This window comes from Hibiscus syriacus, unplaced genomic scaffold (genome assembly GCF_006381635.1).
Source record: "Hibiscus syriacus cultivar Baekdansim isolate YM2019G1 unplaced genomic scaffold, ASM638163v2 tig00110462_pilon, whole genome shotgun sequence".
Lineage (NCBI taxonomy): Eukaryota > Viridiplantae > Streptophyta > Magnoliopsida > Malvales > Malvaceae > Hibiscus > Hibiscus syriacus.
The window spans coordinates 794,755-1,075,769 of record NW_024062747.1 but is presented as its reverse complement, the minus strand read 5'-3'; the positions used below and the strand labels follow the sequence as shown (position 1 = coordinate 1,075,769).

The 281,015-nt window shown below is 35.0% G+C and overlaps 16 protein-coding genes, 2 long non-coding RNA genes, 1 other non-coding gene and 18 pseudogenes across 22 annotated transcripts; 16 read left to right on the top strand and 21 right to left on the bottom strand.

Moving 5' to 3' along the window:
- Positions 1 to 16,400: 16,400 nt before the first annotated feature.
- TRNAE-CUC lies at positions 16,401 to 16,473 on the bottom strand. The gene has a single exon. It is a non-coding gene; the product is annotated as a tRNA-Glu (tRNA).
- Positions 16,474 to 17,161: 688 nt separating this feature from the next.
- LOC120126962 lies at positions 17,162 to 19,184 on the top strand (annotated as a pseudogene).
- A 1,122-nt stretch (positions 19,185 to 20,306) lies between these two features.
- LOC120127022 lies at positions 20,307 to 27,138 on the top strand (annotated as a pseudogene).
- A 1,163-nt stretch (positions 27,139 to 28,301) lies between these two features.
- On the bottom strand, positions 28,302 to 29,294 carry LOC120127020 (annotated as a pseudogene).
- A 2,670-nt stretch (positions 29,295 to 31,964) lies between these two features.
- LOC120127021 lies at positions 31,965 to 37,506 on the top strand (annotated as a pseudogene).
- Positions 37,507 to 49,602: 12,096 nt separating this feature from the next.
- On the top strand, positions 49,603 to 53,613 carry LOC120126974 (NAC domain-containing protein 37-like). The gene is made up of 4 exons (XM_039144997.1): positions 49,603 to 49,710; positions 50,874 to 51,054; positions 51,259 to 51,533; positions 53,006 to 53,613. Exons 2-4 carry the CDS (start codon positions 50,895 to 50,897, stop codon positions 53,597 to 53,599), a joined length of 1,029 nt encoding a protein of 342 aa, XP_039000928.1. The 5' UTR covers positions 49,603 to 49,710; positions 50,874 to 50,894; the 3' UTR covers positions 53,600 to 53,613.
- A 2,086-nt stretch (positions 53,614 to 55,699) lies between these two features.
- On the bottom strand, positions 55,700 to 56,394 carry LOC120126811 (annotated as a pseudogene).
- Positions 56,395 to 56,668: 274 nt separating this feature from the next.
- On the bottom strand, positions 56,669 to 58,005 carry LOC120126915 (60S ribosomal protein L8-3-like). Its single transcript, XM_039144954.1, has 2 exons — positions 57,494 to 58,005; positions 56,669 to 57,164 (listed from the first exon to the last, which is right to left on the bottom strand). The coding sequence occupies exons 1-2, from the start codon at positions 57,931 to 57,933 to the stop codon at positions 56,822 to 56,824; spliced, it is 783 nt and encodes a 260-aa protein (XP_039000885.1). The 5' UTR covers positions 57,934 to 58,005; the 3' UTR covers positions 56,669 to 56,821.
- Positions 57,996 to 63,037, top strand: LOC120126810 (annotated as a pseudogene).
- Positions 63,038 to 66,000: 2,963 nt separating this feature from the next.
- On the bottom strand, positions 66,001 to 67,264 carry LOC120126914. The gene is made up of 3 exons (XM_039144953.1): positions 67,245 to 67,264; positions 67,124 to 67,210; positions 66,001 to 67,008 (listed from the first exon to the last, which is right to left on the bottom strand). The coding sequence occupies exons 2-3, from the start codon at positions 67,203 to 67,205 to the stop codon at positions 66,200 to 66,202; spliced, it is 891 nt and encodes a 296-aa protein (XP_039000884.1). The 5' UTR covers positions 67,206 to 67,210; positions 67,245 to 67,264; the 3' UTR covers positions 66,001 to 66,199.
- A 15,499-nt stretch (positions 67,265 to 82,763) lies between these two features.
- LOC120127019 (snakin-2-like) lies at positions 82,764 to 83,598 on the bottom strand. 2 transcript variants are annotated; one of them, XM_039145031.1, is made up of 3 exons: positions 83,298 to 83,598; positions 83,169 to 83,220; positions 82,764 to 83,087 (listed from the first exon to the last, which is right to left on the bottom strand). In XM_039145031.1, the coding sequence occupies exons 1-3, from the start codon at positions 83,379 to 83,381 to the stop codon at positions 82,906 to 82,908; spliced, it is 318 nt and encodes a 105-aa protein (XP_039000962.1). In that variant the 5' UTR covers positions 83,382 to 83,598; the 3' UTR covers positions 82,764 to 82,905. The 2 variants fall into 2 exon arrangements, with proteins under 2 accessions (XP_039000962.1, XP_039000961.1); XM_039145030.1 differs by having other exon boundaries at positions 83,169 to 83,228; positions 83,306 to 83,594.
- A 3,056-nt stretch (positions 83,599 to 86,654) lies between these two features.
- On the top strand, positions 86,655 to 102,798 carry LOC120127017 (naringenin,2-oxoglutarate 3-dioxygenase-like). 2 transcript variants are annotated; one of them, XM_039145028.1, is made up of 4 exons: positions 86,655 to 87,124; positions 87,202 to 87,630; positions 87,704 to 88,038; positions 102,783 to 102,798. In XM_039145028.1, the coding sequence occupies exons 1-3, from the start codon at positions 86,765 to 86,767 to the stop codon at positions 88,013 to 88,015; spliced, it is 1,101 nt and encodes a 366-aa protein (XP_039000959.1). In that variant the 5' UTR covers positions 86,655 to 86,764; the 3' UTR covers positions 88,016 to 88,038; positions 102,783 to 102,798. The 2 variants fall into 2 exon arrangements, with proteins under 2 accessions (XP_039000959.1, XP_039000958.1); XM_039145027.1 differs by lacking the exon at positions 102,783 to 102,798 and having other exon boundaries at positions 87,704 to 88,135.
- Positions 93,303 to 95,399, top strand: LOC120127016. Its single transcript, XM_039145026.1, has one exon. It carries the CDS (start codon positions 93,316 to 93,318, stop codon positions 95,260 to 95,262), a length of 1,947 nt encoding a protein of 648 aa, XP_039000957.1. The 5' UTR covers positions 93,303 to 93,315; the 3' UTR covers positions 95,263 to 95,399.
- LOC120126809 lies at positions 101,543 to 103,895 on the top strand (annotated as a pseudogene).
- A 954-nt stretch (positions 103,896 to 104,849) lies between these two features.
- On the top strand, positions 104,850 to 105,803 carry LOC120127018 (cold shock domain-containing protein 3-like). Its single transcript, XM_039145029.1, has one exon. The coding sequence runs from the start codon at positions 104,914 to 104,916 to the stop codon at positions 105,643 to 105,645; it is 732 nt and encodes a 243-aa protein (XP_039000960.1). The 5' UTR covers positions 104,850 to 104,913; the 3' UTR covers positions 105,646 to 105,803.
- Positions 105,804 to 108,996: 3,193 nt separating this feature from the next.
- LOC120126922 lies at positions 108,997 to 110,365 on the top strand (annotated as a pseudogene).
- A 4,405-nt stretch (positions 110,366 to 114,770) lies between these two features.
- Positions 114,771 to 117,305, top strand: LOC120127183 (3-dehydroquinate synthase, chloroplastic-like). The gene is made up of 8 exons (XM_039145168.1): positions 114,771 to 115,099; positions 115,183 to 115,333; positions 115,447 to 115,614; positions 115,703 to 115,929; positions 116,243 to 116,366; positions 116,767 to 116,829; positions 116,906 to 117,049; positions 117,136 to 117,305. Exons 1-8 carry the CDS (start codon positions 114,771 to 114,773, stop codon positions 117,265 to 117,267), a joined length of 1,338 nt encoding a protein of 445 aa, XP_039001099.1. The 3' UTR covers positions 117,268 to 117,305.
- A 2,270-nt stretch (positions 117,306 to 119,575) lies between these two features.
- Positions 119,576 to 121,376, bottom strand: LOC120126780 (NEP1-interacting protein 1-like). Its single transcript, XM_039144875.1, has 5 exons — positions 121,116 to 121,376; positions 120,556 to 120,734; positions 120,130 to 120,213; positions 119,886 to 120,053; positions 119,576 to 119,810 (listed from the first exon to the last, which is right to left on the bottom strand). Exons 1-5 carry the CDS (start codon positions 121,267 to 121,269, stop codon positions 119,688 to 119,690), a joined length of 708 nt encoding a protein of 235 aa, XP_039000806.1. The 5' UTR covers positions 121,270 to 121,376; the 3' UTR covers positions 119,576 to 119,687.
- A 16,948-nt stretch (positions 121,377 to 138,324) lies between these two features.
- Positions 138,325 to 144,243, top strand: LOC120127011 (annotated as a pseudogene).
- Positions 144,244 to 147,139: 2,896 nt separating this feature from the next.
- Positions 147,140 to 150,055, top strand: LOC120127013 (annotated as a pseudogene).
- A 2,360-nt stretch (positions 150,056 to 152,415) lies between these two features.
- Positions 152,416 to 153,861, bottom strand: LOC120127012 (annotated as a pseudogene).
- Positions 153,862 to 156,113: 2,252 nt separating this feature from the next.
- LOC120126807 lies at positions 156,114 to 160,164 on the bottom strand (annotated as a pseudogene).
- A 22-nt stretch (positions 160,165 to 160,186) lies between these two features.
- LOC120127014 lies at positions 160,187 to 160,606 on the bottom strand. The gene is made up of 3 exons (XR_005516501.1): positions 160,533 to 160,606; positions 160,322 to 160,412; positions 160,187 to 160,220 (listed from the first exon to the last, which is right to left on the bottom strand). It is a non-coding gene; the product is annotated as an uncharacterized LOC120127014 (long non-coding RNA).
- Positions 160,607 to 162,948: 2,342 nt separating this feature from the next.
- LOC120126919 lies at positions 162,949 to 164,438 on the bottom strand (annotated as a pseudogene).
- Positions 164,439 to 166,684: 2,246 nt separating this feature from the next.
- Positions 166,685 to 170,736, bottom strand: LOC120126805 (annotated as a pseudogene).
- Positions 170,737 to 170,758: 22 nt separating this feature from the next.
- Positions 170,759 to 171,178, bottom strand: LOC120127010. Its single transcript, XR_005516500.1, has 3 exons — positions 171,105 to 171,178; positions 170,894 to 170,984; positions 170,759 to 170,792 (listed from the first exon to the last, which is right to left on the bottom strand). It is a non-coding gene; the product is annotated as an uncharacterized LOC120127010 (long non-coding RNA).
- A 1,448-nt stretch (positions 171,179 to 172,626) lies between these two features.
- On the top strand, positions 172,627 to 175,211 carry LOC120127009 (catalase isozyme 2-like). The gene is given in 9 exon segments (XM_039145025.1): positions 172,627 to 172,732; positions 172,801 to 172,897; positions 173,067 to 173,344; positions 173,697 to 174,135; positions 174,138 to 174,472; positions 174,596 to 174,685; positions 174,778 to 174,845; positions 174,945 to 175,038; positions 175,136 to 175,211. Coding segments are annotated over 9 exon segments (1,476 nt in total). The 5' UTR covers positions 172,627 to 172,717; the 3' UTR covers positions 175,196 to 175,211.
- A 286-nt stretch (positions 175,212 to 175,497) lies between these two features.
- LOC120126804 (rab escort protein 1-like) lies at positions 175,498 to 178,213 on the bottom strand. The gene is made up of 8 exons (XM_039144890.1): positions 178,185 to 178,213; positions 178,004 to 178,103; positions 177,376 to 177,414; positions 177,017 to 177,263; positions 176,866 to 176,941; positions 176,280 to 176,502; positions 176,002 to 176,082; positions 175,498 to 175,835 (listed from the first exon to the last, which is right to left on the bottom strand). The coding sequence occupies exons 1-8, from the start codon at positions 178,211 to 178,213 to the stop codon at positions 175,737 to 175,739; spliced, it is 894 nt and encodes a 297-aa protein (XP_039000821.1). The 3' UTR covers positions 175,498 to 175,736.
- Positions 178,214 to 184,161: 5,948 nt separating this feature from the next.
- On the top strand, positions 184,162 to 186,392 carry LOC120126909 (transcription factor bHLH110-like). The gene is made up of 7 exons (XM_039144950.1): positions 184,162 to 184,329; positions 184,531 to 185,140; positions 185,378 to 185,497; positions 185,591 to 185,662; positions 185,783 to 185,848; positions 185,932 to 185,991; positions 186,136 to 186,392. The coding sequence occupies exons 1-7, from the start codon at positions 184,202 to 184,204 to the stop codon at positions 186,268 to 186,270; spliced, it is 1,191 nt and encodes a 396-aa protein (XP_039000881.1). The 5' UTR covers positions 184,162 to 184,201; the 3' UTR covers positions 186,271 to 186,392.
- Positions 186,393 to 186,913: 521 nt separating this feature from the next.
- Positions 186,914 to 189,282, bottom strand: LOC120126803 (annotated as a pseudogene).
- Positions 189,283 to 190,319: 1,037 nt separating this feature from the next.
- Positions 190,320 to 191,474, bottom strand: LOC120126802 (annotated as a pseudogene).
- Positions 191,475 to 213,093: 21,619 nt separating this feature from the next.
- LOC120126931 lies at positions 213,094 to 224,303 on the top strand (annotated as a pseudogene).
- A 153-nt stretch (positions 224,304 to 224,456) lies between these two features.
- LOC120126883 lies at positions 224,457 to 233,199 on the bottom strand. Its single transcript, XM_039144935.1, has 3 exons — positions 232,333 to 233,199; positions 227,751 to 227,762; positions 224,457 to 224,467 (listed from the first exon to the last, which is right to left on the bottom strand). The coding sequence occupies exons 1-2, from the start codon at positions 233,043 to 233,045 to the stop codon at positions 227,756 to 227,758; spliced, it is 720 nt and encodes a 239-aa protein (XP_039000866.1). The 5' UTR covers positions 233,046 to 233,199; the 3' UTR covers positions 224,457 to 224,467; positions 227,751 to 227,755.
- Positions 233,200 to 239,754: 6,555 nt separating this feature from the next.
- On the bottom strand, positions 239,755 to 243,370 carry LOC120127136. Of its 2 annotated transcripts, none has more exons than XM_039145127.1 (5): positions 243,281 to 243,370; positions 243,018 to 243,091; positions 241,309 to 242,087; positions 240,467 to 240,913; positions 239,755 to 240,282 (listed from the first exon to the last, which is right to left on the bottom strand). In XM_039145127.1, the coding sequence occupies exons 3-5, from the start codon at positions 242,081 to 242,083 to the stop codon at positions 240,101 to 240,103; spliced, it is 1,404 nt and encodes a 467-aa protein (XP_039001058.1). In that variant the 5' UTR covers positions 242,084 to 242,087; positions 243,018 to 243,091; positions 243,281 to 243,370; the 3' UTR covers positions 239,755 to 240,100. The 2 variants fall into 2 exon arrangements, with proteins under 2 accessions (XP_039001058.1, XP_039001059.1); XM_039145128.1 differs by having other exon boundaries at positions 240,467 to 240,895; positions 243,281 to 243,366.
- Positions 243,371 to 249,898: 6,528 nt separating this feature from the next.
- Positions 249,899 to 250,400, bottom strand: LOC120126898. The gene has a single exon (XM_039144941.1). It carries the CDS (start codon positions 250,314 to 250,316, stop codon positions 249,912 to 249,914), a length of 405 nt encoding a protein of 134 aa, XP_039000872.1. The 5' UTR covers positions 250,317 to 250,400; the 3' UTR covers positions 249,899 to 249,911.
- Positions 250,401 to 253,226: 2,826 nt separating this feature from the next.
- Positions 253,227 to 259,104, bottom strand: LOC120127008 (auxilin-like protein 1). Its single transcript, XM_039145024.1, has 8 exons — positions 258,541 to 259,104; positions 254,605 to 257,941; positions 254,452 to 254,527; positions 254,248 to 254,318; positions 254,097 to 254,162; positions 253,921 to 254,010; positions 253,489 to 253,665; positions 253,227 to 253,377 (listed from the first exon to the last, which is right to left on the bottom strand). The coding sequence occupies exons 1-8, from the start codon at positions 258,984 to 258,986 to the stop codon at positions 253,342 to 253,344; spliced, it is 4,299 nt and encodes a 1,432-aa protein (XP_039000955.1). The 5' UTR covers positions 258,987 to 259,104; the 3' UTR covers positions 253,227 to 253,341.
- A 4,715-nt stretch (positions 259,105 to 263,819) lies between these two features.
- On the bottom strand, positions 263,820 to 266,800 carry LOC120126801 (annotated as a pseudogene).
- Positions 266,801 to 281,015: the final 14,215 nt, after the last annotated feature.

Below are 281,015 nucleotides of genomic sequence, written 5' to 3'. Positions count from 1 at the left end.
ATTCCGATGACCGGTGATAATTATATCATCGACGTAAACCAAAACATACATAAAACAACCACTATCACACTTAATGAACAGAGAAGCATCCGCCTGAGTTCCTTTGAACCCAACCTTCAGCAAGAACACTCGCAACTTGGAATACGAATTCTGAGGAGCTTGCTTAAGCCCGTACAAGACTTTCTCTAACTTACACACGAGCTTGGTCCCACCCAAAGACTGTTGTTCAAAACCCGGCGGTTGCACCATGAAGATCTCCTCTTGTAAATCACCGTTGAGGAAGGCGTTATTCACATCCACCTGGCGTAGACGCCAACCATTGTTCACAGCAAGCGAGAGAACAACATTGATCGTGGAAGTCTTGACCACAGGGCTGAACGTGTGAAGGAAATCTTGCATTGGTACTTGAGAATAGCCTTTTGCCACGAGACGGGCCTTGTACCTGTTTATCAAGCCATTTGCATTGCGCCTCACCTTAAAGAGCCATTTACACCCGATAGCCTTGCGCCCCTCATGCAAAGAGACGACCTTCCAAGTATGATTCTGAAGCAACGCCTCATACTCGGTACGAACAACAGCACACCACTCAGGCACCAACATTGTCTGATAAACAGTGGTCGGAACAGAACCTTCCACATTGTCAAGCGAGTGAGCAAGGAAAACAACGTCTGGCCTCACCACCCACCTGTGCTGTCGTAGTAACAGGAGCCAAAACAACGTCTGGAATCACCTCAACAACAGCAAGCGATGGCTCCGTAACACCCCCCAGTCGAGCCTTCACCACGTGGAGACCCCAGAGGCCCAACATCACCGCCTGAGTAACGTAAACCTTCTTTCTGATGAATATCCTACATGGGAACAGGAACAGAAAAAGAGTTACCAAATAACCGTTCAGCACCAGGAACAACATAAAGGGAAGGACCAACAGATGAAGCAGCTCCCGAACTGCCAGAAACAGTATCGCCCAGTTCATCTGTAAAAGGGAAAACAACTTCATTAAAAACAACATGGCGAGATACGTACACCCTACCACCTGGTCCTAGACAAACATATCCACGTCGCTGCACTTCATAACCCAGAAACGAGCATGGCGCCGACCTAAAATTCATTTTATGAGATTGATAATCCTGAAGACATGGAAAACATTGGCACCCAAACACCCGAAGATGGTCATACGTCGGCTTCTTACCAAACAAGCTTTCAAACAGAGTGTCACCATTCAGCACCCGAGTTGGCATTCAATTGTTCAAATGAACAGCAATGACAACCGCGTGTGTCAAGTACATGCATCGACAAAGGAAACATAAGACCTGAAACCATTGGAAACTATACTCGATAGACCCCACAGATAAGTAAAAATCAAAAGAAAAGGCGTGGCATACACAGTTTGAGAACTATCAAATGGAAGCTTATGGCCCTTCCCAAGCTGACAAGCAACACAAACATCTTTATTGAATTTTTTCGACAAGTCAACAATACATTCACGACCCTCTTTAACCAAAGCATCAAGTGCAGGGTGGCCTAACCTCCTATGCCACGTTTCATACAGCAAACAAGAAGCACTAGAAACATGAGATTAAAATATTACAACCAAATTTTATGAATTTCTAAACTAGCAATAACTACTATATTTTTTGTATGTTATAATATGCGTGCAATAATAACTACTATGTTTGCAAATTAACAAAACCAGGCAAAGAACACAAGAAACAGAAGAGGACTTCAAAGCAGCTACTAGAATCATCATTGGACTAATCTTTTATTTCTTTCCAAAATCATAAACAGAGAACAACTTAGTATGATTGTTGTTTTTTTCTTTCTTTCTTTTGTTTCTGCACAATAAGCATTGTTTCATATTCAAAATTTCAGGCGGCGATTTTTCCTCTTTCCCAAAGCGACTTATTACAGCATGAAAAGGAGCCTAAACATGTTAACAAAGTCTGTAGAAATCTTAAGGTGCCAAGAGAAACAACTCAGCTCAAAGCCTCAAAGGGATTCAATTAATACAAAACACACTGATACATATATACACGTACTAAAGCCAGTAATTAACATGTCAAAGCTCGGATGAAAATTATTACCTCCGTCGTTCTCTCTATACTTTTCACAAGCTGTTTGCTTGATGATTTTAATACAAATTGTCTAAACTATTTATGTAATTTATAAGTATGAATGGTACATGAGACATCCATCCTTTGCAGTCTAGTTGGTTAGGATACTCGGCTGTCACCCGAGAGACCTGGGTTCTCAAGTCCAGCGGAGTAAGGTATACTTTTCGTCTTGTTGATCATCATTTGAGAGCTGTTGGGCTTGCATTTTAGTTTAGAGAAAATAACCTCAGTGACCAAAAATCCCATATAATATACGATTTTAACCAACTTTTTTCGGATTTGCCAAAATGACCAACAAAATCGCAATACGATCGCTAATTCGTAACGCCATCTCCATTATCGCAAATTCGCGTTGCATTTTCGCGTTGCGATAGTTGAAAATCGCGTTGCGATGGTCTACAGTGTCGTTGCGATTTTCCCAATTCGCAATGCGAATAAGTAAATCGCAACGCGAATTGGGAAAATCTCAATGCGATACTGACTATCGCAATGCGATACTTACTATCGCAATGCGATAATACAAAATCGCAACGAGATACTGACTTTCGCAACGCGATTCTGACTTTCGCAACGCGATAATACATAATCGCAATGCGATTTTCAAAGCGCCATTAGTATCCTGGCCAAGTATTTTATTTTTAAATTCCAAACACGAATATTAATATATTGGAACACTGAACCATCCACAGTATATCCCGTAATCGTAACTCATAACCTAAAACCTAAAATCACAACTCAGTCCCATCTCCATATCTCACTCTCTCACCCATCTCCGACGAAATCCGTCCCCATCTCCGGCGAAATCCGTCTATCTCCATCTCTCAGAGCTACCCTCACAATCAGAAATAGAAAATCAACCAAATCAACCAATGAGGGTTAGTTTTTTTAATTATTTTCTTTTTGAAATTTTTGCATTATTATTAGGTTTTTCATATTGAAATTGATGATAAGTTTATTGGTAATTTCAATAATAGATTAACCATTTCACTTAGATTGCTTATTAAATCAACCGAGAATCGCAACGCGAAATGCAAATCGCAACGCGATTTTAGTTTCGCGTTGCGATTCTCTCGTTGCGATAGTCAAATTTGCGTTGCGATAGTCATTTTCGTGTTGCGATTTTCATTTTCAGAAACTATTCTTCTTCTGCAAATTGAAACTTGAATGAATTGCATTACTTCAACCAAAAAACAAAGACAAATACGAAATTCACAGTGTTGCAAATTTAAGTTTGAAGAATAAACTACTACTCTTTATGTTTATTATTATTTTTGGTATATCTTCACAGTGTAGTTTTTGGTATATCTAACTTAGTATGTTTATTGTTTTTGTAGAACTTTTATTCGGCTCAATTGACCTTAAGAAATAAAGTCAGCCTGGCCAAAACAATTGCGTCGAAGCTTTCACATGCACAAAGAAAAATGTTTGAGGATACATGCTTCGGGCCATGGCTGAAAGTACAACATCCCGGTGGAGATGCGATGTTGACACACCTGTTTCTTCAAACCATGACTAACGATCTACCAGAGACTATACAACGTCGTGATGAAGAGATATGGTTTGATTTTCCACCGGCGTATACGTGTTTTAGGCGGGAGGAGTTTTGCTTAATCACCGGTCTACGCTTCGGACACGATGATGTAGGTCGGTACACTAGACACATTACCCGCCCATCATGGCTATCCCGGGTTTTTCTTGAGCTGGAGAGGCCGAATCTACACGTAGAAGACCTGACAAGATTGTTGAATAAGAAAGATGGTTTTACTCGGATGGATGACGTCGACGTTGTCCGAGTATGCCTTCTAATTCTTTTGCATGCCGACTTTTTAGGCAGAGAGGCCAGACAACCTATTCGAAATGATCTAATCAAATTGGTAGAAGACCTAAATGCGTGGAACCTGTTTCCGTGGGGCTCGTATTTATGGAAAGCTACATGGAATAAGTTATCGTCTGCCTTGAATGATCGAAAAAGTTTGCATGGCGATGGTTCCAAATACACTTTGACAGGCTTTATTTGGGCCTTTAAGGTAAGAATTTTTATATAATGTTTCCAAAATTATAAGTAATTATTTAACAATTACTAATGTTTGTTATTATATTGTTTGTAGATTTGGATATTTGAGGCCTTTCCCGCCATGAAGACATATGCAATAAAAACTTCAAATGATATTCCCAGGGCTATTTCCTGGAAGAGGAAACGGACCTTGTAATGGGAAGATTTACTACGGTATACGACAATAAATAATGTAAGTTAACATAAATACTACCATATGTTTATAAACAAGTTATTACTAGTACACGTTTAACTTTGTTTGAGCTTTTATATTGTTAGGAGGCCAACACTCCTCTACAGAGGCTGACACCCACGGAAGCTGAGCTTGCCACTGATTGGTGGCAAGCTAGTAAGTGTTTTTTTGATGGAACGGTTGATGAGCAGCCTCCACTTCGGGAGCCATCACCTCGCCCAGAGCTATCACCTCACCCAGAGCCATCATCTGATCGACTCGACTATACACCTCCACAACGACAACCATCACCTATTATGTCACATCATCAAGCCTCTTCTCCACCATCACCGCAAGATAGGCGACCGACAAAGATGCCACGACATTTATCTCCCTGTTCTCCACCTCCACCTCAACGGGATGAGTTAAGGGAGTTACGTGATGAGGTCAATGCCTTGCGTGAGGAGGTCGGTACTTTACGCAAAGATGATGGTGCATGGCGTGTTGAGGTGTCTACATTACGCGGTGAGGTAGCCGCTCTACGTGAGATGGTAGCATCATTGCAGAATGAGGTTCATACTCTACGCAATGAGGTAAGTTTAAGATTTTTCATACTCGTAATTCATTCGGTTGCTGCCAATACTGCTAAACTATTTTTGTTAGAATTTGTTTTTGGTTTTGTTTTTGTCTTTTGCTTGAAGTAATGCAATCCATTCAAGTTTCAATTTCCAGAAGAAGAATAGTTTACTTTCGCAACATGAAAATGACTATCGCAATGCGGAAATGGCTATCGCAATGCGAAATGAAAATCGCAACGACAAAATCGCAATGCAAAATGAAAGTCGCAATGCGATTTGTGTTTCGCATTGCGATTTGTCGTTGCAATTTCATTTCGCATTGCGATTTTGTCGTTGCGATTTTCATTTCGCATTGCTATTTTGTCGTTGCGATTTGCATTTCGCATTGTGATAGCCATTTCCGCGTTGCGATAGTCATTTTTGCGTTGTGATTTTAAGTTTCGTGTTGCGAAAGTAAACTATTCTTCTTCTGGAATGTTTATATATGTTGTCCTTTTAAATGTTTATATAAGTGCTTTCTTCTGGAATGTTATCTGAGCATTTTGTGAACTATGATAGAATAATGACTTGGGTGAATACAATGCTAGTTTGAAACATATTTGTCTTTGTTTAATATCATGTCTGTTTATTTACTGATTTATGTATTAATTTTTTTTAGCGGCCCGATAAGGTGGATGCTTTACGTCGGGTTTTCCTTGCACGACGGAGTTCACGCATCAGACGGCGTGGATGTGCTATTACGTCTCCGTTCACCCCAATGGTGCAAAGTCTCCGCAAGAAGAAGCCCGACTCACCTGTCATCCCTCAAGAGTCCCCTCCAATCGTTCAAGAGGCCCCTATCCTCCCTCAAGAGTCCCCCCCACCATTCAAGAGGCCACTGTCATCGTTGAAGAGGTCCCTCCCACCATTCTAGAGCCCGATTCACATGGGGTAATATATCGAAGTATTGAGAAACCCCCACCGGTTCCGGACATGATGGATGAGAGTTGGCTCTCGTATGAGTTACCGGCTAGTACCCTTCCGGTATCTGAAGTGGAGAGGAGACAACTACCGGAAACAATTGTGGATAATACCCTTTGGGCTAAGACCACAGTTGATTTTTATCTACATGAGCGGAGCCAAGGGTGTTACACTGACATAAGCAAACTCAACGATGAAATGTTTTTGTTGCTTGATCGGTCTTGGTGGGGTGTGCTATTAGGGGTTGAAGACAGTGGCTATTTCGATGGGGAGGTAAGTCTTATATTTGACTTATATATGATTTTGATTAATTTTTTAAAAAATTAATGTAATTCACTAATATATGTCTTTTTTTGTAAAACAACATATCGATGCGTGGGTGTCACGTCATCTAATAATAAGGAAGCTTAGGAAAAATAAAAAGAATTCGCGATATACAATAATGCCAGCGACTTTTCACGCAGTTCACTTGAAGAATCAACGAGATGAATCATTTTCGTTGGGCAACGGACAAGCTAAACTTTATCCTGCATGGTGGGAGGTCGATAAGGTTAGTGTTTATTTTTAAAATTTTTTAAAGGTGTTCATAAATAAGTGCGCAAATAAATGAATTATTACTTATGATTGCAGGTGTTTATCCCTGTTTTGGAATGTCGTCATTGGCTTCTCGTCCAACTTCAGCTCCCATCCCTGAAGATAATAGTATATGACAGCATGATAAATTACATATCACTGTCTGATTTGAGAGATATTATCAAGGGATGGAGCTCTCATTTGGCTAAATTCTTGGATGGGATTAATTATTGGACTCATTCTGGACACAAGAAGCCAAAGAAGTTTAATGTCACAGTTGTCAGAGACGAGACCGTGCCACAACAATCTCCGGGAGGCAGAGGGGATTGTGGTCCTCTCGTATGCATGTGCTTGGCGCGTTTGACGACGGGAAGCACAAAGTTTCTACCTCCCACCGATAGAGATAGAGCTGCAGTAGGCTTGTGGTTTCGACATTATATGGCTAGAGCGATATATTCTAGACGCTGCCTACCTGCATCCGCGTTATGAAAGTATCCATTGTTAATTGGTAAGTCAAATGCAAGTTTTGTTAACATATATACTCCTTTTGGTTTGAAAATGTTTGGTTAAGTACCTATAATTCAATAATTTGCTGTTTATAGGTTTTAGATGTGTAGGAAGTCTTGTTTGAGCAAATGTTTGGTTTTTGCAGGTTAATCCTTAAGTGAGCTGCGTGAAATGGATGTACGGGTGCAAAAGTTGATTCATTGATTCAATAATTGATGAGGAAATAAGCATTATTATTATTTTTTGATTGTTTAATTGATTTGTAAAAAATGATTTGTAAATGTTGATTTGTTTAATTGATGTGTACATAATTCTTATTTGTGCTTGTTTAATTGATTGAAATGTAATAGTTGATTTGTTGATTTTCAATCTGCATTATGTTGAAGGCAAAACAGACTATCGCAACACAAAACTGACTATCGCAATGAGAAAATCGCAATGCGAAATGAAAATCGCAACGAGAAAATCGCAATGCGATTTTCATTTCGCATTGCGATTTTCTAGTTGCGATAGCCATTTTCGCGTTGCGATTTTTCATTTCGAATTGCGATAGCCATTTTCGCGTTGCGATTTCCATTTTCGCGTTGCGATTTCCCCGTTGCGATAGTCAAATGAATGTCTAATAAGTGATAACAACTGAACAGATCATAGCAATGTTCAAACTCAAGTTACTAATACATGCCTAACTGAAAATGTTAAAAGTGCACACATAAAATACACATAATACAACGTTTGCATTTAAAAATCACCTAAGTTAACAGTCCCAAAAGGTGAAGCCGGTTGTGATTGGGATTTTGAAGATGATTGCGATTTTCAGAATCTCGTTGCGAAAGTCAGAATCTCGTTGCAATTTTGTATTATCTCGTTACGATAGTCAGTATCGCATTGCGATTTTCCAAATTCGCATTGCGATTTACTTATTCGCATTGCGAATTAGAAAAATCGCAACGCGATACTTACTTTCGTAACGAGATAATACAGAATCACAATGCGATTTTCAAAGTTCGCAATAGGTTTTAGTTTCGCAACACAAATTTTTTGTGTATATATCTACGCAGAAGCAACAACTCATAACCTAAATCCCTAAATCGTAACTCATTCCATCTCCATCTATCACTCTCTCCGGCGACATCCGTTCCTATATCCGTTCCTACATCATTCCCCATCCGGCAACAAGTCTTAGTTTCGCAGCTCGTTTGTTTAGTAAATTAATTTACAACCATGAAATCATCTAATGTTGATCATGTTTGGATAGATTTGTGTTTTGGAGGGTCATGGGAGAATGTTCATGGTGTTTTACAATATATGCCTTTAACCATGAATCTTCAACTAAAACTGTCATTAAAAAAGTTAACTTATGAAACTCTAATGTTACGTGTTTCAAAGAAATTGAATTTAGAGCCCCTAAGTGGATTTAGGCTATCTTATCAGAGGAATGGTAAAGTTTATTTGTTAACCGACAATGAAGATGTTGAACGATTCATTGCTTACATTAGTGTTTCAAGTGATGATGTTACATTGTATGTTGTTGAACCTAGAAGTAGTATTGTTGGGTCAGTAGCGGGTAGTAGTCAACTAAGTTTTTCTCAAAACCCACAACCTTTCTCTAATCCAAATCCCAATCAACTTTCAGCACCAAATTCCGGTTTTCGTATTGACCAATTAGACGATGATGAGCCAACAGAAAAAATTGTGAGTACTAGTCAGTATTCGAAATTTGATCTTGGTCAATACCCGGACTTTGATATTGGTCAATACTCGGATTTTGATGATGTTTCAGAAGAAGAAATAGACCCTGCGTGTAATGATTTTGATATTGGTCAATACCCGAATTTTGATGATGAAACAACCGTTGCCGAGGAAGATGTTGTTGATGATAATGAGGAGGAAGTGGAGGCTGTGAATGAACATGTTGAACATCCATTATGTAATTCATATAATCCTGAAGAAGAAAAAGAAGAAGAAAAAGTCCCCGAAGAAAAGAAAATTCCACGGGAGTATAACTGGAATATGCCAGAATTACTTCAGATACCGGAAGAAGAGTTGGTAAAGAAAGCAGTTGATTGTTACACAAAAGTTATTCGTATCAAGAAAGATGATTGTTTTGATACAAAGGAAGACTTGAAGATAGCTTTGTATACAAAATGTGTGGAAGATGGCTATCAACTAAAAGTTAACAAATCAAGCAAAGATCGTTTCGAAACAAGGTGTATGATTGACAAAAACTGTACGTGGCGTATGATTACAAAGAGGATAAAAGATTGCGAAATGTTTCAAGTTAGGACTTTTATTGATAAACATACAAGTTCAAGAACCCAAGTTTTTCCTCACCATAGACAGGCAAACAAAAAGGTGTTGGGTGGTTTTCTGGTTGAGTTAATGTTTTTAAATGATAGGGTATATCGGGGACATGAAATTATGACTGACATGAATGCTCGGTTCAAGATTAGTATATCATATTCTCAAGCTTGGAGAGCCAAATGTTATGCCTTGGAATTGTTGAGGGGGTCGCCAGAAGCATCGTTTGCCCAACTGCCGGCTTATTGTCACAATTTAAAGCTGAAAAATCCTGGGTCGGTAACTCATATCAAAATAGATAGAGATGGACGCTTTGAGTTGCTGTTTATCGCCATTGGTGATGCGGTTAGTAAATCAATATAATTCTGTTGACTCATTTCTGTTAGTTACATGCATTTCACATTTAAATGATTATATTTCTTGTGTCTATTATTTTGTAGATTCATTCGTTTATTACTTGCATGCGCCCAGTTATTATAGTTGACGGAGCACATTTGAAAGGTCGATACCTTAGAGTAAACTTATTAGCAGTAGCCATGGATGCTAACAATGGGATATTGCCAATAGCTTACGGGGTTGGCAAATCTGAAACCTCTGATTAATGGACATGGTTTATGGGGCATCTTAGGGATTGCATAGGTCCTATTAGCAATCTGACAATCATATCCGATAGGGCAAACTCAATTGACAACGCTGTTAGAAGGTGTTTCCCAGATGCTTTTCATGGACTTTGTGGTGTTCATTTGTATAGAAATCTAAAATCAAGGTCTGCTGGTATAAAAAAGCACAAATGGACATACTGGAAGGCTGTAAAAGCTTATCGGGAAGTGGATTTCAATAAGCATATAAATTGTTTAAGACGTGTTTTGCCTCAGTGTGCTCAAACACTAGAAGATGTCGGGTTTGAAAGATGGTCAAGAGTACATCAACTTGGAGCAAGATATGGTTTCATGACGTCTAATAGTGCAGAATCAATCAACGCTCTAGGTCGTCATTCCCGGAAATTACCCATTACTATGTTAATGGAGTTTTTTCGAGCCTCTATTCAACAGTGGTACTACAAGAAAAGAAACCATGCAGGTATTATTTCTTTGAATTCGTAACTTATCATATATTTTACTAAGTATTATTTATTTAAATTTACAGGAACATTGGAACATCGTGTTACACCATGGACTGAAAAAAAGATAACGAAACGTGTTGTGAAGTCAACGTCATGGAGAGTTGAACCATGTTCAAACACTTTGTTTGAAGTACTGGATAATAACTTAAATGGGTTTGTCGATCTAAATGCAAGGACGTGTAGTTGTATGAAATGGCAAACATCTGGTTATCCGTGTGGCCATGTTATAAAAGTTGCTCTTCATCTAAACCAAGATGATTCAAGCACATACGCTATGGATTACTACACTACAGAAGTATATCGACAGACTTATGCCGAGATTGTCTACCCTATTCCACATCCTTCTGAGTGGGACATACTAGATGACTTACAAACAGTTTTGCCACCAGCCATGGACAGAAGGCTACCTGGCCGACCAAAAAGTCACGATCGTATACCGTCTAAGGGTGAAGAGAAGAAGAGATCGACATGTAGTCGGTGCAAGGAAAGTGGTCATACAAGGTTGACATGTGGATCACCAGTGCCATCACAATCATCTTTTCCTCTACCAAAATATGGATCATCATCAAAATCCAAAGCTCATATGGTGTCAAGAAAAAGGCAATCAAAATCGCAATCATCTTTAAAATCCCAATCACAACTGGCTTCACCTTTTGGGACTGTTAACTTAGGTGATTTTTAAATGCAAACGTTGTATTATGTAGATTTTATGTGTGAACTTTTAACATTTTCAGTTAGGCATGTATTAGTAACTTGAGTTTGAAAATTGCTATGATCTGTTCAGTTGTTATCACTTAATAGGCAATCATCTTAATGTCTATCGCAACGCGGAAATTACTATCGCAATGCGAAATGAAAATCGCAACGAGAGAATCGCAATGCGAAATGAAAATCGCAACGCGAATTTCGCAATGCGAAATGAAAATCGCAACGAGGGAATCGCAATGCGAAATGAAAATCGCAACACGAATTTAATTTCGCGTTGCGATTCTCTCGTTGCGATTTTCATTTCGCGTTGCGATTCTCTCGTTGCGATTTTCATTTCGCATTGCGATAGTACTTTTTGCCTTCAACATAATGCAGATTGAAATCAACCATTACATTTCAATCAATTAAACAAGCACAAATAAGAATTATGTTAACATCAATTAAACAAATCAACTTTTACAAATCAATTAAACAATAAAAAAATAAGCAATAATTCTTAGAGAAAATAACACTTCTACTATTGAATCAACTTTTGCAGCCATACATCATTTTCACGCAGCTCACTTCTGAGATTAACCTGCATAAACCAAACATTTGCTCAAACAACACTTTCTACACATCTAAAACCTACAAACAGCAAATTATTGAATTCTAGGTACTTAACCAAACATTTTCAAACCACAAGCCTATAAACATACCAATTGTTTATGGACATTTTTATAAGGCGGATGCAGGTAGGCAGCATCTCGTATATATCGATCTAGCCATATAATGTCGAAACCACAAGCCTACTGCAACTCTATCTATATCGGTGGGAGGTAGATACTTTATACTTCCTGTGATCAAACGGTCCAACGCCAAGCATACGAGAGGACCACAATCCCCTCTGAGTCCTTTCGTTTGTTGTGGTGCGGTCTCGTCTCTGCTAACTGTAATATTAAGCTTCTTTGGCTTCTTGTTTCCAGAACGAGTCCAATAATTTATCGCATCCAAGAATTTAGCCAAATAAGAGCTCCATCCCTTAATAATATCTCTTAAATCAGCCAATGATATGTAATTTATCATGCTGTCATATACTATTGCCTTAAGGGATGGGATCTGAAGCTCGACGAGAAGCCAATGGTTACGTTCCAAAACATGGATAAACACCTGCAATCATAAGTAATAATTCATTCATTTGCGCACTTATTTATGAATACCTTTAAACTCAATCTAAAATAAACACTAACCTTATCGACCTCCCACCATGCAGGATAAAGTTTAGCTTGTCCATTGCCCAACGCAAATGATTCATCTCGTTGATTCTTCAAGTGAACGGCGTTAAAAGATGTCGGCATAATTGTATATCGTGTATTTCTTTTATTTTCCTTAAGTTTCCTAATTATTAGAAGACGTGACACCCACGCATCGATATGCTGTTTTACAAAAAAAAGACATATATTAGTAACTTACATAAATTTTAAAAAAAAAAATCAAATTAAAATATAAGAAAAATATAAGACTTACCCCTCCATCGAAATAGCCATTGTCTTCGACCCCTAATAATACGCCCCACCAAGACCGATCAAGCAACAAATAGATATCATCGTTGAGCTTGCATATGTCAGTGAAACACCCCTGGCTTCGCTCATGTAGATAAAAATCAACTGCGGTCTTAGCCCAAAGGGTGTTATCCAGAATTGTGTCCGATAGTTGTTTCCTCTCCACTTCAGATACCGGTATGGTACTGGCCGGTAACTCATATGAGAGCCAACTTGAATCCATCATGTCCGGCACGTCAGAGGGTTTCTCAAGAATCCTACATATGACGCCATGTGAATCGGGCTCTTGAATGGTGGGAGGGACCTCTTCAACGATGACAGTGGCCTCTTGAACGGTGGGAGGGGACTCTCGAGGAATGATAGGGGCCTCTTCAACGATAGGAGTGGACTCTTGAGGGATGACAGACGAGTCGGGCTTCTTCTTGCGGTGTCTTCGCACTATTGGGGTATATGAAGACTTAATAGCACGTGCACGCCGTCTGATGCGTGAACTCTGTCGTGCAAGAAAAACCCGACGTAAATCATCCACCTTATCGGTCCGCTAAATAATTAAATACAAATATCAGTAAATAAACAGAAATGATATTTAAACAGTGAAAACAAAGACAAATATATTTCAAACTTTCAACCAAAAGACAAAACAAAGACAAATACTAACTTCACAGTGTTAAAGAATACACAGTTTAGCAGAATTGGCAGCAACCGAATAAATTTACTTTAACCAAAAGACAAAACAAAAAGACAAATACTAACTTCACAGTGTTAATAAACAGTTTAGCAGTATTGGCAGCAACCGAATAAATTTACTAAGCAATCTAAGTGAAATGGTTAATTTAAGTGAAATTACGAGTAAATTTATCATCAAGTTAAATATGGAAAATCTTAAACTTACCTCGTTGTGTAGAGTATGAACCTCATTCTGCAACGATACTACCATCTCACGTAGAGCGGCAACCTCACCACGTAAAGTAGACACCTCCACACGCCATGCACCATTGTTATCGCGTAGAGTACCGATCTCCTCACACAAGGCATTGACCTCATCACGTAACTCCCTTGACTCATCCCGTGGAGGTGGAGAATAGGGAGATAGAAGTCGTGGCATCTTTGTCGGTCGCCTATCATGAGGTGATGGTGGAGAAGAGGCTCGATGATGTGACGGGATAGGTGATGGCTCTCGTTGTAGAGGTGTATAGTCGGGTCGATCAGGTGATGGCTCTGGGTGATGTTATGGCTCTCGAAGTGGAGGAAGTGGAGGCTGCTCATCATTCGTGCCATCAAGAAAATGCTGACTAGCTTGCCACCAATCAGTGGCAAGCTCAGCCTCCGTGGGTGTCAGTCTCATTAATGGAATGTTGGCCTCCTAAAAATATAAAAACTCAAACAAAGTTAAACGTCTACTATTAATAACTTGTTTATATATGATAGTATTTGTGTTAACTTACATTATTTATTGTCGCATATGATATTAAGTCTTCCCAATCCAACAGACATTTCCTCTTCTAGGAAATAGCCCTGGGAATATCATTTGAAGTTTTTATTGCATATGTCTTCATGGCGGGAAAGGCCTCAAATATCCAAATCTACAAACAATATAATAACAAACATTAATAATTGTTAAATAATTAATTATAATTTTGAAAACATTATATAAAAATTCTTACCTTAAAGGCCCAAACAAAGCATGACAAAGTGTATTTCGACCCATTGCCCCGCAAACTTTTGCGGTCATCAAAGGCAGACGACAACTTAGTCCAGGTAGCTTTCCATATATACGAACCCCACGGAAACAGATTCCATGCATTTAGGTCCTCTACCAATAATATTAGCTCCTGAGGAATAGGTTGTCTGGCCTCTCTGCCTAAAAATCCGGCATACAAAAGTAGTAGAAGGCATACTCGGACAACATCGACGTCATTCATCCGAGTAAAATCATCTTTCTTATTAAACAATTTCTTCATGTCGTCGACGTGTAAGTTCGGCTTCTCTATTGACTCATCAGGAAAAACCCTGGATAACCATGATGGGCGGGTGATATGACGAGTGTACCGGCCTACATCATCGTGTCCGAATCGTAGACCAGTGATTAAGCAGAACTCCTTCCGCCCAAAACAAGTATACGCCGGTGGAAAATGAAATCATATCTCTTCCTCACCACGTTGTATACTGTCGGGTAGATCGCTAGTCATGGTCTGAAGCCACAAATGGGTCAAATTAGCATCTCCACCCGGATGCTGTACTCTCAGCCATGGCCCGAAGCAGGTTTCCTCAAACAATTTTCTTTGTGCAGGTGAAAGCTTCGAAGCAATTGTAGTGGCTAGGCTAACTTTATTCCTTAATGTCAATGAAGCCGAAAAAAATTTCTACAAAAACAATAAACATACCAAGTTAGATATACCAAAAACTACACTGTCAAGATATACCAAAAACAATAAACATAAATAGTAGTTTATTCTTGAAACTAAAATTTGCAACACTGTTTTGTCTTTTGGTTGAAATGAAAATCGCAACGAGATAATGAGAATCGCAACGCGAAAATGACTATCGCAACGAGAGAATCGCAACGCGAAATGACTATCGCAACGAGAGAATTGCAACGCAAAATGAAAATCGCAACGCGAAATGAAAATCACAATGCGATTTTGGTTTCGCGTTGTGATTTTTATTTTGCGTTGCGATTCTCTCGTTGCGATAGTTATTTCCGCGTTGCGATTTTCATTCTCGAAACTATTCTTCTTCTGCATTACTTCAACCAAAAGACAAATACTAACTTCACAGGCTAAACAGTTTAGCAGTATTGGCAGCAATCGAATGAATTTAATAAGAAATCTAAGTGAAATAGTTAATCTATTATTGAAATTACCAGTAAACTTATCATCAATCTCAATATGAAAAACCTAAAATAATACAAAAATTTCAAAATAAAAATAAAACAAAACTAACCCTCGGAGGTTGATTTTCCATTTCTGAATGATTGTGAGGGATTTTTGACTGTGAATGGTTGTGAGGGATTTCGCCGGCGATGGGGACGGAAATCTTCGGAGATGGGGACGGATTTCGCCGTAGAGAGTGAGAGATGGAGATGGGACTGAGTGTTGTGATTTTAGGTTTGAGGTTATGAGTTGCGATTACTGTGGACGGTTCAGTTTCCGATTTATTAAGAAAAAATTCGTGTTTGGAATTTGAAAAAAAATACGCGTTAATACGAATGGCGCTATGTAAATCGCATTGCGATAGTAAGATTCGCATTGCGATAGTCAGTATCGCATTGCGATTTTTCAAATTCGCATTGCGATTTACTTATTCGCATTGCGAATTGGGAAAATCGCAACGCGAAATTGGAAAATCGCATTGCGATAGTCATAATCGCGTTGCGAATCTGGAAACTGATTTGCGATAATGGAGATCGCGTTGCGAATTAGCGATCGCATTGCGATTTTGTTGGTCATTTTGGCAAATCCGAAAAAAGTTGGTTAAAATCGTATATTATATGAGATTTTTGGTTACTGAGGTTATTTTCTCTTTAGTTTATATCAAGTTTTGCTATTTCAGGAGTGTTTGATTTTCATGTCTGCTGCATCTTTCTTCTATATTGCTGTCTTCTTTGTGCTACAGAGTCTAGTTTTTGAGCTGAAATATTGACGAATTCATCTGCTTTCCAATGACCTCTACACAAACACAGTAGCAAAGTAGAAACCTTGGCATCTTCTTATGTGGCAAAATGAAAAGTAAAACTCATTGTGCCATATTTTAACAAACAAAAAAGGAGGAAAAAATTCCGTTGCCGGGACTTGAACCCGGGTCTCTCGGGTGAGAGCCGAGTATCCTAACCAACTAGACTACAACGGATTCATAGCAAAATGTCTATTTAATATTATAAATTTAAATGCTGTTTACATTTTTTCGGCGGCCAAAAGCAGGGTTTAGAATGTTTCCCCATGCTTCTTACACTTCCCTTTGCTTCCCTATCCATTGCAACACATCCTAGCTCGACCCACCTTTGTATTTTCAGTCTTCTAGAGAAAGGTTTGTCTTCTCTCACCAGTATCTTTCAATAAGCATTCTGAATGCACACTGGTTAACACTGCATAACTGGGAACCGTCTCTTTAATTGTTCTTTCATTTTATTCGGCCTTGAAGTTCTCAATTTATGTCGAAAAAGATAATTGCTTTCTAGCTGCTTTTCATTGATGAAGATAAAGTTGCAGACTTTTCTGCTATTTTAGCTGAATTATTGTTGACTTCATAATGGGTGTCTTTCCGATTGGCGTTTCGATTGTATATTCTTAACGCTTTTCGAGCTACTCTATGGATTGTGTTATAAGAAAAGGAAACAAAATGTTCTATTGAGACGTTTTCAAGGAGGATAAATGAATTCATTCGTATATTTTTTTTTGAAGATGAATTGATTCATATTATTCAATGTAACGCGGTATACTGTTTGCTTTACAGTGGAAATACAATAGGCAATGTTAACTTTTGTTTGATTCTTTATTCAATTCAAGTTTTAATCTAATATAACTCATTGAGATTTTATTATGGGGAACATCCAATAGAGGTATTAAAAAATGAGCCTCTCCGGACTATTCCCTCCCTCAAGATGTTGCCTTCGGCTACATGACTGCAATCAAGGGCTGGTATGCAGGCAAGTTTCGGCTATTCCAAATGCTGGCAAACCAAAGGAGTTATTGGACAATCTTCGTCTTGAAAGGTAGAGCACCAGTAACAGGAACTAGTACACAAAACTCTGAGTTTGGTTTGGTTATATGGTGTTGTGGTCTTTTTCTTATTACGATGCAGAAGTAGTTGGACAGTTTCTATCAGAAGGTGGAAGACACAGAAAACTCATTGGATCAAATGTGCAAGGGATGCTTCCTATGGTGATGTGGCTGGTGAATCAGGTGGTAATATTCATTACAAGGACTGTGGATTTTTTTATTTATTAATTATTATTATTATTATTTTGGGGGGGGGTGTGGATGGGGAGAATCATTGTTTTGATTAGCTTTGAATATGCACACATGCTATTTTGAGTATTTTTCGTGGGAAATATAAGCAATTAGAAAAACCTTCTGACCTTACTGATTTCTGCCTTGAAGAGATGTTGCACATGGTGTAAAGTTTAAACTAATAACTGTGTGTTGCATTGATGTTCAATTAGTTGTTTCTTTGGATTGATTATTGAAGGCAAATGGTCTTAGTAAGCATATATCCTTTAATTAGTTACCGATATCTGATTTGGATCCAAGATTGATAATTTCTTTGTAATTTTGAAATACTATAAGCTTAGCTTTTATTCATTGAGCATGGAGCTAGTTTAAAACTGATGTTGTTGGTTTCTTAATGAGCTTGGATGCATCTTTTATGTGCATTTACCAGGAGCCTATAAATTGCAGTTTACTTACGGAGGATTGTTTCACTGAATTGTGCTTTTCTACTAGTTTATTGTCGCCAACCCCATTTTATTAAACTTTCTTATGTGCTGTTAAGAAGCATTTACCTTGTTGAATTTATTCACCAACTGCCTTTGCAGGATCATCTATTTTTCCTAGAATTAATGTCAGTGACCCATACAAACGGCTAGGAATAAGCAAGGAATGCAGAAGTTCTATGAAAGGAGGAATCCAAAAATTGACATCAAGAAAAAGGTCAGGGAAGTCAAACAATCCAGGGTTGTACAGGCTGTGACAAGCAGATTCCGAACTCCAGCCACTAAGTTCATTGTAAAAACATCCTTAGCATTTTTAGTGCTTGGAGTTCTCACTGTTCTCTTCCCCACCGAAGAAGGCCCAACTCTGCAAGTAGCTTTATCACTGATAGCTACCTTCTACTTCATACATTATCGGTTAAAGAGCAAAATACGAGCTCTACTTTATGGGTATGTGATGACATTTTTGATGTTAACTTAAAATGTGATATGGTATCCTTGATATCTCTTTCTAAGGCATTTTCTTTAGATTTCATTTTAGTCTTCTGTATAATCCTATTCTTTAATTGGCCGTTTGTCAAGAAGATGAATGCCTCTAACCAGATTTGTCCACCTATGATGAATAATTTGCAACATACATCATTCTATGTCTGATGTTATCCTTCTTCTGAACGTGTTCCTTGATTCGAACTACATTAAAAGGCTTTAGTAATCCATTTGTTTCTGCACTGCAGGGCTGGAGCTTTTATATTCTCCTGGTTGGTGGGAACCTTCTTGATGGTATCTGTAATTCCACCTATTCCTATTCTTAAGGGCCCGAGGAGTTTTGAAGTGCTGACGTCACTGATAACCTATGTGCTTCTCTGGGTTTCGTCCACATATCTTAAGTAGTTCTAAAGCACTACCTTTCTTATTTATAGACTCCCAATTTTGAAGTAGTTGATAGTCAATGATTTTCTTGGTAATAGCTCATTGATCATGTTATATTAGCTTATAAGAGCTATGCCATATTACTTTGGGCATTGATGCTAGTTGTGCTTAACATATCGCCCAAAAGCACAGTTTGGAAGAAACAGATTTGTGGATAATTTTTTTTAGTCTGGTAAAAGATGTTGAACCAGTTCAAAGTGAAGATAGGTTGTTGATTTATCGTATTCCCCGTCTTGTAAGATTCTAAATCGTCACGGAATCGTTCTCTATCTCTTCTATTTTAAAATGCTCAAAGAATTTGTTTGTGGGTTGAATCACCCGAGCTCTAAGATGCCCCATAGATTGAGTGGCTGATAACAGCCTTGTGTTTGCTCTTCAGTGTTTTTATGTTTTTTAGTTGCAGGGTGTCGGTATCTGTTCCACAATGATTCCTATATGTCCTTTGAAGGAGATTTTCTCTTCTCCATAATCAATGGTGTCTGCTTATTTGGTTATTTAGTTGCATTTTCCATTGGCATTGAGTTGCTGGATCTTTCGACTATGGGGCCATTGATGTCACGGGAGAATTGCTTGGTCATAAGCTCACTTCTGCAACTTGAGGTGACCAATGAGGCTAACATTGATTCTCTTACGTCCTCTCCTCTCGTTCCTTTCAATTGCTAGAGAACTGTCCTTGTTAGAAAAAATTTTGCACCATGACTTATGGCTGCAGAATTTGTGGCCACTGGACAATGCCTTCAGTTAACTTCAGGACACCTCTTGCTTCGAAATACAATTCATATTTTTGTTGCATACAGAATACGAACTTGAAGCAAAGTGACATTACTTTATTCAGTCATTTATTTACATTCATCTTCACGTCCCAAGCGACTCTTAAAACTTGATTTCTTATTGGAAAAGATACTGAATGCATCAAACTGGTTTTGAGCAGGAAGTTAATTTATTGGTTCAATCGAAGAAAATATAAATATTCTTAACATTCATTTTGGTGTCTGCATCTTGCCTTTCGGGTGATTTTAAAGCCAAAAAAAATAATCAAACAGCTCCAGAAACACCAGGGTTTTAGCAATGCTTCCATTTACTTAATTCTGGTTTTACAAATTTAAGAAAATTCAACCTTTAGTTTCAAGACAAGATTTCCACAAGACATGTACTTAAAATCCCCCACCTCATATCAGCCACACCTCTCCCATACCAAGTTGCCAAGTAAGCACCCCTCGTGTCAATTGATGATTGGCCTACGTATTACAGCCTCAAACAAGATATCTACCAGGAACTATAATTTAGAGATCTGGAGCCTAAACATTGTGCCAAAAAAGCTTGAATTGAGAGATAAGAGAGCATTGAAAATACAAAGAATGGCCTCTGCATCTCTCCTCAAGACTTCACCTGTTGTAGACAAGTCTGAGTGGGTTAAGGGTCAGACCCTTCCCCAACCTTCAGCTTCGTTTGTTCGGTACCACCCCGTTGCTCCCTCTGGATTAACTGTGCGTTCTAGTTCATATGCCGATGAGCTTGTCAAGAATGCAGTAAGTTATATAATTCTTATCTCTTCCACAACATGCTTAAACTATATGCTAACACATGGAATTTTAAGTACAAGAAATGAGAATTTGCTGAAAGAAACGATGATTTTGCTGATTGTTGGCTGTTTGTAGAAATCTATTGCCTCTCCAGTGTTAGGAAAATAAACCGAGTACAAGTAATTTCCCTATAACCAGATTAGTGAGAATGCGAAATAAAAGCGGAAAAATAATACCCGAAAATTGATAACGGAGTTCAGCCAATTGTGCTTACGTCTCCGGGCTGCTGCAGATCTTTTACTAAGAGAGAAAATTTACAGGTGTTTACAAAACACTCACTACTCACAAGAAAGCTCTCTAGTATAGGAAGAAAGAAATGTTTTGGGATGATTTTGAAGCTAAATGGGTAAGGGTATTTATAGTAGAAACTTAGGGACTAATCTTTGAAAATACCCTAAAGTGCAATGACTAAAGTGAATTTACCCATTCCTATTTTCAACAAACATCTACCAAAATTTTACCAAACTTTGAAAAACATTTTTCAAAGAAACATTTACCAAACTTTGAAAAAACATTTTCCAAAGTTGGTTGCCAAACTTTGAAACTTTTAACAATCTCCCACTTGAAGACTGATTTTAATATGTCTTCACACCTCGATCAATGCAGCAGCATGTCTGGTCTTGTTATTCTAGCATGCCAACTGAAGCTGAACACAACTTCAGTTTGTCCGTAGTCACCGTCTTTGTCAACATGTCTGCCGGATTTTGAGCTCCACTAATCTTTTCAAGTTTCAAAATCCCATCTTCCAGAAGAGACCGGATAAAATGATATCTCAATTGTATGTGCTTTGTCCTGGAATGAAAAGACGGATTCTTTGCTAGATGGATAGCACTTTGACTGTCGCAATACAAGATATTGTTTTCTTGTTTCTTGCCTAACTCTTCCAAGAAACTTTGGAGCCAAACCATCTCCTTGCTGGCTTCCGTAACAGCGACATATTCTGCTTCAGTTGTGGAGAGAGCAACTATCTTCTGTAGTTGAGAAACCCAACTCACTGCAGTTCCTCCTAGAGTATAGACATACCCTGTAGTGCTCCTTCTGATGTCGACATTTCCGGCTAAGTCAGCATCTACATAGCCTGTCAGTATCATATCTCCACCTTTGAAACAAAGTGCTTTGTTTGTGGTACCCCGAAGATATCTGAGGATCCATTTGACTGCTTCCCAGTGTACCTTGCCCGGATTATTCATGTACCTGCTAACAGCTCCCACTGCATGAGCAATATCTGGTCTGGTACAAACCATGGCATACATCAGACTTCCAATTGCTGAGGCATACGGCACCTTCACCATGTGTGCACGTTCTTCCTCCGTCTTTGGTGATTGGTCTTTGGAGAGTCTGAAATGAACACCTAAAGGTGTACTTACTGGTTTAGCATCTTGCATGTTGAACCTGGAGAGTACTTTGTTGATGTACTCAGCCTGTGATAACATCAAAGTCCCCGACTTTGTGTCTCTCTTGATCCTCATCCCAAGAATCTGCTTTGCAGCGCCCAGATCCTTCATAGCAAACTGCTTCGACAATTTTTGCTTCAAGTGTATAATCTCTTGCATGTCTGAGCCTGCAACGAGCATGTCATCAACGTATAATAATAAAATAATGAAGCTGTTGTCGAACCTCTTGATGTAGCAACAATGATCTGCTTGGCATCTGATAAAACCACTGCTACTCATGAAGCTATCGAACTTCTTGTACCACTGTCTAGGAGCTTGTTTTAAACCATACAAGCTCTTCTTCAACCTGCATACCAGGTTTTTCTTGTCTGCCTCTATGAAGCCTTCTGGCTGCCTCATATAGATTTCTTCCTCCAAATCACCATGAAGGAAAGCTGTCTTTACATCTAACTGCTCAAGATGTAAATTCTCTGCAGCTACAATTTTCAACACCAGTCTGATTGTAGACAATTTTACGACTGGAGAGAAAATTTCATTGTAGTCAATACCTTCTTTTTGCTGAAAGCCTTTGACAACCAATCTTGCTTTGTAGCGTTTGCTCCCATCGTGCTCTTCTTTGATCCTGTAAATCCACTTGTTGTGGAGCGCTTTCTTGCCTGGTGGTAATTCAGCTAATTCTCATGTCTGATTTGACATAAGCGAGTCCATCTCATCTTTCATGGAAGACTCCCACTTGACTGAATCCTCCACTTGCATTGCTTCATCATAGCACTCTGGTTCACCATTGTCAGTCAGCAACAAGTAGTGTAAAGAAGGAGAATACCGTTGGGTTGGTTTAGGAATTCTGGATGAGCGTCTCAGTTCTGGTGTGCCTGGTTCTTCTTGAACTGCTTCAGGATTGATCTGAACATCATTTCCAGAAATCTCCTCGAACTCAGCAAATTCCTTTGTTTCAGCTTCGGTATTACTTGATTCTGCGGTTGATCTATCTTTGTACATCACATTTTCATTGAAAATGACGTCTCTGCTTCTGATGATCTTCCGATTTTCATAGTCCCAAAACCGGTAACCGAACTCATCACCGCCATAACCAACAAAGGCACATTTGTTGGACTTAGCATCAAGCTTACTTCTTTCAACAGAGTCTATGTGTACATAAGAAATACAACCAAACACTCTTAAGTGTGAAAGGTTTATTTCTTTCTTGCTCCAAACTTCCTCTGGTATTCTGCCATCCAAAGGAACTGAGGGCCCACGGTTGATCAAGTAAGCTGCAGTGTTGATTGCTTCAGCCCATAGAAATTTGGGCAAGCCGGCATGTATCCTCATACTTCTGGCACGTTCATTCAGAGTTCTGTTCATGCGCTCTGCTACACCATTATGTTGCGGTGTCTTGGGAACTGTTGTCTCCATCTTGATCCCATTGTTTGCGCAGAAATCTCTGAATCTACTGTCTCTGTACTCTCCTCCATTGTCAGACCTCAACCGCTTGACTTTCAAACCAGTCTCATTTTCCACCATGGCCTTCCATTTTCTGAAGATATCGAAGACTTCTGATTTCTTCTTCAGAAAATAAACCCACACCTTCCTTGTTGAATCATCGATGAAGGTGACATAATATAGTGAGCCTGCAAGAGATGGAACTGGGGATGGTCCCCATACATCAGTATGAACCAATTCTAACCTTTCTGCCTTGGGTGTCTTGCCAATCTTTGCAAAACTGACTTTCTTTTGTTTGCCAAAGATGCAATCCTCGCATAGTCCGACATCTACATTTTTAGATCCGACAGCTTCCCTTTTGACAAAAGTGTCTTCATCCCTTTCTCGCTCATATGGCCAAGCCTTTGGTGCCATAGGTTTGATTTTCCATCAGCATCTGCTACTGCAATGATATTCTCTAAATTTGAGGTTACATAGAGAGTACCCGTCTTCTTACCACGAGCAATGACGAGTGCTCCTTTGGTAATCTTCCATTCACAGCCTGAAAAGGTTGTGCTATATCCTTCTCCATCAAGCTGTCCAACAGAAATCAGATTTCTTTTGAGGCCAGGAATATGTCTCACTCCTGTCAGCTTCCAGGTGGTCTGGTTTGGCAACTTTAGTCGGATGTCTCCTTTTCCGACGATCTTTAAGGTTTCATCATCAGCAAGATGAACCTTCCCAAAATCACCACTGACATAGTTCTCCATGATTTCTCGACATGGGGTGGAGTGGAAAGATGCCCCTGAATCCAAGATCCATGATTCAATCGGACTGTTGACGCTTAAAATCATGGCATCACCTGTCTCCTCCGTCATGTTGGCAGATTCCTGTGCGCCGGTATTTTTCTTCGGTGCTCGGCAATCTCTTTTGAAGTGACCCTTTTTGCCGCAATTATAACAGGTAAAATCTTTATTTCCTGTTCTTGATTTGCCCCTTCTAGATTTTGATCTGCCACGATTTGAATTTCTTTCTGAAGTTCTCCCTCTAGACTCCGTGTGTAAGGCTGAGGAGGTTGATGCTTCACCCGATTCTCTTCGTCGAATTTCTTCACTCAATACCAGATCTCGAACATCGTCGAATTTTAATTTGCTGTTTCCCGACGAACTGCTGACTGCTGTAACAGTAGCATTCCAACTGTCTGGTAGAGATGATAAGAGAATTAAAGCTCGAACTTCATCATCGAACTCAATTTCCACTGAACTCAACTGGGTTGTGATTGTGTTGAGTTCATTTAGGTGTTGTGCCACCGATGCCCCTTCCGCCATCCGCAAATTGAATAATCGCCTCATCAAATGAACTTTGTTTGAGGCCGATGGCTTCTCGTACATACTGGAGAGAGCCGCCATAAGACCCGCCGTGGTCTTTTCCTTTGCTATGTTAAAAGCAACATTGCGGGATAACGTCAGTCGGATAACTCCGAGGGCTTGTCTGTCGAGAAGAGCCCAATCTTCATCCTTCATGCCCTCTGGTTGCTTTCCTGAGAGAGGTTGATATAGATTTTTCTGGTACAAAAAATCTTCAATCTGCATCTTCCAAAAGCCAAAGTCCGCACCATCGAACTTTTCAATTTTCACCTTCCCTTCGTCTGCAGCCATCGCTCCCACTCGAATCTGGCTTCGTTTGGATCGTTTCTGACAATTCTTGCGAATCACCGTGTATTAGAACACCACCGTCGACAAACTCGTATCGCCGACCGAATTTCACTATTCATGAAAATCACTATTCACGTGAATAGTAATGAATAGTAACCTCGCAGAAAATTTGACAAAATTCACAACCAAAAGCTCTGATTACCAGTTGTTAGGAAAAATAAACCGAGTACAAGTAATTTCCCTATAACCAGATTAGTGAGAATGCGAAATAAAAGCGGAAAAATAATACCCGAAAATTGATAACGGAGTTCAGCCAATTGTGCTTACGTCTCCGGGCTGCTGCAGATCTTTTACTAAGAGAGAAAATTTACAGGTGTTTACAAAACACTCACTACTCACAAGAAAGCTCTCTAGTATAGGAAGAAAGAAATGTTTTGGGATGATTTTGAAGCTAAATGGGTAAGGGTATTTATAGTAGAAACTTAGGGACTAATCTTTGAAAATACCCTAAAGTGCAATGACTAAAGTGAATTTACCCATTCCTATTTTCAACAAACATCTACCAAAATTTTACCAAACTTTGAAAAACATTTTTCAAAGAAACATTTACCAAACTTTGAAAAAACATTTTCCAAAGTTGGTTGCCAAACTTTGAAACTTTTAACATCCAGGCCGTGGAATTTTGGCCATGGATGAGTCGAACGCTACCTGCGGGAAACGTTTGGCCTCTATCGGGCTAGAGAACACGGAGGCTAACCGCCAAGCCTATAGGACGTTTCTTGTTTCAGCTCCTGGCCTTGGACAGTACATTTCAGGAGCCATCCTCTTTGAGGAAACCCTCTACCAAACCACGATCGATGGAAAGAATATGGTTGATGTTCTTGTCGAACAGAACAGTCCCCGGTATCAAGGTTGACAAGGTAAGTCTCTTGCCCCATTTGTGGAGGAACATCTCTTCTCTGTTGTTTGATTCTAAGTTATATGAAGTATCTGTTACTAAGCTCTTGATAATATGAATACTGCAGGGTCTTGTTCCACTGGCTGGCTCAAAACACGAGTCATGGTGCCAAGGTCTTGACGGCCTCGCCCCACGCTCGGCTGCATACTACCAACAAGGAGCTCGTTTTGCAAAATGGTAAGATTTTATCCTTTTGGCCTTTCCTTCGAATACTTGTCAGTTTTCCATTAGCATTTCCCTTGTGTTATCCATACAACCAAGTTATATAAGGATTATGTACATGCATTATTCATTCGTTCTGTTTTTATAGGCGTACCGTGGTAAGCATTCCCAATGGACCATCTGAACTTGCCGTTAAGGAAGCAGCATAGGGTCTTGCTCGCTATGCCGCCATCTCTCAGGTAAAATGAACCGAGTTTTATCACCAGTCTCAACTACAACTTCTTTGGCATTAGGTAATCTTTTTGGATGTTTGGTCATGCAGGACAATGGATTGGTTCCAATCGTTGAGCCAGAGATCTTGCTTGATGGTGAACACGGAATCGACAGGACCTTCGAAGTAGCCAAAAAGGTATGGGCTGAGGTTTTCTTCTACCTTGCCCAGAACAATGTGATGTTTGAAGGTATCCTCCTCAAGCCAAGCATGGTCACTCCTGGTGCGGAGTGCAAGGACAAGGCTACTCCTCAACAAGTTGCTGATTACACAGTCAGCCTCCTCCGCCAAAGAATCCCTCCGGCTGTTCCCGGAATCATGGTAATTGCCTACAAAAGCAAGTTTTTAAAATGACTACAAGAAACTTAGCTGCTAATGGTTAATTGGTTGCCTTTTTTTTTGCCAGTTTTTGTCTGTTGGGCAGTCTGAGGTTGAGGCCACCTTTAACTTGAATGCAATGAACCAAGCTCCAAACCCATGGCACGTGTCATTCTCATCCCTTCAAAATACTTGCCTGAAGACTTGGTCAACTAGGAAAGTACACAGGCGAGGGGGAGTCGGAGGAAGCCAAGCAAGGACTGTTTGTCAAGGGCTATGTCTATTAGCTTGATTGTATCTTTCAACAGCTTTATAAATTTCCATGCACTGAAAATTTAATTGAAAGAGCAGACTGCTGATCTTTCTATCGTTATAAAATCTTTCGTTTCCCCCTTATTTTCCCTCCCAATAATTATGCTAAAGCATTACTAAAACCAATCTGGGCCACTATGATCTTGCATGTGGAATACTAATCTTACCGCGAAATATGACCACAAAACAAAAACAAAATTTACTAAAGAATGACAGGTTACAGATCAATTCTTTGCAGTGGATTACATTCTTCTGTTTCTAGTATGAGCTATGAAATCTTTCTGAAAACTATACTAAGCAACTATTCTAGTTCATGGAGAATGAAAGAGATGATAAGTTGACCAGCTTGCAAAGAGGGACCAGGGCTGCTTATCATCATCACTACCGAATAGACTTGACGGATCGATTTTGCAAGCTTAAGAGAACAGTTTGATGTATAGACAGTATTGTTTCTATTCCTGAACATACTTGTGTAATGTAATGCACATACATGTGAGAGAATTGCATCAAATGCAGAACATGGAGTTTAAATCTCACTATGAAATTCAGAAATGTATCATTCCAAAATGTAATTTCTCATTTCAACTTGAAAGTAATGCAAATGTTTGTTGACAATAAAACCGACAGAACTTACAGCAACTGAACTAGCACTTTTGGAGAATTTCCAGAAAAAAAAATCTCTTACAGTCTTTGTTAATCAATCCAATTACTCTTTAAGGTACAAATTAGCGGTGACTGCTTTCTCTATTAAATTCTATCATTCTCTGTTTGATCTCATGAAATTTATAAATCAACACAATACCCTTTTTATCACTTTTCCATTTCTATCATCTCAGACTGATATACAATTGTGGACTTGCCAAATCCATGAACAGTTCAAAGTAAGGGTTCAGTTTTCCACTACAATTAATAACAATGCAAAGGAAGTTTATAAAATCAATAGATTTAACAGTTGCTAGCTGGGGATTTTTATGGTACAGGAGAAAGCGCATAAAATATTTCAATTTTGAAGAGGAAAGGAGGGGCATAACGATCAAGCAACTATGTCAAAATCCTGCCTCCTACACAGAAGAACAACAGACCACAAAAATCCCACATGAGGGGTCCATTTAACAGCTAAAAATACTTATAGTTACATGAAAACTAGAATCAATTGAAGAAAGATTGTGAGAAGAATTAGAAAGACAAAAGAGCCAGGCCAAGGCACCTTATTTCCATTTCTTTCATCCTTTTGATAGCCATTTTTTTTCAATTTAATACAACCAAGAGCCTCATTTAGGCTGATAAGGTAAAGATATATTACACAGGGATTACAAACACTCAATCCCCGCAAACTTATTAACTACTATAAGCAATACACAATTTGTTCATAAAAAAATAAGACAGCAGACCATTGTAAGACCTGTGAAAACAATTGCAGCATATAATGGCAGAAAAAAGAAAGTGAAAGTTGTTCACAATTTTCTTTTCTGTGGTGCTATTTCAAAATGAAATGTTCAGCATTTCCATGCTCAATCTCTCCATCATCGCATTTTCCATGAATCCACATTTAGGCGGCGGTGCAGACTTGATGAAACTGCTTAGCCTTGGTTTGAATGAGCATGAAGAAAGAGGAATGATCGGAATGTTCTCGCAGTTGCAGAGCTCAACCATGTAACCATCTGGATCGTGAAAGAACACCTGTTCAACCTTGTTCCCTTCGTCTTCGACCAAGGCTGTGACGTACTTCATTCCCATGTCTTCCAGCCTCCTTAAGACAAGGCCGACATCTGTACACTGCCATCATCACAAACCGAAATCCTGTTAATGCGCCTGCAGATACAGGCCTAGTTTCTGAAAGACTCAACTTGAATTCATACACTATATACCTGGAAGGATATGTGATTATCCTTTGGATTAATAGGCAGCGGCTCAACGATGGTGTCGAAATCATCGATAGATGGATTCTCAATTAAGTGCATCCCAATGCCATAGTTATACAACCTGCATATGATCCCACACATCAGTGATTTAGTTTCCTGTTGGATTTATTGAAGAATGGGTGGAGCAGTTAGCTTACCAAGCTCCATTGAACTTGAAAGAAGAAGGGCGTTTGATGGGAACAAATCCCAAAACTTCTTCATAGAACTGCATGGAATCCCAAACCGATCGACACAACAACGAGCATGATTCAATGATAGAAGTGGCAATACGCCCTCAAAGTTGTTTACTTCCACATTGTCCATGTTCTCGCTCTTACAATTTGCTTCTTCTTCTTCTTCCTTTCTCTACTATCTCAGTTTGCATGATGACTAGGTTACTGCATTGTGCTCCTTTTATAGAATAAAACATCCCATTTTTCTAAATTCAAGTTCATGTAATTATGAGGAACTTTCCTGGCAAATTCTCTTACTGCTTTAGAACGCGGTTCTTTGTACTGATCATTCATCTGCAGGAAATCAAGTTGCAATGATAAAACAAAGCTGTCTGGTTTAGCTTGTTGCCTAAGCTGTCTGGTTTAGCTTGTTGCCTAAGCTCAATGTTGAAGAAACTGATAAGATCAATGGCGATTCTATTCTATTATGATTCAATTGCTCCCAGAAATGATGATTTTGAAGGCTACAACAAAACAAACATCAAGGAGCAGACTTTCAAGGATTGCTAAAGACAGGAAGTGGAAACTAGAAAGTTCCAAAAAGCTGAGAAATTTCTTTGCTGTTTCCCGTTTAACACTTGAAAGATCCTTCAATGAATAAGAATTCATAGGCCTAATCTTGAGAAATTTCTTTGCTGATTCGACCACTTCAAATCTAAACCAATTTGATTTAGATGTAACAATTCGAATCAATCAACCGGCCTCAATCGTAATAGGGAGTGTTGTTTTTCTTAAAGTCCCTCTTCGAATAGCTGTATCTACGGGGTGTAATTTTATCGTTAATTAACTAAGATAATTATGAAGATATATTGTCTTCAAAACAATTTGAACTAATTTTTAACGCTCAATTTGATATTATTAAAATAAATAATGATGTGACTTTTTAATTATTATTTAGTTACACAAATTAATATATGACAATCCAATTAATTATGTTTAACAATAATAAATTTATAGTGACATTATAAAAGTAGAGAATAATTTGGAGAAACGTCATTTATTTATTGGTTTGATTAAAATGTCCAAACACATCAAACCGTCTGTCATAGTTTTCAGGGCTACCTGTTCCACTAATTGCACGTTACTTAGCTTCATTCTTTGCTTTATTTTATGCATACATTCTTTACTAAATATTCATGTACCAAATTCACATCACCATAATAATCCTAGGCGTTATTTTAAGTTTTACTTCATTATATCCAAAACCCTAAATATCTACATTCATGGATAATGACTGTTGTGTAAGAGTTCATGCACCACAAATTGAAATGCCCTGCAAATTCGGGCGTCACTGCCATTTGCCACCCTACTGTTTTCTCCACTGTCTTGTAATCAAACACGGGTGGGTTGGAATGGACGACATTAACTCGTTCGAAAGCAAAACAAAACAAAACGGATTGCCATGTACCAATCTTTGTAGCCAAATGAACCCCACTCGATTGAGTAGCTCCACATCTTCCATTTAACACGGTGTTGTTGCTTTTATGTTTCACTTGTGCACTGTTTTCTCTTCAATGCATACAACTGACGAGAAGCTAAAAAGCAAAACAAAACACAGCTGAAAACAAGACCAAAAACAATGGATTGCATCCAGGAAACCGGGGCATATGCATTGCTATCCAATTCAAATAATATAGAGCTTGAATAAATTACACAAGAGCTACATAATAGACCAGAGGGTGGCATCTCTCTTGCTTCTTGTTATTGTGAAAACTCTGACTGTGACGACTTATGGATACTCAGAAAGAATTTCAGATTATATTAAAAAGAACTGAATCGATTTGTAACAAAATTTAACGAATCGAATTGGATTTTGATACTTATAGAACATATTGACATTGATGTTTGAAACTGTGTTGATGGATTTGCATTTCAAGGAATATATGATGGCAATATGAAAAGAAAACATAATTTTTTATACCTAATTCAATAATATTGAAACCATGTGCACGAAAAGCAAGCATATGCATGGGCTTCCATTCATCTTTAAAGGACTGGAATATGTTAAACAATGGCTTTTCTCGTCACATGGGGATGGGGCGATGTTGCAATTATTAATCTTTGGGGGGGGGGGTTGGTCAGAAGGGTCCCCATGCTTTCTGTCTTTAGCAGCTTTTGTTATGGCCTCTGTGTTTTTGCATGAGAGAAAATCCCAATAATAATTAGGGTAAACTATCTATTTGGTATCCTACTTTTCTATTTTTGTTTTAACCATTAAATTATTTTTAAAAAATCATATTTAACATTATATATTTTTATTTTGTCAATGATTAAATTTAATAATAGGGTACTAAAATAGTCAAATTTAATAACAGGGTATCAGAATAGTCAAATTTTGCTTTATCCTTTGCATTTTAACTGCCATGCATGATCATTTTTTATGGGAAGTGTTAAATATAGAAAGAAGGTAATGCTAAATTAGAACCTATGAAACATGATCATTCAAAGATTGTAGTACCCACCCAAAGATGGAAATCTAGTTCAGATTCACTCTTTTTCTTTTTTTGGGGGGAAAAACTAATTTTATCTGGAACACTTGAGCAATAATTTAATGCAAGGGCTAACAAGGCTTGGTTGCTAATCAAATTTGGTACAGCTTTAACTGTAATCTAATCAACATCTGTTATCAAAAAAGCTTTGCTCATTGTTTTAAAAGGTTCATTATATTTTCACTTTAATGGCAGCTTCCAAATCAACAAACAATCAAACAAGGAAGTAGGCACCATAAGTCCATAACCACATCAATATCCCACTTAGCTTCGTTGCATTAAAAGATCTCAACTTCCCACTCCAGAGAGTTAAAGATCACAGATTTTCTTTTCTGTTTCCTTCAATGTGCTTCATTTTCTTTATATAAAAAATCTTTTACTTGCATGCAAATGCACTCTGGTAGGAGTTCAAGTTTGAGGTTTAAAAGTTGAAGAGTTTGAAGTTTGAGGTAAATTTGGCTACTAAATAGAGTTGAAATTTGTTGCTTCAATTCAATTTTGTTTACTAGTGCTCTGCATTTGGAATTTGGGTTTTAATTCTTATTGGATTATTTGTTTTCTCTCAGATTTAAATTTAGTAAAATCAGAACAACAAAGTTGATATTTGCAGATGTTCCGAATCCAAATCTGGGGAAAACATCAAAACATTCCTTGAAGAATGCCCTTCAATCCCAAGGTAAAAGCTTCTTATTTCTCAAACTATCTTTATTATTATTTCATTTTTTTTATTATTCCAAAAAGATTCTGTTTTTAAATAGTGTGAGAAAGTGACTTTGACAGTCTGTAAATGGAGACCATCTTAGAACAGTCCAAAACCTTGAATTAATTAAAATTCACATTAATAGCCTCACACCGTATGCTTGTTGACGTAAAGAATTATTGTAGCCGGTGAAAAAGGATACGATTTTTGTTTCCTTTGGCCATGTGAATACAGATTCCAGATAAAGACATGGGGCGGTTTTGTTTCTGGGTTGAGACAATTTACTGAAGAAAATATTGGGTGGATTTAGCACAAACCATGATTAGTTTGTTGATTGCAGGAAATGATTGCAACTTCCTAAAAGTTCGGTGGTCCTTATGCCAATAGAAGCTTCGTTGTCAAACCATTTGAATGGAGAAGAATAAGTGGTAGGGGAGCTGAGATAGAGAAGCATTTGTTGATATTTTATGGTATTGTTTCTAGCAATTTGCTTTTGGAGAAGGAAGCTCAGAGTTGGGGATGGACGGGGAGCCAGAAAGCTGTGAGGAGAGGATTTTCGTTTTGGTTCGTTTGCGCCCTCTCAATGGGATGGAAATCGCTCAGCACGATGTATCGGACCGGGAATGCATCAATGATAACACTATCATATACCGGAACAGCCTTTCGGTTTCCGAGAGATCCATGTACCCAACTGCCTATACATTTGTAAGAGTTCAGATTTTGGCTTATGTATAAATGGTGGCTGTCCTCACTCAGTCTCTCCTCACCTTTGGAAAAGTTATGTTGTGGAAATGTCTCTAATTTCTGGAAATAGCTCATGAGTTTGCCTGCATTAGATGCAGAAAGACTTCATTTTCTTCTGAATCTCCGTCCATAGTCGTATTTATAATTCCTTTACCATATACAATTTGTCACTAACCAGTCTACTGTGATGATTTCATCGATACTTTTCGGACTATATTTCTTAATCTCAGGCATAGAATGTTGCTTGCCTAAGGTGAATTGGGAGTTTGTCATTACCTAGGCCTTGATTCTTGTTAGTAAAATTTATTGACATTTTATCATGTATGAAGTTGACATCGGTGGTTTCTCATTGATCTGTCATTCTTTCCGATTCGCAGGTGTGCTGCTGATCTCAGACAGTTTTCAGCTCTGATTGCCCAAACCAGCAAGTGTATGAAGCAGGAGCAAAGGAAGTTGCTCTTTCAGTTGTTAGTGGTATAAACTGAGTCATCACCTCTATAAGGCTCTTTTTGTACTCCCCTTAACTTCTCCTTTTGCAATTCTTAATATAAAACTATTTTTCAGCAAGTGATTTTGCTTACGGACAAACAAGCAGCGGGAAGACGTATATGATGACCGGAATCACCGAATATGCCATGACAGATGTATATGACTACATACAAAGAGTATTGCAGATACAACATTTTTTTCCGCTCACTTGTGCTTATACTACTCAATTGTATTCCTCTCTTTGGCTAAAACCATACTGTACTTTTCTGTAGCACAAAGAAAGAGAGTTTATCCTCAAGTTCTCGGCTCTGGAGATATACAATGAATCTGTCAGAGACCTCCTTAGTGCAGACAGCACACCCCTTAGGCTTCTTGATGATCCGGAAGTGAGTTACAATGTCACATCGTTTTTTTTTATTACGAGAACTAGTTATTTTTACGGACTATCACACTAAAGAATAGCTGATTTGATAGAGAGGGACGGTTGTTGAGAAACTTACAGAAGAAACACTGCAGAACTGGAATCTTTTTAAAGAGCTTATATCTGTTTGTGAAAGTAACAAAATGCCTCAACAAGTCTCCCTTTAATTCGCTCATGACCGTGTATTTAAGCATTTCTTGATGCATATTGGCAGCTCAAAGACATATAGGAGAGACTTCTCTGAATGAGACAAGCTCTAGATCCTATCAAATATTGAGAGTGGTATTTGCATGGAAAAAACTTTAAGATTGTTCACTCGAAGATGATATTATATTCTATTTTACTGATTGATTTTTTTTTGTATTCTTGTGGCTGTCACTCATCAGACGATAGAAAGTTGTGCACAAGAGTTTTTAGGCAATGGCAAATCAAATACCCTTGCAGACACTGTGGTACAAAACAATATGTACTTTTGAGTCAAAGATTTGATTGGACAACAGATATTGGAAAAGAAACTGGTGTTTACATTCTTTTCATTGTCTAGAATTTTGTTGATCTTGCAGGGAGTGAGCGTGCATCTCAAACATTATCAGCTGGTGCAAGGTTGAAAGAAGGTTGCCATATAAATCGCAGTTTATTAACACTCGGAACTGTTATCCGTAATCTGAGGTTAGCTTTTTCTTAGAATCTTGTTCTAATGTTTGTAGCACTTTGAGAATCCTTTTCCTTTTGACAAATGAAAATCTCTTTTATGGAAAACCAGTAAATTTCATTGCTTTCATGTCCTTTAAGTATTGTGCCAAATAGCATCTAGTACCATAGAACTTACAAAAATAATTATCATGAACTTTCTCTGCTTTTTCCCTTGGCATGCATGTGCCTGTTGTTGATGAATCCAGATTCTGATTCACCTTTCCTTGGTGTTACCATCCGCAATGCTTATAGTATGTAGTGAACCTCAAGCATAAACAAGTAGTTATTACCGTATCATCTTATAAATATATAATTGGCTGCAGCAAGGAAAGAAATGGGCACATTCCTTTCAGAGATTCAAAGCTGACCCGTATACTCCAGTCTTCCCTAGGAGGTAATGCTAGAACTGCTGTCATTTGTACGCTGAGTCTGGCACGAACTCATGTTGAACAATCGAGAAACACCCTCTTTTTTGCAAGTTGTGCTAAAGAAGTGACTACCAATGCACAAGTCAATGTGGTTGTGTCTGATAAAGCCTTGGTGAAGCAATTGCAAAGAGAATTGGCTAGACTAGAGAACGAGCTGAGGAATGCACGACCCACATCTGTTTCCTCTGATTCTGCTGCATTGCTGAGACAGAAAGACCAAAAGATCCAAAAGGTTCAATTCGCGTTGCACCTCTCACTCTTGCATCACTCATTGAATAATTTAGCTAAAATGTTGTCAAGTTGTTTGCTAAACCCATGAATAATTCACTTTTCCTACATGGTTCATGCAGCTAAAGGAGGAGGTAAACACACTGGTACGGCAAAGAGAACTTGTTAAGTCTGAGGTTGAGGTACTGCTACAAACGGCTAAGGATGAAAGTCCCGGAGATGAAAAAGCAGTGAAAATATGGGTATGTATAAATAATTAAATCATTTGATGCCTCTTTTAAGTTCAATTCACCATCCACAGTTTAACTTACATCTCTCCTTCACCAGGCAATTCCAGATCCTCAGTACCCCAAACTGCGAGTGCAAAATTCATGGGACTTTGGACATTCAAGCATTGTTACACCTGTTATGGATGTCGGTATAGGTCCTTCACTCCTTCGGATAGACAAAGCTGCAGTTCTGAAGAGAGCTTCCTCCAGCTTCCTGACTTCAAACTTAATATACCACATCCCAGTTCCTCCCAGCAGCTGTCACCTAAAATTCCTAATTTCAATGGATGAAATCTGCGCCCGGACAAGAATGGTGAACTTGTTGATGAAAATTCAGTGGCACCCTGCAAAGAAGTTCGTTGCATTAACTCGGGAAGGTCGAGTATGAATAGATATTCAGACTCAAATGTGTCGGAATCTAACCCAAAGAAGTACCAGAATTATAATATGTCATCTCCAAGAGAAAGAACAGATATTTCAGGATTGCTGGATATTGGCAATGAAGATAGATCGAAGCGAGATTCCGTGTCACTCCACTTGAAAAACAGTAGCAACCATCCAGATATTGCTTTCCCATCCCCTGAAAAACCATATTTATGGCAGCTAAAAGAAGAAATATATAGCCGTAGAAGCTTGAAATTAACTAGGAGTATAAGTTGTAAAGTGAGTAAGATGACCGGTTTGACCTCAAAATGGATATAAAGGCAAGAAAAAGATGAGAGCACACCTCCCATGGGGAATGAGAATGATTTCCCTGGAAGACCAGATAGTTTCCGGAAAAACTTTCTACATTGAAGTATGATCTTCCAAACGAGGGGTTGTCTAGAACTGGATCTCAAAGTTCTTCAACTACTGCTACTGAGTATGAGCTGAACGCCATGATAGAGAAAAATGAATCTCAAAGTTATTTGATGAGTGCTCCTGGCATCGAGCATATGCATCCGGATGTCCCTACTCCAGAGGAACAGAATAATACAGCCTTCTCTACTTCAATGGGAGGAGCAGAAGAAATGTCTACGAAGCAACTTGCCGATCATGCGGTGAGTGTTTCACGTCTTTTGTTAATTACACGATCGAAACAGGAGATCCATGCTGAATATGCCATTGTTTATATGCTTTAGAATTGCCTTCTAAATATTATATTGTACATGCATTACAGGTCCAGGTCACAGAGCCCATTGTACATGGAAAGGATGTTAAAGATGTTGGCTTGGACCCGATACCAGATAATTATGGAAGCCATTCAGCATGGCCTTCGGAATTTAAGAGGCTTCAAAGAGAGATCATCGAGCTCTGGGATGCTTGCAATGTGTCATTGGTCCAGAAAATATATATACATGAAGGTGGAACATAGGAGGCTGTCATTTCTTAGGAGTGTATCGTCCCATGATAATAAAATGGTGGAAAATGGACAAGTTCTTAACCCCTCTTCAAGGTATATATGATTTATTCTCATTAGCTTTTGTAACACTGGTGATGAATACCCTTTTTGATCGAGCACAACTTAATTATCTCTACGAATATGTTGTTAACAACGCAACGGCTCTAGGTCGTGAAAGGCATATGTTGAGTCGGCAGATGCGCAAGAGACTCCTCATTCAGGAAAGAGAGAATCTCTTCCTTAAATGGGGCATCGGGTTGAACACGAAACACAGGAGGTTGCAGTTGGCTTACTGCTTGTGGACTAACTGTAAAGACATGGATCACATTGCCGAGAGTGCTGCGGTTGTCGCAAAGCTGGTTGGCTTAGTAGACCCGGAGAAGACTTTTAAGGAAATGTTTGGACTCAACTTTATATCAGGACAACAACCAAACAAGAGAACCTGCATTGTATTGTCTTTCTTATAGGTGTTTTGGTTATCCCCACTGATTTGTTTCACACTTATGTATATATATATATATATAAATCATCTCAAATTTGCTCAAGGTTTTATCAGAGATTATGCCCCCCCTCCCCAACAGAGAGAGAGATCACCATAAGAACTCAACACTCTGTTATCTTCATGGCGTATGTCACTTTGCCACCTTTCATATGGCAAAATCGAACAGTTTTTAAACATTAACAAAAGCTTCTGGCAAAAATGCTTGAATAATGTGATGAAAAAAATTATTCATATAAAATGTATCAGAAATTATTTTTTGAATTAAAATATTTATTACAGTATTAGGTGGATTTCGTCTGAACTTAACGGCGACCTTTTAAGATCTTGTGAACTGCAGGATTGTAAATAAAAAACTCTATGATCGTCTAATGGATGCACTCATTTGTGAATTGGAGCATGATTCAGTAATTCACTATTGAATTTTTTAATAACTGGAAAATGGATAGAATTCTAACACTGGGTAAAAGGTGTCGATAGTCGATACCACTTAATCACAAAGGCAATAGGATTATCTGTACAATCCTTTCTCATTCAGAATTATTATAAACTTAGAATTAATGTTTTATAGCAAACTTCTTGCGAAACAAATTAATAAAAATGAATATTCGATGTATTGATAATATATAATTTTATATACATTATCAGTGAACAAAATCATAATACATCATCGACAATGAATTTAAATAATTTTAATTTTAAAATTTTGTAATAATATATTATCTTGATTTCGTAAAATTAAACCAATGGAAGAAAAAGAAAACTATACTCTGGTCAATATCACCCAGATTATAAGGTGAAACAATTCTCTAAAAATCATTTGATTTTATTTTCTTTAATCGAGTATTCTCCGCAATAAATTAAGAAAGATGTATGGATCATCCGACGTATGTTGAATGGTGGACTTTGCACCGAAGGTGCAATGCACCAAATGAATTAAAAATGGGCACCGAAAAGTAGTTGTTTTTAGTTGAATTTGGACAATGGTAAAATCATAATTTAATCATTGTATTTTAGGATATTTACAAGATTAGTCCTTAAGCTTCAACTATAAATATCCTAACCCATTTGGTTTCAAAATCATCCCAAATCATTCTAGCTTTCTCCCAATACTAGAGAATTTAGAGAGTTTCTTGAGAGTTATTTTCTCTTTTTTTTTCAAGAGAGATTTGTCATTGTTTTCTCCTTGGTAGATAGAGAGAAGTTGTAATTCCTATTTTCTCATAGTGAAATTCTTCTACCGTTGCCTGTGGTTTTTACCCTATATTATTTAGGGATTTTCCACGTAAATTTTGTGTCTTCTTTATCTTTATTTTTATTTTCTCAAATTATCAATTGCGATTTTGCTCTATTCGATAGCCGTATTCCGCAACAATTGGCATCAGAGCCAGATTAGAGTGTGTAATATCTACTTATTGCCTTTGTGGTTGCCATCAAAAGATGGATCCTCCAACATAAGAAAGTAAGAAGTTATTACCCATTCTTTGAAGGTTCCAGAGAACTATTCACGATAATGAAATAGTGGGAGTTATCCGTAAAAGAAGCTATGACAACGAAATTTGATATTAAAAAATTCAATGAGAGAAATTTCTCATTGTGGAAATTGAAGATGAAGGCCATCTTGAGGAAAGACGGTTGTCTAGCAGCTATCAGTGAAAGACCGATAGATTTCACAGATGACAACAAATGGATCGAAATGGATGGGAATGCTATGGCAAACTTTCATCTAGCATTAGCAGATGAAATATTGTCAAGCATCGAGGAGAAGAAGACAACTAAGGAGATATGTGATCATCTCACCAAATTGTACGATGCGACATCGTTGCACAATAAAATTTTCCTTAAGAGGAAATTGTACACTCTCCGGATGCCAGAATCTACTTTAGTGACGGAGCACTTAAACACGCTTAACACTTTATTTTCTCAGCTTACATCCTTAAGATGTACAATAGGAGAACAAGAACGTACTGAACTTCTACTTCAAAGTCTACCTGATTCGTATGATCAAATCATCATCAACTTAACAAACAATAATGTCACCAGACTAGTCTTCGATGACGTTGCAGCTACTGTTCTACAAGAAGAAAATTGGCGCAAGAACAAGGAAGACAGACAAGTAAATCTGCAGTAACCATAAGCATTAACAACGATGAGAGGGAGATCAACGGAACGTGGCCAAAGCAGCAGTCACAAACATGGTAGATCAAAGTTGAGAAGCAAGAAGAATTTAAAGTGCTACAACTGTGGAAAGAAGGGTCACTTGAAGAAGGATTGTTGCAGTCTAAATAAAAACTCCAATCCACAAGGCAATACTGCAAACACTTCAGATGATGGAGATGTTCTATGTTGTGAAGCGTCAACCACTGTGGAAGGCAGAAAAAGATTTATAGATATATGGCTCATTGATTCGGGAGCAACATATCACTAGACCTCAAGAAGAGAATGGTTCCATCATTATGAACCTGTCTCAGGAGGATCTGTGTATAGTTGCAATGATCATGCCTTAAAGATCGTTGGCGTGGGAACCATCAAATTAAAGATGTATGATGGAACAATTAAAGTTGTTCGAGATGTGCGGCACGTGAAAGGCATGAGGAAAAATTTATTATCCTACAGATTGTTGGATAATAATGCAAGCAAGATTGAAACACGAAAATGAATCATGAATGTGTTCCGTGGAGCGCTTGTGGTGATGAAAGGCGAAAAAATTACAGCAAACTTGTACATGCTGAAGGGAGAGACTTTGCTAGAAATAGAAGCCTCTGTTGCCTCATGTAGTTCAGATTCTGCAATGCTATAGCATCATAAACTTGGACATATGTCAGAACAAGTAATGAAAGTCCTTGTGGAGCAAAAGCTACTTCCAGGCTTACCAAATGTATCACTTACTTTGTGTGAGCATTGCATAACAAGTAAGCAGCACCAGTTGAAATTCAACACGTCAAATTCTAGAGGTAAGAGTGTTCTAGAATCGGTTCATTCTGACGTATGACAAGCACAAGTTACATCCCTAGGCGGAGCAAAATACTTTGTCTCATTTATTGATTACTCTAGGAGATGTTGGGTGTACCCTATTAAGAGAAAGTCATATGTGTTTTCAACTTTCAAAAACTTCAAAGCGCGGGTAGAACTTGATTTTGGAAATAAGATCAAGTGTTTCAAAACAGATAATGGAGGAGAATACACAAGTGAAGAATTTGATGACTTTTGCAGTGCATGAAATAAGGCATCAAAAGACAGTTCACTGTGGTGAACACTCCTCAACAAAATGGAGTGTAAGAGCGGATGAACAGAACCTTGTTAGAAAGAACAAGAGCAATGTTGAGAGATGTAGGCCTAGAAAAATCATTTTGAGTAGAAACAGTCAATACCGCTTGTTATCTGCGATAGAGCTGAAGACACCAATGGAGATGTGGACTGGTAAACCAACTGATTATTCAAACCTCCATGTATTTTGAAGTATTGTATACGTGATGTACAACTCCCAAGAAATTTCAAAGTTGGATCCAAAATCTAGGAAATGCAAATTATTGGGGTATGTTGATGGTGTAAAGGGGTATCGCTTGTGGGATCCCACTGCCTGCAAAGTGATTATTAACAGGGATGTTATCTTTGTAGAATATAAACTACAAAGAAAAGAAGACGATGATAGCGCTGAAAAGTCAGATACTACACAGATACATGTAGAAAATGAGGTTGAACAAGGAGATTCTTCTGAAGCAGAACCAGCACATGATGAACAAGAACCAGAGAGTTCTGAAGCTCCAACAGCTCGTCAATCAGATCGTGTGAGAAGACGTCCCAATTGGCACTCAGATTATGTTATAGAAGGAAATATTGCATATTGCCTTTTAACAGAGGACGTTGAGCCATCAACATACCAGGAGGTAATAAACAACTCAGATGCTTCACTATGGATGATGGCGATGCAAGAAGAAATTGAAGCCCTTCATAAAAATAATACATGGGACCTTGTTCCACTACCACAAGGAAGGAAGCCAATCGGTAACAAATGGGTCTTCAAAATCAAGCGAAATGGTAATGATCAAGTGGAGAGGTATCGTGCAAGATTGGTGGTCAAAGGATATACACAAAAAGAATGTATTGATATGGTTCGACTAACAACAGTTCGAGTAGTTTTGGTAATGTGTGCTACATTGAACTTACATCTAGAGCAGTTAGATGTTAAAACAACTTTTCTTCATGGAAATCTTGAAGAAGAGATTTACATGCTCCAGCCTGAAGGTTTTGTAGAAGACGAAAAGAAGAACTTGGTTTGCAGGTTGAACAAATCTCTGTACGGTCTAAAGCAGGCGCCGATGTGTTGGTATAAGAGATTTGATTCCTTCATTATGTTTCTTGGATACAACGGACTTAATGCAGACCCTTGTACTATTTCAATAGGCTTGGTGATAACGATTTTGTTTTATTGCTGTTGTATGTGGATGACATATTGGTTGTAGGACCCAACAAAGATCATATTGAAGAATTGAAGGCACAACTAGCTAGGGAATTTGAAATGAAGGACTTGGGATCAACAAACAAAATTCTAGGGATACAAATTCACCGAGATAGAAGTAATAGGAAGATTTGGCTTTCACAAAAGAATTACTTGAAGAAGATCTTGTCACGATTCAACATGCAAGATTGTAAGCCAATTTTTACCCCTATTCATATTAACTTTAAATTATCATCCAGTATGAGTCATAGCAGTGAAGAAGAGAGGATGGAGATGTCTCGAGTACCGTATGCATCAACAGTGGGAAGTTTAATGTTCGCTATGATATGCACAAGACCAGACACTGCACAAGCAGTGGGAGTGGTTAGTCGGTACATGGCGAATCCAGGAAAAGAGCATTAAAATACAGTAAAGAGGATCCTGAGATACATCAAAGGGACCTCAAATGCTACATTATGTTATAGAGGATTAAACTTACTAATCAATGGGTATGTAGATTCTGACTATGCAGGAGATTTGGATAAAAGCAAATCTACTACAAGATATGTGTTCAAAGTTGCTGGTGGAGCTGTAAGCTGGGTTTCAAAATTGCAATCAGTTGTGGCTACACCCACAACAAAGGCAGAATATGTAGTAACTACACAAGCCAGTAAAGAAGCAATATGGTTGAAGATGCTATTGGAGAAGCTTGGGCACAATCAAGAGTATGTCTATCTGTTTTGTGATAGTCAAAGCGCTTTGCATCTAGAAAGGAATCCAACATTTCATTCAAGGACAAAGCACATACAAAGTACCATTTCATTCATGAAAAGGTAGAAGAAGAGACGACAGATATGCAGAAAATCCATACCAAAGACAACATAGAGATTTCATGATGAAGGCGATCAACGCTGATAAATTTACTTGGTGTTGATCCTCTTGTGGCCTGTTAGAGACGTAAGCAACATGAAGGTACAAGGTAGAAAGAATGGTGTGAAGATATGATTGTTCCAATCAAATCATCTTCAAGTGGGAGATTGTTGAATGGTGGACTTTGCACCGAAAGTGCAATGCACCAAATGAATTAAAAATGGGACACCAAAAAGTAGTAGTTTTTTAGTTGAATTTGGACAATGGTAAAATCATAATTTAGTCATTGTACTTTAAGGTATTTACAAGATTAGTCCTTAAGCTTTAACTATAAATACCCTAACCCATTTAGCTTCAAAACCATCTCAAATCATTCTAGTTTTCTCCCAATACTAGAGAATTTAGAAAGTTTATTGAGAGTTGTTTTCTCCTTTTTATCAAGAGATAATTGTCATTGTTTTCTCCTTGGTAGATAGAGAGAAGTTGTAATTCTTGTTTTCTCATAGTGAAATTCTTCTACCGTTGCCCGTGGTTTTTACCCTATATTATTTAGGGGTTTTTCACGTAAATTTTGTATCTTCTTTATCTTTATTTTCTCAAATTATCAGTTATGATTTTGCTCTATCCTATGGCCGTATTCCGCAACAACGTCTTAATGAATACGTCTGGAAGATTTGACATCTACCCAATCTTATTGCTTGACTTTGGGCGTGGAAATGATGATGATGTTGATGAAATTTGGAAAGTTGAAGAGGACAAACACAAACTTAATGCGAGAAGACATTGTATATTTCAGACATCTTCTATAAGATGTCAAATAATTCGACGACTTCCGATGACATTGTAACATTCACCTTATTTAAAAAAATAATTTTTCCAACCCTTATATTAATTTTTTTCTCACTACATTATGCCAAAACATTTTGCCCAATACTTAGTCTCTACGAACTTGAAATTTTATTAGATAGTCAGAGTCAAACGTGCACGAATTAATGCAAAACATCTAGTGCATGTGTGATGAAGTTTAGGGCAAAAATGAAGTATTTTTTTACATGATTCTATCAACTTTCATCATTATATATTCAGTAAATCTTGTTGATCACAAAAACAAAGCAAAAAAAAAAAGTTATGGACTTTGAACTCTCAGGTTCATCGATCGTACTCATAGAGCAAATTGTTAATAATGAAGTTGTCCCGGGGATGATTAAACTCAACTTACTTTGAGCCAGAATGCAACTCGTTTTCGAGCACAATCCATGGAGGAGCCACACGTTCAGTCGGAGGGGAAATCATGTATTTTCCCAAAGAATTGCATCAATGGTTAAATAATTATGGCTAATGAGTAATGTTGACAAACCATCCGAGTTTAATCATTTTATTATTGCTATCCACAAGCTTTTTGTGATGAATCCATTTTTGCTATATATTGCCTATTTACATGTGCTTTTAATTTCAATTTGGGATTGAAATTCCTTTTGTCACATCATAACTGTGTTTTGTTATTTGATCTCTAAGGATTCAATTGCAAAACGATTGATTATCAATGCTTGGTGGACTCAGCTCGTACATTCAAATAAAGCAATGATAAAACTTCTTTAATAAAACGTTGCAAGTTACCCTTTCACTTGTGCCGACAGTTCTCCAAAAATGGCTGAAATTTGGGGGTGTTATCACGCTTGCTAAAATGGAATAAAGAAACATAGATGATAATTTGATTTGAATTTGATGATTTTTGAATTGGTTCGATCTAATATGGTAATTTAAAAAAATCGAGATCGGGTCTGATTTTTGTAAAGGATGAATTTTTGTAAAAAAATCTAATAAGGATGATTTTTGAATTGGTTTGAATTGGTTCAGTTAATAGTAAATACATAAATATATATATATATATATATATATATATATATATTTAGATATGATTTTTATAATATTCATATCTCAATATTTTATTTTCAATTAGGTCTCTATTTTACCAAAAACATATTTTTCATATATATATATTTGTATCGAGTTAGATACGAATTTTTATCTTAAAATTTGAGTTAAATTTCGGGCCGAATATAGTTATCCTAAACTCAAATAAGTTCGAGTTCAAGTGTAAATATTATATTAGATCAAATTTACCAAAAATTCTACTAAACTATTTACCATTCCTATACATAGGTTAAGGCTATAAGAATTGGAATTTTTTATTTTTTATTTTTTACAAAAGATAGTATGCAATCAAAGGCCAAATATGTAGTAAAATGAGGAACCAAGAATAAAGAAAGAGATGCAACAAGTGGTCAATTCATACGCGTTGCAATCGATGTGTATTGGACCCCCTATACTTCACCCCAGAAGGAGTGGCCAAATCGCATTGTAAAACCACACCATCTTCTTCCCGACCCCATCATTCCATCTATTTTGTTCCCCAAATGTTAGACTTCTACTTGTTTTGGGAAGTGTGCCCGTTTGTAAAGGGTTGCAGGCCACTGACTAATGAACATCTCACAAATAACAAAAGCTTCAACATCTGCCTCTCAAACCCTAAATGAATATATAAACTTCAACACCACCACCAATCCAGATCTTTCACTATGAGTAGTTCCTTCTCACAATGATTCTAACATCAGAAACCCTGGTTATATTTGGGTAAAATCATTTCCATAATCAATCATAATCATATATTATATATATTAATATTAGTTACGACCCACCTACACAATTTTATGTGTTTTTTAATATTTGAATAAATAAACAAATGGATACTGAGATTAAATATTTTAAAATGAAAACAATTCATTTATTTTTTTCTATAAAAAAAATACTAATGTCCTATTGTTAATCTCGGTTATTTGTTTTCACTCCTCTCTAACTATTCTAAAAAATATAAAAAACTTAAATATTTTACACTATATCAAATAGATCATATTTCTCTCTATATAAATATATATGAAAGAGGTGGAAAGCAATCATGGTGGACGCCTCTTGAAATAAAAGCTTGAGTTTCACACCTTAGAATAAAGAGGGGAAAAAAGGGAGAGCATTGAGTTATATACGAGTGTAGTTAGGTTAAAACCATTGATTCTTTCTTTTCTTTTCCTTTTTAATTTTGATGAAAAGGGATTTAGAATTTACTGAATATTAGTTGGGTTAATAAATTATTATTAAAATAGTTTAACAAATTTGAGCATGCTTAAACGTGTTTTTGGCAGTTTGGAGCAACAAATAATAAACAAAAGCTTGGATTGAGAGAGACAAAAATGAAAGGGAGAGAGAGAGAGAGAGAGAGATAGAGAGAGGAATTTGGAGAGTGGTCGATTTCCAAAAGGGATTTAAGATCCTAAAAGGATCTTCGTTTGCAGGTTACGCTAACTCTTATAACTACAATTATTTTATTATTACAAACTGCTAATTATTACATTAGATATATAAGTGCAGCATGTTTGATTTCGGATTACTCATGAATCATTATGTAAAGTTTAACCAAATGTTATAGGCATAGTCAACCTAACAACTCAAATTAGTCTCTATTCTTCTTGCATATATCTCCCCGGCCTGTGTAGATTATAATGCCATTAAGTTGGATCATTTTGGTTTTCCATGTCTTAAACTTCTACTACTTAGCTTGGGACCGTAACTCCTTTTCGTGACAACAACAAAGTATCGATAATTAAACAGGACCGCTAGATTGACCATTCTGGTGGCATGTCTAGCCTGTTGCATTCCTGATTGCTGTTGTTGCTTCATTGTTTTAGTTAGGGCTGGACTGACGCCCTAAAAATTTTAAAGATATTTTAGATATTTTTATTATACTTTTTATTAAAAAATTATTTTTGTCATTTGAAATTTTATATGTTTGTTTCTAACATAAAATATTGCATCTGGCCATAATTTTAATATTAAAGTTTTGAACTAAGTTATAAATATAAATTATGTACGGAAAAAATATAAAATATTGCATCTGGCCGTAATTTTATTATTAAAGTTTTAGTTTTAGTTTTGGACTAAGTTATAAATATAAATTATGTACGGAAAAGAACTAAAGTTCAAACATTTAATGATGAATTATTATCTATTTATTTATACAATTATCTAATTCTAACATTTTTGTTAAAATTTATTAGGTTTAATAAATATATTTATTTTTTCGGATACCAAGGGATATCTTATTACCGGTATAAGGGATGGAACAAGGTAAGTAGAAGTTGTCCTCCACCATCACTTCACAATTTATACACTAACACTCTACTTCAAGTCTTCACCATTCATCTTGTTATATTACGAGTATAAAATATTAAAAATTGTTATTATCTTTTTGAATTAAAAAATATATTATTATATCCCGTGATAGATTGATCTTATGTTTAACTATAGGAATATGATGGCTTTTCTAATCTAAAATTTGATTTTTTTTTTATTAATTGTCTATTTTATTAGTTATATCTACTTTAAAATTTTATTTGTGACTACTTATTTTATGTTGTTAATATATATTTGCATACTCTTAAAAATATTTTTGAATTCATTACTAATCATATTAATTATTTATATATTTGTATACACTATGCCATATTAATTATTTATAATAAATAAATTAAAAACTCATCAAACTATCCGAGTTTTATTCTCTAATTACTAATTTCTTTATAATTAATTGTCACAACAATGGCGGAAGGTAGAAGAGATTAGTGGGGCCATGTCCCCTCAAAAATATTAAAAAAATAATATACATATAGGGTAAACTATAAGTTTAGTACCTAAATTATTACTTTGTTTCATTTTGGTACTGAAGCTTTATTTTTTTTCAAAACCATACTTAAACTAACCGTTAGATATAATTTTGACAAAAATTTTATGTACCAAAACAGAACAAAAATAATAGTTTAGCTATTAAATATATTGTTTACCCTATATATTTATACACATATATATTAAATTATTAAGTTTGACCTCCTACAAAATTGTGTATAATAAGTTATTAAATCTGGTTGCCCAGAAAACGTATATACAACTTTGGAATTTGAAAATCACTTAAATATCATTTATTGAAAAAGTTTAACATTTATTTTTTTATTTTTTTATTTTTAAATAAATGAAAATTCATTTTTCTTTTTCATTTTTTATTTCAAGATATATTTTTAAAAATTTTTTTGTTTAGTTGTTCATCTTCTTTTAACTGTTTATTTTCTTTGAATTGAAAACTTCAATCAATTTATCAAATATTTAACTTTTAATTTCATTTTAGTTGAATTGAATTTTTTAAAATTATTTTTAATTTATATTTATGATTTTATTTTAAATATCTATGTTTATTACGTGTATTCGTAAATTTTCAGTTCTAAAAACAAAATTTTAGATAACATTATTATCAATACATTTTATTTCTTTGAATTTTTATATAAACAAATAAATTTAAATATTTATTAAAAAAATATTAGTATGATATTTTGATATATAATTTACACTAAAAAATGTTAAAATATTTTAATTAATATATAAAAATTAAATAGTCCCCTCATAAAATATTGCTGATTCCCGCAACTGTGTGTGAAACCAATTTGATACGGAGGATGACAATGTTTAATTTGTAATTTTGATTATTTTACACGAGAATAATAAGCTGAAACTGAAATCAGAAGTGGAAGTGAGGGTCCTTCAGTAATTGAGTTTTGTCTTTCTCTTTGTTTATCTTCTACGTAAAGAACATTGTCAATCAACCAAACCCTATCCGCCACGTGGATTCCAATATTCTCCTCAATCAACTTTTGTTTTTTTTTTCATATCATGTTTTATTCCTTCTCCATAATACATGTCGAGAAATCATTTGAAGGCCGTAATCCAAATATGAAATGACAGTATCATCCCTAGAAGAAGTTCACAATTTTATCTCTTGTCTCCGTCTTTGAATTTGAAATTCGAAAGGGGCTTTTTTTGGCAAAATGGAAGAAAGCAAGAGGGCGTGAGAGCCGACAACGGCGGATGGAAAGAATGACAGCGTGGACGGTCCTTTGGCGGCAACACGTGGCCGGTGTTGTCGTGGTGTATGCCAACGTGGCATATGTGTCAAAAGAGTTTAAAAACGGAAAAAGAAAGGACAAATTACAGCAATTATCACGAGAATATTACGACACGTTAAAGTTAGAGAACTTTATAACAAAAACATATATATTCTAATGCTAACTTAATCATAGGGATTAGTCACGTCAAAATGAGTTCAAGGTTTTATTTATATATTATTTTCGTTTATAATTTATAAAATCTATTAATTAAGAAAGCCTTAAAATATTATATACTTCGTTTGTCTCATAATTTGTGTCACATATATATCTGATAAAAAGAAATGATAAAATTAACCCTAAAAAGTTATTAATAAATTTGTTTTGATAGTTGTAAAAGAGTGAGACATATAAGAGTAAAAAAAGAAAATATAAGTGTTGTTGTTTATTTATTTTTCTAATAGAAAATTTTGAATGAAACAATTTTAAAAATCAAAATGAACACATTTAGTAGAACAAAGATAATTATATTTTCTTTCAAATTTGTGTATATCACATGAAATTCATGTAATGTTTGTATTTATATAATTTTTTCTTTTATTTATTTTTAAATGAAAAAATAATTAGCATTTTTTAAAAAGAAAGGGAAATAGTAATTTGTGTAGGAAGATAAGCAAAGACAATGGTACTTGGGGACAGCCATCAACCATGCGCAATCGAGCGGTCCTCCCTCCCAACCCCCTCCCCCTTTTATATTCTCTTGTATCTCTCTCTTTCTCATTTGTCTCTCCCTCCTCACATCTTCTTCTTCTTCTTCCTTTGTCGTCTTCATTTTCTTCATTCCAATTTCTAAAAAACGAATAATTTAGCTACACAAGAATAGTTAATCCAGGTATGCTTTTTGAATTTTCATGGAAAATCAACTTTCAGTTTCAGCATTCTCGTTTATTCTTACCTCTAATGTTCTAGCACTGTTGAGTGTCGACTCCGTCACCTTCTTGCATAAGTTTTACACCGGGTGCTTGTGTTTTTCATATTTTTCTCTTTATTGGGTCAAAGAAGCTACCCAACTTACTGCATACCTAGAAGACGGTAACTTATTTTTTTGTCATTTGCAAAACCTAACCCAGGGTTCGAAATATGAATCTTCGCCTCTGCAAGTATAAGCCTTACCGCAATCTGAATAAGTTTAGGTCATGTTCTTGTTTGATTATGAGTCTAGGGGTGAGAAATTCTATGGAAATTCTCGACAAACAGACAGTTGACAGAGTAGTCCATTTTCGTTTGCAATGAGACAAAGACTCTGCAAGTGCTTCCAATTCAAAACTGTTTTTTTTTTCTTCTCTGTATAGATCCGATCAAACGAAACTTTTTTCTTGTTTGTTTGTTTTTCAAATAACGCGTGCTTAATTGTTATAGCTACGTCATCCACCTTTTTCTTTTGCCCAATCTTCAATTCACTATACTATATGATTATAAAATATTATCATTAAATATTAAATTTATATAAAATTATACACAAACCCTTTTAGTAAAACTTTATTTCATGATTCTTACATGCTAGAACACATTTTTCTTTAATAATTTTTTTTTTACTAATTGTTAATAATTTAGTAATGGAAACCCCGTTCTAGAAGCTATCATTTCCACCATTCACCCAACACTAGACAACATCATTCCCCCAAACCTCTACCTGTCCGTTTTAGATCTATCTTACAGCACGAATCGAGAGAAAAAGGAATATGTTACAAGTTCTCTCTTGGTTTTTATCAAAGACAAGGTCAAATGATTTGGTCTTTTCCTTTTTCACCTCTTACAAATTTTTTAAAACATTAATGTTTTATAAATAAGAACCATGGCGGGTGATATTTGCTCACTACGGAATAAGCTAGCTTCCATAATTATGATAACCCTAGTTACCTTTCTAATGGGAGAGTTCAGCATTTTTTTCAACCTTTCTTTTTCCCTTTTAACATTTTACCTTTAGTTTTCTTTCTTCTCTAAGGTTATTTATATATATTGGTTATGCTTTAGAGATGATGGAAGTTATAAAAGAGTGGTGAATTTGACGCAGTTATGATGGAGTCAAGTTCTGTCCCACCAGGATTCCGGTTCCACCCCACCGACGAGGAGCTTGTTGGCTATTATCTGAGGAAGAAGGTCGCTTCACAAAAGATCGATCTCAATGTTATCGGAGATATTGATCTCTACAGGATCGAACCCTGGGATCTTCAAGGTTCTTTTCCTTATTCTTTTGATCAGATTTTTAAGATCGATCCTTAGCTAGGGTTTGTTGTTTAAGTTTTAACCCAAGACATGGATGCATCATGTTAACTCTAAACTATATATATATATATATGTATGTATGTATGTATGTATGTATATATGTATGTATATATATATGTATGCGTGTGATGTGAATATTGGTGATGATGAGCAGATAGATGCCGGATCGGATACGAAGAGCAAAAGGAGTGGTATTTCTTCAGCCACAAGGATAAGAAGTATCCGACGGGGACGAGGACTAACCGTGCAACCATTGTGGGTTTTTGGAAAGCGACGGGGCGGGACAAGGCGGTGTACGATAATAAATCGAAGCTCATCGGCATGAGGAAGACACTCGTTTTCTATAAAGGAAGAGCTCCGAATGGGCAGAAAAGTGACTGGATCATGCATGAATACAGGCTTGAAACCGACGACAATGGATTTCCTCAGGCAAGTACATTTATAATTATATAGTATTTAATTTACTTTTTTAACTCTTTAACTATCAGTTTATAACTTTCTATGTCGTCTCTCTCTTTGTCAACACAAGTTATTTAATTAAAGTGAAAAAGGTATTATTATTAGTCGTCCAACATTCTGAGTAGTTTTGAACAGGCTCTTTCTTGACCTAATATTTCAAACTTTCTTTTTCGAAGAAAGGGTTAGGCTTCCATTTCTATACATAAGGCCATGAAAAAAACAACGTAATCGACTAGGAAACCAAACCTTTTTATATATAAGAGAAAGGGTGGGGGTTGTTCAAGATCCAACCCCAGGACCAATGCGATTACTATGTCTAGTACAGTACTACTATAGATTTTGTCCATTGAAATTGAACTTTTAGTAAAGATTTTAATAGATGGTTGATCTAATTATGATTTTATTGCTTATGATATCTTAAATTTGGAATATAATTTCGTAATTTAATTTGATAGTTTGGTATTTTTATTTTTATGATATTAATTTATTTTATTGATGATATTATTAATTATTGCACTTAAAAAATAATATATTTTTAGATGATTTTTAACATTCGACATACATAAACTTATAATTGATCGAATGTAGTTGACTAAATTTTCACATAATCTTATGCGGCTGAATAACCGTAAAAAAATCATATTATTAATATATAGAGTAAATGGTTAAAAGCTATCGAATCACAACTCTCTTCTTCTTTAAATTGTAGGTTCAATAACCAATAGGAGTAAAATTTTCCCACTCCTTCTCCTCGGTAGGAATTGTTTAAAATAATAATAATAATAATAATAATAATAATAATAATAATAATAATACCCGATGTGTTATTAATTTAGAACTACTAATAATATTTTTAAAGTAAATGATAAATTACGTCGTAGTAAAATAAAAATATTAAATCTCAAATTTCAGTATTATAGAGAGACTAAAACTATAATCCCATATAACTAATGTTGAATATGCTGCACTATATAGAATTTAAACGATGAAAGGGATCATTTTTTTTTTGCTATCCATAGAAAAAACTTTTTTTAATTAATCATTGATATTTTATTTATAGATCAATTACTCTATATTTAATTTTATAGAGATTCATTATAGGAACTCTTTCAATTCAGTTTATTTTGTTCACAAATTTTAGAGTTTAAACCTCTAATATTACTTAAAAAATCTAATAAATCATCCTACTATACCACCTACTAGTTGTTGATTAAAAAGATCATTTCTACTAATATGTAAACATAAGTGTATAGGAAAAAGATTTCGACAAAAAGAATAATCGAAAAGGGCATCAGTATAATTTTTATAGTAAAAACTAGGGTAAATTATATCAATATCAACCTTCATGTTCTTCTATCTTATATGTTATATAATTTATATTGGAGATTTGTGATTATATTAATCTCTTGTATTAACAAATAACAATAACTTAAGTTTTGCAGGAGGAAGGATGGGTGGTTTGCCGTGCTTTTAAGAAAAAAACCACCGGCAGTCAAGCCAAGAGCATAGGCGGTGGGTGGGAGTCGAGCTACTTCTATGATGAACCAGGTGGTCTCAGCTCGGTGGTTGATCCCATGGAATACATGTCCAGGAAATCCCAGAGTTTTTTACCTTTGTGTAAGCAAGAGATGAGGGAGGCTGATAATTTGAACGACTTTGTTTACTCTGATCAGTTTATAGAGCTTCCTCAGCTAGAGAGCCCATTAATGAATAAGCCAAGCTCGATATCTCTCGTATCAGAGAATAATAATATTAACTACGAAGACGAAGATCAGAAAAGAATGTTCAACAACTCCAAGAAAGTGACTGATTGGAGAGCCCTTGATAAGTTTGTTGCTTCACAACTGAGTCATGAAGATAGATATAATAATCAACAAGAAGGAGCCTCGGTCTCAAGCTTTGATGCCAATAATTGTAGTAACTTAGACATGGCGTCGCTGTTGTTACATAGTAGTCGAGAAGAAGGGAACACGTTGAGGGAGCTATTGAATTCAAGTTCAGATTGTGATATCGGAATATGCATATTTGATAAATGAAAGGAGACGATGAAGAGAGCATATCGCTTAAGTATTAATTATAAATATTTTATCCATAATGAGACTTATTTTTGTGAAAAAACAAAATATATATATGGTTGTGAAATGAGTGATGAAATTCTCTCTAAAGTAGCTAAAATCAGCAGTTGGGAAATAAAAATCCAGTATTTCCCCCCCCCCTCATCTTTAACTTGATTTTCTCGGAAACTAAACATAATATAAGACCAATGGCAATGGAATGATGGAATCTCCATTAAACAAAATACCCAAAATCCAAAAACTAAGAAAATCTCGGTGTAGGGTTAGTGGGGCCATGGTTTGTCTAGCATGCGCTGGGCAACGTGGCTCCTGCTGGGGCATGCCTCAGAAGTTGTCTTTATGGGTATATGTTTCACTTTGACCATATGCAGCTCATGGCTTAATTATAATTAATAGATAATTAATTAACTTTTGGGTATAATTAGCAATCAATGTAACGGTTGACCAAAAACAGAGCACCCTTTTGTTTTTTTGGAGAACAATGATGCTTAATCATAGCATACAGATAAAGCAAAACCAGACAACTTTTTTCATGCAAAAGATAAGGTAGAAACACACCTTGATGAGGAGAATAAACGCATTTTGAGATTGAGCACTAAACAATCACAAACTTTGAAATGTCATACTGAAAAAGCTTTTCTTTTTCCGATTGAAATGACACAACAGCTTCTCGTCAATGATGTATGGGTTGATAATATAGGCATGGCCTATGTGATGATCTTCACACATTCTTCGGAGTTGAAACTATGGTGATCTCATTGACTTTTTATCATGTGAAAACTCAGAAATACGGGTTCATCCCTTAGCTGCTCCTTCAAATCCTTATCAATCCACTCTGTTTACTCGCAATGTTTCCATGCAAAGAATCATACCAAGTTTTAGTAAGATAGTTTATGTATCCCATTTTAAATTTAAATAAGTTTATATATATATAATTGTTTGAAGTTAAATCTATTTAATGAAAATAATATTTTCTTTATCACGTACAAACAAAGTGGTTACTTTAAGTTTGGATGAATATGTATTTTAACATTTTAACTTGTTTTTGCAAACTACAAATTTAATAGTTATTTTTTATTCTAATTTGGTTTTAATATTTAACTATTTTTTATTTTTGTTTAATTAGATACTTAAATTTTGTTTTTAAGTTTAAGTTGGTTCTTAAACTTTACTTCATAATTTAAAATTGGTTCAAATAAATCATTTACTATAAGTAATATTTTAAAATAAAAAATAAAATCTAGATAGCAATCTAAACAGACAAGTCAAGTTTAGGTACTTATTTTGACAAAATAAATACCTTAAATCTAAGAAAGCCTCAAACTCAAAAAATTGTAGATTTTTTTTATTGGCGTGCGTTTTAAATAGGTTTTGAAAGACAAAATAAGTACCTTAAATCTAAGAAAGCCTCAAACTCAAAAAATTATAGATTTTTTTATTGACGTACGTTTTAAATAGGTTTTGAAAGGTAGCGATTTTCGAATGCGCAACTAAAAATAGGTAAAAACTCTTACTTTGATGAAGAAGATGATGAGGTGGAATCAAAACTTATTTTTGGTTTTCACTTCAGCACACATTGGTACTATGGCATTACTAAATTATCATATCATTCGATTGTTAATATATTAATGGTCTAGTGTTATAATTGAAGTTGAAACCAAAGTACAATACTATAATTAAAACATTCTAATATTTAATAATAAAATTGATACAAACTTTAAAGTTTAATGTACTTGGTGTAGTTTACCACTTTACCCTAACTTCTATAGGTATAACGAGAGCCAAAGCTAGTTTAAATTCCATTCAACTGGCATGTAAATTTTCTCAACTTTGCATGCATTAAAGGATTTTTTTTATTCACTGGTCTGTTTGTGTGCTTGCTATCTGTTGAGCAAGAGAATATGAACAAAACGATGTGCACGGAATAAATATTGATCAATAAGTTATGCACCTATAAAATAGTGTAGTTGCCGTTCATGTGGATTAGGTCTCTAGATTTATAGGAAATACCCTTTCATACACTTTCTCCCTCTTAGACAACTCAATATCTTCACCAATTGCTCAAGAACCCAACTCTGTTTTTCCACCTAATAACCTCTCTTGATTTACCTCAATCCTTAAATACCATTTATGAATCACCACATGGTCTGTCCAGTTCAACCCCACATACCTAAACACCACTTCTAAAAACTCTTCCAGCAACATCCACATAGCTTCCACGTAAGCTCCATCAAAACCCCAATCCCTCGAAACTTGCAGATTCCCCAAAAAACAAGTTACTTTGTAGTTTGTAACTAACTCTTGATCCTGCAATGGCCCGAGTAATATTCCGGGTCACGAACTTGTCCCATCTCTTCGGTGAATCGTGATTAAACAGAATACCATTACAAGCGAAATACCCATATTCCTCCCTATAATTGACAGTGTACCAATGCGCAGCGCATTTGGAAGCAGCGTATGGAGATCCGGGGTGAAACAAAGAACATTCAGATTGTAGCAGAGTAGATCCGAACATTTCCGAAGAACAGGCTTGGTAATACTTGTATCAATAACAAACAAAGGTAGCATTTACAACGTGTGTCGGCAATATGGGATCAAACAGCTCCCGTAGCCACCAAGACACCGGCGCAATCAAGGATTTCGAAAGAGAGCTACATGGTATTGGTCAGCTAAACTGTTAAACTCATCAGGCCGGTTCAGATTGTATCGATCCAACAACAAAGCAAGGAAGCAAAAATGATGTCAGCGTAATGCATGTTCTAGTTAATATGTAAAACTAACTTCAAGTTAGCAAGATCAGAATCCAAAAAGTCTATAACAAAGTGGAAAAGAAGCCCCCAGAACATTAACCACAATCTAATCCTTTCCCTTGTTGAACCACGAAAACGGGCATTTACTTCAGGATAAGATACCAATAACAAGTCAATTTCTTACTCCAACCAAAACGGAAAGTAACCACCATGCCTTAGCCTATAATACCGTGGGAAAGTAATAAAGGAGAGCAGAACAAGGATACATCAAACACTTGAGTAAAAATCCCAATTGAGAACATATTCATCCCAAAAGAACAACTCCAAACAATACTTCTGAAAATGCAAACAAAATTTTCCAGCATAAATGTGCTTAATACACTTGAATACAATAAGAGCCGAAAATACTAAAACACAAGAAATGTCACAAGGCTTAAGCCTTATCGGCCTTGGCAGCAGTAGCAGCTGCTTGTCCTCTGAGCCTACCAGTCCTCCTAGCAGCAATAAGACCAACCTTCTGTCCGGGAGGAGCATCACGCCTAACGGTACTAGCATGGCCAATGTGTTGATGGTTACCACCTCCATGGGGATGCTCGACTGGGTTCATAGCCACACCACGCACCTTAGGCCAGCAGTTCCTCTTAACTCTATACTTATGGTAAGCATTACCAGCTTTAAGAAGAGGTTTCTCGGTCCTACCACCACCTGCAACCTGGCCAATCATGGCTCGACAACCACTTGGAACAATCTTCTTGGCACCTGATGGGAGCTTGATCCTGTAAAGATTATACCCCAAAATGTCATTAAGGTAACAAGTAATTACTCTGAACTTTTCACCAAAACCAATCACCATCCACTTTCTTCCAAGGATTAAACAAAAGCTATCAGGGGAACACGCGTGCATATTAAGGATATTGAAATCAGAATCCTTGTGCTTAAGAAATGCCTTATAGTTAAACAATTGTATCAAATGGATAGCAAACCTAGCAAAATACATGCAGTATCAAGCAAAATCAATAAATTATCAATGATGTATTCAAATAACAACCACACATAGACAAATCCAGATCGAAATTCAAATCAAAACCGAGAAAGAACAACAGACCTGGTGGTATCGTTGTCAGGATTGTGGCTAATAACAATAGCATAATCACCAGAAGCCCTAGCGAAAACCCCACGATCACCGACATGATGCTCGACGTTGCAAACGACAGCTCCTTCAGGGACAGATCTAAGGGGCAACACATTTCCGACAACAAGAGTAGCCTTCTTACCACAGTACAAAAACTGTCCGGTGTACATCCCCTCGGCGGCAACGAATAGTTCCTTCTGCTTCTTGTAACGGAAGGGATGACGGAAGACGACGCGAGCCAAGGGAGCGCCACGGCCCGGGTCGTGGATGACTTCGGTTACGACACCTTTGAGGTAGCCGTTCCGTTCACCGAAGTCAAGGCTACGGAAACGGGCGGGACCCTTGCGGTGGTGGGTGTGGGCCTTGAAAACGGAACCCGGACCCTTACGTTGAGCTCGGATGACACGACCCATTTTGGTGGGAGTGTACTGTGTGGCGGCGGTGAGAGTGGAGACCTCTCTCTTGGGGGCGAACGATGGGGTATAATAGAGAAAATGGGGTTAGGGTTTCCGGTCGAATAAATATGGTGATTACTTAGAGTAGTTTTGGGGTTGATGGTCTAATTATGGTTTTACTCCTCTTATTATACTAAAAACATAAAATGAATTCCTTTATTAATTTGATTCCTCTATTGTATAAGTAGGTTCAAATTAACAATAACGTTCATTTATTATATTAATAATATATATTTTTATTAATTAAATATTGTTACTTAAATTACTGTGTGACCCTGATTATGATTAAATATTATTAAAAATGATTTACAAATTAGTAACAATAAATACAATTATTATAATAAACTAGAACAAAATAATTAAAATGTTACTTTTAAAATACTAAAAGGACTAAAACTAAAATTAGACCTATATATAAAATATGTTTTTGGGCCAATTAGGGGCATTTTTTATGAAAATAATACTTATTTAATAATTAGTTACGAGAATAATATTTAAAAAATACTTTAAAATAAAATTTGTTTTAATCATATTGGATAAATATTTATTTAGATGAAACTACCTTAATAAAGATGTTCTTAGTTGAGAGTGTCTTCACCTTAACAAATGAGATAGAAGACGTTAATTGAAAGTTTTTCCTCATAAAATTTTCTTCAAAATTAGAAACGAATTATTTAAGGTTTGAAAATAGTTATAACCGAAATTTTATATACAAATATTATAAACGTAAATGAATTAAATTAAAATAAAACTCTCAAACATACATTAAAAAATAAATTTAAAATTATCAAAACTCAAATAGTTTTGGTCCTTCTAATAAAAAATAATTTAATTTAACTTGGACCAATACCTTGGTGAGTGTGTGGGGTGAATCGGGTCATGACATAATCCATACCGATCGGAGTTAGAGGCAGGAATCTGAAAATAAAAGAAAATATTTATGAACCATTTCTTTTTGTGGATTCATAATTTAAACCAACTTTATAATAATTCACATCCCACACACCCACATGTTCTATCTATATCTAGATAAATAATTTACTAAGCTGTTTTGCGAAAGCCATAACTAATCAGGATAGAACGAAGAGGGTAGTTGAGACTAGTTGTTCTTTAAAAAATTTAAATTAATATATATTTTCAATTGATAACTTTTTTCGTCATTTAAAATTTTATAAGCTTATTTCCTTTTAAAATTTTAAAAGTTCATCCATAACATAAGATAATGCGTCTGTCCCGGAGATAATGAACAACAAAGACCAACAATATTCCAAACCAAAAAGAAAAACATTTTACCTAAACCAAACCTCAATCTTGAAAACAGCCTGTTCACTGGTAGTGTTAGGGTTTCACTCAAAACAAATGGTGGTCCAAACCCTAATTTCATCACATTTGGGGTCACACTAAGGTTGTGTTTGTTTTTGAAGAGGTAAATTATCTGTAGTCTGCGGATCACATCTGCAGCAGAAGAGATGGACCAAAAGTGTGCAGTCTGCAAGAAGAAGACTGTTTGTTTTTTAACGTCTACAGACTGCTAAAATAAACTGAAATATAAAATAAACTGATTTTTTAAACTTAAAAGAGTTTTACAATACTGAAATTTAAATAATTTTAGTTTTATAATACTGAAATTTAAATAATCCATACAACTACAATAATAAATTTTTTAAAATAAATCAATTCATATTTTTAAAATAAATCAATCTATATTTTAAAATAAATCAATCCATATTTTAAAATAAATCAATCCATATTTTAAAATAATTTTTTCTATATTTTAAAATAAATCAATCCATATTTTAAAATAAATCAATACATATTTTAAAATAAATTTTTCCATATTTTAAAATAAATCAATCCATATTTTAAAATAAATCAATCCATATTTTAAAATAAAATTTTCCATATTTTAAAATAAATCAATCCATATTTTAAAATAAATCAATCTATATTTTAAAATAAATCAATCTATATTTTAAAATAAATTTTAAAATAGATTTTAATGATTTTAATTTTCCCGCAGACCTTTGAAGACATAAAACTATGTCTGCACCAAGAAGAGCTCGCACAGAAGTTTAAAGAGCTTCTGCCTTCTAAAATCAAACGATATGCAAAGCCCAATGTCCACGCGGCGCAGACATAAGAGCTTTGTAGACCTTACACAGTAAAAACAAATACCACCTAAGATCCTATAATTATAAGTATATTTAGACAGTCTGTTATCAAACTTCAGTGTCAATCATCCATTCTAAGTAAGTTTTGTTGAAGCTCTAAATGCATTTACGCCCAACTTCCGTTATTAAAGCAAGATTGTGGGTGGCTAGGGTTTGCCTTAGACTATGCTCATTGGCAGAGGGATTGATGAGAGAATAAAACAGATAGAGAAAGGTGAGATGTTGTGATGTTATGTTTAGAGATATGGGAGAAGAAAATAACAGCACAAGCGATGATTACCCGTAATAAAAAGCACATGGTACCATAGCCGGCAGCAACACTTAGTCCACACTTGGAATGCAGCCTCATCAGCTAGGGGTTCTGATCCTCTGGATAAAGAGAAAATAAAAAAAATCTTAGAAAAAAATAGTTTTTTGTTCAACTAGATAAGCTAAAAGAAACAATATACCAACAAGTAATTCAGAGATGTCTCCAAAGTAACAAGAAGGTGATTAAAGGATGATCATCTTTCTCTGCAATCTTGAGACTGAACAGAGAAAATGAGGCTGAAATATTAGCTAAATATAAAGATTACTATTCATTGATTTATCTTCCAAACGATAGGACTATATATGTTAGAAGCAAGGATGGTGTGTTTTTAAAAGATAAAAATCATGAAAATCAGTATGTCTGGTCTCAAATTATGTAATGTCATGTGTAATAAGTCCAACAATCTTTTGTATTAAACATTCCAAATGGAATTTATGATTTCCTTAGGGTTTACTACTTTTTATATACTAACCATTCCTCATGTGAGTTTCATATTATAAATTATTAGACATAAGAATACATAGAACCTTTGCTATTTTCCCCAATGCCCCGAAATCACAAGAACTCGTTATTTTCATTAATTCCCCACGGCTAAATTATTTTGCATTTCTCTCAATTTCATGTGAATATTCTAATGTCACACACACATATGCATTTATTTCATGGACCACAAGCTTTGGAAAATTAATAGAGCAGAAACAGGGAAATAAGAACTGGTAGTTTTGTTTTAAAAATGGTGATTTCTGACGGACAAAGCTACAGCTAATTATTTACATATCATATGATAAATTCAATTTAAAAGAACTGAACTTTGCTAGACCTAGGTATTTCCTGTGTTCCACTTAAAATCATATTTCATATAGCAGAAACTGAGCATACCAGCAGCTGGTTGACAGGGTAATCAATGCATAGACAAAAATGCTAGAAAGAAAAGCATTGTAATATGTACCTTTGTAATCTGGTTTCTGTGACTCTTAAAATATTACGACCATTTCATTCTTTCTTTCTTTCGTTTCCCATATCTGATCAAAAAGGCTCTGGTTAATTATGATAATATATATACCTCGTCATGCCTTTTCATCCAAGTAATTTCCACTGATATCCGCCCTTTCTATGCCCTCTTTTGTCCCTTCCCTTTTTATGAAAATTTTTCTGTCAATTTCAGTCTTCTATGATATCCTCTCTTCAGCCCTCCCTGTGCATGCCTCTCCTTTTTATATCTCCTCCATTTCATGCAGTTTTCACTTAATTAATTAAAACTTCTCTGATTCTCTCTCTCTCTTTACAATCTTTCTTTGCTTCTCTTTGTTTTCTTTTCCACCAAGGAACCCCATCAACAACAGCAGCAGCACAACCAACAAGCTCCAAATGATCAAGATAGTAGTGGCGGTGGCAGTGGGAAAGGGAGCTTTCTATGCAGGCAAAGCAGTACACGGTGGAGTCCCACCACTGACCAGATTAGAATAATGAAGGACCTTTACTGCAACAATGGAGTTAGGTTCCCGAGTGGTGATCAGATTCAGAGGATCTCTGCTAGGCTTCGACAGCACGGTAAAATCGAAGGCAATAATGTCTTTTATTGGTTTTAGAACCACAAGGCTCGTGAGAGGCAGAAGGCAAGGTTCTCCACTTCCACAACTCATCATCATGTCCCCATGCAAAGACCTACCAGTATCAATAACAAGTTCCCCACCAAAATAACTCCTGGTTCTTCCCTCTTTTCTCTTTCCTCTTTCCAACATAGACAGGGAATTAGATTTATTATTATTATTACTTGTGTTGCGTTTGCAGGTTATTCTCCTTCACCTCCTTCCTCAACTGGTGTGTTTACTGTTGGGTAAATAGGGAACTATGGGTATGGGTCAATGACCATGGAAAAGAGTTTTAGGGTAACTACTGTTAAAATAGTACATTCTAGTCATAGTTGGAAGTACTGTTAAAATAGTAAGAAATTTAACTAACTCAACATGTTTCTACATGCTAATGTTCATCCCATGATCCCTTGAAACATCTATAAAAGGAAACAACCCTTTTGTTTCCCTTCTTGTAAAAAGGCCAAACAGATTGGAGGTTGTTCTTCAAGCCAAAACGAATTCCCCATTTTAACCCCCCCCCCCCCAATAATTCACCAGGAGAGGATCCTATATATATAGCATATAGAAATTTCTACTTTTTTTTTAATCTCATCTATTTATGCCCAGGATTGCTCAATATCAGCATACGGTAGCAGTACAGAAAGTGCAAGCGAATCCCTGAGCCACAACTTCGGATGGGTGGGGATGGATTCTTCGAGCAGAAAAGATTAATCCATGGGATACACGAAGAGGGACAAGAGGATGAAGATTGTTATTATAATTTTGAAGAAGAAGAAGAAGCTGATACAGGTCCACAAATGGAAACCCTCCCTCTCTTCCCCACGCACGGAGAGGACATCAATGACTTTTGCAGCAACATGAAACCCGAGCCAGACAGTCGCTACTCGGGGTGGTACTACAGGTCCGAAGATGGCTACACCGGCGCCCGTGCTTCACTTGAGCTCAACCTCAACTCGCATACTGTCAGATCACAGGATTCCATCTAATGAAATATATTATGATGTCTAGTACTGTCTTCCAAATTTGCTACTAATTAACTAATTATGCCTTTAATACAGTGCAACCATCGGTTTCTACATATCATGTGCTGCTTTTTTTTTTGTCTTTTAGCCAAGAATACTCCTTGATAATGATAACATATAAAGAAGGTTTATGAATATGATGCTTGGTTGAGGAGAGTTCTACGCAAATGGGAAAGAGATGGTTTTCTGTCACCTTTACTGAATGACAGATTGACAGTATTAATAATCTAGCCATTTTCAAGCATAAGTTACTGGCAGCAGGACTGAATATGGTTTGAACAATCAATTCCAAAATTTACAAAGAAAAAAAGGCAAAAAGAATTTGAATATCTCTTCTCCCAGGGGGATTGAATAGCCAGTGAGCAAGTGGTTTTCAGTTTTCATGACCACTGGTTATTTAGGTGGGAGTTGGGGGTGACAGTGATGAGTTATATATGGAGTTCTGTTCTTTTTTGTTTAAGGAAAAAGATTTGTCGACGGCAAAAAAACAAAATCAAAGGACAAAGATACGGAGGCAAAGACATGCGGGGAAGGAAAGGGCATCATCAGAAGATGATGAAATGTGAGAATAACTTGGGGATACATGTACCGATGTACGGCCGCTATGATAAAAAGGTTCTTATACCTGGTTTAGTCCTATTATCCCACATAAAAAACGCAGCTAATTTCATCCTCCACCTTCATGCCACAACAGCCAATTTCTCATTCATCACCGCCTATAACTCTGCATGTAAGGATGTAAATAAATTGGGCTTGGTTAAATATGATTATATTTGTTTATTTATTTATTTTTGAAGGTGTATATGTTCATTTATTTATCTTCGTGTGTTTATGTGTTCAAAAAAATGGTTAAATTATGTCATTAATCATTAAACTCTTTAGTTTTCACAGATTGAACTCCAAAATTTACATTATATTCAATTTAGTACATGTAGTTGATAAATGAGCTTTCAAACGAGTTCGTTCGTAAAAGTAAATGACCCAAATAGGCAAATGCATCTATGTTTGTATTTGTTTGATTATTTTCTTACTCGTTTATTTAGTTTAATAAATAAACAATAAACTAACGTTATACGAACGATTCATGAATAATTCATCGAACACAATATTTATTTGAGAAAATAACCTCAGTGACCAAAAATGCCTTATAATATACGATTTTAACCAACTTTTTTTGGATTTGCCAAAATGACCAACTAAATCGCAATGCGATCGATAATTCGCAACGCGATCTCCGGTATCGCAAATCAGTTTCCAGATTCGCGTTGCGATTTATTCCAAATTCGTTGCGATAGTCCAAAATCGCAACGACCGGTGGTATTGCATTTGTTTATTAAGAATTTTCTCTAAAAAAATAGTATTCGCGCGGACGTGTCGAAGACACGTATTACCACGACCACGACCACGATATTATTTTTGAATGTTTTGCTTAAAATTGCAATAATCGCGATTGATTGTAGATTGACTTTTAATTATGACATATGACAAATCTAAAAAAAATTGGTTAAAATCGTATATTATAAGACATTTTTGATCAGTGAGGTTATTTTCTCTATTTATTTATACCCTAGCAGCATGGCAGCAGCAAGTGATTTTGATGATAGAGAGTCCGAACGTGGTGATGCAGTCCATAGGTATTCAACTTCTCAAATACGTAAATCACCTTACTGTTTCATCCCCCGATATCATAATTGCAAAAAAGGGTCCCTATCATCAATATGTATGGTTTTCCTTCATTTGGGTTTGACATATTTTCAGAGTTTATGGGGAGTGATGGAATCCAATGCGTTTGGAGTTAAAAGAGTGGGGACTGAAATGGGGAAACTAGAAACAATGGCTTCTGGACCTGGTTCATAGATATATGGAGATTTAGTTGTGGATCCAACAAGATCTTCAAAAGCATTTTGAGTCCACAACTACGTTATGTCCCATTACCAGTAAAGCTGAGTCACGAGTTGCATCATTATTTCTTTCTTTCTTCTTCTTCTTCTTTTCATCACTTTCAGATATCATTTCGGGTACGATCTTCTCTCCTCTAATTTTCTCTAAAGGGTTCTTTTTCCAAATGTGATGGAACATACGATTTTTTAATATAATAATAAGATAAATATGAGAAAAGGAAAATAAATAATAGACCCAGCCACCAACATAAGACATAGGAGCCCTTTTAATAAAGGTTATGTGATTCTACTAACAATTATTTGATTTAGTGACTAAGATATTATATCTTTAAGTAAGGTTAAAATTTTAATTTTGTTTTGTAAATATAATAATTTGAACTAAAAAATAGCATCTCAAATAAAAATTTATAATATTGAATTGATTGATTAATAAATTGAATATAAAATTCAAATATGAATAGAATTAAAATAGATTTTTATGATTATTTTGATCATTAATCGGTATTATTTTAAGTTTAGTATTTGAATTAATAATATTATTTTTTAAAAAAAAAGTGGATTTATATGCTACTGTGTAAAATATCCAAAAATTATTTGAATCTAAATCTATAAAAATCCATTAAAATTAAGGTGAAAGTCAAATATGGTAAGATATCCTAACCCTTTATTATTTCTATTTATATCCATACATGAACATATCTCTTTGTTGGGTGGAAGAAGATGTTCAAAAATATGTCAAGTTTTTGTTAGTTCAAATATTAATTAAATAAGATTTTTGTTCTTCTAATTTTAAAATTTAAATACTTAATAAATTTTTATCTCTCATAATTTATAAATCCTTGTTTCTTCCTGTATTTGATCCGACTCCATCTTTGCATTCATAATATTCATCGGAGTCCGATTAATAATATGGCTGGACGGGAAATGTAGAATTCAGGCGTCGTTTTCATATTTATGTGTGTCGTTTTCTATACTTTCTAATGTAGCAGAATAATAAGTGGTCCATGAAAGAAGAAGAAAATGAGGTAAAAGTAAAGGATAAGATGATGAATCTTTATTACTGAATCACACATGAATAATATGCACTGTTTTTGTAAATGGAGTTGATGTGCAATCTTTCTTTCATGGTATTTTTTTCGAAAAAGAAGCTGTAAAATGACGAAAGTAAACTCAGAGGTAGGTGTCAAGAAAACAACCGATCTATATCCACCAAAACCCAGAAAACTTAATCATCTTCTTCCTCTATATGAAAGCGCAGGTGTTTCCCTTTCGGCGTTGGCAATCCCTTCAACCGCATTGCATCACCTTCTTCCCTTTCCATCTCATCATCGCTGTTGTATACGAATCTTGTGTGCTTCCCTCTAAACATCTCTTCCATTCTTATTTTGCCTAAACTTTCACAAAGCTCGTCTATGTCTCCTCCATCATAATCGACGCCCACTTCTTCTTCTTCAAAGTAGTCATCAACTTCATCTTCATCATCGATGCTGCCATTATTATCAGTTGATGCCTTCTCCTTGCATGCACTACTTTTTCCTTGATCCTCAGAATAGGATTCTGATGAATCCTCAGAAAAATCAAGCAGCAAAGACCTAGTTATCACACTTTTCTGTGATTCGAGACTCGCTTCCTGTAATTTCTCCATTGTTCTCCATTGTTCTTCAACTACAGGAAGAGCTATCACTATTGAACCCAACCCATCCTCACAAAGATTTGAGAGCTGTGGTGTATTTGCAGGAGTAGGAGCCAAAATCCTCATTGGGGAATTCACACATCCAGCTTCTTCTTCTACTTTTTGCAAGAGAGTCTTGACTTGACATCTTAACAAAGCTTCGCCTGAACCAGGAGTCATCATCATGCTCTTGGCTCTACTACCCCGCTGCTTTCCTACAGCAGACGACGGCGTTTCCATTGCAAGCCCAACTATTGGCGAATCGTTCGTTATATCGATAAGAGCAGCCCTTTCGTTTTGCTGTTTCCCATTTGTTGTTTTTGTTTTCGACACAGTCTTGTCAGATTCTTCCTTGTTTCCTTCTACAAAACCAAACATCAAGAAACAAGGATTAGTAAAAGAACAACCGAACAAAACCCATATTATAAAATCTTAGATTTCTTTAATGAAAAAGAAGAAGAATGAAAATCAACTCACTGGAAAAAGTGATATTGCTGTTGTTCAAAGAAGCCAAAGTCTGGGACCTAGAAACTCGTCTGGTAGATGAAGGGGTCTCCATTGAAAATAACCGGAAAAAAGAAGAACCAGGTTGCCGGAAAGTCGAGTCTTTTTCGTTTTGAAAGCTTCAAAAGAAAAGATGGAATGTTTGTAAAGGGGAAAGAGGGAAAGCGATATATATGGAGATATGATTACACGGAGTTTAACTTTAAACGGTAATATATAAGAAATTCGACCGTTAGAGGCGAGCGCTGGCTGGGCGGCACATCTTTTTGCGAAAGGGGAAGGAAAGAAAGTAGCCGTTGGAAGGTTTCTTTATTTGAATAGAACTTGCATTGCATACGGTCCCGAGTTTTGTACGGTTGGTTCAATTATTTGATTAATGACATGGATTGGATAACTGGTTGCACCATTTGTCTTCTTTGGAAATTGGGCCTATGTTTAACTTTCAGGACGAATTAATTATTTTAATTTTTTTTGATGATATGTTGCATAATAATTATTAATTAAAGTATAATAAATAAATAAAAGTAAATAAAATATAAATTATATTTTTAAACATATTTTAATATAACTTTATAATAACATTTATCTTATTTTAATTTTATATAAATTTATATACATTTTACATATAATATTATTTCGATATCAAAATCAAATAGTATGATATAAAATTCTAGATTACGAGGATCAAGAAAAAATATAGCCAAAATTATGAAATGTATATATATATTTTTGTTACAAATAAAACTACTAAGAAATCAGTGGGTTATGCCAGTGTCCAGATACACTTTATATGTAACATCTTCAATACCGGATTAGTGACTAAATTGTAAAATTTTAGAATTTGGGGATAAAAGTAGAATAGTTGAATAGTTCAATGATTTATGTGGTAATATTTCTGGAAAGTTGTTAGTAATTATTAAATGAAGTAAAGGGTAAAATGGTCATTTGATAAGGAAGATTTTTATTTTTCCTTATAAGATAAGGAAACCACGTGGGAAGAGGGAAAAATGTTCCAGAGTTCTCTTCTCTTCTCTTATTCCTTCTTTATACGTGAAGGCTTAAACCAAAGGTGAGTCTTCTATTTAGATAATTTCTGGTTAAATTTAAGGTTTGTTTATGATCATTAGATGATAATTAAGCTTAAAGAAAACTTAAATCATCTTAAAAGCAAATGATGGTGGAGTTAGGAGAGATTAAAGATTCAGAGTTTTCAAATGAAATCTTAAAATAGAGTTCATTACTCAAATTGGAAGATAAATTTGACTTGTCATCAACTTAATTAAGAGATATGAAGTGATAGAATTGAATTAAGAACATATTGAAAAATTGGTATGATTATTGATTTCCATAAGGAGAAATGAATTTTGAGATTTAAAGGGTGATAAAGGAGTAGAAATGAGTTTAAGTATGTATATGAGAGTTAAGAATATGGTAGAGGATGTAATATGAAGTGTTTAAGTAGAATTAGAGTGATTTTCAGGCTTAAAAATGAATTCTGGGCTATGTGCATCGATGCACATTCAATGTGTACCGATGCATCAAGGGTAAATTTCCAGAAATTGTTCAGTGTGTATCGATGCACAGGAAGTGTATCGATGTACAGGAAGTGCATCGATGCACCCATTAAAAATGGAAACATCGAATGAAATTAGTGCATCGATGCATAAGGAGTGCATCGATGCACCCCCTTAAAATAAAAACATCGAAGGTGATTTGTGTATCGATGCATGGGTAGTGTATCGATGCACATGTTAAAGAATGCATCGATGCACTGTAGAATGCATCAATGCACTTCAAGGGGAAATTGAAATAGACATTTCTTTTGGTTTAAGAAATGATAGATTAGAGTATATCAATGAGACACTGATATGTATCAATGTATAATTATGTAGATATCAAACACGAACAAGTCCCGGAACGATTATCAAGTTATGATTCGATCGAAAGAAAGGAAATCGTAAAAGCGGTATTGACTAGTGAGGCCAGGTGAGTGCACATTATTTTATATATTATGTTTAATGGGAAATAAGACTTGTGACAAGTCTATTTTCTATAGTATTGTGCATGAGGTATGAATATGAATATGTGTTTGTTATGAGTGTCTGAGTTATATGTTATGGTATGTGTTGACATGTTATTGCGTATGTATTTCATGGTTGATGTGAATATATGCTATGTTATGATGATATAAACTATATGATATGATAAGAAATTATATGAATATAAAAGAGAAGTTATGTGATAAGATCTTTGAGATATATAGAAATGGAATATAAGACTACGCGAATACATAATATGGGATAAATTAGTTAATAATATGGGAATATGGTAAAAAGCGAGTTTAGAAGAAATGATATGAATGAAGTAATCAAATGTAAAGGTTATATAAACAATAAGAAGGTGAGTTGGGCAAGTAAATAGTGGTATGAACATTTATGTGAAATAATAAAATAGAATTATATCATTGAATGAGAATTGAAACAAGATAGATAATATTGACCTATATGATGATATGAGAATAGTAGATCAAATAGGAGACTTGAACATAAGTGATAATAGGAACATATAAGATGAGCTAGATGGGAAAGATACATATGCTTAAATAAAATTATGATATATGGGTTGTATGATAGAAATCTACGGAGTCATATTAGAAAGTTATAGGTACTATACGAATTGAATTAGGTAAATAGATTAGATTAATATATAAATGAAATAATAGAAGGGATATATGTTTATGAGTATGACAGAGGTGATATGATCTAGGTGAATATCATAGAATAAGGTATAAACTATATGATATGATATAAGTTATTTTATACATATATGATATAAGCTATTAATCAGGACATATGAGATTATGAGAATGAGAATATAAATGATGTGAATACGAGTATAGGAAAGATGATATATATAGGAAGATGAATTATATGAATACACATTTAGATGATGAAATGATGTATTATATGAAATGTGAATATATATATATATATATATATATATGATAAGACATAAAAATAAGATATAAGCGATGTGATAAGAAATGTGAAATAGTATGAAAAGTGGATATGAGCTACGTGATATGTGAAAGTGATCTACCTGTTTATACGTATATATGATTCAACTTATGTGACATAATCTACGTGCTATGTGAAAGTGAACTACGTGTTTATGTGAAAATGTGAAATGACATAAATGATGATGCCCATGTTATGTGTCATGAGAGCTAGGGTATAGTTGGCATGCCAAGAGTCGAGGGTCTACGTGGTCCTTCGGGACATATATGTATTCTTTGGAACATGTGTGAGGTCTTTTGAGACACATACCTGATCCTTGGCATATGTATATGAGTCTTAAGGAATTTTCTACGTGGTCCTTAGGGACAACCTTATATGGAACTTCGGTGCATTTCTACGCGACACTACGGTGCAATTCTACGTGGCTCTTTGGTGCATTTATACGAGCTGTGGTGACAGCATTAATGCACAACCTCTATAGACTCACATATCTATAGTTCTCATATTTATACATGGGCTAATAAAGAAATAACAACAAATACATTACATGTGACTTGTATGCTTTTGTGCTATGAATGGTATTATATGATTTATATGATGACATGTGGATTGTATGATTAAATGAGTCAAATGTTGGTTAAAATGCTAGGTATAAGAGGATATGTATTAATTGATATAAACGATAATAATATTGATAATGAAGTAAGGCTAATGATGGAAATGACGAGTGATGAGTATATGTGTGTGTATATGTTCTTATGTGTAATGATATATATATTGCATATGTGTTATAGGGATTTGTTACATGAATAAGGGTATGAGTGATAGTAGTAATTGTTCATGCATGATTACAAGCTATAGTTTATATTTTATGTTTATTTGCCTCACTAAGTCATAGACTTAGCGTGTGATTGTTTCACACGTAGGTTAAAGAAGTGAGAAGAGAAGTAAAGAAGAGCAAGACATGTCAGCATCTCCCTTACAAAAATTTCAGATCAAAAAATAGATAATTTAAATGTGTTTGGTTAATTTGAATATAATTGGCATGTACTAATTGATTGAGTTGAATATGCTCTGATCGATTTTGATTATTTTGGTCAATTTATGTAAATAACCCGCTTTTATTCTAATGAAAGTTTTAAATTTTCTTTGAATTTTGTCAATAGTCAAAGTTTGAAAAGTCAATGTGACACCTCATACTCGTATTCGGGTAGTGATGCAGGGGGATCCGAGACAGATGCTGCTGAGCTGTCAGATTGCACCTTGATGGCGCTGAGATACCATGAGTTGGCAGATCAGAGCAAAGGCGAGAATTGATTGTGATATGTTCCTCATTGAGGCCGTTTTGAGTGTGTTTCAGTCTTTTGGCCATAACTTTGGCTACGGGTGTCAGAATCGCGCATAAGACCCCAATCCGGAAAGCTCTTTTCGACCTCAAATTCTGCCGTTTTCCCCTCCAAATCATTAGATTTAGATATTTACTATTTATGGTAATATTTTGATTGTCAATTAGGAAGTCATTTTAAATCCGATTTCGGCCGGATTTTTTGCAGATTGCTTATTTTATTTTGAATTTCAATTTAGAGTGATTTTCGGGATTTTGCTATTTTTGGTAAAATTTCGATAAACAATATTTTTGGCTATAACAGTCCGGTTTGTGGACTGATTTTGGATGATTTTGATTTGATAATATTTTATTAAACCCTAGAGACTTTTTTTCTTTGGTTTTTGGGCGAATTTTCTCTTGTGAATCATTTGTTGGAACTAGCCTGCAGAATAATCGTTATTCTGTCTGGTGTCTGGTCGGGTACGGGTTGGGGGTGTTACATTATCCCTCATGAGCAAGGTTTGTATCTCGCTTGGAGGCTGCTGAAAACACAAGAGACCAGGAGGGCATTCCTTCCAATCTTGGCTAAAGAATCAGCAAACTCATTTTCTTCTTGTTTTATATAGATGATTTTGATGCACCACATCTGCTCAAGCAGATTGCGGATTCGCCGTGTTATAGTATCGTCATTAGGTTGTCCAGGTAAGTTTAATCTCCTCAACCCTTCACTATTATCAAGTTCTACGATAATCCATCTGAGACCATGGCTCCACACGACATTCAAACCATCAAGCACCGCCCACAATTTAGCCTGAAAAACGGGACAATGATCGACTTTACGACAGTAACCAGCAACCCAGCTTCAATTGCTATAGCGTAAAATGCCCCCACTAACAGCTTCTATTGTTGCATGATTAATCGAACCATCAACGTTCAGCTTTGTAAAAATATCCTTTGGTGCTTGCCATCTTTGCCTCAGGGATTGATAGCGGCTTAGACAAGTTCCACCATTTTTACCATGTTTAATTGATTTGGCAAACCCAGAATGATTTAATCATATCAAGAGATGACCAAATTTGCCCTTGAAAAACAAAATTGTTCCTCTGCTTCCAGAATCTGCACATGAGAATACCAAACAAATAGTGCCTGTAAATGTCAGCATGGTCCCATCATGTATTAAAAAAAAGGTTAGTCTTGAGCCAATCAAAAAGAGTAGAAGAAAAGAAACTTCCCTTGGCATGGTTTGAGATTAGTTGCTCCCAAACGAAACGCGCCATTTAACAGCCTCGGATTATATGCAGAATTGTTTCCTCTCCATTGCAGTAGACTGTGCAAGAAGAATTTGTGATCAATCCTCTCCACGCTCTTTCCGAATTGGTCATGACTCGCTGGTGGATGATTAACCAAATAAAATGTTTAACACGTTGAGGGCCATCATAATTCGAAGCCACGTTCTAACTCTTGTTTTGAGTATTTCATTTATCCTGCTGCAAACAAATATAGGTTGATTTAACAGTATTTTACCAATTTGTTCCCAACCTAAAATAGATATATCATCGCTTAAATTGTCCCGAGGGGGAGTAGTAGCGATGACCCATTGGTAGGTATATTCGTTATGAGAATTCCGAAGAAGCTGAATATTCCACTGCTCTTCATTCGTGGCATAGTCACGGACCATGGAAAAGGGATTGCTTGCTTGTGGCTGACTAGTTCCTGCCATTATCAGGTCACGTCCAGGAATCCGAGCATTTTTCTAGAACAGTATGCTTCTACCGTTACCTATGGACCAATAGATATTATCATAAATAAAATTCTACACATGAGATAACGATTTCCATATAAATGAGCCATTTTTTGTTACATTATGAGGTGGAATACTTACCTGAAATCTATACTTAGACCGAATAACCTTAACCTATAAATTGTCAGGACGCGTAATGAGGTTGTATCCCAATTTGACCAGAAATGCTTCATTTTGATGACGGAGTGAGCGAATGCCAAGACCACCATGAGCTAAGGGCTGACAACAATTCTTCCAACTAACAAAGGCAAGTTTAGGGGTGTTATTAGAACCACCCCAAATAAAACGGTGAGAGATACTTTCAATCTCGTCGCAAACACCTTTAAGGATGGTCATCGTCTACATGAAATAGTTTAGAATAGCTAGGAGAGTAGCTTTGGCTAAAGTGACACGTCCTGCCATTGAGAGCTTAGTTGCCACCCAACTATTTAGCTTACTGCGAACTTTGTCAATGATAAATTGAAAGGTACATTTGGTGACCCTATTATGAAAAAGGGGCATACCCAAGTACTTCTAGAGATCATTAGATTGTTGGAACACCAACCTGTTGCAAATACTATCTACCAAATTATCATTCATGTTAGTAGGGAAAAACAATCTGGTTTTGTTGGAGTTCACCTTATGACCAGAGAATCTACTAAACTGGTCAAGGATAGCTCCTAAAAGATTAGTCTGGCTTCCCGACGCTTTGCATAAGAGGATAAGGTCATCAGTAAAAAATAAGTGTAATAGCCGAGGTCATTCACAAGAAAGAACCATCGGTTCCCATAAATCAAAATCCATGGCATACTGAATATTGTGGGCTAAACGCTCTATGCAGAGGACAAATAGATAAAGTGAAAGAAGGCATCCTTGTCTAATACCTCGGGAAGGTTTAAACTCCTCAGTGAGAGAACCGTTCCAGAGTACCTGGGTGGTTGCAGAAGAGACTGCATCCATAATAATCTTGTGAATATTATCGGGATACCCCATATCCTTAAAAATATCGGACAGAAAATCCCATTTAACCCGATCATAGGCATTTTCTAAATCAACTTTGACAACCATCCAATAAGTCCTCCCTTTCTTACTTTTTCATTGAGTGAACAATCTCCTAAGCCATGATAATATTGTCTATGATATTTCTACCTGCTATGAAGCTAGCTTGATTAGGAGCGATAATCTTTGGGAAAATAAGCTTGAACCTATTAACGATAATTTTCATCACTAGCTTATAAATGACCGAAAACAGACTGATTGGACGAAATTCTGTAAAAGTTTCAGGTTTGTCCACTTTGGAAAGAATGACCAAAAGAGTCTTATTGAGAACAGGTTCGATGGAATTGCCTTCAAAAATACCTTTGACCCATGAACAAACAAAAGAACCAACAGTTTGCCATTGACTTTGAAAGAAAAGGGAAGGCAGGCCATCCTTACCGAGGGACTTTAGAGAATGTATCTCAAACATAGCTTTCTTGACCTCCTCCTCCTCAGAAACAGTCCCATTTAGCATATTGAAGTCCACTTGAGAGATGCGGAGGGAAACTCCTCTAATGGGAAAAGTGTTTGAACTGCTATTATCATCCAGTATAAGGATGTAAAAAAAGTAGTGGCTTCCTAGCGGAGAGTAGCCTCATCATAACACCACTCGCTACTATTCAGCTTCAAAGCTTATATCCGATTAGTTTTACAACAACTAATCACCCGACTATGGAAAAACTTTGTGTTGAGCTCACCTTCTAAAAGACAATTGGTTCGCACCTTATGTCCGAGGTTCTAACAGAGCAATCATATGCGGCTTGTGCTCTATCGTGTACTCCTTAAAAATCTTCGGAAATCTAGTTCCACCACAACCCTGATAATTCCATGTTAATAATTTAAAATCCATAACAAATAAAAGAGAAAACAAACCTCTACTGGTATGTACTAGTAGTATCTATAACAATTGGGTCATTTTTCTTGGCTTGGAACATAAGATTGCCCTCGACACTTTGAATAACCATCTGCATGGCATCTTGTATAGGCGGTCTTGTGGCACCACTCGATTTAATCTTCACACCTTTATTTCGAATAACATTAGGTGTTGCACGTCCTTTAGAAGCTATAGTTTTGCGAGAGGATGAAGGGGCATTATTGTTGTTAGAGCCATTACCACCACCATGGTTCTCCTAGTTAATAGTAACCACCAAATAATTTGTAGAGTCCATGGATGAATTCACAAGTTGACCATGAACGTCTAAGATGTTCTTGAAAATGGGGTTATTACTAGATAAGAAATTGAAACCATTTACCTCGACCACCTCATCGTTTCGAATAAACACTGCTTGAATGGCTTCGTATGGAGTACGTGGGCTCTCATCTTGCATGGGAAGCATCACGTGTGTGTGGCTGCTTGGAGATACTCCTTTCTCAGTAGTTAAATGTGAGTTAGTCCCACTGGGGTCCACCCCATAGGCTGGAATTTTTGTCGTGGTCCCTACATTGTCTTGGATTCTTACCTGTGAATGAGACTTTCGACCATTATTGCATGCAGAAGAGTTACCAAGAATAGAGGTGACATGTTTACCTTTTTCCTTGGATTGTGTTAATAAAACGATATTATGAGTAATATAATCAAGTTTAGAAATATCCTGATTATTCTCTTATGATAGCGCTTCTTCCCGTTTTTGTTTGGTGTTTCAATTAAGATCCCATATCTCGATCCTGTTTCCTTAGATTCCTTAGTTAATTATGGGTTTTTAGCTTTTTCCAATTGATTTCTCCGTCGGCGCTTCTCGACAATCATCCAAGGACCATACTGTTCGTCGCCCAGCGAAATGTTAACGGTCTGAGCGGCTGTGTCAGTCTGGTTTATGTCAATAGCCGTCTGGTTGTTGCGAGCGCTATCAGGGACGCTAAAAGTATTCAAACCTGAATTACCCTCCTCTTGTTGCTTAGAAACATGGGGATAACCGTCCTTAATGTGTCCAAACTGTTGCGGAAGACGGCTATCGAATAAAGCAAATTCACAACTGATAATTTGATAAAATAAAAATGAAGATAAAAGAGATAAAATTTAAGTAGAAAACCCCTAAATAATATAGGGTAAAAACCACGGGCAACGGTAGAAGAATTTCACTATGAGAAAATATGAATTACAACTTCTCTCAATCTACCAAGGAGAAAACAATGATAATTCTCTCTTGATAAAGAGGAGAAAACAACTCTAAAGAAACTCTCTAAATTCTCTCTAGTATTGGAAGAAAACTAGAATGTTTTGGGATGGTTTTGAAGCTAAATGAGCTAGGGTATTTATAGTAGAAGCTTTAAGGACTAATCTTAAAAATATCCTAAATTACAATGATTAAATGTGAGATTTTGCCATGTCACTTTTCAACCATTATTAGTGCTAACTATGAACCATTATTGTTGCCAATTTACAATGCATTATGAACCATTATTATGCATTATACAACTATTATTAGTTGTATGACAACTAATAATTTTGCATGACAACTAATAATCTCTCACTTGAAGATTTAATTAGAATAATCATATCTTCACATTATTCTTTCTACCTTGTACCTTCATGTTGATTACGTTTCTGATAGGCCACAAGAGGATCGACACCAGGTAAATTTATCAGCGTTGATCGCCTTCGTAATGAAATCTGTTATTTTGTCTTTGGTATGGATCTTCTGCATATCTATCGTCCCTTGTTCCACCTTTTCACGAATGAAATGGTATTGAACTCGTATGTGTTTTGTCCTTAAATGAAATGTTAGATTCCTTGATAGATGCAAGACGCTTTGACTGTCACAAAACAGAGACACATACTCTTGATTGTGCCCAAGCTCCTCCAATAGCATCTTCAACCAAATTGTTTCTTTACTGGCTTCTGTAGCTGCTACATATTCTGCTTCTGTTGTGGATGTAGCCACAACTGACTGCAATTTTGAAACCCATCTTACAGCTCCACCAGCAACTTTAAACACATATCATGTAGTAGATTTACTTTTATCCAAATCCCTTGCATAGTCAGAATCAACATACCCATTGGTAAGTAAATTTGATCCTCCGTAACATAATGCAACATTTGAGGTCCCTTTGATGTATCTCATGATTCTCTTTACTGTATTCCAATGCTCTTTGCATGGATTCGCCATGTACCGACTAATCACTCCCACTGCTTGTGCAATGTCTGGTCTTGTGCATATCATAGCGAACATTAAACTTTCCACTGTCGATGCATACGGTACTCGAGACATCTCCATCCTCTCTTCTTCACTACTAGGACTCATACTGGAGGATAATTTGAAGTTAAAAGGAAGAGGGGTAGAAATTGGATTACAATCTTGCATGCTGAATCGTGACAAGATCTTCTTTAAGTAATTCTTTTGTGAAAGCCAAATCTTCCTATTACTTCTGTCTCGGTGAATTTGCATCCCTAGAATCTTGTTTACTGATCCCAAGTCCTTCATTTCAAATTCCCTAGCCAGTTGTGCCTTCAATTCTTTAATATGATCTTTGTTGGGTCCTGCAACCAACATGTCATCCACATACAACAGTAATATAACAAAATCGTTATCACCAGACCTCTTGAAATAAGCACAAGGGTCTGCATTAAGTCTGTTGTATCCAAGGCACATAATGAAGGAATCAAATCTCTTATACCAACACCTCGGCGCCTGCTTTAGACCGTACAGAGATTTGTTCAACCTACAAACCAAGTTCTTCTTTTCTTTTTCTTCAAAACCTTCAAGCTGGAACATGTAAATCTCTTCTTCAAGATTTCCATGAAGAAAAGCTGTTTTAAGATCTAGCTGCTCTAGATGTAAGTTCAATGTAGCACACATTGTCAAAACTACTCGAACTGTTGTTAGTCGAACCACAGGAGAAAATATTTCATTGAAATCAATATCTTCTTTTTGAGCATATCCTTTGACCACCAGTCTTGCACGATACCTCTTAACTTGATCATCACTATTTCGCTTGATTTTGAAGATCCATTTGTTACCAATTGGCTTCCTTCCTTGTGGTAGTGGCACAAGGTCCCATGTAATATTTTTATAAAGTGTTTCAATTTCTTCTTGCATCGCCATCATCCACAGTGAAGCATCTGAGTTGTTTATTGCCTCCTGGTATGTTGATGGTTCACCGTCCTCTGTTAAAAGACAGTATGCAATATTACCTTCTATAACATAATCTGAGTGTCAATTGGGACGTCTTCTCACATGATCTGATTGACGAGTTGTTGGAGCTTCAGAACTCTCTGGTTCTTGTTCATCATGTGCTGGTTCTGCTTCAGAAGAATCTCCTTGTTCAACCTCCTTTTCCATATGTATCTGTGTAGTCTCTGACTTTTCAGTGTTATCATCGTCTTCTTTTGTTTGTAGCTTATCTTCTACAAAGATAACATCCCTGCTAATGATCACTTTGCGGGCAGTGGGATCCCACAAGCGATACCCCTTTACTCCATTAGCATACCCCAAGAATTTGCATTTCCTGGATTTTGGATCTAACTTTGAAATTTCTTGGGCGTTGTACATCATGTACACAATACTTCCAAATACATGGAGGTTTGAATAATCAGCTGGTTTACCAGTCCACATCTCCATTGGTGTCTTCAGCTCTATTACAGTTGATGGAGCTCGATTCACCAAATAACAGGCAGTATTGACTGCTTCTGCCCAGAATGATTTTTCTAGGTCTGCATCCCTCAACATTGCTCTTGTTCTTTCTAACAAGATTATGTTCATCCGCTCTGCCACTCCATTTTGTTGAGGAGTGTTTGCCATTGTGAACTGTCTTTTGATGCATTCTTTCCTGCAAAAGTCATCAAATTCTTTACTTGTGTATTCTCCTCCATTATCTGTTATGAAACACTTGATCTTATTTCCAGAATCAAGTTCCACCCGCGCTTTGAAGTTTTTGAAAGTGGAAAACACATCTGACTTCTTCTTAATAGGGTACACCCAACATCTCCTGGAGTAGTCATCAATAAATGAGACAAAGTATTTTACTCCGCCTAGGGATGTAACTGGTGCTTGCCATACATCAGAGTGAACCAAGTCTAGAACACTTTTGGCTCTAGAATTTGACGTGTTGAATTTCAACTGATGCTACTTACTTGTTATGCAATGCTCACACAAAGGAAGTGATACATTTTTTAAACATGGAAGTAGTTTTTTCTCCACAAGGACTTTCATTCCTTGTTCTGACATGTGTCCAAGTTTCTGATGCCATAGCATTTCAGAATCTGAACTACATGAGGCAACAGAGGCTTCTGCTTCTAGCAAAGTTTCTCCCTTCAGCATATACAAGTTTGCAGCTATCTTTTCTCCTTTCAGCACCACAAGCGCTCCACGGAACACCTTCATGATTCATTTCCTTGTTTCAATCTTACTTGCATTATTATCCAACAATCCGTAGGATAATAAATTTTTCTTCAGGCCTTTCACGTGTCGTACACTCAAACAACTTTAATTGTTCCATCATACATCTTCAATTTGATGGTTCTCACTCCAATGATCTCTAATACATGATCATTGCAACTATACACAGATCCTCCTGAGATAGGTTCATAATGATGGAACCATTCTTTTCTTGAGGTCATGTGATATGTTGCTCCCGAATTAATGAGTCATATGTTTGCATATCTCTTTCTACCTTCTATGGTGGTTGACGCTTCACTGCATAGAGCATCTCCATCATCTGAAGTGTTTGCAGTATTGCCTTGTGGATTGGAGTTTTTATTTAGACTCCAACAATCCTTCTTCAAGTGACCCTTCTTTCCACAGTTGTAGCACTTTAAATTCTTCTTGCTTCTCGACTTCGATCTACCATGTTTGTAACTGCTGCTTTGGCCACGTTCTGTTGATCTCCCTCTCATCGTTGTCAACGCTTTTGCTTGTTGCAGATTTACTTGTATGTCTTCCTTGTTCTTGCGTCGATTTTCTTCTTGTAGAACAGCAGCTGCAACGTTATCGAAGACTAGAGTGGTGACATTACTGTTTGTCAAGTTGATGATGAATTGATCATACGAATCCGGTAGACTTTGAAGTAGAAGTTCGGCGTTCTTATTATACTATTTTACAACTTAAGGATGTAAGATAAGAAAATAAAGTGTTCAGTGTGTTTAAGTGCTCTGTCACTGAAGTAGATTCTGACATCCGGAGAGTGTACAATTTCCTCTTAAGGAAAATTTTATTGTGCAACGATGTGGCCTCGTACAATTTGGTGAGATGATCACATATCTCCTTAGCTGTCTTCTTCTCCTCGATGCTTGACAATACTTCATCTGCTAATGCTAGATGAAAGTTTGCCATAGCATTCCCGTCAATTTCGATCCATTTGTTGTCGTCTGTGAAATCTACCGGCCTTTCACTGATAGCTGTTATACAACCGTCTTTCCTCAGGATGGTCTTCATCTTCAATTTCCACAATGAGAAATTTCTCCCATTAAATTTTTCAATATCAAATTTCGTTGTCATAGCTTCTATTACGGATAGCTCCCACTATTTCACTATCGTGAATAGTTCTCTGGAACCTTCAAAGAATGGGTAATATATTCTTATTTTCTTATGTTGGAAGATCCACCTTTTGGTGGCAACCAAAAAGACAATAAGCAGATATTATACACTCAAATCTGGCTCGGATATCAATTGTTGCGGAAGACGGCTATCGAATAAAGCAAAATCACAACTGATAATTTGAGAAAATAAAAATGAAGATAAAAAAGACACAAAATTTACGTGGAAAACCCCTAAATAATATAGGGTAAAAACCACGAGCAACGGTAGAAGAATTTCACTATGAGAAAATAGGAATTACAACTTCTCTCAATATACCAATGAGAAAACAATGATAATTCTCTCTTGATAAAAAGGAGAAAAAACTCTCAAGAAACTCTCTAAATTCTCTCTAGTATTGGAAGAAAGCTAGAATGCTTTGGGATGGTTTTGAAGCTAAATGAGCTATGGTATTTATAGTCGAAGCTTTAAGGACTAATCTTGAAAATACCCTAAATTACAATGACTAAATGTGAGATTTTGCCATGTCACTTTTCAACCATTATTAGTGCCAACTATGAACCATTATTGTTGCCAACTTACAATGCATTATGAACCATTATTATGCGTTATACAACTATTATTAGTTGTATGACAACTAATAATTTTGCATGACAACTAATACAAACCTGCCACAAGAAAAGCATACCAACGGAAGATTTTCGTATTCGACTACTTGAATCTTATTCCCGACAACGACCAGAGACATGAGAGGTTTCTTAAGGTCGACGTAGACTGTTATTCTGGAAAACCTCATTTTGTTGCTAGTTGCACTATGAAAATCAAGCTTGGCTACCTTACCAACTAAATTCCCAATTTCGTACAAAATTTTCCTCTTATACATATATTCTGGTAATCCTGGAAAACGAATCCAAACAATCATGTTTGTACGATATTGTTGTGAAGTTCGGAAGTCCATCGTCCATGGTTGAACTGTTAAATATTGGCCATAGATAATCCACGGCCCCTCGGCAAGAACTTTCTCATAATCCTCATCATTTTGGAATCGAGCCAAGAAATAGCCATTCTCCAAATCCATCAAAGTGAAGGGCCGAGATGGTTTCCAGATGGCGTATGTTTTATTAGCAAGAGCGTGCACACCTGTATTACGGCCAAGAAGCTTGAGCACCACCGTTCTCGCTGTTTGATTCCATAAGTTTATAAGCATGATCTGAGAATTGAATCGAAGGCATGCCAAATTGGGTAACCATAATGAAATCTTCATCCGAGATGTCGATATCATCTTCCTCTGTGTTATGATTTGCAGTTTGAATGGACGCCTTTCCTCCTTTCCCTGCTGGGGCCGAAGCATAAGACTGTTGCGGTTCCACTGGCATCTCTCCAACGACATCTACTAGCATTACTTTAGTCGTTTCTACTTCCAACGCTGGATTCACTCCTTGATCCGGCTCAAGATCCTTGAATCTCACCTTCTTTGTATTGTCAGAATTAGGCGGGGGCCGCCGAGAGGCTATCGGAGAGTCAGTACCATCGAGAGAATAAATTTTAGTATTACACTTCCGAGCCCATATAATTTCAAGTCCACGGTTCGAAATGTACATTTTGTTAGCCACATTTTTCTTACAACGATATATTGATAATTTAATTAGATATGTTATGTAACACAAATATCTTTAAAATAAAAAAAAATATATTAGAAATATATATAAGCATGTTATTTACTTTTTCAAAAAATATATAAAAGAATAAACCTTCTACCATTTATTTTTAAAATGGTTGGTGAATCACTTACTATGATAGTGTGATATAAGTGAAAGTTCCAAGATGATAATCCTTTTTCATACTTTCTTTTCATTTTTCCTCCCCACTTCAATCTAAACATAGGGTATTAAGCAAATTTAGAAATAAACTTCTAAAAAAATAGTTTATTCATAATTAGATCAGATTATCACAGATAAAAACAACTATTTCGGGGAAAAAAGAAATAATAACAACAACAACATCAACAAATAAATAATTAAAGTCCCACATAAAAAACGATAGAAAGATTTATTTTTCCTCGTTGACCTGATCAAATTTTGCATAGTAACATGAAACTTGTCCAACAACTCCAACATACATCAAGGACACTTGCGAATATTGTTGTGTGTTTTTAAGTTGGCATAGCAAGGGCAGGCTTCATGGTTGCCGGCGGTCCCCGGCGGAACACACTTGCACCGAGCACAGCAACTCCCACACGACCTTTTGCACAGATTTGGCCTCTTCGACAGTCTGCATCTTCCTTCACATGCCACTCCACAATCTGAATAAAACAACACCAGCAAATTATAATGCCAATTCAATCAAGTTCCATTCAGTAAACTTTATTTTATGGTATATTTACCGATTGGTTGTGCCAGTGGTGACGGCGTTGGAGCTCCATCAAAGCTCATCATCTGCACACACACAACATAACAAATCATACATACATAGATACATACATATATATAGCTAGCTAACTCTAAAAGTTTACCAGTTGTTCAGCTTGAGTGAAATGGAGCAGCAAAAGAGAGAAAAGAACCAGTGAAGCAGCTGCCATGTTTCTGGAAAGGGCCATTTGATCCGACTAAGATTTGCAAAGAGAGACTAAGATCGGTATGCAGTGAGCTATGGATCTACTTTGAGAAGAAAAAGATATATTTATATACCGGAGAAAAGGAACATCTTATCTGCAACTTGCATTAAGAAAATCTTAGAAGAAAAAAATCCCATGTGAAGTGCCAATTTGGAAGCTTTGGGGGATGTCTCGGGTCTTATACGTTATGGAGATCCATAGTCAATTATTAATGTCATTAATTTGTCTAGTTTTTCAACGGAAGCAGAGACTGGAATCAGTTCCCTATTTATTTTAACATAATATCTGAGTTACAGCTCAATTGTGATACCAGCCAGCTGGGTTTTGATCAGTGAATAGTTGGCAGTGTTGTTTCGTATGCTCTTTCTCTATGTACCAGTGTTGATCCAAATTACGAAATAAATTATTTACATTCATTTGTTTTTTATAATTAAGTTTATTTTCTTAACAACATCATGATTTCAACTCTAAATATTTTTTAAAATTTTAATATTTCTTGCTATTAGATCAAATAGTAATTGATATTTTATAATTATTAGTAATAAAAACTAGAGTAAACTACCTATATAGTCACTAAACTATAGGGATGTGGAATTAATAAGGACCAAATAAAGTAATTATATAAATTTATTTAATTGTCACAATATCAATTCTATTAAAAAAATTAGTGGTTAATGTGTTTTGATTGGAATTGTTTAAATAGTTTAGTGATATAATTGACAATTTTTTTAGTTCAATGATTAAGCTAACTTATGTTAATTTTTATTTTTATTAGAATTTTTTTTTAAATAATTTGAGGTGATTATAAAATAATATTTTTTTCATAATTTTTTTTATAGTCATTAATAAAGTACACATACCGAGCAAATGTAAATGTTCGAATTCATAATCTCTAAGGATAACAAAGCTCTTTTTTACCATTAAAATCGCTCACTGAAATATTATTAGAACATACTTATTTATTACCTAGACTCCATCAAATTATACATCCTAAGGAATAAACTAAATCACGAAGCTAAAATTTTTAAAAAATAATATATATATATTTATATTTATCAAAATCTACATAAAATAAATTATTCACACGAAAATTATATAATATTATAGTTAAAATTGAAATATCAAAACAAAATTATAGAATTTATGGAACAAATTGAATTTATGAAACTGAAAATTAAAAATAACTAAAACATACACCAAAACAATGGCTATCTTAAATAAATAGTTTGGAGTGCCTAATTTTTTCTTATAAAAAAAGTAGTCTTATTTGTTTTTTTTTCACAAAAATCAGGGATTCAATAAAAACTTGTAACATTTTAGAGTTTAATTAAAATTTTCAGAAAAAATTAAGAACTTTAATGAGAATTTTCATTAATTTGGGGGCTAACTAAAAATATTCAAAAATTGAACCAAACTAAATGCCATGGACAGTGATTTTATCATGAAAACCGACGCATGATGCTTTTCCATAATTGAAATTAAACATTAAGACAACAAGAGCATGACGGAAGTCAATTTCAGCAAACTTTAGTTTTTTTTTTTGCAATAATCAATTTTAAATTTTATTTATTTATTTATTTATTGAATAATTACTACATATAAGAGAGAGCAGAGAGGAAGGAAAATTTTACTCCTAATAAACAATGAACCTATAACCTAAAAAAAAGGTGTCAAACTTAGAACTTTTAACCCCTCCTCCACTAGATTATTAACAATTTTAAATTTTATTTAAATGTTAAATATAATAATTTGTTTATATAAATTTTGATTCATTTAATTAATACATTACTATGAAAAAGGTTGTTAGGCACATATATTAATGTATGTTAGGTGAAGTCATATGAGATGGCGGAGTCTTGTAACATTACCAATCTAAGTATCTAACCCTTCTTTAATACTTAATTCCTTATAATTGAAATATAATAAATAAAATAAAATAATTCTTATATCTATAAGAATTTGAACCAGGATCAGAGGTTTAATATTTAAAATTATTAAAATAAATATTTTTATTTATATAGATTTAAATTTGAGTCAACTTATCGCAGTTGGAAAACCTTAGTTTCAACTTTTTAAAAACAAATGGGGATAAGATTGCAACCAATTTTTTTTATCGTTTTAAAATTCTTAAGGGTTTTTTTTTTCCATTTTCACTCACAAAAACATATTTTTAAAATTTTAATTTATATGTTAATTGTGGCCGATTCATTTACCATTATTAATTAGATCGACATGGACATGGTTGTTAAACATGAAAAAAAAAGTTTAGAGGCAAACAAAGGAAAGAGAAAAAAGATAAAAATAAATAAAATAGAAGAAATTGTCGAAGATATCTAAGTTGTCAACCATCACAATTAACTAGAAGTGTTACTAAAATTGTTGTGTCAAAAGTTTGAGAAAATACCAACAATCAGTTAGTTTAAAAGAATGAAATATTAGATTTCTTAAGTAAGATTAAGAGTTTAAACTCTGATGTTTGCCCATGGAGCAAAATAGGTTGGGAAAGTCGTTATTGTCCCTGCAGTATTCGATCTTGATTAGTCGATCAATAGATCGGATACTAGTGATTAATTAAAAAAAGTTTGAGAAAATAAAAAAAATAAAAGTATATAATATTTATAATTTGAACTATTCAATCCTAATCCAGATATCAAGTGGGATATCTAAAATTAGTTGAATCAAATATAATTTAAACAAATATTCCTAAATAACTTCAACCTAAAAAGATAAGATTTAAATATTTAAACAATCAAAACCTATTAATAGACTAAATTGCACTAATTTTTCCCTTTGTAATATTTGGGGAATTGTATAACCAATCACTAGTTTTTTTGTATCTTGTTTATTTTGTTCATTCTGCTAATTGGTTTTTTTGTTGTAGTATAACTTTATTATTTTGGGTAATAAAATTCTGGTTTATCCAAAAAAAAAAACAATAGTTAAAATACAAAATATCTAAAAAATAAGAATAAAAATAGCTTATATAAAACCAAATTTACTGACTATCGTATAGTTCAAGGTTAGATATGTTGGAAATTGGAATTAAAACTATACTGTTATGGAAACTACTTGATTAAATCCTCCAATTATAGATGCGAGAAGTACAAAAGGTAGAAAGTCTGGTAGCTGACCGTGCGGTCACCCACGAGCCACGAGCTAAGAGTGGTAGTTAGAGCTGCCCCGACGGGCAGCCACACCTTCCGGTGCTATTTTTTCACCTTCCCGAGCCCTTCTTCCGTATCTATATAAACCCTCGCTTCTCTTTCTTATACGTATTCGACGGTTCTCAACTAAACATAAAAGCACTCTTTTAACGCACACACTTTTTTAAGCAAGTGATACGTTTGGTTACTCATCAAACATTAATGGCTCCTTCCACCCTCACGGCTCTTGTGGAAGAGAAAACCTTACAGGCAAGCTTCGTTCGCGATGAAGATGAGCGTCCCAAAGTGGCTTACAACCAATTCAGCGACGAAATCCCCGTGATCTCTCTCGCCGGCATCGATGATGTCGATGGCAAGAGGGCTGAGATATGCAAGAAAATCGTCGAGGCTTGTGAGGATTGGGGTGTCTTCCAGGTTGTCGGTCATGGTGTCGATGCTAAACTCATCTCCGACATGACCCGTCTTGCTAAAGAGTTCTTCGCTTTGCCTGCTGAAGACAAGCTTCGGTTCGATATGTCTGGTGGCAAGAAAGGTGGTTTCATCGTCTCCAGCCACCTTCAGGTAAATTTCCCTTCTTTATTTCCCCTGTTTTGATGAACCGATTGTGTAAAGTGTAAACGATTGATGTTTGTTTGCAGGGAGAAGTAGTACAAGATTGGCGGGAGATTGTGACGTACTTTTCATATCCATTGAAGAACAGAGACTATACACGGTGGCCTGATAAGCCTGACGGTTGGATTGAAGTGACAAAGGAGTACAGCGAGAAGCTGATGGGGTTAGCGTGCAAGCTTCTCGAGGTGTTATCGGAGGCCATGGGTTTAGAGAAGGAGGCTCTGACCAAGGCGTGTGTGGACATGGATCAGAAAGTGGTGGTTAATTTCTACCCTAAATGTCCGCAACCAGACCTCACTCTCGGACTCAAGCGCCACACCGATCCGGGGACGATCACTCTGTTGCTTCAGGATCAAGTCGGAGGGCTTCAGGCCACCAGGGACAATGGCAAGACTTGGATCACCGTTCAACCTGTTGAAGGTGCCTTTGTGGTCAACCTCGGAGATCACGGCCATGTAAGTTATGGTTTATGGTTTTATCGAAGCCATTTGAAAAAAAAATGACTGGATTTTGATTTATGTCGATCAGTATCTGAGCAATGGGAGATTCAAAAACGCTGACCACCAAGCAGTGGTGAACTCAAACTGCAGCAGATTGTCAATAGCCACATTCCAAAACCCAGCACCCGATGCAACGGTGTACCCACTGAAGATTAGAGAGGGAGAGAAACCAATCCTTGAAGAGCCCATCACCTTTGCAGAGATGTACAGGAGGAAGATGAGCATGGATCTCGAGGTTGCCAGGCTGAAGAAGCTAGCCAAGGAGAAACAACAATTGCAGGAGATGGAGCTGGAGAAATCCAAGCTCGAAGCCAAGCCCCTCGAGCAAATCCTTGCATAATCTTTGTTGTTTGTGTTACCACTGTCGCTTGTGCTCGGTGCAATTCTATTGCTTTAATATGTGGTTTCTTGTGGTGGTGTTCGTTGAATACTTTTTTATTATTTTCCGTCATGTTTTCCACATTTGGTGCTTGCTTCAGATTGAAGAAGATGATTATGGGATCATTTTAATTGGTACAGAATGTCTAAATAATCATGATGATTTTTTATGGTAAACTACATTATATACTACTAAAATTTAGATATTGTATCATTTATACTATTAAACTTTTAATTTTATCAATTATAGCAGTGACCTTTAATTTTCTTTTCAATTATATTATTAGACCATTAAATCACTAACAACCAAATCAAAATGACGTAGTTTTTGTATCCATATTTACTCTAAAAGTATGCATATTATTTTGACAGTAAACTATGTCTAACGATTGTCCTAAAAAAGTATACATACCTATATTGTATGTATCAACATTATTAATTTTGAAACATAAATTGCATAGTTTTTGTATCTATACTTACTCTAAATGTGTGAATATTGTTTCGACAGTGAACTATATCCAACGATTGTCCTAAAAAAGTATCCATACCTATATTGTATGTATCGACACCTATACTTTCAATCTTTTTTTTATGTTAACCGGTTTAGTTAACATTAAAATAAAATAGGTGTTACATATTATATTAAACTAACTACCGGTTTGTTTAAAGATATAATATTAAAGTAAACGGTAAAATATTTAAAACTTAATTGGTTAAAACAATATAGGCACTACCTATTACGTTAAACTACTTACCGGTTTGTTTAAAGATATAATATTAATGTAAACGGTAAAATATTTACAACTTAACCGGTTAAATTAAAATATGTGTTATTTATTGCGTTAAACTACCTACCGGTTTGTTTAAATGTATAATATTAATGTAAACAATAAACTATTTACAACTTAACTGGTTAAAATAAAATAAGTCTTACCTATTACGTTAAACTACTTACCAGCTTGTTTAAAGGTATAATATTAATTTACAACTTGATTGGTTAAAATAAAATAGGTGCTACCTATTTTATTAAACTACCTATCGGTTTGTTTAAAAGTTAATAATAATGTAAACAATAAAATAAAATAGCCGTTACATATTACGTTAAATTACCTACCGTTTTTTTAAAGGTATAATATTATTGTAAACGGTAAAATATTTACAACTTAACTAGTTAAAATAAAATAGGTGCTACCCATTACGTTAAACTAGCTATCGATTTGTTTTAAAGATTAATAATAATGTAAACAGTAAAATAAAATATGTGTTACCTATTACGTTAAACTAGCTACCGGTTTGTTTAAAAGATTAATAATAATGTAAACGATAAAATAAAATAGGTGCTACATATTACGTTAAACTAACTATCAATTTGTTAAAAGCTATAATAATAATGTAAATGGTAAAATATTTACAACTTAACCGTTTGAAATATTTTTTAAAATTCAAAAGTATTGATACTTGTAGGTTGATGTAGGGGTGGAGTTCATCAATTTTTTCAAAAATATCGATAAATCATATATCAATTATCAATATTTTAACATTCATAAACTTTTCAAATGCTAAAATTTCGATAACAGTCATCAAAAATCGAAAATTCTAAATTATTGATATCGGGTATTAATAATTTCCCTAAATTCGTATCGATACATATTCACGAAGTATATAATAATTTTCATACATCTACACTAAGTATCGATATTTTTACAAAAATATTTTAATGGAATTTTGTAAATAAGTAACTTTTGATCTTAATATTTCAATTTTTTTCAAATTAACAATTTTCTAAAATGATAAAATATCGAACATCATAGATAATATCGATATTTGCTCAAGTATCGACCATCAGATCATAGTAGTGTCGATATTTATTTTAAAAAGAATTTTCATCCAAAGATACGTAATATATTAAATCGCTACCAATTTCATTAAACACAACTTTAATATTCCAGATCGTAACATACTTCTTTATTTACAATAATATTATTGGGCGCAACTTAATATGTTACTATTTATTTATAACAAAATAAGTAATTAACATATTTTGTTGTCATGAGATTTCGAAGGCTCTATCAACTTAAATTTTGATAACATTTTAGGAGATACCTAATATGTTAATAATATTAATAACAAAATAAATAATTAACATATTTTGTTATCGTCGGATTTTTAATGCCCCATAAGCTTAAATTTTTGTAATATTTTAGGCGCTACCTAATATATTGATAATATTAATAACAAATTAAGTAATTAGCTTCTTTTGTTATCGTCGGATTTCTAAAGATTCATCAGCTTTAAATAGGTGTAACCTATTACGTTAAATAGGTACTACCTAAATTACTAAAATCAATATTTTTTGACCTATTAACATTTTCAGTTTTTATCATTATTATTATCAACACAAATAATATTTTCGATAACATTTTTAACTAATTATCTATTTAATCAGTCACGTTATTTTTTAATCATATTTTAACACACTAGAACCTCCCGTGCTGTCTGGCCATGAAAATCTCCACAGTTAACTTCAACACTTTAAACTTTAAAGGACACACACGCCTTTACCTTTTTTGTTTCCTTGTGTGTAAATGTTTGATTTTATCTTTCCAGTTTATTTAATTTTTAAATTCTAATTAAATTAATAAAATTATAGTTCGATCAAATTGTATATGTTTATTTAAGTTTTTATTTAAATATAATTGTTTATAATATTAATTTATTAATTAATTCTGGTTTAAACGTCTCCTTAATTATATATATATATATTCACTTATGTATAAGATTTATAATGTTATTTATTAAATAATTTTTTTATAATATTAAATAACATATTATTTTCATGTTATTTTTAGAAAGAAGAGATTATAAAAATATAGTACCGAGAGGGATATAAAGAAATTAAAAAATGGATGAGAAGAAAGAATCCGTAAAGAATTACAATAAAATAACTAAATTAAATAAAATATAAAATTGATAGACTAAATTAAAAACTAAAGAATTTTTTTATTAAAAAAGAGAATTTAAGTTAAACATATTTAACTAAAATTAAAGAAAGATGACATAACTTTAATATATAATTATTTTGAAGTTTTAAAATTTGAATTTGGAATCCGAATTATTAATTTTATGTTAAACAGTTCTAATACATTAAAATAATAAAAAAATCAGAATCGGACACTTTCGCATGCTACCACTTGGAGGAACCATCCTTCATCGTTTATATTCGTAACTGATGAGAACATTGCTTTTTGTGGGATCTCCCACACATAAGTCAAGAATGAATTCAACTCTCAAATATAAGTAGCTAATAAATGAAAATATTTTTATAGAAAAAGAAAACAATAATCATCCAATGCACTCTACAGTATTGTTGGAGGTAGAAGTTGTTTCGTAACAATGGCATAAGTTTGAGCAATTAAAAGACTTACACTAAATATTCTCAAAGTTTGAAAGATTAGTTGGGTTTTTGTACAAAAGGGAAATCAATATCTCATAAAGATTAGGAGAAATTTCTCATCTGTTCATCACAAGTACAAGAAACTTCCAAAAGTTTAGTTATATAGTAATTTGATTTGGTGAAACAAACCTGACCCAACCAACATTCTTTTCTTTGAGATATTTTCTCAAATGTGACATGTAAAGATACTGATGCAATTATTTATGAATTTTTAACAAAGAAAATGATATTAAAATTAATTCATAAGAGGTTTGAAGAGAGCAAAACTTTCGAGATAATGTTTTGAAAGAAATTAATTCACGAGCACTCCCAAGATTAATTGCTTAAATAGGGTGAAATCCACAGTGTTGGCCGTAGGTCGCCATGCACTCCGAGCGACCTACCCTTGCACAAACAGAGAGAATGAACGTGTTGCATAACACATGCACGTCCCAACACATAGGTCGTCATGCCCTCCGGGCGACCTTGTAGGTCGCCATGCACTCCGGGCGACCTACCCTCGCTCGGCTTCCCTCGGATTCCCTCGCATAGCTCGCTCGGTTACCCTCGGATGCCCTCGCATAGCTCGTTCGGATGGCCTCGGTCGGATGGCCTCGGATGCTCTCGGATGGCCTCGGATGCTCTCGAATGGCCTCGGTCGGATGGTCTCGGATGCCCAGCGTGTTGGGACGTGCAAGGCACATGCAATCTCTTGTAGCTCGCCGGGAAGACATGGCGACCTAGTAGGTCGCCCGGAAGGCATGGCGACCTACGGCCAACACTGTAGATTTCACCTTATTTAAGCAATTAATCTTGAGAGTGCTTTATCTCGTGAATTAATTTTTTTCAGAACATTATCTGTAAAGTTTTGCATGGAGCTTGAATTAATTTACCTTATTTTTTGCACTGTCATGTTTGTGCTGCTGAGTCAGAGTGGCCCCAATCCAATTTCCAAGTTGTATCATCATGTGAGCCACATCTTCCTACCTCTTTGGGGTTGGTTACTATTGCGTGTCGCCTCCATGTCTCCATGGCCATTGGCTACTAAAAGCAACTACTTTTATATGTATTGATGATGAAATTTAAACCCTAAATAAATAAAGGGTAAGCTATTACTTTATTATTTTTTAAAATTATATAATGTGTTTATTTTAAATTTTAATTTGATATCACGTTGTTAAATATTTAATGATGATGTTAATATATCATCATAAGATAATATCACGTTATTATTGAAAAAATTTAAAATATTTCTATATCAACAGTTTTAAAAAAAATCAATAATGAATACTAAATTAAAACTCAAATTAAATATTTAAATATAATTTATAAAAAAATTTGGGTATCAAAACGAAACAAAAATAATAATTTAAGAATTAAAAATTTAGTTTATCCATATATAAATGACAACAACATTTCTCAATTGATTCCTACAATTCAACCCTCTCTCGTCTCCTTCAATTAAGAAAAAAAAATATTTTTTTCCAAAACGAAATTACAACAGCTGCAGAAACAAACCATCGTGAAAGCCATCACTACATAAACAAATGCTATATAAACAAGAAGATGAAAACGCGTTGGACCTTGTAAATCTAGTCTGCCATGAACGGCGATTGACCCTTTACAGCCGAAAGGCCAAAATCCCCACAGCAATTAACTCCGCTAATTTTGCTTTCCATTTAGTCGCTCGTCAAGCTTTTTGCTATAAGATTCGGAAGGCCAAAAACCCATTAAACATCAACCCTTTTCTCTTCGAGCTGGTTTATTTATTCATTGACCCCATACATATGGGAAAAAAGGGACAGCCATATTTTGGCTTTGTTGTTGTGATGGCGGATATGGTGAAGCAAATATTGGCAAGGCCAATTCAGTTAGCAGACCAAGTAGCGAAAGCGGCGGATGAGGCAAGTTCGTTCAAGCAGGAGTGTTTGGAGCTTAAGTCGAAGACAGAGAAACTTGCTGGCTTGTTTCGACAAGCGGCGCGTGCGAGTTCCGACCTTTACGAACGCCCTACGCGCCACATACTCGATGATACCGAACAGGTCCTTGATAAAGCTCTATCTTTGGTCTTCAAATGCCGCGCCAACGGCTTCATGAAGCGCGTGTTCACAATCATCCCTGCTGCCGCGTTCCGTAAAATGTATTCTCAGCTCGAGAATTCAATCGGAGATGTTTCCTGGCTTCTCCGTGTTTCGGCCTCCGTCGACGATCGCGACGATGAGTACTTAGGACTTCCTCCGATCGCTGCGAACGAGCCGATTTTATGCTTAATTTGGGAACAAATTGCGATTCTTTACACCGGTTCACTTGACGACCGGTCTGTCGCGGCTGCTTCGCTTGTTTCGCTAGCCAGAGACAATGACCGGTATGGCAAACTGATTATCGAAGAAGGAGGCGTTGGACCGTTATTGAAATTAGTCAAAGAAGGGAAAATGGAAGGTCAAGAAAACGCCGCTAGAGCAATTGGCCTTCTGGGTCGGGACCCGGAATGCGTGGAGCACTTGATCCACGCTGGTGTTTGCACAGTGTTTGCGAAAATCCTCAAAGAAGGTCCGATGAAAGTTCAGGCCTTGACGGCCTGGGCGGTGTCGGAGCTGGCTGCTAATTACCCAAAATGTCAAGACTTGTTCGTTCAACATAACATAATCCGGTTACTCGTCAGTCATTTGGCGTTTGAAACCATTCAAGAACACAGCAAATACGCAGTTGCTAGTAACATGGCGACGTCGATCCACGCGGTGATTATGGCGAGCAGTAATAATTCGAACACGAATAATGTGAAGAATGTTGTCAATGACGATCACCGGAATCTGATTCCGCATCCAATGGGGAAGCAAATGCCAAATCAGATGCATAATGTGGTTGCCAATACCATGACAATGAACGGAGTGGTGCAAGCACCACGGAAGCCGGGTAATAATCATGTTAGGAGTAACAGTCAGGGCAATGCCAAGCAATTTCATCAAGTTTATCATCAACAACAACAGCAGCAGAATGGTTCAATGTCCGGGGCGAATATGAAGGGAAGGGAAGCAGAAGATATTGCTACCAAGGCTTGTATGAAGGCAATGGCAGCTAGAGCTATATGGCATCTAGCCAAGGGGAATTCGATTATCTGTCTGAGTATCACCGAGTCTAGAGCACTGCTATGTTTTGCTGTCTTATTAGAAAAAGGAACCAAACAAGTACGGTTTAATTCGGCTATGGCGTTGATGGAGATTACAGCTGTGGCAGAACAGGATACTGATTTGAGAAGGTCTGCGTTTAAGCCGAACTCTCATGCTTGTAAGCTCGTTGTGGATCAGCTGTTCAAGATAATCGAGAAGGCCGATTCAGAATTGTTGATTCCTTGTATCAAGGCCATTGGTAATCTGGCGAGGACGTTTCGAGCAACAGAAACGAGGATGATTTCCCCATTGGTTAAACTTCTCGACGAAAGGGAAGCCGAAATTTCCATTGAGGCTGCCATTGCTCTAACCAAATTCGCTTGCACCAATAACTACCTACACCTTGATCACTCCAAGTCGATCATTAGTGCAGGAGGTGCAAATCGTTTGATTCAACTAGTGTATTTCGGGGAACAAATTGTTCAGCACTCAGCATTAGTTCTTCTATGCTACATTGCCCTCCACGTACCAGATAGCGAAGAACTTGCCGAAGCTGAAGTGTTCACGGTGCTGGAATGGGCATCCAAGCAATCCAACATGACCCAGGACGAAACAGTGGGCAGAATTCTACCAGAAGCCAAAAGTAGATTGGAGCTGTATCAGTCTTGAGATTCAAGGGGCTTTCATTGATTCGATCGCTTTTCCCTTCATTTTCTTTCGGGTTCATCATTCTAATGCGGTGTACATACAGTTAGCAGTCTTCTTCCACGGTGGATCATAGTTGCATTGCATGGCTTCTATAAGTTGAAGTTGACCTGGAATTTTTGAAGTGGTTTCTAACCACATAAAAGAATGATTCAGCCTCATGAACGAGGGGGTTGGTCCCTTTCAAACTACTTGCTCTAACTTTTATTTGGTTATGCCATCAGATTCCAGCAGCAAACTAGAAACGGCCTGCCTAGGTTCTCACCTACAAGGAATGAGTCTGGTTCCGCCATGCATTTTCTAACCTCCACTGCACATCTGACTACATTTATATCTCTTGCAGCAAGTGGTTTATGAACAAATAAAAGTTGGTAAAATATGTGCTCACGTCCTTTTCTTCCCCCCCCCCCCCTTCTCTCTCCCTATTTCTACTGTATTATTCAAAATGCTTTCCTCACTCAAATTCCTGCCAATTTATTGGACAACCATTTATCTTTTCATCCTTTGGTTAAACCTAAGGAAAATGGAAGGAAAAAGTAGGTCTAATTTTATCAACACTCCTTGTTTTATGCTTATGTTGTGGATTTAGACAATGCATTATAATTTAGTAAATTTTAGTCCCTTGTTCTTTTCTAAATTCGAAATTCTATCATGAATCAGAGTGTACAGAGACAATAGAACTAAATTACATAGACTAAAAGTTATTAAATTGGAGAATATAAATTGAGTCTACACCATAGGCCTAATGGATGAACTACTAGCTGAATTTCACTTAGTAGTTTCAATAGTTACTATTTGGACCGGGACCTATATTTCAAAATTATATAGACTAAATAAGATCAAAGTATAATATAGGAACTACATTCAAAACCCACGCCTAATAGTATAGAAACTAATAGTAAAATTTCCCGAGAAAAATGAAAAAAATCTCAGTGATATTCTGAAAACCTGCGCATAATAGTATAGGTCAAATTTGCTCATTTTCAAAAACGAATTAACAACTTCAAGGGAAGAATTGTGAATATACATGTCAAACCCACTTATAAGAAAGACGGTGTTGTTCTCCTAAGTTTTGGATTCAAATAACAATGTTTGTTGGGTGTATATATGTTATCACAAACTAAAAAGGATTTTAAACAAATATTACCTTATAATCTCTCTCGAAGATTATTTAAAAAATATATCAAAATACTTATCTCGTACAGACTGAGATGGTTGGGTACTGAAAGCAAAATTCAACTTCTAAATTGGAATGAAAAATGTGTCCACGGATTGCTTGGGTGTACAAAAATAAATTAACCCAAAGTCATCTTTGGACCCTGTTTCATCTTCTATTTCATATTGTATTTTTTATTTTACAAATTTAATCTCTATTTAAACTGTTAACGGATAGTCGAAAATGTGAGTATTTCATAGAAAGAAATGTGTGTACATATAGATGGTGTGTGAGAGTTGTGCATTTGCACATAGACTTATCCTAGTAGAGGCATCAAATCTCCTCCACCCAATTCAACATCCAAACTCAAACGAACAGAGAAAATGTGATGAATTGAGATAATTTAGGGAATTAGAGAAGAAGAAAGCTTAGAGAAAAGAGTAGAATAGAGATACAGAAATATGATTTCATTCAAAATATGCTTGATTGTTCTTTACACAGTACTTCGTTTTATTTGTTTACAAGGTACCAACAAATCTAATTAAATGCCAGTTGTAGATTCTTGAATAACCGTTTTGTTATTTCCTCAGATATTGGGCCACCAACTGGGTTGACTGCTTGCTCGTGGACTCAGCTCTCCTAATGGGTAATTCGCTCCTCGTGCTCCTCACGTTATCATTAATCAGGTAACTCATCCCCAATTCACTATCAATCCCTAACCCTTGATTTCCATTTCCCCTAATTTCCTCTTCGTGTCCTTCGCTTCTTCTCTATTTTCTACCGATCGTGACAATACCCACCGCTGGAGACGATCCTTGTCCCCAAGGATCAAAGCCTGGAAACTAGCCTCGAAGGACAGTATAATCCTCCCAAGTATCATGTATTTCGTCAAGGTTTGTCCATCGCATCAACAACTGAGTAACAGGTCTGTTTTGGCAATTAATGATTCGCCATCTCAAAATTTTATATGGTTCTATTCGAAACTGATCGTCTGTATCCATGGTAGGAAGATCCGTAGAGGAAACGACAGAGTCTCCAATATGTTTCTTCAGAAGACTTACATGAAAGACATGATGCAACCTCGATGTCTCAGGTAAGCTCAATCGATAGGCAACTTCCCCGACTCTCACTGTAATCTTATATAGCCCATAGAATTTCACTGCTAATTTTAAATTCTTTCGCAGGGCTAGTGTCGTCTGGCGATAAGGTTGCAGCTTCAGGCAAACAGAATCCCCAACTTCAAAAACTCCTTCGAATATGTGCTTGTCTGCTTTTTGTGATAATGCTAAAAAAATGGTTGTATTTGGTAAATTTATCAACTACTACCAGAATGCAATTCTTTCGCAAGGATTTAGGTAAAACTTCTATAAAATCCATAGTGATTACCTCCCAAGCCTGCTGAGGAATAGGTAATGGCTGTAAAAGTCCTGGTTTAGGAACATGCTCTACTTTAGTCTGTTGACATACAGAACAAGACCTGATATAAGTTGCCACCATAGATTTCAACTTGGGCCAGTAGAAATAAGCTCTAATCCTCTGATAAGTAGCCTGAATTCCTGAATGACCCCCATGAGGTGAATCATGTAGGGTTTGAAGAATCTGTAATCTTAGAGTTCTAACAACCCCAATATATACTCTATCCTTAAATCTAAAGATACCTCTAGAGTATTTCCATCTAGAATCTGCATTATAATTGATAATTAATACAAAAATCCATTCAGTAGCTACTGAATCTTCCTTATAGCTTTCCTCAATCTGCTGAACCCAACTAGGAACAATCAAGGTAGTACCCATTGCAAAACAGTGAGCTTGATCTTCCCAATGTCTAGAGAGTGCATCAGCTACTATGTTGGACTTACATTTTCTATATTGAATAGTATAATCCAAGCCCAATAATTTAGTTAACCCCCTCTTTTGAATGGAAGTGGTTAACTTCTGCTCCAACAGATATTTGAGAGGTTCATGATCTATTTTAATTATAAAAGGAGTGATCTCTAGATAATGCTTCCATTTAGAGACTGCTAGTAGAATAGCCAATTACTCTCTTTTATATATGGAGAGGTCATCATGTCTAGGGCTAAGAGCCTTACTAAAGTAGGCAATAGGTCTGCCATCCTGAGTTAAAATTGCCCCAATGCCTTCTGAACTGGCATCTGTTTCCAAATAGAACTACTTACCAAAATCTGGTAAAACTAGGACTGGAGCAACACACATGGCTTGCTTCAAGTCTTCAAAAGCATGTAAAGCTTCACTGCTCTATTTAAAATTATCCTTCTTAAGCATTTGTGTCAAGGATTTATTGATTGTTCCATAATCCCTTATAAATCGTCTGTAATATCCTGTTAATCCCAAAAATCCACGCAAAGACTTTAAAGATTTAGGAATAGGCCAATTCCTCATAGCCTCCACCTTTGTAGGATCAGTTGAAACTCCAGCAGCTGATATAATATGACCCAAATACTCTACCTGAGTCTGTCCAAAGAAACATTTGGACATCTTGGCAAATAACTGGTTAGTTTGTAATATCTCCAAAACCAATTCTAAATGAGTAATATGATCCTTCATAGAGGTGTTGTAGACTAGGATATCATCAAAAAATACCAAGACAAATTTTCTAAGAAATGAACTAAACAAGTCATTCATTAGAGCTTGAAATGTAGCAGGAGCATTAGTAAGCCCAAAAGGCATTACCTTGAATTCATAATGACCCTGATGAGTTCTGAAAGCTGTCTTGTAAATATCCTCAGCCTTAATTCTGATTTGCCAATAACCAGACCTGAGGTCAATCTTTGAAAAGTAAACTGCTCTATGTAATTCATCTAAGAGGTCCTCCACAATAGGAATATGAAACTTGTCCTTCACAATCATACTATTTAGCTTTCTGTAATCAACACAGAATCTCCAAGTCCCATCCTTCTTCTTTATAAGAAAACAATGAGAAGCAAAAGGACTTTTGCTAGGTTGAATAATAGAAGAGGATAGCATGATAGCTATCTGTTTTTCCACTTCCTCTTTCTAATTATGTGGAAATCTATAAGGTCTTAAATTTATAGGAACAAACTCAGGTTTTAGAGGAATTGCATGATCATGATTCCTTGTAGGTGGTAGACTGGTAGGTTCAGCAAAAATAGACTGATATTTGTATAAGAGATGTTGTAGAGCTGCAGGAACAGTCTTTGAATTCTCATACATAGATAACAATACCATATGGCCCAAAATAGCAGAATCAGAGGCTGTCATTTTTAACAGGGTAGCCCCTAAAATTTATTGCAAAATATTTTAGGGTTGCTGGCCATGTATAATAATGTTTTCATCTTGATGGACAAAACTGAGAGTCAATTTATTGAAGTCCATCAAAATTGGACTGAATAACTTCATCCAATCAACCCCTAACACCATATCACTGCCACCCAATTTTAGGAGTCTAAAGTCATGAACAAAATAATGTCATTGCATTTGTCATTCAACCTTATTACACCTAGTTGAACTATAAAGTTGATGTCCATTAGCCACTGTAATAACCAAAGGATATGGTGTATTTACTAGAATACCAGCATCAGCCCACTGAGGTGTTAGGAAACTGTGGGTACTACCACTGTCAATCAAAATATTCAAGGGTCTCCCTTGAATAGTGCCCTGAATCCTTAATGTATTATGGACAATACACCCAGTGATAGCATTCATTGATATTTCTAGGCTCTCCCCCCCCTGTAGATTATGTTGTTCCATATCAGTAGGTAAAATTTCTAGAGGTATAACAATGTCATCCTCAATCATCATATTCAACTGTTTAACCTTACACTAATGGCCTGGACTAAATTTTTCACCACACTTAAAGCATAAATTATTCTGTCTTCTGTAGTCTATCAGGTTCTATTTTTGTGGAGTATTGGTTGCATTCTTCTGTGGTAATGTCAGCTGGTTAGGCTTAGAACCAGATAGAGGGTTTGAATAAACTGGGGTTTTAACGAAAAGTCTGAATCTCTTCCTCTCAAATTCCACAGACAGCTCATGTAATTTAGCTTGCTTACTTGTCTCAGATAGTATTTTAGGGTCTAGAGCTTTAACTCTATATTTAATATCATCCTTTAATCCACTAATGAACAAAGAGACAAAAAATTCCTCACCTAAAGGAGGATTCTGTAAAAGCATGTGAGGCTGTAGTTCTTCAAATCTGTCTTGATACTCCTCTACAGACCCTTTCTGGACTAGTTTTGTAAATTCCTCCACTATATCAACAAAGGCTTTATCACAAAACCTATGACATAAATCTTCCTCAAACTCATGCCAGGCCACATTATATTTTTGCTTAATATAACCATCAAACCAAATCTTTGTTTTACCTGTTAAGTACATTGTAGCTACTTCCACTCTTTGCTCATCAGCAATACTACATAATGAAAAATATTTTAACCATTTCTGTAGCCAACCTCTTTTATCTTCATTTCTGTAGCTCAATTTTGGGTCTATGCAGCTTAATCCCTGACATATTAGAAGATCCCCAGTACCTCTTTTATCTACTTATAAAGCCATCAACTGAGTTCTAGCAGCACTGTTCTCCCCCATTTGGTTATCATTTTTTAAGCTAGCTAGATGAACAGACAAAACGTTTGGTTTAGACTTAAGAATACCATGTTCATCCGGTTTATAAGTAAACTGAATCTTATCATTGATTATTGTCACCTTAACAGGTTGTTTATTACTCATATTAGATGAATTAGGGGTCTTTACCTGATCCTCAAACTGATTTTGGTCCTCTTTCCTACCAGTCAAAATCTTCAAGATTTCCTCAACATATCTATGATTCGTAGCCATCCTAGACTCCAATGCAGAAATCATGTTGTCTTGAGTCTTCTACCATTTAGGAGGATTAGACTCATCTTGTCTTTGTTTCACCAATGCTGTCAATTCTCCATCTGTTTCTGCAACCCAACTAAGTCTTCTGTCATGTTCTGATTTTTCTTGGGTATGCCACCAACTTGCCAGAAACTGAGGCTCTCTGATACCAATTTGTGATGAATTGAGATAGTTTAGGGAATTAGAGAAGAAGAAAGCGTAGAGAAAAGAGTAGAATAAAGATACAGAAATATGATTTCATTCAAAATATTCTTGATTGTTCTTTACACAGTACTTCGTTTTATTTGTTTACAAGGTACCAACAAATCTAACTAAATGCCAGCTGTAGATTCTTGAATAATTGTTTTGTTATTTCCTCAGATATTGGGCCACCAACTGGGCTGACTGCTTGCTCGTGGACTCAGCTCTCCTGCTGGGTAATTCACTCCTTGTGCTCCTCACATGATCATTAATCAGGTAACTCATCCCCAATTCACTATCAATCACTAACCCTTGATTTCTATTTCCCTCAATTTCCTCTTCGTTTCCTTCGCTTATTCTCTCTTCTCTCCCAATCGTGACAGAAAAATACAAACCATATCTTTTTAGATTCTCTCATCTCATCCCATTACTTCTTCACCAACAACTACCTATCAAATAATATTTCCTCCTCTCTTTCTTCATCCTCACTAGCCATAGCTGCTGTAATTACTGTAGTATTCTTTCCTTCTACCAGTCTCACCTCTCTTACCACTCGAACTTCTATCATTTCACCCGAAAGAATCACATTCAAAAAGGTAACAACTTCTCTTGTTTGTACTAGTTAAAACATCACACATACGGTTAGTGAACTGTTTCTCTTTATAAGTTTCGTTTTACTACAGATATGTGTCGAGTGGAGGGAGATTGGTTTCGGTTCGAGCGCAGGTTACAACTGAAGCTCCTGCAAAAGTTGAGAAGAAATCCAAGAAGGATGATGAAGGTATTATGGTTAACAAGTTCAAGCCAAGAGAGCCTTACATTGGCATATGCCTTTTAAACACTAAGATCACCGATGATGATGCTCCTGGAGTGACTTGGCATATGGTCTTCAACACTGAGGCTATGCCAAAATGAAATCCTTGAACATATTTGCATGTATGTCTATGTGAAATAAAGAAGAGAAAACAATGGATGATTCAGTGGAAATTATATACAAAAGCATCAAACTCATTTGCCTAATTTCATGTTCAAGTTTTCGTCTTAGCTGACTGGCTGGTTGGATTGGATCAGGAGAGCTTCCTTACAGAGAAGTGCAATCTATTGGGGTCATTTCGGATGGCGTTGACAAGAATGGGAAACCTCACACGCTGAGATTATACTCTATTGCAAGCAGTACAATTGGTGATTTTGGGGACTCTAAAACTGTGAGTTCAGATCTTAATTCTCTTTTCAGATTAAGATGCAACTCTTGTGATAGATATCTATATATACATGTTAGAATGCAACTCTTCTGTTTTTTTTTCATTTTCTTATTAGTTTTTTGTTTTTTGTATGATCTCATTGTATTATTGCAGGTATCCCTATGTGTGAAACGTCTGGTATACACCAACGAACAAGCAGAACTTGTTAAAGGAGTCTGCTCAAATTTCTTGTGTAAGAATGCATCATTCTTTATGTTTCATCATAATGTTCACTTGTTGAAGGTTTCGTAGTTGATTTATTGTACTGATGGCTAAATGCTTTAATATTAATCTTCAGGTGACTTGAAACCTAGGGCAGATGTTAAAATCACTCATTCATTCATTGCAGAATGTATATTCCATTATATTGATTAGCTGTTACTCCAAAACAACATTTTCACACTCAATTACTTCATTGCAGCTTGCTACTGGAACATGAATTGCTCTATTCCGATCGTTTTTTGTGGAAAATGTTCTTTGAAAAGCATGAAGACTACAAGGTAAAAAACAAGAGAATCATTACCAGCGGCATGAACGCATCAATATGTTTATTATACTAATGAGCGAGTTAAAAAACATGTAGTTCAACGGTTTGGTATGCTCTTCCTTGGAGTTCCTACAAGTAGCTCATTGTTGTACAAGGAGGTAAGCATTCAAAGCTAGAAAATGAAATCCATGGACTTATATGATTCTCTAAATGAAATGTCCAAATGTTATGTGACAGGAATTTGAGAAAATGAAGGAAAAGAATCCAGACAACTTCAGGCTGGACTTTGTTGTGAGCAGAGAACAAACTAATGATAAAGGAGAAAAGATGTACATTCAGACCCGAATGGCTGAATATGCAAAAGAGTTGTGGGAATTACTCAAGAAAGACAACATCTTTGTTTACATGTGTGGGTTGAAAGGCATGGAGAAGGGAATTGATGACATAATGGTCTCACTTGCTGCAACAGATGGTAAAAGAACTCTAAACCCTGAATCCTTAACCCGTATTATTTTATCATATCACTAGCCAATCAATCTCCATGGATTATATGTATATACACACCCTTCTAATCTAATGTTGTATTATTTCAAGTATTGATTGGACCCAATATAAAAAGGGGTTGAAGAAATCTGAGCAATGGAATGTTGAAGTCTACTAACTGTGGATTACGTGTACAAATCAACCCCTCAATTCTTCATTTTTTTTTAGCAGCCATGTCCCATTATGTAGATAGGGAGTGCATTCTTTTATTTGAGGTCATATTAATGAAATAAATGGTATTTTATAGCCAAATCTTATCATCGTGGAGTAGTAAATGAGACTTACAATTTCCCTTGCTTATTTGTATGAGCATGTGTTTTACATGTGTCCAATGCTTGATTGGGTTTGAGGGCATCACCTACAAATTTTACAGGAAATGCATGTTTTTTCTAACAACTTATATCTGATTGATTGGACGATTAATTTGGGTTGAATATTATAAAGGTAAATTATGATCATTTTAATCCAGTTAATTCCATTTATGTTAATGTTTGAATCATGTATAAAGAATTAATATCTCAAAATAATTTAAGAATTAAATCTATTGAATAAACTAAAAACAGGATCGAAATAATCGAATGTGTAAGTAATAAAGATAAAATATATAATTATATTAATATTTTTAACTACCACGTCAGTTTTTCCGTAAGATGTTAACTACAAATGATTTAATTGAAATTGTTTTAACAGGTTTCGAGTTCGAGTCCTTGTATATGCAGGAAATCTCTGTTGAGAGTTCACCCACCACAACCAGGTGTGTGATCCAAATCGATCTGGATTAGTCAATGCGAAGCCTTGAGAACCAAGAGGGCAACAAAAAAAACATACTTAAGAAATATCTCTTACCAAAAGGAATCTGTAAGGACTGATATGAGAATCGAGTATAGTTTAGAGGTCATTTTTCTAATAAAGCCAAAATAGAAATATTTATGCAAAAACAACATAGAATTCCTAACCTAACCAGTTGAGGAATAAAATGACGGTGCTGCCCCCAACAATTAGGGTAGCCTTTGGCCCTAACCTTCTTTTACTCGAATCCCATAATTTCCCCTTATAAATTCTCCTTTTGTTGGTTCACTATTTCAAAAACCCTAAAACAAACATATCAAAAGTCTTCCTTTTTATTATCCCAAATCTCTCGACCAGCGTCGATGGCTGAGCAACAGCAAGACCAACAGCAATCAAGATCCGCCGGCAAGGTTCTCTGGTTCGATGACCAGAAAGGCTTCGGCTTTATCCATCCTGACGATGGCGGCGAAGATCTCTTCGTCCATCAATCTTCCATCAAATCCGACGGATATCGTAGCCTCGCCGAGGGTGAATCTGTTGAGTTCACAGTTTCCCAAGGCAACGGTGGGAAAACTCAGGCTGTTGATGTCACCGCGGTCGGTGGTTCTCAATTCAGTAAGAAGGACCGTCGCGGCGGCGGTTGGAGGAACGATAGGAGGAACGGCAGCGGTGGGTGTTATAAATGTGGGGATACGAATCATCTCGCCAGGGATTGCAATAACAACGCAACCTCTTATGACAATAACGATAATTACGATAACGCTGGGTACGGCAGTGGCGACGGGGGCTCTTGTTATAATTGTGGTGAGGCGGGGCATTTTGCGAGAGATTGTAGGAGGAATGCTGGCGGATCTGCCGGTGGTGGGCCTAGAAAGTGCTACAACTGTGGGAAATTTGGGCACTTTGCCAGAGACTGCAATAGGAACAGCGGTGGCGGTGGCGGTGGCAGAGGCTGCTTTAACTGTGGAGGGTTTGGGCATATGGCTAGGGATTGCAACAATAACAACAACAATAACAAAGGAACAGAATGCTTTAAATGCGGAGAGACGGGGCATTTTGCAAGGGAGTGCCCAAACTTGAAGGCTTCAGCTTGAACTTTAATGTCCGGGAAGAAAGAGTAATAGTAAATATTTCTCTTTTTCTATGATTTGGGGGTTCTATGGTTCTTAGAGGTTATACATAAGGATGTTTTGAATTATCCATCTCTTTTGTTTTTTTACTTTTATTGGGGGGGATTTCCAATTTTGATACACATTTGGGATGGTTTGGATTAAAATTTAGAATTTGGTTGTTGTTCTGGTTATTTTGGAATATTATCAGTGACTTCGGGTTATTTCTCGATTCATTATTATCTATTTTCTAGTCTGAATTATAGTTTCTATTTTGTTATGGCCTTAATGGGTTTTTCTATCAAATATCTTCTTCTGCTGCATTGATCCTATACGTTTTGAAGGAAGTTATTGTCTAAATCTTATTGTATTCTATGATCCTCTTGATGAAATGGATTCTAGCTTCTTCTTTTTTGGTTCAGTCATGGTGTTTATGCCATGTCCCATGCTTTATAGATGCTTGTCTTGTTGTATAGCGTTCTAGTTATTAGATATCTGCTTCCAAATTGAAAGTGATATTGATTCTACTTTCTTAGCTAGGGTGTATGTGCAGAGTTGTTATATAGGTGTTCTTATGTCCAGCTGAAGCTTTGTTGTCTGGGTATTGATTGTCATTAGGCTTTTGATGTTCTGTGAGGGAGGAAAAAGTGATAAAGATGGTTGATCTTACCTGTGTTGAGTGAATGGTCATTGATATTACATATAGCACAAGGCAATTGGAGATTGTTCAAGTAGGAATATTGTTTTTGAAAATGACTTGGACAACTGTGATGTATTCTTTAATAAGTTTCCAAAGCCCATACCTATTAGCATCATATATCAGCTAGCTAGAGGTATAAGGGGGGACGTATTGGGGCAAGATTTGGGCTGATATAAGCGTCATCCACTTTCTAACTCGGATTTATATGATGAACTTAAAATCACAATAGTCAATGATTCTGAGATATTTTGTCAATCCAAATTTAAAATAATTTAGAAAATATCCAAACAAATTAATTGAAAAGAAAAGAGTGAAAGCATGAAAGAATTTGTTATTTAATCATTTGACATGTAGCGGAGAGTATCACGTCTTCCATGGGTAATATTGGAAGGACCAGTGGCGAACAGTGCGCATCGGCATCACCGATGATTCGTTTTCATGGGGCTGAGAAGTGGAATACATCACACAGCGCATCCTCATCGCCCTTTCTTTCTTACTTTCCGACCAATATAATCTAAACAAATCTGTCCAGCCTCAAAATGTGCTAACTTCACATCGGGCTTTCGGACAAAACCTAAACGACTCACAAGCGTGGACCGTCCATACAGTAGCTTAGTTGTCCTACAATTATTGTTATATAATTGTGATTCTTTCAATTATCGAAATCCATCTTAATGCTTTATAATCATAATGATAAACAAAAAAAAATCATTTTCAATCCGATGTTCGGCCCTGAATGCTCGGCCCGTCGCATTCTCAAGGTTGAATAGGGTGAGAGGAGAAAAGGGACTGAACATTGAAAGTCGAGCAACCTTGTATATTTGGTAACAATCTCATAAGTTTTTTTTCATCTTATATTAATTAATATGCAAGTATATATTATTATTATAATAAATAATAATTCAGTACAAGATACAATTGTTAGAATAGAATAGATATTATGTCTATTTCTCCATATGATTTATTACATTAGAAAACATAAGCAACTTAGCAAAAATGAATGATGAGATTAATAAGCTTAGATTAATTCCACTAAGATTAGGTGCTTAAATTTGATTGCTTGGTCGGTTAATTTTGTTAGTGAAAGACAATGATTATAGGAAAAAAACTAATGTCTTTCTCAAGTTTTTAACATCAAAAGTTTTGCCCTTAGTGGGCATACCACTTGGATACACTTTACAACAACATGAGTTGATAACAATTTGGAGGCTGTTAAATCACAATGTTTAAATTCTTCGAAATTATCAATAATATAAGCATGAACCAAGTGATTTTAGTGGTTAAGAGGTTTGTTGTCATTCTTTGATGACTAAGGTTTGAGCATCACATATGCCAATGAATTATTGTTATACCACGTTTTAGGATACAATAGAATTTTAGGTATTTGTGCTCTTTATTATTTATATGTTTGTAGGGAGTTATTGTTTCACTCATATGCGGAGATAGAAAAAATCGAATCATATTAAATCTTGTCTATGATATAATTTATTCGGTATTAATATCTCTATCCATTATTTTTTTTACTTATAAATTTTAAAACATATTTATCCTACAATTCAACAAGTTCATTTGCTCAAAGAATAACAACACTCGAACAAAACTACTCGATTGATCATGCATAGAACTTGAGCCCTTTGAGGCTGTTGTGCTCTTTTCTTCTTTTTCTTCTTCCTTTAGAATTGCAATCTTGCTTCTGTGTTGAGATAAAATACATAAACAACGAAAATAAAGAAAAGAAGGGCGAAAAGGGTGTTTCGAGACATCCACGATGCACCCACAATTCGAACAACTCTTTATGATAACGAGTTTGAATCTAAATGTTGTGAATAAAATAAATCGTATTAGTAGAGTTGTTCTCATAATAAATCCATGTAATAACAGGTTTTAATTAATTGACCAATAGATTGAATATCGATAATTTTTAAAAAAAAATCTTATATGAAAGGATGATTAGTCACTTGAAGAGATTAAAACAAAAGCTACCCCTCTGTAAAAGTTAGACATCGCTGTGTTAAAATGGAACGAGAAACGAACTTTGGATAGAAGTTGCTGCAACAAATCTAAAACATTCATGTGGTTAAAAGCCGACGAGCTAGCAAAAATCTTGGGACAGTTGCTGGTGGGTATTGCCGGTCAGAGATTTGTCCATGTCGAATTGTTGGACTCTGACAACGCAAAGTATTAACCAACTTTTCTTTTCTTAATGTCTCCGTTGCATGTATGACATTTGTGAGACGAGCACAATTCTTGGATTTGCACTGTAAAAATCTAATGAAGAAGAGAAATTCCTTTAGAAAACTGAATTTAATACTTTAGTTTCTAATTGAGCATCACATCTCCCTTCCAAAAATGGAAGTTTTAATTAACAAATCCATTGATCATTTTCTAAATATATTCCAAGAAGAATAGTAAGGTTTGCCTGCACAAAAGCAAAAGGTAGTATTTTGTTTTTCTAAAAATTTATTATTAACTTTATGAAAAACTTTTGTATTAACGACTGGAATTATGCTCTCATCAACATTTTTTTTTATTTTTAAAAGAAAAGCAAACGAATGACAATGAGGTGGTTATTTGGCAGTGTCTATTGGCTGTTCGGATTGTTTATGCAATGGTGCTTGACTATAAGTAGGATGAAGTGCAGATAATTAGATTCCCCCACCGCCACTCAACTCAGCCTTTGCATCGACTGTTTTGTTCCCATAAAGAGGAAAATGAGTGAAAGCTCAAGCATATAAACATGGAGCTCTATTGGTGGTAGTCTCAAGCATCTTAATTCTTCTTCTTCTTCAAATTGAAACAATCATTCAGCAATAAAAGCAGAGAATATATTACCCCATGGCTCTGTTCTCCGGTCATCTCCATTCTTTTATCAGCTTCTTAAGCTTCATTCTCGTTGTGTTTCTTCAAGGTAATGGGAATTATGCTTTTTTAAAAATGGGGCTGGTTCACATTTTTGTAATTTTCTTTTTTTGTAAGTAAACTAATATGATCCTCTGTTTTTCCCCCTGCAGGAGTTACAGCTGCAACCTTCACATTCATCAACAAATGCGATTACACAGTATGACCTGGAATTCTAGCTAATCCTGGAAGTTCAAAGCTTGAACGTACAGGTTTTGAACTCACAAAAGTCAGCTCTCGTTCTTTCCAGCCTCCTACTGGGTGGGCAGGTCGGTTCTGGGGTAGAACAGGCTGCAATTTCGATGACTCCGGCCGCGGTTCATACGCTACGGGTGACTGCGGCTCCGGTGAAACTGAATGAAACGGAGCTGGAGCCATCCCGCCGGCCACCTTAGCCGAGTTCACGCTCGGTTCGGGATCACAAGACTTCTACGACGTGAGTCTTGTTGATGGTTACAATTTACCTATGATTGTGGAAGGAAATGGAGAGTCGGGAGAGTGTGCCACCACCGGTTGCATGACGGATTTGAACAAAAAGTGCCCCTCCGAACTGCAAATCGAAGGCAGAGGCGCCTGTAAGAGCGCCTGAGATGCGTTGGGGAACCCGGAGTACTGTTGTAGCGGAGCCTACAATAGTCCGGCCGCATGTAAGCCGTCCATGTACTCCCAAGTGTTCAAGTCAGCTTGCCCCAAATCCTATAGCTATGCTTTTGATGATGCCACTAGCACTTTCAATAGCACCGGAGCTGATTATACCATCACTTTCTGCCCCAATGTTCCGAGGTAAATTTCCATAATTACTTCATTAAATTCACTGTGCGTATGAATTTGTTACTTGAATAACTGTCTGCATATTGAATATGTCATTAATCTTTTATGCAGTTTGAAATCTTCAGAGGATCCTGCTACTGCAAAGGCAACAGGGTCGGATCCGGTTCAGGCGACTCGAGCGGAGTCCGACCATTTTCGCTTATCCGAATTGGTTTCGCCGTCACTATTTTTCTTGTCCTCTAGTCTTTAATTTCCATATTGAAGTTCAACAACAGCAACAAAGGAAAAGTAGGACAAAATCCAGATTGTATCAGTTTAGTTAGGTCATGCATATCTTAATATTATAATACACATATTCATATGCAAATCATTTTATCTTGGAGACTTTAAACTTTCAATCTCAGATATTATGGTTCACAGCTCGTAAACCAAAGTGAAAGATTCCAAGAAACTTCAGAAGGAAATCTTAAACTTCCTTGCAGCTGGGCAGAATAATCAATTGTCCTGAGATTTTAGTAAAGGAAAAGAGAAAGAGGAGATATTTTGTATGGAATTAAAGATATTTGTTGGTGATATAAGATTCCACTTCTATTGAAATTCTTAATCAATCATAACGATGTTGAATGAATTCCCTCTGCTTTTGGCAAATTTCTATTCGTAGCATCTTCAAAGTCTAGAATTAAGCTTACTTCATTAGTTTTTTAATAAGAAAAAAAAATCCTCAAATAGTTTCAACCATGGTATTTTACAGGTATAATACCATTTTTAATTTTTTTATATAAATATTACTGAAAAAATTATTTAATAAAATAACACACTTTTAACAAAGACATTTCACGCAGTTTGCTTTTTTCAAAAGAAATATTTTGCAGGATACATCTTTATTAATGTGACATGACACATGTCAAAAATACATAATTAAAGCATGGTTTAAAATATAATAACGAGATACATGTATCACTTTTATTTTCAACCACTTCGTGGGTGTATGTTTAAAAAATATATTTAAATGTTTAAAAACCACATATCTAAATAATGTGAGATTTAAATATTTAAAGGCTAAAACTTGTTGATTTTGAGCTTTTAAATACATGTCTTAAACTCAAGCAGACTCGTATCCAATAAGACAATCAAATGCACTAATTGCCTTTTGAAATACTTGGGATCTCAATATCTAAAATCTTCTTTAAATGTGGTATTGATATAGGTTTAGATATGAGTTTGAATTACATGTCTTTGACCACTCGAAATCAACAAGTTTTGATAATGAGATTTTTAATCCACGTTATATAGACATGAGTTTTTTTAAGTATTAAAATATAAATTTTTAAATATATGTTCATTGAGTGATTGAAGATGAATCATATTAAATACACATCACTACTGTCGTTTGATCATCTTGTGCTTGTGTGTGTGTTTTACATGTTCCATATACATTTTAATTTGATCTTAAATATTGTCACGTCGATAAAGATATACCCTATAAAATACGGTTTTTTTAAGCACAAACTACATGAAACACATTAATCAAAAAAATATTATTCTTAAAACTTTTTTAATTACTACTTAAATATACGAAAAAGAAAATGATGTTTTCTAAAAAGAATTGCCTCCAACTATATATATCAAATCATCCGCATTCTAATATATTATAGCTTAATCAAAAAAATATTATATCTTATTTAAAATAATATTGTGCTTTTCGATAAATTTTAAATTTAAGAAAAAGAAGATGAATCCTTTTAGTATGTTTAGAACCTATGACCTAAAAAATATAAGAAAACAAAATGAACAACTTCGAAAATCAACCAAATATGTTTGCTAAAGAAACATTATAGTTTGTGATATAATATCGATTAAGATTTAATTTTAGTGTAAGCCTTTAATTTTGTACGGCAAACTAATTGACTGATTTAATTATATATTGAATTAATAATGACATATAGGAATATATTAATCATGTAATTAGAGTCAGAGTGAAACGATATTTAAAGAAACTTTATAATTAATGATATTAATAGTAACACGTAAGGTTTGAGGTTTAGGGTTGTAATTGGTGTACACATTTTTTTGTTCGTTAATGAAGATACTAATAGAATAATGAATCATTCAATTTTTAGCTATGAGATTTTTTTAAAAAATTTGTAGTGAATATAAGGTAATATGTATTTCAAAAAAAATTAATTATTTGATAATGAATATTCAATCACATCTTTAAATGTTGTGTTAAAATTTAAAACTTATGAGAATAACATTTATTACCATTAAAATCGTTTGGTTCGTTTTTTAGGGATGAGATTAACTCTTTGTTTTTTTCCCAATGAATATCTTCACATTTCCTATTGTTAATTTCAGCCTTTAATTTTCCCTCATCCAACGATCATAAAAAATGTGTAAAACTAAAAAAAAATTATACTATGTAATTGAGGGTAGTTCTGCCGTACAACATCCTTAATATACGATTAAAGAAATACCCTACTAAAAATGTTAATATTTTCTTAACATTTCTAGTAAAGCGCTACCAAAAATATTATTATTTTTTACTGAAATTGTTAATTTCGCTACTAATTTCTGGTAGAACTCAATATTAACATTTTCGGTAGAAAAAATAATGTTTTAAGTAGCGATTTATCGGAAATATTTTCAAATTTAAGGGTTTTAATTTGGAGATTTAGAGATTAAATGCATTATAATACAAGGAAAAAAACGGAGGGATAAATGGGTCACCGTGAGAGTTAAAACTAGAGTTTTATATTAGAAATAAGGATTATCATTTAAAACTTTTAATAATAACTTAGCATTATTTAATTCAAGTGGTAAATATTTTAACATTGTTTTAACATGTTTTGAATTTAAGGTTTTGTGTAGAGGTGTTCGCAGTCGGTTTGGATCAGTTTTTAGCTAAAATTCATCCGATCCGAAAATATAAATATTTGCGATTTGGATCGGTTTGGATGTTTCTAAAAAAACCGATCCGATCCAATTAAGTGTGGTTTGATTCGGTTTGGATTTGTGTGGTTTTTTTATTTTAATTTTTCAAAATAATTCACTGCCAACACACATTAGACAAGTTATGGAAGGGGAGAAAGGGAAATCAATGAAAGAAAATGCTCAGAAATAGAAGGAATTGGCGGTTGAAGCAGTGTCTGAAGGTGGAAGTTCAGACAAGAACAATGATGTATTTGTTTCTACAATACTGGCACAATGTAAATAGGGTTAGTACTCTTAAAATTGTAGATCCGGAACTTCATTCATTCGATATATGCAATCATAAAATGGTAATTCCAGAACTTTGTTCATTCGACTTATGCAATCATCGTTTCCGAGACTCGTAGTTTTTTGAACAGAGAAGAGGGCTGCCCTGTCTACAACAATAAAAATCATTAAGCCTTCGGTGTTCATTCTAAAATTGCATTTCCAACACAAATTTGCATATACCAAATGTTGCTATTCTTAAAGAGCTTAGCTTCAAAGCCTAATCACAGGCAGTTCAAACATTAGCTTGTCAACACAAATAATTTGAAGATGAAAGCTCTAATATCAGCATCGACGATTAACACCACTACACCATTGTCAGTTTCTCCAATACTTGGCCAAGCCTTAGCAAACAAATAACAAATTGCTCTGATGTGAGTTCCATGGTGGCTGGAGATTTGATAATGGAGCAGCAGAGTTCCTGGTAAATGAGTTCTTTCCCAATGGCTCAGTTTGCTTTCGACTAAACATACCCTTGTTAATTCTCATAGAGAGTTTGTACTATCAAGAAAGCAAAAGGAAAAAAAATTAAAAACTAGGGACCAACAGGATTCGAACAGGTGACCTCTTGAACTGCAATCAAATGCCTACCACAGAGCTATGGACTGGATTTGTTTCAAACTTTTAAATTTAATATTTTATTTCATACGTTCGGTTCGGTTTGGATCGATTTCAGATTTTCAAATCGAAACCGAACCGATTGATTTTTTTTAAAAAAAACAAAACAAACTAAATCGGTTTCGGTTTTTTGGATCGGTTTTCGATTATTTTTTTGGATCGGATTGGATTTAAACACCCCTAGTTTTGTGTATGTAAAAAATATATGTTAGAAAATTTATCAACCAAAATCAAGTGTGCGATGAGAATCTATCTAAATTAATTAGAGTAAAATTTTAAAATTGGGAGGACAAAAAAATAATATTTAAGTATTGTGTGATTAAATGATGTGACATTACTATTATATTATCTTAAGAAATAATTGTTAATAGCGATCGATTGATTTATTATAAATTATTAATAAATTCTTTTAACAATTTCTATTTATAAAATTGAAAGAAGAATTTATTATAAAATTTATTAATAATAGTTTTTAACAATTATTAATAGCGATGGATCAAGTTATTATAATTTTTTACTAATATTTTATTTTTAAAATACTAATAAAAAATTACTCAAATATCAATAATTATTTATATAACTGATTCTTCTTTTACTTTGTTAATCGTTAGTACTAATTTTTAGATATAAATGACTAACTATTTAAAAAAATTCCTATTCAACATAATTGCGGGTGCCACCGACCCTCAAAAAATAAAAAATCAGAAAGGGGACCCGTTCATTTAGACAATCGTGTCGTCGTCCACCAACAGCTTGGCGTCTCACCTACCCACTCCTCGTTTCTTCTTCAAACAAATGTTTTCTCTTCCTAATCCTTCCCCTACCAAACAACATTAAACCAAACCCCCTCCTTCCTCTCATCTCATCCATGGCCTGCACCACAAACGCCTTCTCTCTTTCTATCTCTTCCAACCCCAACACCAAATTGTCGTCTGACCTCAACCCCAAGTTTTATAAACCCGTCAACGTCGCCCTCCGTGGTTCCTGTACCGGTGATTTGAATCTGGGCCGACTTGCACTCTCCAGACCCAGTCAACTCGGTCGCAGGATTTGCGCCAATGCAACTCAGGTGATGGATCAGTTTGTTGGTGAAAGGAGCTCCGCAGCCCCCACAATTGTTGAGGTGGATTTGGGTGATCGTAGCTACCCGATCTACATCGGTTCCGGGTTGCTTGATCAGCACGAGCTCCTTCAAAAGTTGGTTAAATTCATTCGTTTTATTTAATAATTTGTAGCTAATTTTTTCTCGTATTTTGTGTAATGGGTTGTCGTTTTAATAGGCATGTTCATGGGAAGAAAGTTCTTGTGGTAACTAACACTACGATTGCTCCTTTGTATTTGGATAAAGTCGTTGATGCATTAACAAGGGGAAACCCGAATGTTTCTGTTGAAAATGTGATTTTACCTGATGGAGAGAAGCACAAAAACATGGTGAGTTTTCCACCTTTCCTTTTCTGTTTTTGTTCTATTTAATGAGCATTTTGATTTTGAGGCATTGTTTCTGTTAAAACTCGAGGAATTGACAGTAATGGTTATGCTTATAGGAGACTCTAATGAAAGTTTTCGACAAGGCCATCGAGTCCCGATTGGACAGGAGATGTACATTTGTTGCTCTCGGAGGCGGTGTGATTGGGGATATGTGTGGTTTTGCTGCTGCAGCTTTCCTTCGTGGCGTTAATTTTATCCAGATTCCTACTACTGTTATGGCACAGGTATTTGCATTCTCACGGTTCGTTTATGTATCGATCATCACATTGTGTGCTAACATTTCATGTTTTCAAATTTGTTAATGATATGCAGGTGGATTCTTCAGTTGGGGGTAAAACTGGCATAAACCATCCTCTTGGGAAGAACTTGATTGGTGCTTTCTACCAACCTCAATGTGTGCTCGTAGACACGGACACATTGGACACATTGCCAGACAGGGAACTGGCTTCGGGTCTGGCTGAGGTTATAAAATATGGACTCATCAGAGATGCTGATTTTTTTGAGTGGCAAGAAAAGAATATGGAAAAACTGATGGCGAGGTATGCAAAACTTATTGAGTGAACTGTAATTAAACATTTGAATGTGTGAAACCTCTTTTGAAATATGAAAATGAGAGAACTTATGGTAAGTGTTGAAATTCAAATTGGTGGTTGTTGATTTGTCATTGTTAGCTTTTGGGAATATACCTTGTATTTTACTTCGGAGTGATCAAAATTTCTTACTCGTGTGCTTTGTGATTGTGTGTACCTGCCCTTGCCTACTTCAGCCAATGCAATTGTACTCTGGTGCTTTTGTCATTATTGCAACCTATATTTATTCTAGCTGTATGTGATCCACTGTTGATCATTGCAGGGATCCTGATGCACTGGCTTATGCTATAAAACGGTCATGTGAAAACAAGGCTGAGGTTGTGTCATTAGATGAGAAAGAAAGTGGATTGAGGGCTACGCTGAACTTGGGACATACGTTTGGTCATGTAAGTTTTATAAGTGATCTACTGGTTATATTACATTTTGGCATGCAAAGGGAATTGATTATTTCATGCTTGGTGCATTTTTATGTTCCCTTTGTTTTTGGGTTCTTAGTTTAATAACTTGCTGAATTTATAATGCATCCTTGATCATATTTGGAGTTTTTGTTTCGTGACTGTGTTTTGAAATCCCATGAAGGGAGTTGTAAAATGGTTCTAAAATTGAATAAACTTCAAGTTACAACTTGAGATTTCGTTTTTTAGCACTGTCCGGTAATATTCTTTTTGGTTTTGCATGGCGCCGAAGTTATTTTGTGTTACCTTGTGTAAGAATTTGTACTTGATCTTAAAGGGTTCTGTTAGTCCAGATTGTCTTTTTTCACTTTGTATTCATGTGTCTTTACAGGCAATAGAAACTGGATTTGGTTATGGAGAGTGGCTTCATGGAGAAGCTGTTGCAGCTGGCACGGTATTGCGATAGTTGTTGCATTTCATTTTGATCTTCTTCGACATCTATACTAAACTCAAATCTCTGCTTAACTCAGGTTATGGCTGTTGACATGTCACATCGACTCGGTTGGATTGACAGTTCAATTGTCAAACGGGTTAATGACATTTTACTGCGGGCCAAGTTACCCACTGCTCCTCCCGATACCATGACTGTGGAAATGTTCAAGTCTGTCATGGCAGTAAGTGAACCAAGTTTTACTCGTTCCGTACATCTCAAATTGCTTTCTGTAGCTATTGACGGATACGTATCATTATGTTATGGTAGGTTGACAAGAAGGTGGCTGATGGGCTACTTAGACTTATCCTTCTGAAAGGTCCCCTCGGAAATTGCGTTTTCACTGGCGAGTATGATAGAAAGGCCCTCGACGATACACTCTCTGCATTTTGCAAGTCGTAGATCCAGGTTTTATAAGTTCTTTGTTTTTTAAAGGTTTGCTTACACAATTGTTCTTCCTGACCATTGGATCGTGTATCTTAGTGGTCATGCTTGCTAATACCTTTTGTTATACTGTCTCTAGGATTTTTATTTTCTTGAGCTCCATTATCGAAAGGGCTCGTACAAAGTTGTAATGCCAGTATTTATGGCAGTCAATAAAAAACTATATATATATATATATATATATATATATATATATATATATATATATTCTCTTTTTAGATCATCTCTAGGATGATCAGATTTTTGAAAATTTCAAGTTCTCAGTTCATACATCCAACATTAACTTCTGCGTCATGCCTGTTGGGTCATCCAACTTCCGAACTCGGTCAACCTCCGATAATCATACCAATCCACCACCGAGACATCAACCTATATAAATGACGATGATTGAACCGACGGCTGCAATCTCATTTCCCAAATTCCGAAATCTAAAGTATTATATTATCAAAGCGACCAGCATTTTCCAACGCTTTGTTATGAATCTGCGGCTGGAGATAATGCTGATTGTCGACGTACCTTGCACTTCAATGCTTCCTATATAGACATGCGGATGGTTCTTATATAAGGTGAGATGAAATTGTTTATAATAATGATACATGAGACGATAAAAAAAATATTCACTATAAATGAGTGTTCATGAAATAAAAAGAGATTCCAAAACTCAGGTATGATACACGATTAGTAACAAAATATTGTAGTTAGATTTCAAGTATATTTTCATATGAGTATAATGTTTTGTGATAGTTATAATGTCATATTTCCTAGTAAAGATTAAATGTTTTACAAAAAAATTAATATTAAATATTATTTTTATAGATGATATTATTGTTTGTTGTGATATTATTGTGAGTAAAATTAACAATCATAATATAATCTTCTTGATATAATGATTGTCACTTCATATAGTCAAGTTAGAACTAGAGATGGGCACACTTCATATAGTAAAGTTAAAACTAGAGATGTGCATGAGATCCGAATTCGACAAGTTTTGATATGATCTGATCTTTCTATGTCAATTTTTTTTTTATAAAAAAAATCAGGCTCGGGTTGGATCATGGTTTTTTTAGATGATATGTTTGGGTTGGGTTTAGGGTGAAAAGTATCCGATCCCACCTAAAAATAATACAGTTATATATTAGATATTTATGGATAATTGCAATAATACTCTTCTCTAAATTATTCTCTTCAATTAGATCCCTATTTTAGTGAATAAAAATAATATTTTTTTTATAAATATATTTGTTTTGGGTCGGATCAAATCAGGATTGAATTTTATCTCAAAAAGAGAGTCAGGTTTTAGGTTGGGTGAATTATCATAAACTAGGGTGGAATGTGTATATTTTTAGAAATTACTTCACCCTAAACTAGTGTCGGGTCAAATTTCAAGTGGAGGGTATATGTTTTTTAGATCATATCGGATTGACAAGAAACCCAACCCATGTCAATCTCTAGTTAGAACATTATATTAACTTAATTAGTGTTCATTTTTTATTTGTATCTTAAAAGTTTCTAGAAGATATGGAGTATATGTTTTTCGTTGAGATTAAAATTTATTTATTTTTTTGTTTTTCTCGATTACAAAAAATATGGTGCGAGTTATTTGTTGAATAAATATTTTAAGAAAAAATTAAGAATTTATAATGGAGGCAAAAAATTTCAAATTACATAATAATTTCATTGGAATAATACCGTTAATTAGAGATTATTTAAGCAGATTCAGACCTTTCATTTATACCGTAGACCCAGGTGTAGAGAGTGTTGTTTTTCTTTGATGACGATGTGGGACTGATGCATCCAAAGCTCAAAGTAAATGCATAATGCTGAAGTAGGTGAAAACATTTCCCTACATATCTCACTACTATGAATGTAACATTATCTGTGATTTAAATCTTTAAATTATTGAATTTTATCATCATCATATGAACCAATTGACTAAATTCCAATTTTATTGTTAACCAAGATTTTTTAATGTGGTTGCTGCCTGACTGTTGATTGAGTTTAATGCTTTTCTTTTGATCAATGGCCTTGCAACACCCTGCAATTTCATAAATGAGACCCAGAAATTAGCTCCCAAAGATATTTCCATACTTAATATCTCATCTAACCTTTGCATGATTGATATCCGAACAAAGTCGGATCCGGTAATAAGATCGATTCCCACACCAGCGGCAGCCAATTAACCAATAAAAGACAGTAAATGATTCTTGCAAAGACAGTGTAAATCTATTCATAACAAAATCTTTTATAACAAGAGTTGATATCAAGATAGGGTAATTCGGCTACTCGAATACACATGCACCGGTGAGTAACGACGGTATAAATAAACTATGAAGAACTATTCTAATTGTATAATTTACAGAGAAAAAAGAAACGAGAGATTACAGATCCCTTCTGCACAATGGACAAGAACCATGACTAATGAGCCACTTATCTATGCAAGGCAAGTGGAACATGTGATGACATCGCGGCAAACTCCTAACTGTTTCTCCGAGCTGAAAGTCCTGTAAAAAGATTCAATCCGGTAAGCTTCTTATGCAACTAGTTTTGCTTAAAAAAAAGATTCACTAGTGTTGTACCTGAAGGCAAACAGAACAGGAAACTTTGTCCCCGGAAGCATCGACATTGTTATTGTTTGTGATTTTGATCTTTGGGATTTTTTCGACCAAATCTCCGGCCAATCCTTTTGAACCACCAATGTCAAATATGTTCTGGACATCCTCAAAAGTTGTTTCAGCAGCTCCCATCTGGTAAGCCAAACTGAAAATCATTAGCAAATTGCTATTTGATGAAAGTAATATGGATTTGTGATGCAATTCTTACCTGACTTTGGACTGCACTCAGCATCGCGGGACCAATTCGTTCTCGAACAAGCCTCCCACTTAGAAGGCTTGCAATGACATCAATCTGAAAATTTGCAGTGAAACACAAATGATTTAAACTCTGCTTAGAAGAATTACTACGATCAAAGTGTCAAAAATTCATGCACGTGCTTCAGGAATTCATCGGTTTAGCCGAGGCTACCTGAGTCCAAGGTCCTGGCATGCCACAGGCATCAGAGAAAGCTAATAGTGGCTACTCAAACTAGGTTCAAGTATGCTACAGGCATCTAAGATGCTATCGAATCATGATACTTGCCGAGACGCCATCGAGAACTCAACGAGGCGAATCAATTTTCTTTTTCCACATCCCTTCTCAGAAAGTAGTAACTAAACATAGAAAACCAGGGCAATAAACAAAATTGCTCACCAAGTAAAGCAAACATCCGATCCTGGATTCATCAGATTGCCAAAGAACCAGGGAGGACTCGAAAACTTCGATCGAGAAAACCGCACCGGAGATGGCCCCAACGGCAGCGCCTCGAACGAACCCGCTCTCCGTTTCTTGTCCTATCAAAGCCCCCGTCATGGCCCCTAACAAGGTTCCCACTGCAGATGAATTTCATTAGCACAAATTTGAGTAGAAAAAGACTAAAGCTCAGCTCGTGAAATAAAACGTATTACATGTTAAAAAAATCAAAGAAACCAAACAAAAAAGTCATTAACTCAAGGGTCTATTTCGGACATATAATTGCAATCCAAAAAAAATGGAACAGAATCATAATTAGATTCATCTTTTGTACACATAATAACAATGGGGAAATGGTATTAATTAGTATAAAAGAAAAATAGTAATGGATAGATCAAGAATCAAATGGGATTCCAATGAAATAGTTCTAATTTCTAAATTAGATCACCAACAAAAAGCAAAAAAAAAAGCTTTTGAAGAAACAATGAAGCGTAGCAGAGGACAAAAGAGAATGAACCAACCTAATGCAAAGAAGAAGGTTAAGATCGCAGAGAAAATATTCCCAATGATGGCAGAAACAGCGAAATTGCAAGAAAATTTGATCTTTTCAATGAAATCTCCAAACACAGACAACGAAGACATGGGAAAACGAGATGGGTATGCGTAAAAGTTCATTCTTGTTTTTTCCTTTCTGTTGTTGGAATCCAATGAGAAATGAAATGATCAACTAATAACAGGGGATATGAGAAGCAGCTTATATATAATGAAAAAAATAATAAGAGGAATAAAATGAAGGGGGAAAAAGGAGAGGTAGGGTGGGTATGCTTAGTGCTTAAGAGAGTAGAATCAACCAACTGCATTTAAAGCTCAATGTTTTTCTGATGCAAACCCTGTTTTCTCTCTCTACCTGCTTTAGTTGAAACACGAAAATTTCTGTCTGCGTGGACGAAAGCTAATATCTTTTTCCATTATCTCTCTGGTTTAATTGGGGTAAATTATATTATTAGCCATTAACCTATCTGGTTGACAAATTCACCACTAATATTATGTTTCTATCTATTTTTATCGCCTGCTGTTAAAAAAAATAGGACTATGCAGGTATGATTTTTTTTTCATGCCATTCTATCTTTCCTCATGATTATCTCACGTTTCATTTTTTAATTATTTTATTTGAATCTAGAATTTGTATTAAACCGATAAAATATTTTTTTTTCATAAATCAAAATTTTATATCCAAAAGATCAGGAAACTGCTTCAAAAATACAGCATGTTCTTACAAGAATACCACTACTTACAAGCAAAGCAACAAAACAAAATATCAATAATCAATACCCCATTGCATACAACAGAGGCGGACCCAAGACAAAAATTTAGGGGTTGTAAGAGCCCCAGGGGTGGCATTTGTATTAGGGGTGGCACTTGTATTAATTTTGAGGGGTTTCTACACGGACTTGTTGTTGGAGAAGAATTTTGAGGGGTTGTCTGGGATACCCAGGGCACCACTCAGGTCCGCCCTGGCATACAAAGTGTGCTATTGACATAGTCTTTTCTATTCATTTCCCTACCCCTAAGTTGAATAGCAACAAAATCTTTAATAGCAAGGAGTAAGTCTGCAAAACTTTTTGAGCATCTGCAAAACTTTTTGAGCATCTTTGGTAAATTATTTTGTTCCTCTCCTCCCAAATAATGTATGTAAAACTGGTCCAAGCTAACTTTATAATAGTGGTTAGTAAAGATTTACCTTTCCAGGAAGCTGTAGCCCACGAAATGTGAGTACCCCATGAACAGTATCCTCTGCAAATGCCATTGAAATTCAAAACAGCGTTCTATAACGAACTAGCCATAGTACAGTGTAGAAACAAGTGATCTCTAGTTTCCATCAAGTCATGACAAAACACACATGTACCATCAATATTGAAACCCATTCGAATCAATCTGTCTTTAGTTGGTAATCTATCGAGGAATACCATCCAAGTAATAATACTATACTTTGGAATGTGAATAGGAAACCAAATCAACTTATGCCAAGTGACCTTGTTCTCTTTGTTGCGAATTAGGTTCCAAATATCCTTGATTGATTGTGCACCAGAAGCAAGAATAGAGGCAGCTTGCTCCAGCTAGAATTGATCCCAACCTTCATGGTTCAGAAATCATTATATTTGATAACATAGCTTTTAATCCATATTGATCCTTCACCCGCAAGGATGTTCCTAATCAGATGCATAAAACATGCTTTATTCAAAGACTTAATGTCTTTAATACCAAGACCCCCTTCTGATTTAGTGAGGAAAAGCTTATCCCAACTTACTCTAGCACCAGTTACAGATTTGTCAGAACATTTCCATAAAAAACCTTGAGCATAACTGCTCAATTCGATGCAGTACAAATTGTGGAAGGATTAATTGCCTACACCAAAAATTAGTAATACTCTGTAGAACCGTTTTAATAAGTTCAAGTCTGCCAGCATAGCTCAAGTGTCTTCTAGACCAATTGTGCAGACGGTCTCTAATGTTATCAATAAGTGCCACACAGTCTTTATCCAAAAGTTTTTAGAGACCAAAGGAACACCCACAAATCTAACAGGTAAGCAACCATGTGTAAAACCTGTAATTTTCATGATTTCTTCAATATTTCGAGGGGAAATTCCAGCAGTAAAGAATTCACTTTTTTGTGCATTAAGTTTAAGACCAGAGATTTCATAGAAGTGATCGATAACAGTAATAACCCCCACAACTGATTCAACATTCCCACGACAAAAAATCAGCAAATCGTCTGCAAATGTAAGATGAGTTAATCCAATTTTTTTTTACATTTTGGATGGAAGCCAAAAAGACCTCTAAGAGCAGCCTTGTTGTAACACCTCATTTCTTCGTTGTCTCTTTCTACAAGTACTACAACCACTCCACCGCCAATATTTTGTTTGTTATTGCTAGTTGCTTCAAAAGTGAGCCTTACAATAAAAAATATTATTTCTTAAATCATTGTGTTTCTATCTTTTACAATACCAAAATTAGAGATTCAGAATTCTTTTAGCTTTAGGAGGTTCTGGAATTCACGTGAATTCATATCTTTTGGATTGATAGGAATTTTATTATTATTTTTAATAATATAACCTGGAAAAAAGAGAACCACATGCTGCAAGATTTTTATAATTTAACTCGGTTTTAAATACATGTGTTTGAAATAGCTGGAAAAAAATGACTTTTACGCATAATCTTCACGACCTGTCTTGAAGATGATAAACAGTTGAATTTGCAGTGTCAATAAATAGTAAATCTGTACTCAATTTTCATGGCAAATCCAAGAGTTTTGGACGTAAAACAATTGAGTCATTGCTATGGACTCAGCTTTTCAGCTGACTCTGCTTCATTTACTCGTACTTTTTCTTTTGTTTATGGGGCAAAGCCTTTGTGTCTCACAGGTGAGCGCACAACCTTGTTGCAATTCAAGCAAAGCTTTATCATCCATGAGTCTGCCTCTACCAGTCTATATGCCTATCCGAAAACCCAATCCTGGAAATAAAGTGGCGGTGAAAGGGTCCTCGCTGATGCCATGAACAACATAACTCAATTTTAGCTTCATCGAAAGGTCATCAGAGGCAAGCCATAGTGATTTACTTCAAGAAAGCTGAATGTTTTCTCTAGATTTACGATGATTGGTGATGGTTTTGGATGATCGAAGTTCGGATTTGGGATGAGAAACATAAGGTGGCTCGAGCGATGTATTTTACTTCCTGGGTGGTGACTGAAAACGGTGGCCGATGCGGTGGTCACGACGATCGGTGACAGGCTGATCGTGAAATCATATTTGTGTATAGAGCATTTGGAAAAAAAGATGAAATGTTAAAGAAATGGATTGAAAGGTTAAAAAAATGAGGTTATGATTCTAACAAGATAATCACGTGGGTGGAGACTTAAAAATAAATAAAGTGGAAAATCGCATCATGAGTACTCAAGGTTTGGTAAGAACTTGGCCTTGTCTCATAGTTTCCTTTAGTTTTAGTTTATTGCTCAATTGTACAAATTAATTCGGTTTAGTCCCTAATTTTAGTAATTAATTATTAAAGTAGCCCCACAAGTATTCTATTATACTAATTGAGTTTCCAAATTATTATTTCAATTCTAATAAGCTATCTTTATGGCGAGGGAAATTATTTTGATACAAGTTAGTAATTTTGATGGCCTGGATCATGAGGAAAATATTGGAAGTTGATTTCAAGATCGAGGACGTTCGAATGGAGTTTAAATGGTCAATCAGTATGGCACAGAAATCGAGATAATATTTTACTACCTCTTTATGCTTTATGAAACATGTTGATATTGGTAAATGCATGAATAAGATAATGTTGATCACTTTTGTGGAGTTGATTAATTTATACACTCGATATGAATGTGGTAGAAATTCGATAACTGAATTCGGATCGAATGATTAATATAATAGATTGAGGGAATGTTAGAATTAAATTATAAGTTGTGTGATTTGTGATAAAGAAATCAGCCATGGATTTGTAACTTATATTTTAAAGGTTAAATGTTAAATGTACTTGGATGGGAAATTATGAGAATACTCTGGTAGGGTAAAATTACGAAAATACCCTTATGTTTGAGGATGACAATAATTGTCCCTGGAAGTTGGTTAATAACTCTGAAAAGATATATTGATCCGATATAATTACAAATGTGCATAAGAAATGCTAGTTTTGATTAGAAAATTTGGATAATTGGTTTTTAACCCTAAAAGGGTTTGTATAAGATACTATAAGTCTGTTAAGGAATCATTTCGAGATCAAAGAATGTTCAGGAAAGCAATTAACCATTGGATCTCTAAAGTATAATTATTTTCGTTAAGAGTTAATGCCGAAATTATCTGATTAAGAAATTACGAAAATGCCCTTGAAAGGTAAAAATAGTTCAAGTTGACATTGAATGAGGAAGTAAGATGAGAATTTGTTTTTAAACCGATAAATTACTGATTTGATTGTTGAGATCCTATTTTTGTATGGAAAATTCTGATAATTCGTTAGTAACATCTGAGAAGGCATTTAACTTGGAAATCTTCGACTTGAGTAAGTACGTGAAGAATAATAATTTATCGATGGTGATATTTTGTTAGAATAGTTCAAAGGGACTGACATAAATGATAAGTTTGAATTAAATAATAAGACCGAACGGAAGGAAATGATTGAAATATTCTAGATTTGTAAAATGACCAAAATACCCCTGGAATGGAAATGACTCAAGAATGTCACCAAACTCAGGAATGAATGGATATACTCAAACTTTGAAATGAATAGAAAAACGTTGAGCACCGAAATGACCAAAATACACTATTGACCTAGAATAAGTAAATGTCTTGGATTAATTAAGGAATCCAAATAAACATGGATGTTGTACTGCTCTTAAAAGTTATGCAACGCATCTTAAGTGATCAACCAACGTTAGTGCTATATCATTACCTGAATGATATAAGTACCACTTGAATGTTTGTTCATCTTCTCAAATTTGGATCGATGATAATTCTGGAAGTACTTGGCTCAGCTCAACTCTAGAGCGCGTACAGTACTAATAAGTGGGTATTTGTGAGTCAAATCAACACGAATACCAGAATGACTTTATTATATAAATAAATTGAACTGAAATGAAGTACAATTGGGCTGAAATCCTATGAATTCAAAGTATATTCCTGAATACCCCTGATTGTTTGGGTAATAGAATAACTCGTAGTAAATCTGAATTTAGAATTATTCTGTATAAAGGTTCCTGAATATTTTCCTGATGCATATAGAAACTTAGTGGAATTCTAAAAGTATCAATCTGAAATATCTGATTAGATCGGTTAGAAATCGATTCTCTTCAATAAGATCTTATTATTGGAATCCGATCAAATTATACGAGCTTCATGTTATCCTTACCGATAATTAAAAAATGCCTCTGAAAAATACTTGGATCCTCTAGTGTGTTCCCTATGTACTACATAATTGTTTTATCTGTTTTGAAATGAGGTACACTAAAATATATGGTTACTGTTTTATGATGCACCGACTTACGACGATGGTTTATGGACTATGACTGATATATGATTATTGGTTTTCACTGATATATGATAACGATGATTACGGACCTAATGTGACTCTTGGGTAGGCTCACGGGCCCCAAGATGCTCCATTAGGTTGGCTTCCTTTTGTCGTGTGCTTAGGGTAAGCCTTATGGACTTACGGGCCTAAGGATAAGGCCCAAATCCTATCCTTAGGTGGCTTCCTTTTTGATGTGTGCTTAAGGTAAGCCCTACGGACGTAGTTCTGAGGAACTGTTGATGGTGTACATGAAAAGGATTTAAACTACGAGTTTCAAAAGTGAAACTTCATTATGATTTTATGATGATTTATTGAACTATTACTCGTTTATTGTACCTATTATGATTTTATCGTACTGTTGGAACACACTAGACATCCTATTCGATCTCATGAAAACGTGATACTATGAATGCTTCCTATTAAACTGTGATTTTCATGGTTTCTACTCGATGAACTACTAATGGAATCCACGTTTGATTCAATAAGGAAATTATGGCTTCACATTTATCTGCATGTCCTTTAACATCACTTGGTAGTTATGTATTACTGAGCTTTCCGAAGCTCACTCTATTACTCAACATTGTAGGTTAAAAGAATTGTACCAGTGCAGCTATCGACAACAGTAATGGAGTTCTTCAGGCGTTGTTTTCATAGTATGATACATGTGATTAGGGGGCATGTAATTATATTTTGTTTTATATACGAGTCTGAAAATCTGTTTGATTTCGAATACTGAAAAATTTTATTTAGTATTCATAAATGATTTTATGAGTTTATATGTTCTGATAAAAAGTTTTAAATTTTCCGCTATTTTTATGGTGGGTCGCTCCAGTGGCCTAATGTGACACTCCAGATCGGATCGGGCTATCCACATCGGTCTGAGGGGGTTACATTTAGTGGTATCAGATCTATGGTTTGAGTCAAAATTTTCAAGATAGATCGGCCAGTCGAATTTGAAAATATGTCTGATCAGTACATGCCCCTAAACTACAATCGTACATCTCTGAGTCGGAACTCCAAGGTTGAGTCCCTATCTGTAATGATCAAACCTAAATTTTCATCCGTTAGGACTGTCATTTTGAGAAGGAATGTCAGTAACGTCTATCTGAATTCTGTAAAGTACCTCACGAGCCATGTGAGAGTTTCTCATATGAGAAATTACGATCTAACTCCAAAAATGAACTTGGGATATGTTATCGCTCTATGAGCCTAATTTCGTAACTAAGTCTGAATTGTTTCTACAAGGATAAATTTGTTCTGATTCTTTTATTGAAATAAGGAAAAGTTCTTATAAGAATGGTTGCTCAACTGGTTAAGGATTAGTGGATGATCCGTATTTTTTTAAAGAGAAAATAACCTCAGTGACCAAAAATCCTAGATAATATACGATTTTGACAAACTTTTTTTGGATTTGTGAAAATAACCAACAAAATCGCAATGCGATCTCTAATTCGCATTGCGATCTCCACTATCGCAAATTCGCGTTGCATTTCGCGTTGCGATTTTCCATTTCGCGTTGCGGTAGTTGAAAATCGCGTTGCGATTTTCCAAATTCGTTGTGATAATTAAAAAAAGATTTTGTTTCTTAAGAATTTTCTCTAAAAAGATAGTATCCGCGTGGACGTGTCGAAGACACGTATTACCACGACCACGACCACGACCACGATCTGACCCGATACGGACGGCGGCGGCGCGCGAGAGTCTCCCTTGTTCTTTATCACTCAATAAGGAAGTGGGAAAGCCAAGCCTTAAATATCATTCCGAATAGTGTTTCCAATACTATGTGGGATTGAGCATTACCAACACTTGTTTCCAATACAATGTGATTATTCAGGAAACAATTAACAATCATGCACCTTAAAACAACTGAATTAGCAACCAATTGCATTAGTATTATACGATTAAATATGTCATAATTAAAAGTTAATCTACAATCAATCGCGATTATTGCAATTTTAAGCAAAACATTCAAAAATAATATCACTATTTAAGGGTCAATCCCACATAGTATTGAGAACAATTGTTGGTAATGCTCAAATCCCACATAGTATTGGAAACACTATTGGGAATAGTATTTAAGGCTTGGCTTTCTCACTTCCTTGTTGAGTGATAGAGAACAAGGGGGACTCTCGCGCGCCACCGCCACCGCCGTCCATCTCGTCTCGAGTCGGGTTGGGTCGGGTCGTGGTCGTGGTCGTGGTAATATGTGTCTTCGACACGTCCGCGCGGATACTATCTTTTTAGAGAAACAAAATATTTTTTTTAACTATCACAACGAATTTTCGCAAAGAATTTAGAAAATCGCAACGACAACTGTAGACTATCGCAACAACAACTGTAGATTTGGAAAATCGCAACGACAACTGTAGACTATCGCAACACGAAATAGAAAATCGCAACGCGATTTTCAACTATCGCAACGCGAACTGGAAAATCGCAACGCGAAATGAAAAATCACAACGCGAAATGCAACGTGAATTTGCGATAGTGGAGATCGCAATGCGAATTAGAGATCACATTGCGATTTTGTTGGTCATTTTCGCAAATCCAAAAAAAAGTTGGTCAAAATCGTATATTATCTGAGATTTTTGGTCACTGAGGTTATTTTCTCTTTTTTAAAAGCTACTTGAAGATATGGAATAATTGATGGAAATTTCATTTCTGTAATTCTGTGACATAAAAGAATTTCGAGGACGAAATTCTTTTAAGGAGGGGATAATTGTAACACCCCATTTCTTCTTTGTCTCTTTCTACAAGTACTACAACCACTCCACCGCCAATACTTTTGTTTGTTATTGCTAGTTGCTTCAAAAGTGAGCCCTATAATAAAAAATATTATTTCTTAAATCATTGTGTTTCTATCTTTTACAATACCAAAATTAGAGATTAAGAACTCTTTTAGCTTTAGGAGGTTCTGGAGTTCACGTGAATTCATATCTTTTGGATTGATGGGAATTTTATTATTATTTTTAATATTATAACCTGGAAAAAAGAGAACCACATGCTGCAAGATTTTTATAGTTTAACTCGGTTTTAAATACAGGTGTTTGAAATAGCTGGAAAAAATGACTCTTATGCATAGTCTTCACGATCTGTCTTGAAGAGAATAAACAGTTTAATTTGCAGTGTTAATAAATAGTAAATCTGCACTCAATTTTCATGGAAAATCCAAGAGTTTTGGACGTAAAACAATTGAGTCATTGCTATGGACTCAGCTTTTCAGCTGACTCTGCTTCATTTACTTGTACTGTTTTCTTTTGTTTATGGGGCAAAGCCTTTGTGTCTCACAGGTGAGCGCATAACCTTGTTGCAGTTCAAGCAAAGCTTTATCATCCATGAGTCTGCCTCTACCAGTCTATATGCCTATCCGAAAACCCAATCCTGGAAATAAAGTGGCGGTGAAAGGGTCCTCGCTGATGCCATGAACAACATAACTCGATTTTAGCTTCATCGAAAGGTCATCAGAGGCAGGCCATCGTGATTTACTTCAAGAAAGCCGAATGTTTTCTCTAGATTTACGATGATTGGTGATGGTTTTGGATGATCGAAGTTCGGATTTGGGATGAGAAACATAAGGTGGTTCGAGCAATGTATTTTACTTCCTGGGTGGTGACTGAAAACGGTGGTCGATACGATGGTCACGGCGATCAGTGACAGGCTGATCGTGAAATCATATTTGTGTATAGAGCATTTGGAAAAAAAGATGAAATGTTAAAGAAATGGATTGAAAGGTTGAAAAAAATGGGGTTATGATTCTAACAAGAGAATCACGTGGGTGGAGACTTAAAAATAAATAAAGTGGAAAATCGCATCATGAGTACTCAAGGTTTGGTAAGAACTTGGCCTTGTCTCATAGTTTCCTTTAGTTTTAGTTTATTGCTCAATAATACAAATTAATTCGCTTTAGTCCCTAATTTTAGTAATTAATTATTAAAGTAGCCCCACAAGTATTCTATTATACTAATTGAGTTTCCAAATTATTATTTCAATTCTAATAAGCTATCTTTATGGCGAGGGAAATTATTTTGATACAAGTTAGTAATTTTGATGGCCTGGATCGTGAGGAAAATATTGGAAGTTGATTTCAAGATCGAGGACGTTCGAATGGAGTTTAAATGGTTGATCAGTATGGCACAGAAATCGAGGTAATACTTTACTACCTCTTTATGCTTTATGGAACATGTTGATATTGGTAAATGCATGAATAAGATAATGTTGATCACTTTTGTGGAGTTGATTAATTTATACACTCGATATGAATGTGGTAGAAATTCGATAATTGAATTCGGATAGAATGATTAATATAAAAGATTGAGGGAATGTTAGAATTAAATTACAAGTTGTGTGATTTATGATAAAGAAATCAGCCATGGATTTGTAACTTATATTTTAAAGGTTAAATGTTAAAGGTACTTGGATGGGAAATTATGAGAATACTCCGGTATGGTAAAATTACGAAAATACCCTTATGTTTGAGGATGACAAGAATTGTCCCTGGAAGTTGGTTAATAACTCTGAAAAGACATATTGATCCGATATAATTACAGATGTGCATAAGAAACGCTAGTTTTGCTTAGAAAATTTGGATAATTGGTTTTTAACCCTAAAAGGGTTTGTATAAGATACTATAAGTCTGTTAAAGAATCATTTCGAGATCAAAGAATGTTCGGGAAAGCAATTAACCATTGGATCTATAAAGTATAATTATTTTCGTTAAGAGTTAATACCGAAATTATCTGATTAAGAAATTACGAAAATGCCCTTGAAAGGTAAAAATAGTCCAAGTTGACTCTGAATGAGGAAGTAACATGAGAATTTATTTTTAAACCGATAAATTACTGATTTGATTGTTGAGATCCTATTTTTGTATGGAAAATTCTGATAATCTGTTAGTAACATCTGAGAAGGCATTTAACTTGGAAATCTTTTACTTGAGTAAGTACGTGAAGAATAATAATTTATCGATGGTGATATTTTGTTAGAATAGTTCAAAGGGACTGACATAAATGATAAGTTTGAATTAAATAATAAGACCGAACGGAAGGAAATGATTAAAATATTCTAGATTTGTAAAATGACCAAAATACCCCTGGAATGGAAATGACTCAAGAATGTCACCAAACTCATGAATGAATGGATATACTCAAGCTTTGAAATGAATAGAAAAACGTTGAGCACCAAAATAACCAAAATACCCTATTGGCCTAGAATAAGTAAATGTCTTGGATTAATTAAGGAATCCAAATAAACATGGATGTTGTATTACTCTTAAAAGTTATGCAACGCAGCTTAAGTGATCAACTAACGTTAGTGCTATATCATTACCTGAATGATATAAGTACCACTTGAATGTTTGTTCATCTTCTCAAATTTGGATCGATAATAATTCTGGAAGTACTTGGCTCAGCTCAACTCTAGAGCGCATACAGTACTAATAAGTGGGTATTCGTGAGTCAAATCAACACGAATACCAGAATGACTTTATTATATGAATAAATTGAACTGAAATGAAGTACAACGTGTATTTGAAATTCAAAAACGTTTGAATTATTCTAGAAAACTTTAAAGTAATCGGGATAGACTTGCTTACTAAACGAACTAAGTAACATCAATGACTGAGGATTAAATAGGTGATTGGATGAGTTTGTAAACACTGTTGAACTTACATGATGAATTGTCCTTATGGGTTATGAGCCATGGATCAAGTACGTCCGTATTTCCTGATATTGTTGAAACGTGGAAATGAAATAAAGACCGTTGGAAGATTTATTCAGTGATGATTATGGGGATGATCTATGGATCTACATTATGGTATTAAAGAGTGAATACACTGGAAGGATAATGAATTGACTTGTTGACATGCATCAGTTTGGGAGTTGTATAACTCGAGTTGTTTGATAATATGATCGATAGTCATAGATTGTAAATGACTTGAATCTTCGATTCTATATTTTCATCTAAAATCACTTTGGTCATGTTGGAAAACGCAAGTAAAGCAGAAGGAAAAGATTCTGAATACCTCATTTGGTTCAATTGGTCTGAATTCCTATGAATTCAAAGTATATTCCTGAATACCCCTGATTGTTTGGGTAATAGAATCACTCACAGTAAATCTGAATTTAGAATTATTATGTATAAAGGTTCCTGAATGTTTTCCTGATGCATATAGAAACTTAGTGGAATTCTAAAAGTATCAATCTGAAATGTCTGATTAGATCGGTTAGAAATCGATTCTCTTCAATAAGATCTTATTATTGGAATCCGATCAAATTGCACTACAAAATGCCTATGAAAAATACTTGGATCCTCTAGTGTGTTCCCTATGTACTAAATAATTGTTTTATCTGTTTTGAAATGAGGTACACTAAAATCTATGGTTATTGTTTTATGATGCACCAACTTACGGTGATGGTTTATGAACTATGACTGATATATGATTATTAGTTTTCACTGATATATGATAACGATGATTACGGACCTAATGTGACTCTTGGGTAGGCTCACGGGCCCCAATATACTCCATTAGGTTGGCTCCCTTTTTGCCGTGTGCTTAGGGTAAGCCCTATAGACTTACGGGCCTAAGGATAAGGCCCAAAGCCTATCCTTAGGTGGCTTCCTTTTTGCTGTGTGCTTAAGGTAAGCCCTAAGTACGTAGTTCTGAGGAACTGCGGATGGTGTACATGAAAAGGATTTAAACTACGAGTTTCAAAAGTGAAACTTTATTATGATTTTATGATGATTTACTGAACTATTACTCGTTTATTGTACCTACTATGATTTTATCGTACTGTTGGAACACACTAGGCATCCTATTCGATCTCATGAAAACGTGATACTATGAATGCTTCCTATGAACTGTGATCTTCATGGTTTTTACTCGATGAACTACTAATGGAATCCACGTTTGATTCAATAAGGAAATTATGGCTTCACATTTATCTGCATGTCCTTTAGCATCACTTGGTAGTTCTGTATTACTGAGCTTTCCGAAGCTCACTCTATTACTCAACATTGCAGGTTAAAAGAATTGTACCAGTGCAACTATCGACAACAGTAATGGAGTTCTTCCGGCATTGTTTTCAGAGTATGATACATGTGATTAGGAGGCATGTAATTATATTTTGTTTTATATACGAGTCTGAAAATCTGTTTGATTTCGAATACTGAAAAATTTTATTTAGTATTCATAAATGATTTTATGAGTTTATATGTTCTGATAAAAAGTTTTAAATTTTCTGCTATTTTTACGGTGGGTCGCTCCGGTGGCCTAATGTGACACTCTAGATCGGATCGGGCTATCCGCATCGGTCTGAGGGGGTTACACTTGTTAAGAATATAAATTTTTGCTTTATTTTTGTATAATCAAATTAAATATAAATTTTAGTAGAATATAAATAAATTCTTGGTTTAACTGAATGGTTAAACGCAATACCTCAAGAGGTCTGGGTTTGAGTCCCTTCTCTTCCCAATTCCTTAATTTATTTTCTTAGATTAGGTAGTGACATGATTTGAATAAAATTATTTTTAAAATAACATATAGACTGATAATGAGGAGATAGTAAATGATGTGAAAATATGAGGAAAATAATATATATATATATATATATATATATATTAACGTTAATGATTATTTTATTCAAAATTTAATGACCAAAGTAGAAAAGAGGTTGGTGACTAATATTGTAGTTTACTCTTTAATTTAAATATATAAAATTAGTTAAATCTAAATAGTGAAAAGTGGTGAGGATAAATCTCTTTACCAAAACAAAAAAAAGTTTCTTTTAGACGTCAGACATGTAGCATTCACTCTGATAGGATGCATAGTAGAATTAACCAATAAACATTACTGTTAATATCAACAAGGGTAAAATACACAAATGTTCCCTCGACTATGGGACAATATTTTGTTGAGTTCCTCTACTATTAAAAGTTATAAAATAGTCTCCCGACTGTAGGACATTATTTTGTCGAGTCCTCTGACTATTAAAAGTTATAAAATGATCACTCAACTATTCATATGTTCCAAACTCATCATTTTCTACTAAAAAATTAATGGAAATATGAGCTAGACTTTAATATATTAATTTGGATATAACAAAATCATATTTTATTGATATCTACTAGCACTATCGTTGCTTTCAAGCATTAGCTCGATGGCATAATATTTCAAGCACTAACTCGAAGGTATCATGTAACTAGAGAGTCTATTCATAAAATACAGCTCAAAATGATTCTCAGATAAAATTTTATCATATCTTAATAAAAAATGTTAACGTCCAACTCAGACGGTCACAAGTTTATTAACGAAAAATGACGAGTTCGGAACATATGAATAGTCGACTGACTATTTTGTAACTTTTAATAGTTGAAGGACTCGACAAAACAATACCCTATAGTTGAGAAATTATTTTGTAACTTTTAATTATCAGTAAACTCAACAAAACAACATCCTATAGTCGGGGATCATTTGTGTGCTTTACCCTATTAACAATTAAATCATAATAAAAGTATTAGTCCGACTAAAAATACACAATACAATGGACTCGTGTAAATTTTGGTGGTATCTATTAGGTGATGAGATTTCTTATCGAATGCTGCTATTTTCCCAAGTCCCAACTAACCAACCACCCCATCTTTTCAAACCTGTATTTTACTCGCCTGCGCTGATTTTTCCGAAATGTTTGTTTTTTAGGTTGATACTTCCTTTCATGGGCATGTTTACAGTAAAAGAGCTGGGAAAGAGGACATATGTTTCCTCTTAAGATGCAGTTGAGATAAAATATAGATGCATATAAATATTAATGAAATTAAAGATTAGATTTTAATCGTTAAATTATCAGTTTAAAACTATATTATTATTTTATGCACTAACAATGAATTTTTTTACAACCGAAATTCTAATAATATCGTGTATTCTATTTAGATATCGTAAATCTTAAAATTTAAAACATTAACTTCTAATTTTAAATAGCGCATATGATAATATTAGAATCTATTTTTATAAAGAAAATCATGTCATCATCACATAAAATACTTCTCTTCAAAAATAGGATATTATGGTCTAATTTTAAAGTCATCGCATATCTAAGAATTGTTGATCGCTAAATTTCAAAATTATCTTGGAACAACTATGTCAAAATTTATATACCATTAAATATATTATCAAATGGAAATTTATATAAATATATATGATTTAGACCGTGTACATATATATAAGGTAACATAACAACAACAAAAAGAAGATATAGACGTCAAGAAGGCTCGAAAATTCTTGAAATAATGCAAAATCAAAGATCTGTTGATTTGAGTTGTGAAAAAGAAAATCCAGATTTCTGGAACTTGATAGACCTAATAATCATTGATGCTGCTAATTAATTAGTCAAATAATATTCCCACCAACATTTTAATCATGTTGTTAATATCAAGTTAAAGCATGGGATAGGGTTGAAGTAATTCTGTGGGTGGGATTGTCGTTTTTGGCTAGATTATGAAAAGATTTGCCTATGCAATGACTCTCTTTTCTTTTTTCTCTTCTAAGTTCTTCTTTCATCCAATGAAATTGAAGCGGTCGAGACTATAAATTCCTTTAATAATGTGAATGGTAGGCTTATTGATTTTGTTGGTGGGGTAAGCTGAATAATGACCTGCGTGAATGGCCGATTTCCCGATACGTAACCCCTTTGCCCTTTGCATATATATAATTAAGCTCTTAAAAATGAAGATATGTACGACCTTACCAACACCTTCATGAATCTGTGGGTAGCCCAATGGTGGTTTTCAATTTCATCACTGCCAAATAGATATATGTTGAACTTTTTAACGCAATAATAAGAAGATTGTTATATCTTTAAATAAAATATTTTTTAAAAAAAATCAATATTTAGGGTTCAAATATGAGATTAATATGTTTATATATGGACCTTTTATTATTTTACTTATAATTTATCGAGTAATTTTTTATAAATATATTATTTAACTGAAAATGTTGTTTTTCACCCATATTATAGATGAACACCTTTTAGTCTATATAATAATTTAAAATAATTATGTTAGAACATATATTTTAATTTTCCATTAGGTTTGAGTTTTTTATATGCGAGTAAAATGAGATAATGTTAAAAAATTATGAATGACTATTTTTCTATTATTTTTGTAAACAGATAGAATGATATATTTTAAGGGTAGGATCAAGTTTGTTGATGGAGTTTCGTCAAAATAAAAGATATTTCCTAACCAAAGAACATGATGATTGTCGGCAAATCTTACAGATTTTAAAACAAAACAACTCTAAGGTTGTTAGTTGCATTAGTACTTTTAATAAGAATGAGAGGGGCCATGGAAAAATTTAAAAGAACGACCAAGTATCGATATAAATATTTTCTGGGATTTCATTTTCCTTTGTCTGTATTTCTTTTACGAGTGTTTCTTCTTCTTCTTTTTCTGTCCTTTCATTTGCTTTAGTTCCTCTTTTCTTCACTAGGTCTGTTTTGATCCTAAACGATTCGTTTTGGGCCCTTGTATTTAATTGAGGTTTATTTTATAATAAAGATTTTAATCGGCCGATTGAAAATAAAATATTAGGATTTTTAAATAAAAAATATTTGTTAGGGATACCATAAAAGATATAAATATTTTAATAATAAAAAATGTTTTAATTTTTAAAGACTTTGAATAATTAATAAGATATCATTTTGTTATATTATAAAAGAAATTAATAAGAGGTATTAAGGGATACCCAACCTAACTTGTGGGGTCCTCTGGGCATTGCAAGCTAAAAAAAGACACAAGGAAAGGTAAGTGCAATGTTAGTCAAAATTAAATGGCCATTCCTTCATTTCATTGTCCTTGTTTGATAGGAAAAATAACTTTTGTTTATGAAAACAATTGGGCCTTGGCCTGCGCCACATCGCATACTCTCACTCCTTTTCTTTTTGAAGGTTCACCATCATGTGCATATTGTCGGTTCAAAAATATTAGAGTTCATTTAACAAAACATCTCTAAACTATTATTGAAATGCTTAATTGGTCCTCAAACCTCAAAATCTATTAATTGAATCATAAAAGTATTAGTTTTGTATCAATCAAGTCCTTATGTCTTTTAGTCTAGTCATCAACTTTGATTTTTCTTATTAGCCTGAGGTGATTATAAGGTAGTATCTATTCAGAATTTTCTTAGCTAATTGACAATGACACACACCTTGCATACTTATATGCTCAAATTTGAAATCTCTAGAAAGAACAACACTTCCTTTTACTACTAAAATCGCTTAATGTGTTCAATTTTGACGTTAAATACTAACTTGAATTTGATGTGAAATGTATTAAATTATGGATAAATTTGGTGTAGAACAGTTCAAAATCCATCACAGGATTCGGGTTTTGTCATCCTAATTAAAATGTGTGAAGTTTTGAGATTAATTTAAAAAATGGTTCATAGTTTGGGGGACCTATAACGGAATTTAACAAAAACATTATAAACTTGTGAGTGCCATTTGCCAAGCACGTGGAAACCACATCAGATCAGAATATCCCACATCTCTTCTAATTTTTATTTGATTTTTCCTTATGCCTTTTTACCCTTTTAGCATTAGAATTTAGAATATAAAAATAAATTACATAATGTCAATATCCAAGTCTTTGTGTTTGATTTGAACTCACGGAGAACAAAGCCTGACCTGACCTACTCCGACCTCAATCCCATTTTCAATCTCACGCTTTCTTTTAGATCTCGCTTCGTTTTCATCAATCAGTCGTCTATTGGATCATTGCCATGGGTAAGCCACTTCAACAATATCTGCGTCCTTCTCTCATTTCTTCTTTCGATTTCTTTTCCTATTTTTGCGGTTATTTACTCATCTAACTGATTTTGGAACTTCGTTTTAGCTTCAGCGAATTCTTTCAATTCCATTTTGAAGACTTTGGAGAAGCCAGATGGTGGTGAATTTGGAAAATACTATTCTTTACCTGCTCTCAATGATCCAAGGATCGGTCAGTTCCTTATTTTATATTTTAAATTTGCTTCGGTTGTTAATAAATGATAGGAAAGAGAATGGAGTGTATGAATTGAAATGAATCGATGAGTTTTTAAGCTAATCTGGCGGTTGTTTAGTGATTATTCAAACCGAAGAAGCTCGGTTTTCACATTTTTTTAGCGTTTTCTCTTCAATCAAACAAAGCTTGTTATGTTTCGTTGATTTGACATTGATGCTTGTTGTGCAGATAAACTTCCTTACTCTATTAAAATACTACTTGAATCTGCCATACGTAACTGCGATGACTTTCAAGTTAAGAGCAAGGATGTTGAGAAGATCATTGACTGGGAGAACACATCTCCCAAGCAAGTTGAGATTCCGTTTAAGCCAGCTCGAGTGCTTCTTCAGGTCTGCACTTTATCCAAAATTTTACTATGATGGTATTGTTTAAAGGATAATAATGTTTGTAATACGAACTTGCATAACTAGGAATCTTTGGTTTCTAACATTGCTCTCTGTTTTCTCTTGTTTTTTCCTTTTCAGGATTTTACTGGTGTACCTGCTGTTGTTGATCTCGCCTGCATGCGAGATGCTATGAACAAGCTTGGTGGTGATTCTAATAAAATTAATCCCTTGGTAAGTTAGATTATTATTTTTATGGGTTCTATTGAAATAACTAAAGAAACTTTTTATTTTGAATTGTTGATTTTATAACTTGGATAACAGTTTTAATTATTTGCTTATCTTGAAATTGATGTTTGCAGGTTCCTGTGGATCTTGTTATTGATCACTCAGTTCAGGTTGATGTGGCAAGGTCGGAAAATGCAGTGCAGGCAAACATGGAACTTGAATTCCAAAGGAACAAAGAAAGATTTGCTTTTCTCAAGTGGGGTTCTAGTGCATTTGATAACATGCTTGTTGTTCCTCCTGGATCAGGAATAGTACATCAGGTACCAAGCATTTTTTTATGCTACATGAAGAGATCATAATAAGTTTTTTATTAGCTGTAAATAAATAATTAAATGCTGCTATTCTTGCAAATGATTTGTTATAATGCCAGCAAGGGAGAAAGAAATTGGATGCCGCTACTGACAAGCTTTGTTTATCATGGAAACATAATACATGTGTTTGCCAGCATTTTTGTGTCCTCACACAAGTTTCTGTAATCTTGGTTAACAGGTCAATTTAGAATATCTTGGAAGAGTTGTTTTCAACACAAATGGTGTGCTTTACCCCGATAGCGTTGTTGGAACTGATTCTCATACAACTATGATTGATGGATTGGGTGTTGCTGGCTGGGGCGTTGGTGGTATAGAAGCCGAAGCTGCCATGCTTGGCCAGGTTAATTGTCCTAATAAATTTCTTCTTTCTTTTAATACATTGCTGAAAGCATGAACTTTTAATTTTGATTGGCAAACTCCTTAGCTAATGATCGTACACTTGGCTTCTTGCACATAGCCCATGAGCATGGTCTTGCCAGGTGTTGTCGGGTTTAAACTACTAGGAAAGTTGAGAAATGGTGTGACAGCTACCAATTTGGTGTTGACAGTTACTCAAATGCTGAGGAAGCATGGGGTTGTTGGCAAGTTTGTGGAATTCTATGGTATAGTCTTCAATACAACCACTATGTGGTAACTTATTCATTGTTTCTTGTGCTACTTTTATCAAATGGTACATGTTTCCCCTCTATCTTTATACAGGGGAAGGCATGAGCGAATTGTCATTAGCAGACCGTGCAACTATTGCCAACATGTCTCCCGAGTATGGTGCAACCATGGGATTTTTCCCTGTGGATTATGTCACCCTGCAATATCTGCAATTGACTGGGAGGAGTGATGAGACTGTAAGCCACTTAGAATAAATAATTGTTTCATATGATGTATCGACATTTGATTTACCAACTTATCTACACTCTTGTAGATTGCAATGATAGAATCTTATTTACGGGCCAATAAGATGTTTGTGGACTACAATGAGGTAAATATACACTTAGGTTCATTCTTTTATGATTTAAAAAATTTCAGCATACAGTTTCTGTCTTTCTGACTAAGAATTTGCTCCTAAACTCAGCCTCAGATTGACAAAGTGTACTCTTCCTACCTGGAATTGAAACTTGAGGAAGTTGAACCCTGTATATCAGGCCCCAAGAGGTAAAAGTATTTCTGATATCTGGAAACTGCAATCTTCTAAGATGAAAAATCTTGTTTAATTTTTGGTATTCCTGTTATAGTATCTGATTGCTCTATTGCAGGCCTCATGATCGAGTTTCTCTGAAAGAAATGAAAACAGATTGGCATGCATGCTTAGACAACAAAGTTGGATTTAAGGTATGATCTTTATAAATTTTGGAAGGGTCTTGATTTTTCCTTCTTGGAAATATAGATGTAAAGACTACTATGTGCTTATAAAATAACACTTTTCATATCTAATATTATAAGGGTGGACACAACTGATGAATTCTTGAATGGTGTGATAAATGGAAAATCATCTGGTCATATGATAAGAACAATATGGTCCCTGAATTTTCTCTTACTAAAAAGAGGAGCTGAAATAAATTGTTAAGTGCATTCTCCTCCTCTAATGTTCTCTTCCCCTGTTCACTTTACCTGCATTCTCTTGTTACAGGGGTTTGCAATACCCAAGGAATCTGAGAATAAGGTTGCAAAGTTTTCATTCCATGGGACTCCGGCAGAATTGAGGCATGGAGATGTGGTTATAGCCGCTATTACTAGTTGCACAAATACTTCAAACCCTAGTGTGATGCTTGGAGCTGCTCTGGTTGCAAAGAAAGCTTGTGAATTAAGATTGGAGGTAGGCTTTCTTTCCCTTATACCTGTCATATATGAATCTTCTCATCATTGTAGTAATTCATAATGAGAAAATTGAACATTGCCAACTGGAGCAGTTCTTAAAATTTAAAATGCAACCATTATACTCATGAAAGTTTTCCAATTTTTGTGTTATTAAAAGGCAGAAAGTTATCTCTTGGGGTAATCTCTTCACAGTGGCAAATTATTCACTGGAAAAAGATTAGTTTTTGTTTTATCTTAAAATGATATTTTGATGTAGAAATGTTGAGGCTTTTTTTCTAGCCAGAATGTTTACATGGGTACATATTTTTGGACCATTCTTTTAATAGGTCAAGCCATGGATTAAGCCAAGTCTTGCTCCAGGTTCTGGGGTTGTAACCAAATACCTGCAAAAGAGGTACTTTCCATTGATCTGAAAGAGCATGTTATCCATATGAAGAATGCTCTTCTTTATTTCATATCGCTAACTCATCGATGCACCACAGTGGCTTGCAGAAGTATTTGAATCAGTTAGGGTTTCACATAGTGGGATATGGCTGCACTACATGTATTGGGAATTCTGGAGATATTGATGAATCTGTGGCATCAGCTATCTCTGAAAATGGTAAATTATTTGATGAGAATATAGTTGGTTGTCCTTGCATAGGAATGCTTGAAGCTGACATATTGGCTGTATTCTGCATGCTTCCAGATATGGTGGCTGCAGCTGTGTTGTCAGGAAACAGAAACTTTGAAGGACGTGTACATCCTTTGACAAGGGCTAACTATCTTGCTTCTCCTCCTCTCGTTGTTGCATATGCTCTTGCTGGCACTGTATGTATCTTCATCTCGTTACAACTGGATCTCTGTTAAAAAAAATAGTTCTTGAAATTGACATGTATGATGTCCTTTTGTTATCATAATTTAGCTGCTTTTTGTTTGACCTCTTTATTCATTTACTTATTTTTTTGGAAAGATCAAGTGTATTTCTCATTGGTCACAATGCTGCAGGTAGATATTGATTATGAGACAGAACCCATTGGAACTGGGAAAGATGGAAAGGAATCTTTTTCAGGGATATTTGGCCTTCTAGTGAAGAAGTGGCTAATGTGAGCTACTCAGCCTGCTTTACCTTGATTCCTAGGCTTAAAAAATTAGGAACTAATTCAGGATTCCATTGTTGTTCTGTCTTCAGGTTGTTCAATCGAGTGTGCTGCCTGATATGTTTAAAGCAACATATGAAGCAATCACCAAAGGAAATCCCATGTGGAATGAGTTATCTGTACCATCTAGTAGCCTTTATGCCTGGAATCCTGCATCAACTTACATCCATGAGCCACCATATTTTAAAGACATGACCATGTCACCTCCAGGTCCACACGGAGTGAAGGATGCCTACTGCTTGCTTAACTTTGGAGATAGCATCACAACTGATCATATCTCCCCAGCTGGTAGCATCCACAAAGATAGCCCTGCAGCCAAATTTCTCTTGGAACATGGGGTAGATAGAAGAGATTTCAACTCTTACGGAAGTCGACGTGGTAATGATGAAATTATGGCCAGGGGTACTTTTGCTAATATCCGAATTGTGAACAAATTATTGAAAGGTGAAGTTGGACCTAAAACAATTCATATTCCCAGCGGAGAGAAACTATCTGTATATGATGTTGCAATGGTAAATTACTATTCTTAATCCCCATACATTTCATATTTATGATTTAATTACCCTTGAAATTTTGCTTTTGCATTATGATCTATTTGAAGTTGTTGTATTCATTTCAATGACTAACATTCATTATTTGTTTTTACTAGAAAGGATCATTCATTTTATTGTGCCTGAGAGTTCTATTAAGTTAATGCTTTTATATTGCAGAAATCATCTAAATTGCTTTATATGTGTGAATTGTAATATTATTCAATTTTATTTATTAACAGAGGTACAAGGCCGCAGGACAAGAAACCATAATTTTGGCTGGTGCTGAATATGGGAGTGGAAGTTCTCGAGACTGGGCTGCAAAAGGTCCAATGTTACTGGTAATTTACGGTCTCTTTGCTCGACTAACAAAAATGCACCATTCAGTGATGCTGTTTCTCTCTCTCTCCCCGTTTCCTGAACATTTACAGCTTTGAGTGGAAAAAATGTGGATCTCATTCTTCTCAAATTCTATGCATCCTGTGCTGTCTCTTAGTAGTACTATTAATAATCTCATACTCAGGGTGTAAAAGCAGTCATTGCCAAGAGTTTTGAGCGAATTCACCGTAGTAATTTGGTGGGCATGGGCATCATTCCCCTATGTTTCAAGTCTGGAGAGGATGCCGACACTCATGGATTGACTGGGCTTGAGCGCTACACTATTGATCTTCCCAGCAGTGTGAGCGAAATTAGACCTGGTCAAGATGTCACCGTGACCACAGACAGTGGCAAGTCATTCACCTGCACTGTACGATTCGATACAGAGGTAAAATAATAACATTTCAGTAATTTTATCTCCTCTTAAAAAACTGAGGGAGCCGAGCGCCCATCCTTGAATGTTTGAATTTCCTTCCCCCTGATTCACTGAAGCATTGATCACTTGAATCAAATGCAGGTGGAATTGGCTTATTTCAACCACGGAGGCATTTTGCAGTATGTCATCAGGAACTTGATCGACTCAAAACAGTGATTTGGAGAAGAAAAAAATTCTTCGTCTGCGGAGTTTGACGATTTTTCGTAACCATGTTTGTGTTGACAATTTAGTAAAATGGCTTCACTTGTGAAGTATAAACTATAAATTTGCAGCAGAAGTTTTATTGAATAAAATTAGAAACTGAAGTGGAAAAATTCGGTGGTGCAATCCGAAGCAAGGCAAAGGCTTGTTTTAGAAAAAACAGACATAAGATGCTTTCCCCTGGTTTTCTTGCCTCACGGTTTTGGCAACACATTTGAATTTTGTTAAGCAAGCTGTGTTTTGATTACATGATGAGTAATTCATGGATATCTATTGTTTTGTCTTTTATTTCTTTTTCATTTTTCCCTTTCAACCTTCACCGTAAGGTGATGTTATCGAATTTATTTTTTGTCGCAAATAAACGTGTGGGAAGACGTCTCTCGATTAGGATTGGAGTTGAGGTTGAGGTTGGACAGCCTACGTGAAGATGGCCGACGCGTATGGCCTTAATGTCATTATTACCTATCAACCGAGGCAAGTTTTTTTTTTTTAACCAAGTCATTATGGGTTTTTTACATGTGTTCTTGAACACAATCAAATGACTTGTTGTCTTGGTATAATTTATAGCGACTCAAGTGATTTTGATATGCTTTAAAGTATTGTCCATGTGTTAAGTATGCAGGAGACAAGTGTCGATGAAAAACATGGCGTCTCTTGTAGTCACTGTGGCTATATGTTATCTGATCAGGTATTGACGAAGTTTCCCTCTAAATTGACCAGGTGGCTTCTTGGATTGGTTATAAGCTTGCGAGGTGGCCACTCTTTGTATTCTTCCTTATCATAGTGGTCGACATGACGTGTTCGTAAATAGCTCTTCCTTAGAAAGTGGATTCAATTGAAAATTAAAGATGTCTTTTTGTTTTACACACATATGTATGTGTAAAGATCTAATAAGATTGCAAAACTGATTTATTTATAGAAAAAATAATAAAATTTGCTAAATTTAAGAACTAAATGTTTTATCCCTAGAGTCATAACTTTAGATGTTGACTGATGATGAGGGTTCAATAAACCCCGTTAAACCATAGTTTATTATATGCAACATCTATTTATTTTAAAATAAAATAAAATTATAATAATAAACAATTAAAAGAGAACATCACTAAACTTGAGCCCAATTACCATGTTAGACTCGATGTGAAACTAGTACCGTAGGCATTTCTCCACGCCTATAGGGAATATGGCCATTACCAAAATGGCGCAGACTTTTTCATCATCTTGAAGCAATACTCGAGTGCACGTGGCACGTTATCGGATTTCGATTGGAGGGCAGCAGTTGGGTTCGTGACCAACCCTTTGTACGAGGAAAAGGAAGGGAAAAGAGAAAATGTTAATGGAGTGGACGTAGTTGAAGAAGGAAGAAAAGCAAAGTTGTGGAATAGGAGAACCACCACACGTCTAACTCCACTTCAATTGTAAACTCCAGGACAGTCTTACATTTCAAACTTAATGTGATGTTGTTTTACAAATTTTTACTTGTAATTGTACAGCATAAGACAACATATTCCAACTTCTCGTTGTCAGCTGGGCTAATAGGATTAGTTTTAAGTGAGGCCTATTAAGTTTGGATGATTTTCTGCTCAAATTGAAGTCGTCATTTATATGTTTAATTTTGGGGGATCTCGAATCATTTTTAAAAAATAATTAATTTTTTAAATTATTTTAAACTCAATTAAGTCGTTATACTTTAACATCTCATCAGTTCATTATTTTTAATTCCTTTGGTACCAAATGTCAAGCGTAAAAATTTTGTTAATTTTAATAAACAGTGTTTTGGGTTTTGTTTCGTTTAGTTTTCCTCTGTTCCTTTTGGTACTGTGAAAATTAGGCCTGTAAACGAACTGAACGCACATGAACAGAGGTATGTTCATGTTCGTTCATTTAATAAATAAACAAACATAAACGACCATGAACATAAACGAATAATTTTTTTTTGTTTATGTTCGTTTATTAAGGAATATAACTTGTTCATGTATGTTCATTTAATAAATAAACGAACACGAACATAGACGAACACGAACATAAATGAACACGAACATAAACGTTGGAGACCCTACCTTCCATTGTTCTTTCATGAAAAATAGTCGATAATGCAAATCAACCAAATCTACAGTGATAAATAACGTAAGAGCTGATTAGCAGTGATGAAATGTTTAAATATATCAAATATTTTGATCGATCTGTTAAAGATATTAAATGATTCACACGACTTTAATTTAACGCTATAACATTTATCTTAGTGGTCCATGATTACATATGAACAATCATTTTCTGCTATTACACTCTTTTTCAGAAATTGCATAGAAACCTTTGTTTTGTTTTCTGGTAAATTCTATATATTTTTCTCTTTACTGATGCTCATATACTTCCTATTGTTACCTTTATCTTCACATCTATTTCTAGAAAGAAGTATGATGTTTTCTTGAGTTTTAGATGTGAAGATACCTACAATTATTTTACATATTAACTATTAAGCCAAATAAAACAGAGAAAGAGATGAAAACAGACCAGTAAAACTTCATATTATACTATAATATACTTGTTTTGAAGTTTTCAGCGATCGTCTCCACTCTCTAGTAAATACTAGGGTTTAGGAAAAAAAAGGGACTGATATAGGTGCGAGATGCGGGTTAACATATTAGATTTAATCTCCAAAAAAAATTAGATTAATTATGGAGTTGGTTATCAGAATATCAGATTAATTAATATTTTTAAGATACTTACAAATTGGTCACCAAAATTGATTTAAGAAGATTGAGTTAAACATAAATGAATGAACATAAACGAACATTATCGAACGAACATAAACGAACATAACTGAACGAACATAACCGAACGTTCATGAACATAAATGAACAAACGAGAACTATATTTATGTTCGTTCATTTAATTAAACGAATAAAAAATCTTATTCATGTTCATTCATTTAATAAATAAATGTATATAAACGATCTTCCCGCCACAAGGATCACGTCGTTAAGTTCAATTACAGGCTTAGTGAAAATGGCAGAGGAAGGGTCCAAGGAGGTCACTTATCTTCACGGCAACTTAGATTTAACCATCGTTGAAGTCAGGAGATTGCCCAACATGGATTTTATAGCCAATCATTTCCGCAGGTGCGTAACCTGCGAGCCTTGCAAACCTCCGTCACAAGCAGTTTCTAAAGAAAAGGGGACACAAAGATATACGAGCACCGGAAAATCATCACCAGCGATCCCTACGTCACCGTTTGCCTGCCTCAAGCCACCATCGCTCGCACACGCGTCTTGAAGAACGCACAGAACCGAAGTGGAACGAGCGTTTCATCATCCCTTTGACTCATCCTGTCAATGAGCTCTAAGTTAACGTCAAAGACAACGACCTCTTCGGCGCTGAAGCAATCGGCACCGCCAAGATCCCTGCTTCGAGAATCGCCACGGGAGAGCATATCACCGGCTGGTTCCCGCTCATTGGCCCCAAGAGAAAGCCTCCTAAGAAGCATTCGGCTATCTACCTCGATATGACATTCTTGCTGTGCGAGAAAAATTCTTTATATAAGCAGGGCGTTGCCAGCGACCCAGAGCAAGCCGGCGTTAGGCACACGTATTTCCCCTTACGGGAAGGGAACCAAGTGACCCTTTACCAGGATGCTCACGTGCCGGACGGTATGTTGCCTAAAATATAATTAGACGACGGTAAATTTTATAGCCAAGGGAAATGTTGGGAGGACATTTGTTATGCTATATCTGAGGCTCATCACATGATTTATATTGTTGGGTGGTCCGTTTTTCATAAGATTAATCTTGTTAGAGAGCCTACTCGGCCATTGCAACGAGGCGGGGACTTAACACTCGGTGGATTGCTTAAATACAAATATGAAGAAGGGGTTAGAGTTCTGTTGTTGGTATGGGATGATAAAACTTCGCATGATAAATTCGGTATCCGTACGCTAAAATAAGTTACTCAAACTCTCTGTTTTGTTTTATCCAATGATTATGAGATCTTAATGAGGGTGTTAATGGGTGCTGCTGGCTGGAGTGATGGAGACGCACGATGAAGAAACTTTGAAGTTTTTTAAGCATTCCTCTGTTACTTGTGTGCTGGCTCCACGCTATGCTAGCAGTAAGCTTGGTTATTTCAAACAACAGACAAGGTTTTCTTTATTTTGAACTATTGTTGTCTGCAACTAACTTGTTTATCTTGCTCAGTGGCTCCGTCCCTGCACACGGATATCGAATTACGTATTTTTCGTATTTTCTGTACGTGAAAGTTAGAGCCTTTACCTTGAAGAACCCATTTCCTGCATATTCAGGTTTCTGGATCTTTGACAAAGCAATATATAGGGTTCTTTGAAGGTTGATGACTTCTGATGAGATCTCAACGTGTACATAGTTTTTTCTTTGATTTAACTGGGTACATATATTCTTTTTATCATGTATGGTTCTGCTAGGTAGATTAGTTTAGCAAACTATTTTATAGATTTGGGAAATCTTATTTGATTTTGACAAGTGTTTCAACTAAACACTTTGCTGAGGTTGCTTCTGCAATTATTTTGTGCAGGTTGTTGTAACCATGTTTACGCATCATCAAAAATGTGTCCTTGTTGACACACAGGCAGTCGAGAATAATCGGAAGATAACTGCATTAGTTGGAGGTATCGATCTCTGTGATGGTCGCTATGATACACCTGAACATAGACTACTGCATGATCTTGATACTATTTTCAAGGATGATTTTCATAATCCTACTTTTCCTGTAAGTGGTTGCCTTATTTTTTTTGTCCAAATACTTTTGTCTGTTAAGATGCTTTATTTTGTATTTTAATAGCACCAGCTTCCTGTAAAGCATCTCATGTAGAATCTGAAACTGGTAGAGGAGATGAGGAAAAATTCAGCCTGGTCATGAATTTCAGTGCTGGGGAACGGGTGCTTATCATTGTAGCTTAAGCGCCATAAACGACAGTAATTTCTTAGCATTGCTTCTGAGTGACTAAAATCTCCTAGTTTAACTCTAAATTTCCAACTAGCTAGGACTTGGGACCTTTGGAAGCATGTTACAGATGTGAAATGAAAAAAATAGTGATACTGTACCTATCACATACATGGAGAATGGTCTTACTCAGTAAAAGTTGAGGAAGAGATTCATATAACTGGCTCCCTTTAGATTGGGATTAGGGCTTGTGTGCTTGTGTTGCAATTTGAAAGAAGCTGCTAGAATATGAGACTGGCATTTTGTTCAGTTAAGTTTCAACTGTGTCATCAAAGTTCAAATGCTGGTTTAGGTACAGGTACATTAAATTCTAATCTTCGCACTTTATTTTCTCCTGTTGTCTTGACCTGTCTCTATTTTTAGGCTGGAACCAAGGCTCCAAGGCAACCATGGCATGATTTACACAGCAGAATCGAAGGACCTGCTGCATATGATGTTCTTATCAATTTTGAGCAGCGGTGGAGGAAATCAACCAGGTGGAAAGAGTTGAGCCTACTTTTTAAAGGAGAATCTCACTGAAACGATGATTCTTTGATTAGGATAGAGCGAATCTCATGGATACAAAGTCCTCCCTTAGAGGTGACAAGAGGATGGTACTACAATAGTTCCAGAAGATGATCCCAAAGTACATGTTCTTAGCAAAGATGATCGTGAAAACTGGGATGTTCAGGTTGTGTATATTTTTACTGCTGAATACTACGCGTCTTATTTCGTTCTCTCTCATTTTTCAAAAAGGAAATAGCAATGTTGGTTTTTCTTTTTCTTCCACAGATTTTCCGCTCCATTGACTCAGGATCACCGAAAGGATTTCCAAAATACATCAAAAAAGCTCAGAGTCGGGTCTCTCCTTGCACCTGCTTTTCTTTTGATTTTAAGATAGGAATAAACCTAATAAGTATTAGCTTTTCCATATTCTTGATTTTCTCCAGTTCATGATTCCTACTTGTAGCGACTACATAAAGAGTTTACTCATGCTTTTTTTTCCCCTTTTATCAATCCGACGAGCTCAACTAATTCAAGGGACAGCAGGTAGGATATTTATTAATAAAATTATTTTATGGAGTAATAAACTTTTATAGCATATAATCTAAATGAATTATTAATAAAATTAAATATCGTTGATAGCAAGATTTAGGATCGTTGAAGTATTTTTTGTTTATACGCTCCTTCAAAATTCTCTTCAATAAAATTGTGTATTCTGAGAATAACATTATCGTAGAATTATAATTTAGGAATCATATAGAATTAACGTACAACATTTATTATGATTTATTCTTTTCATGTCGAAACGATAATTCAATCAAAAACGTAATGATTAATATTAATTGAATTAAATTAAAAAGATTTAATTGATGTAGTTTGGAGCTACATTATTTTAAAAGTAGATGTGACACTTGAAGAATTACAATAATATCGATCTAGAAATATAATATTCATCGTCTCAGCTGGTGGTGTGATCCGAGACCACCTGGGAAATTTTCTAACAGGTTTTAATAAGAATCTCGGTTTTACCTCTGTCATTATGGTCGAACTTTGAGGTGCTTTACAAGGGCTTAAACTTGCTTGGTCTTATGATTTCGAGAAAATTCAACCACAACTTGATAGTTCGGATGCGCTTCACCTTGTTGAAAATGCATCCCCGGACAGACCATATGCTATTGTTCGTGATATTGCAGTTTTGCTCAACCGAACTTGGTGTGTGAGCTTCAAACTCATCCAAAGAGAAGCCAATATGATTACAGATCACCTTGCTAAGACTGAAGGGAACAGTTCCGGCCACCTTATGCTATTTGACTCCACGACGACGCAACTTAATGGCCTCCTTCTACACGACACCATGGGACCTCTGTATGTCCGTTTGGGACATGCCTAAACTGTTTGTATAGGCTCATTTCTACTAAAAAAACATATAGGACGGAAATCGAGAAATAGAATAAATTCATATGTTTATATTAACAATCGGATTAACATATAGAGTATGAAAATTAAACTTTTAACAAATTAAAGAAAACAATTTCTCAAGTTTCATAAAATAGAGGATGAGATTCATAATTAGAAAAGAATTGAGGGTTAGTGTATTTATATTTCTTTTAATATACTCTAAGGTGATTATAATATAATATTGTTTGTAATGTTTTTTAATTATTGATAGCGTATACAATCCTACAATGACAGTTTGAATCTAGAATTTCATAAGACAACAATATTTTTTTAAACGTAAGATGATGATAGGATTTACTTGAAATTTAACGGCCTTCATATTACAAACGTGCCAAACAAACAGCTTTCACAATGTAAATTTTGTCGGCTAATTTACAAAAATTAAACAAATTTCTAAAGAAAAAAAAAAGAAAGAAAAAAACACCCGCGACAATCGTGTTGGTTAAAAGTTATCATTCCAAGTACTTTGGAAAATTTACTAATTAACGTGGATTTAGTGTGAAATTGGGCCTTGGGTAGACATCGACACTGTAGTCGCAAATATTTGAACTTAAATTTTTCAAGAGAACAACATTTTCTTAATACGACATTTTCAGGTAAATTTTGACCTTGGAGCCACGCTGAATGAAGTTAATGAAAGAGATATTAGTAGAGTTCCGTATAATAGGTACAAACCTTCACAATCACAGGTAGGACTAGAGTTGAGTTTTGGCATTATACACATCAAATTTTGATGCACGTAATATTTGGAACCATTGCTGGTTCTTCAAATAGAAGAGCTCTACTACCTGATGTAGTTACACGTCTTCAGTTTAGTTCTGAAAAGGTTATTTCATTTAGATTACTGAAGAACATCCTACTTCGTGGCATCGTTGACCCTTTATATCTATGCAACCACAGAAGCTCAAGAGCAACAAGCCTATGGCACCCCTCCATCAATGTTCCGCCGCCAACACCAACCTTCTCTCTTTTCTCAAGATTTTCATTTTCATAAATATAGAATTCTTCGTTTGAATGAGGGGAAAAAAAACTCAACATGCCGCAGAGCAATCCAAGTTATACTTACCACTGATTATTTGTTGAATCTCACCAAAATTTCCTGTAAGATTACTGCAACCCAGGAATTGGTAATTTTGCACATAAACGTACACTAGAATTCAAATGATGAGCTGCAATTGATAACGGAATACATAAACATCGAAATTCAAGCGATTTATTATACTTATGGTGCACCTGAGAATCTGAATGTGAAATTGAACAAGCAAATCATGTCCACAATCTATTACAAAAATCTTGCTAAAACTTCCCCTGCTCGGGAACTTCCAGCATTTCCCCCCAGACAACAACACATAATAGCTTGCAATTTATCATCAATAGTACCACTTAAGTTCTACCGGCATTAAACCAAAGCAAAAACATAAATGTGAGCACAAACATAAGAGAACGATAGCAGTCATATAGAAAGAGTCATGAATCAAGTATGCTTTTCCTGGAAATCCTTCATGAAAGAAACCAGCTTCTCAACTCCAGCCAAAGGCATGGCATTGTAAATGGAAGCTTGCATACCTCCAACCGATCTATGCCCCTTGAGCTGCACCATCTTCTCCTTCTCAGCTTCCTTCAAAAACTCACCCTCCAATTCGGACTTCTCCAAAGTAAACGGAACATTCATCAGCGACCTCACAGATTTATCGACAGGACACCTGTAGAACCCTTTGCTTTCATCAATGGCATTGTACAAGACGCCGGCTTTCATTTCATTCTTCTTCTCAACCTCCTTCAGTCCTCCCTGCTCCAAAAGATCTTCAAACACCAGCCCACACATATAGATCCCGAAACAAGGGGTGTGTTATACAAAGAGTTGTTGCCGGCGTGGATCTTGTAATCAAGCATCACAGGGGTAATCTCTTGTGCATTTCCTATAAGATCTTTCCTCACGATCACGATGCAAACCCCTGATGGCCCCACATGCTTCTGCGCACCAGCATTAATCAACCCAAACTTGGTTACATCAACCGGCTTGGAACAGAAATTGGAAGACATATCAGCTACGAGAACCCCATTCGGATTGCCGGGAACCGGGTAGTTCTTGAACTCAGTCCCATAAATAGTCTCATTGGCGCATATATGCAGATACTTGGCATTCGGGCTTAGTTCCAAACCATCGAACGAGGGAACCCTCACGTAATTCTCCAATTTCCCATTCCAAACGACTTTGGGTTTGCAGTATTTCTTAGCTTCTTTGAAAGCATTGTCACCCCACGAACCAGTAACAAGATAATCAACGGTGTCATCAGGCTGACAGAGATTCAAAAGGACAGAAGCGAACTGGGTTGTCGCCCACCTTGGAGGAACAAAACGGCGTATTCTTCGGGAATGTTGAGAAGCGCACGTAGATCGGACTCGGCTTTCTCGATAATGGAACGGAAATCCTTCCCGCGGTGGCTCATTTCCATGACGCTCATGCCAGATCCGCGCCAATTGTAAAGCTCGGATTGGGCCTTGAGGAGGACGTTCTCGGGCAAGGTGGCGGGACCATCAGCGAAGTTAAAGACCCGATCACGAGATTGGGATTGGAGGGGAGGGCGACCTTGGAGGGTGGATGAACAAGGGATGGAGAAGGGCTTGGGTGAGGTTCCATAATGGAAGGTGGTTTTGGGTTTGAGAAAGGCATGGCTTTGAAGGGTCTTTTGAAGGAGAGGGGTGTGTGGGGTGGTTAAGGGTGTTGCCGCCATGGATGTAGATTTTCTCAGAGGTGGCAAACAGGTTTGGGGGTGAGGAGGTTGGTGGCAAAGATCTGAAAGCAAGTGGGGAGTGTTTATAGAGCCTGCTTTTTTCTATTGGCTCTTCCACCTCTATGAGAAAACGAACCAGTGATACTGCCAACTTGAAGTTGGTGAGAAGTGGACCAACACAACGGTGTCGTTCTACACTTACTTGAGTTTAGATTTGTTTTTGGGTTGTTGAGTTTTTTCCTAATATATAAATAGGATGTTTTTGGCCTTTCTCCCGAAATATCACCCTAACCCTAACCCTATATATTTATATGTCAGATATCGTTCAGACTATATTTTTTTCTAACACCTTTTGTAGGAAGGCGGCCCTCCTGCACCGCATTTTACGTCACGCGGTTGAAGGCGCGCCCAAATGTGTAAAAAACTCAGGTGTTAGTTTTATAAATATTTTTAAACAGGTGTCAAATACATCATTAATTTTTATTATAATAACATTTGTGTAAAAACGTCAGCTTGTGTCTACACCTCACACCGCACGGTTTCAGGTTGTGAACTGACTGGGGTTTTAATGAAGTGGACAGTGTGTGTAGTGGTTGAGTTTATTAGTATTTTAGTGTCACAAGTTTATTTTTTATAATTTTAAAAATTATAAATTTTATATATTTTGAATTTTTTTTAAAATTAATTGTTTAAAAATATTAAAGTAAACTTTTAATTATAATTAAGGGATTAAATGAATTATTATTCATTAATTTTTATTTTTTAACAACAGTTAATAATATTTATTCATTTTTAATAAAATTATTTTGATTTTTACATTAAAATTACACAATACGTATAATCTAGTATATGAAAACTTTGAGGGTAAATATTTTAAAATATGAATAATTTTATAAAAGTTTTATAACTAGTATTTCTTTTACAAAATAATGATGATGATGATAATAATAAATATTTTATAATTTTAAAAATTATAAATTTCATATATTTTTGAAAAAAATTACCTTTTAAAATTAATTGTTTAAAAATATAAAAAATATTAACATAAACTTTTAATTACAATTGAGAGATCAAATAAATTATTATTCATTAATTTTTAATTTTTAACAACAGCTAATAATGTTTATTCATTTTTAATAAAATTATTTAAATTTTTGCATTAAAATTACACAATACATATAATCTAGTATATAAAAACTTTGAGGGTAATTATTTTAAAATATGAATAATTTTATAAAAGTTTTATAACTAGTATTTCTTTTACAAAATGATGATGATGATGATAAATATTTTATAATTTAAAAAATTATAAATTTCATATATTTTTGAAAAAATTATTGCCTTTTAAAATTAATTGTTTAAAAATATTAAAATAAACTTTTAATTACAATTGAGTGATCAAATGAATTATTATTCAATACTTTTTTCAAAATATATGAAATTTATAATTTTTAAAATTATAAAAAATTTATTATTATAAAAAATAAACGTGTGACACTAAAATACTAATAAACTCAACCACTATACACACTGCCTACTTCATTAACTTGTGACAAGATCCCATCCAATTCACAACCTGGAACCGTGCGGTATGGGGGTGTTTGCACAATTCAAAATGCTAACATTTTTACACATCTGTCACCATAATAGAAATTAATGACTTATTTGGCACACGTTTAAAAATATTTACAAAACTAGCACCGGGGCGCTCCTTCGACCCCGTAGTGTAAAGCGCGGTGCATGGGACGCACCTTCCTGCAAAGGATGTTAGATCGAAAAATATAATCTGAACGGTGCCTGACAGAGAAATATATAGGGTTAGGGTGATATTTCAGAAAATACGTCGATGTTTTTATTGACAAACCTTCAAAAGATGTATTTCTATTGAAAATGATAATATTTGGTCAGTTTGAGAATGCTTTGGTAATGAAAAATTATTTTCCAACTCCACAAATAATATTAAATACCAAAATTTAATTTAAAATCATAATTGAAAATAATTTTCAACATAATCTTAAAACCTCAAATTTTTATCTTTTATTGTGAAAATGAAATTATATTTTACTCTTAAATATTATATTTTCAATTTACAAAATAATGTTTAAATTTTATTTTTTTTCAAAATCACTTTTTAACAACAATTTCGAACAATTAAATTTTAAACTACACTTTTCAATAACACTTTTAAAATTTATTTATGACACATTTTAAATGATTTTTTTAAGAGTAATATCAAACTGGCCAAGTATATGTTAAAGCTTTAAGGAGTAAAATTGAACTCTTAATTTAATTTCAAATAATTTACAAAGCTCATGAAGAGATTGTAGCATTTTAACACTTGTCTGTTCGTAAAGAGATTGTAGCGTATAATTGCAAAGGCAAAATAATCAAAACGGTCCCCTGAAGAGACTAGAAAGTGAACTTACACCGCTTCTCTCCTTTCCTGTTCCATTTTCTTCTACCACTGGCTTTTCCAGACCCTGTAAATGACCTATTTTCTTCTCCGATCTGTTTCCTTGGATTGAGTTTATGTTGAATTATGAAATTTTGCTCGTCTTCATTAACCTGTGTTGCTTCTGGGCCATATCTTTCAGCTCATCTTTCGCAACCACTTTCCGATTCTTTGTAACAGTAGTAGTATGTGGCTCAGAAGGATTCTGGTTCGTCTCAACCAATTTTTGCTTCTTCGACATCCTTCCCTTGCCGTCAGAATTAGATAAGGATGGGGCACGTCTTTTATCCTTCTTCATTGGAGATTGATTATTGATCGAAATTGTCATTTAACTTTGGTTGTAGGCTGTCTTTCTCGTCAGTGACTATCTCTGCACAGGGACCAGCCTTCACTGTTTCTAAAATAATTTTGCCAAGCACATATCTTGTCTCGCATGGATCCCCTTTGCCAAGTAGGTGATAGTTAATCTTAGGACTTCTTCTCCCTCTACCTTTTGTAAAAGATTTCAGGTCAAAGTTTAGCAGAATTCTTGGCAGTACTCTTCGCTATAAACACCTGGAAAAAGAAAAACGTATTTACTAAATCAAGATACTTGTACAGATACGTTCGTGTACCAGAACAATGCCAATTATTGACGAGAAACCGAAACCGAAACCAAATCAAGGGATGGTATAGAAGCATTTCTGATGACAGGTTAATTTATCTTCGGTATGGAAAACATGAACATGTCTCTCTGATCAGAATGCTAAAAATTCAATGAAGTGGATGTCAAAGGCACTTACCAAACCAGAGCGTAGAGAAAATGGATATCTTGACATTGATTCAAGCAGATTGCTAGTCCTTTTTAATGCCCATACAGCATCTCGCACTAAAGATGCAAACTGAGCAACTTCTTTGGCAAGATCTTCATCTGATTTAGTTACTGAAAATCCTGAGATTTCAGGAACGAATTTAACTTCCGATATACCAAGTTCTCTTGCAAATTCAACACCTGACTTCCAATTTCCATGATATAGAACAGAAGCAAAGGTTCAGACAACAAGAGCATCTTGAGGGTTGTTTACCAATGCCAGGTGAAACATCAACAATCCAACCCTGTTCTATGCAGGAAAAAAAATGATTAGGGACATCTCGGATACTGAAATACATCACATGATAGCATGAAAATCCACTTTACCATCCACCAGTTCCTTGAATTTACATATTATGATAATTCCTCTTAATATGAACCATCATATGCAATGCAAAAATATTTCCAAACATATATGCTCGTTCTTCTCGGCAATAATATTTTCAACCCAATCTGAGAGAGGCTCAAACAGAGATTGCAAACTTTCAAGTGAACTAAAAGAAAGTCTAACCACTCTTTACAATAGCCAAGAGTTTATTGATAATGATAAAGATAAAGAAGAAATATTGTGATATTATATGCTTGAGAACCAAAAATAAGAAGAAGAGACACGTAGCTCACCATAGACTGCTATCGGCAGGATGATCACAAGACACCAACTTCTCCAAATTGAAGAATAGTTTCTGCCAAAAAGACAAAAGACAGATTCAGGAAGTCAAACCATAAAGCTTAAATTCTTGTGTTTGAAAGACCTTATTAAAGGTCAGAGGTATGCAAGCCAGTGGAAAGTATTTCTTTCTTTGAAAGTATCATATTGGCTGGAATAATATTTTGAAAATTTTCTCAATATAAAATTTTCATGCTGAGCATACCAAACCAGCTAAGCATAATAAAAGATTATATTTTGCAGATAATAACTAATTATCATATTGTTGTCATAACTCAAAAAGCATTCAGATTGCTCTTTCTATAAGAAAAACGTTAACATTCTAGACAACTATTAATATACACTAACATCTCTTAATCACTTTGAATTCCAAATACTTTTAATAATGAATATTTATATTATCCCAAAAGTAGGTAAACAGACCTGACAAAGCCAACTTGAATCGAATAGCAAAACAAAATTTCATAATCCTTTCATGCTACAAATAAGGACTTCATCAGCAATGTTAGTAATACAGAATCTAAAACCAAGCTCACCATCAGCATCATTGAATTCTTGGCAGATCTCTGTTGATGTACGCTGCCTGCAAAGCAAACAAGTCTCAGCTAACCTCTACAAAGACAATAAATTAAATTACGGACAACCATAAGCTAAAAATTTGTGAACCTGAAATGGAAGTAAAATGTTCAGCAGGTTAAATCTCTGGAGCAAGCAGATGGACGGCGCAGCAGCTCCATATGACAGCATGTAGTTCATTTCCAGCATTAATCTGCCCTGGATAAATGAAGAATATTATGATGATAAATAATAGGCAAATATTGATAAAATCATCTTAATTTTACACCAAAAAAGAATAGGATCCAAAAGCGAAGGGCTGTAAATTGGCCACAGTATGGTTGGTTCTTTGTGCCTAGTTGAGGCTTACCAAGAACAAATCAGAACGGTACTAGAAAGGGAGGCAAAAAAAGAATCATAGTCACCAACGGGGGAGAGAGAGACACAGAGCAAGAACAAGTGAGAAAGAGAAACTATCTAGGCAGCAGAAAAGTTCTCAATTGATAATTCTGAACTACCTTATCTAATCCCTAAATGGAGGCCGAAAGATCGTGCATTGCCCTCTCAGTATCCTCTGAAATTGATAAGTGTAGACCAGCTGCAATTCTCAAGCCCCGGAGAATTCTTGCTAGGTCAGAAAAAATTGTAGTAAATTTCCGTTAATGTCTCATAATGTAGCCGTTCATCCATAAAAAACATATAAGATTCTGCACTCAATAAAGTTAAAGTCACCTACCACACTCCTCTTGAAATGACACATGAGCAGGGAATAACGTCCGTAGCTGAGTCAATGCAACAAACACAAGTCAGAGGGTAAACATCAGTGCAGGTTATGAAACACAAAATTGTTATTGGCAGAGGTGGAGAATCACCTTTAACAACTTCAGGTCCGACATTCCATCATTGTAATCATAGATGTTACACGTAAAAGGCTCAAAAAATAAGCTGCACCCAGAACTCATTCAAAATCATTATCAACCAGATGGCATCAAACTCATGGGGAAGATGAGAAAGTGAGGCCTCAACAAGCTAATATATGGACTACAATAGCTCTTTCCATGGAATAAAAATACATGAGAACTAATACCTGTTAATAGTGAAGTCCTGAACCCTGCTATTTCTCCAGCGTATTAAATCTTTTTTATCGCATCTTTTTGGGATCAAAGATTATAAAGCTTTTACTTTTTCTTCATTATGTTTTGCAACTGTCTCAAAGCTTGATACCTATAAGAACATACAAAATCAATATTAAATATTAAGAAACTTCTCCCTACCGAGGCATTATATACCAGAAGTAACATAAGAAGTTACCATAGTAATGAATCAAGAAATTGACCTCAACTACAGAACCGTTTATATGCACCATGCATATTGGAAATCTTCGTCCAACAATCACAGCTCGACGAAATTTCTTTATTATCTGTAGTAAGATATTACGAATAGCAATTGAAAACTTTTATATCAACCCACATTCCCCTGTAAATTCTAACTAGAGAAGAATACCAAGAATATTGTGACCAAACCTGTTTAAGATTTGCAGTGGTAATCACATCAAAATCTTTAGGTATTCTATTTAGTAGTAAATCTCTAACACAGCCGCCAACTAAATAGGCCTCAAAACCCGAAATATGTAAGGAAAATATAACTATTAGCATTGCTTTTGATTAAAAAAATGTAACCAAAGGAGTAAACTAGCGTAGCAAAATTGAAAGCTTCACTTGCAATTTTCAGCTTAAAGACGCTAAATTAACGAGACCTGGGCAATGTGAAGCAATTAATAAAAACAAATGGGTAACGTAAAAGATGATTACCTCCTTTATGAAGAGCATCTAATACAATCCATGGCGGATGCGAAATCATAGAGACAGATATCCCCACCTTACTTGCTTGGATTTTCTTCCAATTTGACGTGTCAACTACATCAACTTTTAATAAGAATCGAGGGTTTCAATTCCCACATAATGATTGGAAAAAGAGAAATGCAGAACGGAAGGTTAGATCAGACATAGTGTGATACTTGGTGGAAGAGTGCGATTAGCCGCTGGAGCCATTTTAGAATATAATTCAGCTTGCAAACTTCTTTCGCCTAACGTGGTGTGGTTGCACCTCTGAGCCAAAAACAAATAAATAAATAGCAAGACTTGGTTTTATGTCGAAAAGATATTCGACGAGTTGCCACAAACAAAACCAAAACCAAAGACAGAGGCAAAAGAAAAACATGGCGACACCTGAAAGCGAGACAAGGATTTGAGAGATCAGAGAAGTGGAGAAGGACTTTTTGGCTCTCAAAAAAATCGACATGGGTATCTGAGTTAGGTCTTGTTTTGTCTGCGTGTTAGAGGTCATCAAAATATTGATGCAGCTGATCATCGAATTGAATTAATTAGAAATTTTAATTATTAAATGAATTAGTTGAGATTTATTCTAAATTTTCTTAACTAGAATAATTTGAGTCCAGTATAAATATTTTTTTCATTCGAACTAAATTCGATTGGGTCTCGAAAATTTCATTGATCTAATATGATTAAAATTTAAACCTTCACTAGAAAAAGCATATATACGACCAGTGTTGTCTTTAACATTTCTAATTCAATTAATTGATACAACTATCTAACAAAATATTGTACAATTTAAACATTTGAAGTCCTTTATTACTGAAAACATACATACATATTCCAATTTCTTTGGCAATTGTCCATGCCTAACAATTAATGCATCTTCATCATACACCTTAAGCAAATGCAGGGTAATGAATCCTGAAACCACCAATTCTCCATCAGTTCAGTAGTGCAGGGCCGAATTCCCCCTTCATTGTTCATTTCACCCATCTCAGAAAATAATTTATCCAATGCACCAGATAAGCCATTTTTCATTTTTAAAACTCCATCGGAGCACTTTCGCCAGTAGTGCAGTATATACAAGGGAAGTTGAAAAAGATTCTTTCTGCATGCCTGGATTTTCAAATTCATAATTGCTGTCAAATTTCATGCTCCCCACCCCCGCTTATATGGAAATCACGTCATTGTTTTCGCATGTAAAGAAAAATATACCCAAAAAATGCTTCATTTTTCTCTCATTTCCGGCCACTCATCCAAAGAGAAGCCAATATGATTACAGATCACCTTGCTAAGACTGAAGGGAACAGTTCCGGCCACCTTATGCTATTTGACTCCACGACGACGCAACTTAATGGCCTCCTTCTACACGACACCATGGGACCTCTGTATGTCCGTTTGGGACATGCCTAAACTGTTTGTATAGGCTCATTTCTACTAAAAAAACATATAGGACGGAAATCGAGAAATAGAATAAATTCATATGTTTATATTAACAATCGGATTAACATATAGAGTATGAAAATTAAACTTTTAACAAATTAAAGAAAACAATTTCTCAAGTTTCATAAAATAGAGGATGAGATTCATAATTAGAAAAGAATTGAGGGTTAGTGTATTTATATTTCTTTTAATATACTCTAAGGTGATTATAATATAATATTGTTTGTAATGTTTTTTAATTATTGATAGCGTATACAATCCTACAATGACAGTTTGAATCTAGAATTTCATAAGACAACAATATTTTTTTAAACGTAAGATGATGATAGGATTTACTTGAAATTTAACGGCCTTCATATTACAAACGTGCCAAACAAACAGCTTTCACAATGTAAATTTTGTCGGCTAATTTACAAAAATTAAACAAATTTCTAAAGAAAAAAAAAAGAAAGAAAAAAACACCCGCGACAATCGTGTTGGTTAAAAGTTATCATTCCAAGTACTTTGGAAAATTTACTAATTAACGTGGATTTAGTGTGAAATTGGGCCTTGGGTAGACATCGACACTGTAGTCGCAAATATTTGAACTTAAATTTTTCAAGAGAACAACATTTTCTTAATACGACATTTTCAGGTAAATTTTGACCTTGGAGCCACGCTGAATGAAGTTAATGAAAGAGATATTAGTAGAGTTCCGTATAATAGGTACAAACCTTCACAATCACAGGTAGGACTAGAGTTGAGTTTTGGCATTATACACATCAAATTTTGATGCACGTAATATTTGGAACCATTGCTGGTTCTTCAAATAGAAGAGCTCTACTACCTGATGTAGTTACACGTCTTCAGTTTAGTTCTGAAAAGGTTATTTCATTTAGATTACTGAAGAACATCCTACTTCGTGGCATCGTTGACCCTTTATATCTATGCAACCACAGAAGCTCAAGAGCAACAAGCCTATGGCACCCCTCCATCAATGTTCCGCCGCCAACACCAACCTTCTCTCTTTTCTCAAGATTTTCATTTTCATAAATATAGAATTCTTCGTTTGAATGAGGGGAAAAAAAACTCAACATGCCGCAGAGCAATCCAAGTTATACTTACCACTGATTATTTGTTGAATCTCACCAAAATTTCCTGTAAGATTACTGCAACCCAGGAATTGGTAATTTTGCACATAAACGTACACTAGAATTCAAATGATGAGCTGCAATTGATAACGGAATACATAAACATCGAAATTCAAGCGATTTATTATACTTATGGTGCACCTGAGAATCTGAATGTGAAATTGAACAAGCAAATCATGTCCACAATCTATTACAAAAATCTTGCTAAAACTTCCCCTGCTCGGGAACTTCCAGCATTTCCCCCCAGACAACAACACATAATAGCTTGCAATTTATCATCAATAGTACCACTTAAGTTCTACCGGCATTAAACCAAAGCAAAAACATAAAATGTGAGCACAAACATAAGAGAACGATAGCAGTCATATAGAAAGAGTCATGAATCAAGTATGCTTTTCCTGGAAATCCTTCATGAAAGAAACCAGCTTCTCAACTCCAGCCAAAGGCATGGCATTGTAAATGGAAGCTTGCATACCTCCAACCGATCTATGCCCCTTGAGCTGCACCATCTTCTCCTTCTCAGCTTCCTTCAAAAACTCACCCTCCAATTCGGACTTCTCCAAAGTAAACGGAACATTCATCAGCGACCTCACAGATTTATCGACAGGACACCTGTAGAACCCTTTGCTTTCATCAATGGCATTGTACAAGACGCCGGCTTTCATTTCATTCTTCTTCTCAACCTCCTTCAGTCCTCCCTGCTCCAAAAGATCTTCAAACACCAGCCCACACATATAGATCCCGAAACAAGGGGTGTGTTATACAAAGAGTTGTTGCCGGCGTGGATCTTGTAATCAAGCATCACAGGGGTAATCTCTTGTGCATTTCCTATAAGATCTTTCCTCACGATCACGATGCAAACCCCTGATGGCCCCACATGCTTCTGCGCACCAGCATTAATCAACCCAAACTTGGTTACATCAACCGGCTTGGAACAGAAATTGGAAGACATATCAGCTACGAGAACCCCATTCGGATTGCCGGGAACCGGGTAGTTCTTGAACTCAGTCCCATAAATAGTCTCATTGGCGCATATATGCAGATACTTGGCATTCGGGCTTAGTTCCAAACCATCGAACGAGGGAACCCTCACGTAATTCTCCAATTTCCCATTCCAAACGACTTTGGGTTTGCAGTATTTCTTAGCTTCTTTGAAAGCATTGTCACCCCACGAACCAGTAACAAGATAATCAACGGTGTCATCAGGCTGACAGAGATTCAAAAGGACAGAAGCGAACTGGGTTGTCGCCCACCTTGGAGGAACAAAACGGCGTATTCTTCGGGAATGTTGAGAAGCGCACGTAGATCGGACTCGGCTTTCTCGATAATGGAACGGAAATCCTTCCCGCGGTGGCTCATTTCCATGACGCTCATGCCAGATCCGCGCCAATTGTAAAGCTCGGATTGGGCCTTGAGGAGGACGTTCTCGGGCAAGGTGGCGGGACCATCAGCGAAGTTAAAGACCCGATCACGAGATTGGGATTGGAGGGGAGGGCGACCTTGGAGGGTGGATGAACAAGGGATGGAGAAGGGCTTGGGTGAGGTTCCATAATGGAAGGTGGTTTTGGGTTTGAGAAAGGCATGGCTTTGAAGGGTCTTTTGAAGGAGAGGGGTGTGTGGGGTGGTTAAGGGTGTTGCCGCCATGGATGTAGATTTTCTCAGAGGTGGCAAACAGGTTTGGGGGTGAGGAGGTTGGTGGCAAAGATCTGAAAGCAAGTGGGGAGTGTTTATAGAGCCTGCTTTTTTCTATTGGCTCTTCCACCTCTATGAGAAAACGAACCAGTGATACTGCCAACTTGAAGTTGGTGAGAAGTGGACCAACACAACGGTGTCGTTCTACACTTACTTGAGTTTAGATTTGTTTTTGGGTTGTTGAGTTTTTTCCTAATATATAAATAGGATGTTTTTGGCCTTTCTCCCGAAATATCACCCTAACCCTAACCCTATATATTTATATGTCTCGTTCAGACTATATTTTTTTCTAACACCTTTTGTAGGAAGGCGGCCCTCCTGCACCGCATTTTACGTCACGCGGTTGAAGGCGCGCCCAAATGTGTAAAAAACTCAGGTGTTAGTTTTATAAATATTTTTAAACAGGTGTCAAATACATCATTAATTTTTATTATAATAACATTTGTGTAAAAACGTCAGCTTGTGTCTACACCTCACACCGCACGGTTTCAGGTTGTGAACTGACTGGGGTTTTAATGAAGTGGACAGTGTGTGTAGTGGTTGAGTTTATTAGTATTTTAGTGTCACAAGTTTATTTTTTATAATTTTAAAAATTATAAATTTTATATATTTTGAATTTTTTTTAAAATTAATTGTTTAAAAATATTAAAGTAAACTTTTAATTATAATTAAGGGATTAAATGAATTATTATTCATTAATTTTTATTTTTTAACAACAGTTAATAATATTTATTCATTTTTAATAAAATTATTTTGATTTTTACATTAAAATTACACAATACGTATAATCTAGTATATGAAAACTTTGAGGGTAAATATTTTAAAATATGAATAATTTTATAAAAGTTTTATAACTAGTATTTCTTTTACAAAATAATGATGATGATGATAATAATAAATATTTTATAATTTTAAAAATTATAAATTTCATATATTTTGAAAAAAATTACCTTTTAAAATTAATTGTTTAAAAATATAAAAAATATTAACATAAACTTTTAATTACAATTGAGAGATCAAATAAATTATTATTCATTAATTTTTAATTTTTAACAACAGCTAATAATGTTTATTCATTTTTAATAAAATTATTTAAATTTTTGCATTAAAATTACACAATACATATAATCTAGTATATAAAAACTTTGAGGGTAATTATTTTAAAATATGAATAATTTTATAAAAGTTTTATAACTAGTATTTCTTTTACAAAATGATGATGATGATGATAAATATTTTATAATTTAAAAAATTATAAATTTCATATATTTTTGAAAAAATTATTGCCTTTTAAAATTAATTGTTTAAAAATATTAAAATAAACTTTTAATTACAATTGAGTGATCAAATGAATTATTATTCAATACTTTTTTCAAAATATATGAAATTTATAATTTTTAAAATTATAAAAAATTTATTATTATAAAAAATAAACGTGTGACACTAAAATACTAATAAACTCAACCACTATACACACTGCCTACTTCATTAACTTGTGACAAGATCCCATCCAATTCACAACCTGGAACCGTGCGGTATGGGGGTGTTTGCACAATTCAAAATGCTAACATTTTTACACATCTGTCACCATAATAGAAATTAATGACTTATTTGGCACACGTTTAAAAATATTTACAAAACTAGCACCGGGGCGCTCCTTCGACCCCGTAGTGTAAAGCGCGGTGCATGGGACGCACCTTCCTGCAAAGGATGTTAGATCGAAAAATATAATCTGAACGGTGCCTGACAGAGAAATATATAGGGTTAGGGTGATATTTCAGAAAATACGTCGATGTTTTTATTGACAAACCTTCAAAAGATGTATTTCTATTGAAAATGATAATATTTGGTCAGTTTGAGAATGCTTTGGTAATGAAAAATTATTTTCCAACTCCACAAATAATATTAAATACCAAAATTTAATTTAAAATCATAATTGAAAATAATTTTCAACATAATCTTAAAACCTCAAATTTTTATCTTTTATTGTGAAAATGAAATTATATTTTTACTCTTAAATATTATATTTTCAATTTACAAAATAATGTTTAAATTTTATTTTTTTTCAAAATCACTTTTTAACAACAATTTCGAACAATTAAATTTTAAACTACACTTTTCAATAACACTTTTAAAATTTATTTATGACACATTTTAAATGATTTTTTTAAGAGTAATATCAAACTGGCCAAGTATATGTTAAAGCTTTAAGGAGTAAAATTGAACTCTTAATTTAATTTCAAATAATTTACAAAGCTCATGAAGAGATTGTAGCATTTTAACACTTGTCTGTTCGTAAAGAGATTGTAGCGTATAATTGCAAAGGCAAAATAATCAAAACGGTCCCCTGAAGAGACTAGAAAGTGAACTTACACCGCTTCTCTCCTTTCCTGTTCCATTTTCTTCTACCACTGGCTTTTCCAGACCCTGTAAATGACCTATTTTCTTCTCCGATCTGTTTCCTTGGATTGAGTTTATGTTGAATTATGAAATTTTGCTCGTCTTCATTAACCTGTGTTGCTTCTGGGCCATATCTTTCAGCTCATCTTTCGCAACCACTTTCCGATTCTTTGTAACAGTAGTAGTATGTGGCTCAGAAGGATTCTGGTTCGTCTCAACCAATTTTTGCTTCTTCGACATCCTTCCCTTGCCGTCAGAATTAGATAAGGATGGGGCACGTCTTTTATCCTTCTTCATTGGAGATTGATTATTGATCGAAATTGTCATTTAACTTTGGTTGTAGGCTGTCTTTCTCGTCAGTGACTATCTCTGCACAGGGACCAGCCTTCACTGTTTCTAAAATAATTTTGCCAAGCACATATCTTGTCTCGCATGGATCCCCTTTGCCAAGTAGGTGATAGTTAATCTTAGGACTTCTTCTCCCTCTACCTTTTGTAAAAGATTTCAGGTCAAAGTTTAGCAGAATTCTTGGCAGTACTCTTCGCTATAAACACCTGGAAAAAGAAAAACGTATTTACTAAATCAAGATACTTGTACAGATACGTTCGTGTACCAGAACAATGCCAATTATTGACGAGAAACCGAAACCGAAACCAAATCAAGGGATGGTATAGAAGCATTTCTGATGACAGGTTAATTTATCTTCGGTATGGAAAACATGAACATGTCTCTCTGATCAGAATGCTAAAAATTCAATGAAGTGGATGTCAAAGGCACTTACCAAACCAGAGCGTAGAGAAAATGGATATCTTGACATTGATTCAAGCAGATTGCTAGTCCTTTTTAATGCCCATACAGCATCTCGCACTAAAGATGCAAACTGAGCAACTTCTTTGGCAAGATCTTCATCTGATTTAGTTACTGAAAATCCTGAGATTTCAGGAACGAATTTAACTTCCGATATACCAAGTTCTCTTGCAAATTCAACACCTGACTTCCAATTTCCATGATATAGAACAGAAGCAAAGGTTCAGACAACAAGAGCATCTTGAGGGTTGTTTACCAATGCCAGGTGAAACATCAACAATCCAACCCTGTTCTATGCAGGAAAAAAAATGATTAGGGACATCTCGGATACTGAAATACATCACATGATAGCATGAAAATCCACTTTACCATCCACCAGTTCCTTGAATTTACATATTATGATAATTCCTCTTAATATGAACCATCATATGCAATGCAAAAATATTTCCAAACATATATGCTCGTTCTTCTCGGCAATAATATTTTCAACCCAATCTGAGAGAGGCTCAAACAGAGATTGCAAACTTTCAAGTGAACTAAAAGAAAGTCTAACCACTCTTTACAATAGCCAAGAGTTTATTGATAATGATAAAGATAAAGAAGAAATATTGTGATATTATATGCTTGAGAACCAAAAATAAGAAGAAGAGACACGTAGCTCACCATAGACTGCTATCGGCAGGATGATCACAAGACACCAACTTCTCCAAATTGAAGAATAGTTTCTGCCAAAAAGACAAAAGACAGATTCAGGAAGTCAAACCATAAAGCTTAAATTCTTGTGTTTGAAAGACCTTATTAAAGGTCAGAGGTATGCAAGCCAGTGGAAAGTATTTCTTTCTTTGAAAGTATCATATTGGCTGGAATAATATTTTGAAAATTTTCTCAATATAAAATTTTCATGCTGAGCATACCAAACCAGCTAAGCATAATAAAAGATTATATTTTGCAGATAATAACTAATTATCATATTGTTGTCATAACTCAAAAAGCATTCAGATTGCTCTTTCTATAAGAAAAACGTTAACATTCTAGACAACTATTAATATACACTAACATCTCTTAATCACTTTGAATTCCAAATACTTTTAATAATGAATATTTATATTATCCCAAAAGTAGGTAAACAGACCTGACAAAGCCAACTTGAATCGAATAGCAAAACAAAATTTCATAATCCTTTCATGCTACAAATAAGGACTTCATCAGCAATGTTAGTAATACAGAATCTAAAACCAAGCTCACCATCAGCATCATTGAATTCTTGGCAGATCTCTGTTGATGTACGCTGCCTGCAAAGCAAACAAGTCTCAGCTAACCTCTACAAAGACAATAAATTAAATTACGGACAACCATAAGCTAAAAATTTGTGAACCTGAAATGGAAGTAAAATGTTCAGCAGGTTAAATCTCTGGAGCAAGCAGATGGACGGCGCAGCAGCTCCATATGACAGCATGTAGTTCATTTCCAGCATTAATCTGCCCTGGATAAATGAAGAATATTATGATGATAAATAATAGGCAAATATTGATAAAATCATCTTAATTTTACACCAAAAAAGAATAGGATCCAAAAGCGAAGGGCTGTAAATTGGCCACAGTATGGTTGGTTCTTTGTGCCTAGTTGAGGCTTACCAAGAACAAATCAGAACGGTACTAGAAAGGGAGGCAAAAAAAGAATCATAGTCACCAACGGGGGAGAGAGAGACACAGAGCAAGAACAAGTGAGAAAGAGAAACTATCTAGGCAGCAGAAAAGTTCTCAATTGATAATTCTGAACTACCTTATCTAATCCCTAAATGGAGGCCGAAAGATCGTGCATTGCCCTCTCAGTATCCTCTGAAATTGATAAGTGTAGACCAGCTGCAATTCTCAAGCCCCGGAGAATTCTTGCTAGGTCAGAAAAAATTGTAGTAAATTTCCGTTAATGTCTCATAATGTAGCCGTTCATCCATAAAAAAACATATAAGATTCTGCACTCAATAAAGTTAAAGTCACCTACCACACTCCTCTTGAAATGACACATGAGCAGGGAATAACGTCCGTAGCTGAGTCAATGCAACAAACACAAGTCAGAGGGTAAACATCAGTGCAGGTTATGAAACACAAAATTGTTATTGGCAGAGGTGGAGAATCACCTTTAACAACTTCAGGTCCGACATTCCATCATTGTAATCATAGATGTTACACGTAAAAGGCTCAAAAAATAAGCTGCACCCAGAACTCATTCAAAATCATTATCAACCAGATGGCATCAAACTCATGGGGAAGATGAGAAAGTGAGGCCTCAACAAGCTAATATATGGACTACAATAGCTCTTTCCATGGAATAAAAATACATGAGAACTAATACCTGTTAATAGTGAAGTCCTGAACCCTGTTATTTCTCCAGCGTATTAAATCTTTTTTATCGCATCTTTTTGGGATCAAAGATTATAAAGCTTTTACTTTTTCTTCATTATGTTTTGCAACTGTCTCAAAGCTTGATACCTATAAGAACATACAAAATCAATATTAAATATTAAGAAACTTCTCCCTACCGAGGCATTATATACCAGAAGTAACATAAGAAGTTACCATAGTAATGAATCAAGAAATTGACCTCAACTACAGAACCGTTTATATGCACCATGCATATTGGAAATCTTCGTCCAACAATCACAGCTCGACGAAATTTCTTTATTATCTGTAGTAAGATATTACGAATAGCAATTGAAAACTTTTATATCAACCCACATTCCCCTGTAAATTCTAACTAGAGAAGAATACCAAGAATATTGTGACCAAACCTGTTTAAGATTTGCAGTGGTAATCACATCAAAATCTTTAGGTATTCTATTTAGTAGTAAATCTCTAACACAGCCGCCAACTAAATAGGCCTCAAAACCCGAAATATGTAAGGAAAATATAACTATTAGCATTGCTTTTGATTAAAAAAATGTAACCAAAGGAGTAAACTAGCGTAGCAAAATTGAAAGCTTCACTTGCAATTTTCAGCTTAAAGACGCTAAATTAACGAGACCTGGGCAATGTGAAGCAATTAATAAAAACAAATGGGTAACGTAAAAGATGATTACCTCCTTTATGAAGAGCATCTAATACAATCCATGGCGGATGCGAAATCATAGAGACAGATATCCCCACCTTACTTGCTTGGATTTTCTTCCAATTTGACGTGTCAACTACATCAACTTTTAATAAGAATCGAGGGTTTCAATTCCCACATAATGATTGGAAAAAGAGAAATGCAGAACGGAAGGTTAGATCAGACATAGTGTGATACTTGGTGGAAGAGTGCGATTAGCCGCTGGAGCCATTTTAGAATATAATTCAGCTTGCAAACTTCTTTCGCCTAACGTGGTGTGGTTGCACCTCTGAGCCAAAAACAAATAAATAAATAGCAAGACTTGGTTTTATGTCGAAAAGATATTCGACGAGTTGCCACAAACAAAACCAAAACCAAAGACAGAGGCAAAAGAAAAACATGGCGACACCTGAAAGCGAGACAAGGATTTGAGAGATCAGAGAAGTGGAGAAGGACTTTTTGGCTCTCAAAAAAATCGACATGGGTATCTGAGTTAGGTCTTGTTTTGTCTGCGTGTTAGAGGTCATCAAAATATTGATGCAGCTGATCATCGAATTGAATTAATTAGAAATTTTAATTATTAAATGAATTAGTTGAGATTTATTCTAAATTTTCTTAACTAGAATAATTTGAGTCCAGTATAAATATTTTTTTCATTCGAACTAAATTCGATTGGGTCTCGAAAATTTCATTGATCTAATATGATTAAAATTTAAACCTTCACTAGAAAAAGCATATATACGACCAGTGTTGTCTTTAACATTTCTAATTCAATTAATTGATACAACTATCTAACAAAATATTGTACAATTTAAACATTTGAAGTCCTTTATTACTGAAAACATACATACATATTCCAATTTCTTTGGCAATTGTCCATGCCTAACAATTAATGCATCTTCATCATACACCTTAAGCAAATGCAGGGTAATGAATCCTGAAACCACCAATTCTCCATCAGTTCAGTAGTGCAGGGCCGAATTCCCCCTTCATTGTTCATTTCACCCATCTCAGAAAATAATTTATCCAATGCACCAGATAAGCCATTTTTCATTTTTAAAACTCCATCGGAGCACTTTCGCCAGTAGTGCAGTATATACAAGGGAAGTTGAAAAAGATTCTTTCTGCATGCCTGGATTTTCAAATTCATAATTGCTGTCAAATTTCATGCTCCCCACCCCCGCTTATATGGAAATCACGTCATTGTTTTCGCATGTAAAGAAAAATATACCCAAAAAATGCTTCATTTTTCTCTCATTTCCGGTAACAAACACGATGTTCTAACATCCACTGATATCTGATGAGCCCAAAACCAGTTTTTTATTGGATCTAAACGACCCTCCACCACCAGAGGATGACGAGGACGATAAAAGTTAGTGCATAATTTCTCATGGTTTTGCAAAACAAATGAGATCAGTGATTATCTTTAGAAAACCAATGCATGTTTTAGTTCTCTTGTTTTCAACTTCAAATAACATCTGCAATTCATCAATTCGCTGCATGAGGCGAAATCAAGTTTTAGAATTTCAAAATTTGTGTCATCCAATGATGAAAACATCGTTTTTTTATAAATTTTTTGTTGTTCGTTAATGTTGTACGTGTGAGAAAATTTATCTAATTTCCTCAATTTGTGAATTTTGGCTAATTTATATCATCTTCTACACTCTAAAGGTAATGGTGGGTGGTGGTGATTGAATTTGGGAATACTTGAAAGAAACGTGTACAATTCCGAGTTAATCCAACCTTATTTTGTTTCATTGGCATTGGTTATCCTAAAACAACGAAGAAAGGATAAGGTCATCGCACATGTGGCGTCATTACTTCTTCTTATTTTCATTACCAGTGGCCTTCAAACTTTATTCCATCAAGTCCTCATATTATTCATATTATTATCTCTTATTTTTATTGTCGTTTCTCTTAATCCTAGAGTTGCTTGAAGCAAATGTTTAAAGTCTACACTTTTATATATAAATCAGAACAAAGACCAACCCAGACTCTTCACTCTTATCTCCCTCTCTTATCATGGATCCTTATAAGGTACAGTTCCATTTTTCTTTATGTTGGATGGAATTATATCTAACAAAACTACATCTTCTTTTATACAGCATCGTCCCTCAAGTGCCTTCAATTCCCCATTCTGGACCACCAATTCCGGGGCTCCAGTTTGGAACAACAACTCATCACTCACCGTCGGAGCAAGAGGTAACTAATACGATACTTAGTGTTGTGTGTGTCTATTACATGTTTGTTCATTGTACACCATTTTCACGAAATATGGAGTTGCTATACCATCAAGTATACAACTTGAAGCTTTGGATCGATCATTAGAAAACCATAGGAGATGAACTGAAGAACACTTTTTGTTTTGCAGGTCCGATTCTCCTGGAAGACTATCATTTGGTGGAAAAGCTTGCTAATTTTGATAGGGAACGCATTCCGGAACGTGTTGTCCATGCTAGAGGAGCTAGTGCAAAAGGCTTCTTTGAGGTCACTCACGACATATCGCACCTCACATGTGCTGACTTCCTTCGTGCCCCTGGAGTCCAGACTCCACTGATTGTCCGATTTTCCACTGTTATCCATGAACGTGGTAGTCCTGAAACTCTGAGAGACCCTCGAGGTTTCGCTGTGAAATTCTATACTCGGGAGGTAATTAGATTTTAAAATACATTCTGCTTACTCAAAGTATTGTCATACTTTCATAGGTTCGAATCATGTTGACTGTTGAGGTGGGATTTATCATTTAGGTATAATTTAGCAGTGTTGTTATATATGATGCTTTTGCGTTTGCAGGGTGTTGTGTGTATACTTTATCAATAGATTAAAAAAATTCTGAACAAATATCATATTGCAATCACTTTGGACTATTAAAAAATATTATTTTTGCTGTTGGAAGTACTTAGGTATAAGAATTTTTTTTGCCATCAAAATTACTTGTAGAAAGTGTTTTATTTCAAGAAGTAATACTAATTAAAGACACCCTTCATTGATCTTTAACCAGGGTAACTTTGACATGGTGGGAAACAATTTCCCAGTTTTTTTCATCCGTGATGGAATGAAGTTCCCTGACATGGTCCACGCCCTCAAACCAAACCCCAAGTCCCACATTCAAGAAAACTGGAGGATCCTGGACTTCTTCTCGCACCATCCCGAAAGCTTGCACATGTTCACCTTCCTATTCGACGACATAGGCATTCCCCAGGATTACAGGCACATGGATGGCTCTGGTGTTCATACCTATACACTCATCAACAAGGCTGGGAAGGCACACTATGTGAAATTCCACTGGAAACCAACTTGTGGTGTCAAAAACCTGTTGGAGGATGAGGCCGTGAGAGTTGGAGGAGCTAATCACAGTCATGCCACACAAGATCTCTTTGACTCCATTGCAGCTGGGAGCTATCCAGAGTGGAAGCTGTTCATTCAGATAATGGATCCTGCTGTGAGGATAGGTTCGATTTCGACCCACTTGATGTGACCAAGACCTGGCCAGAGGATATCTTCCCGTTGCAGCCGGTGGGTCGAATGGTTTTGAACAAAAACATTGATAACTTCTTTGCTGAGAATGAGCAGTTAGCCTTCTGTCCTTCTATCATTGTCCCTGGGATTTATTACTCGGATGATAAGTTGTTCCAAACTAGAATCTTCTCCTACTCCGACACTCAGAGGCACCGCCTTGGACCAAATTATCTGCAGCTTCCGGCCAATGCTCCCAAATGTGTTCATCACAATAACCACCATGAAGGTTTTATGAATTTCATGCACAGAGATGAGGAGGTATATATAGAAAGACATGCATGCTCTCATGCTCCTACCATACTTACACATATAGAAAGCTAAGATGACATGATAAGTTCATTGATGCATTTTGACCCCTGATGATTTTTTTTTCTTATTAAGGTGAACTACTTCCCTTCGAGATATGATCCAGTGCGCCATGCTGAGACGTACCCTATTCCTACTGCCATTTGCAGCGGCAAGAGAGAAAAGGTTTTGGGTTTTTCCTTTCACCTATCATTTTATGATAATATTGTCAGTAACCCCAATTTAATACTATATTGCATTGCATTGTATTATCACAGTGCATGATTGAGAAGGAGAACAACTTTAAGCAGCCTGGGGAAAGATACCGATCCTTTACACCCGACAGGTTTCTTTTTCATTTTGATAAGAAATGTAAAATCCCTTCGTTTCTTTATGCATTCATTTGCATTTGTAATGTCATTTTGGTTGCGTCTCACTGTATCAGGCAAGAACGTTTTGTTCAACGCTGGATTGAGGCATTGTCTGATCCAAGGGTCACACATGAGATTCGCAGTATTTGGATCTCATACTGGTCACAGGTGGGACACTCATCCTTTGATCTTTAATTAATTTATGCAAGCACCCCAACATGCCAATTATCTTTCGGCTGATGCAATTGTGTGTTGGGCTGTACAGGCTGACAAATCTTTGGGTCAGAAACTGGCTTCTCGCCTCAGTGTGAGACCGAGTTATTGATGATTGGAGTTAATCAGGTAGCATTTGCAGGAAGTGAACAACTAGTTAAACACTGGATAATATGTGAACAATGAGGTGTTTCAATGTGTTGGTGCATTTATGTATTTTTAAGGACTCGAGAGAACCAGAGACCATCACCATATGAAGGAAGCTCCTTGAAAGTTAATAGTATTGTTGGCAATGCCAACCTTTTTAATTAATTCGAAAAAGAATGCAAGTGTAGTTTAAGCATTCAACAAATGCAGGCAACGGAATACACCTCATAACTGTCACTGCAACTCTTTTTCATACATCGGAACTATAAAAGTAACAAAAGATCTTGCCAAAATACAACTGGTAAAAAATGGATACAACAAAAGTTTATACACAGGGAAACCGGCCAACAGTGGTTTAGTTATCTGTAAGTGTATCGATATCGAAGGCCTTTCCTTTTTTACTTCATCACTTCAAATAGATCATTACATAACAACAAATTTGGGAAAAAGATCCTGATCATTTGATACTTCCTTAAATAGAGAATGGATACTTCAATAGCAAATCTTTATGTCTCCGGAAAACTATCACCATCATCATCATCCTCAGGATTCTCTGAGGATGTCTGTGGAAAGAATTCTTCCTCAGGGTAAATCTCCTTGAATAACTGCCATATTCCACAAGCAGCGTTACATACCAAACAGCAATCAGAAACGTTCAACATTCGGTAACTCGGTACAGTAGGAAAGTTCATCCCAAAGAACGAAGTAAATAAAAAGCTCAGTCATGTAGAATGCAATTTTAAATTTCAAGAACACCAGCAAATTATGTACCTTGACAGCCGCATCTATGAGATCATCATAGTTCAGTTTACCATCTGGCATGGGCGTGGAACAGATAAAATCAGCTTGACCCTGAAATCAAAACATAGTTCTGTTGGAAAGGGTATATTGACATCGACAAAGCACATCAACAAAACTCCAAGCTCTAGCAACTGTTAAGCATACTGAGTAATCCCTCTAAAACCCTGTCCCAAGTGTTAAACCTTTCTGGAATTATTCAGAAAAATGGAAGGCAAGCATACAAGAAAAAGCAACCATAAGAAACATACCAAAGTGAGCTCCTGACTATACAACGCACTCCAAAGTAGAGTAGGTTTTCCTTCTCCGGGATCACTTGGACCTGTAGAACTACTTTCTGCAGTCTCACTTTGAGCTGCAGCATTACTTTCAGAATTTATACGAGGAACTGTAAGAAGGGTGTTCATGACTGCATGAATTAATTTCTTCCCTTGATTGTCATCATTACTTAATGCTGAGATATATAACATAAACCTGAATAGACAGGGAGAAAATTTTATATTTGTGCATTGAGCATATAGACTGGAATTAATCCATTCTAGGTATGCATAAGATCGGAAAACTTTAACCAATTTAAGAATAATAACAGTGAAGATTCTCTATTCACTTCACTATCAATAAAAACTTAAATTTGAGCTCTTCATGTCTGAAAGATGATATGACTAAATGCTAGGTACAGTTCTGACTTCTCACAAAATTGAGCACAAATACATTCAGAAGGTAACCACGGGAAAAGCAGCAAAAGAAGGAAGCAAAAAGATGACAGTTGATAAAATTCGTTGTAAAACAATCAGAGAGAAGATAAAACCTATGCTCCTCAGAAACTAACGAACTTACATGCCCGGTGGACAAACAGCCAAATTGCTAGCTATTTGGAGAAGTCTGATGGAAGTAACCTGCTCAGGAAACAATGCTAGGAGAAAAAGGAAGTCATTGGCCTTTTACCCTAGTTTAATACATTCACAAAAGCAAAAGAAACAGATCTTACATCTTGGAGGATATACAACCAAAAAGTTTGACATGTCGGGCTTCAAAGAAGTCGTTGTGATGCATATTCCCCTCACTATCTTTCCTCTATCATGCTTCTGACTGAAAAATGGAAGCTTTGCTTGAAGTGGAGGTGGTGGGGATGAGCCTGATGGCAATGTAGCCTTAAAGGTTGGATCAATGATCAGTTTCTGGCTGAATATATCCTGACCTGAAGCTAATCTAACACCCTTGTAACACCCGGAATCCTGAGAATTTTTCAAAGAAAAAATATGAAGATCTTCTACTGTAATATCATAGCAGTATGCTCAGAATAACAAAATATCTAACATGATGCAGTCTGGCTTATGCTTTCCATACCTTATCTACAAGCAATGCAATAACTGGCATACGCAATACCTGTATCACATTAATTCAAATGGATTAGCATAATCTTACAGCTAAAATATAATGACTTCATGCAAAATCAGGCTGTCTGGTGTTGGGCATCTCAAAGGTATGAAATGCCTTCAACCAACTCGTAGACGAAATGAATATAGCTAAGTAGAACTAAAGCAGACAAACTCTGTTTACATTTCTCCAATTACGAGTATAATCGGATGAAATGTGCTTGATAGAGGGTATTCTGAAATGATTGGTAATACAAGCCACCATTCCTACACCATTTTAGATTAAAAAAAAAACCTATTGTAACTTTCTTCTGGAGTTTTTCTACAGATTGACACTAATTTGCTTAAGGCTTCCGTTTGCAGAAAGTGGTAGACAACCCAGCATTTAAATATCAAGCAACTGAATCCACTCAATTCACATGAAAGCATTTGGTAAAAAGTACCACGTCAGGATAAAGAAATATAAACACAAAAAAAGGTTAACATGCAATGATACAAACACACATAAACAAAAAAGGAGAACCTACAATGGTAGGAAATTCATCAGGACTACATTAAAAGTTGCCAAACACAAGATTTCTCTCCTCATCAGAACTTACATAAATGCAGCCTTTGACAGCAGCACGACGGTAAAATGCTTGGGATAGTTCCCCTTGCCCATAAATAGGATATAAAATAGCTCCAGATGCATTTTGAAACCTAGAGACAATGCATTAAACATCCTTAAGTCTCCTAAAAATATTTATATTCTCTAATTTTAAGCTTTATTTTTGTTATTACCACAGCTTCAGCCGTCGTTCAACTTTCATATGTTTTACGAACCAAAAAAAAAAAGAATACTGAAGAAATATTTTGGGATCATCATTGTGTGATGTTACACCGTCTTATATTTGTGTTTCATCATCGTGATTGTGTCGTCACCGTCCAATCCTTTACAGGTTCTCTTGCCTCACTTATAATCCTTCACTGGTCTTTACAATCCAGTCACGCTACATAGATCAACTTCTTTCGAATGTTACCGCGAACTCAAACCCCACTTCTCCTCAACTCTTTTAGCTACTCCGACTCTCCTTGCAAAGCTTATGACTGCCTTGAGATTATATATTGTCTGTCATGTTTCAATATCCTTATAAAAATTATACGTGGGACTCACTAATAGCATAATATCAATTATCATAAACTATCATTTATATTAACAAATAACTAAAAAAATATTATCGAATAAGTTTTTAGTTCGGTTTCATATTGAATCATGATAATTTAACATATTATCAATCAATCACAAAGACATACATGCTAAGATATATTAATCAATCGTTGTACTAACATACCAACTCACATTATAACACACCTTAGTACTTCTATTGTTAGTCAATCGCTCAATTCTCAATTTTAATTCTCTATCACTAATTTGGAGTGAATCTATACTTCATCTATCTTGACATTTGAACACTCATCTATGGATAATACGAAAGTTGAAGAATAAGGGTCCCTTTTTCCTATTAGTTTAATATATAAATTATTGAAAAAAACAATTATTAGACTCGACAAAAATTTAATTTAAAAATTATGGTTATTTTCGTTTAAGAAGTAATATATAGTGTTTAAGAAGAATAAAGACTGAAAAGATGCTGTTTGTTTCCTAACATAATAATTGATTTTCTTTATTAAATGGCGTATCATAATTGGTTTACCTTTAGTGGAGAAAATGCCCAAGTTGGGCCGAGGTATAATTTCAATAGATTTTATTATATTTATCATTTTAGTCAAACCCCAACTTATGATAATTTTATCCTCTTATTTTCTCTTTAATTAAATATAAAATAAGGATTTAAAATTATAATATTTTTCTATTTAGGTTTTTGAAAATAATTTTGGTCAGAGTAACTGTTCAATGTTCTATTTCGTAATCATTTTTAAATCATTCATAAAAAATACCTAATGAATACATGACAAGTGACTAGTGACAAAACTTGATGATAGAGTTTGAGGGATAATTTAAACTTTAAATAAATTCAAAGGTTTATATTAATTTTTTTTAAAAAAATTGAAGGGTTTAGTTTATATTTTTCCTAAAAAAAATATCTAACTAAATTATTTGAAAATTTGAGAGGCTTAATGAGAATTTTAAAAATTATAGGAAAGGGTTTAATCAATAACATTAAAATTTTTTAAAGTTTAATAAGAATTTTTAAAATTTTGAGGGAATAATTTTTTTTTTGAAAATTTTAAGAGTCATATTATATATATATTTTTTAAATTTTGGGAGACATGACCCCCACGTAGGGGTGTTCAAATAACCGAACTAATTCAGTTAACCGATCAAATCGAATTAGTTCGGTTAATTCTGTTTGGTTACCGAATTAGTTTAATTCGTTGTAGAGCCAAAATGAGGATAGATAGTGTTTTTAGTTCATTTTCATTATTCATTAGTTTTATTTTATTTACTAAAATTCCTATTACTTATTATTCAATAAACATTATACTTTTTTTTGAAATGGAATAAACATTTTACTTAATATAGTGACACATATACATGGTGTATCTATAACCATTCACTAAACTGATAATGGGAATATACAACATGTCAAACTTCCATGTTTGCCTTATTTTCAATTTGATCTCTATATTCCCAATTTTTATTTTTCAATTTTTAATTTAATCTCCGATAAACTATTATTTAACTAACTACCTCAATTGAATATAACAATTTTTTAATAAATTTTAATAATATATAAATTATTGAAAGAAAAAAAAACAATTATTAGACTCGACAAAAATTTAATTTAAAAATTATGGTGATAAAAAAAGAGAACATATATTATTGTAGGATTCATTTCCCTTGTCTTATTCTTCTATCCTTAATAATTCACCCAGCTTTACTCCTATTTTTCATGCTCTAATTCGCCACTTATCTTTATTATATTATTACTTTTCTATTTCACCACCATTTTTCCCTTGTTTGCATGTGCATTGCGTCGATAAGCTACTGTAGTCATACTATGTGTTATGCTTTAAGCTATGTTTCAATCATTTTTTCTTTGTTTGCATTCGTATTGCGTCCAAGCTTATCGAGGCCAGGGAAAAACGAGAATGAAAGGCAAGACTTCGACATAAAATTTTAGGTTAATAGATTTGTTGATGAAAGGTGAGTTTTAAGACAAGGAGTGTCTGAGATTATCATACGGTTTTAATGGTTAAAGAGGATATTATTCTTTCTAAAAATTTTGGATTTGAGCAACTACGTATACAATATGCGACTGTGTGTACATTGCTAATATCTAAAAAATATTTTGAACATATATTACCTTGTAATCACCACATACTATTAAAATAATATATGCATTTGTTTTTTTTTGATAATTAATGTTATACTATCAACTTGACCTAATGCCACCAGCTTCTTGCCCAAAAATAATTCACTAAACACAGGCATGCATGAGTCACGTGTAACGAATAATTTGGTAATTTAGGCTTCAAAGCAAGAACCAAATACCAAACTTTCGGCATAAGCTACTGTCATTTGGGTATGGTTTTCCAACATTTCATGCACCTCATGTTTAAAGATTTTTCTTCTTACATTAAAATATTTTGATATATAATATATTGTTAGTTTAATATTAATTCTAATGATATTATTATAATATATTTAAAAATTATAAATTTAAATATAATTGTCTTTAATTTATAGGAGAATCAAAAGAAGAGTTAAGGAAATTGATGCACAATATAACTTAAATTTTATCGATCCGATGGTAAAAAAAAAGACTACTACTATGGTATGGCCCTCCATACCTGGACCTTTGTGCGATATATTATATGCTAACAAAAGAAAGCATATATTCTTGTAGGATTCAAATACCTTTGTCTTCTTCTTCTATCTTTAATAATTCACCCAACTTTACACCTCTTTTTCATGCTCTAATTCGCCACTTGTCTATAATATACTATTACCTTTTCTATTTCACCGTCATTTTCTTTTTTAATCATCTGACGTGATTATAAAATAATAACGACGTAGAATCTTTCTTAAATATTTTTTAATAACATATAATTGTTTAAATTTAAATTCTCAAAAAAAAATAACAATTCCTTTTATCACATAATCCACTCAATAAGTTCTATTTCACTACTATTATTATTTTCATTCATGGGTTTTAAGAAACGTATTCTTATCTGTAATCGTAATTGTTTAACAAAGTAGAGAAGAGAAACAATAGTAGTCACCTATGCATGTATTCTTAGGAATCTCTAATTTATAATAAGTGGTGGAATAAAAAAAATTATATTTTAATATTAACATTTAAATATTTTTATAAAGTTTATAATAAATGGATTCGAGCAGCTAGTATCGGACTTTTTAAAAGGATTAATAATAGAATTTATTTTTCTTTGTAAGAGAAAAAAGAAGGGACTGTCGAGATTAAATCCAAGACCTAATGTAAACTACGACTAAAATAATATTCTTTGTCAATGCACCACATGTATAATATTCTAATTGAATTGTTGGATCCCATTAGGTTGATGAAAAATTGTTTATTATGTTAATATTTTGTTGATATTCCAATTCACATAATTTTTTAAAAAAATATGAATATATTTGTTATCATTAATAAATTCAAGGATTATATGCATAATTTGAATATGAATAAGTCAATAATTTCGATGTGGTTAAGAGTTTTTAGTTGGCATCTTATTTTCTTTTAAATTGTGGGTTCAATACTCATTAGGAATAAAACTCTCTCTTCCGTCCTTATTTCCTTCCCATAAGTAGAAATTATTTAAAAAAATATGAATTAAAATTATATTATCCACGAAAGTATCCAAAATTCATTAAATATGTATATTTATTAAAGTAGATTTTAAAAATAAAACATATAACAATTTTAGATCAAATATCTAAATCTATTATATTTGTAAAGATAAAATTGATTGAAAGTTTATTTTATCATACCAATTTGTTATTTTCAGAAGATAGACAACACATATCCAATAAATTTTTTCTTTGGCTTAATTTAAGGTGATTACAATATAATATTTTTAAAAAATATTTTTTAGTTTATTAGTAACTACACACCTTATAAATACATATCTTCAAACTCAAGTACTTTAGAAAAAACAACATTTACTTTTAACATTGAAACCGCTTAATGAATTCAATACATATTCAAGAGTTAATATCTCTATAACTCTACCGTGTATTATCGTTATAATATCTAAATTTGAATGTATTTAAATATTTAATATTTGAATATATAAAAATGAATTAGATATATATTTTTTAAGATTTATATCCATTCCTAGTGTTAGTACATCAATTTATTTTCATTATTTTTATTTATTCTCTCATGTCATAATCACATTTAAAATATTTTTGTATCCATTTGGAATTAAAGAGATCGTTGAGCATGGTTGACTACGTACGGGGAGTGAAAAGTGAGAATAGTGGAGAGACTATCTTATTTTATGATTTTATTTGAAATAATATTTTATATAAACGTCAAAGCTTAATGCGTCCCAACGTGGATTCCAAATGGGATGCTTATTTAAGCAATAAGTGGCCCCTCACTTTCATTTTATGACTCCAAATTCTCCCCTAGTTAATTATAAACGTACCAAAAATTGCAGCTTGGAATCCCAATGTTATTCCAATAATTGGTTAATTTTTCCCTATAAAACTACAACTTAGATAGCCAAATCGATAATCAATATATTTTTTAATAATACACATTAATTTATACATATTATTTAGGAACCGACCCAGTGGTTGCAATTTAGAAATTAAAGCATGATGGACGATGGAGAGACTGAAGGGAAAGTGGAGGAAAAATAAACAAACGACAAGTTCAAAATCTTGCTCATAACCTCCGTAACTTTTATCATCAAAATTTTTATAAAAATGATATTTATTTAAAAATTAACCATTTTAAATTATCATATTAGGATCATGAACTGTTATGTTAATGTTATAATCGATGTTTGATTTTTTAAATAAATATAAAATTGTCTTTTCTCATATTTTCCATCAGCTAACTTTTCTTGGTTTGTAATTATTTGCTTATTATATTTAGGTCTCTTTTGCATTGAAAAGGCATCTAAGTTTTTTTTTAATCCAACAATTCCTAAAGTTCAACTCCTTCAAACACCAGCTAGTTTTCAATCACCTATACAAATTATCTAATATAATATCAATTTTTTTATATATTTGAACGATCGTATTTCATATTTAAATACATATATCATTGATAAATATTGAATATAAATATTTTAGAAAGCATAGTAGTAATTAGTATGGTAGCATTAAAATTCAAAATATTAATACAAAGCTTATCAGTTGTAATATAAACGATACCTCTTATGAATCTATATAATGTTCATGTATTTTTACCTTGCTTGAAGAGTGCAGGCGTGCATGTTGATGTTATGTGTAGAAAACCCCAGTTCCTAATATGCCTATATATATATAACTGCTTAATGCATAAGTCTTTGAATTACAAAAGTGAAGGGAAAGAGCATTTTCAAAAAGAAACCTTGATGCAATTCCAGAACTAGGGTTTCAATCATATCTCATCCATCTATGTGATCTTAGAAAGAATAAAGAAGTTAAAAGAAGCTGAATCTGCATATAGGGTATTCAGTTTTCTTTGTTTCAGATTCTTGCTTTAAGCTGAGGCTTTGCTTGAAGTTGAAGGAAGAGGAAATCAAGGGAGAAAAGAAGTTAAAGGCTGAAGTGCTTATTCCTTGAACCAAAAGGAGATGCTAGCTTATTTGTTTTATTAATACTCGCTAGAATCATCATGGAGTCTGAAAATCTTCATCCCCGTGAACTTAAGGCTCAAGAGCTGTATGTTAAATATTCCTCTCTGGTAACTCCAACAAGCCATCCAGTTTCAACCATAGATGAATGGAACCCAAACCTCTTTCCGTAAGTACCTAAACCAGTTCCTTCTCGTTTTTGCTTTTTAAGGTTAAGGCTTCTGTTGTTTCCATTGTTACTTATTTGATCTGGATTTCTTCATGCAACACATATATGCTTATGGGGTTTCTTTGATTTTCAGTATAATGGTATATTGGTATTGTTTTCAAGTTTAATATATTGTGTTTTGTCGTTGTGCCTTTCATGCAGGAATATTGGTAGTAAACACAATAGGGATCTGAATGAAACCATGTCAAAATCAAGGGATCCATGCTTCAACGAACAATCTGCAAGTGAATTTCTGCTTGCAAATATCAAAGATGAGATGTCGGATTCCTTCCCCAGCCTGAGTGAGACGATTTACTGTCACTCTATAGAGCACTCATATCTACCATCTAAAAAGCACTACTGTGCACAATATCCTAGTGACTATGATCTTGGAGGAAATTATCTATGGCACAGCAATTTCTCCATTGCTAACAACATGACCGAGCTGCAGCTTTCGTCAGGAGAATTGAACAGTAATGTTCATCATTCCCCATGTCCGGGAACTACATTGGCAACGAGCAGACATGATTTCAATCATGTCTTTCCAAGTACAAACATTTCCACCTCGGATTTCTGTTCCACCTTGTTGTCAAGCTCTTTGGACTTGAACTTGAAATCCTTGGATCTTTTGACCTCAACGCATGATGGTGGAAGCTATAATCAATCTTTACTTGATATGATTCCCGGGAAATTAAGCAGAGGCGTGTTTATGGGCCATGAATCCCATGATCACAGAAGAGAACATAGTGATAGTACATCCACCAGTTCCAAAGTGGGTATCTTTCTCTCTTATTCTTATTCCTGTTTACTACCAAACAAAACAACTTAATAACGGAAAAGCTAGCCTTAGATGGAAAGATACAGGAAAAGGTTGCACTTTCCATTTTTCAGTTTTACAAACGAATCCTCAATACAAATTCATCTGCAATGAAAGAGTTATTTTTGCATTGGTCACTTTTAACATTTCAAGATCCATAAGCTGAATTGCTTGTCTTTCTACCATCATAAGGTATCATCCTTTGTTAGTGGATCCATTACAAGCACAAAGAGGCCAGGTAGCTTTTCTGATACAATGGAATCGACGCATACAGATGCTAAAAAGCATAGGTCCTCATGTCCCACATTGAAGGTGAAACTGATATTCCACTAAGAAAATCTGCAAGTTGTGGTTTCTATAACACTTTGTCAATCTCTTAAATAGCTTGGTCTTTGGTTTGTTCAGCTGCAGGTTAGGAAAGAGAAACTAGGAGACAGGATTGCAGCTCTTCAGAAGTTAGTGGCACCTTTTGGCAAGGTACATTTCATTCCATGTTACTTCCTGATCACCGTCCACTAAGTCTTGCAGTTAAAGAAGTTATATATTATTAGGGCCATACTTGTATACCTAAATATTCTATGTTTGAGTGACGGCCAGACAGATACATCTACTGTGTTAACAGAAGCCATTGGGTACATCCAGTTCCTCCAGGACCAAGTTCAGGTCATTTTCATTCATTTCACCATTGCATGCTTGTAGTTTCTTTGGGATCATGAACAAGTTTATTCTTCAATTTCCCTTTGCAGACACTGAGTGTGCCATTTATGAAGTCATCACAAAGCAAGCATTATGGGCCAAAGCAAGGGGTATGAAATTCCTTAGCTATCTCAATAAACCTCACAGTTGCGAGCCAAATGAGTTTTGAACTTAAAATTATAATCATCATTAATGGGAGAATCCATTATTGGCGAGAGAAAATTACAAGTTTGTTCCCTTCTTATTGGCTGCAGGGTTCAAGAGAGGAAGAAGGGAAAAAAGAGCACAAGTGTGACCTTAGAAGTAGAGGATTATGCCTTGTGCCCCGGTCTTTGGCATCACAGTTTATTAATAGTTGCTGTAGTGGGATTTGGACATCTCCCCATTGAGAGAACTTGAGGTTGTACGTAATAAATAGTCATTGTGGCCTTTCGGATTATGACGACTACAGGTGTATGACCGTAGGTTCAAGGTCTGGTTATGGAAGCTTACATCTTTGGCTGGCTCATTTCTACTTCATTTATAAAATCTTTATTAGGGACTAATCAACTTGACATAAAATCTTTAGGGCAATAAAGCACAACTAGAGAAAATATCATAATAAAGAATAGTCTGTCCGTCCATCAAACTTGGCCTCTTTTCCGATACAATTAAAACTTCAAACTCATAGAATCATGCAATGAAGGCCAGCGGTAAACCAAGATACTCCGTAATAAATAGTTCGTAGCATCCGTTACTAACATGTTCCTATTGATTCGGGCATTCAGACTGAACTTCTTGAGATAAGGAACCTGATAGAAGACAGTAATTTCTTTTTCTTGTCCTTCTCTTTTTCAGTCAGAATGAGAATCATGATTTGCAGAAGATCTCACCAATCTGCGCCTACTCTCGTCATAGACATCATCCTCATCTTCATTTTTCTTCTCACTAATTATACATGTAAAATGGTACATGGTTTTCAGCTCCGCTAAATGCTACAAATTGCATGTTTGTTCTAGGCAAAGTCATTTACCTTTCTTTATCAGAAAAACCTCAAAGTGTCATTGTAGCAAAATCAGCTTTCCCCCCAAGATCTTGAAACCCAACCAACCTATCTACAGCAACCCCTTTTCTGACCATACATTGCAAATATTCAACTTAGATGTGATAAAAGAGAGCATTGTATTCTAACTTCAACACTTGATACCAAAACTTATCAATATTTGTGCCAAGGGAAGATATGGCTGACCTGAAAATTATAACACAAGGCAAAGTTTTGACTGCAAGTTTGGTAACAAAGAAAGGAGCATTCTGCCAAAAAACACACAGAATCTTACGTTCGCAATTAAAGCAATTCCACAACCGGAATGAAATATGATAAATCTCTATCAAGCTTTAGAATTATTGTATGATTGTTGATGTTCACCTCAGCATCCAGCTTGATGAACTTTGTATCCACATGTTTTGCTGCAAGGGATTTCAACTGCTTATCCATTATCCTGGATGTCAATGCATAATACCCAATAAGTCTAGCAGATTTAAGATTGAGCATGCACGGTAAGTGTATCCAAACTATATGTTATGGTAGACACAGAAAAGTAAAAAACTTTACTTGCAACGATAGAATTCCTTATGGTAGAAGTGGCAAATCACTTTCTCGCTTCCAGTGACTTCACCCAAGAAATCTCCTTCAGCAATCTCCCTGTACTCTCCATGCCCTTGCCTCTTCATCGCTTCTCGGCTTCTTTCTATTCAAATAAATCTTAGTGTCATTTTGGACTTCAGAACAAATATGCCCGGATCTATAGACCATTTCACGTCATTTTGAATTAAGAATTGTCATTAAATTTCAAACCTTGAGAGCAGCAATCCTATCTGCATGCAATTTTTCCAGCTCAGGATCCTGTATACACGAAGCTCGTGAGCCTACAGAAAAGCAGAATAATGTAGAACGGATGAAAGATGTTCAATCATTAAATATAAAAAGCTTCATAAGACTTACATCCATCAGCTCATCCAGGTCAACCTCCTCGTTGACCGAAGCTGATGACTGTGCCTTCTCTTGGGCAAGCAGCTCCTATAAGACCACCACATTCACAAATTCACACACATTAAACATATAACACTCGGCATACCTATTTTCTTACCAGCTAACTTGGATAACCAGACATCAATTTTTCACAGCAAGTCAAATCCTTAGCCATTTAAAAACCACCATCAATTTATGACTATTATCTACAAGTTCAAGCGCAAATGTTGTCTTCAAGTTCTCCAACAAATTACAGCAACTTCAGTGGCTTAAGAGCAAAATATGCCCCAAAAGCAAGCATCTAAGAATCCAATTAGCATAGTGTATCCAATATTGTTGAGAAACTAATTATCACCTTTGGGAGGAGCAATATCACAGACAATACGACAATAAGCCACTTCTGTCTGAACAAATTTTCAGAGCATTACATGCTATTCAATGGAAACTCGGTGGATACAAATGGGCAGGATCAAGTCGACATATAAAAAAAATAAGCAAAATAAAGAGAAAACTAAGGTAAAAAGACACCCTTTTGATAGTCACGAGCAGCTGCTGCCATAACATTCCCGAATGCTAAATTAGACAACGTTGATTTAACTAAATCTGGATCCATTTCTCTTTCTCTGAAAGAAAAAAAAAACAAAAAAAAAAAGCAAAAACCGAAGCTTTCATGGAAATTAAATAGAAGCGAGCAGATCCAGGTATAACTAGGGATGCTTAGAGAGTTGAGCAGCTAATACTCAACTCGGTCAAAATTCGGTAAACGCTCGACTCGAGTTGTCTTGACTCGAACTTGAACTCGACACGAGACCTTAACGAGTTGAGCCAACCAAAGTCTAACTCTACTCGATTAGTTGGAGAACAACTCGTTAATTTTTTGAAATATATTTTTAGTAATTACTTCAAAATTATTTCATTCAAAAAATATATCTAAATAATAATTATTAATTTATTAATAAATAATAAATAATAAAAATAATAAGTTAACTAATATATTTTTTAATAAATAATAAAATATTATTAATTAATAATATTATTTTAATACATAAAAAACTCAACCCTAATATCCTCATATAGTATTAATAAATTTTATTTTTAGTTAAAAAATAAGGTAAATTTTTAATGAGCTTAACGAGCAACAATTCAAGCTTAATGAGCAACGAGTCGAGTTGAGCAGCAAATTTTTTTAACGAACACGAGTTGAACATAATTTTAACAAACAACGAGTCAAGTCGAGCATAAAAAAATTTTAACGAGCACAAGTCGAACACTATCCAATTCGCGATCGAATCGCTTAATAAACACCCCTAAGTATAACCTTACCTGCTAGATTTTTTATGAAAAATTGTTCCACTAAAGATTCAAAAAAAATGAAAAGAAAAATGGGATCTTGAAAATTTGAAGGAAGAGAGAGGTCTCACGTGAAACACACCGGTTTCAAAAACAGGCTTACTTTCGGCCCGGCTTGGGTCATGAAGGCCCAAAGTTGATCCTTATAGTTTGAATGTTTGATGTATCCATTTTAGGACAATGGACTGGCTTGAGGGTTCTTGCAGGCTAAGGGACCAGAAGGGAAAAAATACATTTTAGTACCTCAACTTGAATTCAAAGTTCAGTTTGGTACCTTAACTGTTTTTTTTTTCCAATTAGGTACTTCACTTTGGATTCTCGGTTTAAATTGGCACCCTTGTTTCTTTTTGTCCAATTAGATACATAAACTTGGTTTTTTATTCAAACTGGCACCTGAATTTGACTTCTTGATTTAATTTGAATTTTTTTGAATTTAAACCTATTTAGGCCAGAAAATATTTGACAAATTCAAATAATTTTGAAATTTTATATAAAACATTTTTATTTCAAATATAATAATTAATTAGACAAAAACACAATTATCAAATTAAACAAAAAAATTAGGTACCTAATTGGACCAAAAAGAAAAGCCTAAGTACTAAAATGAATCAGGAAATTAAGTTTAGGTACTTAATAGGAATTTTTTACCAAATTAAACATTGAAACTAAACTCAATACCAAAATATATTATAAGTTTTGTATTTGATGTACCGATGATATATTATAAGCTTTGTATTTTATATATAGTTTTGTATTAGATTCCCTATGAATAGTATGGTACATCATTACAAAAATTTAAATAAATTCTGTTTAAAAAATTTACAATGACATATCATCGTCGAATTTACTACAGATGATACATATCATTCATATACTTCCATTCATCAAATATAAATTTTAATTTATATCCAATAACTTTAAATATAATTATATGATATGAATATATAAACATGTTAAAGTTTTTTAGAAGCGATGTTAGTGGTTAAAGAATACTTATTATCTCTAAACGTCCTAGATTTAAGCACGACATCTACAATGATGTTTAAATGTTTATTGTCAAATAAAAGACTGAGTTTTAAACACATAAATGTTAACATTAGTTCTAATGTTTGTGCTCATCCTTGATCCATACTCCACCTCTGAAGCCAACATCATCAATTGGGAAAGACGCTAATTCCGGACACCAGCTAACACTCGCAACTGTCAAACTTTTCATCGCTTCTTGCAACATTGGCCATTCTAATTCCAAATCCGATTGTGATTCCAACATCAACCCTTCGATCTTCCAAACAATATTGTTGTGTCCCCAAAAGTTTTTATGCATATTCGCAAGATTCCCGGAAGAGATCGAAAGGTATTTAAGCAAAGGAAGTGATATAGGGTTGAGCCAAGCAGGACTCGTCTTTCCTGGATAGAACTTGAGTGACAACTCATGGAGTTGTTGTGGAGGACTGAGTTGGTCGAGTTTCGAGGTCAGATCACTCCCATGGCTATCGAAGCAAGTTATCAACAGATTCTCCAGATCTTGTAGGTTCACCAGTGCATTAACCTCGTTATCTTTAACTTCATCACCATGTGTTAAATGTAATCCAAGTATCCTCAATCGTGTCACGTTTCGTAGCTCTCCGATACGACAACCGTGGCTCGAAGATCCGGCAGGCCTATAACAGGACAGTACTTCGAGGTTCGAAAGCCTCCCCAAGCCTTTTGGCAAGCATTCAAGTGAATCACAGTTACTAACATCTAACTATCTAAGACCTTGAGCTTCTTCAAGGTAATGAGATTTTGGAGCAAAGTTTTCAGATTTTGGCAATAACTCAAGTCCAAAATCTGAAGGTTGGCGAGTTTTCCCGAGGAAGCTGGGAGTTCAATCAAAGGGTTAAGCTGAGATAAGTTAGATGTTGAGGTGAACCAATATGAAATAACAAGCTACTGATAGGCAATTCAAAGATCGAAACATCCAAAACTCGTAAGTATCGAAACTCACTGAGTTTTTTAGCAGTGCTTGATTCGATATTGTTCACTTCACCAGTTTTGGTTGTTGAAACCAATCCCTTATCCCCTTAGCTTTTGATTAGCAGTAATATGTTTTCTGTTCGTGCTGCTGGTAATCCCCTGGTGGCGGCAATTAGTACTATTTGTTGCGCAAAATGCATCATCTTTTGCTATTTTGATGACCATTCCACGAACCTTATCACGCATTTTGCAAGTTAAAATCGTCCCCAACACTTGCATCACCCAAATTCCTCAACATACTTCTCATGATTTGTTCTTCTGTGAATGTTTGAGAAACCCAAACCCAAACTCTTCTCTCAAAGTGACCATCTATTTCTTTTTCATTGAACACTCTCTGAGCAAACAGCCATTGGCGTCGTGGCTTGGTTGAAGTTTAAATTTTATATTATTAATACATGTGTATCTATCTTAAAAAATATTTATGGATCTGTTTCATCATGGGATTAAAGTTGGATCAGGTGAAGAAGCTGAACAAGCAGAAAATAGAAGATGTTGAGGACTGATAAAGAAGTTATCAGGTAGGTAGCTTATTACAAGTCTGTTATGAAAACAGTTGGGGGATTAGTTGGGTCATTTTTCTATAGCAGTTTCTTAAAGTTCACTATTAGACATTGTAACTGGGGCATAATTGGGTCGGTCTTCTTATCATCTTTCTTGGGTTCAGGCTTCTTAGTCATGCCCATAGCTGGGGAGGCTTGTCCTAATGCCTGTTTTCCTTTAATCCATCAAATAATCACAAGTTTCAGAGTCGTGTGTTCTTAGTATTTGACCTTGTTTATAGTTTGGACGTTTTTGCTTATACTGCCTTCAGCTTTCGGCATGCCAGGAATCAAAATTCATAGCAAACCAAATCCGAAATCAATTATGTGGGTATAATTATTGATACTCCTTTTTTATCAAGGAAATGTTAACCAATTCGGTGGTTAACATGGAATTTTTGTATATAAAACAAATATAATTAATGTTTTACATTTTTAATTCTAATTTTAGTCTACGTCCAATCAATTAACATACAACTAAATTTAAAAAAAAATTATCTATTAATTTAATAAGATGAAACACTAAATTTTTTTTAAATAAAATTAATAATTCAAATTATTGTAATAATGTGAATGAAATAAATAAGAGTAGAAGTGTCATATTCATGATGGACCTTAATAATATCTAATCTAAATTACTTAATAAATGAATCAAATATTGATAGTTATATTAAATATAAATTAAACTACATCATTGGTCGCCGACTATTACTTCTCTTCTATTTTAGTCATTATATATTTTTTTGCATAAATTGTTACTGGTATTATATTTTTCTATTTTAGTCATTTATCGTTTATTTTAACCACTGACTTAACAAAAATAGTAACATGACACATTAGTTTTTTGGATAAATGTGAATTTTATTTACCCAAAAAATTTGAAGAATTCATACAACCAATACCACAAACAAAAAACAACACCTAAACAAGATTCAACTCTCTACAAAGAGATCTATTAACTGGATTCTCTCTACTTATGGGCAATCCTATCACTCTATAACTTATTGTTTCCTTAATACAATGAATAATCGCCTTCTCCTACAGAGATTTTTGTTGGAAGATCTGTAAATTCTTCTCCCTCCACACATGATAATAAAAGAATTCCACGTAATTCCCAAAACAATAGTAAGCAAGGACTTACCCTTAAGACGAGAAATCACCCAAGCAAAATCCCAACTCCAACCCACTCTACACGGCAAATGGAAAGGCTGCAGCACACTCAACCAAATTGTTTTAGAAAAAGTGCAGCCGAAGAAAATATGGTCTCCGGACTCAAGCTCAATACCACAGCATTACCAAAGGAAAGCAACCTATCCTTTGTGGGCAATATATTTAAAATTGTCAAGAGATAAGCGATTGCTTTGGAATGTGAAACCAATGTCAAATTAATCTATGCCACCTACCTTGTCCCTTCTCTGCCTAGCATCCTTCCAAATCTCAACAATAGTAAGGTTATGATCAAGGCATAACTCATTATTGTCTCCATTAACTCAATATTTTTTATTAGACTGAGATGATTACAATGTAGTATTTGTTTAGAGTTTTCCTAGTTGATTGACAATGAATACACACTTTGCAGACGCAACTGGTCGAACTCAAGACCTATAGGAAGAAAAATATTTTTTTTACAATTGAGATTGCTCAACGAGTTCATTAATTCAACATTTAAAATTAATAGTAAGTCAATAACAAATTCATAAATATTTTTTAAGGTGTACACATATATATTAATATTATAAAATTTTCGTACAAGATGGATATATATAAAACTTTAGGGTGAGCAACATTAATAAAATGGATAACTATATATATATGGTTAGGATCCACTTATACAATGTAAAACTCTTTAGTTTTACACGGATTTAGGACTGTGGTTGAGATTGACTCATTGTTTTTTTTCCTCTAGTGAATATATTCTCATTTCCTGCTGTTAATCTCAATTATCTATTTTCACTCATCAAACGATCCTAAATCTGTGTAAAACTAAAAGAGTTTTATATTGTGTAATAGGATATTATCATATCATATATATATATATATATATATATATATATATATTATCGTAATAACTATTTATGCATAAAATAATATGGTGACTAAAATAAATATATATATATTGTGATGGTCAATTATATAATTTAACGTACAAATCTTTCGTTGGCTGAAAAGTAAATTTATCCATGGATTGAATTGATTGTTTTTTTTTCCATTCAGATTCTTTTCTTCTATTCGACTTAAAAAATTAGCTGACTTTATTCCCATATGTAATGGGGTAAGAGGAGGTAGAATAGTATGTTGCCCCTAACGTCAGGTTGAGAGCAGCTTCCGTAGAATACCTCCAGCAGAATTATGAATTGCTCCCCGTGAGACTCGATCTTACGACCACAAGGTTAAAAGCCTTTTGACTTCAAAGTTTGGTTTTAATATCCATTTAATATTATTCTTTTATTGAACTTTATCTATTAGACAACATCTTTTTCTTTTGTTTAGATATTTGGATATTAAATTATGGCCATAAAATTACTCGACTGACAAATAACATACAAGGTAGTAGTACTGGTGACGACCCAATGTGACTTTTAAGTTTGATTTAGGTACATGGTGCGGGAACAACATTTTCCTTAATAACAAAGGTTGTTTGATGGGTTCTGCATTGCTAGTTTTTCATAAGCTCGAAGTTAGATATTTTTATGGGGTTGGCTTACTGTCCAAAATTAATTTATATTTCTCATATTTTTTTCAGTCCGACTTGAAAGTTTAAATCTAATATTTATTTAATATCATTTTATTAATATTAAATTTTATTGTATTCGTATTATTAGCGAAGTAAATTGTTTTATGTAAAATTATATTATAAAATGTATACCATATAAAGATAAATTAAGTGATAATTTTTTATATAACTTTAAATACAAAACTTTTTAATTAATAAATAGTAATACAATGTTTATTTTCTGGTATAAACTCAGTCCATATCAAACGAGTATCTCGCCAGAAGAAAAAAGAAAAAAGAAATATAAGAGATGTTATGGGTTAGGTTTGAGTGAAGTCAATATATGATATCAACCTTATATGTTATTGTTCAAATTTTTATTCAAATAAGTGCATTAAATTTCACTTAAATCAATTTTTATTCGTAAATGGCTACTTCAAGTTCTATTATACCTATCAATGTTATTTAATTTTAGAAATAATATTTTAATTATTAATCATCAGTTGATATGTTAATATGAGATTCTAAATCCTTTAAATAACGTATAAAAGTTTGAATAATAATGTTATGAATGCAATAAATTGAATTGTGAGAACCGTCCTTGTAACGAGCATATGTAATGTTTGAATTGAATTTGTCAACAAATAAATCTAAATGAATATTGGTAGTAATATAAAAATAATGTATTTGTTTAATAATATATATATATATATATATATATATATATATATATATTCAAATTATCCATTTAAACCGAATTGAAGTTCATTCATGCAAACTTTGAAACTTAACTAAATTTTCAAAATTGGGTATTGTACTATTGTTTATAGATATTTGGAAAATATATTTTTGGATGTATGGTGATAATGAAAGCCACTTATTTCTAGTGGAAACGTATCTTTCATGCATTTAAAAAAGTTTGAATAATAATGTTATGAATGCAATAAATTGAATTGTGAGAACCGTCCTCATAACGAGCATATGTAATGTTCGAATTGAATGAGTCAACCAATAAATTTAAACCAATAAATTTAAACCAATACTGGTAGTTATATAAAAATAATGTATTTATTTAATTATATATATATATATATTCAAATTCTCCATTTAAATCGATTTGAAGTTCATTCATGCAAACTTAGAAACTTTACTATATTTTCAAAATTGGGTATTGTTCTATTGTTTATAGATAAAGAATTGAGGACGACAACGAATTTGGAAAAGATATTTTTGGATGTTTGGTGATCACCAGAACCACTTATTTCTTGTGGAAACGTATCTTTCATGCATTTAAAAAGAAAGAAATTATAGTGTAAAGAGTTTTGTGTCTGTTTTTACTATTCACCAGTGATTGAGACAATGTCCATTGAATGAAAACACTAGTTACTAATAATATCCAGATTTTTTAAAAAATAATTTTATTAATATATTTTGTTAAATTGAGAAGTGGTTTTCTAGAGTACTGTTCTATATTAAATGGTGCGTTTTAAAAATAACATCAAAATTTAATTTATAGACCTTTTATTTGTTTGAAAATTGAAAATTAATCATATATCTATACATAAGTAAAAAATTTATTCAATAAGAATATATTTGATGCATTTTAATGAGATATTTTTTAAAGATAAATATCAATATCAGAGATCTTATTTCTCGAGAAACTTTACGTGTGAAAATGAAGATTAGGTATTTGACAATTAAAAGCTTTATAGAAAAATTCTTATTCAGCAAGTTTATTTCTTTGAAAATGAATATGGACCAATTATTTTTATAAACGAAATCTACGACAATTAAAGTGAAAATAAAAGGAAAAACCTTGTTACTCAACTTTACAAATGTCTGTATATAATAAACTTAAGGTTTTAATTGTTAGTTGTTTTGTAAGGATTTTTAGTATATTATATGACATAAAATTTTATTATCTTACGTAAATAAATTTATTTGATAAACATTTTAAATGTACTATTGAGAGCTTGTTGCGTTTTATATTAAGTGCTAAGTAATTTATTTATTTCTTTTAATAAAAAAAAGTATTTTTCTTAAAATATTTTGGTACCCTTGATATTCCAATCAGTATTTATTTTTAAATCTTTTTGTTTAATTTATTCAAAACCTAAATTGAATTAATTCTGGATATGATAAAAACTTATGCATTATATTTTTGTACGGAAAAACTTGAATTTAAATACATAATATTATAATAATCAAACTGATCAGTATTTACCACTCTGTCCATATTTAATCGGAATCATTGTTTATCTATATTATGTAATCTTAGGTAGCTGAAGAAAATATTAAAATCAGTCACATCATCAATTTATAACAGAGAAAATGGGAGAGTGACTAAAAACATTAAGGTATAAAATTTAGTTATTGAATTAAAAAACTTAAGGTACAGTGGCTAAAATAGAAGTGAAAATAAAGTCTAATTGTTAATTGCGTAATTTATCCTAGAAAATAAATAAAAAAAGTTGCGCCTCATAATAGCCACGTACGGACTAGGGGCCATGGATGTTATATCGGGAAACACATGCTACACCCAATAATGCTGTCCTCTTGATTTGACCTGCCAAAACATTACAAGCACAAGCAAGCAAATCCATTACATGGGTCTACAGAGAAAATATCTAATTTTATCTTTTGTGCTCTTAATCTTCAAACTTTTAAAATTTATTTTTTTACTTTTACTTTTAAGAATTTTAACTTTTTTAGTATTATTCATAATATAGATAAACAAAGAGAAAATAACAGATTTACTTATATTAATGTAAAACTAAATTAATTATATATATATATATTATAATTTTATATGATTTATAATTGTTTAATCTTACTATTGCATATTATATTCTAAACAAGCGAATAATAGGCGTTCTTGTACTATAATTGAGATTGTATTTTAGTCCTTCGTGTATATACATTTTTAAAAAATTTAAAATTTTAAACTCATCAAGTGACATTGATGATGGATCAAGAAATATTTTTAAGGGTGAACACATATATTAATAATATAAATTTTTCATATGTGATTGACACAAATAAAATTTCAAATTTGACACCAACAACAAAATCAAAATGAATAACTAACATCTCATATTTCATGGTGGACACGTGCTTAATGTACGAAACCTACATCCACCACTGAGTGGAACCAATGATTAAATGAAGTGTTGTTCTCGCTTGAAGTTCTAGATTTAAATAGATGTGTCTCTGAGGTGTGTGCGTTGTCAATAACTAAAAAATATTTTGAACAAATACTACATTCTAATTACCTTTAGACTAAAAAAGCAAAATATTTTTTATGTTTATAATTTTGATCATTTATTTTTAATCATAAAATCAAAAAATAATATTTATTAAAATTTATTAAACAGTTATAAAAAAAGTTATTCAAAAAATTAATTTTTAATCATTTATGTTCAGAGTATTTATTTTATCAAGTTGGTCTATTTTAGTCCCAATTATCAATTAATAATAGTGAATTAAATGACCTTTTATATTGATCAATAAGCTGTGTAATATTAGAATATTATACAAAGTATGATCAATAAGCTGTGTAATAGTAGAATATTATACCGAGATTTAATAGATAGAAAAAGTTTTACAAGTACAATTTATTATTTTCTGTTGATAAAAAAGAAAAAAACTGGAATTGCGATCCACCCACAATCCATGGGTAGTCCGTAAACCCGTCGGTTTTGCAATTTGGTCCCATCATTTTAATCTTCTTCCTTTGCAAAACCAAGTGGACGCTGAACATTTTACTTCAATTCATTTTCTATATGATCTAATCGAGTGAAAGAGAGAGATGGCATCTGCTTGGGATAGTCAGCTGATTAGAAAGGCCTTTAAACCTATTTGAAATATGGCTTTCTTTGGGATTTTATGGACCATCTGGTTCTATAGAAATGAAATCATGTTTAATAAAAAAAAGCTGCTGTGAAAGGAAATTATTTGATCTGGCTAATCTTAGGATTGGGTTTTGGGTTAAATGCAAATGGCCTTCTCATGTTCGATCCATTCTTGATTTTGCTAGATGCCCAAATGCCTTTGCTCCAAGGTTGTTGCAGATTTGTAGAGCTGGAGCAGATTTTAGTGTGTATATTTTAAGGGTTATGGTTTGAATTCGTGTAATGTGTTGGGTGCGTGTAGTGGGTGGCTGTGAAAGTATTCCGAGTGCATTGATTTTTCAAGTTCCTTCTTGCTCCTAATTGGTAGTTCAGTGGAGGTGTTTGTTGACTATGTAGCCTTTGTAACAGTCTTTCCTGCTTGTGGTTCTTGGCTCCGTATCGTTGCAGAATGTGTAAAAGTTTCTGTGCAGGTGTGGAGCTTGGCCGTGGGTTGAAGTGCTGGTTTCAGGGGGTTTTGGTGTTGAGATAGGCTAAAGTATTTGTTTGGCTTCGATGCTTAGTGGAAGCCTAGGGGAAGTGGTTCTTGTTCCATGTAGTTTTGTAGTCATGAGGGTGGGTTTGGCTGTGTGATATTGCTTAGTATATAACCTGCCAAATCAGTGACCAAAAAAAAGTTATAATATACGATTTTAACCAACTTTTTTTGGATTTGCCAAAATGACCAACAAAATCGCAACGCGAAATAAAAATCGCAACGCGATCCCCAGAATCGCAAATCAGTTTCCAAAATCGCAACGCGATTCTTGAAAATCGCAATGCGATAGTACAAATTCGCATTGCGATTTTCCAAAATCGCAACGCGAATATGAAAATCGCAACGCGAACACATAAATCGCAACGCGTATCCGTAAATCGCAACGTGTATCCGTATATCGCAACGCGTATCCGTAAATCGCAACGATAATACATAAAATCGCAACGCGTATCCGTAAATCGCAACGCGATATTTAAAGCGCCATTATAATCGCTACGCGTATTTTATTTTCAAATTACAAAAACCAATATTAAGACAAAATCCCGTAATCGCAACTCATAACCTAAAACCTAAAATCACAACTCAGTCCCATCTCTATCTCTCACTCTCTACGGCGAAGAAATCCGTCCCCATCTCCGAAGATTTCCGTCCCCATCTCCGGCGAAATCCCTCACAACCATTCACGGTCAGAAATCCCTCACAATATTCAGAAATGGAAAATCAACCTCCGAGGGTTAGTTTTTTTAATTATTTTTATTTTGAAATGTTTGCATTATTGTAGGTTTTTCATATTGAAACTGATGATAAGTTTACTGGTCATTTCAATAATAGATTAACCATTTCACTTAGATTTCATTTCGCGTTACGATTCTGTCGTTGCGATTTTCATTTCGCGTTGCTATTCTCTCGTTGCGATTTTCAAGTTAGTATTTGTCTTTGTCTTTGTTCTGTCTTTTGGTTGAAGTAATGCAATCCATTCAAGTTTCAATTTGCAGAAGAGTCGCAACGAGATAAATGAAAATCGCAACGAGAGAATCGCAACGCGAAATGACAATCGCAACGAGAGAATCGCAACGCGAAATGAAAATCGCAACGAGAGAATCGCAACGCGAAACCAAAATCGCATTGCGATTTTCATTTCGCGTTGCGATTCTCTCGTTGCGATTTTCATTTCGCGTTGCGATTCTCTCGTTGCGATTTTCATTTCAACCAAAAGACAAAACAGTGTTGCAAATTTTAGTTTCAAGAATAAACTACTACTTTTTATGTTTATTGTTTTTGGTATATCTTCACAGTGTAGTTTTTGGTATATCTAACTTGGTATGTTTATTGTTTTTGTAGAAATTTTTTTCGGCTCAATTGACCTTGAGAAATAAAGTCAGCCTGGCCACTACAATTGCTTCGAAGCTTTCACCTGCTCAAAGACAATTGTTTGAGGAAACCTGCTTCGGGCCATGGCTGAGAGTACAGCATCCGGGTGGAGATGCTAATTTGACCCATTTGTGGCTTCAGACCATGACATCAAATCTACCCGACAGTATACAACGTGGTGAGGAAGAGATATGGTTTCATTTTCCACCAGCGTATACTTGTTTTGGGCGGAAGGAGTTCTGCTTAATCACTGGTCTACGATTCGGACACGATGATGTAGGCCGGTACACTCGTCATATCGCCCACCCATCATGGTTATCCCGGGTTTTTCCGGATGAGTCAATGGAGAAGCCGAACCTACATGTCGACGACCTGAAGAAATTGTTTAATAAGAAAGCTGGTTTCACTCGGATGGATGACGTCGATGTTGTCCGAGTATGCCTTCTACTACTTGTGTATGCCGGCTTTTTAGGCAGAGAGGCCAGACAACATATTCATCGGGAGCTAATAATATTGGTAGAGGACCTGAATGCATGAAATCTGTTTCCGTGGGGTTCGTATATATGGAAAGCTACCTGGACTAAGTTGTCGTCTGCCTTTGATGACCGCAAAAGTTTGCGGGGCGATGGGTCCAAATACACTTTGTCAGGCTTTGTTTGGGCCTTTAAGGTAAGAATTTCTATATAATGTTTCTAAAATTATAATTAATTATTTAACAATTACTAATTTTGTTATTATATTGTTTGTAGATTTGGATATTCGAGGCTTTCCCCAGCATGCGTACATATGCAATAAAAACGTCAAATGATATTCCCAGGGCTATTTCCTGGAAGAGGAAAACTCTGTTGGATTGGGAAGACTTAATACCATATGCGACAATAAATAATGTAAGTTAACACAAATACTTTCATATAATATATAAACAAGTTATTAATAGTAGACGTTTAACTTTGTTTGAGTTTTTATATTTTAGGAGGCCAACATTCCATTACAAAGACTGACACCCACGGAGGAAGAGCTTGCCACTGATTGGTGGCAAGCTAGTCAGAGTTTTTTTGATGGCACGGATGATGAGCAGCATCCACTTCCTCCAATTCGAGAGCCATCACCTCACCTAGAGCCATCACCCGATCGACCCGATTATACACCTCTAGAACGAGAGCCATCACCTATCCCGTCACATCATCGAGCCTCTTCTCCACCATCACCTCATGATAGGCGACCGGCAAAGATGCCACGACTCCTATCTCCCTGTTCTCCACCTCCACCTCAACGGGATGAGTCAAGGGAGTTACGTGATGAGGTCAATGCCTTGCGTGAGGAGATCGGTACTCTACGCGATAACGATGGTGCATGGCGTGTGGAGGTGTCAACTTTACGTGGTGAGGTTGCCGCTCTACGTGAGATGTTAGTATCGTTGCAGAATGAGGTTCATACTCTACGCAACGAGGTAAGTTTAAGATTTTCCATATTTAACTTAATGATAAATTTACTCGTAATTTCACTTAGATTAGCCATTTCACTTAGATTGCTTAGTAAATTTTTCGGTTGCTGCCAATTCTGCTAAACTGTGTATTCTTTAACACTGTGAAATAGTATTTGTCTTTGTTTTGTCTTTTGGTTGAAAGTAAATTTGTTCGGTTGCTGCCAATTCTGCTAAACTGTGTATTCTTTAACACAGTGAAATAGTATTTGTCTTTGTTTTGTCTTTTGGTTGAAAGTAAATTTGTTCGGTTGCTGCCAATTCTGCTAAACTGTGTATTCTTTAACACTGTGAAATAGTATTTGTCTTTGTTTTGTCTTTTGGTTGAAAGTAAATTTGTTCGGTTGCTGCCAATTCTGCTAAACTGTGTATTCTTTAACACTGTGAAATAGTATTTGTCTTTGTTTTGTCTTTTGGTTGAAAGTAAATTTGTTCGGTTGCTGCCAATTCTGCTAAACTGTGTATTCTTTAACACTGTGAAATAGTATTGTCTTTGTTTTGTCTTTTGGTTGAAAGTAAATTTGTTCGGTTGCTGCCAATTCTGCTAAACTGTGTATTCTTTAACACTGTGAAATAGTATTTGTCTTTGTTTTGTCTTTTGGTTGAAGTAATGCAATCCATTCAAGTTTCAATTTACAGAAGAAGAAATAGTTTACTTTCGCAACACGAAACATAAAATCGCAACGCGAAACCAAAATCGCAAAGCGAAATGAAAATCGCAACGACAGAATCGCAACGCGAAACCAAAATCGCAACGACAAGATCGCAACGCGAAACCAAAATCGCATTGCGATTTTCATTTCGCGTTGCGATTCTTTCGTTGCGATTTTCATTTCGCATTGCGATTCTGTCGTTGCGATTTTCATTTCGCGTTGCGATTTTGGTTTCGCGATGCGATTTTATGTTTCGTGTTGCGAAAGTAAACTATTTCTTCTTCTGCAAATTGAAACTTGAATGGATTGCATTACTTCAACCAATAGACAAAACAATGACAAATACTAACTTCAGGGTATTAGTTTGAAACATATTTTTCTTTGTTATCTGATGCATTTTGTGAACTATGATAGAATAATGACTTGGGTGAATACAATGCAAGTTTGAAACATATTTGTCTTTGTTTTCACTGTTTAAATATCATGTATGTTTATTTACTGATTTTTGTATTTAATTATTTAGCGGCCCGATAGAGTGGATGGTTTACGTCGGGTTATGCTTGCACGACGGAGTTCACGCATCAGACAGCGTGCACGTGCTATTAAGTCTCCGTACACCCCAATAGTGCGAAGACACCGCAAGAAGAAGCCCGACTCGCCTGTCATCCCTCAAGAGTCCACTCCTATCGTTGAAGAGGCCCCCCCTATCATTCCTCAAGAGTCCCCTCCCACCGTTCAAGAGGCCACTGTCATCATTGAAGAGGTCCCTCCCACCATTCAAGAGCCCGATTCACATGGCATCATATGTAGGCTTCTTGAGAAACCCTCTGACGTGCCGGACATGATGGATTCAAGTTGGCTCTCGTATGAGTTACCGGCCAGTACCATACCGGTATCTGAAGAGGAGAGGGATCAACTACCGGACACAATTCTGGATAACACCCTTTGGGCTAAGACCGCTGTTGATTTTTATCTACATGAGCAGAGCCAGGGGTGTTTCACTGACATATGCAAGCTCACCGATGATATCTATTTGTTGCTTGATCGGTCTTGGTGGGGCGTATTATTAGGGGTCGAAGACAATGGCTATTTCTATGGGGGGGTAAGTCTTATATTTTTCTTATATTTCAATTTGATTAATTTTTTTTTTTAATTTATGTAAGTCACTAATATATGTCTTTTTTTGTAAAACAGCATATCGATGCGTGGGTGACACGTCTTCTAATAATAAGAAAACTTAAGAAAAATAAAAATATACGATATACAATTATGCCGACGTCTTTTCACGCCGTTCACTTGAAGAATGCACGAGATGAATCATTTGATTTGGGCAATGGACAAGCTAAACTTTATCCTGCATGGTGGGAGGTCGATAAGGTTAGTATTTATTTTAGATTGAGTTTAAAGGTTTTATGAAATAAGTGCGCAAATGAATGAATTATTACTTATGATTGCAGGTGTTTATCCCTGTTTTGGAACGTAAACATTGGATTCTCGTCGAGCTTCAGCTCCCATCCCTTAAGACAATAGTGTATGACAGCATGATAAATTACATATCATTGGCTGATTTAAGAGATGTTATTAAGGGATGGAGCTCTCATTTGGCTAAATTCTTGGATGCGATCAATTATTGGACTCGTTCTGGAAACAAGAAGCCAAAGAAGCTCAATATTACAGTTCTTAGAGACGAGACCGCGCCACAACAAACGAGCGGAGCCAGAGGAGATTGTGGTCCTCTCGTATGCTTGGCGTTGGAGCGTTTGACGACGGGAAGCATCAAGTATCTACCTCCCACCGATAGAGATAGAGCTGCAGTAGGCTTGTGGTTTCGGCATTATATGGCTAAATCGATATATACGAGACGCTGCCTACCTGCATCCGCGTTATAAAAATGTCCATAAACAATTGGTAAGTTTATATACTTTTGGTTTGAAAATGTTTGGTTAAGTACCTAGAATTCAATAATTTGCTGTTTGTAGGTTTTAGATGTGTAGAAAGTGTTGTTTGAGCAAATGTTTGGTTTCTGCAGGTTAATCTCAGAAGTGAACTGCGTGAAAATGATGTATGGCTGCAAAAGTTGATTCAATAGTTTAATTGATTGTTTTTTGATTGTTTAATTGATTTGTAAAAGTTGATTCAATAGTAGATGATCGGAAATAAGAATTATTGCTTATTTTTTGATTGTTTAATTGATTTGTAAAAGATGATTTGTAAAAGTTGATTTGTGTAATTGATGCGAATATAATTCTTATTTGTGCTTGTTTAATTGATTGAAATGTAATGGTTGATTTTGTTGATTTCAATCTGCATTATGTTGAAGGCAAAATTGACTATCGCAATGCGAAATGAAAATCGCAATGCGAAATGAAAATCGCAACGAGAGAATCGCAATGCGAAATGAAAATCGCAATGCGGAATGAAAATCGCAACGAGAGAATCGCAATGCGAAATGAAAATCGCAATGCGGAAATGAAAATCGCAACGGGAGAATCGCAATGCGATTTTAATTTCGCATTGCGATTCTCTCGTTGCGATTTTCATTTCGCATTGCGATTTTCATTTCGCATTGCGATTTTCATTTCGCATTGCGATTTTCATTTCGCATTGCGATTTTCATTTCCGCATTGCGATTTTCATGTTGGGATTTTCATTTCGCATTGCGATTCTCTCGTTGCGATTGTAATTTCCGTGTTGCGATAGTCAAATGCATGCCTAATAGTGATAACAACTGAATAACAAGAGTTGGTTAAGTCAAAATGGTTGGCCTGAGTCATTAATTCAACTGAAAATGTTAAAAGTTCACACATAAAATCCACATAATACAACGTTTGCATTTAAAAATCACCTAAGTTAACAGTCCCAAAAGGTGAAGCCAATTGTGATTTTGATGAGGATCCATATTTTGGTAGAGGAAAAGATGATTTTGATGGCACTGGTGATCCACATGTCAACCTTGTATGACCACTTTCCTTGCACCGACTACATGTCGATCTCTTCTTCTCTTCACCCTTAGACGGTATACGATCGTGACTTTTTGGTCGGCCAGGTAGCCTTCTGTCCATGGCTGGTGGCAAAACTGTTTGTAAGTCATCTGGTATGTCCCACTCAGAAGGATGTGGAATAGGGTAGACAATCTCGGCATAAGTCTATCGATAAACTTCTGTAGTGTAGCAATCCATAGCGTATGCGCTTGAATCATCTTGGTTTAAATGAAGAGCAACTTTTATAACATGGCCACACGGATAACCAGATGTTTGCCATTTCATACAACTACACGTCTTTGCATTTAGATCGACTAGCCCATTTAAGTTATTATTCAGTACTTGAAACAAAGTGTTTGAACATGGTTCAACTCTCCATGACGTTGACTTCACAACACGTTTCGTTATCTTTTTTTCAGTCCATGGTGTAACACGATGTTCCAATGTTCCTGTAAATTTAAATAAACAATACTTAGTAAAAATATAAATATGATAAGTTACGAATTCAAAGAAATAATACCTGCATGGTTTCTTTTCTTGTAGTACCACTGTTGAATAGAGGCTCGAAAAAACTCCATTAACATAGTAATGGGTAATTTCCGGGAATGACGACTTAGAGCGTTGATTGATTCTGCACTATTAGACGTCATGAAACCATATCTTGCTCCAAGTTGATGTACTCTTGACCATCTTTCAAACCCGACATCTTCTAGTGTTTGAGCACACTGAGGCAAAACACGTCTTAAACAATTTATATGCTTATTGAAATCCACTTCCCGATAAGCTTTTACAGCCTTCCAGTATGTCCATTTGTGCTTTTTTATACCAGCAGACCTTGATTTTAGATTTCTATACAAATGAACACCACAAAGTCCATGAAAAGCATCTGGGAAACACCTTCTAACAGCGTTGTCAATTGAGTTTGCCCTATCGGATATGATTGTCAGATTGCTAATAGGACCTATGCAATCCCTAAGATGCCCCATAAACCATGTCCATGAATCAGAGGTTTCAGATTTGCCAACCCCGTAAGCTATTGGCAATATCCCATTGTTAGCATCCATGGCTACTGCTAATAAGTTTACTCCAAGGTATCGACCTTTCAAATGTGCTCCGTCAACTATAATAACTGGGCGCATGCAAGTAATAAACGAACGAATCTACAAAATAATATACACAAGAAATATAATCATTTAAATGTGAAATGCATGTAACTAACAAAAATGAGTCAACAAAATTATATTGATTTACTAACCGTAGCACCAATGGCGATAAACAACAACTCAAAGCGTCCATCTCTATCTGTTTTGATATGAGTTACCGACCCAGGATTTTTCAGCTTTAAATTGTGACAATAAGCCGACAGTTGGGCAAACGATGCTTCTGGCGACCCCCTCAACAATTCCAAGGCATAACATTTGGCTCTCCAAGCTTGAGAATATGATATACTAATCTTGAACCGAGCATTCATGTCAGTCATAATTTCATGTCCCCGATATACCCTGCCATTCAAAAACATTAACTCAGCCAGAAAACCACCCAACACCTTTTTGTTTGCCTGTCTATGGTGAGGAAAAACTTGGGTTCTTGAACATGTATGTTTATCTGTAACAACCCGAATATTTACAAAATAATATTTAATTGAAATTGGACGTTAATTGTGAAAATTAGTGAAATTTAATGACTGAACTAAAATTTATGAAAAGTTATAGGCCATTTTATAAGTTGAAGGAAATTCAGGAACCAAGCCCTGAATTCCTCCAAGGAGTGTCGGCATGCTTATAATTTAAGCGTGGTTTCTGATTGTAAATCAGAAAACACAATTGAGAATTTGCTCAATTTTCCTTCTCTCGTACCCTTACTTCCAAGCCCGATTCCGACGCCGTTCGACGTCCAATCGTAAAATTGAAACCACCGTTGTGTTCATCATCAAGCGAGGAACAAACCATTCAAATTAATTGAAGTGAAACGCTGCCAAACATCGGGAATTTTCAGTCAAAGCATCGTCGTTTTTTTTAGCTCTATCGCCGGGAAAAACTTAAATTCACCGCCGATCGTTGTTCCGTTTACGACACCTCCTGCACCATCGTGTTCCTTGTGTCGTTGCGAGTCCGCCTGTGTCAACCTTGTTCGCCGTCGACGGCGGCGCGTGAGGAGGTGGAGCAGTCAAAGATTCGGCCGAGTTGAAATACGAGCTCTCCGCCGTTCAAAAATTTGAACCGATCGTTGTAAGTATCTCGAAATCGCTCAAAATAATTTTTAGAAATTTTTCCAGGAATTTTCCGACACCGTGGCACTGTTCACGCGCCGCACGCGCCGCCGCAGGGAGAGTGAGCTGCTGGAAAACCGGTTTGACCAGTTTTAAACCGGTTCGAACCGGTTTGATCGGTCTGAACCGGTTTGACCGGTCTGAACCGAGTTGACCCGACCCGACTGTTGACCCGACCCGACTGTTGACCCGACCCGACCGTTGACCGTGACCGTTGACCGTGACCGTTGACCGTTGACTTTCTTTGACTAAAACTTAAAATGGCTTTGACCGACCCTTAAACGACCGTAAATCTTTTCCGAGTATACCTATCCTGATAGTTTTCGACGTGCCAAATCCATTTCCGCAGTCCGTTTCGCCAAATTCAAACCCGAAGGTCTCCAAATCGACGGTCAAAGTGGTTGACTTTGACTTTGACCAAGAATCTGAATTTCCAAAAAGTCATACTTTATATTTTTCGACGTCCTGATTCCGTTTCCGCAATCCGTTTGGCCAAATTCAGACTCGAAATACCCCAAATTGATAGTCAAACTCGAAAAATGCTTATATACTTAAGAAGACTAGCTTTGAACAATTAAATAGGATTTGAGACTGATAGATTATTATTGTTTGAAGGTACAAGAGACTCTCCGGATCGTTCGACAGCTCTACCCAGCTCTTCTAGATCAGTTAAACCACGTGTGCCAGTATTCACCCGTTCGAAAATTGTAGCAGAGCGTGGTGAAACCAACAATCAGTAAATTTGCTATTTGAACCTATTGTCGAGGTGTGTTCCCTACTTATTATTGAACTGTTTTATTGGTTTTAATATGTGGTACACCGAATTCATTGGCTATTGTTTTATGGATGCACCAATTTAATGTGACAATTTATGGAATATGGATGCTATCTAATTTTTGTTTTGAAATGGTATATGATTACCATGTTTTTGGATTTATGGAATTTATGTCACGGTGCAATTGAATTTTGGAATTGAAATACGATGGAATAGCTCTGATCAAGCTAACTGGGCCTAATATGACTCTTGAGGGCCCCAAGATGTTTCATTAGGTCGGCTTTCCTTTGCTGTGTGCTTAGGGTAAGCTATATGGACTTATTGACTTGGGCTTAAGGATACAAGCTTCATAGCCTATCCTTAAGTCGGCTTTCTTTTTGCTATGTGCATAAAGTAAGCTATATGGAAAATACTTTTGGGAACTACTGATGGTGTACCAGAAAAGGGTTTAAACTATGATTTTCAAAAAGTTAATCTCTTTTACGAATTTGTGAGATTACTGGACTATGATTTGTACCTATTGTGATTTTATGGAAATGTTGGGACACACTGAGCCTAGCTCACCTTTTGAAAATGTTTTCCCCTTTCAGATACTGTTGGTTAGATACCTTGGTTCGAGCACTTGGAGGATCAACATATCTCTTGAAGTAAATCAAATTGTAATGTTTTTATCTGGCAAGTTGACTTTATTTTGGTGACATGGACCTTATTTTAAAATATCGTATTTTATAATGATAACTCTTTTGCTAATACTGCTCGGTTTATTGTGATATTGAATTTGAAGACGTGTTTTAAATTAAATTATTATTTATTGGTACTATATTTACGAGTTGGATTTTGATAGTATAATTTGTTTATAATTTCATGTTATTTATAATGTGATTTTATATTGATGGAATAACGGTTTCGAAAAATGTCTTTAATAATCATAATGTGATCCACTAGACTTAGTCGAAACGCATAGGCCGGGTTTAGGGGGTTACATTTATTGGTATCAGAGCTTTTGGTTTTTAACCCTCAGACTGTGTATGAGTCCACATTGAAAATACAGTTTTGAAATATTTTACAAAACGAGTTACTAAGGCCATGTCACAAAGTTATTAAGATTTTAACTATGTTCGAGACTCCAAGTGCTTATCTAAACTTAAGTTTATCTTCTGTAGTAATCTCGAGATCTACCAAAATGAGTGCTAGACGTGGTCGTCGAACTAGTCGTGGACGAGGTCGAGTAGCTAGATTTGCAGATCCGATTGATGAGATACGAGTAGATCCCCCACCTCCAATAGGTGATCCTGCTCCTACGACACCAACGAATATGCCACCTACCGATGGTATTGGCATGACTACACCGATCATAGGAGCGACCGATATTGAGTCAGAGTCTACTGGAGTTGCATTGGATGAGAATTTTAGTAGACAGTTTCTGCAGTTAATACAGGGAGCAGTTAGAGCTACTGGTGTTGTATCTGAGGTTCCTATTTCACAGACGTTGATTTCCAATGGAGTTAGAACTTTTGGGGGACAGATTGGTGGAGCTCCTACTGAAGCTGAGGATTGGCTCCAGGATACAGAGAGACGCATGGATCAGTTGGGTTTGGACTCAACTAAGAGATATCTGGGTGCTGTAGCAATGTTAGATGGTAATGCCTACACTTGGTGGGAGTCAGTGACCAGTAGTGTTCCTACCGATCGTTTAACCTGGAATTTCTTTAAGGATCGCTTTCGGAGTCGTTTTCTGGGAGAGCGCTACTTAGCTCAGAGACGACAACAGTTTTAAGACCTGGTTCAGGGAGACATGACTGTTTCTGAATATGAGATCGAGTTCCTGAAATTGCTGAAGTATGGATTCAGTATGGTACCTACGGAGAGAGATCGATGTCGTAAATTTGCCCTTGGACTCATATACGAGCTGCGTAGGCAAGTTGTAACCCATCAGGATGAGATATTTGATGTGCTGGTGGGCAGAGCCAAAGATGCGGAAGAGATGGAGGTTTTAGCTTCTGGTAGAGAGCGTGTTGATCAAGATCGATCTAAGAAATTTTCAGGTCCGATGGAGTCATCAGCACAGTCCGGAAAGAGGACTCGTACTTCAGCCCCTCAGAGAAGCAATACACGTTTCAGGCCTGCAGCATCCTCACCTTTAGCTGTCAGTCGAGGCGGTTCCTCGTCGTATTATAATGGGCCCCTTTGTGAGTATTGTGGTAAACAACACTCAGGAGAGTGTCGTAAGAAGATGGGTCTTTGCTATCAGTGTGGATCTAGTGGTCATTATCGGAGGGATTGTCCTCAGTTAGTTTCGTTTGAGCAGACCACTACCCAAACTCCTGTGCGTTTGCAGACTACAGTACAGACCCCAATTAGAGATCGTAGTCAAGGAAAGACTCAAGGATCAGCGTCCAGGACAGACAGTAGAGCCCGACCTCAGCAAAATAGAGGGCCAACAGCTTCTGAGGCTAGACAACCAGCTTTGGTTTATGCAACTAGACGTCGTGATGACAGAGATGAGCCTGAGGTTATTGCAGGTACATTTACTATTTATTCTACCCATACTTTGCATTATTGAACAATGGTTCCACTCACTCCTATGTATCGAGCTCAGTATCTCGAAACCTTCAGATTCCGATCGAGAACACTGAAAATACTGTTACAGTTACAAGTCCAGTAGGACAAGCGGTATTAGTGAATAAAGTATTTCGGCGTTGTCCTCTCGAGGTTCAGGGAGAAATTTTTCTCGCTGATCTTATGGAGCTTCCTTTAGAGGAGTTCGATCTAATTCTTGGAATGGATTGGTTGAATAAACATAAGGTAAAGCTAGATTGCGAATACAAGCGGGCTACTCTGAAGACTTCAGATGGTCGGACTGTTGTGTTAATTGGTGAACGGCGTGGTTATCTCTCCAATATAGTTTCAGCGATGGAAATTGATTGTATGATCCGGAAGGGATATGAGACCTTCATTGCTTGTATTTTGAACACCAATGGTGCATTGTCCACGATCGAGGAGATTCGTACAGTTAGCGAGTTTCCTGATGTTTTTCCGGAGGAGTTGCCTGGGTTACCTCCTGATAGAGAGGTAGAGTTCGAGATTGAGACTTATCCGGGATCGTCACCTATTTCTATGGCACCTTATCGTATGGCTCCAAGGGAACTTAAAGAGTTGAAAGTCCAATTGCAAGAATTATTCGATCAAGGATTTATCCGACATAGTACTTCACCATGGGGAGCTCCAGTTCTGTTCGTGAAAAAGAAGGATGAGTCGCTAAGATTATGTATTGACTATCAAAAATTGAACAAGATGACGGTCAAGAATAAATACCCACTACCCAGGATTGATGATTTATTTGATCAATTGCGAGGAGCTACTGTATTCTCTAAGATTGATCTTCGTTCGGGGTATTATCAATTGAAAGTTAAAGGATCAGATATTGCAAAAACGGCTATTCGCACTAGATATGGTCATTATGAATTCTTAGTGATGCCTTTTGGTTTGACGAACGCTCCTGCAGCTTTCATGGATTTGATGAATCGGGTGTTCCGACCATATTTGGATCAATTTGTGGTGGTCTTCATTGACGATATTCTGATCTATTCTCGTACTGAGACAGAGCATGACGAGCATTTGAAGATCGTTCTGCGGACTTTGAGAGAGCATCGTCTATATGCCAAACTAAGCAAGTGTGAATTTTGGCTTCAAGAAGTGTCGTTTCTGGGGCATATTATTTCTGCGCGAGGTGTTCAGGTCGATCCCAGCAAGATAGAGGCTATTATGAATTGGAAACGACCTAAGAACGTATCTGAGATCCACAGTTTCTTGGGCTTGGCTGGTTATTATCGACGTTTTGTTGAGGGCTTCTCGATCATTGCTTTTCCTTTGACAAAGTTGTTAAGGAAGAATGTGCCGTTTGACTGGGGCGAGGCACAACATGAGAGCTTTGAGAAATTAAAGGCGGTTTTGACTCAAGCACCGATGTTGATTCAACTAGAGTCCGGGAAGGATTTTACAGTGTATAGTGATGCTTCACACTCAGGACTTGGCTGTGTTTTAATGCAGGAAGGTAAAGTGGTGGCTTATACATCCCGTCAACTGCGACCTCATGAGTGTAATTATCCTACTCACGATTTGGAGTTAGCAGCAGTGATTTTTGCCTTGAAGATTTGGAGACACTATCTTTATGGAGAGAAGTGTTATATTTTCACGGATCATAAGAGCTTAAAGTATCTCCTGACCCAGAAGGAGCTTAATTTGAGACAACGGCGCTGGCTAGAGCTTCTGAAGGATTATGATTATGTGATTGATTATCACCCTGGTAAAGCTAACATTGTAGCGGATGCTTTGAGTCGAAAGACGGTATCGGAGTTGAGATCTTTAATGGCCAGGATGAATTTATATGATGATGGCACTTTGTTAGCAGAATTGCAAGTTAAGCCGACCTTGGTTGATGAGATCAAGGCTAAGCAGCCCTTTGATAGCTCCTTGCTTCCCATCTTTGAGCAAGTAGAGCAGGGGACAAGCTCAGATTACGCCCTTGACCGGGATGAAGTTCTATGCTTCAAAGGTCGGTATTGTGTGCCTGATGATGCTGAGTTGAGATAGACTATCCTTACTGAGGCTCATAGTAGTCCATATGCTATGCACCCCAGTGGAGATAAGATGTATCGGAATTTGAGAGAGAGGTATCATTGGATCGGCATGAAGAAGGACATCTCAAATTTTGTAGCGAGGTGTTTGACTTGTCAACAAGTTAAGGCAGAACATCAACATCCATCAGATTTGTTACAGCCTATTAAGATTCCAGAATGGAAATGGGAGCGTATTACTATAGATTTTGTTACTAGCTTGCCTATGACTCCTTCGAAAAAAGATTCAGTTTGGGTGATTGTTGACAGACTTACAAAGTCAGCTCACTTCATTCCTGTGCGAGTAAATTATACTTTGGACAAGCTGGCAAGATTGTATATTTCAGAGATTGTTAGATTGCATGGTGTTCCATTGTCTATTATTTCTGATCGAGATCCGAGATTTACTTCGAGATTTTGGAAGGCGCTACATACGGCTTTGGGAATAAGATTGGATTATAGCACATCCTTTCACCCACAAACTGATGGTCAATCTGAGAGAGTGATTCAGATACTTGAGGATATGTTGCGGGGTTGCGTAATCGATTTTCATGGTAGCTGGGAGAAATTTTTGCCTTTGGCTGAATTTGCTTACAATAACAGTTATCAGACCAGCATTCGTATGGCACCCTATGAAGCACTCTATGGGCGTAAATGTCGCACTCCGATCTGTTGGATTGAGTTGCGTGATAGGAAAACGTTGGGACCTGAGTTAGTGCGAGAGACGGAGGACACAGTCAGATTGATACGTGACCGTTTGAAAGAGGCATTTGATAGGCAGAAGTCTTATGCAGATCAGAGAAGGAAAGATATACAATTTGAGGTTGGTGATCAGGTCTTCTTAAAAGTTTCACCGTGGAAGAAAGTATTGAGATTCGGGCGTAAGGGTAAATTGAGTCCACGATTTATTGGGCCGTATCGTATTCTGAAGAAAGTTGGACCTGTTGCTTATCAGCTTGAGTTGCCTTCCCACCTCAGTCGTATTCATGATGTTTTACATGTGTCTATGTTAAGGCGATACCGTCCAGATCCAGGTCACATTATTCAGGTTGAAGAAGTAGAGCTGAGACCGGATTTGTCATATGAGGAGGAGCCCATTCAGATTTTAGAAAGAGATGAAAGAGTTCTTCGGAATAGGCGAATTCCAATGGTCAAAGTTCAGTGGAGTAATCGAGGCCCCTCAGAAGCTACTTGGGAGACATTGGAGTCAATGGAGGCTCAGTTTCCTCAACTATTCTCATAAGGTAAATTTCGAGGACGAAATTTCTTGTAGAGGGGGAGAATTGTAACAACCCGAATATTTACAAAATAATATTTAATTGAAATTGGACGTTAATTGTGAAAATTAGTGAAATTTAATGACTGAACTAAAATTTATGAAAAGTTATAGGCCATTTTATAAGTTGAAGGAAATTCAGGAACCAAGCCCTGAATTCCTCCAAGGAGTGTCGGCATGCTTATAATTTAAGCGTGGTTTCTGATTGTAAATCAGAAAACACAATTGAGAATTTGCTCAATTTTCCTTCTCTCGTACCCTTACTTCCAAGCCCGATTCCGACGCCGTTCGACGTCCAATCGTAAAATTGAAACCACCGTTGTGTTCATCATCAAGCGAGGAACAAACCATTCAAATTAATTGAAGTGAAACGCTGCCAAACGTCGGGAATTTTCAGTCAAAGCATCGTCGTTTTTTTTAGCTCTATCGCCGGGAAAAACTTAAATTCACCGCCGATCGTTGTTCCGTTTACGACACCTCCTGCACCATCGTGTTCCTTGTGTCGTTGCGAGTCCGCCTGTGTCAACCTTGTTCGCCGTCGACGGCGGCGCGTGAGGAGGTGGAGCAGTCAAAGATTCGGCCGAGTTGAAATACGAGCTCTCCGCCGTTCAAAAATTTGAACCGATCGTTGTAAGTATCTCGAAATCGCTCAAAATAATTTTTAGAAATTTTTCCAGGAATTTTCCGACACCGTGGCACTGTTCACGCGCCGCACGCGCCGCCGCAGGGAGAGTGAGCTGCTGGAAAACCGGTTTGACCAGTTTTAAACCGGTTCGAACCGGTTTGATCGGTCTGAACCGGTTTGACCGGTCTGAACCGGGTTGACCCGACCCGACTGTTGACCCGACCCGACTGTTGACCCGACCCGACCGTTGACCGTGACCGTTGACCGTGACCGTTGACCGTTGACTTTCTTTGACTAAAACTTAAAATGGCTTTGACCGACCCTTAAACGACCGTAAATCTTTTCCGAGTATACCTATCCTGATAGTTTTCGACGTGCCAAATCCATTTCCGCAGTCCGTTTCGCCAAATTCAAACCCGAAGGTCTCCAAATCGACGGTCAAAGTGGTTGACTTTGACTTTGACCAAGAATCTGAATTTCCAAAAAGTCATACTTTATATTTTTCGACGTCCTGATTCCGTTTCCGCAATCCGTTTGGCCAAATTCAGACTCGAAATACCCCAAATTGATAGTCAAACTCGAAAAATGCTTATATACTTAAGAAGACTAGCTTTGAACAATTAAATAGGATTTGAGACTGATAGATTATTATTGTTTGAAGGTACAAGAGACTCTCCGGATCGTTCGACAGCTCTACCCAGCTCTTCTAGATCAGTTAAACCACGTGTGCCAGTATTCACCCGTTCGAAAATTGTAGCAGAGCGTGGTGAAACCAACAATCAGTAAATTTGCTATTTGAACCTATTGTCGAGGTGTGTTCCCTACTTATTATTGAACTGTTTTATTGGTTTTAATATGTGGTACACCGAATTCATTGGCTATTGTTTTATGGATGCACCAATTTAATGTGACAATTTATGGAATATGGATGCTATCTAATTTTTGTTTTGAAATGGTATATGATTACCATGTTTTTGGATTTATGGAATTTATGTCACGGTGCAATTGAATTTTGGAATTGAAATACGATGGAATAGCTCTGATCAAGCTAACTGGGCCTAATATGACTCTTGAGGGCCCCAAGATGTTTCATTAGGTCGGCTTTCCTTTGCTGTGTGCTTAGGGTAAGCTATATGGACTTATTGACTTGGGCTTAAGGATACAAGCTTCATAGCCTATCCTTAAGTCGGCTTTCTTTTTGCTATGTGCATAAAGTAAGCTATATGGAAAATACTTTTGGGAACTACTGATGGTGTACCAGAAAAGGGTTTAAACTATGATTTTCAAAAAGTTAATCTCTTTTACGAATTTGTGAGATTACTGGACTATGATTTGTACCTATTGTGATTTTATGGAAATGTTGGGACACACTGAGCCTAGCTCACCTTTTGAAAATGTTTTCCCCTTTCAGATACTGTTGGTTAGATACCTTGGTTCGAGCACTTGGAGGATCAACATATCTCTTGAAGTAAATCAAATTGTAATGTTTTTATCTGGCAAGTTGACTTTATTTTGGTGACATGGACCTTATTTTAAAATATCGTATTTTATAATGATAACTCTTTTGCTAATACTGCTCGGTTTATTGTGATATTGAATTTGAAGACGTGTTTTAAATTAAATTATTATTTATTGGTACTATATTTACGAGTTGGATTTTGATAGTATAATTTGTTTATAATTTCATGTTATTTATAATGTGATTTTATATTGATGGAATAACGGTTTCGAAAAATGTCTTTAATAATCATAATGTGATCCACTAGACTTAGTCGAAACGCATAGGCCGGGTTTAGGGGGTTACATTATCAATAAAAGTCCTAACTTGAAACATTTCGCAATCTTTTATTCTCTTTGCAATCATTCGCCACATACAGTTTTTGTCAATCATACACCTTGTTTCGAAACGATCTTTGCTTGATTTGTTAACTTTTAGTTGATAGCCATCTTCCACACATTTCGTATACAAAGCTATCTTCAAGTCTTCCTTTGTATCAAAACAATCATCTTTCTTGATACGAATAACTTTTGTGTAACAATCAACTGCTTTCTTTACCAACTCTTCTTCCGGTATCTGAAGTAATTCTGGCATATTCCAGTTATACGCCCGTGGCATTTTCTTTTCTTCGGGGATTTTTTCTTCTTCTTTTTCTTCTTCAGGATTATATGAATTACAGAATGGATGTTCAACATGTTCATTCACAGTCGTAACTTCCTCCTCATTATCATCAACAATACATTCTTCGGCAACGGCTGTTTCATCATCAAAATTCGGGTATTGACCAATATCAAAATCATTACACGCAGGGTCTGTTTCTTCTTCTGAAACATCATCAAAATCCGTGTATTGACCAATATCAAAGTCCGGATATTGACCAAGACCAAATTTCGAATACTGACTAGTACTCACAATTTTTTCTGTTGGCTCATCATCGTCTAACTGGTCAATACGAAAACCGGAATTTGGTGCTGAAAGTTGATTGGGATTTGGATTAGAGAAAGGTTGTGGGTTTTGAGAAAAACTTAGTTGATTACTACCCGCTACTGACCCAACAATACTACTTCTAGGTTCAACAACATACAATGTAACATCATCTTGTGAAACACTAATGTAAGCAATGAATCGTTCAACATCTTCATTGTCGGTTAACAAATAAACTTTACCATTTCTCTGATAAGATAGCCTAAATCCACTTAGGGGCTCTAAATTCAATTTATTTGAAACACGTAGCATTAGAGTTTCATAAGTTAACTTTTGTAAAGACAATTTTAGTTGAAGATTCATGGGTAAAGGCATATATTGTAAAACACCATGAACATTATCCCATGACCCTCCAAAACACAAATCTATCCAAACATGATCAACATTAGATGATTTCATGGTTGTAAATTAATTTACTAAACAGACGAGCTGCGAAACTAAAACCTGTTGCCGGATTGGGAAGGATGTCGTTGGATATAGGAACGGATGTCGCCGGAGAGAGTGATAGATGGAGATGGAATGAGTTGCGATTTAGGGATTTAGTTTATGATTTCAGTGTTATATACCCAAAATTTCAGTGTTGTGATTTACAGATTCTCGTTGCGATTTACGGATTATCGTTGCGATTTACAGATTCTCGTTGCGATTTACGGATTATCGTTGCGATTTACGGATTATCGTTGCGATTTACAGATTCTCGTTGCGATTTACGGATTATCGTTGCGATTTACGGATACGCGTTGCGATATACGGATACGCATTGCGATTTACGGATACGCGTTGCGATATACGGATACACGTTGCGATTTACGGATACGCGTTGCGATTTATGTGTTCGCGTTGCGATTTTCATATTCGCGTTGCGATTTTGGAAAATCGCAATGCGAATTTGTACTATCGCATTGCGATTTTCAAGAATCGCGTTGCGATTTTGGAAACTGATTTGCGATTCTGGGGATCGCGTTGCGATTTTTATTTCGCGTTGTGATTTTGTTGGTCATTTTGGCAAATCCAAAAAAAGTTGGTTAAAATCGTATATTATAACTTTTTTTTGGTCACTGAGGCGATTTTCTCAATTTTAAATTGATAGAAACTAAAAACTATTTAAACCAATAATTGCGGTAAAAAAACAAAAATTGAAGGACCACGATTCAATTTATCTAATTTTAAAACTTGGAGGACCTAAAAAGTAGTTAATCCAACAAATTTGGGTTGCCCAAATGTGTTTAATGGAACATGCATGAATGGAACCTATTGGTAGTTCGAATGGAGACAAATCAATCCGATGAATCTGAAATAATATTTCTTAGCATGATGTTTTAATTCGTAGAAACGTAAGTAAAATGGTTTTGAATTTTGATGGTTTCCGACAAATTTGTGGTTGTTGCCGATAACTCTTTTAATTTTTTAACTATAAAGAAAAATGAAAAAACATCACATTTAATTAAGTTATATATACAAATATTATATAGATATTGTACAAATACTTAATCCCAACATTTGATTATGGCTTTTTGAAATGTATATTTGGTTTTCTAAATTTGTAGCTATAAAGTTCATATTTATTTTTATTAGATAAAGACTAATTAATTTAAGCTATTTAAACAAGTCGATTAAATAGTACTTTATAACAATCCAGGCTACGAATTTTCAGTTCATGGGGTAATATTGGATTCTTAGTAGCTGAGAAAATTTATATAAAATTATTTGATTAGTTAATTTGAGAATTTTTTTGATTAATTGTTTATATAGAAGTATTTTGTAAAATTTAGTTGATAGCCGATATGAGTAAAATGATAAATAAGGGTATGATACATTTAGTTGCTAAGTGCATTTATGTTTTATAATACTTTAGTTTTTATTGGAGTGAAATTATTAAGATAAAATGTTTTTGACAATGAATTAAAAATTCCTTAAGAAATTTAGTGAATATTTTTTAAAATTTTAAATATATTTTTTAAATTTAATATTTACAAATATTAACATTGTGAGATTGATACATATTATTAACATTGTATAAAATATCAACAATACATTTATTTTTTATTTTCATGTTTTGTTATATTTTCTTAATCAAAATATATTTGAGAATCTACAACTAAAAAATAGAATAATTTTTTTTTCACTAATTCATGGATGGAAATAATGATGTTTTATGGTGAGGATGTTATTATGGAAATAATAAAGTCAAATATATCATTTAACATCTTATTTTACAATCAGCTCTCCTAAACCGTTGGATTTTCCAGCATTTTCATTTTCAGCTTATTTTGTACAATCAGTTCTTTCAAAAAGGTGTTTATCAAACACTAAAAATAGAGAGTTTGACTACCAATTAGCTATTTATGCTCAAATAAGTTAAAAGATCTTCAAAAACTTATTTACCAAAAAAATGTATTTTGGTATACCACATCTTTTGATTTAGGTATAATGATAAAAAACGTATTTCTATCGTTTAATAAAATTATCACTTTGACTCATTCTTTTTAATATTTTGGCCTCTAACATATTGTTTTAAGGTAAAAAGATCTATCAGTGAATGAAAACTGTTAACCAGCAAACGACCAAATCTCCAAAATAGAGATTTTTTTCTCTAAAATAAAACATTTAGTTTAAAATGCTCTAAAATTAAAATAGATACTAGAATAATTATTTTTTTCAGGGGTCAATTTTTAATACTATGGCTTTATTTAGGGTTTAAGTAATTTATACATATTACGTAAAAAATTAAAATTATAAAATAAAATATATTCAAAATTCAATTTTGTCCAGCGCATATGTTAAGAATGAAATATAATTATAAAATAGTTTTTCCTTATATCAATCAACTATATATATTATTATTATTTTAGTTCCATTGTTCTTACGTTAAACCTTTGTTTCCATCACATTTATTATTTTAATATTAACTGAGTCACGAGCATATCTAATTATAAGGGTTAAAGAACACGTAAGCAAGGGTTTGGTTAAAATTCAATCACAATTAGGAAAAATTAGTAGTGAGTAGGAAAAATCTTTCTTCGATTTAAATGGAAGTTTTGAGCTACGAGACTTCTGGTGTGTTAGCTTTTATTTGTAAAATTTGGTAGAAGATAAAACTTGGGTTACGATGATTATAAATAATTTATCTCTTTTAATTTAAATGGAGAATTGTGCTCAATTATTTTGTGAAAAAAATAGAGAGTAGATAAACTGAAGTTGATGAATAGTTTTCGATAGATAAAGTTCGGAAGAGAGAAAAAAGCATTTCATCAACCTTGCTGATAACTCTCAATTACTGGATATTGAACACTTACATCCCTGACATTCATGATACTCTTACTTGGGGACTAAAAAAATAACAATTCTTTAACATTTGAGATAGCCTGGTTTGTGTCTGAATACAAAACTTAAATTACTCATAACCATCAATCATTAAATTGGAGATAACAATATTTACACGTATTTGAACTTACAGTCTCTTGATATGTCGTAATGTTAACGGTGTCGAATCAATTAATATTTAATCATTTAATTTTATTTATGAAACTAAAAACTAATTAACATTTTAAATAATAATTAATTTTTTTTTATAAGAAAAATAAAAAATTTATCTTAAGAACCGATATTGATTAGAGCTAAAATAATATTATTTAGTATTAACTAGTGATACATTGTAGATTTATTCGACAATAATTTATAAATTAAGTATAATATTTATGATGACTAAGTTTATGATTATGCAAATCAAAATTATATGGAGTACGTCATTTAAATAACGTTTCTACCATGACGAATGCTTTATGACATGCTAGAAAGTCCAAGCATTTTGGTCATCTTCGTGAACAAAGAAAAGATATATTAACTAAACTAATGATAAAAAAATGATTTTTTATTTTATTTATTTTTATTAATTTGGACTATATATATAAGATAATATATGTTCAAAGAAAAATTTTAATCGTTTGATATTGAACGCTCATTCTATTAATATTTACGGTGCTCGAACATGGAACCTTAAGGGATAACAACATTTCCTTTACGACCGAAGTTGCTTGTTTTAATCTTTAAATATCTAATAAGATAATTTTTTTAGTTTTTAATTTTATTTAGTTTAAGGGATTAATTTTCAATTATACCTTTAAATAAATTGATTAAGAATATTTATGGTTTGAACACATATAATATTATTTTATTATTTAACAATCTTTATATTAAAGACGAGAAAAGATTTAAAGAAAATAAAGTAAAAGGAATAATTTTGGAAACCAAGATTTTATTGATAAACATTAATGAATTCGATAGAAAGGTTTTGGGAAAAGTATTAAAACCTCTTGATGTGTTGAACAAAAAATCATTTACCCTCTATGGCGTGAAAATGTTCACACTTTGATGAAAATTTCACTTAACCCTTAATGTTTATTTATTAACTAAATTTTAAATTAAAAATAAATTCATCATTTAATAGTAGAATATTAAATATTATTTTGTTTGTTTTTGTTATTTTTATTAAATATTTTTAATTAAAAATTTAAAAAAAATTAAATGTATCATAAACCTATAGATAAAAAACTAGATTTTATAATTTCACCGTGCTACCACATCTTGGTATGTGAAAAAATTGTTTAAGGAAGCGAAATAATTTAAATTTATAATTTATAAAAAATATATTTGAATATTATCATTTATATGAGTCAAAATGTAATTTCATCATTAGTTTATCTAAAAACTTTCAATGTTAAAGGGGATACAAGTGATTTTTTAATCAATTTAGGGTCCAAGATCCCTGCCATCCCCTAATTGTTAAGCCATCTTAAAAAGTTATATATTGAGAGGAGGGTATGATATACCTAATTTCGAAATTGATAAAAAAATCTAAAAACTATTTAAACCAATAATCATGGTTAAAAAATGGAAATTGAGGACCCATGACTCAATTTATTTAACTTAAAATTTTGAAGGACTTAAAAAGTAGTTAATCCATAAAAGTTTCGGCCTGAAGGGAATCTATTGGTATATCAAATGGAGACAAATCAATCCGATGAACCTGAAATAACATTTCTTGGTCGTAGAAACACAAGTAAAATGGTTTTGAATTTTGATGGTTTTCGACAAATACGTGGTTGTTGCCTATAAGATTTTGTAGTTATCCTTCTAATAGTCTGGACTTATTTAATTGGTAATTAAACTTTTTTGTCCCAAAAAAATCGAAAAGGAAAGAAATATTGCGGTTAAAATATATAAAGGCAATCTTGCTCGTCCAACGTCTATAAATAGGAGCTCATGCAACGTCTCTTAACTACACAAAGAAAGATTTGAGAGATTTTTTTTAAAAAAAACTGAGAGATAGTAATCAGTGAGATAAGATCGATCGACATGGAAGTAGGTCAAGTTCTTCACATGAATGGAGGAGTTGGAGAAACCAGCTATGCAAACAACTCTTTTGTTCAGGTATATATATACATGTAACACTTTAATATGTTTTTGACAGTAACTTTTACGGTATGTGATTGTCTGTGTGTGTGTGTGTGTTTTTCTGGTGGGGACAGCAAAAGGTGATAACGATGACGAAGCCAATCACAGAGGACGCCATAACTAAGCTATACAGAAGCAGTTATCCGGTGGCAATAGCCATCGCGGATTTGGGTTGTTCTTCGGGACCCAACACTTTGTTTGCGGTGTCTGAACTCATCAAAGCGGTGGATAGTATTCGCCGGAAGATGAGACGAAAATCCCCCGAGTATCAAGTCTTTCTCAACGATCTTCCCGGGAATGACTTCAACACCATTTTCAGGTCCCTCTCCGTCTTCCAAAACAAACTGAGGAACCAACTTGGAGCCGACGCTGGACCGTGTTTCTTCACCGGGGTACCTGGTTCTTTCTACGGCAGGCTTTTCAGGAAAAACAGCCTTCATTTTGTACACTCTTCGTATAGTCTCCAATGGCTCTCTCAGGTTCCGTATATATATTATTGGAGTACTGTGTACTACATATACAATTATTTATATCATTATTTTAATTTATGAGTGGGTTGTTTTGTGATTCAGGTTCCTGAAGGGCTGGAAAATAATAAAGGGAACATTTACATGGCCAGCTCAAGTCCACCGGACGTACCCCGGGCGTATTATAAGCAATTCCAGCAAGATTTTTCCTTGTTTTTGAAGTGTAGATCGGAGGAACTGGTGGATGGAGGGCGAATGGTTTTGACTGTCTTACGTAGAAGAAGTGATGATCCTTCAAGCAAAGAGGGTTGCTACATTTGGGAGCTTTTAGCCATGGCTCTCAATGATATGGTCCTTGAGGTATAAAAATACATCATTTATTAGCTGATTTTGATGTATCATTTTCCAGCACTTGGTCTGACACCGACTGGCCGATGTAGTTGAAAATCAATTTGCGTTTACACTTTCCTCTTACTAATTTAAAGCTGCTTGAATGAAAGCAGGGAGTGATAGAAGAAGAGAAACTGAACACCTTCAACATCCCTCAATACACACCATCTCAGGTAGAGGTTAAATATGAGGTTTTGAAAGAAGGGTCGTTCAGCATCGACCGATTGGAACGAAGTAAATTGGAACGCTTATCAGAACGAAATCGACTTGTCTGATGCATTCAAAGATGGAGGGTACAACGTCGCCAAGTGCATGAGAGCTGTGGCGGAGCCATTAATTGTCAGCCACTTTGGTGAAGCCATCGTCGATCAAGTGTTCCAAAGGTACAGAGAAATCATTGCTGATCGCATGTCCAAGGAGAAGACTGAGTTTGTCAATGTCATCGTTTCGCTTATAAAAGTTTGATCATCATCATCGTACTCGTCAGTGTCCTTTCTTTCATCGTTAGATCAATCGTCAGTTTGTGTGGTAGAAATGAACTGCGCTACGCACACTGTAATATCCAATCAAGAGTGATGTCATGCATGCATATTGCTTTTAACTATTTGTGGTCGCTGTTTCTTATTGCAAATTAAATAATAGAATTTGTCAAGAGTTTTTATAGATTTTTTTTGTGCAATTATTAACATCCATAAATTAAAAACCGAAGCTGACACATTAACAATTTTCTTTCTGGGTTTTGCTGAATAAGAAGTCGAACAAAATAATGAAACCTTAACCACCTGTAAGAGGAAAAGGATACTCCTGCTGTAAAGCATATCCCCAACAAGTAATTTTTCATGTTAAATTCTATTAGCATGATATATATAATAAATAAATAAAATTAATTTATTCTAAGATAATTTAATACGGTTAGGATTAATTAAATTTAAATAATTAAATAAAACATGAGTTACTTATAAATAAATATTCAAGTAATGAATTTTAAATTAATAACGAGCTGATTAAAATTTAAGATTGATATACTATGTTATTTTCAAGGTTATTGTTCTCAATTTATAAATAGTTATTTTTTCCTAAATCATCTTCATAAGTCATAGCAATAAAAATATTTTAAAAAAAAAAATTGAGTGTTAATTTAAAACATCAAACATCATAAGATTGGAGATTTCAACATCAAGACTCAAGAATTTAAATATATAAATACATTAAAATACACTTTTCTATTTACTTTATTATTATTAATGATTTAATACGATACATTTTAAATTTAAATTTCATACGAGCATAGTTGAGACCAAAAACGAGCGAATGTTATCAGGCCATTCGACAACATTAGTCTAAAAATCTAAACCCCTTAATAATCTGATCGGCCCATTACCTCTTCCTTTTTACAATGCGTGGGCCGCCTGGACCTACCAAAATATCATTGTTAATGGCTAGTATTTAGTTTAGTGCACAAGTTCTTTCACGTCCGATAGTCAAACCTTCATACTTGTGGATACAATTATAAGTGAAAAAAGAACGATGGAAAGAGAAACTGGTAAGAGCTTTAAAGATAATCAAACGAATCAGCTTACTGCACATTTTCTGGATACAAAATGGAACACTTTTGGCCGGATCGACTCAGGTAGCAGATGATCAATATGATTTTCTCCAGATTATAAAGAAATGTTAACAAGCAAGTAGGGACAACACCAAACATACCTAACCCTTAATTACCCGACAATAAATTTATGTAAGTTATCCTAGATTTTTGGGTGTCTCTCCTGTCTTTTTGCTTAAGTAATATAGTGAAGCTTCTAATGACAGGCATGCTATTATTAGGGAGTAGCAGAAGTTTGAAATAATAATTTTCTATGCATTATTTTCCTCATCTCTTTCAACGTGAGAGAAACAAACATAGAGAATATCTTATTTCACCAAAAGATACAGAAGTTTACTGTATATATATATATAACAAATTCTCTTAAATTGACGTTCTTGAATAATTTTATGTATTTAGTGGATTAAGCGTTCAAAGAGATATATTTTAACATTAATTTACGTTGATGGAATGTGAATATTAAGAGTTTTATTATTAATAGGTGGAGTGTGTATCTTAAGAGTTTGAATATATATATATATATATATATATATATATATATATATATATATATATATTTGAATGATAATAGAAGACAACCTAACTAATGTTTAGACTTTAAATATGGAGGTCCAAGGATATCTCTTCTCAACAAAGGAAGCACAACAGTAGGGATAACATGAAGAACAACAGTGGCAATCTGAGAGTGATCAGCAATCTCAGCAAGCATATCAGCCGGTTTGTTTGCTTCCCGCGGCACCCATTTGAAGCTTATCGACGAAACCTTCTTCTTCAAATTATCAATATAACGAACCAGGGGGATCGGGCTCGAAGACGCCAACGGAGCTTGAGTGAGCTTCAGAGCCTCCATACTATCGGATTGGATTTGTAAATTGGTCATACCATTCTCCCAAGCTTGAGTGAGCTTCAGAGTTTCAATATTAATTCACATTCAATGGGGTGTGAATATGAAAAATTAAAACTCTTCTCTAAAAATTAGGTAATTTCTCTATTCATATGTGATGAAAAAAAATATTTTATCCATCAAGATAGTTGTCAAATTTTAAACAGGTCAAGTGAGAGAAATTAATCTCTCCCTAATCTGATATTAAAAAAAATTCTCTCCAAAACCGATTCGATGGATCAAGATATATATATTTTAATTATTTATTCTAATTTTAAAAACTATAATGTTTTAAAATCTTAAATTAATATACACAATTGTTCTGCATCAATGCAGAGTCATTAATTTTTTATTTGAATTAACTCAAACTTGAGTGTAAGTAAAAACAAGATATCTAAGAAAAAAATAATAACAAAGATTAAGTACTTGAGATGTAAATTAAAATAATTGGAAAAACAAGAATTAAGTTTTTTGTTTAGCATTTCAGGCGACACAAGCATATATATATATACACATAAATTACATGCATGCATGCATGATATTATATGATATATAAATCAATTATCAGACAGAAGATGGGTAAAAACATTAGAAAAGGCATTGGAGATGCTATTCAATAACGCAAAGGCAACATTCAATATAGTCCCCAGGCAGACTAAACCAGACACCCCAAGTCTTAAATTGCCTTACACATGTAGCTGACAACGCTAGACCCTGCGAACCCTCTAATTTTGCCTTTAATAGTTCTATTTTCACAAGGCAGTCTGTGTATATATATATACTCATTTAAATCCCATCAAACCCCAACTTTTTACTCAATTCAAAGTCCTGCAAATATAAATGCTTCCACACAAATTAACAGGAACTCATTACCATGCAACTCAGTTCCCCTCTCTTTTGTGATAGTGGGGGCCTTGAAGAGAATTTGCAAGACAAACGGCACGCATGAGAATGGGCACAATCTCCATTAGGGATACTGTAATAGTTTTCTTGTCAAAGACAACAAAGATTGAGACTCCCCATGTGATCTTTCGATGCATGGGTAAAAGAGAATTGGACTACAAATTTGAACTGTGTGGGTGTTTGCTGTACATGTGTACGCTTATTTTGTTTTCTTTCCCATGATTGCTAGCTCTGGGGGTATTCCAAGCATCCTGCATATCTGTTTCGATTTTCAGTAATGAAGAAACTGTACAATGCTTTGAATTTTGATGATTCAAGTTTGAATTCTTTTTCCCCCCTGCTCAATTGTAAATTTTGGGAATGATAATTGTAAACGAAAAAATCAGGGTGATTTGGATGTGTACTTCCCCATACAGGGAAAAAAAGTAACAAGAGACCAGTAAGGGAAAAGGAATCATGAAGGTCTTGCAAATCTTTAGTATAGAGTGTTGGTAATTTCAGACCATTGGCACAGAAGAAAATGGACATTTTAGACAATATGTGGTTTCACTTTGCGTTGCACAAATGTAGAACATATATTATAACAAACGAAACAAAGACTATATTTTTTTTAGCTGAACCACCTTTTTTATTTTACTTCAACGACATATTGATGTTATTTGGAAAAGACAAATTCAACGTTACCTTCTCCAGAAATTTAAAAGAAAAATGATTTCGAAGGTCGACAAATTAGTGAGCAAGTGACCATTTGTGCATAAATAGTGTTGATGTACGAGTAAGATTTGGGGTTCGAGATGATTTACTATTCTTAATGATGTAGACAAAAAAATATTTTATAATAATCATCGATGATGGCTTATTCCTTCTAACGTAGATAGAAAGCGATTAAATAATGATGATTATTGAAAATAAGATCCAAAATAACTTAGTGGTACCATGACTTACACGCCATTGCCCTCAAAGGGTATAGGTTTAGGTCCAATATGACATTTTCTCTCCAATTACACCATCAAGTCTTTTAAACTTCATCAATTTTATAATTTGGTTATTATTATTGTCAATTTTTCAATTAGATCACGGTAAACATTCTCTGTCTTGCATGATTTTTGACCGTGCCCTCCTTTTCAAAGGCATTCTCCTAGACCTACCACAGGATAAAAGAGAGAGAATCATAGCGATACAATCACAATACTTCCTTAAAAGTACACCATCCGATCATTCGAAATTTTGATCAATCTCACAATGAAAAGATATCAACAAATTGTTCAACATTCAATGTGAACGAAACACCTCCCCTCTTAATATAAACTTTAATTCTAACAATGCATTGTTTTACAAAAATAATAATAATTAGGCCAAGTTTCAAATGAATTTATTAATCTTAGTTTCTCATGTTTTTGTATATAGAAAACAAAATTTAGCTAAAAGAATCCACATTATTTAGGTTGAGGTTAAATTTGAAATTTGCATGGATGTGCACATCAATCAACAGTTAGTTTAGCTTTTGAAAGAAGAAGAAGAATATTATTCTGGTAAAGTGGTAATAGGTGATAGTGTGAGACCTCTTTTTTCAACTTTAGGAATAATTGCCCAATGCTGCTAAATTGAAGGAATATATGCCTTCTCCTATTGTCATTAAAGCACCTCAATTAAAATTAAATTAAAGTGGGCAAAGGCAAACATCACTAAAACATGGAGCACCCCACAATAAATATTAATTGCCATTGTGGAACAAAGATGAAACCTAAAATTGTCTTTGCCTTCTTCATTTAGAAATGATTAAAAAAATTACCTAAGTTTGTCCCCGCTTTCTTGTTTAAATTAATTAAGTTAATTAAAAAAGTGGATTTGGAGAATATTTTTGAGCTCAATTAATAATTTTTTTTAAGGATTAATTAGTAGCTTTTTTTGGTGGTATTTTTAACTCATTTATTTGTTAGTGTCGAGGGATTTTTCCGATTCCTTTAGAAGAAATTTATGAATAGACATCCTTCAAATAATCAGTCCAATTTTTAATATAATAGGTATTGTTCTTGATCAAATGTTTGAATATCTTTTCTTTTCATCCTTTATAACTCTCGAGGGATATGTGTTAGTACACTGTAATTTTGACAAAGCATATTGGTAATATGATTCACCTTGGATATATATATTTGTTATTGAAGGATTTCTTTATTCTTTTGAAGAAAAAAATCTAAAATGTCATTTTTCTAGACAGTCAATTAAATTCTTAATACTCGATATTGTCTTTGATTAGAAATGAATTATGTCTCAAGATTGTATAAAAGAAAGCATGAAAAAATTAAATGAATTTTTTTAATACTCTGATATGATTACAATGTAATATATGTTCATATTTTTTTCTTAGTCATTGACAATGTATATAGTCATACACATCCTACATACACAACTGCTCAAACTCATGACCTTTAAGAAAAACAATATTCCTTTTAATCACTGAAACTATTAGATGAATTCAATTCAATGTAATTTTTAAACCTATAATGCAAGGTGTTGAAATGTAAATGAAAGAATACATGCTTTTACAAAAGGCAATGTATGTGGCCAGCTGGGATTGCTTAAAGGGTATGTTGGGATCGATTGTATTTTAAAAAAAAATTAAATTGTTACATAATTCAGGTATTTTTGTGTATCTTTTATAAATGATCTAATTTTATATTTCTACGTTTTAAATTTAACTTCCTAAAACACCCGTCACATTTGACTCACTAATAAAAAAAACCCCTAGAAAGTAGAAACCTTCTTTTGACACTTCTGGACAAAAGAAAAGAAACATGTAAGAGTTGAAGAAAAAGAAAAGGGTGCAAAGCAAAGTGTTTTATTGTAACAAATTCTGCTCCAGAAGTGTCAATATGTTGTTCAGGTTCTCTTTCCCCCTCTTTCAATAATGTAATGCAAGTTTTAATTGCAACGAAAGTAATAAAAAAAATCATGCCATAATTCTGGTTAAAAATCCCACTTTAATATCTAATGAAATTAGCAAAATTCAACCACTGGCAGTTGTTTTTATTGGTGGAATTAACTATGGTTGGCCATATAAAGGAAAAGGTAACAAAAGGTGGAGGGAAAGTAAATAATACAAGGCTCTTGATTTGAAAATTATTGGATGATGATTGATGCTTTAGGCACTAAATTCTGTTGCTTAAGGAAGATGTTAGTGGGACAGTGCTTAATCTGCACTTACACAGTAACAGGAAGCTTGGGTGAATGATTAGACTGACAATCAGTCTTAAAAATCCAAACTTTCGAGTTTTAAATCATCAGAAACAAATTTGTTTGTATTACCTAATGATTGTAATGTGCCTTAAGTAACAAAAGCAGGATAGTGTACTTAAGTTTGGTTTAAATGAATGATGTAATCATATTAAAATATCATCTTATAATTGAAGTTATTAATGATTCAATTCAAAACTAATTACGACACGAAAAATGAATTTCCATCGACCTTGACATGAGACATTTGTTTTCATTGAATACTAATAGTTGGATCATAAATTAAATTTGGAATTAAATAAAGTTAAATTTATCAAGATATAAGCATTGTTAACTTTTTACCTTTAGTTTCAGTTTTTATTTATAATAAAAATACAATAATTTAAAAGAACCAGATGATTGAGAAAGGACGTTAGTGGACAGGTTTCTCCAAATTCTTAGGCACATATACGGCGCTAGAAGCTGAATTATGGGGTGTGCTTGAAGGCTTATCAGGGGCATGGAATACAGGTGCGCGTAAGATTATTCTCGAAATCGATGGTTTAGAAGTAATCAACACGCTGCATAGAGGGAATGTTGCATGCAAACACATTGCATCAACATATTAGTGGGATAGTCAAGAGAAACTGGGAAGTGAAATTGGAACGTGTACTGAGAGAAGGCAATAAGGTTGCAGATAGAATGAAAAAGCTTGCTCGGACGGGATGGAAGATGCAATGTCTACACATCTCCATCAGACGAAATAAAAACATTGCTCCAGGAAGAGGAGAATTTAAGTATTAATTAGGTTTTAGTTCTGTTTCCTTATTCACCAAAAAAAAAAAATAGCCGGTTTGTTTTTTATTCTTAGGATCAAATTTCATTTTAAAGGTAAAAACCCTACCATAAGCACCGAACAAGCAAATTACTCCCGTTAAATTTTAGAGCGCTTGCATTTTGGTCACCCAACTTTTAAAACTTACAATACAATCATTAAACTTTTAGTTCGTTTTTAATAAGGTCCTTATCATTACCTCTCATTAATTTTAGCTGACATGACACTTAATTCCCGCTAACCCCCTTCTTCTTCTTCTCATTCTTCTCCTTCTTCTTAGCCAAAGGTAGACGAAGGAGGGATGACGCCAAGAGGCAACACTGACTGGGTTGGTCGGAACGATGCGAGGTCTCAAACGGTGGTGGCGATGTGGCAAACAACCAATCATCCAAAAATAATGAAAACATAAAAGTGGTGTTGGGGACGAGATTTGGGTCACTCTCCCCAAAATCTCGTCCCCAACGAACAGAGGTAAGTCTCGACAAGTGTATAGTGAGGTTTTGGTCGGAATGGGGCGTTTCTTCTACTGGTACTAGTGGTGATGGTTACTGGCAACTGACAATGGACATCGGGGATGGGTGTTCGCACGGTCTCCTCACGATTTAGGATGAACGATGGACAGTGAGTATGAAATGAGGGTCGAAGTGAGATCAGGAGGCGACATTGGTGACGCTGGTGATGGCGGTGTAAGCCACCGTTAACCGGAGGTAGAGTGAGAGAATAATAAGAAGAAGAGGGGTTAATTGGAGTTAAATGTCATGTTAGCTAAAACTAACCGGAGGTAATGATAATGACCTTACTGAAAACAAACTAAAAATTCGATTATTGTATTGTAAGTTTTAAAAGTTAGGTGACTAAAATGTAAGCACCCTAAAAGTTTGGGGACTATTTATATATCTTACCCTAAAATACTATAATTTAAAATAACCAGTTTATTTTTTATTCCTAGGATCAAATTTCATTTTAAACGTAAAAACCCTACCAAGAGCGCTGAACATGCAAATTACTCCATTTTCGTTTTAGCACTGTACAACCATACCATAACTAGTCTGTTCGCTTTCTCTTTCCAAAGTTGAAAAAAATGAAACAGTAATAAACAATGTTTTTTTCTTTATTTTTTTGTGGTTAAAATTTACTGAGAAGGTAAAATTATTTTTTCAGAGTTTGAACATTGGAGAACAATAGACATAGATTCTTCTCGGCGAAACCTCAGCTGTTTAGCGATAAAATCTTCGATCGTTCGTTGAAACTCTTCGTTACTCAACTCATCTTCCGGGAACAATTCATCGTCGATATTTTCAATTTTCCGGGACTTTTCTGTCTTCGACCGTCGTAGTTCCCTCGTCACTTCTTCCTCCGTTTTTCTTATCGGCAACTTCTCCGACTTGCTCCTTCCATAGACTCTCGGGCCATCCATCTCAGGATCGGAGTCCGACTCCGGCTCCGTTTCCTTGCATCTGAGAGTATTTGTGTTTACTTCAGAGATGATCTCCTTGTCTTGATACACAATCTCGTTTTGAGACTCCGATTTGGAGCGATTCTCAGCGATTTTGGTGATTTCCTCGTAGATTTTGGAATCGGCATTGCTAACGGCGAAGAAAATGCCGGACTTTGCAACGAGAGTGACGATGATGACGTTACAGACGAGGAAGACGAAGGGCGGACTCGCGACGATCCCGCCGAGCTTCAAAATGAACTCACCGGAGACCTTGACGACGGAAGGCACGCGCTCGAAGATCCACGCCAAAAACAGCAAAGCCAAGAGCAATTCCAAGAAACGAAACGCCTTCGCTAAGCTTCGAAGCCGATTGTACCTCTTCATCGCCTTGGCTTTCTCTGCTTTCACGTTATCGAAAACGAACGAATCCATTTACACAAAAGTTTTCAAGGCATTCAATGCTTAAGTACCGAAAGAAATTTGAAAAGTTTATAGTTCTGCTTGGCTCTCTGGAAACTGATGACTCAATTTTTCTGGAAAAATTAATGGGAAATTCGAAGGCTATGGGGAGTTGAACCGTAAGAGCAGGGAGGTTTTATTTTTCGGAGAACTTAACCATCCAAGGGAATGCTTTTTTATAGACTGGTAGTCATGGAATTAGGAATCATTTATATTTATTTAGTAAGAAATATTAATAACAACTAAAATTTTAAGCAAAGATGAAAGGGGTCTAATAAAATTTTAAAAAGGCAGGCTTTGTGGAGCAAATATATAGAAATATCCTTATGGTTTGGTAGATTAGAGGCCCATAAAGTACATCACACGTGGACATCTATTTCTGTTTCTTGATTTTAAAATTACGTGAAAATACAACTATATTAAAACTAACTCTAATTATTAAAATTTATATAAATAATTCAATACTAATAATTGATTTACACATACCAGGGATGAGTATAGTTTGAGTTTTCGGCCAATTTAAATCGATAAAATAATTCTTTCACCTAAAATTTTATTTGATCCGAATTTAGAATGATTTTATCCGACCTAAAACTCAATTTATCTCTTAAAACAAAATATACATTTGATCCGATTTAATGAATTTGATTATTATTCTAATTATCCATAATGTCATATAATAATATTAATTTTTATTAAACTATATATTTTTCAATCTAAATTTTGACTTAGTCCAACTCAATCTTATATTCTAAACATCTAACTTAAATTTAACTTTTTTACAAAATTCACCTTAGTAAAATCAGAAGTCATCAATTTAAATATCGTACCCATTCCTACACATACACGAGGAGTGCTTGGTAAAACTCTGATTACTTTCACTTAAAAAAACATCATCACTTTCTGTTTAGATAATCGATGCACCGATTTTTTTTCTTTATAATTTAGACATTTGGTTATTGACAACTCTTGTGTATTTAGAAATCGGATCTGCTGTGGAGAAGATGTGTTTGTCAGACACGTCATTATGTATGACTTTATGTATTGAATTTTATTCATATTTATTTATTTATTTGTTCATTGTTTACCAGTTTTCAATGATGATTTTATGTACATTTTTATGATAGCAGATTCTTGTCATTGATTTGGCCTCTCCTTTAAACTACAAGTTGAAGGACTTTCAATTGCCAGAAAAAGATTTTATTAAATTTTACCTTCCTGATCCTGTTTTTTTAAACAGTTTTAAATTTCTTTTGGGAATTTGGGAATTTGGGGATTTTAGTTTTTTTTTCTTTTATCAAATTAAACTGATTTCAATTTTTTGCAACACAGTTTTCTTCTGTAAATTCAGATGAAAAACGAGTAAATTAGAATGTATAGACTAAATTTCAATTTATGCATAAAACATGAAGTAATAACAAAATTTGACCTTTTAATTTTAGAATTAAAGATAATAAAGGATGCATTTGTGTTTTGTTTTTTTTTGGGGGGGGGGGGTTGGGAGGCATTATAAATATACTTCATTTCAATTTTCCATGGAACGCATAAAATGAAATTGGAAACAGTAGAGGGCAAAATGACATTTCGAAAAGAAAGGACTAAAATCAACAATATTATGAATGAAAGCTTTAATACATATAAATATCTGACATTAAATACTGCTTGGCGTTTCAACTTCAATTCTATGGACTTTTGAACTGAGCTGCGTACGTACAGTACATACACACCCATGGTTTTCCAAGTAACCAAACTCATAAAAGAAAGATAAAAAAGAAAGACTAAAATTTGGCAGAGACCTTTCATTTCAACAAATAATAGTATACATGCTCTTCCATTTAATATGATTTTGATCTTTCGGATTCCGAAAATCATGCACCTTACTGTTATCTCATTCAAGCCAAAAGGAAATGAGAAACCACTGTTTTGCTTTGCTCAAAGGCCCCCCCCACCAACTAATTTACTTTTGTAGGCCTTGGCCATCCAATCCTGATGAAGCTGAGGGGGGAAACCTTACGTTTTAATTATGTGTCTGACCATAGCACATCAATGAACCCCACAAGGATAAGTTTCGGCCTCATTATTGAAGAAAATATTTTATTTGATCCTATAACATTTTAAAAACTAAATAAAATATTTAAATTATTCCAAAATTGATTCATAAATGTTTTTGAAAAATTGTAATATATATATATATATGAGAATTTTCCTGGATGCATCGCACCAATTATGGTATATGTTATGTTCTAATAAGATATAGATTTAGTAAGATTATCCTCATCAGATTGTTCATACACTTGCAGATAAAGTCATATACACTTAATAACAATGTATTATGTTCTCTTATAGTTGGATTATCTTATTAATTTAATATACATTGTTGATAAGAATAAGTGAGTTATGATGCTCGTAGGCGGTTCACTTTTTCTAATTTGGAAAGAGAATCACAGTGTGTGGTTAGGAGGTCGTTAACCGATGTCAAAGGCTAAGCAGAGCGAAAAGGGTTTTCCATGAGACGAGATTTTATGTCTCCATCAGAAGGTAGAAAAATGATAAGTAGAGAATGAGATTTTGGATCATTCTCTCGGCTTTTATCAAGATATTTTATAGTGACTCTTAATAATGATATCAGACTTACGATCGTGATGGTTATTTGTAGTGTGACAAAGTGAATAGACTTGACTGTCAATAGATCCAAACGTTATTGAGGAAAATGGGAAACCCATTGTTGGTTCGAAAATGTACAGACGTGCACAACGTGGGTAACGTGAATGTCCGAATCAGTCGAGACCTTCGTGGGCTTGTAGAAATTTTAACCCATATTTGAAATATTTTTTTCTCAAATAGAACATACCTTTTAAAATTAATTATGTTTTGAAACTAAAAAGATAAATATTAAAATATTCCTTTAATCAAAACAATAATTTTGGAAATTGATTGATTTTCATTAATTAAATGCTTCATTAGGTAAAATTCAATAATTCACCATGTGAAATCCCTATAAATATTGTGTAAACCTACTAAACTAAACACAACTCAAACAATTCAAAAAAAAATCTTTGCTTCTCTAATTTTTCGGTGATAGATGAAGGCAACAGAATGATTAGTGATCTCTACAGAAGTGCAACTGTAGCTGATCATCTAGTTGTTGTATCATGGGAGATAGATGACTAATAATCTCAAACACCATAGGAGTGGCCGGAAACCTGTTTTAATGAAACTGTGTAGCTATAAGTCTCAACTTATTTCTAATCTGTTAGTATGAAATAATGTATTTATTTTTAAATTGTTCTTCTCGATTATTTCAATAAGATCTTTTATTTTTCCTTTTCATCTCAGATGTTATATTTTGAAAAAATTTATAGTGACTCTTAATAATAATATCAGGCATATGATAATGATGATTATTTGTAGGGTGACAAAGTAAATAGACTCAATTGTCAGTAAATTACATGGACTTATCGGTAGTTACATCATGAAGTCATAGTTAACTGAAGGATATAGAACCTCGGAGACTTTGAAAATTTTTATAAAATGTAGAACTCTGAAGGTGCAACATAACATGCAGAGAAGGTATAACCAGGGATGGACCACACCCTAGAAATTTTAAATTCCCTTATATATTATGTATTTTCTTTATATTTTAAATGAATTATTTGATTTCACACCTCTTAAATTTTTAATATTCGCACTCCCTGACACAATTTCCTGTGTTTGTCCCTGGTATAACATATTTAAAGTTCGAATCTTAGTATCATTGTATCAACAATTATTCCTTTATTCTTGTATGTAGCAGACCCTTGATTTCAAACAAGAATAGATTATGTTTGATAGCAGACCCTTGAATTTATTCCTTATTTCCGAGTTCCCCCAGGTATATTACTTGTAGTTTCAAACCAGGTGTGCTCCACAAATATCTAGATTATCCCAAAAGCACGAGGAGATAAGGAAGATGGAAAAGCGTAGAAGAGTATGGATTCAATGGTGGAAATTGGTTTTCTTGGAATCTGGACTCAGTTAAAAGTGAAGGATTCTTTGCCTTCATCGATGGGAGATGGATGGTTTTCAAGATGACGATCTTAAAATGAAATGTTGAACCTTTTTTTTTTAAAGAATATAACGTGGGAGACTATCTTGCCTGTAAAGCAATGCATGGAATATTTGTAAAGGCTAAATGGCTAATGGAGGCAAACTTCACTTTTGTTATTTAACAACTCTTTCGTGACATGGATTATGTGGACTGAAACTTGTTCTACCTAAAAAAACATGAAAATGACATCTTTTTTTGCTTTTTTTTTATAAAAAAAAAATTGGATTCTTCCACATGGGTTGGTTCTATCAACAATGGCCAAAATATAATCCACGCCCTTGATTAAGGAAAATAGTTCTATATCTGAAAATGAAGGATTGGATTATTATTTTATAAATCGAAATACGTGAAAGAATAAATTTGTGAAAACAACCTTTGGGGTATGTAGAGCAAAATTACCTAAGTTTACGCGGTTTAAACACCAAAGAGTTTCAGGTTCTTTTCGACGATTCCTTTTTTTTGTTAATTGGGGCAGTGCCAGAAAGCATAAACTCGTTGTTGTTTTTGCATATTATCAGATAAGTACTTCAAAGTTTATTGTACATAGTTGATATAGTCCATAGGCACACCTAAGAGAGAGATGGCCAGTTTTTGGGCCCATTTCACAAGTCTTGTAACTTAGGAAATTAGAATCACATGTTATGAGCCGACTTTAACCATGACCAAAGTGGTTACCCATTTTCATTGTTAAATGGGCCTAACTCTACTATAAATTGAGGCCTTTTATCATCCTTTTTGGAATTGCGCCCGTTTATTGGTCTAACATGATCGAATTTTAATCGAGATAATCAATAGATATGATTATATTTAACTGCATTGGAAATAAAAATATTAGCTAATTAAAATTTGAATGATGATTTAAAAGAAGAGGATAATAGTGGTGTGAGAAGAGATATTAGAACAATTTTTTGATTGTTTAATTTCACATTGAGTATTCAAATAAATATAATAGATGAGATAGATTAATTGTGGATGCGAGTCCATGAAGAGGACATCATAAAATTGAATGATATAAAACATTACATCTCACGATTAAAAGGAGAGATAATTATTTATAAGGATAATAAAATACATTAATCTCGTATAAAAAAAATAAAACAAAATGAAAGATCATGTAGCTCCAAGTTAATAACATTGCGTTTTTTTACAAGTTTCTCAATTTATTATCCAATAAGCAGCAAAACGCACTGCTATATATCAATACAGTCAAAAGCAACAGTCCCTAAGGAGATGAATCCTCCAAACTATACAAAGGTGATGATTAACAATATCATTCTTAATAACTTTCCTAAGCACATTTACCCTAACAATTCCCTTAATACAATCCACAATATCGCCAATAATTCTATTAACACCCCTAAATTATCTATAATTTATTTCTTCCTATATACGTACATGTAAGCACACTAAGTTACCCTAAGAATATAAACGATGGACGATTTTCCTTTGAACCGAGTATTAGCCCAATTCAACTCTTCTTCTCAACTTCCCACAGCCCTACCAACCTTACACAAGCTAAGGATAACCTCCCAAACTGCTATCGAGAAGGAAAACTCGAAGAAGATAAGGCTACGAGCTTCTAGCATCATACTACAAATCCTGCAGCCCCCCTCAACCACAATCCCCATTCTAAGCAACTTGTCGTCTTCACCATAGCTTCAAGTAAGCCCCTTCCGTTGTTCATTTTGCATTGGGTTGCAAGTTGAGTGAATGATGTTTCGATTCTGTATTTTGGCTGTTCACGGTTTTGGAATGGCTGGGGGTTAATGACCTTTCAGTGAGCATCTCTGTTCTGGCTCTGGCATTCGGTTCATATTTTGTGAGTATACATTCTGGAAAATTACATTAAAAACGGAAAGCTTTGATGTTTTGAAGCTTGTGAACAATAGTAACTAATTGATGTTCGTTTTTTCTGGCGTTGCAGTCATGGCTTGGAGCAGGCGGATCCAGAAAATTAAGAATGAGTACAAAATTTTAATTTTCTTTTCTTAAAAATAATGGGTATGCAAAAATTGTATTTCTTTTTTTCTTAATACATTAAGCTAAATTTAACCACTTTTCTAAGTGCATCCGCCACAGGCTTCGAGTGTCCCAAAAGCTTCACACGATTAATCAAGTTCTTGTGGGTGCTGTCGTAGGTTCGATATTCTCATTTTTGTGGTAAATGTCATGAGATACTGTTGTTTTAGAAGCATTTAATTCCTCTTTGTTGGTAAGGGTAGTTCTTCTTCTGACTTGTGCTGGATTTGGCCTAGGCTTTCTCCTATATGTGATTCAAAATGGTTCAAGGATGAAATATAAACTCTGTATTTACATTTGAGGATAGACTAATACAAAGTCATTTGTTTAGGCCTTCGGAGTTTCAAACTCATCCTAGGCAAATTGTCTGTCATAATATTTTCCAGAACAGATTAGATGTTTATTAACAGTCGAAACGCGCTGTGGCATAAGAAATCGATGTACTTGGAACTAGGATGCCATGTTGGAACACTATAGAGTGCAAAGGAGGAGTCGGGAGTTGAAAAGATGACACTATTGCTGAACCATCCCAAACAAATTTCATTCAATAAACAGGTGGTTAATAACTTCACACATGCTGTGCTTTATCACCGAATTGTCTTGCACACAAATTATATCTGTCTGAATCTATTCGAGACCTTTAAAACAAATCCAATAAGGTTTTATGTGCATTACGCACATACTCGGCCAAAATTGGGTTAACAAAGAACGATACATAATCCATAATTCATCAACTCACAGACTGCCAAGGAACGATTAGTAGTACTCAAATTATTAGAGGGCACTACACATCCACCTAAGGCTCTACACATCCACCGAAGGCTCATGGCCGTTTGGACTGCCATTCACAGGAAAGAATGTATGCATCTTATTCGCTTTGCCACTATGACAGGTTCTCGCAGCTCTAGTGTGAATGTACTACTCACTTAGCTTCATCATCGGCAGGATCTAAAGCTTGAGGAATGCTACCAGAAGATGATCCTTTAGCTGATGGAAGATAGGACCAAGCCAATGCTGCTGTCCCAAGGGTAATTGCAGTTGCAATTGAACCCCATACCCATCTCTGCCTCCTTTTCTTCCTTTGTCTCTCTCGCCTTGCCATCTCTTTACGAAGCAAATATAATTTACAACAGAATCAGATAATGTAAACATAACTGCATCATATTCAGATTTTGCTGCAAATTTCAACAAAGAGAATCAAACTGAAGAAAGTAAATGAAGAGACATGTTTCTTTTTTCCGAAACAACTAGTTATGCAGAAGAAAGAAAATCAGGATATGGAACTCACCTATAGCCTCTTGATTTCTCTGAGACATTTCTTGATTCGCAGCCTCATAATAGTGTAGTTTGTCCCATAAACGAGCAATTTCGAAGTTCTTAGAGTCAATTTGAGCTTCCATCTCCGACTCAATCTCTGCCTTTGCAATGCCCCTTCCGACAGATAATGATACAGACCGTGAAATATCTGCCTGCTGCCTCAGTTCTTCAGCTTGATTTACCAGTTCATTGTCAGTCACATCAATAGGATCTGCAGGCAGCGACAATCCCACAACAGCCAACTCTAGGCTCATTCTTTTCCACATACATCGCATCTTGTTAAGAGCCTCTTCTGCCTGCTTCCTCTTTTCTATTTCCATGAGTAAGCTCAATCTTATTTCATGCACTTCAGCTTCAGTATCACGATAACTAGATTGTGTTCCACTCTCAGAGGATAATTCTGAAGGAAATAAGAAATCTAAGTAAAATTACCAAAACAACCACAAAATCATCCCTATTCTAAATTAAGCTATGCCTATGGGAAAATTGTTCATAGTTCTCAATATTTCAAGAAAAATGTCATATTCCATCCAGGCAAACTGGAACACACACATACATACACACGTGAGCGTAGAAAAAACTATAATGCAATACATATACATAGGCCTTTTCATTGCTAAGTCATAATGCAAATTTTTAAACAAAGGCTAGCACATATTATATTATCACAGTCCAAATAGACCCATCAGGTTTTAAAAGAAAAAGATTGTAACCATGCAAGAAAATTGTTTTCCAGCAAAAAAACAAGCACCTACATTTAAATATATGCAACTATACATGATCATATTCAGAAGAAAATAGAACTCTACATACCGTCCCAAGCATCAAAAAACTCAATCCCTGATGTAGCAAGCCTTGCAGCACTTTCTGCCCCAGGATCATCATCTCCATCGGTATTAGTTGTGACACTCATTGATTCCTTTGAATCAAAAAACTCATCACTTTCATCACCTCTGTTCAAGTTCAGTGGAACAACCTTCGACAAGGCAATATCACTGGCCATACCATTATTCATTCGGATGCTTCCAGCTGTCTTATTACTGCTCCCAAATTCACCATCATGGACACCATTCATGTGCTCATCTTGAATGGAGCCAGCATGGAAACTATTTGCCTGCTCTACTTTAATAGGACCATTATCGACACCATTCTTATGCTCCTCTTCATGAGGTTCATGAATGCTAAAAATAATAGAATCATCCTTTGATAGATCAAGAGACTTGGTTTCAGTCAGCTCTGCCTTCCCATTAACCTCACTTTCTTCAGTCGTTTTCTTCTGAGTTGACACATTGTTTTCAGAAAAGCTCTTCAGAAGGCGAGGACCACGCCGCTTGTGATTGATTATGTAAGGTGAAGGAGGGAAAGAAGACGGTGAATCAGGTAGTGGAGTTGCCTCAGGAGTGGCATAGAGGGCAGGTGATGAAATTTGGGGACGATTAACCTTCCTTTCAGTAACTGATGCACTATTCCTCCTCTCCAGGTTTGAATTGGGCAAAGATGGTTTCATAGTAGGACCAGACTTGTCGACAGATTTAGAGGCTCCAGGTTCTAACAACCTATCCAAAGCTATTGCTGTAAAAGTAGGCATGGCTCTGTATTATCAAAAGCAAAAGCTAAAGTCAATAACCCCATATGTATCATTTTCTTAGAAGAATAACCAGAAGGGAAAGAATAAAATCTCATTGCTGCTACATGTGAGAACATTCTACTTTCCATAAACTTGATAATATTCACCCTTAGTTGTTTACAGTCGGTTCAAACAACCTAGCTACAACCTAAACTTCAGTGTTACACTCTTTCCTCCAATGGGAACTGCGAGCTAACTACAACCATCCAAACCCTAAAACCGAAGTCCGTGAACCAAAATAGGCCCAAAAGCGTGATCCGTACAAATCACTCAATCAGCAGCCAGAAAATTGTGAAAATTAAAAATTAACTTAAATTCATATAGACACGTTTATTCACCATTTCAGCTATACTGCTACACTGAAGTGATTTTTTTTGCTCCAAGTAAAACTAAACTTATATGCTGATTTTGAATAAGAATTCATTTACCTAAATTAAATATCAAATTATATGTAAATTAATGCCCCCGCACAAGTATGACTCAATGTAAAAGAGAACCCATGTATCATACACATACAAAAGGAAACACTCGAGAATTCCTCTTGATTTTAACAGCAACCAAACAGAAGGAAAAAACCCTTTAAATTTATAAAATTCAATCACCCACTTCGACTATTTGATGAACTACAGAAAACAAAAAAATGGAGGGGAAAAAACGAACACGACCGCCAATAATTAAAAAAAAACACCATTTCCGGTTCTTAGTTAAGAAACGAAAATAAGTGGGCAAAATAAAACCACAAAGGCTTCCTACTAAAACATAACTATTACAAGCTAATTCAAAAGCTGGACAATAAAATAAAATTCACAAAAAACGTCAATACAAATTTAAAAAATCATATTGAGCAAAAACCTAAAAGAAATTATAAATGGAAAAAAAAGAAGAGATGTATTACCTAATATGCTAATAAATATAGAGTCCTTCAACAAGAAACCCTAAGCACGAGCCGCGGTCGAGACGGTGGCGCAGCTGGAGGGAATCAAAGATATCAGATTAGAACGCGCGCAGTAAAGACGTAAAACGGGGATTTTCATTTCTTATATCTATATTTCCATAAGAAAATGAAAGAAAACAAACAAATTTTTCTTCCCTGATAGGTATTATTCTCGAAGGGGAAAAAGTAAGAACTAAAAGAAATGGAGAAAAATGAGAGAAGACCTGTTCCCCAAGTTATTATCGCGAAGACCGCCTCCACTTCCCACAAAATTTTCAAAACGCTGACATTTGTTTGCTATTGCTATCTGGGAAATTACCGAGATATCGGATTTGATGCCGGGACGGGATGTGGGGCTCTGTTTTAAATGGGGGTAGTTTCGGGGTTCTGATATGTTGGGTAGGTTTCCAAAGTGTTGGGAAATGTTTTTGTTTTAATGGGTTTCATTACGACATCGTTTGGGGTACTTTTTTTTGTTTCTTTTGTGAAACCGCGAAACTTCCTTCCCCTTTTGTCTTGGGCAAAACGGCGAAATAATGAAAAAGAGTGGGGACGTGGGTCAGCTAATGAGATCGACTGACAGCGCCAAAATTAAGCAACGGACATACCTTTTATTTATTTATTTATTTCTCTGCTTATTTTATTGTAATATTCAGACTTTGTAATTGTTTTATTAATATAAAAATTAATTAGTTTATTTATAAATTTATTTTATTAATTTAAATACTTTTAAAAAACTACATATAATATTTTTAAAATATTGTAACATATTTGAGTTGAGAAAAGGATTTTCTAGTTGTTTCACGCAACAGGAATCTTGTGATGATTAATAAATATATGGATAAGAATTTTCGGAATCTATAAAATTGGCGGTTAAGGAACTGAACACGTGTTAATTGTTAAAGTTAAAAGGGATTAAGAGCTGACGGACATCTAATGGAATCTTTCACCCTCAGAAAAAGAAAAAGAAAACCCTTGAAATAAAAATATCTTCCTCGTGGAATCAGGTTAGGCTTATCGTGCTCTCGTGGCCCATTGTATTGAGGATGGGATTCGAAAATGGTCCAATTAGTTCGGGTCGATTAATAAATATTTTCCTATATTTTTAAGTAAGCTTAATAAATAATTTGGTTAAAACCCTTAAGGAGCTCATGGTTAAACTGAATATTTTTTCTTAAAAATTCTAGATTCGGACAGTTGCATCTGCAACATAATTTGTGTATTATCAATAGGTTAAGAAAATTCTTGATAGATATTATTTTATAAACCACCTGAAATATTCAAAAATAAATATATAAATAAATAATTTGGTCCAAAATATTAGTTCTCAATTTAGTCCTTAATTTTTAATCAAATCTGGCGTTTAAAATTTTATTTTATCAAAGGTATTTTTTTGTTTAATATTACTAAAAAATCTGATCATTCAACTAATTAACGAATGTTACGTAAAAATTCAACTAAAAGTAAATTAAACTCTAAGAGTTTAACAAGAAAATTCTCTCCAAAATCTCAACAACGTGAAATAAAGTTGGGAATTTTTATTACAACAATCGAATACCTTAGTTTTTCTTAATTAATGTACACCTGCCTATAAGAACATGATCATAGACTCTTTTAAATGAGGTCTTCTCTATTATTTTATATCTAAAATTTTCAAATGAGAAAATCGAGAAATATCACTTAAGATATTGCTCTTCAAATTATTCAAATGAAGCTCAAGCACGTCAAGGTTAGAAGATCAGTTACCATCACCAAACTCTAATGGAACCATGCTTGAAATTCGATTAAAGCTTACTGAAGGCATAATTGGCTGCAATAAATCATAATTACTTAGAATTCGACCAATAAATTCATTAGAACTAAGACTTGAGTATTGCAAATTAGTTTTTTTTTTCTTTGGATAAATGTTGTTTTATTCATCCAAAAGAACTTCACTATACATACCATTTACAAACAAGAAAAAATAAAAATGCAGCATCTATAAAACCATAAGCCAACATACTATTTACAAACAAGAAAAAGTAAAAATGCAGCACCTATAAACCATGAGCCAACAAAAAAGAAAAAACATATACCAAGTCCCACTCTGCAGCAAGCACAGTGAAAGGAATAGCAACCTCAACCTCAACCTAATAGTAATGTATTATCTGCAAAACAATACACTCAACCTACCGAGGACTAGTTCAATGTAATCTACCATTCCTCTCCTGCCAAATATAGTAAAGATATCAACACGAAGCTAACCAAATGACAGTCGCCTTCAAGGACTTACCCCTACCAGGAGCTTGAACCCAATGGACCATATCCAACATGACATGCTCATAAAACAACAATCTAAATAAGTCTAGAGAAACCACATTCAGCAAAAATATTATCCCTATTTTCAACACCATAATAAAAAACACAAGTAGGGTCAATGTGACTCCCACAATGGAGCATACGGACATTCGTTAGCAATCGATCAATAAGAGCAAACCATGATATGAACGAGTGTCTAGGGATAGAAAAACCCCTTAGAGGACTTTGAACTGAGGAAGCTTATCTTGTTTGCACCGAAGAGCTTCCCAAACCTTCTTTTCTTGGTAGACCCCGTCTATGCCCCCACAAAATCATAATCATCCCTTAAACTCATAATCTTCATCTAAGCCCAGCTATACCTATTCTTCGACAGAGCTTGCCATAGGGAGCACCCCTTCAAAATATACTCTCTAACCCAGGCCACCCAAAGAGAACCAGACTGTGCAAGGAGAAACCACAAACATCTCATCATACACGCTCTATTCCATCCAAGAATATTTTTAATCCCAATGCCCCGTTCACATTTTGGAAAACAGATATGTTCCCAGCTAACAAGTGCACCACTAGCTGAACCATCTGAGTCTTTCCAAAGAAAATCATTACACAATTGTTCAATCTACTTTAGCACTTCAGAAGGTAACAAGAATACTCTACACCAAAAGTTTTGAATGTTAAACACTACGGTTTGAATAAGTTGCAGCCTCTCCACAAAGGACAGACACTTAGAGGGCCAACAACGAATCTTTCTAACAATTTTTCCTATCAAGCCTTCACAATCTAGGTAAGAAAGGCTCTTAGACGCTAGAGGGACCCCCATATAACGAGTTGGAAGGATACCAATTTGAAAATCAGTATGCTCAACCATACTCTGCAAATCCGAGCTCCTCATACCAGCATAAAACAATTCACTTTTCGAGACATTCATACAAAGGCCCAACATCCTATAAAACACATTCATAATACTCTTCACAACCAAAACAGCCCCAACATGACCTTTAGTATACAGTAAGAGATCATTAGCGAAACACATATGTATAAGTCAAATTCGTTTACATTTTGGGTGTAAATCCAACACTACATGCTCACCAGCCAGATTCAAAAGCCTAGATAAAACATTCATGACCATAATAAAAATATATGGAGACAATGGGTCCCCTGTCTAACACCCTTTGCCCCATAGAAAAACCCCACAAGACCTCCATTCAAACCAATAGAGAATTTAGAATAAGTTATACAAGTCCAAACATAGCCCCTAAATTGAGCAAGGAATCCTATAAACTTAAACACTTGGAAGATAAATTTCAGTCAAATGAGTCAAATGCCTTTCTAAGGTCCACCTTAAGAGCACAACGAGTTGATAAATGCTTCCTTCCATAACCACTAACCAACTCTTGGGCAATCAAAACATTTTCCACCAAATCTCTCCCAGCAAGGAAAACACTTTGATTTGGCAAAATCAAACTCGGTAACCACATTTTCTGTAACACCCCTAACCCCCGACCCGAATATGAATCCAATGTGTCACATTGACTTTTCAAAACTTTGACTCCTTGAAAAACCGTTTGCTTTGAATTTAGTGGTGAAACCCTCATATAACAGTATGGTTAAAATAACAAAACTTTATATTTTCATAAACTTAAAATAGTATGGTTACAAAACTTTATGATACATGCCAACAAAATTTCAAAATAACAAAAATAAATACCTACAATTTAAATTGTTCTGATCTGATCTTCTTCAAGTGTATGTTGTTATCTCCTAGCTTTATTCCTCGGATCTCTTGGAACCTATGTGTGAAACACTCACATGCTAAGTCGTTGACTTAGTGAGGCATAAATGAGCATAAAAATATTTAAAAACAATTACATATAGAAACCATTATACATTTCATGAAAATAACATATAATGTTACACTTTGTTCAATTTATATCACTTTGTTTTATTAGTCCAACGCATATCACTGAGAACTTAAGGTATGTGAGTACATTGAGGTTGTGCACTAAAATTACAGTCGAAACTGCTGCATAGAATTTGCATTGAAGTGCCACGTAGAATATGCACCGAAGTGTCACATAGATTTGTCTCAAATGACCGCATAGAATTTATCCCAAAGGATCACATAAAATTATCTCAAAGGACCGCGTAGAACCCTCGACTCTTGGCATGCCAACTATACCTCTAATTCTCATACATATACTTTGGGCTTTAACCATATAATTATTTTTCATTTCATTATTCAAAGTATCTTTTATTCACATAGAACACATTCACATAGAGCATTTTCACGTAGAACACATTTACATATAACATGTTCACATACTAATAAAAACAAAGCAGTACTTAATAAATACAATTTATATAAAACATCATAAAAATATTGCATAAAATAAATAAAACTGTTTTCGATCGAAAACCTTCGAGGTTGGCTTATCGCAGGTCGTCCTCATATCTAATATAAAATAAATAAATTGCACTTACCTTTGTCTCACGTAACTCCTAATTGAAATCCTTTTAACTTTCGTTCAATCTCTTAACTATGTCTATTCATTCAATACGCTTTCAATCCAAATCTACACATCAACATGTCCAAGATCAATACTAAATTTCAATTAACGGTTAATCAATTAGCACTTACATAAACAGAATGAAACCGCTAATTTAAATTTCATATTGAATAGTATCGGTACTCTACACACAATACTGATACTTCTCTACTATGGTACTGATACCTACTTTAGTATCGATATCGTTTTGGCGTTCTGGAATTTCATCTTCAATTACAATATCGATACCTTACTCTTGGTATCAATACTACTTAAATCAACATCGATATTGTTCATTTGATTCATACAATTTCCTTCAATTTAACCTTATAGTGTTGATATTGTTTTTCCAATACCGATACCCTTTCCCAGAATTTACCTATCACTTCGAACTTTACCCAAAATTCACTTAAATCTCTTACCATTAACTCTATTCATGTCTTCTAACTTATTCTCACTTAACACGACTAAACTTACATCCATTAATCTCCTTTTAACATCCAATTTCTCCATATAACACTTAAAACTAAAAATCATACTCAATACTCAAACATGTTCTTAATTATTGCTAATACTTCAAATACCTTAATTAGACCTTTGACAAGTCTAATATGCCTTTAGAATCCAATTATTAACCAAATTTCCTCCATTCCCTTAAAAACTCATTTTACTAATTCACCATTAAATCCCTCAATCCCTCAATCCCTTAGTTTCTCTTCATCTTTAAACTTCCTTAATCGTCTATATCAACCAAAAAATTCAAGAAACAACCAACTTGAAACATAACTTACCTTAGCAATGGAGGCTCACGATGGAAGAAAGAAGAAGAGAAGATGACCAAATGTTCTAGGCTTTTCCTTCCTTATTCTCTAATTCCCACATGTTAAAATCCTTTTAAAATGAATTTTAAATTCATTTCATCCTAAAAGACCATAATGCCATTCCATTCTTCAATCTTTGATAAAATGTCCTAGACAAAAGTTTCCAAAATCAGTCCTTGAACTTTTCAATTTATTAAAATTTAACCGCTAAATTTTAAATCCTTACACTTTAGTCACTGACCCAATGTTTGAGGTATTACATTTTCATTCTATTTACCAGGATTTTTGTAACACACTTATATACAGTGGAACAACATGATATGGGCCTGAAATCAGAGGCAGAACAAAGGAGCAACAACTTCTGGGACCAAAGTAAGAATGGTGGAATTAAAGCCAACATGCATAGAAGAAGACTCAAAAAAATAATTCACAACACTGAAAAAATCATTACCAATAATCCCCCATGAAAGCTGGAAAAACTAGCTGGGCAGCCATCAGGACCAGGGGTTGTTACTATTCATAGCAAATTAAGCATCCGTAATTTCCTTAGAAGACACATGCGCAATCACACTATCTTACATTTCATGAGAAAGCTTCACATCCAAAATCTCTTTAAACAACTTATCAGACACTGGTTTCACATTAGTATCAACAGTCCCAAGGACATCAGAAAAATGTCCCACTTTCTAAATTTTGAGGCCTCAATCAAACTTATGGGGAAAAGTGGATTAAAAAAATAAAAATAAAAATAAACCCCACTTTCTTTAATTTTGGTGTATATTATTAGAGAATATAATTTGGAAAAATATAATCCTAATATATAATTGACATGAGAAAAATGACGTGATTTTTTGTTCATTAGGATCATGAATGATGTGATGGTATAATCCATAAAATAATTTCTCTATTATCTAAATTCTCCATCCCTAAAATGCATTACCAATATAAAATTTCGTAGAATATTTATCACAAATCCTTCCCGATAATGAAAAAACTATAATAGACTGATATGCGAACTGCAGAAATGAAAGTGAAACTTTTGGAAATCAAAGAAGCTATTAACTAAATCAATTAATGAAAAATCACAATACTTGCTCGCTATGTCTTAAATAATCTTTAAAAAAAAGTACAAATTTAAAAGCAATCGAATATGTTTACAAATTCTGGGTTTGTTTTTACTCCAAAACAAAGCTTCATTTGTAGTGAATGACAGGCATATTAGCATTCATGTCCCACATCCCTCCTTCTTTGAGGTACTCTATATACCTAGCGAACTCCGGTTTAGCTGTTGTTTTCTTCTTGCGACGGCCATCAAATAGGCTGAAAAGTGGGTGAACACTCTTTGTCTTGGCACCCTTTTTGTTAGACTCTGCCGTCGTCGACGATTTCACTTTACTCTTTACCGGCAGCCCCAATTCCGGGCCGTTAAACTTTCTCGACAAACCGAAAACCCGAGCCGGAACACTTCTAGCTCTCTTCAACTGTGCTTCAAACTGAGGATTGCTTGAAACAGCCTCATCATCGACTTCGGTTGCAACGAGTAACCTTTCATAGCCATTCCGGCTTCTTCTGGTGCTGAAAGCTCTAAGCATGGCCATGGTGTGGTTAGAAGAAAGGATGAACAAACTTTGGTAGCTGTGCAACAAAGATTGTATGTATTTATGAGGCTAAAAGGACCAAGTTGGTGAGAGTAAATAATCGTGAATTTTAAGGAAATAATTGCACGCCGTAGTTGATTAAAAATGGTCGTCGTTTTGTTTGGTGTGCCTTTGTAGTTTGAACGTAATCAAATATTGGTCAGATTTTGCCACCTTTGTTGAACAAGTCTTGGCTTTGGACTTCGATTTTCGTCGCTTTTCTCCAACAAGCGTGACGAAAATTGTGTCAGGTGACGCTTCAGGGAACGAAACAGACATCGGCTCCGCATTTGTCAAATGATTTAAATATCGCCGCTAAAACGGGACTGATTAGTTTTGTAGATTAAACAACAAGTTTATTGCTTTGTAATCGTCGTCTAAAAAATAAAAATATTCGATGGGAGTGAGGGGAAATTTCCTTACAAATAGAGCATCTCTTTGAAAAATTATATATTGCCTTTGGAATGGGTTTGAGTATTGTAAAAAGTAGCAGAATTATTCATCAATGGAAAGGTCTGACTTATCATTTTGAATCGGTTAAATGTGAATTAAAAATAAGTCGAGTTTAAATGATTGGAGTGTTAAATTGAGAAGAATTCAAATGATTTTAATTGAATTCTAAAAAATGGTCTGCTCAGATCTTAGTGGATCTAAATAATATTCCACCCGTGACCTATTAGAAATTAATTGGAGCTCTTACTTTGTTTTCTCCATTCAAACTAAATCCGCTTATGTTTCTTTGTGTCATTATTCCAAACATTTAATGTTTTAATAGTTAGGATAAACATCGAAAATAGTCTCTTTCTTTATGATACTTTCACTTTGATCATCTAACTTTTTAAATTTATAATACAATCATCAAACTTTTAATTTACTTTTAGTTCATTATCTACTGTTAGAAAAAAAACCCTGATGTGACTCGTTATTTTCTTCCTCTTCTCTCCTCCTGTTTTCTTTTTCTTTCATGATTGAACTTTCTTCTTAAATGCTCGACTCTAAACCCACCATCCCTCTCGACTTAATCTACGATGAGCTTCATGAGTTAATCCCTAACCTAACTCAATTTCACAACGTTATCAGCATTTCCTTTAAAAAAAAAACACGTATGTGGGAGCATATTTTATTGAATGCCAAAGTGCCAGGAATTGTTAGAACTTTGGATTTCTACAATAAATCTAAAACTTGACTTTGGGTGTTTTTTATTGGGTTAAGGATAGAAAATATTGTGAGTTGGTATTGAATAGTTCAATTATTGTTGTTATTAGTATAAAGAGGGAAAGTTTTGTGTTGCAGCCAATTTGTTTAATTGCTTGCACGAAGAAAGGTTTAGTCTCGATGTTTATGTTTAGATATCTTTGATAACTGCATGCCAGTAGATAAGGTATAGCTTATAGGAAAGTAATAGTAATAGTGATTTTTAAAAAAATAGAGGGAAATGGACGCAAACCTACTTTGATTACTTATAATGTGATTTTGAATGTGTATTTTGATTACTTATAATGTGATTTTGAATGTGTACTTTGATTACTTATAATGTGATTTTGAATGTGTGACATGCCTTGGAGTACCTTCATGACTCTTTTCGACAGGACGAAGAATAATGAAGTTTTCCTTATACTTGTAAGTATAATGCACTAATAAATTATTATCGTCGAATTTCTTTATATGAAAAGCGATTGTTGTTTTTTATAAATGAAATTGATTAGTTTTAATTCAGATAATGCTACAAACAATGCATTGTTGGATTTTTATTGGAAGACTCCACGACCTAAAGAAACTCGGAAGGTTTTGTTATAAAAGATGGTGAGCTAATAGGCGAAGAACTCGTAGTCGGGATTTAAAGAGGAAAATTCAACAACAAAAGGGAAAAAAATGATAGATTAGAGAAAGGAACAACGTGGTATGTCAGTTTCTTCAATGACATGAAATAGTAGTGATTGTATTGGAAGCGAATTAAATATTCAGTGATTATATTATAAATTTAAAAAATTCAAAGGCCAAAATGAAAATGATCTAACAATTTGGTGACTAATTTTGGAGTTTACCCTAAATATTGATCTTGTCTTTTCACGCAAACAATAAAATCCCGCAACTCTTTCATTTTCAAAGGCTCGTTATCCGATCCGAATTTGTATTGTTGAGCTCTTTCAAAGCCTCTTCTAGAACGGTAGACCGTGGCATTCTACTCTAGGCAAGTAGGGTTGAGCAGGAATTAAAGAATTCAAAATTCATTCGAATTATGAGTATTCAAATAATTTATAGTTTATTAATTAAATATCATGACCACTTAATTAATTTGAATCAAGATTTATTTTTTATTTAACATATAATGTAAAGAGTGTTTTTTTTTATATTTAAAACAATGAAAACAATTTATAATTTATTAATTAAAATGTTTTCTTACCGAAACACACTGTAAATAGCATGTACAATCAGCAGATTACTATATAACGTTTATCCTATACCCATGCTGTACAAAGAATATTATTTAGTAATAGATATCGTATTGAACGTTTATCATATACCCCAAGATATACTTAATGTTCTCATGAATCATGATTCAACAGGTTTCTGTCATGAAAATACGTTAGGAGAGATGAACGGAAGATTTCATATTAAGAGAGACGAACTTATAAAATTTTGAGGAGAATAACTTATAAAATTTTAGAATTTTAAAAAGGACGAAAACATATTTTTAATAATAAATATATCTAGAATGTATAAGAATTTAAATTTTTTAAAAGAACGATCGACTCCACCTACCCTCTAAGCCCATTCCTGTTGGCAGAAACACCTTCAATACGATATTCCACCCATTGAATACAGTATAAATTAAGCTTTAAATTGTCAAGTTACAATCAGATTACATTTAGTAATAGATACATAAAATAGACGGGGCACTGAGGATGTTTTCTTGCCAAATATGTAAATTTACTCAACAGAGTGAAATATAATGATACAATTGGTATCAGTACTCAGGACTGCGCTACCGCTCTTCTGAATTGAATTTGTTCCAAGCTTCCTGAAAATAAAGAAGCCAACAAAAAGTTAGCCTAAAACATACATAGCGGTTAAAATGCGTAAATGGCACGAATCCGTGTTTTGGAAATAATGTAGCAGACGAGAAACTAACCTTTAGGAGATCAAAGACCTTTTCACAAACGTACTTGTGCTGAATGCTCGCACCCCGTTGCTGTAACTTGTCGGGGTGAACACAAAGAGTGGCTTTTCTGTAAGCTTTCTTTACTGCAGCTGAAGTTATAACTTCTGTTAATGGAATTGATTGCCAACCACTCTCTGGACCAAGGATCTGTCAATGAAGAAAAGCTCAGTTTTCAGTTTTGAATAACTATGGATAAAGATTTAATATGTAAAAACTAAAGACAGAATGTCAAGTCAGTTAAAAGAGAGAGTGATGAATAACACATTGAACTGGTATCTAACTCGAAAGTTGTAGCACCAAAGTCCATAAGCAATAAAGAACATTGGGCAGAACACAGAGCATCAAAGATCAAGTGAATTAATACAAGGAAATGATAAGCAGATTTTGGATACTATAACATACATATTGCAAAGTTGAAAGCAATGCACGCAGGTTCCCTTCTTTCCCACTCGACCACCTCTTCACATCAGCATCGAGAGTTTCTGCAAATCTCTGCAAAGAGGGGAAAAAAAGACGGTAAAAATGCAATGACTTTGTAATCTTGAAATGTCTTCACAGGTGAAAACACAGAAGTGTACATTTCTTTCCGCTTGCTCTCTTTGAGCTAGAAGATCACGCATGTTCTTTTCTTCAAGAGCTTTTGCCTGCAAAAGTCCACAAGCTAAATGTTAGTTTGACATGTATAAATAAACATTCTAGTCACTGTGAAGGAACAAGAAAATATCATACAGCTCGTTCGGCTGTCCGTCGATATCTCTCTAATCTCGCTTTACACCTCTGAGCTGATTCACCTTCAACACCTTCATGCATGGAAAGAAACTTATTCAGTAGCATAGAAGCAAGAATTCACTTTTTTCTTCATTTCGGGTGATCTTATAATTAAGCAGTGTATTAAGAGGATACATATATATAATACTCAAGAAAATAGCCAACCATTATAAGTAGAGGAATATGGGTATCTTAAACCATCAAAAGAACCACTGCTCTGAATGTGCTGATCCTTTAGATCCTGCTGATTAAGACTCCATTAATATGCTGCCAGGTAGCATAAGGTTCATAAAAATAAAACACAAAGGACACACTCACGGAGTATGAAGAGCTTGTTCTCATTCCAACGTTTCTAGAAGTTGAAAACTTATCAGACATAGACCGTTCCACTCGTTCCCTTGCCTCAAAAGCAGCCCTTTCAGCCATTGCCTTTTCGACAGCACGCTCTCGAGCCTCTGCAGTTGCTCTCTCCACAGCAGCACGCTCTGCTCTGAGCCTGGTTTCCATAGAAGACTTCTCCCTAGCTTCTGCACATGCCTTCTCTAGTCTGTCACGTACCTCTGACATTGCTCGTTGACGAGCTTCAGCAGTTGCTCTTTCTACAGCAGCCCTTTCTGCCCTCTCTCGAGCTTCAACATAACCCCTTTCGTAAGCTTCAAGAGCAGCTATGTCAACAGCCATCCTATCTTTTTCCCTTTCCCTCTCCCTCTCTCTTTCTTCTATCTTTCTAAGACGTTCCTTCTCCAGTTCTCTTTCTCTTTTCAGCCTTTCAGCCTCCTCCTCTTCAGGTATGAGGCTCTCATTAACCTTCTTGTCTTTCCTTTCTGTGCTCTGAGCTGTTCTCTGAATGCTTTCTTCCCCTTCCAATACATCAGCTGTGTCATGTTTCCTTCCAGTTTCAATATACTCTTTTGCCGCTTGAGCAGATACAAAATTATCGTCGTCTTCTTCAATCTGAGAGTAAACCTGGGCCTCTTTGACATTCTTAAATCTTTCCTTCCATTCATAACCAAATTTCAGCCCTTGGTTTTCATTATCAGAGTCCAATTTAGGAACACTGTTAATCTTCTCGGCATTTCTTTGTCCAATGTCATTTCCAGCTTTGCCAGTTTTCTTCACACCGTCATCTTGACAAGACAAGTCTGAAATATCATCATTTCTAAACTGACTGACTTTAGCTTCTAAGCCAGCCATCCCAGAAGCATTCAACCTTCCACCAACGTCCCCTTTCACCAATGGATCTGATTTCTTCTCACTGTCACTGAATTCAACCTCCACCTTTCCATTTTCTTCAATGGTGGATTCTCCAGATTCTTCAGTTTCATCAATATTTTGATCATTATTTACTGCATCAGATACCACAGAATTCTCTCCCTCTACACGATGACGAGTTCCTTCAGCAAATTTCGGTTTCTTCCCTTTTTCATACCTTTGAGTATGCTGGTAAACATCATTTACTCCTAGTAATTCTTCGGTTTCTTTGAGATCAACTACTCTTTTTTTAACTACCTCTTCTGTATCTTGGACCTCTTTCTCTGGTATGCCGTGATCTTCTTTGAATCTCTCCACAGTCGCTTCTTTTTCATAGGCTTCTTTGATCCCATTATCAATTGCTTCCTCTTCACCAGCCTTTCTTAGTCTATTCTCAGCTTCCTTTCTCTCAAAACCCTCCTTTTGTTGCCTCTCATCTTTTTCTTCCTCGGTAACCTGCTTTGGTCTTCGCTTGCTTGCATCTACCTCATGAGCCTCTCTTTGCTTCCCCACCATCTCTTCTTGTTCAAGAGCCTTTCTCTGTCTCCTCTCATTTTCTTCCTGCAAATGTGCTTGTTTTAGTCTTTTCTCATTCTCTAGCTGTTCAAGAGCCATTCTCCATATCTTCTCTTCAAGTTCATGTTCCTCCTCTTTCTTTGCACTTTCTTCTCGTTCACGAGTTCCTTCAATCTCCTCTTTTTCTTCCAGCTCAAGAACCTCTGTCTGCCTCTTCTCATTCTCTACTTGTACTTCAAGGTTTGTTTCATGCTTTTCCTGCTCAAAAACCTCCCTCCAGCTTTTCTCCTCATCTTTCTGTTTTTGGAACTCTCTCACTCTCTTTGGATCGTCAAAACTGTTACTAGTCTGCTTTTCCTGCTTCCCGTTCTCTTTCAGTTCCGCATCCTGCCCAGCTTCAACCATATTTCCTTTTTGTTGAGCATTTATCTGCTGCTGACGTTTTCCTAATTCATCAGTTCCAGTTGGTTTCTTACCATTTTCCAAAGGTTTCCCTGCTGTTAGAGACTGCCCATTCTCCTCTAGTTCACTAACCTCTTGAGCTGTTTTAACCTTCTTTTCATGCCCTTTATGCTTACGGGCCTCTTTAACAGGTCTCGATATTCTGGTGGGTTCCCCCCTTTCACAACTTTCTTTCGCCGTTTTCATGTCTCTCTCAACTTTATCGAGCTCGTGGTCTTCCCTAACAGCTTCTACTTTCTCATCACTGTCTAGTTGCTGCTCCAATGCCCCAATGTTTGCTTTTTTGGCTTTATGTTGGAGCTCATGAGATTTCATGCTCTGGACCAAAACTTTCTCATTATTCATCTGCTCCAAAACTGTTCTCGACTTATCTGTCCTAACCAATTCAAAAAATTGAGTTGCTTCCTGCCATTCATCAGTTTCATCAATTTCAACAAACCCGTGAATTGATTGGGATTTATTCCCGAGCTTCTCGACTACAAATCTTTTGGGTGCATTAAAATGTTTCTCGCCTTCTAGAGAATCAGCCACCTGGCTTTTCACAGCCCTTTGCCTCTCCTCTCTAACATGCATTTTCATTCCACTTCCACTATCTTCTTTTCCATTCATACCTAGCACTCTCTCGACTTCTATATCACCGGAACCCTCAACAGTCTTATTGGCCCTTTCCTTCTTACTTTTCCCATCAGACTTTGAAGCCGGTTTGGTTGAGCTTTTTACGCCTTCCCTTTTCCTTTCCAGTTGTTCTTTTGCACTCTTCAGTTTTGCTTGAGCTTTGTCCATTGCTTCTTTCATAGCAGCGGCAGAGGCTGCAGCAGCTGAGCTTGCATCTATCTCAACATCGAAGAAAGGAGGTGAATTATCACCCATTTTCCCTCCAGGAGCAGCATGTTGTCTGTTTTGATAGTCTCCGTTTTTTAAATTGACAAATGGCGGAGGCCTAGAAGGAGGTGGCACATGAGATGGCGCAGTTCTTAGGTTGACATTGGAAATTGTCACAAACATCTCATCAGAACAAGATCCAGTTCTTCGATATTCTCTTCGAGTTGAGTCATTTGTAAATGTTTGTTCTCCAGTAGTCCGGTTAGAAGGATGGGACACGGTTTTCCTAAGATGTTTTTTCTTTATAACACCATTAGTGAACTCAAGATCAATACCATCAGCCAAATCCAATGGCGGATTCTTTTTGTCCATCTTTTGCAAGGGATTTTCAATTACGTAAGCATATTCAGGATCAGCATGCAGCTGAGCAACATGGGTAATCCCACTTGATATATTCACGTCACCTCTAACATTAGCCTTGTGATAAGATATATTGAACTCCATACCGGTATCGATGGGCTCACAATAATCTCCATTCGAAAAGTACCGGTATTTTCCAGAATGATCTGACCCCTCTGACAGAGACTCAGTTTCTGCTTGCATCCTATGAGAGGAAACAAATGAATTGACCATCAACAAAATTATACCACTCGCAACAATAAACAATCAATATGCAGAAGCTTTACAAAGAATCACCATAGCATTAACATGCATCGGATGTTCAAAACAATGCCTAATTCAAACACTGAAAGAACATATTTCCGAAGAGGTTCTTCTATGCATTTTACACTTCATTGAAGAAGAAAAAAACACAGAATCCAAGAAAAATAATTGATTCGGTAATGAGTACAACTAAAAAAAATATCAGTTCTTGCCTCAACACCCCTTTTAGATTCCTCAAAGAACAGGTATTTTTTCCAGTAGGAAACTCAATATTCCTTTTACCATCAAACACAAATACTTGATTCTAGCCATTATATTAATAGGATTTAAATTCAAAAGAAAAAAGAAAGCTCAAATTCAAATGCATCAAGATTGAGTACCCAAAGAACGAAGAGGAAAAAAATCAAAACTTTGCAGTAGAGTAACTAGCATACTATCTTACTAAAGATCCAAATATTTACTCATTTTTGTCGCAAAAATTAGCTTAAAGCTCAAAGGAGAAAATAAAACTTCATAAAATTAAGGAAGATATGAGCATACCAAGCTTCATCAGATGAATCACCATCGTGATCGTGATCGTGATCGTGATCATCACCAGCTTTGGCTTGTCTCATCAGGCCCTCGTACGAAGCAGGGAAATCCAAGCCATCAAATCCGCCGAAAACATCGGCGTAGTTGAACCTCGGGTTCCGTACATCAAACATAACCTCGTTGCTGTCGTTCATCAAGGGAAGATCCAACACCGGAATCGACGAACCTCGAGACGCGTGAAATCCGCCGAAAATCTCGGTGTAGTCCTCAGGTCTCGGCGACAAAGTGGGGCCACCACCACCGTTAAAGAACCTCGGTGCACCACCGAAAGCGTCGTCGTACATGGTTCTGCTGGACAAGTTGGCCGTGCCATTACAACTTGTCGTCCGCTTGGTGGAGAGTGTAGCATGAGAAGAACCCCTGTTTGGTTTCCGAGAATGTGAGAGATTTTCCATGAAAATGAAAGCTTCTAGGTTTCCACAAAGATTTTTCTTCCTTATATTAAAAAATATACTTATAATTTTTTATCTATGCTTTTCAGTGTTTACAATAGTCTCTGGCGGACAGAAAGAGTGACAGAAGGAGGAAGATGAAAAGGAAATATTAAAAAAATAAATTAACAATAAAATTACGAAAATGTACTTTTTTTTTTGTAATTAAGTACTTCTTTTATTAAAAAAAATAGAATCAAAAAATATTTTAGAACAGTGTTGCGTTGTTGTATTGTAACTTGCAATATTTGGCGATTCGGAGACTCTTAATTGACAGGTGTAGCCGGTAGCAGGTGACAATGCTGGAAATCAAAATATCAATTTTAAGATCAATATTTAATCGAACCAAGTCGAATTGAATGAAAAGATAACTTTATTTTATTAACTTTTTTTCAAAAAATATTGAATTGAATTAGATTAATTTATTTTATTTAAATGAAAAATAAGTAAACCAAATTAATACATTTATAACAGTTTTATCTTAAATGAATTTACAACCATAAATATTTGAAAATTACTTCAAAATAAAATAAAAAATAACATAGGAAAACTTAATTTGATAGGTTACTTGTTTAAGACATACTGAGATTGTCATTCTAGGAAAACTAACTTTTATAATTTAAATTTTATTAATAATTCTTATAAAAATCGTATAAAATAATTTAATTAATCTAAAATTTATTTATTTTCAATGTAAGTTCTAATTTTGTTAACCCAATCTAGTTCGTTAGTTGCATCTATATTTAATTTTCTTCCGTTTTAAAAATAATAATTTCAAATAAAAGAGTATTGGTTGGTGTGTTGAAAATTTAATTTTTTTACATCCATTTCTTATTTTTTGAGAAGTTATTCACACAATATAAATTTTGGTAATTAATTTACTTTATGTAGAATGAAAGAAATGGTCGAGAGGTAGGTAAGCAAAGGTTTAGATTAGGTGGTGAGGAGAAGTTCAAGGCTGATTGTAAAATATAGAATTAGAATTGAAGTCACTACAATCAGTTATTTGTGAATATATATTTTACTTTTCATGTTAAGGGTGTAAATAACTATAAATAAAATATAATTTATTAAATATGGTAAATTTTCAGATACAAATATTATAATTTTCGAATTTATTTATTATATTAATGGTCCTTAAATTCACTGTGTTATCTGTTATTATATTATATTTATAAATTTATTAAAATGTTATTGTGTTAGTGTTTCCTTCGAGTCGTAACTTGCAGGCGTCTTAAGCTAAGCCCTGGTCATTAAATCTCATCCTGCTTCCCCACGTCCTCTTCAATTAGCTGCATTTGGTTTTCAGTTCGACACATTTGATTATTTGCCCTCTTTGTTACTGTCGTGGTCCTTGTTCATCTGGAAACTACTTAGTTATATAGCGTTACAGGGTTTAGTCACATGCTCTAATGCTTACGTAAATAAGAGTAAATAAAATTTGTTTCGATTCAATTTTTTATTTCATTTTTAAAATATTCAAAACAAATAACTTAAATTAATTCGAATTAAATAATAATTAAGTTCACAGTGACTAATAATAATTCGATTCAATTTTTTATTTCATTTTTTAAAATTGAAAAATATCTCAACAAAATTATTATAATCAACTAATCAAGGGATCTCATAATTATTATAGTTGAGATTAAATCGTGTTGCGATAGTCTACAGTTGTCGTTGCGATTTTCTAAATTCGTTGAAAAAAAGATTTTGTTTCTTAAGAATTTTCTCTAAAAAGATAGTATACGCGCGGATGTGTCGAAGACACGTATTACCACGACCACGTCCACGGCCACGGCCCGAGACGGACGGCGGCGGCGGTGCGCGAGAGTCCCCCTTGTTCTCTATCACTCAACAATGAAGTGGAAAAGCCAAGCCTTAAATACCATTCCCAATAGTGTTTCCAATACAATGTGGGATTGAGCATTACCAACACTTGTTTCCAATACAATGTGATTATTCATGAAACAATTAACAATCATGCACCTTAAAACAACTAAATCAACAACCAATTACATTAGTATTATACGATTAAATATGTCATAATTAAAAGTCAATCTACAATCAATCGCGATTATTGTAATTTTAAGCAAAACATTCAAAAATAATATCACTATTTAAGGCTCAATCCCACATAGTATTGGGAACAAGTGTTGGTAATGCTCAAATCCCACATAGTATTGGAAACACTATTGGGAATGGTATTTAAGGCTTGGCTTTATCACTTCCTTGTTGAGTGATAGAGAACAAGGGGGACTCTCGCGCGCCGCCGCCGCCGTCCCGTCTCGTGGTCGTGGTCGTGGTCGTGGTAATGGTAATGGTAATACGTGTCTTCGACACGTCCGCGCGGATACTATCTTTTTAGAGAAAATTCTTAAGAAACAAAATCTTTTTTTTAACTATCACAACGAATTTGGAAAATCGCAACGACAACTGTAGACTATCGCAACGACAACTGTAGACTATCGCAACGCGAAATGGAAAATCGCAACGCGAATTTCAACTATCGCAACGCGAATTTCAACTATCGCAACGCGAAATGGAAAATCGCAACGCGATTTTCAACTATCGCAACGCGAGATGGAAAATCGCAACGCGATTTTCAACTATCGCAACGCGAAATGCAACGCGAATTTACGAGAGTGGAGATCGCAATGCGAATTAGAGATCGCATTGCGATTTTGTTGGTCATTTTCGCAAATCCAAAAAAAGTTGGTCAAAATCGTATATGATTTTTGGTCACTGAAGTTATTTTCTCTATAAAGAAGAGAGGCAACTTGCAAATGCGAACAGGGTTTTCGGCTTTGGCTGCAACCGTGGACCATGGTTTCAAGCGGTCCACTTATACTTTAAAGTCGGCTGACTTGATTTTGACCTCGCCTTGGACCACCATTTTCCAGCTTTTTTAGTTATCATCCGCTCATCCACATTCCACAGCCAGTTGTTTTTTCTTTAGTTTTTGTTTTCATTTGAAATTAATAGGGTTAATGTAGAATCTGGTTTTCTGAGCATCCAAACACAAATCAGTTTAAATAAAGACAGTATCTTTTTTTCATTTATCTGCTTCGGCTTTTGTCCCCGGTATAGCCCACCACTAGCCCAAATTTGTAAAGTAGCAGTATTTTCTCTTACAAATAGACAACTTTATTTTAAATTTTATTAAACACCATTTTTTAAAATATATATATCAGTTATTTAAAAGGAAAACTTAATTAAATTAAACTCTAATTTACCGTTCTTATATCCAAAGGAAAACTGGGTTTAATTTTACTTTTTAAAAAAAGCTAAGATTCAAAATGTTTGCAATCCATTAAGAATCTCAGGCCAAAAGCAGTAATTATTATGGAAGACGAAGCAGGCAGGGAAGAATAGCCTTATTCTGATGGTGTGAATTTAGAATTATTGAAATTCTAAGTTGCCCCGTTTTATCTGTTCACACACAATTACCAATACCGTTGGAAAAAAGATGGCTACATTTGGACCCTCATGTTTCCCACTTTTCTTCTGTCACCCACACATGGGAAGTTTTAAGTGAAATGGCTGTCCTTGTTCTCGTGACGTAAGTAGAAGTAATATAGTAGGTTGTCTCAACATTAAGTTGAGAGCAGTTTTCGTAGAAGATCTCTGAATTATGAAATGCTCTCTGTGAAACTCGATCCCACGACCTCAAGATCAAAAACCTTGTGCTCTACCAACTAAGCTGGATAGTCATCTTAAGTGGAACATACTTAATATACAGTAAAAAAAACTATCGGTTTTATTATTATTTAAATAATAAAATTAGTAAAAAATTATCTAAAACATTATTATTTATATTTAAAACATCAATATTTTTTAATATTTCTGGTAAAATGTCCAATAATAACAAAATCGGTAGAAAAAATAATTAAAACGTCCAATAATAATAAAACCGATAGAAATAATAATGTTTATTGTAATCTTTTACTAGTTTTATTATTTAAATAATAATAAAACCGATAACTTCTTTTTTAATCGTATATTAAATCTGTCGCACGTAATCATTTACCCACACCTATTCAAATCTCAAACGAAAAAAAAAGGATAAAAATAAATCATCATTCTTTGCACTAAGATGTTATATTTCTCATCATAATCAATTACACAATTATTTAATAAAAAATAATTTTATGTTTATATTTTTTTATTTAATTTAATAAACATTTATATATAAACAACTCACAAATAATTTACCAAATGTTTTTATTATAATTTTAAATTTCACTTTCAATATATAAAAACTATTTTAACTTCTCATAATACTTTTTGATGATGTTATGCTTAAATTAACAAATTATATTTTTTTCATATCATTTTTCTAAAAAAATGTTTTTAAAAGCATTTTTCAATTTAACAATAATAAAAAACCAAGACGACGTTTGTTAATATTATTAAATATTAAAATTAAAAATTAAATACTTTGTCGCCTAAGAGATGAACAAAAACTCAATGATATGATGCTTAAGTCAAATTCACATTTAACGCTTTGATAATTAACTTTAGGGTTTAACAATAGACCATACTTTTTTGGTTCGACAAGCAATAGAACTATTACCGTCACTGAATCTAGAATGGGTGACCGCTGCTGATTGATTTGTTAGAAATTGGAACGAAGTGAAACCATTTAGAGGAGCTATGCTTATCATGAATAAGCCATTATGATCTTTAAAAGAATGTAGTTCAAGCAATCTGAAAATAAAAATTTATAAGCCTTTTTAAGAGAAATGACAATAAATAATGACAGGTCGCAGTATCTGCTTCAGCAAAAATGCAAAATGATTTAAACAAAAGCATTGTTCATCAAAAAACTTTACGCACACTGACGATTATTGCAACTCTTCCTATATATCCCCAGAAACTTGGCCACAAACTCTGCGCGCACACAAAAGAAAGAAAGAAAAAACCATAACCTTAGTGTGTTTGGGGTTGGATTACTACAAAGATCTACTGATATTGTATCAATCACGGTCCAACTTACCTTCTAATTTCAACAGAGCGGTCGTTCCTGTCGGCAGCCTCTTGTCCTGTAACAATAGACTTCAGTTTACTTTTTGTCTGTCTGCTAAACAGTATAAACAAGTTCATGGAAGCAACTTACATAGTAAGCGTGCCAGTAATAGAGTTCCCTTTTTAAACCAGCTTCAACTTGCTTAAGAAATTGTTCTACCAGCTTCTGCATGTTGGGAAAACAACAACATGCATGAGAGAGAGAGAAAAAGAAGAGATTCTTGGTAACTTTTTCGTTGAATTATTTTCCGGCTTCGAATTCATCACCTGGAGTATTAGTTTGGGATGAACAAATTCCACAAGAAGCTTTTGAAGCTTTCCCCGTACAATGAATAATCTGATGGAATCAACATCCATATAATCAGGAGAACATATTGAGGTTTGTATAGGTTGAAAAACTTACCTTTATGTGATGATGGATCAGCTAGAATTTCTGATGCAAGTTCTATCAGAAACTCTTCCCATCCAAGTGGAATTGGTTGATCATCAGCAAAAGGATAGCTGCATTGGCAGAGTTGTCTCAGCAAATGGATTACTTTCATAAATTTACTGGAAATGTAGGGAGATTTGCTTCAAGTTCTTACTTGTGTGCTTTGCAGGCTTCAAGAGCCATGATTGCTTCCCTCAAGTTTTGCTTTGATTTGGCAGCAATCTTAGCAGCGAAATTCATGGATAGATCAAACTCCTCTTTCTTTTCAATCTGAATAAGTACCTCCATAATCTGCAAAGTTAACAGGTCGCAGTCACAGTTGATCAAATCATATTCCCTAACGTAGCTAAAAGAACCATTGTCACAAATGGTTTAACCAGAAAATCTTCCCATGACCGGTATTGGTCTCATCTTTTTGCATGAAAAGCAAGAAAGGGCACGTGTACCCCTTGCCGATTGAATTTCGATCATACTGCAATACTCCATCTTGAGGTAAAATGAATGAAGTTACACGTTACTTCATGTGTTACTGGGGCATCAGCTTTTATAACTTTGCAGGTTTTGGTTACTGATTCTAGGATATCTACGTCATCTTCACAGCAGAGTATGAATTTACAAGAATCCGAGTGACAGTCCATAATCCATTTTATCAACTGATGAATATTCTCTGGTGCCTTGTCGAAGTCATAAAGAACTATAACTGAAATAAACACACAAATTTATTGGCTTTGAGTTCACTGCTTTAAAGTTTGCTTGAAAAATGAATCAAACATTTGTAATTTGCCTTGAAACTAGCAGCGCTGATTTCATGGGTAACTGCAGAATAGGTGCTTATTTCTTTGACTAATCCCATTAATGCATATTTAGCATTTGTTTCCAAGTTTACATTAAGCTCGAAATGATGAGCACTTGAAGAAAATGGAACAAGAAACTGCATTGGCCTTTTCTCCTATATATTCAAATAACAAATATGTCAAACTTTAAGTCGGTGAACTGTGATCAGATATTTATAGCTTTCAAGAACAAGACTTATGTAGATATACAATGGTGATAGAAGACTCTGTAATATGAACTTTAAGAATTTGTTTAATATTTCCATGAAATGTTGCATATACAATACCTGAACCTGGAATTTTCTTAGTTCATGAGATACCTGAACAAAAAAAGGAAAAAACAAAGACTACGGTCAGCTTAAACAAATCTTAAAATGTCAAAAACAATCTGGTAGCCCTTTAGAAATTGCTAGGGACATACATTCAAACTAGGGTCACCATATAGTTCTCGCAGGAAAGCCATTGTTAGTGCCCTTTCCCCAGACCCAGATGGTCTTTTGAACAATATTTTAGGACAAGTTTCATGGGATGCCTAAAAGGTGCAACAAACCATTAGGGAAGAGCTCTACATATTACGATAGAACGTCCGCATGTACCGTAGATAAGAAATTAGGTAAGGAACCAAAGACATTTTAGGCAAAAGACTTTCAAGTTGCTTCAGAAACTGAGCTTCTTGTTTGTGGAAGATGAATCCATTCAAAGAAGCTGGTTGATACTTATCAGCCCAAAATTGCCTTAGTTTTTCAACCACAATTACCTTCCCAATGAAAGAGGTTTCGTCAATATCTTGCTTTTCTAGTGATTTCTTTTAGGCCCTGCAGGGTCCTCGTCTCATCACACAAGCAAATCAGCCCTCACTTTGGCCCATCAGTCTATTTGCTGTGAACTCCCTTGAGTTTACGCTACCTCTCCTCCCACTGCTATCACTTATCTTACTACTTTCAGTGCTAGGCTTACCATTGCAATGTCTGTTAGCAGCTGAACTGGAAGTCATTGTTGTTCTTGATAAGCCAGTGCTCGATGAGAACCCTTGAGCATTTGGGATGATGTTTCCATTACCTTTCATTCGTTGATGGAAGCAGAATCCTTTTGTTCAAACATTGGTGCTTTGGGGTAACATGGTTTCCGAGGCTTCCATTAATCGGAAACTCATTGATATGCTTTCGCATTGCCAAGGACCCAACAACACGGGAAAAGAAGATATTGCCGGGTGAAATGGACTCTGTGCTTTCAAACATAGAAGCATTGTACATGGGACTTCCAGAAGTCTATGCATTGGCAATCATTTCATTCATTCCACCTACTGTTTGTTGTTTCAACAGGGAGACTTCTCTTTGTCTTGGTGACGTAGTTACTGATCGACGACTATAATTTGAAATTTCATTCCCTTTGCCAGCCTCAAGAAGCTGCCCGATTGTACCTATTTCATCTCTTGTCGGAGTTCTACCAATTTGCTTCCTGTATAAGCCAGCTACCTCACCATTTCCCATTTCATTAATCAATTTATGCTCCTCTCTCCCATGTTTATAAGGAGATACATGCCTCCGGCTCTCACGTTTTGACTTTGACAAGGGGCTAACATTTCAACCATCATCTCTCCTTGGCCTGTAAGGAGACTTGCTGTTGTGTCTCCTTGGAAGGGGACTGGTTCTAGGAGGAGATCCATTGTCATATTCAACCTTCAAAGAAAGTCTCCGGCTGAGTTTAGAAGTGCTAATGCTTCTTGACAAATTGTCATGTTCTTGCCATTCAGTCTCCGTATCCGATGGCTCATAACCGCTCGGCCTGTGCTTCAATGGAGTAGAGGAATGAAGCTGAGATGCTTTGCTACTTCGAGACAAGTTCTCCATTTTTCTTCTTCTTCAAACTCAACAAAAGCTCTCAGCCAACTTGCTTTTTCTGTGGTTTTCTTAACAACGTTAAAACAACCGATGAAGGGACAAGAATTCAGTGGAATTTCATCCAATGAAACGTGGATGCATATACTTATTGAATTTATGGAATCCGATGATTACAAAGGGTCGTAACCGAATTTTACCCCGATACGAAATTTTTAACTTAGTGGGAAAAATAAAACGAATAAATAAATGATTTTGATTTTAAAAAAATATTTTGGGAGTCGTCATTGACCTTTTAGGGTTAGGTATGTCAAATATCTGAAAAAATAATCTTTTAAAATAGTTTTGAATAAAACATAATTTAAAAGATAAAATTGATCTGCGTATAACTAAAAATTTTAGTAAAACATGATTCGTGGTCGATTACGTTTAGGGAAGGATTAGCACCCCTATAACGCCCAAAATTGGTACTTTATTAATTATGAATTGTCTCTATTATTGGAAATTTAAAATTTCAAAGATATATTTAATTCATAATATTATTATTTATAATTTATAATTTTATGAAAATATATTAATTTAAATATAAATAATATATTTATTTATTTAGAAATATCAGAAAAGAGCTTCTAGGTGTTTTAAGACAGCTCTTTTATTTGATATTAAAAAATAAATAAAATGTTTCTTAAAAATTAGTATATTAAAAAATATCAGAAAACAGACTTCTAGGTGCTTTAAGACAATCATTTTCTTTAATATTATTAAAATAGGATTAAATTTTTTATATAAAAATAATTTATATAAAGGAAAAATAAAATATATTTTATTTATTATATATATATTTATAATAATATTTTAAATATATTGATAATAAACATATAAAATTAAAACAATAACTAAAATAAATGAAATTAAAAATAATAAACTAATAATTTAAAGTTAATGACTAAATTAAAATATATCGGAATTAAGCATCCTAATTCGTAATTAATTACTTGAAATTTCAGTGGCTAAACATGTTATTCTACCCCTTTATTAATTTAGTGACTAAATTAAAATTATGTAAAATTTGAACATCAAATTAAAATAAATTAAAACATGCTGTTCAGGATTAAAATATTAATTTCTAAAATTAAAGGACTAAATCTGTTATTTACTTAAAATATATATAATTACGGTTAAGGACTAAAATACATGTATGCAAAATTCGAAAACCGAATTAAAAGAATATAAAATTTGATTTAGTGACTAAAACATAAAGTTATAAAACTGATGGGTTGCGGATGGAGTTTACCCATATATGTAAATTACACATATACCCCCACCCAAAACGACACCGTTTTGGATGGGGTATATAATCCCCAAACGGCTGGCCCTACGGGCCAGCACTCTCATTTCTCTTATTCTTCTTCTCTCTCTCACTGAGAGAGAAGAAGACTCTCTCGCTTCTCTCTAGCTTCCATCACCGGAGGAAAGTCGGTTATCGGCCGGCAACCGTTTGCCGCCGCCTTCCTCACCGTTATCGGTGGTCGAAAAATTCTAAAATCTCTCAAAACATAGATCGGGATGATCTAAAACTGAATCTGAACCCCTTTTCCCACAAAGCATCTCCTATTTACATAGATCTACAAAACAAATACCTTCGGTATTTTGCTTCTACGGCGGCCTATGAACTCCGGTGACGTCGTAGCTTCTTCGGTAAGGCTTCTCTCAATTTTTGTTTCGATCTTTTGATGGTTTGGTTGTTTTGTTCTCTGGCTTCCTTTTTTTCTTTTCTTTTACAGGTAAACCGAGGTTTTATAGCCATTCCAGTACTAGCCTCGGACCGGTTAATATGGTGGTAGTTTGGTGAGTCACCGAACTTGTGGTGATTCACCGAAGAACGGCGACACGTGTGCGGCTGGCAACGTTTATGGAGCCTTCGTTCGGGTGTCGTGGTAGCGACTGAAACGGAGTGAGTGGCGACAAAAGCAACGACGGCCGCGTGACCCTAGGGTGATGATACCCTAGGGTTTTGTCTGGAGCCATCTGGCCGTTGGATCAAATCAGATCCAATGGTGGAAAGAGAGAGGCGACTGGATGAAGATGTTGAAACCTTAGTTGGGTTTAGGGTTTCCATTGGGCTATTATAACTGGACCGGTTATTGTTGGGTCTATAAATGGGCCTCTGGGTCTGCAATGTATTAATTAATTATTTAATAATAATAATATAACATAATAATAATAATAATATAAGCAAATAAGAAAAAAACTAGTGTCTTCAGCTGTCCCTCTTTGCTCATTCTTGTGTTAACGAGAATAGATCAAAGACGAAAATACAATAAGTTTTTTTTTATTTGACTTCACTCGGAAATGTTGAACAAGTTTTTCTTTGGGATTAGTTCTTCTCATTATGAACTTTTCCACTGGGGATGATAATTTATCTCCTTCTTCAGATGAGTTCTTCTTATTATGAACTTCTTTTGGAAATGTTGATATTGATCGATCTTCTTCTTCATCCTCAGATGAGTTCTTCTCATTATGAACACTTCTGGAAATATTAATCCTCAAGTAAGGTTCTTCTTTCATTTAACTCCATAGGAGATGAATCAAGGCAATGTTGAACAAGTTCTTCCTCTTCAGATGAGTTCTTCTCATTATGAACTTCTTCTGGAAATGCTGATGCTGATCTATCTCCTTCTGTGATAGAATCATACAAAAAGTTGAACAAGTTCTTCTCATTATGAACTTCTTCTTCCTCTTCAGATAAGTTCTTCTCATTATGAACCTTCTGAAAATGTTGATGCTGATCTATCTCATTCTGTGATAGAATCGAGCAAAAGGTTGAACAAATTCTTCTCATTATGAACTTCTTCTTCCTTTTCAGATAAGTTCTTCTCATTATGAACTTTCTGGAAAAGTCTATCCATTAAGTGATGAATTCGAGCAAAATGTTGAACAAGTTCTTCTCATTATGAACTTCTTCTCCTTCTTCAGACGAGTTCTTCTCATTATGAACACTTATGGAAATGTTGATGTTGATCTATCTTCTTCTGTGATAGAGTCATGCAGAAGGTTGAACAAACTCTTCTCTTCAGATGAGTTCTTCTCATTATGAACTTTCTCTGGTAATGCTGATCCATCAAATGATGAATTCAAACAAAAAGTTGAATAAATTCTTCTCATTATGAATTTCTTCTTCCTTCTTCAGACGAGTTCTTCTCATTATGAACTTTATCTGGAAAAGCTGACCCATCAAGTGATGGATTTGAGTAAAAGGTTGAACAAGCTCTTCTCATTATGAACTTCTTCTTCCTTCTTCAGATGAGTTCTTCTCATTATGATCTCTTTCTGGAAATATTGATCTATTATGATGGATTTGAATCTTTGCTAAAATCTTTGAAATTCCTGTCAACATTTAACATGGATAAAATGAATGGAAATGCATCTATTTTTACAAATGCCTAAATATGATGCATGAATATTAAGTTCATTTTTATTTGATTTCAAATTGGTGAACTCAGTCTTTCTTCAATTATGTAGAAATCCAATAAATCTTTCCTCTTCGAATGGAGAATCTATCATCTTTGAAGAGTGTAGATGTAGATATGCCTGAATTTTTGCATGATGTCACAAAACCACTTGAGAATAAAACTCAATAGTATAGGCTCTTGAAAAGCCCGCACTCATGCAACATGTTGATTCTGATAACTACTTATCTGATTATGAAGTGATCTTTCAAGATGATTTCACAGATATTGATAGTTCTTCTGATACCGAGGAAATCCTGAATTCTGATTCTGATGAGGAGAGTAAACTGTTATACTTGACGAAAATGGTATACTCAAATGCTAAGTCTTCAATAGTCATAGAGATATGGCCCTGATTCATCAATTGCAGAGTTGACAGATTTTATATGTGCTACTCAAATGGTTAAGGCTGCTGACACACTTATTCTGATAAAAGATAGGAAGCCATTATGCAATGATCCCAATTATAAGAAAAGGCGAAACTTGGGCTATGGTTTAGAAAAAGAAGAATCAGAAGTAGCTTGAAAAGAAACTTCTTAATGAAGACGATAATGCAGTCCATCTTCCTAATCCAATGATTGGTTTTGGAGTTCCTACTGAAACAGATCAGATAACTCAAAGAACATTTCTAGAAGATGCTATTAGGCCTCCTTATTTCTACTATGATAACATAGTATTTGCTCCAGTTATATTTGGTCTGAAATGTCATGGTACTTATACGATGTAGAGCCAGAATTTATAAATTCGAAGCCTTTTTGTAATGATGCATGGAAAAGGTGCTATATTCATAATCTGCCAATTGAGAACAAATTTCCTCTTGTTCCACTTCCAAATAACTCTATGATGGTAATAATTTGTTTGCTTTTCAACAATGATTACAAACGTTGATAAGACTTACTTTAGATTCCATGCACTTAAAAATATTAACATAAATTGATATTCAGAAAGCTTTAGCTTATTTCAAAATTATGTTAATCCATTTACAAAAGAATAAATTGAATTTCAAAAAAAAAATTCAAAAATAATAAATTGAATTTAGAGAAAATAAACTTAGAATTTATTAATAAATAGATAGAATTATATTCAAATTTATGGCAAGCATAGGAATGATAAAAATTCAAATGACTCAACAAATTATTAACATAAGTATTTCTAAATTAATCAAATTGATACAATTTAGAGCACTGATGTAAGCTAATGTCTGTAAGATTTCAAACGTTGCCAGAATGCTTGTAGATGTAAAGTTCCTCCCAAAATATCAACTTTTAAGAGGGTTCAATTTCCAGATGCCTAATATCAACATGCATTTGAGCATCCCTTCCATGTTTTCAGCTCAAATTATTCCTTTGGTTGCAAGAAGCCCTTTGCAGGTTTTCATCTTGACCCTCATTTTTTTTCTTTCTTTTTTCATTTCATTTTTTTTCAAGCATAATATTTCTTGATAGAATCTGAGTTTATTGGGTTTCTCAGAACTTTTCCATCCATTTCTGCCAAGATCAATGCTCATCCGGAAAAGGCCTTTTTTACAACGTATGGCCCTTCCCAATTAGGCATCCATTTCCCACGGAAATCTTTATGTATAGGCAAGATCTTTTTGAGTACTAGATCACCCTCTTGGAATTCTCTTGGATGTACTTTCTTGTCATGAGACTTCATCATCCGTTTTTGATACATCTGTCCATGGCAAATAGCTTTCAATCTTTTCTCCTCAATAAGGTTCAATTGATCAAATCGAGTTTGGATCCATTCAGATTCATCCAATTTTACTTCTCTCAAAATTCGAAGTGATGGAATCTTAACTTCCATTGGTAAGACTGCTTCCATCCCATAGACTAAAGAAAAAGGTGTTGCCCCAGTAGATGTTCGAACAGTAGTTCAGTATGCATATAAAGCAAAAGGTAACTTCTCGTGCCAATCTTTGTAAGTTTCAGTGGTCTTTGTAATGATTCTCTTAATGTTCTTATTTGCCGCTTCAACTGCCCCATTCATCTTTGGACGATATGCCACTGAGTTTGCATGTTTGATCTTAAACTGTGCACAAAGTTCGATCATCATTTTGTTGTTCAGGTTCAGAGCATTATCTGTAATGATCCTTTCTGTTAGCCCATACCGGTAAATTATTTCTTTCTTTATGAATTTGCAGACTGTAGACCTCTTAATATTGGCATATGAAGCAGCTTCAACCCACTTGGTAAAATAGTCAATTGCCACAAGGATGAAACAATGTCCATTCGATGCTTTTGGTGTGATTGCCCCAATGACGTCTATTCCCCACATAGAAAATGGCCAGGGTGCTGTCATTACATGTAAAGGAGATGGGGGTACATGAATTTTATCTGCATATATCTGACATTTATGACATTTCCTTGCATAATCAATGCAATCTGTGTGCATGGTAGCCCAATAATATCCATATCTCATTATTTTTCTAGCCATGGAAAGACCATTTGCATGTGTTCCACATATTCCACTGTGTACTTCCTCAATGATGCTTCTGGCTTCGCTGGTATTTAAACATCTCAATAGCATTTGATCATTGCTTCTTCTATACATAGTCTCGCCATCAAGAAAGTATCCAGCATCCATTCTTCTCAAGGTTCTTTTATCAATTTCAGATGCATTTTGTGGATAGCTTTGATATTTGATATATTGCAGGATATCATAATACCATGGTTTATCATCTACCTCTTCTTCCACACTGTAACAATGTGCAGGAATTTCATATACTTGCATTTTGATTGGCATCATATCAACTTTCTTAGTTGCCTGAAACATAGCAGCTAATGTAGCCAAAACATCTGCCATTTGATTTTCTTATCGAGGGAGATAATTGAAGGTGACTCTCTCAAATTCTTTCACTAATTCGAGGGTAAAATTTTGGTATCCCAACAATTTGGGATCTTTTGTTTCCTATTCACCTCGTAATTGATACACCACTAACGATGAATCTCCATATATCTCGAGACATTTAATTTTTCTTTCTATGGTTGCTTTTAATCCCATGACACAAGTTTCATATTCCGCCATGTTATTGGTGCAAAAGAATTCTAGTCTGCTTGTAAAAGGATAATAAATATTTTCTGGAGAAATTAACACTGCCCCGATTCCTCATCCCAAGGCGTTGGATGCTCCATCAAAGTAAAGCTTCCAAGATTCATCATTTGTTCTGACTTCTTTATTCATGGATATGCACAACAAATCTTCATCTGGAAAATTAAAACTCAAAGGCTGATAATTACCTGATACACGACTGGCCAGAAAATCAGCTATGACACTTCCTTTTATCGCTTTTTGGTTGACATATACAATATCAAAATCGGATAATAACATCTGCCATCTAGCCATTCTGCCTGTCAAAGCTGGTGATTCCATTAGGAATTTCAAAGGATCAAGTTTGGATATCAACCAAGTAGTATGATATAACATGTATTGTCTTAGTCTTCGAGTAGCCCACACCAAGGCACAACATAATTTTTGTATTGGTGGATATCGAATTTCACAATCAGTAAATTTCTTGCTCATATAATAAATGGCTTTTTCCTTTCTTCCAGATTCATCATGCTGTCCCAGTACACATCCCATCGAATTTTTAAAGACTGTCAAGTAGAGAATTAACGGTCTATCAGGCATTGGTGATACTAAAATGGGGGCATTGGATAAATATTTCTTAATAATATCCAAAGTTTCTTGACATTCATTATTCCAGACTTCAGGATTGTTCTTTCGAAGTAATTTGAACACTGGATCACATTTGTCAGTTAATTGAGAAATGAACCGAGATATATAATTTAATCTTCCCAAAAAACCTCGAACTTCTTTTTTTGTATTGGGTGGTGGAAGATATTGAATTGCTTTTACTTTATCTGGATCAATCTCGATTCCTTTTTTGCTGACCACAAATCCCAAAAGCTTCTCAGAAATTACCCCAAAAGTGCATTTAGCGGGGTTGAGCTTTAATTGATACTTCCTCAATCTCTGGAAAAGCTTTCCCAAATTTTGAATATGTTCTTCTTTGGTTCGGGATTTGGCAATCATGTCATCCACATATACTTCAATCTCTTTGTGCATCATGTCATGAAACAAAGTTACCATGGCTCTTTGATACGTTGCCCCTGCATTTTTCAATTAAAATGGCATTACTTTATAGTAGAATGTGCCCCACATGGTTATAAATGTTGTTTTTTCCATGTCTTCGGGGTTCATTTTTATCTGATTATATCCTGAAAAGCCATCCATGAATGAAAACCATGCATGTCCTCCAGTATTGTCTACCAAGGTATCTATGTGGGGTAATAGAAAGCTATCTTTTGGACTAGCTTTGTTGAGATCTCTGTAATCCACACACATTCGAACTTTCCCATTTTTCTTTGGTACTGGAACAATGTTGGCTACCCATTCTGGGTATTTGGATGCCTATAGGAAACCTGCATTAATATGCTTCATCACTTCTTCTTTGATCTGCAACAACATTTCTGGCCTCATTCGCCTGAGCTTTTGTTGGACCGGTTTATATTCTGGACTGATTGGAAGTTTATGCATCACTATATCTGTACTCAAACCAGGCATATCTTGATAAGACCAGGCGAAGATATCTTTGAACTCTTGAAGGAGATTTATCAATTCTTGTTTTATCTGGATTGTCAGAGTAGTACCAATTTTCACCTCTTTCATTTCTTCATTTGTTCCCAGATTTACAGTGTCAATCTCTTCTTTGTGAGGTAAAATTTGTTTATCTTATTTTTCTACCAGTCTTAATAATTCAGTAGGAACATCACATTCCAGTTCATCCTCACACTCATTGATTTCCTCCAGACATATGGTCTACTCTAAATTTATCTCTCGATTAAATTTAGGAATAAACATGCTATTAACATTGTGACACCTACAAATTTAAGTCGGACATATTTCCGAAAGGATATAGTAAATAAATGAAAAATAATGAATGTAAAAAATGTAAAGAATGTAAAGAATGATTGCCATTTGAGAATTTTAAAGAAAATTTCTTATATTTGATATTAGGTGAACTTAACATAATTTCCTTTACAAGATAACAAAAAGTTTTCATATTCTTGGGCTAAACATAAAGATTAGTTCTGAATATTACTCTGTGTTAATATTAAAAACTACATGGAGGTCTTCAGCAGTCCAATTGTTGAGTGTTTCTCCAAGAAAACAAGGGCGGATCTTAGCCAAGTATTTGCCAGTCTTGTTGTCATTCATGATCATGTTGATAAATAATCCTTCCATAGCTTCTTCAACTATGCTTTGATCTTTTGTCAATTTTTCTTCTTTAAAGGCCTCAACAAGCTGTTGTTCTACATTAACTGTTCCTCCTGATCTGAATGTGGTCTTCAACTGCGGGAAAAACATGTGTTCCCAAGGGATTTCTTCTCCTTTCAACCTTGCCTTTCTATCTTCGCATCTTCTTTTCATCTCTTTGTTCTTTTGCTGAAAATTGGGCTTGAATCGAAGCCCAAAATAATTTTTCTTCATCTTCATACTTACAGGAACTGAACTCCCTTGAAGATTCTTTCCCAAATCTTTCCCAGTTTTAGCTTCGATGCCTAAAGTCTGTCGTACAGTCATCTTGGTGCAATCAGACAATCTAGGATGTGGAATTTTGCTTCCCTCTGTAATAAAGGTTGCATTGACAAATTCAAAAGCTCGGAAAGAGCATTCGAGAGCATCATCATTGGTTTCAATATACGAAACATCACTTGTTATAGACGCAATGATTTCTTCTTCAGCTCCTACGCATATTAGTTGTCCATCAACAACGAATTTCAATTTCTGATGTAATGAAGAAAGAACAGCTCCTGCAGAATGAATCCATGGCCTCCCTAATAAACAATTATATGTAGGGTGGATATCCATCACCACAAAGTCAATATTGTACACGACTGGTCCGATCAACAATGATATTTCTATTTTCCCAAGCACCTCTTTTTGAGTGCCATCAAAAGCTCGCACTACATTCTGATAACTTTTCATGTGCGATTTATCCACCGGCATTCTTTGAAATGTGACTAGAGGCATCAAGTTAAGAGCGGATCCATTGTCAATCAATAATCCTGGCAAAACATGACCATGACAATGCGTGGTAATATTCAAAGCTTTTACTGACCCCATTCCGCCTTCAGGTATTTCATCATCCGTGAACGTTATGTAATTGTCAGCGGCTATATGTCTCACAATTCTGTCAAGCTTGTTGAGGGATATATCCTCAGGGATAAAGGTTTGATTAAGCATTTTTATCAAGGCATTTCTGTGTGCTTCTGAATTTATCAATAGATCAAGAATAGAAATTCGCGCTTGCTGTTTATGTAGCTGTTCAACCACACTATATTCACTATGTTTCAGGAATTTCAAAAATTCTTGCGTTTGCTTTTCTGTTACAGGCTCATTGAATGCTGGAGGGGATTCATCATCAAATACCTTTTGGGGTATTACCATGGCTTTTCCTTTTTCTTTCACATGTTCTGATGCATTTGATGTTTCAGGAGAGTAACATCTCCCACTTCTTGTAAAGAATCCGACTTCACTCACTGCTTCAGACGTCGAATCCACACTCTGTATTTTCTCTTCTGTTTTTTCTAGAGAAACAGATCCTCCTACCATTGAAACATTGGTAGTATAATTCCAAGGTACCCTGCGTGTATCCTTATATGGAAATGGTAAAGGAGTTGTGATAACTACTTTCGGCTTTGTTGGTGCAGGAATCACTGTAGATGATTTCACATTAATAATCACGGGATCACTTGTTCTCTGATTAGGTTTAGAATCTTCTGATGAGCAAACATCATCTTCTCTTTTCCCTGGTTCTTCTTCAAAGAATTCTATCTCTTTGTTATTCATCAATTTTTGCACCAAATCCCTAAATTCAGGACATAGTTGAATTTCATGTCCTTTCTCTTGATGATATTCACAATAATTCTTGCCTTCATTATGCTTTGGCCTGAATTCTTGTGGAATCATACCGGATAAGGAAAGTTGTTGAAATATCCAACCAAAAGGAGATTTAATCTCAGAAACGTCAGTTTTTGCTTTTTTCTATTCTCTTCCTGAATTGCGTTCACGTTTTTATCTCCATGATTTGGCAGCGGATGATTTGATGTAGATGGTGAATTGAATTCCAACTTTTCAGTATTGATCAAATTTTGAACCACCCTTTTGAATGCCAAACAGTTTTCAATAGAATGACTCGTAATTCCTTCATGGTAAACACAGTGCGCTTTTACATCATACCATGGAGGGAATGGTGGTTACATGGGAACCAACGAATAGGGTCGTATGACATATGCTTTTAACAGCGAATCATAGATCTCAGCATAGGGTACTGGTAAAGGTGTAAAAGATAACCTTTCACTTTCCTTTCGAGATCCTCTGGACTCTACTCGATTAGTGTTTGTTTCTTCTTTCTTAACCCTTGGCTGGGTTATTGTAACACTTTTTGAATAATCCTTGTTGTAAGAGTTTTCATTGTTGACTTCATTCTTTTTTTTCGGTACATAGGTCTTTTGGAACTAGACCCCTCATTTGATTCAATTTTGCCACTTTTCAAGACATTTTCAATGAGTTCTCCAGAAAGGACCAAATCTACAAAATTTCTGGTTGCATTCCCCATTAGATGACTTATATAAGGAGCTTTTAACGTATGGACAAGCATTATTGTGGCCTCTTTTCTGATAGAGGTGGTTGAACTTGGGCTGCTGTGTCACGCAATCTCTGAGCATACTGTCTGAATGTTTCGTTATTCTTTTTCTCCAAATTTTGGAGAGTCCATCTATCAGGGATCATATCTGTCATGTGGTGGTATTGCTCTAGGAATGTCTTTGCCAGATCCTTCCAGGATCTAATATTGGCTTTGGTCAGTTGAGTATACCATTTTAAGGCTGGTCCTGTCAAACTATCTTGAAAGCAGTGAATTAACAATTTATCGTCTTTCACATATCCTACCATTCTGCGACAAAACATAGTAATGTGGGATGAAGGGCATGTGGTACCGTCATATCTATCAAATTCAGGAACTTTGAACTTGATGGGGAGGATTAGGTCTGGAACCAAACTCAACTCACTAGCGTCAAACCCATAGAATGATTCAGTTATTTCCACGGATTTCATTCGTTCTTCTAAGCTCCTGATCTGTCTGGTCAATTCTTCATTTACTTTTTCTTTCTCATTCAGCTCATTCAAATCTGGGATTAGATGCTCAACATTAAAATCCCCTATTTTCACATCTGATATAAGTGGATTTTTGCTTGAAGATGCAAGATCCACTTGTTGATTTTCATGTGGTTTGGCCTCTTGAAGTGCTGATGTGCGGGCATTGATTTATATAGGTGTAGTACCATAGTGATAAATTGGTTCTGGTGGGAAACCTAGAGGATACATAGGTTCTTGGTCGAAAGATACAGGATTTTCATGTATTTTTCCAATTATAGCCTGCTTTTTAAACATGTCTTCTATTTTCTGCATCATGCTGTCTTGTGAGTTTGCAATACTGGCTTCAATTTTCTCTAGCTTCATTCTCATCTCTGCTTGTTCTTTATTATGTTGTTCCTCAATACGTTGTATTTTATCCTCCATAATTTTCTTAGTAGCTTGTCTAGTACCGTAGTGATGTTGTATTTCTCGTTTGGCCAGATTAACTGCGATTGAAAATTCTTTTGATATTATTTTTTCAAATTTTAATTAATGAATGTTATCTTAATAATAAAAATTATACATAAAGAAAATAATGCAATGAATAATGAATGTATGCAAAATGCATGTATGCAAAAGGTATTGATCCCAAAAAGTTAACTGTCATAGAACAACTTTCATCGGCATACAAAAGTTTCTTTATAATAGTTCATAATTACAGATAAGGCGTAGCTTTCCTATTAAGCTCTATAATTTCTTTCATTAGGCGTGACATCTTCTTTCCGAACTTAGAAACTGGATCAATGTGATGCTCAATTATTTTTGCTTCAACAGCTAGCTCCCCAACATATCGGGCAACTTCGCTCATTTGTACCATGGCCTCGAATACCATATTGCTTCTTTCTTCACTTCTTTCTACATAGAAATCAGTCGATTTTTGCCATTGTTCATTAGTTCCTTCGAGAGTTTGCTCTAACTCAGTGATTCTGACTTGACAATTGTGCAGAGTTTTTTCAAGATCTCTAATGCGTCTTCGCAGTGAAGCACTCTCCTCATTACTTTCTTTAAGATCACTAGGTCCTAGACGAACCTTTTCTTGAAATAATGACTCTTCAAGTTGCAAAATGTAAGCATTAAACTCTGAATTTTTGTTTCTAGACTGATCCAGATATTCTTCAAGTTTTGTTCGTGCTTCTTGCGTCCTTTGATTAAGCTTATGGATTTGAACATTCTTGTTTATGTATCTTTGCATCCAATTGCTAGCCACTTCTTGCTCTACCTCAAGTTTGGTGTTGAAATTCTTCATTTCCAGCTCCCATTTTTATTTTTCAACATCGAACTCTTCAATCCTTTGGCCCCTAACTTCAAGTTCGGCAATCAGATGGTTCATTTCAGATTCAAATCCCTTGAACATGGTATTTTTCTCACCTTCAAATTTCTCAAGCATGTCGTTCTTTATCTCTTCTAAATCTTTGGCTCGATCTCTTTCTCTCTGCATTTCATTCATGATCTCGCGGTGTTCAGCTTTGTGTTTTATAATTCGCTCTCTTCTGTCAACCTCAAAATCTTCCATTTTCTGCTTTCCTTTCTCAAGGCTTTTGAGTAGACGACTATTCTTTCCTTTCAAATCTTCAACTCGACTTTTCTCGATGTTCAATTCTTTGGTCATCTGTACTATTTATCGGCTCGGTCCTGATGCTTTCCGGGATTTATATAGCTCATGGTAATTCTTCTTTAACGTTCTGAATTCACCATCAACTTTTTCTTTTCTTTCTCTCAGCATTGCACATTGTGCTGAATGAAAGTCAACGTCAACACCCAACATAGCTTTATCTCGTCTCATTTGCTCTAATTCTTTTGACCAACCTTCTCTTTCCGCTTCAAACTCAACTCTTAGGATTTCAATATCTGATGGAACCACCTTAATGCGATCTTCTATAGAGATGTCATCATTTTGGTATGGTAGAGGAATATTTTCATTTTTCCTGACAGATCTACATTCCTCATAATCAGGAGTTAACATTTCTTTTGCTGCTTTAGCTCGGATACAAAAAGTTATTTTCCAAGCTGTAAAGGCCTCCATGATATTTATTTTATAATTTTTGCTGTGGAATGCGAACTCAGATGAATGTAATCCAGTAGTGACATGAACAAATTGACGACCTTCATACTGTCTTATGACCAGAAGTGGTGCATATTCGATTCCTCCCCACAAT

Excerpts from the sequence above, each read along its gene's own strand:
- LOC120127183 (XM_039145168.1), top strand. The coding sequence starts at position 114,771 with ATGGCCTGCACCACAAACGCCTTCTCTCTTTCTATCTCTTCCAACCCC. Across the intron at positions 115,100-115,182 it reads CAGCACGAGCTCCTTCAAAA|GCATGTTCATGGGAAGAAAG; the intron begins GTTGGTTAAATT and ends TCGTTTTAATAG. Across the intron at positions 116,830-116,905 it reads AAGCTGTTGCAGCTGGCACG|GTTATGGCTGTTGACATGTC; the intron begins GTATTGCGATAG and ends TGCTTAACTCAG.
- LOC120126914 (XM_039144953.1), bottom strand. The coding sequence starts at position 67,205 with ATGGAGACCCCTTCATCTACCAGACGAGTTTCTAGGTCCCAGACTTTG. Across the intron at positions 67,009-67,123 it reads CAGCAATATCACTTTTTCCA|AAGGAAACAAGGAAGAATCT; the intron begins GTGAGTTGATTT and ends TTGGTTTTGTAG.
- LOC120127016 (XM_039145026.1), top strand. The coding sequence starts at position 93,316 with ATGGCGGATATGGTGAAGCAAATATTGGCAAGGCCAATTCAGTTAGCA.
- LOC120127017 (XM_039145028.1), top strand. The coding sequence starts at position 86,765 with ATGGCTCCTTCCACCCTCACGGCTCTTGTGGAAGAGAAAACCTTACAG. Across the intron at positions 87,125-87,201 it reads TCGTCTCCAGCCACCTTCAG|GGAGAAGTAGTACAAGATTG; the intron begins GTAAATTTCCCT and ends GTTTGTTTGCAG. Across the intron at positions 87,631-87,703 it reads ACCTCGGAGATCACGGCCAT|TATCTGAGCAATGGGAGATT; the intron begins GTAAGTTATGGT and ends TATGTCGATCAG.
- LOC120126780 (XM_039144875.1), bottom strand. The coding sequence starts at position 121,269 with ATGAACTTTTACGCATACCCATCTCGTTTTCCCATGTCTTCGTTGTCT. Across the intron at positions 120,735-121,115 it reads AACCTTCTTCTTTGCATTAG|TGGGAACCTTGTTAGGGGCC; the intron begins GTTGGTTCATTC and ends ATTCATCTGCAG. Across the intron at positions 120,054-120,129 it reads TGAGTGCAGTCCAAAGTCAG|ATGGGAGCTGCTGAAACAAC; the intron begins GTAAGAATTGCA and ends TTGGCTTACCAG.
- LOC120126974 (XM_039144997.1), top strand. The coding sequence starts at position 50,895 with ATGATGGAGTCAAGTTCTGTCCCACCAGGATTCCGGTTCCACCCCACC. Across the intron at positions 51,055-51,258 it reads CGAACCCTGGGATCTTCAAG|ATAGATGCCGGATCGGATAC; the intron begins GTTCTTTTCCTT and ends GATGATGAGCAG. Across the intron at positions 51,534-53,005 it reads ACGACAATGGATTTCCTCAG|GAGGAAGGATGGGTGGTTTG; the intron begins GCAAGTACATTT and ends TAAGTTTTGCAG.
- LOC120126883 (XM_039144935.1), bottom strand. The coding sequence starts at position 233,045 with ATGGATTCGTTCGTTTTCGATAACGTGAAAGCAGAGAAAGCCAAGGCG.
- LOC120126915 (XM_039144954.1), bottom strand. The coding sequence starts at position 57,933 with ATGGGTCGTGTCATCCGAGCTCAACGTAAGGGTCCGGGTTCCGTTTTC. Across the intron at positions 57,165-57,493 it reads CCTGACAACGATACCACCAG|GATCAAGCTCCCATCAGGTG; the intron begins GTCTGTTGTTCT and ends TAATCTTTACAG.
- LOC120126909 (XM_039144950.1), top strand. The coding sequence starts at position 184,202 with ATGGAGTCTGAAAATCTTCATCCCCGTGAACTTAAGGCTCAAGAGCTG. Across the intron at positions 185,849-185,931 it reads TCCTCCAGGACCAAGTTCAG|ACACTGAGTGTGCCATTTAT; the intron begins GTCATTTTCATT and ends TTCCCTTTGCAG. Across the intron at positions 185,992-186,135 it reads ATTATGGGCCAAAGCAAGGG|GGTTCAAGAGAGGAAGAAGG; the intron begins GTATGAAATTCC and ends TATTGGCTGCAG.
- LOC120126804 (XM_039144890.1), bottom strand. The coding sequence starts at position 178,213 with ATGAAAGTTGAACGACGGCTGAAGCTGTG. Across the intron at positions 178,104-178,184 it reads GAACGACGGCTGAAGCTGTG|GTTTCAAAATGCATCTGGAG; the intron begins GTAATAACAAAA and ends CATTGTCTCTAG. Across the intron at positions 176,942-177,016 it reads GGTTGTATATCCTCCAAGAT|CATTGTTTCCTGAGCAGGTT; the intron begins GTAAGATCTGTT and ends TTTTTCTCCTAG.
- LOC120127008 (XM_039145024.1), bottom strand. The coding sequence starts at position 258,986 with ATGGAAAATCTCTCACATTCTCGGAAACCAAACAGGGGTTCTTCTCAT. Across the intron at positions 257,942-258,540 it reads GATTCATCTGATGAAGCTTG|GATGCAAGCAGAAACTGAGT; the intron begins GTATGCTCATAT and ends TTCCTCTCATAG. Across the intron at positions 254,528-254,604 it reads GAACAAGCTCTTCATACTCC|GATCTAAAGGATCAGCACAT; the intron begins GTGAGTGTGTCC and ends CTTAATCAGCAG.
- LOC120127018 (XM_039145029.1), top strand. The coding sequence starts at position 104,914 with ATGGCTGAGCAACAGCAAGACCAACAGCAATCAAGATCCGCCGGCAAG.
- LOC120127019 (XM_039145031.1), bottom strand. The coding sequence starts at position 83,381 with ATGGCCCTTTCCAGAAACATGGCAGCTGCTTCACTGGTTCTTTTCTCT. Across the intron at positions 83,221-83,297 it reads TCACTCAAGCTGAACAACTG|ATGATGAGCTTTGATGGAGC; the intron begins GTAAACTTTTAG and ends GTGTGTGTGCAG. Across the intron at positions 83,088-83,168 it reads ACCACTGGCACAACCAATCG|ATTGTGGAGTGGCATGTGAA; the intron begins GTAAATATACCA and ends TGTTTTATTCAG.
- LOC120126898 (XM_039144941.1), bottom strand. The coding sequence starts at position 250,316 with ATGGCCATGCTTAGAGCTTTCAGCACCAGAAGAAGCCGGAATGGCTAT.
- LOC120127136 (XM_039145127.1), bottom strand. The coding sequence starts at position 242,083 with ATGCCTACTTTTACAGCAATAGCTTTGGATAGGTTGTTAGAACCTGGA. Across the intron at positions 240,914-241,308 it reads GTTTTTTGATGCTTGGGACG|ATTTCTTATTTCCTTCAGAA; the intron begins GTATGTAGAGTT and ends AATTTTACTTAG. Across the intron at positions 240,283-240,466 it reads GAGAAATCAAGAGGCTATAG|AGATGGCAAGGCGAGAGAGA; the intron begins GTGAGTTCCATA and ends TGCTTCGTAAAG.